Source organism: Chlorocebus sabaeus, chromosome 11 (genome assembly GCF_047675955.1).
Source record: "Chlorocebus sabaeus isolate Y175 chromosome 11, mChlSab1.0.hap1, whole genome shotgun sequence".
In the NCBI taxonomy this organism is placed as follows: domain Eukaryota; kingdom Metazoa; phylum Chordata; class Mammalia; order Primates; family Cercopithecidae; genus Chlorocebus; species Chlorocebus sabaeus.
The window spans coordinates 40,839,762-41,083,554 of NC_132914.1; the positions used below are offsets into that span (position 1 = coordinate 40,839,762).

A 243,793-nucleotide genomic window follows, 5' to 3' on the forward strand; every position below is an offset into this window, starting at 1 on the left:
AGTCTGAAATCCAATGGAGCAATCAGTAAATCTTAAAGCTCCAAAATGACGTCTTTTGATTCCATCTCACATCTAGATCATACTGATGCAAGAGGTGGGTTGCCAAGGCCTTGAGCAGCTCCACCCCCATAGCTTTGCAGGGTACAACCCCCTCCCAGCTGCCTTCATGGGCTGGCATTGAGTGTCTATGGCTTTTCCAGGTACATAGTGCAAGCTGTCAGTGGATTTACCATTCTGGAGTCCGGATGATGGTGGCCCTCTTCTCACAGGTCCACTGGGCAGTGCCTCAGTGGGGACTGTATGTGGGGGTTTCAATCCCACATTTTCTTTCCACACTTCCCTAGCAAATGTTCTCCATGAGGGCTTCACCTCTGCAATAAACTTCTACCTGGACATCCAGGAGTTTCTATACACCCTTTGAAATCTAGGCCGAGGTTCCCAAACCTTAATTCTTGACTTCTGTGTACCCCAGGCTCAACACCACAAGAAAGCTGCCAAGCCTTTGGTCTTGCACCCTTTGAAGACATGGCCTGAGCTATATGTTGGCCCCTCTTAGTTATGGCCAGGATGCAGGGCACCAAGTCCCAAGACTGCACAAAGAAGCAAGGCCCTGTGCCCAGCTAATAAAACCATTTTTTCCTCCTAGGTCTCTGGGTTTGTGATGGGAGGGACTGCCATGAAGACCTCTGACATACCCTGGAGACATTTTCCCCATTGTCTTGGCAATTAACATTTGATTCCTTGTTACTTAGGCAAATTTCTACAGCAGGTTTTAATTTCTCCTTAGAAAATGGGTTTTTCTTTCCTATCACATTTTCAGCCTGCAAATTTTCCAAACTTTTATGCTCTGCTTCCTTTTTAAACTTAAGTTTCAATTCCAAAGCATATCTTTGCAAATACATATAATTGAATTATTTTAACAGCACCCACATCACATCTGAAAAACTTTGCTGCTTAGAAATTACTTCTGACAGATACCCTAAATCATCTCTCCCAAGTTCAAATCTCCACAGATATCTAGGGCAGGGGCAAAATGCCACCAGGCTCTTTGCTAAAACAGCAAGAGTGACCTACATTCCAGTTCCCAACAAGTTCATCATCTCCATCTGAGACCACCTCAGCCTGGACTTCACTGTCCATATAAGTTTCAGCATTTGGTCAAAGCATTCAACAAGATTCTAGGAAGTTCCAAACTTTTCCACTTCTTTCTATCTTCTTCTGAGCCCTCCAAACTGTTCCAATTCCGGCCTGTTACCCTGTGCTAAAGTCACTCCCAAGGGCGGAGCAAGATGGCCGAATAGGAACAGCTCCAGTCTCCAACTCCCAGCGCAAGCGACACAGAAGACCGGTGATTTCTGCATTTTCAACTGAGGTACTGGGTTCATCTCACTGGGGAGTGCCGGACGATCGGTGCTGGTCAGCTGCTGCAGCCTGACCAGCGAGAGCTGAAGCAGGGTGAGGCATTGCCTCACCTGGGAAGCGCAAGGGGGAAGGGAATCCCTTTTCCTAGCCAGGGGAACTGAGACACACAACACCTGGAAAATCGGGTAACTCCCACCCCAATACTGTGCTTTAAGCAAACAGGCACACCAGGAGATCATATCCCACACCTGGCTGGGAGGGTCCCACACCCACAGAGCCTCCCTCATTGCTAGCACAGCAGTCTGTGATCTACCGGCAAGGCAGCAGCGAGGCTAGGGGAGGGGCGCCCGCCATTGCTGAGGCTTAAGTAGGTAAACAAAGCTGCTGGGAAGCTCGAACTGGGTGGAGCTCACAGCAGCTCAAGGAAACCTGCCTGTCTCTGTAGACTCCACCTCTGGGGACAGGGCATAGTAAACAATAACAAACGCAGCAGAAACCTCAGCAGATGCAAACGACTCTGTCTGACAGCTTTGAAGAGAGCAGTGGATCTCCCAACATGGAGGTTGAGATCTGAGAAGGGACAGACTCCCTGCTCAAGTGGGTCCCTGACCCCTGAGTAGCCTAACAGGGAGACATCCCCCACTAGGGGCAGTCTGACATCCTACAACTCACAGGGTGGAGTACACCCCTGAGAGGAAGCTTCCAAAGCAAGAATCAGACAGGTACACTCGCTGTTCAGAAATATTCTATCTTCTGCAGCCTCTGCTGCTGATACCCAGGCAAACAGGGTCTGGAGTGGACCTCAAGCAATCTCCAACAGACCTATAGCTGAGGGTCCTGACTGTTAGAAGGAAAACTATCAAACAGTAAGGACACCTACACCAAAACCCCATCAGTACATCACCATTTTCAAAGACCAGAGGCAGATAAAACCACAAAGATGGGGAAAAAGCAGGGCAGAAAAGCTGGAAATTCAAAAAATAAGAGCGCATCTCCCCCGGCAAAGGAGCGCAGCTCATCGCCAGCAATGGATCAAAGCTGGACGGAGAATGACTTCGACGAGATGAGAGAAGAAGGCTTCAGTCCATCAAATTTCTCAGAGCTAAAGGAGGAATTACGTACCCAGCGCAAAGAAACTAAAAATCTTGAAAAAAAAGTGGAAGAATTGATGGCTAGAGTAATTAATGCAGAGAAGGTCATAAACGAAATGAAAGAGATGAAAACCATGACACGAGAAATACGTGACAAATGCACAAGCTTCAGTAACCGACTCGATCAACTGGAAGAAAGAGTATCAGCGATTGAGGATCAAATGAATGAAATGAAGCGAGAAGAGAAACCAAAAGAAAAAAGAAGAAAAAGAAATGAACAAAGCCTGCAAGAAGTATGGGATTATGTAAAAAGACCAAATCTACGTCTGAGTGGGGTGCCTGAAAGTGAGGGGGAAAATGGAACCAAGTTGGAAAACACTCTTCAGGATATCATCCAGGAGAACTTCCCCAACCTAGTAGGGCAGGCCAACATTCAAATCCAGGAAATACAGAGAACGCCACAAAGATACTCCTCGAGAAGAGCAACTCCAAGACACATAATTGCCAGATTCACCAAAGTTGAAATGAAGGAAAAAATCTTAAGGGCAGCCAGAGAGAAAGGTCGGGTTACCCACAAAGGGAAGCCCATCAGACTAACAGCAGATGTCTCGGCAGAAACTCTACAAGCCAGAAGAGAGTGGGGGCCAATATTCAACATTCTTAAAGAAAAGAATTTTAAACCCAGAATTTCATATCCAGCCAAACTAAGTTTCATAAGTGAAGGAGAAATAAAATCCTTTACAGATAAGCAAATGCTTAGAGATTTTGTCACCACCAGGCCTGCCTTACAAGAGACCCTGAAGGAAGCACTAAACATGGAAAGGAACAACCAGTACCAGCCATTGCAAAAACATGCCAAAATGTAAAGACCATCGAGGCTAGGAAGAAACTGCATCAACTAACGAGCAAAATAACCAGTTAATATCATAATGGCAGGATCAAGTTCACACATAACAATCTTAACCTTAAATGTAAATGGACTAAATGCTCCAATTAAAAGACACAGACTGGCAAACTGGATAAAGAGTCAAGACCCATCAGTCTGCTGTATTCAGGAGACCCATCTCACACGCAGAGACATACACAGGCTCAAAATAAAGGGATGGAGGAAGATTTACCAAGCAAATGGAGAACAAAAAAAAGCGGGGGTTGCAATACTAGTCTCTGATAAAACAGACTTTAAACCATCAAAGATCAAAAGAGACAAAGAAGGCCATTACATAATGGTAAAGGGATCAATTCAACAGGAAGAGCTAACTATCCTAAATATATATGCACCCAATACAGGAGCACCCAGATTCATAAAGCAAGTCCTTAGAGACTTACAAAGAGACTTAGACTCCCATACAATAATACTGGGAGACTTCAACACTCCACTGTCAACATTAGACAGATCAACGAGACAGAAAGTTAACAAGGATATCCAGGAATTGAACTCATCTCTGCAGCAAGCAGACCTAATAGACATCTATAGAACTCTCCACCCCAAATCAACAGAATATACATTCTTCTCAGCACCACATCGTACTTACTCCAAAATTGACCACATAATTGGAAGTAAAGCACTCCTCAGCAAATGTACAAGAACAGAAATTATAACAAACTGTCTCTCAGACCACAGTGCAATCAAACTAGAACTCAGGACTAAGAAACTCAATCAAAACCGCTCAGATACATGGAAACTGAACAACCTGCTCCTGAATGACTACTGGGTACATAACGAAATGAAGGCAGAAATAAAGATGTTCTTTGAAACCAATGAGAACAAAGATACAACATACCAGAATCTCTGGGACACATTTAAAGCAGTGTGTAGAGGGAAATTTATAGCACTAAATGCCCACAAGAGAAAGCAGGAAAGATCTAAAATTGACACTCTAACATCGCAATTAAAAGAATTAGAGAAGCAAGAGCAAACACATTCGAAAGTTAGCAGAAGGCAAGAAATAACTAAGATCAGAGCAGAACTGAAGGAGATAGAAACACAAAAAACCCTCCAAAAAATCAATGAATCCAGGAGTTGGTTTTTTGAAAAGATCAACAAAATTGACAGACCACTAGCAAGACTAATAAAGAAGAAAAGAGAGAAGAATCAAATCGACGCAATTAAAAATGATAAAGGGGATATCACCACCGACCCCACAGAAATACAAACTACCATCAGAGAATACTATAAACACCTCTATGCAAATAAACTGGAAAATCTAGAAGAAATGGATAATTTCCTGGACACTTACACTCTTCCAAGACTAAACCAGGAAGAAGTTGAATCCCTGAATAGACCAAGAGCAGGCTCTGAAATTGAGGCAATAATTAATAGCCTACCAACCAAAAAAAGTCCAGGACCAGATGGATTCACAGCTGAATTCTACCAGAGGTACAAGGAGGAGTTGGTACCATTCCTTCTGAAACTATTCCAATCAATAGAAAAAGAGGGAATCCTCCCTAACTCATTTTATGAGGCCAATATCATCCTGATACCAAAGCCTGGCAGAGACACAACAAAAAAAGAGAATTTTAGACCAATATCCCTGATGAACATTGATGCAAAAATCCTCAATAAAATACTGGCAAACCGGATTCAGCAACGCATCAAAAAGCTTATCCACCATGATCAAGTGGGCTTCATCCCTGGGATGCAAGGCTGGTTCAACATTCGCAAATCAATAAACATAATCCAGCATATAAACAGAACCAAAGACAAGAACCACATGATTATCTCAATAGATGCAGAAAAGGCTTTTGACAAAATTCAATAGCCCTTCATGCTAAAAGCGCTCAATAAATTCGGTATTGATGGAACGTACCTCAAAATAATAAGAGCTATTTATGACAAACCCACAGCCAATATCATACTGAATGGGCAAAAACTGGAAAAATTCCCTTTGAAAACTGGCACAAGACAGGCATGCCCTCTCTCACCACTCCTATTCAACATAGTGTTGGAAGTTCTGGCCAGGGCAATTAGGCAAGAGAAAGAAATCAAGGGGATTCAGTTAGGAAAAGAAGAAGTCAAATTGTCCCTGTTTGCAGATGACATGATTGTATATTTAGAAAACCTCTTTGTCTCAGCCCAAAATCTCCTTAAGCTGATAAGCAACTTCAGCAAAGTCTCAGGACACAAAATTAATGTGCAAAAATCACAAGCATTCTTATACACCAGTAACAGACAAACAGAGAGCCAAATCAGGAATGAACTTCCATTCAAAATTGCTTCAAAGAGAATAAAATACCTAGGAATCCAACTTACAAGGGATGTAAAGGACCTCTTCTAGGAGAACTACACACCACTGCTCAGTGAAATAAATGAGGACACAAACAAATGGAAGAACATACCATGCTCATGGATAGGAAGAATCAATATTGTGAAAATGGCCATACTGCCCAAGGTAATTTATAGATTCAATGCCATCCCCATCAAGCTACCAATGAGCTTCTTCACAGAATTGGAAAAAACTGCTTTAAAGTTCATATGGAACCAAAAAAGAGCCCGTATCTCCAAGACAATCCTAAGTCAAAAGAACAAAGCTGGAGGCATCACGCTACCTGACTTCAAACTATACTACAAGGCTACAGTAACCAAAACAGCATGGTACTGGTACCAAAACAGAGATATAGACCAATGGAACAGAACAGAGTCCTCAGAAATAATACCACACATCTACAGCCATCTGATCTTTGACAAACCTGAGAGAAACAAGAAATGGGGAAAGGATTCCCTATTTAATAAATGGTGCTGGGAAAATTGGCTAGCCATAAGTAGAAAGCTGAAACTGGATCCTTTCCTTACTCCTTATACGAAAATTAATTCAAGATGGATTAGAGACTTAAATGTTAGACCTAATACCATAAAAATCCTAGAGGAAAACCTAGGTAGTACCATTCAGGACATAGGCATGGGCAAAGACTTCATGTCTAAAACACCAAAAGCAACAGCAGCAAAAGCCAAAATTGACAAATGGGATCTCATTAAACTAAAGAGCTTCTGCACAGCAAAAGAAACTACCATCAGAGTGAGCAGGCAACCTACAGAATGGGAGAAAATTTTTGCAATCTACTCATCTGACAAAGGGCTAATATCCAGAACCTACAAAGAACTCAAACAAATTTACAAGAAAAAAACAAACAACCCCATCAAAAAGTGGGCAAAGGATATGAACAGACATTTCTCAAAAGAAGACATTCATACAGCCAACAGACACATGAAAAAATGCTCATCATCACTGGCCATCAGAGAAATGCAAATCAAAACCACAATGAGATACCATCTCACACCAGTTAGAATGGTGATCATTCAAAAGTCAGGAAACAACAGGTGCTGGAGAGGATGTGGAGAAAGAGGAACACTTTTACACTGTTGGTGGGATTGTAAACTAGTTCAACCATTATGGAAAACAGTATGGCGATTCCTCAAGGATCTAGAACTAGATGTACCATATGACCCAGCCATCCCATTACTGGGTATATACCCAAAGGATTATAAATTATGCTGCTATAAAGACATATGCACACGTATGTTTATTGCAGCACTATTCACAATAGCAAAGACTTGGAATCAACCCAAATGTCCATCAGTGACAGATTGGATTAAGAAAAGGTGGCACATATACACCATGGAATACTATGCAGCCATAAAAAAGGATGAGTTTGTGTCCTTTGTAGGGACATGGATGCAGCTGGAAACCATCATTCTTAGCAAACTATCACAAGAACAGAAAACCAAACACCGTATGTTCTCACTCATAGGTGGGAACTGAACAGTGAGATCACTTGGACTCGGGAAGGGGAACATCACACACCGGGGCCTATCATGGGGAGGGGAGAGGGGGGAGGGATTGCATTGGGAGTTATACCTGATGTAAATGACGAGTTGATGGGTGCAGCACACCAACATGGCACAAGTATACATGTGTAACAAACCTGCACGTTATGCACATGTACCCTACAACTTAAAGTATAATAATAATAAATAAATTATAAAAAAATAAAATAAAATAAAGTCACTCCCACATTTTTGGGTATCTATACAGCAGTGTGCCACTCTCAGTACCAATTTACTGTCTTAGTCCATTCTCAACTTGCTATAAAGAACTGCCTGACACTGGGTACTTTATACAGGAAAGAGGTTCAATTGACCACATGGCTGGAGAGGCCTCAAGAAACTTACAATCAAGGGGAAGAAAACACATCCTTCTTCACATGATGGCAAGAAGGAGAAGTGTCAAGCAATGAGGAAAAGGCCCCTTATAAAATCATCAGATTTATGAGGACTCACTCACTATCATGTGAACAGCAGCATGGGTGTAACCTCCCCTTTGATTCAATTACCTCCGAACAGGTTCCTTTCATGACACACAGGGATTATGGGAACTACAACTCAAGATGAGATTTGGGTGGGGACACAGCCAAACCATATCAGTAGTGGTTCAAATATTTCCCGGACTTCCTTACTACGGCGAGTTGTCTAGAATCTCAACTACGTGAGTCATGTAGAATCTCAATAAGCTGGGGCTTTGCCATTAACGAGTACGTCTTTATTTCAGTAAAGTCACTCATAAGCTTCTTTATAATAATAATAACACTGTACCACTTAATGAGGAGCACTTATATTTGAATTTGATGTGCATCCTTAAAGGCATTTGCAGAACAGTTATCCTTGGAACAGAAAAGACTAGAGGTAGGTATGTCTCACCAGAAATGTACGATCAGATACATTTTTTACTTTCAAACAAGACTTTGTATGTTTTTACCTTTGCTAAAACCCATTAGACCTTAAAGAACCAGGGCTTTTATTTTGCATGGTTGTAACACTCATGTCTTGATCTCAAAATTTTATTTACAAACATAGACTCAAAGATTCAAAGAAGCTGTGTGAGCCTAGAAAAGAAAGTTAATAATTCTATGTGGGTTATGATTTGGCTTATGGTTAGAATTAGAAAGTGACCTCTATCTCTACATTTTTGAAAGAACTGCCTCTGGCAGCATTAAACACAGACTGATATTAAGTAGAGATTGCGTAGTGATCTTTTTTTCTTTTCTTCCCTGCTCTTTGCTTCAGAAACTGTCTGGTTAATTCAACACAAAATAAATTATTAAAGCATATCCAGTTGCAGCCAGGAAGAAAGGCCAAAATCACTCCCCTGGTTGGTGCATTGAAGATTTGCTGACATAGCAGCTGTGCATTGAACTTGTCAGCTTGCTCTACTGATGCATGATGCTGCCACAAGAGCTCCTGCTGCTGCCTCTGGCCCCTGGATCTAGCCATCACCAATGTGCCATCTGTCACTGGTGTGTACTGCACTGCTTCTACTTCTCAGAGTCACTAACTTCTGATGAAAATCAGTGATGGTGCATCCGACTCTTGGAACTGAGGTCATATGTCTGGATCTTAGTTGCAAGAGAGTTCAGGAAAGCAAGTGTCTGATATTTTAAGCCTCTACACTAGGAAACGTGATTTGCCTGACAAAGTAGGGCATTCATGAAACATAAGAAAAATGATGTAGATACTGCACACAAAATAAATGATGACTTTTCTCCAGGGAATGTCTCCAGCAAGATTTTAAACTATCTTTGCCCTAGATTCCATGCAACTTTCCTTTTCAGTTACTTTTTCTCACACCTTTCCCTAAATCCCAAGTCTGGGATTTTTTATACCTCAATGACACTATACCTTTTTTTTTTTTCTGGCTAGTCCTAACTAAAAAGAAAACAAAAGCAAAACTCCAACACTTGCTACTTGAGAAAATTCTAAAAACTACATACCAAACTAATTATATATTGTGTGATGACAGGGACTGTGTTGACTTGCTCAATTATTCTTTGTCTAGTGTCTTGGTTAGAGTTGTTTTCAATGAACACATGCGGAATAGCTTTGGGAAATTCATCTCTATCGAATTAGGCCATTAGGCAAGGCTCTAGGAAAGTTGATTCCTCTTGGCTATCCAGACCTTGTTCAGAGAAAGCAGAGAGATATCCCATCACCTGTCAAATTTGATATATTGGTTGTGGTTACTCAGGAAACTATACTAAGAGTTTTGAGGATATATCCAGATTGATTAGCAGTAGGAAATGTCTGGAATGATTAATGCCTACTCTGGGTGCCAAATGGGAGACTATTGGCACATTTCCTGGTATCTACCATCTCTGGTATAGATACAGATACATTATTATTATCTTTTAAAATTTTGGTTTAAAAAAAAGCAAAAGAGTTTTTTTTTTAAATACTTTTATGAAATGATGGAAAGACAGAACCAAAAGTCAGATACTAGCTGATGGAATAGGTAAGTGTTTCCCTGTAAAGAGAGTCTTCGTGCTAATGTAACTGAAGTTGGCTACACTCTGGCTTCGTTGGCACCTACACAGATACCTCATATTGAGATCATCTTTTTCAACCATCTGGGTTGTACATTTGATGAAGCTGCTTAGAAAGCACTCGATGTTACCTTCCAAGATGGTTTTATGATAGGTCATGCCGAGGCATTCCTTATGTGATATGTTGAAACAGAAGAGAAATCGGGCAAAGGAAAAGAGCAGAGAATTAGGAGGAAGATCAGAGAAAAATGGAGTCAGAAGGGGCAGAAATGGCAAGCTCTAAATGAGACCAATGTTGAGAGATCTAATCCACATATTAGGCTGTGGCTAATTTTTTCCAAGGTGAGGGGTGATTGCTAATTCAGAACAGGTCAGAAGCACAGCAGTGGTGTTCAGTAGAGATGGATGGTGAGAGCATCAGATTTAAGTCAGATGGTCCAAGATGATCTATACTGCAAATAATGTATGGAAAAGCAGAAAGTCTCTTCACTTTCCCTGGGACTTGTGTTTCCAAGAGGCAACACTTCCTCTACTCCTCACTACATACACAAAATGTTTGTATGCTTTAGGATTAGTTCACAAAAGTATTGACCCTGCAGGTCATCATGACAATAGTACTGATAGCTAACGTGTATGCAAACTTATTATGTGCCTGACCTAGTGCAATATTTTACATATTAATATCTGCAACAAAATGAGACAGGTACTATTAACATTCCCATGAAACTCAAAGAAATCAAGTGATTTTCCCAAGATCACAGGGCATACATGAGCAGTAGAGCTGGAGTTTTGACCCCAGAACCAGTCTTCTACTAACTATAATGCTTTCAAAACTGCTTTCAATATTAAAAATAAAGGGATTTTGCTAACGGGGTCATTTGTACTCCTCAAAACATTTTTATGAAGAATAGCTCACTTAATTTCACAATTTTTATGCTGGGAAGGTAAGCAAGACATTTTTTCTTCTATTCATTTTGCAACTGAGAATACTCAAGCTCAGATTGTATCAGTGTTTTGTTATGAGACCACACATCCAAAAAGTGGCAGAGCACATCAGAAACTCGGGTTGTCTTAATTATAAAACACTGGGTATAAAACTGTGACAGGAGTATATCTTTGCTTTCATATATGTAAGTTGAACACAAAAGTGAACAGTAGATTGATAAGCTACCCCTGAACAGTTTTTTACTCTTATTAAATACCAAGTAGCTTTACACGTTTAACAAATAGTAACTCCTAACTAGTGCACCAGACACAACTTATACATATAAACTTTCACAGCTGAAAAGTACCTTAGAAGTTATTTGTTTTGAATTTCTCACTTTATAGCTGAGGAAAAAAATACGCAAGTGGTGAACTTATTCAATGTTGCCTTATTCATGACTGCTACACCCTGGTCCAGAAAGCCTCTGTTCACATTCCACATTTCCCCCCTGTATAGAATAAAAATTCCTGAAAAAAAATTATTATATGAAAAGCTTCTTTATTTTCTCCTGGAGGTCAAGGAAGATTTTGTATTGTTAAGAATGTTCTCAAATTGAAGTTGCAAAAAGAACACATGTATGTATGAAGGTAGGATATTAATATAGATGTCAATATCAATGTTAAATTGGATTAAAGACGTCTCAAAGATAGCTTGCCTAATGCGTTGCAATAGGTGTGCCTCAAGATTTCCAGGAAAGTATGGAAGATATTAGGTTGGCAATTTTTATTGATTCTTCTGAGGAATTGTTATGGCCAGCAGATGCCACTGTTGTCAGTGTAACTATTCTTTCAAGTTTCAAATATGGAAAATTACTAGAAAAAGGGGTAAGTGAAATGTAGCAAAAGTAATTACGTTATCTTTTAAAGATTAAGTAGTGCAAGTACTGTATAATTGAATCCTATTATTTACCTTTTAGCAAAATAGTAAACACTTAGCAAATAAAGACATTCTAAAATTATAAGAAAAAAATTAACAGGAAAGAATGAGTTCTCTATGTTTGAAAATAGTACTCTTTTTAAAAAATTAGAAGTTCATGCAATGGCCAATGTTGATTGATAGCTACATTTAGTAGCCAAGATGTATTTTATCCTGATGAGTGACATTGAGGGAGAATAAAATAAATTAATTCTGTTCCTTTTTGTTGTTATAGCATCATAAAACAGCTTTATATTTTCAAATCTGTATAGAGTTGTGAACAACTTGTTTTTGCAAAATTTATTATATTACTATCTTCTATTTCCATCAATGTTTGTACATGATGTTAGGGGTTTTTGTTTGTTTGTTTGTTTGTTTGTTTTAAGAGACGGTCTGGTTCTGTTGCCCAGGCTGCAGTGCAGTGGCACTATCAGAACTGACTGCAACCTTGACCTCCTGGGCTCGAGCAATCCTCCCACCTTAGTTTTCAGAGTAGGTGGAATTACAGATGCACACCACCATGCCGAATTACAGATGCACACCACCATGCCCAGCTAATATATAAAGGATAATTTATAGTATCTTATTTATTTTAAAAGACATGTTTAGAACAAGAATTTATATAAAATTGTATTTGAGGTTTATAATACTGAAGGTAGATTATGATAAGTTAAAGATCTGTATTGGAATTCCTAGAGCAAACACCAAAAATAGAGAGAGAATTACCTGTTTTACAATTTTTAAAATTGCAGTACTGACTTTATTGATTACAATCTCTCAATATCAATACTACAATTAGAAAAATCAATAAATATATAGAAAAGATTTAAACACTATGATAAACTAACTTGACATAATTACTGATTGGACAGGAAAATGAGATATTTTTGTTTTAATATAGAACAGAGGCAAACATGGTTTTTGAATGAAGAAAAGGAACCAGTGGTGAGAGAAAGGAAAGGGAGACAGAATAATCAATGGAAAGAAGTCCTAGAGAATTCAGAGTAGGGGAAATCAAAGGCAGAGGTTGAGTGATTATCCTCACACATGAGCAGGGTAATTGTTTCTCCAACAGGGCATGAAAAAAAAGAGAAAATAGATGCAGGGAGCATGCCATCTTAAATGTTAAACAAGTAAATCGTTATAAGTTGTATATTAATATTTGCAACTAATTTACGGTACAATACAAAAGCATGCTTTTTGGCAAGAGATTCTCAAATGTTTTAAATTATATCCACATAAAGCTGCTTGGCTTTTATTCAGAAATATGACTTTTTTTTTCTTTCTCTTTTTTGGGGCAGAGGAGGTGGAGAGGAGATGTATAAGTGGCAGGAAGTTGAAAGAATTTACTTTCAATGGTTTTCTTTCTTGTAAAATAGAAAGTAATGCTACCTTCTGAGAATTTGGGGTTAGAAAGGAGACAAAGTATTTGAGCAAAACAGCAACACTTTGACATAGACACTGTGAGGACAAAGAAAATGAACTTAAAATAAGTCTAAAACTGTAAACTTATATTTTTCTTGTTCCCACTCTGATGGTAACTTTTAAAAAGCCCTTTAACTTAAAAAAAAAAAATCCTAAACCAAAACTGACAAAGATAATAAACAAGAGATTCTCAGAAAACGAAACCAAATGTAAAAACATATGAGAGATCCCCATCTACTCTGGTATTCAGATAAATATAAATTCAGACAATGAAATACCATGCTATGTCCCATCATATTAGAAAAAAAAAAAAAAAAAACCAGAAATTCAGGTGTCAATGAGAATGTGGATCAACTAAAATTTTTATTGTCTTCCAGTGGTAATTTAATTTACTTAACCACTTTGGAAGTACTTGGGCAAATTCTAGGGAGGTTGAAGATGATGTATCACAAGGACCTGCTTCTTGTCTTGGGAGAGATTGTGAAGTCCCCACCCATTTCCATAGATCTGGCCATCCTGCCCTGCAGGAGCACATTTCTCTGCCCCACTGCGTAGGACTTGGTCCTGTGATTTCGTCTGGTCACTTGAATCAGAGTAGACACCAATAGTCCTTGTATATACAAGCTTTCAGAGGCATTGCAAACTGTTGCCAGCTTTCCTGCCAGGTTTCCTCTGCCATGAGAAGGGCAGAGATAGGAGCTGTGCTTCATCCTAACTGCACAAATTTGATTAAAAATTTCTTAGAATTGGCCGGGCACGGTGGCTAACGCCTGTAATCCCAGCACTTTGGGAAGCTGAGGCAGGTGGACTGCCTGAGATCAGGAGTTCAAAATCAATCTGGCCAACATAGTGAAACCACGTCTCTACTGAAAATACAAACAATTAGCTGGGCATGGTGGCAGGAGCCTGTAATCCCCTCTACTAAGGAGGCTGAGGCAGAAGAATTGCTTGAACTCAGGAGGCAGAGGTTGCAGTGAGCCGAGATTGTGCCATTGTACTCCAGCCTGGGCGACAAGAGCAAAACTCTGTCTCAAAAAAGAAAAAAAAATTAGAATTTCTAAAGTGTTTAGAGTTATAGACATTTGCAGTGAAAGTTCTGTTTTTAACATGTAAAGACAATAAAGACAAGGTGCTAATGAATCATAAAAATATGTTTATTTAAATGTTTATAAATTGTAAGATTCTAAATATGCATGAAAAGATTCCTGAAAAATGTCACACATTCTATATTAATGTTTGTAACTGGCTTAAGGCACATAATACAAAATATTTCTTTTGATACAGACATCTTCAAATGTTTATTTAACCACATTGGAACAAAATTGCATTAGAGCTTTATATGGCACAATACATCTGTAATAAATGTTTGGTTGGGAGAAAAACACTTTGTGGGTAAAACAAGTACACTAGTATTCACTGGCAAAAATCTATTAGTAGATTCCACTGTTTTTTTGTTTTTGTTTTTATTTTTGTTTTTTTTTTTTTTGGTTTTCAGAGTAGGTCTCCATAGAAAAATATTATTTGTCTACATGTCTTTCAAAAGCATATTATTATATAATACATGGTTAAATTATCTGCATGAAAAAAACTCTTAATACCTGAGAATTTGCCATTTAATAGTTAATTTTTATACTCCTTTATGTTCTGACTTTGAGAAACCTCTGATATAAAATAACTTAAACATCTCTAATAAAACTTTTACATATGTAAATATATTTTTATGTTTACCAAAATAAGATCTTCAAAATTAAAAGAATTCTCACATATTTAATTAATAGAATACAGTACATAACTTTGAGAAAATAAATTTTTAAAGAATATATATACACGCACAAGAATTATAAAGGCAAAACAGAATATAAACATTATAAAAACAATGTATTGTTCTTGTAAGTACAATCAAATTTGAGGTAGATCTTAAAAATTAAATTATATCATATCTTTATTATACCCACAAAATTTTTTGTTTACTATTTAACCCAAACATACATTTTTAATACACAATTTGCACCTCATTTTGAGGACTATTTTTTTAATTGAAGCACCGTAATCCACAAGTAAAAATTAAAGGAAAAATAAAACAAGGTATCTAAACTGTATGAGTAGAAAGTATAATGGCTCTGTGCTTTTTTATGTAACTATTGATTTGCTACTTGTCAGAAAGATTAAATAATGTTTATAGTAATTTTGAATGTTTATTATCCTAATATTTACTTGCTTCATTTTAGCTAGTAGAATAAACATTTCATTGTACAGTACAATGCTGAGCAGAGATTTACACATGTGTTTATAGGTATAAGATAAGTGTGATCCAGTCCAAGATGTTAAGAGCAGCACTGTCTTGGTATAATTCATTCGATCCTGGTATTCTCTATTATAAATTATTATGTTCTTTAAAAAAATCCTGATTAATAGAACCTTATTAAGCAGTTATTTGAATCCCTGATGAGCACCCTGAAAAAAACGCAGAGACATATTAGACCTGGAAATCTCGGGAAGGGAGAAATAAAGAAATGAGCACCCGTTATTTGAATGTTCCAGAGAATATCTCCTCTTTAGGGCATACATCCCCCTTCTAAATGTTCATATGACTTGAATTGGGAGACCAGTAGTCATGTGAGGAAGACACTTTCCACAGTACCCTCCACACTTGCCGAAAAATCTGGTTCCATCCTGAAAATTGGAAGAAGAAATATAGAAGAATCTTATACAAGCTGATATCTGCATGCAAATCGCAGAAAAAGCAAATGCTTTGAATCATATGGCTAAAATCATTAGTAGAGGTTTCCTATAAGAATTGCATTTGAGGTCAAAGATCATACCCCTTTGATATTGTTTGAACTGGTGGACATGGGAAAGTTAAAGGATATTAGATAACCTGAGATTCATTTTAGCTAATTGAATATTATATACCATACTATAATTTAGACAATTTAAATCTCAATTAAGATGTAAATCCAGTCCACATATTTCAATCTCAATCCACATATTTTTCATCTAGGTCTCTATTTGCTTCAGTGAGTTTATTAAAACCTCTCCCAATGTGCTATCCAATATTTACATAAATTTACATAATGTTCTCTTAGACCAAATAAAAGAAGGATATTGTATAAACTTGACTTTAAAGGTATATAATTCATATTCTATCCCATTTATTTCAAACATCTCGTGGAGGCATTAGAAACACACTCTGGAGAAAAGTATAGAAGGTGGTAAAATGGAGAAAAAAATTAAAACTGGGCTGAAAGTAGTCATTAGAATTAGAAAAGAACTAAAATGGGAGATTGTTCCATAAGCAGAGCAGTTCACTGAGGAACAGGTGACAGAGGTGGCCTGAAGCGGGTTGGTCTGGACGTGATAGATGCACTCTCGAGATGCCTTACATCTTCAGGTCTAAAAGTGAAGACTGAAGACATTTCTAGAACACGACACAAAAACAGGCTGAACTCCTATCATATCTGGAAAAGGTAATTTTTTAAAATCTAAGGGAGTAAAGATAGAGAAGAAAACTGTAGGTTCTGGGGACATTTTGAGATGGAAGAATGTTTTGAGAATGGAAGCTTTTGAAGTTACCTTTTCTTTCTAAAGCAATTTTAGCTCTGGAGAACCTGAGTACAGAGAAGGGAATGGCAATAAAATCTCAGAGTTGAATAATTCCCTATTCCCTCTGTTGTAGTAAGAACTCAATCTTCATTAGACTTATTGGCACAGGAAAATATGTTTGCATTTCTGTAAGTATATCTGGATTTTACCAATCAGTTTCACACCGGGCATCAGATCTGAAGAAATAGTTATGTGCAACCTTTTTGATTGAGATAGAAGTTCTCAATGAAATAAATAATGAATTAATATTTAGAATAGAAGTTAATAAAAACACAAATCTTTTGTTAAGTAAAGCCCAATTTTATCATCTTCAGAAACAGAATGTTTTAAAGGCTATGACTATCAGAATACTAAGTTTCATTTATGAGAAATATTTATATAAATAGGAGTACAACAAAAATCACTTTTATCATAAGAAATAAAAATCATAACACATTAGAGTATACAGAGGTTGTTGCTGGTGCTAATTTATGTGTAATATAAGTGGGAACACATATAACCTAGATCCAGATTTACTATGGGCAGGGCTATGTTATCTAAGACACAATAACCGTGAGTAATAGAAAGCGTTTCTTGAAGTGTACATGTTGGAACACCATACCTGCAGAAAATTAAGTGGGTTCTATTTGGATAATACGACATGTGCTATAGTTATAATAATTATATAAATAAACTATACAAATAGTTATAACTATATATATATAAATACTACATAACAGTCTATATTTTCACAAATAAAATAACAACGTTATCTAGATAAAGACAGGAAAACATGAGTACAACATAAATACATAATCCTAATTCTTGAAAAAACTGTGAAGAATATTTGTTAAATGACAAGGGTCTCCAACATCACCCCCATCACTAAAACAGTGAGGGAAGAAAACAAAAATTAACACTCATTTTGAAATATTAAAACCTGTAAACCTTCAGTAATTAAAGTATAGTAAAAAACATACCTTTTTTGAAGACCTGTATTTCAAGTCATTAGCTCCAAACTTGAGATAGACAAAACCTATATGTCCTGGCATTTGGCAATTTATGTTCAGACATCTATAGCCCATATATGGATTCATAAGTATACAAAACCTACACATGCACATTAATACAAATGAATCCCGTTTCATTTCATAAATTGACGTTGTGCTCCGTTATATATAATCTACCCATTATATGCAATAACTCTTTAGTCATCAATTTCATACAAGTTTACATTTAAGGTAGAGAGCCTTTAATGCTAGTTCACAGCACAGAAATATTTCAAACAGGCTTTTTGGTCCTGCAGGACTTACCTCTGATCTTCGTATGCTGACAGAGGTATAACTCCCCTGAGCAAGCCACTTTGCTGTGCTGGATATCTTCATCCCAGTTCCTGCTAAATTAATGCTAAACTGTCCCTGGATTGTAAATAAAACAAACAAAAATAGATGGAATTTATAAATACTTAAGAATGCTCTTGGCTAACAACATCTGAATAGGAATCATATAAGGATGGACTCAAAATACTCTTCAAGGGTCTTTTATAAAATGAAGGAATATCGATAGAACCTTACTGTAAAGAAAATGAACCAGTTAAGGACTTTGAAAATTGATTACAAATAAGTCTTCCGAATTGCAAGTGACAACTGAATTAATACTATATAATGCTATTTGTGGAGAAGTAACTCTGCCCAACTCCAGGACTCTATGATTTGACAACTAGAGCTAATGGTCCTGTAGAAATTAGTAAATCCTGACAGAAATAGCGTTCATGGGGACCAATATTTGCTGCACTTTAACATTTCTACACTTTCTATTTTTGACCCTTCATTGCTAACTTCTATGATGTTTCACCTATTTGACGTGTTTTCCAGAATCTCTGTTATTGCCCCATTCCTTTTGTGATAAGAATATTACTTCTTAACTCACCACACAAAACGATCTAACATAATATTATTGTCCTGGCAATTATTTCCATTTTAAACACCAAAAACGGTGTTTAGATGTGTGATGCCACATGGTTTACACACATTATGGTGTGTGGGTCCCCTATGAGCTTTATGATCTAATTCTTTCCAAGTACAGGACCATTTTTATGTCAAAATATTTCAGACTATCTTTGTTAACTATTAAATTGCAATGTTAACTGAGAAAATGTGTGATTAAAATAGGTAACACTTGTGTCATATGTATATAATTTTACAGTACAGATTTAAACATTGAAAAGTAGAACTTATAAATGAGTTCAGTCTACTGACAATGTTCAGTATGCATATAGATTCAGAACAATATTAAGACAGTCTTCAATTACATCACAATATCTCAATGGCTTAAGACTCATGAATCTTTAGCAAGACTGTGACAAAACACTGGATTTTATATTATATGAATGAAAATATTATCTTGTCATAAAAGCAAAGTCTAAATAAACTCTCTATATAATGTGAATTATTAATATTGCTAAAACAATTAGATATCAATTTAGTCATTAACTTGGATTTCTTAGCAATCTTATATTGTATATTTCTCATTTAAAAACAAATAAAGATCAAATATTTGTATAAAACAATGACAATAAATGGAGAATTTTCCATTGCAGAAATAATTAGTTTTAGATAAATTTCAAAGACAATTTATCATATACAACATCACTTGGTTATAAAATTTAGAATATGAACTCTATGTCAGCTTCATTGCTGTATTCCCAGAGCACAGAACAGGGCCTAAGTTCTCAATAAGTGTTTTCAAATGGATGAATTAAGTGCAGCATTAAAAACATTAAATAGTAGTATTATAAAAGTAAATACACAAATACATATATAAAACTCTTCAGACTCTATGATAATGAATGACACTAAAACTAGACAAAGTAGTATTTTATGTTCACAAATATTTGAATAAAAAGAATTGATTCTTAAGATATATTATTCCATTTGATACTTAATCAACCTGATACAGGTTTTGCACTGTATACCTCCAATCTCACATTCCTTCTCAGATAGGCTTTTCACCAAATACAGTTATTAAAAAATGAAAATATATTCTATCATGTAAATTTCTTGTAACCAGATGCTCCTTGAGTGCCTGGATTGGACCATGCAACCTAATACCGTTTTTCCATTCTTCCATTTGTTCTCTACCTCCCTGATCAACATGCCTTAAAAATATTCAAATGTATATACACTGGAAGTAAAAGGAATGAATCTGATGGACTACTAACAGCCTTAGGTGGTCATTAACACAATTAGTTGAATCTAGAACTATTGATTGTTCCATTTCTCTGGACTAATTTTCATGAGCTTCATTTCTATTCTTAGTCCTCACTTAAAAAACTACATAATACGACCTCAAAAAAAAAAAATGGTAAAACAATTATCTGAAATTTGGTATGATGTTGACGGAGCTGAAAATACATCTCACTCATTTGTTCAAAATTAACTGACTGGCAGAGATGGTGTCAAGTACCATGAGAGTTCAGACAGATCTCACTCCAAATCTGTCAAGTTAAAGAGCATATGTACCTAAAAAAAGTAATTCAACGAGAGAACTATAAGTGCCATAAAAAGGTACTTATACATTCCTATAGGATTTTAGAAGTAATAAATAAGTGAATAAATGTGTTAATTAATTCCAATACTTCATTTAAGATTAAAATTTAAACCTCAAACCTAATCTTTAACCTAAAAATTGTTCAACATATGAGGTCTCTCTCTCTCTCTCTCTCTCTCTCTCTCTCACTCTCTCTCGCTCCATACATGCATATGTAGTATGAAATGTCAAGAGAGTAGATACGTAGTATGAAACTTATCTCCTCTTCTACCCTCCTGACATTTTGAAGAAGCAGCCACTACACAAATTAAAATTTCAGCAGCCAAATCACAAATGGAAGGTAATATGATTCAGAAGACCTAGGAATTCAATAAATTGGAATGTTTATTCTTGAGTAACTGGCTGTGTCAAAGAAAAAGGTAGGTATGGGTATAAGATAGAGGAGAAGCATATAGATAAATGCAAGTTTTAACGTTTCACTTCTTGGATTGACTGGTTGGTTCATGTGTGCTCATTAAATAATTATGTTTTACAGTTTTTAAATGTACTGTATACATTTTATTATGTATGTACTCTATAGATCTAATATAATACCATTACAAATTTTCTACCCAGAATCTTTATAGATACAGAGAGTTGATTCTAAAATTTATAAAGAAAGGCTATAGATATAAATAGTTGAGATAAGCTTACGAAAGAAGAATGAAGCTGGAGGACCCATACTACTTTAACACTTACCATAAAGCTATCCTAATCAAGACATATGGTGTTGGTGAAGACAGACACATGTAGATCAAAGGAAAAAAAGACCCACATAAATATGGCCAGTACTTTTGACAAAGGTAGAAAGGCAAATAAGTGAAGAAAACATTGTCTTTTCAACATGTGGTGTTAGAACAATTGGGTATCTATATGTTTTTGACTCAGATGAAAAATTAAGTCTATAAATCCCCCAGACTTAATACAAAATTTAATTCAATATAAATTGTAGGTCTAGGTGTAAAGCATAAAACTATAAAAAGTTTTTGAAGAAAACTTCCAAAAGGAGAAAAATCTTAGTAATTTGAGTTTATTTAATGATTTCTCAGAAACGAGTCTAAATGTACAGTCCATAAAAGAAAAATTTGACTTTATTAAAATTGAAAACTGCTTGGTGAGAGATACTTAAAAGAAAGAAAAGACAAGGTTTGGACTAGAATGCCATATCCAACAACAGACTTGTATCCAGAACATATAAAGAGCTCTCGAAACTCAACAGTAAGGAAACCAACATCTCAGGTTTTAAAATGAGTAAGACTTGAAAATGCATATCACCAGCTGGGTGCGGTGGCTCACACCTGTAATCCCTGCACTTTGGGAGGCCAAGGTGGGTGTATCACCTGAGGTCAGGAGTTCAAGACCAGCCTGGCCAACAGGGTGAAATCCTGTCTCCACTAAAAATACAAAAATTAGCCGGGCGTGGTGGCAGTCGCTTGTAATCCTAGCCACTCAGGAGACTGAGGCAGGAGAATTTCTTGAACCTGGGAGGCAGAGGTTGCAGTGAGCTCAGACTGTGCTGCTGCACACAAGCCTGGGTGACAGAGCATGACTCTGTCTCAAAAAAAATAAAAATAAATACTTAAAAATGAGCATAAAAAGACAAAGGACATAAAAAGAGAGCAGGAGTAGCAATGTTGATAAAAGACAAAGGAGAATTTGAGTCCCCAGTCAAGAAACTATGACAAGGAAGTGCTGAAAGTAATAATCCACAAAGAAGACATAACACATAATAAATATTATGTATCAAATCATACAGCAACAACTTTTATGAAGCAAAATCTATGAGATATGCATGGAGACACAGATAAGGGAGGGGACCACCCCTCATATTGTCTTGTGCCCATTTTCTGCCTCCAAAGAAAGAAGAAGTAAAAACTGAAAGGCAGAAACGAAATCCACAGGCAGACAGCCCGGCGCCACACCCTGGGCCTGGTAGTTAAAGATCGACTCCTGCCCTAATCAGTTATGTTATCTATAGATTACAGACATTGTAGAGAAAAGCACTGTGATAATCCCTATCCTGTCTTGTTCCAATCTAATTACCATTGCATGCAACCCCCTGTCACGTACCCCCTGCTTGCTCAATCAATCACGACCCTCTCACATGGACCCCCTTAGAGTTGCGAGCCCTTAAACCAGACAGCAATGGCTCACTTGGGGAGCTCGGCTCTTGAGACAGGAGTCTTGCCTATGCTCCCGGTCGAATAAACCTCTTCCTTCTTTAATCCGGTGTCTGAGGAGTTTTGTCTGTGGCTTGTCCTGCTACACAGACACACCCTAATAATAGGAAAAATCAATATACCACTTCCAGTAACAAGAGAAATCAAGTGAACAAAAGGACATGATTTAAACAATGTAATAGAAAGGGTAGATCTTATGGATATATATTAAACTCTACACCTTGATAATAATGAATACATATTCCAAATATCTCACAACTGACTTTTAACATTCAAACTGGATGCTGGCCATAACCCACTGACATTAGCCAAATATGATTATTTCTCTTACTTTTATGTAATTACCAACCAGTTAAAGAGATCCACATTACTTTTGTTTTTAAAAGTTTTTGTGGCTTTGCAAAAAGTACAAAACATTTACTTTACTTTTGACATATGCATTCTAAAGTCACACCACACTCCTTAATTTCATCTCATATTGCAATGTGGCAAAGTTTATTTTCCCTAAAAAGTGCCATATGTGCCCATACTCATTTTAGCATTCCTATCCCAGATGATCCTGTCACATGCAAACACAGAGGATGTGGGTTTGATGAATCCCAAACAACAGTATAAGTTCTGTGACATCAAACATCTGGAGAGTATTCATGCAGATGCTGTGTAACATAACACAGAATCTGGTTTATATATTGACAGAACATCTCCAAAAATATTGGGCAGTTTGTATTTTTGGTAACAGTAGCCTCAAGCAGATAAATACAGGCTGAATATAGAAAGGCACAGCTCCTTTTGACAGCATGTGTCTATGCCCAATAACATCTAATTTTGGAAATGGAGCGTTTCTGAAATTTGCGTTTCAGAAATGCCTAGAAAACCATGCAAGGGAGACATCTCGCCCCAGTGGGCAGGAAGAGCATTTTATTGCTGGTTCTGCCTATGACTTTCTTAAGGATCTTGGGCAGACTGTTAACATGGAATGTCTGTTTTTTCAGTTATAAACTGGGTAATCTCAGTTTACAGCTATATAACTTTTTCAAGATCTTATAGGGAAAAAAGGATTACAGAGAAATTGGAGAAACGGAGTTAGAAATAAATGGAAATAGCTATCTTATTATTTAAAAACCTGATTGTGCAAATATCTCATTCAAATTTCATGTACATGAAGAAATATTTTATTTGTAATTATTTGGTTTCTGTTCATATATTTCCTATAAGGAAAGTTCATTAATAAAATAAAAGAAAATTTGATTCCATTTGACAGTTATATGATTTACTTGTATATGCATCTCCTGTGATTTTCTTCATGTCTCATTGACCAGACCTTTCCCAATTCAATGAGTAATGACAAGGACCGGATTTCCAGAACTGGGTGACCTTTCCAAAGTAACAACATTTGTTAGGCCTTGTATTAGCAGACTAGGTTCCATTGTCAATTTACTTATCTCTAATTACATCAAATATATGACCAGAAGGCATAGCTTAAAAGGAGGATGAGCTGTTGGACAAGTTGACCAGTCTTGAGATAGGTTAACCATTGTAGAATGTATAATCGCCATTTAAGAGGGTTGGAATGGATGTGTCACCAACAAAAGACATCTACATATCATGGAAAAAACTGTTTAGAATGTTAAAAGTTTTAGATTACACATCCTTGACTTAAGAACAGCTATAAAAAGAGACAGTGCAGGACTTCAGGAGAGGAGGGGCTCAGCAGGGAAAGGACAGTCCTGGGAAGGGAACTGAATAGAAAGTAGTAGGTCAGAGTCACCATGTTAGAGGTAGGTATTCATCACCAATATGAGTGAAATAGGGAATTGGAAAGAAGAATGGACATAAATAGAGCTAACCAGCCTCAAAGATTGAATGAGAACATAGGATTCCTCTGCAAAGTTGCCTGCCTTTAAAAATACAATCATGTGAGGAAGCACTTCTAGAATGGTGATGTGAGGAGCCCATGGACACTCTCTCCAGTGAAACAAACACGACTGGTGAAAATTATAACTATAACCACCACTTAAAGTCTCTGAAATTTGTTCTATGGTTATATGGGAAAGGAAGAAACATTTATTCAAGAAAATGTATTAAATCTAGGTAAGAACAGTGAGAATCTGTGGCATCTGAAGCATGGCTCACCCTCTTTTCCTCCCACCTCAGCAAGATGATCGTTCTAATCATGGTGAATGCAGTTAAGGATATAGGACTCCATTCCCCCCCCAGCTCCCTGTTAAGGCTATGGTTTCTCTTTGACAGAGGCAGGCCACCAGCATTTCTCATTCCACCCAGCTCTGTACTGCAGAAGTTGAATTATAGGCAAGAGTAGCTGAGAGTCTGAAGCTCCCTTCTTCCACCCGGTCCCTACCTCACAGAGCAGTCAGTCCACCCCAGGCATGGTAGATCAAGCACACTAGGCCTGAAATGTCCCCACAAAAAATCACTGGTAAGGCAGACACGCCATGCTGAAAAGGTCAAAAGTCAAGAAGACCAGGGATTACTGCCATGACTCAGCACTCCATTTATACAGCAGAGGTGTTACTCAGAGGAATGGGCCACTGTCCCTGTACCCAGATCCACAGTATTGCAGAGCTTCTTCCCAGGGAGAGAATCAAGTTGTAAAAATAGGAAATTCACTAGATTTTCCTATTGTGACTGAGCTTATTTGGAATAGAACCTGGAGAAGTTCAAGTCTAGGTACTCTGTGGAAAAGAAGATTTTAGTGGTGTGTTGTTAAGAGGAGGGTAGTAGCTCAATGAAGGCAAATGGTAGATAAGATTGAAGTTTAACAGAGAGAACCAGAGAATGAGGCAACTAACAAAGGCTCTTCTTGGGGACTTTCCTGATCTCAGAGACAGACTAAGACTAATTGAGGCCATAGGGTCTCAATTTAATTGGATCAGATTATGGAGTTATTTGTGTCCCCAAAATATTGTTGAAAGAATAGGGAAATTGTCTAGCAATGAGCAGAGCTCTTGCTAAGCATCCTATCAGTAGAGACAGACCACGGACAAACTCAAAACAGTTTCAGGGAATGAGAACTGAAGAAAGCCCAGCTAAGACCATTGTTATCTCTGAAGGAGAGGAGCATCACGGTCACTGTGCATGCCCAAGACTGTGCCCACTGAGGAGCACCATCAAAGGCTGCACACTACAAGAGAAATAGAATTCACTGAAACAATTCAGTCAGGTAATTAAAAAAGCACACAAACAAAGAAGCAAACAACAACCATAACAAGAAGCCTCAGAAGGGAGAGTGAAATCAGTAATCACTGCTGCTAAAATGTAGTTACCTAAAATGTCCAGTTTTCAACAAAATTTATGAGGCATACAAAGAAACTGGAAAGCATGATGCATACACAAGAAAAAAGTCAAGAAAAACTTCCTTTGAGATGTATCAGATGTCAGACTAAGCAGACAAAGACTTCAAAGCAGCTAATACAAATATGTTCAAAGGACTAAAGAAACCACGTTTAAAAAAGTAAAAGGAGGTATGATAACTGTGTCTCATCAAATAGAGAATATCAATAAAGATGAAGATATCATATTTCACAAAGAGTCAGAGGAAAACTCTGAAGATGAAAAGTACAATAATCAAGATTAGAAAATTCACAAAGGGGGCTGAAATTGTCTACTGGATCTAGTAGAACTGGCAAGCTTAAAGGGATGTTAATGATGCAGTCTGAAGAACAGAGAAGAAAAAAGAAGAAGAAAAATGAACAGGGCCTCAGAGGAATGAAAGGACACCATTAGGTGCACCAACATATGCACAATGGAAGTACCAAAAGGAGAGAAGAATAAAAAAGAGCAGAGAATATATTTGAAGAAATTATGACTGAAAATTTTCCAAAATCAGTGAAACATATTAATTTACCCATCCAAGAAGCTTAGTGAACTCCAAGCCAAGTAGACACAAAGAGAGGCACATCAAATATGACACAGTAAAGATATTGAAAAGCAAATACAAAGAGAAAATCCCCAAAAACACCAAGAGAAAAATGACCACATCTATGGAACCCAATAAGATAAAAGCTGACATTTATTATCTATTTATAAGTCAGAAGGCAGTGTGATGATATATTCAAAGTGCTGAAAATAAAAACTGTGCATCAATAATTTTTCAATAAGCAAATCTATCATTCAAAAAGGAAGGCAAAATAAAGACACTCCTAGATTAAAAAAAAAAAAATGAGAGGACTTCTTGCTAGCAGATCTACTTTACAAGACATACTAAAGGAAGTTCTTCAGGCTGAAATCAAGTAACACCAGACATTAATACAAATCAACACAAAACAATCAAGAGTACTGATAAAGGTAATTACGCAGATAATTATAAAATACGCTATAATTACTTATGTCTTCACTTTTCTTATTTTAACTGATTTAGAAGCAATCGTATAAACCAAGGTATATATAATTATATTATTGACCTGTAATATATAGACATGTAACATATTTGACGATAAGGGGACAAATAAGACAGGTGGAAGCAAAGCTGTTTTAGAGTTAAGAAATGACACAAGATGATAAGTCAAATCCACAGGAAGAAATAAAGAGAACCAGAAATACTAAATGAGAAGGTTTATGTAACCAAGTCTATGAATATATAATTGCTCTATCTTCTCCCATATTATGTAAAAGACATAAAATTATTTAAGTTAATATAATAACAATATGTTGCAAGTTTTGAATAACCACTAAGAAAACAATTCAAAAATAATGAAAAAATTGAGGAAATTAAAATGTTACACTAGAAAACATTCACTGAATAAAAAAGAAAGCAGTAAAAAGGAACAGTTGAACAAAGACAACATGAGACATATAGAAAACAAAAAGTAAAATGGCAGATGTAAATCCAGACATAGCAATAGTAACGTTAAAGAAATCCAATCAAAGGCAGTAATCCAACAAAATACTCTATAAGAGACATTCTTAAGAGCCAAAGATATAAATAAGTTGAAAGTAAATGGGATGAAAATATATATAGCAATTCTAACAGAGCCTAAGTGGCCACACTAATATCAGATAAATTAGACTTTAAAACAAAAACATTACTGTAGATAAAGACAAATATTTTATAATAAAAAGGTCAATATGTTAGGAAGTTAAGACAATTATATATTCATATACAACAAAATCTCAAAATAAATGAAGCAAAACAAAGTACATAAAAGATTGAGAAACAGACAATTTAAAAATAATAGTTGTAGAATTTCAGCAGATAGAACAACTAAGCGGAAGATCAACAAGAAAGAAAGAGTTGAACAACACTATAAACCAATAAGGTCTATAGTCTATAGAACACTTCACCCAACAACAACAGAAAGCACATTCTTCCCAAGAATGTATTGAAGATTTTCCAGGACAGACTATATGCTATCCCATAAAATAAGCCTCAATAAATTTAAGTAAATAAAATAACACAGAGCGTGTTTTCCAGTCACAATAAAGGTTGAAATCCAAAAAAGAAAATTTGGCAAATTTACAAATACGTAGAAATCAAACTCTACACTCTTAAATAACCAATATATCAAAGATATAACTATAGATAATAGAAAATAAAATAAATTAAAGGAAACACACAACATATCAAATATTTTGGGATGCAACAAAAGAATTGATTAAAGGAAAATTTATAACTATAAATGCCTATATTAAAAAGGAAAAATAATCTCAAATCAATAATCTACCTTTTTAACTTAAAACACTGGAAAAAGAAGAGCAGAGGATTATAATGGAATACTATGAACAACGTGTGACAACCAATTAGTTAACTTAGATAAAACAAACAAATTCCTAAAAAGACATAACTACCAAAACAAATTCAAGAACAGCAAAAATTTGAATACATCTATAATAAATAAATAAAGTAAATTGGTAATTAAAACAACTTTCACAAAAAGCCCAGGCTCAGATGGCTTTCCCGGTAAATTCTACCAAACATATAAAGAATACATTTTTCACAAACTCTTTCCAAACAGTACAATAGGAAAAAACATGTCCCGCTACATTCTATAAGGCCACTACTTCTGTGCTACCAAAACGAGACAGATATCACAAGAAAAACAAAGATACAACAATCTCTCCTACAGATAGGAAATATTCTCGAAAAATACTAGCAAACCAAATTTAGCGATATATGAAAATAATTATACACCATGACTAAGTGGGATTTATCACAGGAATGCAAGATTGTGTTTCAACATACAAAAATAAATCAGTGTGGTAACACTCTATCCAGTAATGGACAAAAACCACAGGATCTTCTCCACAGAAAATCCAACATCCTTTTATAATAACACTTAAGCTAGAAACAGAAGGATATGTCCTCAACCTGATCAAGGATATCTAGAAAATACTCCTAGCTGACATACTTAACATACACATGAAACTAACATACTTGCTGCTGAAGGACTGAATGCTTTTTGCCTAATATCAGAACACAAGGATGTTCACTCTTGCCACTTTTATTCAGTATTGTACTAGAAGCTGTAGTCAGGGCAATAAAACAAGATAAAGAAATAAAAGGTATCTAAATTGAAGAAGAAGTAAAATTATCTTTATTTGCAGATGATATCACTGTGTATAAAGAAAATCCTAAGTAATCTACTGTTACAACTAATAAATGAGTTCAGCAAAGTTGCAGAATACAAGATCAATCCATACAAATAAAGGTAAAAATTAACGATTTTTTTGGGCCCCAGATTTGGGTTCTCCTTACCAACAACTCTACCTGTCAAAGCCTTCTTACTGTTGAGCTCGAATCTACTGCCCTATTAATGCCTCCTGGAGGAACACACATGACCTCATTCCTCTTTCATGGTATGGTAGTTCTTTAAATATGTAAAGATCATTACCATTATCTCCCACTCTTTTCCTGGCTACCTTCTCCATTTTCCTTAGTTGACATGATTTAAACCCTTCTTTCTTTCCTATGATCCCCTCCTACTCCTAAGTAGATTGAAAATGATCTTTTACAGATAGAAATTTTAAAATAACTGTAATGTTTCAGTATCAAATAAAAATAAACCCTTCCATCTTGCCATTTTGTTTTGTAACCTTATATTAAGTTGTTTATAAATCACTCCCTGCTCTAAAGGAGTCATACTGAACTCATGCTGGGTGAATAAAACACCTATGTCTTTTCATGTAACATCACCACATTCTGTTTGAGTTTCTGGACTTAAGTTAAGATGTATAGATTTATCCAGGCTTTTATTCATTTCAGCCTGTAGTTCCAGTGTCTCTTGATCTCCTTTAAGCTCTCTAACAGAAAATGTCCTCTCTTCCTAATATAAGCATAACTTCAATGTCATATGATGAAAATTATAAATGGAATAGTCTAAGAAAAAAGGCCTATGACAAACTATTAACTACTTCTCTTCAAAATCATATCAATATAGTAATTACCGCTTGTCTTAGGTAGTAGATTTGATTCATATATTCCATTACCAATGAGTCACCTAAAAGTGCTATATTCATCTAGCTTACAATCTTTCATCTTACCATAAAAATATTGTTTTCATTATCTATGTAAAATCTCTAGTTAAAAATGTGAGAGTAAATTTTCTTCCTAGAAGCATGCTCTATATTGGAAATCATGGAAATAACATAAGAGCATGTGAAGAGAACTCTGGAAATAAAGGATAAAAGCAAGAATGAAAATAGGAAAATGTATTCAATATAAATTTTACCGATAATAGACTGTCATTTGGAGGATGTTACAGACCTAGGAAGCTATTACAACTGAGGTCAGCAGAAGTGTATGAAAGTCACATGCTTGTGATCCGTTCCTTTGCCTTTTGACAAATATCTATTCATTTCCATGGACTAAACGGAAAGATGAAGAAACTGATAACATATTATGGAAGAAGAAATAGAATCTGTTTAAAATTATTATTATACCTTTTAAACAAACCCAAAATTGGCAAAGATGCTTTTCCTCCAAAGCTTATCTATAACCTTTGAAACAAAGTGCATATATGAAGCTTTGCATTTCTATTTACTTATGTTTATTGCAATATTCTGGTCAAAAAAAAATGAAGAGAAGCTATAATTTTTTTCACAATGAAAGAAAATTAATCAAACAAATAGGAAATACCTGTGGGCATCTGACAGCACTGTAGCAATCTCCAGCTGTGGCAAATGGAACTGCATTTCCAAATATTGTTTTGGAAAAATGAAGGTCTGTAGCTAGAAAATAATAAATAGAAAATAGAAAATAATAAATGAAACTCTTTAGCATGGAGACAATAATGCAATCTTTGTCATCAAACACAGAGTTTTCATATTACTTAGTAAACATACATATTTATATATTAATTTTAAAATTTTAAGCATAAATGCCACAATTCTAGTGTATAACATAGACTAGGCTCTCAATGAATAAATTTTGTTTAATACAAAAATGTTCATATCATAAATTTCCCTAACAAATGGCAAGTATGTTAGTAATTAAATAGAAGATTTAAAACTAAATAAATGCATTATTACATTTGAAGTCACAGAATATCTGAAATAGATAAAGTGGGGTCAGAAGCAAAATCACTAGAGAAAAAAAGGTTATGTAAACATAAATGACAAAACAATAAAATTGAATGCTTATAGACAGCATATATAAAAATTCATTTAGGTAATTCATTTAGGTAATTCAAAATCTCTCCACAGAGAAAAATCTCTCCACAGGAAACCAGGAAGCTTTCCATGGTTTACCAGAGCCAGCTTGTAACAAATAGTGAGAGCCAACTGTGCGCATCTCTTCCCAAGCCCAGGTACAATGAGGTCATGTTGGTAGCTTATGATTGGTCATGGCGGGAATATACACACAATGTATATATTTGTGCCTAACACCACAAATCAGACTTTTTCTTCCCTGGATAACTGGTCGTCATTCGTCTGCACACCACTATCTATTTGTGGCATTTGTGGGTTAGGCTGGGAAAGATCAGAGACACAACTTTCAAAGCATCTATTGTTACTATCTCCAAAAGCATGTCAATCAACAGCCAGTTTCATCAGCCAATTACACAATGATGACTCATAAGTATATATGCAGTTCACTTGACTCTGATGAATTACAGAACATATATCAAACTCCTATTGGGCATCATTACTTGGATGACCCACAGATATCTGTCATTTAACATGTTCAAAGCTAAATGAATTACCTTTTTCTCCAAATTTATTTGCCCTGGTCTATTTCCCATTTCACTAAACTGTATTACCATCTGTCTTGTTAGTTTAGAAACCTTTCTAAACATTCCATGTCATTAATTCCCACACCCCTTCTATCAGAAAATCCTGTAGTATCTACCTCTTTAATATTTCTCAGATGGGTATCCTGACCCATGTTTCCAGTACTCATCACTTTTTATCTGAATTGTTACATTAGCTTCCTAATCATTTTTCATGGATACAATTTGTTCTGCCTCCAACCAACTCTATTCCTTCCCCTGCATATGCTTTTACGCTTTTATTCCAATGGCTCCTATAACTTGCAAGATAAAATTCAAATGGATAGTTTAGTATACACTGTTCTTCATGATCTGCTCCCTGCAAACTTCTCTAATAAGCTACCATCCCCCAACCTACATTTGATTTATGTTTAGACAAAACTAGACTGCTTTTTATTCTCTGATACCAGCAAAATGCTTCTCCCTTCCATGCTTTTGTTCATGCTTCTCCCTCCTCCTAAAACTCATTTTTTGCCGCTTTTGTTAACTCAACGTTGTCTTGAGATTGTTCAAACTATCTGTTCCTATAAACCTCTTGAGAAAAGCAAGGACTTTCAATTCAACAGATACTTATTTACAATACATTTTGCATTGGGCAGTATTATAGATATTGTGAACACAGCAGTGGGTGAAACAGAGGCCAGTGAAACCTGAGTCTTACCAGGAAGAGACAAGTTATAAAACAAATATTACAGTGTATTAGGGGTGATACTTGCTATGGAAAGAAAATAAAGCAGAGAACAGAATGGGGAGAAAGAGAATTTAGTGGTGGAGAGTGGTTCTGGATGGCCTTATTTAGAAGATGAATTTCAGCAGAGACCCAAAAGAAATGAAGGGGTAAAACATACAGACAGCTACAGATGAATGTTCCTGGCAGATGCAACAGTAAGTGCAAAGGCCTTAAGATGGGGGCATACCTGGGGTGTTCAAGGAACAGCAAACAGGCCACTGTGTCTATAGTAGGAGTGATGAGGGGGGTCGGGGCAGCAGAAAACTGAGAGGGAATAGAGGTGGGAAGGTCATGTTGACTTTTGTTGACCAGTGAAAGGCACAGTTCTGTCCATAACAGCATGCACATTGAAAATTCACCTGACAGAAGTTGATGCCGAATTACATGTGGGTGTGGAAGAAAGGTAGAAGTTGAAGGTGTTGCTAGGTTTTAGCTAGACTAAGTAGACTATTATTGGTGGCATTTACTGCAGTGGTAAACATTTGGGTTTGAGGAGCAGGTTTGGTAGGAAATATTAGAAGTTCAGTTTTGGATACATTGAGTGTGACATGCCTATTAAACATTCATATGAATATGCTGAGTAGACAGTTGGATTTTGGAGTTTAGGGTAGCAGTCCAGGTTGGAAATGTGCATTTGGGACTGTCATTTAACAGGTGGTACTTGAAATCTATAAATTTAATGAGATTCCCAAATAACAATTGAATCCTACAGCTCCTCAACATTCAGAGTTGTAGAAGATGAAGAATAACTTGCCAAGTCGAGAAACAGTGAGAAAGACAGGAGAAACAGGGGTCAAGAAAGGCGCAAAACCACTAGAGGATGGTGTCCTGGTATACAAATGCTGCTGATGAATCATGTAAGATGAAAAACAAGACTTTATCATTGAATTTAGGGAAACAGGTTATTGACGACTTTGATAAGGACTGTTTTCTGAAGCGATATGAATAAGAGATTGATTAGAGTATAGCATGGGGAAAGAGAAATTGGAGAGTGCAAATTATAACTCATTTCAGAAATTTTACTATAAATGAACGCAGAAACTGGACAGTGGCTGGATGGGTAAAGGTCAAGATTATTTGCTCATGATTATGATGAAAGAAATAACATGTTTCTCTATGAAGAATTTAAATGATTCAACAGCAGAATTGAGGATGTGAGGGAGATCATGAAATATGCTGAAAAAATGTTCTTGAGTAGGTACAAGGCACTGAGTTTAGAGGACAAGGAAGGAGCAGGATTTGCCTTGGATGGGAGCATGAAGAGTTCATCCAGAGTAAACAGGAGAAAGCAAAGGAGATAGGTAAAGATTCAGGTAGGCGGGTAGATATGGCAGTGGGAACTTGAGCAATTCCCTTCTGGTTGTTCTTATTTTCTCAGTGAAATAGCGAGCAAGATCACCAGCAGTGAGTTAGTAGAATGGAGGTATTAAAAATGTTGAAATTTGAAGCTAGAGGAGAAAGTATAAGTTAGAAAAGTAGGAGAGAGAATGGACTAGGGAAATGCAATAGAGTTACTTGGCAGTGCCAAGGATCCCTGTAAGCTTAATACTCATGGGTTTAAAATGGTATCAGTCAGAAGGGCTGGTATTATTTGCCACATTCAGTTTTATGCTACAAGCACAGAACGGGTAGGAGGTTTAATTTAATCAAGGCTGGATTTTTACCATACAAGTTTGAGGAAGAAGAAGAGAGGAGCTGAAACTGTATATATTTGATATTGTATGCTCTGAGCCCAGACTAATGCCTGGCAAAATGGCAGCTTTGTTAAAAAGCAGCCTAGTTAACAGCAAATAAGCTACTGAGTGCCTATTAGAAACTTAGAGTGCTAATAACATGCTTATAACCATACACATTATTAAATGATAACCAATATTTATACAGCATGTACTCTATCAGGCATGTCCAATCTTTTGGCTTCCCCGGGCCACACTGGAAGAATAATTGTCTCGGGCTACACATAAAATACACTAACACTAAGAATAGCTTATGAGCTAAAAAAAAAAAAAAAAAAGAAAAAAGAAAAAAAAATCACAAAAAAAGTCTCAAAATGTTTTAAGAAAGTTTACAAATTTGTGTTGGGCCACATTCAAAGCCGCCCTGGGCCGCATGAGGACTGCAGGCTGTGGGTTTGACAACCTTGTATTATATGTAAAACAATGACTAGATACGTTACAAATATCATCTCTTAATCATCACCAAATAAGAACAAAAAAAAAAAAAAAAAGGAGGAAAGAAAAAGGAAATGAAGAAAAAACCTTAGTGGTAGTTTCTCATTTTACACATGAGGGAACTGAGGCTTAAAGACATATGCCCAACATCACACAGCTGATAAATGAAGATGAAGAATTACACCCAGACAGTCTAGAATGTATTATTGTAACCATAGTAACATAATGCTTCCACACTGTAGTAGATGGCGGATATTCAGTAAATCATAGCCTTTATTATTAATAATAATGATTCATAATTGTATGACTATAATTTATATATTATGTATTCATGCATATGCTGTCTTAAATTTCTTTCATGGCTTCCTATGACTTATGCACCATGCTAGGCACTGACGATTCAATGGCAATTGAGATGGAGCCTCTGCTAGTGAAATGCACTTTTTCGCCTCTTCATGTAGATATGTAACTTTCAGGATGGCAGGCTGCACTTGCCTGGTGTATATTAAGTTCTATAAAGATGTTTTGATTTGATTGTATTATAAATTATTTTCTAGACAACCAATATGATCTATAATCTAAGGTCTGTGAGTAGGACTTTGTTTTCCTTAATGCCAGTTACTAATTGTATGAATGGAACAAGTTGCTTAACTTCCATATTACTTATAACATTGTGATGTAATATCTGCCTTAACTAATATAAGAGTGTTAAAAAGGTCAAATGAGATAATGTATGGGAAAATACCTGATAAATTATCATTTGAAACTAATTTAAATGATTACTTTAAACCCTGCAAAAAGGTTCCACAAGTAGACTGAGGATATCAACTTTCTTATCCTTAATGTACCTGAGGATTTTAAGGTAGAGGATTTTATCTTGGAAGGGCAGTATCTTACTTGTCACTGTCATTACATTTTTATTAAGAGTCCCCAGCTGGGAGCGGTGGCTGACGCCTGTAATCCCAGCACTTTGGGAGGCCAAGGTAGGTGGATCACCTGAGATTAGGAGGTCGAGACCAGCCTGACCAACACAGTGAAACCCCATCTCTATTAAAAATACAAAAAAGTTAGCCGGGCATGGTGGCATGTGCCTGTAATCCCAGCTACTCGGGAGACTGAGGCAGGAGAATTACTTGAACCCAGGAAGCGGAGGTTGCAGTGAGCCAAGATTGCACCATTGCACTCCAGCCTGGGCAGTAAAAGTGAAACTCCGTCTCAAAAAAAAAAAAAAAAAAAAAAAAGTACTCATGGTGCATGTCATTGCAGAGGAAGTATGTAGCTAACTGCTTTTTAAAAAGTAAGCAATTTTTGCACAGTGCCAGGTCCTTCTCTGTACCCTGGCTACCATATATACCAACATATTGTTAGACATTCATAAGCAAAAGGAGGCTTTTTGATTTTAAAATGTAGATTGAGCACTTACTTTTAATTTGCATGGAAGTGAGATCAATTCTTATTTTGCTGAAAACAGTGTATCCAGCAGCTAGATGTCCATTGTCACATTCGCAGTCTTCCCTCCTACTCCCATTAAAAGGACATTGATACGGATTTTTTAGTCTGTAACAACATTGGAATATTTTAGTATTAGATGCGGTTACTAGGCCATAATGTAGATTATCTTTGGGAATAGAAAAATAAAACACACTCCTGCTCTTCGATATTATAATGTCAACAAGTTAAGAAAGAAGTAAAAATCACTTTAGGTGAACCTACAAAATTCTCAATGAAACATCTAAGAAGAGTTTGTAGAAAAATAATTCAACTGCAATTCTTCTAGCTTTTATTACTGGAATTAGTTTGATTTTATGAAAATGCATATAGTTCTTAAATTCTTCCCTTCTCCATGTCTGACTTCTCAGCCACAGTATTCTTAGTCAATCTCTCTGTCAATAGTCAATATTAACAGTACAGGTTAATATTCAAGCCTTTATTTCTGAACAGGCATTAACAACATCTGGTTTAGGTCCTAACATGTCTACCTGCTCCTACATTATTTATCTCACATGTAAGCTATTCAAGTATCACTCTGAAGGCTAGAAGTTCCAATTCTCTTGGAAGATCATGAAAATGCTCAGATAGACCAACACACATCTCATACCTAAAGCCATACACTTCAGAAAAGTTTTCTTCACCTTGGACCAGTGTCAAATATTCCTTAGGGTTCTCCAAGTGCATGTCTGCACAATGAATCTAAAGAAAAAATGTAAACATCTAGAAAAACTTTTTCCAAAGTCAATGATCAACGTTAAAATAAAATAGGAACTGTTTTCATAATACCTTTATTATTCTTCCCTTAATGTTAAGGTAATAGTCACCATCCTTTCTAATGTGGTTTTTCACTTGAATTTCTTTGCAGGTGGTAAATGATTTACCTTCAAAGACAAATTAACACAACTTAACACAGAGCAAATTACAAACACAGCATGAACCTAATCATAGAAATATTGCTACACTCTGAATATCTGACGCTTTGTTTTGTGGAGTGTGCAACTACTACAGATATTTATTTTAACTGGAACTTATTAGAAACCCTTAGGTATTAGGTCGAGTTTTGAAGTCTACTACTTACAGTCATTGGCATAGCATTTCTTTTGAGCACCTGGTTTTAAATGGTTTAAACATAAGTCACTGGATAAACCATGTTTGGTAATGCATTTCACTTGTCTCTTCATTATCCCAATTCCACAAGTCACTGAGCACTGCGAACAGAGTAAAATTTGAAGGTAAACTATATTATGAATCATAAGGCCAGAAAATCCAAGTCTCGTTTTCTTAGACCAGATATTTCTGTAGCACACTGAGGGTCAGTAGTGGCTAGATCCACAGAAGACACAAAACTATGCTGGGGGCTGGAGAGTCCCAGGTGGGAAAAATCCTTAGCCATGAGCCTGAATCTATTATTTCTCAGTTACTGGCTTCTTCTCATTCATTTTGTGCAGTTAGCAACGACACATTGTAAATACTTAATAAACATTAGTCAGTGATGGTAATTAAGGCTATCTCATTAAGTTATGTGCTAAGTTTGCAAAGTGATATTTACTTACTTTCTATCAATTCAATTGGAAACAGAATATGATATAAATAACTTTTATTACTCATATGTTATACTTATTTACTTCTTCACTTAACCAATAAATATTTCTTAAGCACTTACTCAAAGTGCAAGCCACTGTGCTAAGTCCTCTAAGGAACAGAAATAAGTATGAGTTATGGTCTCTGCTTTAAGCAAGTTATAGCAAGCATCGAACAAGAGATTAGATATTTATATAAATAACTGATAAAGTGGTTTTTAGACAATAGTGGTCTGAAGCAACTCTGAGGATCTAATTAGACATACAGATTACCAGATTTCCCACACCTAGAAAGTCTTATTCAGAAGTTTTAAAATTCATAATTATACACCCACCTTGCTCCATTTTCCAACTTTCCAAGTGGCCAAATGCAAACAGCTGTTAATGCATTTGTAAACCTGAGAGGAAGGCACCACAGGGCATTCTTGATAGACTATAGGCTGAAGTCGATGGAGCTTATGTTTCTTAGTAGATGGGATCCCGGTGCAATAAGTAATTCTTTGTCTGTAATTAAATCCACAGTTGTTTGCACACTGAAAAATACATAATTAAAAGAGAAGAAAATGTCATTAACTTTAGCCAGGGCTTAATATTTGTCAGATGCTTAATACACATTATGCTGTGTCATTTCCACAATAATCCTATTTAATTAATTTCATTTACAGATGAGCAAGCATAGGTTCAGACATGAGACAAGTTTCCCAGAGTTCTACCAACAACTGAAAGAAACTCACATTCAGGCTAGATTTTCTGCCTGTAGTGCCCGTGTGTGTGTGTGTGTGTGTGTGTGTGTGTGTGTGTGTGTGTTTTAATTACATTACCATCTTAACTGTATGAAACTATATCTCCCAATAGGCACAACTTTGGAGGAATAAAACATATTGAGGGTCCTTACTGGAAATAAAGGGTATCTATTAGCCTTAGATCACTGGTAACAATGTATAAGTTAGCACACATGTATCTTCATAGATATAATGTAAAGTCTAATAACATTTGACTAAAATAGGTAAGTGATTTATGTGTAAATTAAAGCCCCAATCCAAAAATGGGCAAATAGATTTCTGCTTTTAGCAAAAGTGGAGTAACAAGGAATAGATTTACCTTCTAACTTAAAACAACCAAAACATCTGGACAAAATATATAAAGCAACGGCTTTTAAGACACTCAACCTTAGATAATAAAGAATAGTAATCCATGACAGATGAGAAACAAAGTGACACTATAAAATCATTCCAGCCTACTGCTTTGAAAAACTTTCCAGAGGGGGCGGAGCAAGATGGCCGAATAGGAACAGCTCCAGTCTCCAACTCCCAGCGCAAGCGACACAGAAGACCAGTGATTTCTGCATTTTCAACTGAGGTACTGGGTTCATCTCACTGGGGAGTGCCGGCCAATCCGGGCATCGCCTCACCTGGGAAGCGCAAGGGGGAAGCACCCAGATTCATAAAGCAAGTCCTTAGAGACTTACAAAGAGACTTAGACTCCCATACAATAATTATGGGAGACTTCAACACTCCACTGTCAACATTAGACAAATCAACGAGACAGAAAGTTAACAAGGATATCCAGGAATTGAACTCATCTCTGCAGCAAGCAGACCTAATAGACATCTATAGAACTCTCCACCCCAAATCAACAGAATATACATTCTTCTCAGCACCACATCGCACTTATTCCAAAATTGACCACATAATTGGAAGTAAAGCACTCCTCAGCAAATGTACAAGAACAGAAATTATAACAAACTGTCTCTCAGACCACAGTGCAATCAAACTAGAACTCAAGACTAAGAAACTCAATCAAAACCGCTCAAATATATGGAAACTGAACAACCTGCTCCTGAATGACTACTGGGTACATAACGAAATGAAGGCAGAAATAAAGATGTTCTTTGAAACCAATGAGAACAAAGATACAACATACCAGAATCTCTGGGACACATTTAAAGCAGTGTGTAGAGGGAAATTTATAGCACTAAATGCCCACGAGAGAAAGCAGGAAAGATCTAAAATTGACACGCTAACATCACAATTAAAAGAACTAGAGAAGCAAGAGCAAACACATTCGAAAGCTAGCAGAAGGCAAGAAATAACTAAGATCAGAGCAGAACTGAAGGAGATAGAGACACAAAAAACCCTCCAAAAAATCAATGAATCCAGGAGTTGGTTTTTTGAAAAGATCAACAAAATTGATAGACCGCTAGCAAGACTAATAAAGAAGAAAAGAGAGAAGAATCAAATAGACGCAATAAAAAATGATAAAGGGGATATCACCACCGACCCCACAGAAATACAAACTACCATCAGAGAATACTATAAACACCTCTATGCAAATAAACTAGAAAATCTAGAAGAAATGGATAATTTCCTGGACACTTACACTCTTCCAAGACTAAACCAGGAAGAAGCTGAATCCCTGAATAGACCAATAGCAGGCTCTGAAATTGAGGCAATAATTAATAACCTACAACCAAAAAAGTCCAGGACCAGATGGATTCACAGCTGAATTCTACCAGAGGTACAAGGAGGAGCTGGTACCATTCCTTCTGAAACTATTCCAATCAATAGAAAAAGAGGGAATCCTCCCTAACTCATTTTATGAGGCCAATATCATCCTGATACCAAAGCCTGGCAGAGACACAACAAAAAAAGAGAATTTTAGACCAATATCCCTGATGAACATCGATGCAAAAATCCTCAATAAAATACTGGCAAACCGGATTCAGCAGCACATCAAAAAGCTTACACACCATGATTAAGTGGCCTTCATCCCTGGGATGCAAGGCTGGTTCAACATTCGCAAATCAATAAACATAATCCAGCATATAAACAGAACCAAAGACAAGAACCACATCATTATCTCAATAGATGCAGAAAAGGCTTTTGACAAAATTCAACAGCCCTTCATGCTAAAAACGCTCAATAAATTCGGTATTGATGGAACGTACCTCAAAATCATAAGAGCTATTCATGATAAACCCACAGCCAATATCATACTGAATGGGCAAAAACTGGAAAAATTCCCTTTGAAAACTGGCACAAGACAGGGATGCCCTCTCTCACCACTCCTATTCAACATAGTGTTGGAAGTTCTGGCTAGGGCAATCAGGCAAGAGAAAGAAATCAAGGGGATTCAGTTAGGAAAAGAAGAAGTCAAATTGTCCCTGTTTGCAGATGACATGATTGTATATTTAGAAAACCCCATTGTCTCAGCCCAAAATCTCCTTAAGCTGATAAGAAACTTCAGCAAAGTCTCAGGATAGAAAATTAATGTGCAAAAATCACAAGCATTCTTATACACCAGTAACAGACAAACAGAGAGCCAAATCATGAATGAACTTCCATTCACAATTGCTTCAAAGAGAATAAAATACCTAGGAATCCAACTTACAAGAGATGTAAAGGACCTCTTCAAGGAGAACTACAAACCACTGCTCAGTGAAATAAATGAGGACACAAACAAATGGAAGAACATACCATGCTCATGGATAGGAAGAATCGATATAGTGAAAATGGCCATACTGCCCAAGGTTATTTATAGATTCAATGCCATCCCCATCAAGCTACAAATGAGTTTCTTCACAGAATTGGAAAAAACTGCTTTAAAGATCATATGGAACCAAAAAAGAGCCCGCATTGCCAAGACAATCCTAAGTCAAAAGAACAAAGCTGGTGGTATCACGCTACCTGACTTCAAACTACACTACAAGGCTACAGTAACCAAAACAGCATGGTACTGGTACCAAAACAGAGATATAGACCAATGGAACAGAACAGAGTCCTCAGAAATAATACCACACATCTACAGCTCTCTGATCTTTGACAAACCTGAGAGAAACAAGAAATGGGGAAAGGATTCCCTATTTAATAAATGGTGCTGGGAAAACTGGCTAGCCGTAAGTAGAAAGCTGAAACTGGATCCTTTCCTTACTCCTTATACGAAAATTAATTCAAGATGGATTAGAGACTTAAATGTCAGACCTAATACCATAAAAACCCTAGAGGAAAACCTAAGTAGTACCATTCAGGACATAGGCATGGGCAAAGACTTCATGTCTAAAACACCAAAAGCAATGGCAACAAAAGCCAAAATTGACAAATGGGATCTCATTAAACTAAAGAGCTTCTGCACAGCAAAAGAAACTACCATCAGAGTGAACAGGCAACCTACAGAATGGGAGAAAATTTTTGCAATCTACGCATCTGACAAAGGGCTAATATCCAGAACCCACAAAGAACTCAAACAAATTTACAAGAAAAAAACAAACAACCCCATCAAAAAGTGGGCAAAGGATATGAACAGACATTTCTCAAAAGAAGACATTCATACAGCCAACAGACACATGAAAAAATGCTCATCATAACTGACCATCAGAGAAATGCAAATCAAAACCACAATGAGATACCATCTCACACCAGTTAGAATGGCGATCATTAAAAAGTCAGGAAACAACAGGTGCTGGAGAGGATGTGGAGAAATAGGAACACTTTTACACTGTTGGTGGGATTGTAAACTAGTTCAACCATTATGGAAAACAGTATGGCAATTCCTCAAGGATCTAGAACTAGATGTACCATATGACCCAGCCATCCCATTACTGGGTATATACCCAAAGGATTATAAATCATGTTGCTATAAAGACACATGCACACGTATGTTTATTGCGGCAGTATTCACAATAGCAAAGACTTGGAATCAACCCAAATATCCATCAGTGACAGACTGGATTAAGAAAATGTGGCACATATACACCATGGAATACTATGCAGCCATAAAAAAGGATGAGTTTGTGTCCTTTGTAGGGACATGGATGCAGCTGGAAACCATCATTCTTAGCAAACTATCACAAGAACAGAAAACCAAACACTGCATGTTCTCACTCATAGGTGAGAACTGAACAATGAGATCACCTGGACTCGGGAAGGGGAACATCACACACCGGGGCCTATCATGGGGAGGGGGAAGGGGGGAGGGATTGCAATGGGAGTTATACCTGATGTAAATGACGAGTTGATGGTTGCTGACGAGTTGATGGGTGCAGCACACCAACATGGCACAAGTATACATATGTAACAAACTTGCACGTTATGCACATGCCCCCTAGAACTTAAAGTATAATAATAATAATAATAATAAAAAGAAAAAAAAAGAAAAACTTTCCAGATCTTGGCACAATGAAAGGAAGACAGCAGAGTTCTGACCGGTAGTGTGTACATACCTGTGAGGATACCAACCAAAGTGAGGCAATTAACCAACCAAAAGGCTTAGAAGTTACTTTTTCTAATGAGCACACAGAACCAAATATAGTGCCTATTCCCTCCAGCTAGACTGGAAAACTTAAATACATGAGGAAATAGGTAAAGTACTCAAAAGAGTCTTGCCACAGTAGAGAGGAACAGTTAACCCTAGATTAAACAATATACTGGTCTCCCTAACAAATCTTAAGTGCAAGGCAAGAGAGGGTCAAACTGCTCTCCAACAAAATAAATGCAACCCAGAACAAAACTCAAAATATATGTATAGGAATAAAAAATATCTAGTCACCAAAAAGGTAAAATTCATGCCTGACATGCAACAGAAAATTAATTGGCATGCAAAGAACCTGGAAAATAAGACTCATAATGAAGAAAAAAACCCGTCTATCAAAACATCCCTAGAGGGGTGACATCTGTGAAAATGGAAGAGTAAGGACATCTAAAAATTCTCTCTTCTCTAACGGCAGTGAGAAAATGGGCAAAATTTGCCGGATCAGTTTTATCAGAACTCTGGAAACTGACCAAAGACTTGCAGCAATCCATTTATTCAATAAACATGGCTTACTCTTGGTAAGAAGAGCAAGTTCTGTGATGGTTTAACTTCTTCTATGTCCATCCTCTTCTTTCTAGCTCCATGGAAACCTTTAAAATCAACAGCCCTGTAATTATGGTGAAACCAGAATTCTGGCAGCCACTGGAGGGGAGCAGAACAGGTTTGGGCATCATTCAAAGCCACATTCTTAGAGAATTGTCATGATTTGAACTGTTTAGTGATTTTCTGGAAGACCCCACTTGCAAGAATCTCTTTGTTTGACCTGACTTGCTCAATTCTAAAAATCTAGGGACATTTGTTGCACTCAATGAAAAACCATTGTTTAACTTTGCAGTTTCCAGGATGCCGAAAAACAGTTGGAGCAACAACAGGCTAGCCAAAAAAGCTTAAAAGGAAAAACTAGGGAATAAGATGTTCATCAGAGCTTTGAAAAGCTCCATTGTATTAATGAGATCTAGATGGCTGTGAACATGCATCAGATTGTACACATGTCCAGGTCTGTCTGCAAGCTCAGGAAGCATCTGAGGAGGGCCTGCAGCCTCTCCTCCAGCTGACCTCAAGGCTCTACACAAACAGAAAGTTAGGATTAAGGAACTGTTGTCATCTACCTGATGAGTGTTGAAGGCCACACCCTACTCCCAACCCCCCGAAACACAGAACTTTGGCAAAGTCTGGGAACCAAAATTATTGGTTCCAGAGATTAAGGAAATTACTGTTCAGTCATAGCTGACAACTAAACTAAGTGAGCAGAGACTTCAGTGGCCATGTATGACAAATAATACAGACTTTACAGTTAGCTCAGAAAAGTCACTAAAGAAACAAACAACAACAAACAGCAGCAACAACAAACCCTGGGGAGGAGGGAGACGCTGAATAGATTTATCACAAGTAAAGAGATTAAATGTGTAACCAAAACACTTCACATAAGAAAAGCCCAGGACCAAATGCTTAAAGAATTAGCACCAAGCCTGCCAAAACTCTTCCACAAGATAGAAGAAAAAGGAGTACTGCCTAACTCATCTATGAAGCCAGTATTTCCCAAAACCAGACAGACATCACAAAAAAATAAAACTATAGACCAACATTTCTTAAGAATATAGAGGTAAAGTTCTTCAACAAAACACTAGCAAAACAATTCCAGCAACACATAAAAAGGATTATACACCATGACGAAGTAAGATTTATCCCAGGAATGCAAGGTTATTGTAACATATGAAAGTCAATCTATGTAATACACCATACTAATAGAAGAATGAACAAAAAGTATGATAATTTCAGTAGATGCAGACAAAACATTTGACAAAATCTAACACACTTTCATAATATACACACAAAGCAAACTAGGACTAGAAGGTTACTTCTTCAATCCGATAAAGAGAATCTACAGAAAATCCATAGTTAGCATACTGAATTAGGAAAACTAAAAGTTTTCCTACAAACAGCAGGAACAAGACTGGAATGTCTGTTTTTACCACTTCTATTTAACATTATTCTGGAATTTCTAGACAGGGAAATTAGACAAGGAAAAGGAACAAAAGGCAACCAGCTTTAAAGCAAGAAGTAAAACTATATTTGTAGATAAGATGACATTGTAAGTAGAAAATTCCATTTAATCCACACACTAAATAATTAAACCCCCCTGCCAAAATTTTTAATACACTAAAAACAATTCTATTTCTATACACTAGCAATGAATAATCAGAAAATGAAACTAATAGAACAATTCCATTTACAGAAGAATACAAAATACTCAGGAATAAATTAAACAAAAGAAGTGCAAGATTTGTACACTATATGATATACTTGAAATAAGTCAAAACCTAAATTAATTAATGGAAATTCATCCCACATTCAGAGATAAGAAGACAATATTATTAAGATAATAATATTTACCAAATTAATCAAGAGTCGTTGCAACCTCTAACAAAATCTCAGCTGGCTCTTACATAGAACTTGACAAACTGGTCCTAAAATTCATATGGAAATGTAAGAGACTCAGAATAGCCCAGTAATCTTAAGGAGGAAGGAAAACAGTTGGTTCACTCATACTTCCTGACTTCAAAACTTACTATAAAATTATAGTAATCAAGACTACTTGATTACTATCAATATATTATTGATATTATAATAATATATTGATAGGCATATAGATCAAGAAAATAGAATTGAGAGTTCAGAAATAAACCAATACATTTATGGTCAATTGTCAATTGATTTTTGACAAGGATGTCAAGCTAATTCAATGGGGGAAAGAATAATTTTTTCATGCAGAAGGACGAAGTTAGACCCCTACCTCACATCACATACAAAAATTAACTCAAAATGTATCAAACTCCTAATTGTCTGAGTTGAAATTATAAATGTCTAAGAAGAAAACACAGATATAAATCTTTGTGACCATGAAGTAGGCAAAAGTTTCTTAGATATGATACTTAAAGCACAAAGAACTAAAACAAAAAACAAAATTTCACTTCATCAAAGCATACTATTAAGAAAGAGAAAAGATAACCCACAGAATTGGAGAAAATATTTGCAAATCATCTAACTGATAAAAGTTGGTACCCAGAATATATAAATAATTTACAACTCACCCAGTGAAAAAATGAGCAGCCAGGTATGGTGGCTTATGCTGTAGTCCGAGCACTTTTGTAGGCCCAGGAGAGATAATCCCTTGAGCCCAGGAGTAAGAAACCAGCTTGGGCAACACAGGGAGACCCCATTTCTAAAAAAAAAAAAAATAGCCAGAAATGGTGACACATGGCTGTAGTCCCAGCTACTCAGGAAGTTTAGGTGGGAGGATTGCTTGAGCCCAGGAGGTCAAAACTTCAGTGAGCTGTAATTATACCACTGCACTCCAGCTTGGGCAACAGAACAAGAGAGCATTTCAAAAAAAAAAAAAAAATAGCAGGAGATTTGAATAGACATTTATCTAAAGATACACAAATAACTAACATACACACAAAAAGATACTCAACATCATTAGTCATTAGAGAAATGCAACTTAAACATAAAATAGATACCATTTCATACATACTAGGATGGTTATGTTAAACAAAAAAAGATGGATTATAACAAGTGCCGATGATGACTGATGATGATATGGAGAGAGAAATAGGAACCTTTATACATTGCTGATAGGAAAGAAAAATGGTGTGCCCACTGTGGAAAACAGTTTAGCAGTTCCTCAAAAAACTAAACAGAATTACAATACCCAACTATTCTATTCCTAGGCATATGCCCAAGAAAATTGAAAACATATGTCCACACAAAAACTTGTACGCAAATGTTTCTAACAGCATTATTCAAACGTCAAAATTGGAATCAATCCAAATGTCCATCAACTGACAAATAAATAGACAAAATATAGTATATTCCAACAATTGAATATTATTTATCATAAAAAGGAATGAAGCAATGATGTATGGTAAAATTTGTATAAAGTTTTAAAATATCATGCTAAGTGAAAGAAGCTAGACACAAAAGACCACATATGGTATGATTACATTTATACCAAATGTGCAGAACAGACAAATCCATAGATACGGAAACAGATTAGTGGTTGTCTGAGACTAGGAGAAAATGTGAGAATAAGGAATTACTACTTACGGGTGCAGATATTTTTTGGGGAGTGATAAAAAGGTCTGGGATTAGATGATGGTGATGCTTGCACATACAGGTGATTATACTAAAATTCGCTAAATTATAAACATGCGCATAGATGTTAGGATTAGATGTCCAGAAGAGGATGTTAAAATTATAATTTAAAAAAAACTTCAAGAAAAAAAAATTGGAAAATTTTACCTGCAAAAAAAAAATAGTAACTATGTTTCATATGTTCAAAATGTTAAGTAGAGATATGGAAGATATAAAAAAGTTGAAATTAAACCTCTAAGGATGAAGATGATAATTGCTTAGATAAGAAACAGACTGGTTGGGGATCAGACATCAGAAAGAACAGAAAAGCAAACATAAAGACATCCATATAGTGGAATATTATTCAACAATAAAAGAAAAAACTATTGATACATACTACAACCTGATCAAATCTCAAAATACTTACATCACAGTAGATAAAAAAGTATATAGTATATGATCCACTTATATAAAACTCTATAAAATGAAAACAAGTATAGTGATAAATCACTGCTATAGAAAACACGTGAGGTCACTTATTGGGTGGGGAGGGAAAAAGGAGGTGGGGGAAGAGATCATAAAGCAGCACAAGGAAACTTTTGGGAGTGATGGAGATGCTCTTTATTTTGAAAATGGTACTGGTTTTATGGTTGTGTACATGTGTTCAAACTTATTAAGCTATATATTTTAAACATATGTAGTTTATGGTTCATCAATTACACCTTGATAAAGCCATTTCTCAAAAGTGGACAAGTGTACAGGGCCAGTTTGCCAAACTGTTCCTGGTGGTTGGTTTCACAGTTGGCACCTACTGACACTTGAGACTTGCACAAGAGTTTAACACATGTCACTATTACTCTATTTGCACCATCCAACTATCAGTGGTCTCATTCCTTAGATTGATATGCATACCATTATCTGCCCTCATATTCAAATTTTATACCCAGTTTCAGCTGTATCAAATTGTAGATCCAGCTGCTTTATCAAGGAGCAAAAATTCTCAACTTCCTCTCTTTACCTTACCTGTGATGAGTCTGCTGTTACCACAATGTAATTGCAAGGAGGGTTCCTGCAATTCTTGGATGTAAGAGATATGGTTGAAGAATTATAGACTATTTCATTCACTTGTCCAATTTGGCTATCTGTGCACTCCGTTCGTTGATGTGAATCTTTTCTCTCACATGATGTTGAACACTAGAAATGCAATAACCAAATGAATAACACATTCTTATATGCAGTGTCTTTGAAAATTTACTTGTCGATACTCACATTCAGCCTCTCTCTTTCCATCCCCTTGTGGTGCACACAGTCCCGACTCCAACATCGCCTCTGAGAACAAGGTCGGGTGGACTGATCACACATTTCTTCAACCACCCTACCAACACCTTTCAGTCTGCAGTATATATCCCTCTGCTGAACTCCAGAGCCGCAGGTCACAGAGCACTACAAAGGAGTCCCGTTGATTTGAACAATTAGCTAAGAAATACCAAATTATATAAAAATAGCCAATGAAGCCATCACATATTGTTTATTTTAAATACAGCCTGGTATTATAATGTGAATTAGATAAAAATACATACAATAAGTATTTTTACCATTATCTCTGTAAATGTATGTTTTCTCTGTTTGGCATAAGGTACTTCAGCTTTACAGAAACTCTGACAAGTGAATCAAGTTATAGTAGACAGCATCCCAATCAATGACTCTGTCTTCTGACTTAAATGAGTATAATGTCTATCACAATTCATCATGAATTATTCCACAACATTGCTTTTAAATGTCAGTTAAATTCTTAGATTATACTCATTATCTCTCTCAAAGAGACAATAATTTCTAAGATTGTGATATATTCATCTTTTTATCTACAGTACCTACTATAGTTTTTACCTGTTATGGAATCCAAATACTTGCTAATTTTTTTTATACTTTAAGTTCTGGGATACATGTGCAGAACATGCAGGTTTGTTACATAGGTACACATGTGTGGTGGTGGTTTGCTGCACCCATCAACCCATCATCTTCATTAGGTATTTCTCTTAATGCTATCCCTCCCCTTGCCCCCAAACCCCCTCAACAGGCCGCAGTGTGTGATATTCCCCTCCATGTGTCCATGTGTTCTCATTGTTCAACTCCCACTTATGAGTGAGAACATGCAGTGTTTGGTTTTCTGTTTCTGTGTTAGTTTCCTGAGAATGATGTTTTCAGCTTCATCCATGTCCCTGCAAAGGACATGAACTCATGTTTTTTTATGGCTGCATAATATGCCATGGTATATATGTGCCACATTTTCTTTATCCAGTCTGTCATTGATGGGCATTTGGGTTGGTTTCAAGTCTTTGCTATCATGAATAGTGCTGCAATAAACATACATGTGCATGTGTCTTTATAAAAGAATGATTTATAATCCTTTGGGTATATACCCAGTAATGGGACTGCTGGGTCAAATGGTATTTCTGGTTCTAGATCTTCAAGGAATTGCCACACTGTCTTCCACAATGGTTGAACTAATTTTCACTCCCACCAACAGTGTAAAAGCATTCCTATTTCTCCATATCCTCTCCAGCATCTGTTGTTTCCTGACTTTTTCATGATCACCATTCTAACTGGCATGAGATGGTATTCATTGTGGTTTTGATTTACATTTCTCTAATGACCAGTGATGATAAGCTTTTTTTCATATGTTTGTTAGCCACATAAATGTCTTCTTTTGAAAAGTGTCTATACATATTATTCACCCACTTTTTGATGGGGTAGTTTGTTTTTTTCTTGCAAATTAGTTTCTTTGTAGATTCTGGATATTAGCCCTTTGTCACACAGATTGCAAAAATGTTCACCCATTCTGTAGGTTGTATGTTAATTCTCATGATAGTTTTTTTGCAGAAGCTCTTTAGTTTAATTAGATCCCACTTGTCAGTTTTGGCTTTTGTTTCCATTGCTTTTAGTGTTTTAGTTATAAAGTCTTTGCCCATGCCTGTGTCCTGAATGGTATTGCCTAGGTTTTCTTCTAGGGTTTTTATGGTTTTAGGTCATATGTTTAAGTCTTTAATTCAAATTTTTGTATAAGGTGTAAGGAGGGGGTCCAGTTTCAGTTTTCTGCATATGGCTATCCAGATTTCCCAACACCATTTATTAAGTATGGAATCCTTTCCCCATTGCTTGTTTTTGTCAGGTTGTCAAAGATCACATGGTTGTAGATGTGTGGTGTTATTTCTGAGGCCTCTATTCTGTTCCATTGGTCTATGTATCTGTTTTGGTACAAGTACCATGCTGTTTTGATTACTGTAGCCTTGTGGTATAGTTTAAAGTCAGGTAGTCAGTTTTCAAAGAGAATGCTTCCAGTTTTTGCCCATTCAATATGATATGGGCTGTGGGTTTGTCATAAATATCTCTTATTATTTTGAGATACATTCCATCAGTACCTAGTTTATTGAGAGTTTTTAGCATGAATGGGTGTTGACTTTTTTCAAAGGCATTTTTCTGCATCTATTGAGGTAATCATGTGGTTTTTGTCATTGGTTCTGTTTATGTGATGGATTACATTTATTGATTTGTGTATGTTGAACTAGCCTTGCATCCTAGAGATGAAGCCAACTTGACTGTGGGGCATAAGCTTTTTGATGTGCTGCTGGATTCAGTTGGCCAGTATTTTATTGAGGCTTTCTGCATCCATGTTCATCAGGGATATTGGCCTGAAATTTTCTTTTTTTGTTGTGTTTCTGCCAGGTTTTGGTATCAGGATGATGCTGGCCTCATAAAATGAGTTTGGGAGGAGTCCCTCTTTTTCTATTGTTTGGAATAGTTTCAGAACGAATGGTACCAGCTCCTCTTTGTACCTCTGGTACAATTCATCTGTAAATCCATCTGGTCCTGTGCTTTTGGTCGGTAGGCTATTAATTACTGCCTCAATTTCAGAACCTGTTACTGGTCTATTCAGGGGTTTGATTTCTTCCTGGTTTAGTCTTGGGAGGGTGTATGTGTCCAGGAATGTATGCATTTCTTCTAGATTTTCTAGTTTATTTGTATAGAAGTGTTTATAGTATCCTCTGATGGTAGTTAGTATTTCTGTGGGATCAGTGATGATATCCCTTTTATCATTTTTTATTGTGTCTATTTGATTTTTCTCTCTTTTCTTGTTTATTAGTCTGGCTAGTGGTCTATTTTGTTAATCTTTTCAAAAACCCAGCTCCTAGTTCATTGATTTTTTTTAATTATACTTTATATTTTGGGATACATTTGTAGAACATGCAGGTTTGTTACACAGGTATACACATGCCATGGTGTTTTGCTACACCTATCAAACCATAATCTACATTAGGCATTTCTCCTAATGCTTTCACTCCCCTAGCCCCGTGCACCCCAACAGGCCCTGGTGTTTGATGTTCCCCTTCCCGTGTCCATGTGTTCTCATTGTTCAACTCCCACTTATGAGTGAGAACATGCAGTGTTTGGTTTTCTGTACCTGTGTTAGTTTGCTGAGAATGATAGCTTCCAGCTTCATCCATGTCCCTGCAAAGGACATGAACTCATCCTTTTTTTATAGCTGCATAGTATTCCATGGTATATATGTGCCACATTTTCTTTATCCAGTCTATCCTTGATGGATCCAGGATATCCTTGACTGCATTTGGGTTAGTTCAAATTATTTGCTATTGTGAACAGTGCTGCAATAAACGTATGTGTGCACGTGATTTTTATAGTAGAATGTTTTATAATCCTCTGCATATATACCCAAAATGGGATTGCTGGGTCAAATGGTATTTCTGGTTCTAGATATGAGAAATCACCATACCATCTTCCACAATGGTTGAACTAATTTACTCTCCCACCAACAGTGTAAAAGTATTCCTATTTCTCCACATCCTCTCCAGTATCTATTGTTTCCTGACTTTTTAATGATCACCATTCTAACTGGCGTGAGACGGTATCTCACTGTGGTTTTGATTCGCATTTCTCTAATGACCAGTGGTGATGAGCTTTTTTTCATGTTTGTTGGTCCCATAAATGTCTTCTTTTGAAAAGGGTCTGTTCATTTCCTTCACCCACTTTTTAATGGGGTTGTATTTTTCTTGTAACTTTGTTTAAGTTCTTTGTAGATTCTGGATATTATCTCTTTGTCACATGGATAGATTGCAAATTTTTTCTCCCGTTCTGTAAATTGCCTGTTCACTCTGCTGATAGTTTCTTTTGCTGTCCAGAAGCTCTTTAGTTTAATTGGATCCCATTTGTCAGTTTTGGCTTTTGTTGCCATTGCTTTTGGCGTTTTAATCATGAAGTCTTTGCCCATGCCTATGTCCTGAATGGTATTTCCTAGGTTTTCTTTTAGAGTTGTTATGGCTTTAGGTCTTATGTTTAAGTCTTTAATCCATCTTGAGTTAATTTGTGTATAAGGTGTAAGGAGGGGGTCCAGTTTCAGTTTTCTGCATATGGCTATGCAGTTTTCCCAACGCCATTTATTAAATATGGAATCCTTTCCCCATTGCTTGTTTTTGTCAAAGATTTTGTCAAAGATCAGAGGGTTGTAGTTTTGCGATGTTATTTCTGAGGCCTCTGTTCTGTTTCATTGGCTATTAATTACTGCCTCAATTTCGGAATTTGTTATTGGTCTATTCAGGGATTTGACTTCTTCCTGGTTTAGTCTTGCGAGGGTGTGTGTGTCCAGGAATTTATCCATGTCTTCAAGATTTTCTAATTTATTTGCATAGAGGTGTTTATATTATTCTTTTATGGTAGTTTGTATTTCTGTGGGATCAGTGGTGATATCTTCTTTATCATTTTTATTGTGTTTACTTGATTCTTCTCTCTTTTCTTCTTTATTAGTCTGGCAGTAGTCTATTTTGTTAATCTTTTCAAAAAAATACGTCCTGGATTCATTGATTTTTTGAAGGGTTTTTCATGTCTCTATTTTCTTTGGTTCTGCTCTGATCTTAGTTATTTGTCTTCTGCTAGTTTTCATATATGTTTGCTCTTGCTTCTCTAGTTCTCCTTCGCTTATGAAGCTTAGTTTGGCTGGATATGAAATTCTATTTTGAAAATTATTTTCTTTAAGGATGTTGAATATCGGCCCCCATTCTCTTCTGGCTTGTAGGGTTTCTGCAGAGAGATCTGCTATTAGTCTGATGGGCTTCCCTTTGTGGGTAAACAGACCATTCTCTCTGGATGTCCTTAACATTTTTTTCCTCCATTTCAACCTTGGTGAATCTGTCAATCATGTGTCTTGTGGTTGCTCTTCTCCAGGACTATCTTTGTGGTGTTCTCTATATTTCCTGAATTTGAATGTTGGCCTGTCTTGCTAGGTTGGGGACGTTCTCCTGAGTAATACCCTGAAGAGTGTTTTTCCAGCTTGGTTCCATTCTCCCTGCCACTTTTAGGTACACCAATCAAACGTAGGTTTGGTCTTTTCACATTGTCTCATATTTGTCAGAGGCTTTGTTCACTCATTTTCATTCTTTTATCTCTAATCTTGTCTTCACACTTTATTTCATTAAGTTGATCTTCAATCTTCTTTTGCTTCATCGATTCAGTTATTGATACTTGTGTATGCTTCATGAAGTTCTCATGCTGTATTTTTCAGCTCCATCAGGTCATTTACATTCTTCTCTACACTGGTTATTCTAGTTAGCAATTCCTCTGACCTTTTCTCAAAGTTCTTGGCTTCCTTGCACTGTGTTAGAACATGCTCCTTTAGCTCAAAGGAGTTTGTTATTACCCTCCTTCTGAAGCCTACTTCTGTCAAATCACCAAATTCATTGTCCAGTTTTGCTCCCTTGCTGGTGAGGAGTTGTGATCCTTTGCAGGAGAAAAGGCATTCTGGTTTTTGGAATTTTCAGCCTTTTTGTGCTGGTTTTTCCTCATCTTTGTGGATTTATCTACCTTTGATCTTTGATGTTGGTGACCTTGGATGGGGTTTTGGCATGGACACCCTTTTTGTTGGTGTTCAAGGCATTCCTTTGTTTGTTAATTTTCCTTCCAACAGTCGGGACCCTCTGTTGCAGGTCTGCTGGAATTTTCTGGGGGTCCACGCCAGACCCTGTTTGCCTGGGTATCACCAGCAGAGGCTGCAGAACAGCAAAGATTGCTGCCTTTTCCATCCTCTGGAAGTTTTGTCCCAGAGGGGCACCCATCAGATGCCAGCTGGAGCTCTCCTGTATGAGGAGAGACTCCTCCCAGCAGGAGGAGTCTCCCAGTCAGGAGGCACGAAGGTCAGGGACCCACATGAGGAGGCATTCTGTCCCTTAGCAGAGCTTGAATGCTGTGCTGGGAGATCCACTGCTCTCTTCAGAGCCGGCAGGCAGGAACATTTAAGTCTGCTGAAGCTGCACCCACAGTTGCCCCTTCCCCCAGATGCTCTGTCTCAGGGAGATGGGAGTTTTATCTATAAGCTCCTGAATGGGGCTGCTGCCTTTCTTTCAGAGATACCCTGCCCAGAGAGGAGGAATCTAGAGAGGCAACTTGGCTAGAGTTGTGGAGGGCTCCACCCAATTTGAAAAAATGAGTTGTGGTGGGCTCCATCCAATTTGAACTTCCCTGTGGCTTTGTTTACACTGTGAGGGAAAAACTGCATACTCAAGCCTCAGTAATGGCTGATGCCCTTCCCCCCACCAAGCTCCAGCATCCCAGGTCGACATCAGACTGCTGTGCTGGCAGCAAGAATTTCAAGCCAGTGGATCTCAGCTTGCTGGACTCCGTGGGAGTGTGATCCACTGAGCTAGATGATGTGGCTCTCTGGTTTCAGCCCCCTTTCCGTGGGAGTGAATGATTCTGTCTTGCTGGCATTCCAGGTGCCACATACAAAAAAAAATCTCCTGCAGCTAGCTCGGTGTCTACCCAAACAGCCGCCCAGTTTTATGCCTGAAACCCAGGACCCTGGAGGTATAGGCACCTGAAGGAATCTCCTGCTCTGTGGGTTGCAAAGAGCAGGGGAAAAGCATTGTACCCGGGCCGGACAGCACCGTCCCTCAAGGTACAGTCCCTCATGGCTTCCCTTGGCTAGAGGAGGGAGTTCCCTGACCCCTTGTGCTTCCCAAGTGAGGTGACGCCCCTCCTGCCTGCTTCTGTTCACCCTCCATGGGCTGCACCCACTATCTAACCAGTCCCAGTGAGATGAACTGGGTACCTCAGTTGGAAATGCAGAAATCACCTGCCTTCTGCATTGGTCTCACTGGAAGCTGCAGATAGGAACTGTTCCTATTTGGCCATCTTGGCTAATTTGTTGATTCATGATTATATTTCAATGAATAGGAGTTTTGGAAAGCTGGCTGTGTAAATTGTAAACACAGACAACCTTGTCTTAACCTCTCCAAGTCTTGTTTTTCTTATGTGTACAATTTTGTGTTATTTGTGAAATGTCACAGAACACTTTCCATACATTTATTCCTGTCAACAGCTCTATAAAAGGGGTACTATGGCTGAGGACACTGGGACTCGGAGAAGTTAAAGTCCCTTGCCTGAAGTGCTGCCTATAGTTAGTGATTGTCTTAGTCTGTTCAGGCTGCTATAACAAAATACCATAAACTGAATGTCTCACACACCAGAAATTTCTTTCCCACAGTTTTGGAGGCTGGAATTTCAAGATCAAGGTGCTGGAAGATTTTACATCCAGTGAGAGTCCACTTTCTGGTTCCTACAGGGCACCCTCTCACTGTGTTCTCACATGGAGGAAGGGATGAGCTAGCTTTCTGGGATGTCCTTTAAAAGGGACTAGAAAAGGCCCCACCTCCTAATACCATCACCTTGGGATATAGAACTTCATCATATAAATTTTGAGGAAACACAATCATTCAGATCGTCCCATTCTTTCCCTGCCCCACTCCTCAAATTCATGTCCTTCTCACATGAAAAATATATTCATTCCATCTCAATAACACCAAAGTCTTAGTTCATTCTAGCATCAATTCAAAAGTCTATAAAGTCCAGACTCTCATCTCAGTATCGACTCAATCAGATATGAGTGAGATTCAAGGTATAATTGATTCATCCTGAGGCAAATATCTCTTCAGCTGTGAGCCTGTGAAATCAAGAAAGTTATGTGCTTACACAATACAATGGTGGTAGAGGCAAGTCATAGGATAGACATTCTCATTTCAAAAAAGAAAAATAGAAAAGAAGAAAAGGGTAATAGGACTTGAGTAAGTCAAAAACCTAGCAGAGCCAACAACAGTAAATCTTAAGTCTTGAGAATAATCTTTGATGCAATGTTCCACCTTCTGGACACATGGGGGCAGGGATCGGGTCCTTAGGGCTCTAGGTGGCATTGCTCCATGGCTTTCTTGGATTCAGCCCATGCCACAGTTCTCATGGATTGTAGTTAGGTGCCTATGGCCCTTCCAGACTGAAGTTGCATGCCAGTGGCTCTAGTGGTCCGGGGTCACAGGGGCAGCTCTGACGCCATGGCTCCACTAGGCATCACCTTAGTGGGGACAATTTTTTCTTTTTTGCCACTTTAGAACAAGGATGAAATTTCCTCCATTGTCCAATAATATGATAACATATTACGATTTCCATCTGAGACCTCATGGCCTTTACTATCCATATTTCCATGAACATAGCTCTGCCCTTGCAAAGGCCCTCTTCCTAGCTCATGTGCCCAAGTCTGTAGGCAGCTCTATCCTTTGAAATTTAGATGGAAGTTGTCACACAACCATGACTCATTTATTCTGTTTGTCAGTGGAGAGAGTCCCATTGGACACTGCTAGAGTTTATCACCTGTGCACTCTGGAGGGTTGACCATCACAGCCATTGCTATACTTGGGACCACTGGAGACACACCTGAGGTAGTTGAGATATTTGTTATAGTAACACCTCATTATGAGTACTAATTTTTTTATCTTAGTCTATTAGGGCTGCTATAACAAAATACCATAAACTCATGGCTTATAAACAACAGAAATTTATTTCTCACTGTTCTGTAGGCTGGGAATTTCAAGACCAAGGTGCTGGCGGTGTCAGTGTCTGGTGAGGGCCTACTTTCTGATTTATAAAAGGATGCCTTCTCACTGTGTCCTCACATGCGTGAAGGAACAAGCTAGCTCTCTGGAGTGTCTTTTATAAGAGAACTCATTCCAACAATGAGGGCTCTACCCTCATGATTTAGTCAACTCCCAAAGTCCCTACCTCCTAATACCATCACCTCAAGGGTTAGGATTTCAACACATTCATTTTTTTTCAGGTGTGGGGTTGGCAAATATTCAGATCATAGCAGCAGTGAAAAATAGTTGAAGTTCAGTTCTTTTTTACTCCAGACTGAGTTCTTACTGTGTTGCCTCCTGGGGATGAAGAAGGACTTGGCAATCTTTCAACTCTAGGATGTCAGGTGTTCCAAAATTATATAAATTATATAAATAAAACCATATAATAACAGAGCTTGACTACAAGAGCTGTGATGTCAACATTAATAAAGTGTAGAGTATGTCTAATGATATTTAATTTGTGAGTTTCATTGTTTGTATTCCTTGTCATTCCAGTAGGAATTGCAGGTCATAATGAGTAATATTGTTTGGGGATCCATTAGTATTCCCAACTGTAATATTATAAGGGGGAAAAATCAGGTTATTCACCAAGTTCATTATTTCTGCAGGAGTTCCAGAGTAACTAATTTCCTTTTCACAACAGTAAATATATATCTGCAAAATACAGTTTTATTTTATTTCTGAAAGAAAATTAAAAGCCCACTAAAGCTAAGAATTTAGTTTACCCAGTAGACTAAAATTCCTCTCATAAACTGAGCCAACATTTTCCCTGGAAAACACTTTAAAATGTAGTTTTCTCTCTTGTGAGTATAAGCAGCAACCACTGACTTCAAAGAGAATTTTTGTTGTTTTACTTATGAAGCAAAAGATAAGGCATATCTAAATGTATAAAATCTTATGCATATCTACAAATTTCATCTGCACTTTGTGTATGGCACAATATTAAATAGACCAAAATGTCTGGATATAGTTTAACTCAAATGAATCTCTTCTGAAAATGTCTAGCCTATAAAATAAAGCTCCTGAAAATATTTTTCACAGCTAATTTCAGAAACATAAACTATATTTGGAAAACCTCCTGCCTTTAAGCCTGAAAAAGAATTCCTGGAAAAAAATAGTTTATAAAACACAGTTTAGCAAGAAGTTCTATTAGGCAAATATAATTTCCTACAATTGGATAAACCACACTTGATTATTGGTCCTTTGATCCTAGCATGAGTTTTTAAAAATCCACTAAGAGAACAGCTAGCTACTATATTTTTGATACGAACCTCTTCTCTAAAAAGAAAAAGAAGGGACTACTACTTGGAAGAAAAGAGTAACTTGTTTTTCAGTTTTTAGGAATAAAAGTACAATAGCGTAAATCAGTATGGTTTTAGATTTTAACTTAGAAGAATTCGTTGCTTAAATTGAATATTCTTTAGCCTGCTGTCATCAATAACCCCAATCGCCAAATTCAACAGAAAGTTTTCAAATCTTTTCTTAGTTAATCTCCTGAACTCATTTGGCACCATTGATCACTTTCTGTTGGATCATTCTGGTTCTGTAATTGAAACTCCTTTAGTTCTAGAGGGTCTCCTCTTACCTCTTGAATTGCTCCTTCTCAGGGTCTTTTACTATTTTCTCTGCATATTCTTTAAATGTCAGCATATATCCCAGGGTTCCATTTATAACTGGATTCTCTTAAAAAGCTCTTTCTGAGCAATTTCTTCTATACTTGAGTAATTTCTAAATGTTGTCTCCAGCTTTGATCACAATTCTGAGTTCTGCATTTATATTTTCATGTATTTATAAGAACTGTCTCATGTATTTATAAGATTTTTATATGTTTTCTACTTAGATATGTCAAAGGCACCTAAAATTTAATATTTCCATGGCAAAACTCTTTCCCTTTTCCCAAAGCCATTTCTTTCTATGGTTGCAAATACAGGGAAAACACTATCATCCACTCTTAAGTGGCTTACTAGAATGGCTTCCCAAGGTACAGTATAACTCCTAAATATGTATCCATTATTTAAACTTTTTTTTTTTTTTTTTTTTTTTTTTGAGACAGAGTCTCGCTTTGTTGCCCAGGCTGGAGTGCAGTGGCTCGATCTTGGCTCACTGCAAGCTCCACCTCCTGGGTTCACGCCATTCTCCTGTCTCAGCCTCCCGAGTAGCTGGGACTACAGGTGCCCACCACCACGCTCGGCTAATTTTTTGCATTTTTAGTAGAGACGAGGTTTCACCGTGTTAGCCAGGATGGTCTTGATCTCCTGACCTCGTGATCCGCCTGCCTCAGCCTCCCAAAGTGCTGGGATTACAGGAGTGAGCCACTGCGCCTGGCCTTAACAGTTTTATAGAACTAATATTTATAAGCATGTCAAATTTTGTCTTTTAAAAAAAATCCAGGTAATGAATGTAAAGGCATTGTGAAGCTATAAGTGCAATTATAACACCAACTAACTGATTGGGACGCACTACCTCATCTATGTTATATAACTCAATCCAGACAGTTCATAAATATCTATTTATGAACAAATATAACACTGCATACATTAGTGCTTTAAAGACTTGAGAGTGGAAATGGATTAGGTAAATTTTAGCAAATCCACAGGTACTGTAGCCATTATAGCTATTGTAGAACAGAGATAAGGAAATATTAGATTGTGCATTGCAAAAACGGGTTCAAAGCTGACTCACTCTGCTGTTTAATAAATAATTATTTAAAATGAAAATAGAGAAGTCTTCTCTTTTGATGCTTTGTTTATAATTTTTTTATTATGGATAAGGTTTTGATTTCATTACAGTCATTTATTTGCAACTATGGTTTATTTCAAGGGAATCAATAATATAGTAGTACCATTAGCAATAGTATAGTATTTAAGGTTAAAGAGACTCTAGGAATAAGTAATCCTAATTTCTCTTTCATTATGAAATCCTTCTATAACAATAATGAATTAGTGACCATAAAACCTACTCATACTTAAATAACTTCATTGTGGGTAGGTTCACTGTATTGTGAAAGCAGCCATGGCATTTTTCAATTTCCAATGTTAGCAAATATTCTCTTATATTGAACTAGAATATTTTTTAAACTTTAATGCACTGTCCAGAATCTGTCTGCCTTTTAAATGTAGAACAAATATATACCTACTTTCATGTGAGAAAGTATGAAGACATGAGGACTGGAACTGTAGCAGCCATTTTATGACCATTACAAGTTGAACAACAGAATCACAGAAATGCCAGTCCAGCACTCTAATGTTGTAGAGCTGCTGAATTAAAATTAAAACCAGCAACTCTCTGATTTTGTTATGTAAACAAGAAAAGTCTTTGTAGTTTAAACCACTAATAAAACCAGGACTCTCGCTACTAGTGGCAGAACACTAGACAACCAACATAGTATAGGTGCTACCATTTTATTGTTTTTCTCTGGGGATCTGGAAAATTGTCAAGATTTTTCTTATAATCTATATTCCAGAATAGGCACTACTCCAAATATCTGATCAGGATATATTAGTGCCCAACATTTTGAACATCATCCTTCTGCTAATGTAACCTAATATGTTAGTGATTTAAGCAACTCCATATTTAATATGTGATCAACTATATTCTCAGTTATTTACCCTTTAACCTGTAAAATAAATAAATGTGTATATATATATGCAACAGACATTTTTACATTAAAAACTTGCAATGAATTCAGCACAACTTTGAAATTACATTTCTATTGACTACATTATTATATGTAGTGCAGTGATGGCCTGAAATTGTGAACTTCATGTGTCTTTCTTGGCCAAAGGGGCAATAATTTGCTAAGAAAATATAAGGATGAGCTAATGCATAATGATAATAATGGAATAATGATAACTAGTATAATGGAGAAAGCTCAAATAGACCTGTGTTCAAATCCCTGCCCCCAACATTTCCTGCACTGTGACCTACACAAGCTTCTTTTTTTTTCTTTTTTTTTATTATACTTTAAGTTCTAGGGTACATGTGCACAACGTGCAGGTTTGTTACATATGTATACATGTGCCATGTTGGTGTGCTGCACCCATTTACTCATCAGTTACATTAGGTATATCTCCTAATGCTATCCCTCCCCCCACCCCCTCACCACAATAGGACCTGGTATGTAATGATCCCCTTCCTATGTCCAAGTGATCTCATTTTTCAATTCCCACCTATGAGTGAGAACATGCGGTATTTGGTTTTCTGTTCTTGCGATAGTTTGCTGAGAATGATGGTTTCAGCTGCATCCATGTCCCTACCAAGGACACGAACTCATCCTTTTTTATGGCTGCATAGTATTCCATGGAAGCTTCTTAACCTTTCTATAAGCTGCTGTTTCTTCATCTGCCTAATGCACATATTAATACCTGCATTTGTGGGGAATAAAAACTCTTATATGGTGTCAGGAAGTGTCCCTTGCTGCTCCCTTCTTCTTCTCATTTTTTTACTCATGTTATGGAGATTCAACTATTTATGCCTTGAAAAGTTTGATAAATGCCTTACATTAGAGTGCTCGTCACCTCAGCCTACCCCAAGAAAGGTCACTTTAAATATCAAGAAAGATGATAAAGGAGGAGCATTAACAGACAGCATTGAAATGAAAAACAGAATTTCACTAGCTAGAAAAAATTAGGAAGCAAAGTTTACCCAGTGCTGGAAGCAGGAAAGCATCCTCCCTGTCCCTGAACTCTAGTCTACCTTCACTAGTAGAAATGTCACTGACATTACAAATGAAGGGATCACAGCTTCTTAGGAGCTTTAGGGACTTAAAAAATTAACATTTACTATTTTTCAAATTATAAAACATATACATATATGTCAGAAATTCTGAAAATATAGAAATAAAGATTTATACTTATGTATTTTTGAAATTACACAATATGGAATTACAGAAATACAAAATCTCTTAAACATCTAGCATTTAGCATACAGTTTCTTTTTTTCTTTTTTTTTTTTTTTTTTCTTTTTCCAAATTAGGGGCTTTGGGTGGGGAGCACTGGCAGCAGATTTGTGGGATTTTGGAATTTATATCACCTTGGTCCCGGCTCTGATCTTAAAATGTAAGTAAGCAAATGATGGTTCTCAGCTGCATCCATGTCCCTACAAAGGACACAAACTCATCCTTTTTTATGGCTGCATAGTATTCCATGGTGTATATGTGCCACATTTTCTTAATCCAGTCTGTCACTGATGGACATTTGGGTTGATTCCAAGTCTTTGCTATTGTGAATAGCGCCACAATAAACATACGTGTGCATGTGTCTTTATAGCAGCATGATTTATAATCCTTTGGGTATATACCCAGTAATGGAATGGCTGGGTCGTATGGTACTTCTAGTTCTAGATCCTTCATTATTCTCAGCAAACTATCGCAAGAACAGAAAACCAAACACCGCATGTTCTCACTCATAGGTGGGAACTGAACAATGAGATCACTTGGACTCGAGAAGGGGAACATCACACACCAGGGCCTATTATGGGAAAGGGGAAGTGGGGAGGGATTGCACTGGGAGTTATACCTGATGTAAATGACGAGTTGATGGGTGCTGACGAGTTGATAGATGCAGCACACCAACATGGCACAAGTATACATATGTAACAAACCTGCACATTATGCACATGTACCCTAGAACTTAAAAGTATAATTTAAAAAAAAATTATTTCAAGATAAAAAAAAGAAAAAGAAAATGATGGGTCTCAAAGAAGGTGTAAGCAGCCAAGAGGCTGATTTGACCTGATTCTATATTGAATATTGTTGTGTGAGATTCTTTAGGTATCTAAATGGTCCAGCAGGTTTGCCATGATTAAGGGGAGGTGAGAATTCGGAATATTTTTTTTTCCTAAATAGAGATTGTGCATTTGGATGGCACTTAAGTAAGTAGATGGGATGTGAGACAATTAAGAATCTAGAACCATACTAGCTTTAAAAACTTGAATTTACAAGTGAAGCTGCCATTCCCAAATAGATAAAATTAAATTTAAAAAATCCCACTTGCTTCCAGGAAGTGGGAGTGGGGTGTGTGTGTGTGTTTTAAACGATTCAATTATTTAATTTGCATCTAAGGATGTACATCTGAACATAGAGGACAAATGGTCCTGCATAGCAACGTTTGTTCCTGTTTAGCAACAGTCATTAAAATGCATTACTAAATCCTTTCGCTAAACAAGAAGATACAAATATCAAATGAAGAGTGTTCCTTCAAAACTCATTTGAGCATCTCTGTGATCAAAATTTACCAAATGAGTCTTTCCATTTGAGGCATCATGTAAAATAGTAATAAAATGAAATTATTTTAAGTGTGATTATATTAAAGCAATGTTACAATTCATACAATTGGAATAAAGCAGCAACCAGTGATTATCTTGTAACTACCTCTGAAAGTACACTTCTGTTTAATACATTATTATACGTAGTGCAATGACAGCTTGCAATTGTTAACTTCGTCTGGATGCTTTTTATAGAACAAATCAAAGGGCAATGACTTCACAAGTGGTCATCTGTTTCTGGCAGAGATGTGAGGACTGTGTGGGTGAATGCAACTAATTTCTATGACAAGGAAAACCAATTCAAAGAGAAGAAAGCAAATTATGTTTTTTAAAAAGCATCTATTTTTTATAGTTTGTTAAACATTCATATTTGTATTTTTGAAGCCCCTGAAATACATTCCTTTAGTAGATCTTATGTAATTTCATACTTGGTGGTAAGCCAAGGCCAATTTGTTACCACGGATGATGGATTCACTATTGTGGAGCTGGAGGTTCAGAGACAGAAAGTGTCTCTCATGAATACCAGCCACAGCAGCTACAGCAGCTGCACAGCAGGAACAGAAGCTTTGGGCCAACAGGAATATTGGCGGCCAAGACACAAAAAGTCTCTCCCACTTCCACTCCCATGTCCCTGTGGCTCCTGCCTGATGTAGGAACTGGAAGTTAACTGCTGGACAGATCTCTGGCCGTTCATGTTCAGTGCCTTTAGGATGTTTCACATCCTTGGGGGAAAGCTACTTTGCCATTATCCTGCCACACCTCTATCCAGATCAAGTAAGGCAAACCTCCACTTTAAGTAAAACCATAATATGAGAAACATAATTATTTAAGAGATGGTGAGTATTTTTGCAATTAGATCACAGTATTCAAAGCAAGAAGTATTTAGCTTAGATAGGTGCTTAGGAAACAAAATATCCATTGTCGCCAAGAGAAAAAGAGAAACTGGTCTGAGATAATTCTGAACAAGTGAGCATGGGTTAGGTTTTAGTCTTACTCCCTAAAGATAATGCTTAGTCACAGGTGCTACTAAGCAACACAAGCGTATCTGAGTTCTTCTGAGCTCACACTATATGAATGTAAATAATGGTCAAAATGTATGTAGAGAGGCCATTATAGGCTCGGGAACAGATGATGATGAACTATTAAATTAGACTGGGGTGGGTGCAACGGAAATTCAAGAGCTACTTGAATGAGAAATGAGAGAATCTGTTGAGTGACTAACTATGGAGGCAAGGAAAAAGGATAAGGATGGATCCAGTATTTCTTTCTTGAACAACTTAGTAGGGAGTAGTGACATTTACTAAACAAAACAAGTTAATAGAGAAATCTTTTAAATCATGACATCTGGTAAAGCATGAAAAATAATTGATTGATTTGATGAACATTCAATATAGAAGCAAATGCCCAATAATACATCTTTTTTTATGGGATAAAAAACAGACACATTAGGCTCTAGTTTTCTTGACCATAAGCCCCAGCACATTAACACTTGATAGAGGCTGCCTCTTCTACAAAGACATTTGAGATCTTTACTCAATTTGGGAGGCTTTTATTCAGCATCAGTGAGGCACTGACATAATTCCACTCCAAAGCTGCGTGCCCTGCATTGACATGCTGAGCGTGAAGAGAGAATGATGAGGACTTTGGCCCCCAGGGGAAACTCCATTTCCTTCTAGCTCCCCAATAGACATAACTCAAACATCTGACAGAGATAAGGAAGTTCCATGATGAGAAGATGGCTTTCTTTTTCCTTTTGCAGGACTAGGCCCTTTAAGAAATAGATAAGCTCTCTGAGGTACTGCTGAGAGCAGTCAGATGGCTACGTTGAAAGTCTAGCCCCATTGAAATCAGTCCTCACGAAATTATTCCAGCTATCTTTTCTGACTTCTTTCATGGCTTTTGTCCTCTCAATATTTCCCAAGCTGGTGGTGTTTGCCAGTCATTTTCAAATGCATGCCTACCAGAATTTAAATTTTGATCCCTTCTCTGAGTATGCCAAGTGGTATCAATTACCCTTCTTTTACAGGCTAAATTGTCAGCCTGGGTCTCATTTATTTATCAACTTCATTTTTGGTGAGTCTTTTCATTTTTGTGAGTCTTTTCATTTTTGGGGAGTCTTTTCATTCTAGCACAGCCTAGGCTATCTATCTCTGACAACTCCCTAACTCTCAATCTCTGATTACAATCCCATCTGGAATTTACCAGTCCCTTCTCCAGGATTCAATCTTAGCTAAAATCCAAGAGTCTTAGCTAATCCTCCAAGATGGGAGGATTGCTTGAGTCCAGGAGTTTAACAACAGCCTGGGCAACATAGCAAGACCCTGTATTAATTTTTTTTAATCAAATGACTGATTTATTATTTAACTATAAACTTAGCAAATGTGTTAACACTGTTTAGTATTAATGCTAACAAAGCATAGTGCAAAAAAGTACATAACAATACATTTTAGAGAAGTAAAACATTAAAGGGTATGAAAAATAATGAATTAAGATTTTCTTTTTAAATGCAAAAAATACATATATAATTATAAAATATACATCATATACCTCATTCCAGCTATTGGCTTTCCATGAAGGGCATCTGACAGATCTACAGGCTTTGTGAGTTGGAGGTTTCTGTACTTGACTGCAATTTGTGTCTTCTAATTTCCTTTGGAATTGGTCAATGCAAAACACTTCACGGTACTTTCTACCTTTACCACAAGAGGCTGAGCACTAGAAAAGAAATATGAATGTACTTGATTCATTTTCTTCTTGATTAATTTATCTTAAAGAAGTACAAAATGTAACAATCCACACCTAATTGCTTTGATATTTTTATTAAGTTATACTCTGGTATTTCTAATTAGCAAAAAGTTAAAATTTACTAATCTGCTCTGGACTCTCAATTAATGTGAATATTACAAGGTAATATGATTACATTTTTATAATTTATTCTACAAAAAATGTATTGATTGTCTACAATATGCCAGGTACTCTTCTGACACACCAATGCTTTAAATCTTTTAAGGTTAGACTATCCTTAACTAACTCCTTTTATCATCCAATAAAACTTGCATTCAATTTTGTAGTATCAATACCCATTTTATTTTTATCTCCATATGCTTTTCTATACTGTAAAGTATGTTTTCTATGTTAAAAAATTTTAGTAATCTCTCAGTGCAGGAAACTGTGATTGAGAAAGCAGAAAATTTATTTTTTTTAGCATCATTTCAATTCAGGTTGTTTTTTGCATCAGTCTGGAAGATGTCTTTCTCTACCATCGGCCCTCTGATTTATTTAGTAAACAAAAAATAACTGAAATATTTTTAAAAATATAGGTAAAATAACAGTCAGTTTTCATTTTGTGAGTGAGGACAGTGCAATGTGGTAGAAAGCACTTGGGCTCTGGCATTGAGTACCACTTCTGCCACTTACAGCTGGGGAACTTTAGGCACATTTCATAACCTGTCCAAGCCTTGATTTTTTTTTTTTCATTTATAAAACATGAGTAGTAACATCAACCTTACAAACTTGTTATGAAGATTAACATGAGATAAAGAATATGAAATGTCTAACCCAGACCCTATTACACTTGGTAAATCCTCAGTAAACATTTAGCTTCCTCTTCTACCATTTTCCTTCATATAGTTTCAGAGAAGATATTGACAATTTTAGCATGGTATATGTACCAGGAGAAGTCCAGACAACCTTTCTCATTCCAACAGTTGGCATGTGGTTTCATTTAGAAACTACATTATGCATTTTATGCATATTGTGAATTCCTAGAATATTAGACTATATGGACTATTTGATACTCAAATAGTTTAAACTTTTAAAAAATGAACAGTCTGGAGATAATTTACCTTTTTATATTACCAGCAATATGTTACAATAATGCATTGATTATTAAGAACTATTATGATATCTTAGATGTTCTCTACCTCTCCTCCACCTCATTAATACTCACAGTCATTCCATGCCACTTAGAACACACTTGGTTCTGTGAAAATCTCTAATGGATCTTCATATGTTGTATTAAGATACATTCTTTCCTCCTATTGATCTAGACCTACCTATATGCTTTACCGTTCCTGACCACGTATCTTGGGCACTTTCCTTGCCTCTTTCTTTTCTTCATTGTTTACTTTTCAGAGTATAACCTATTATATACTTTAAAAAATCAAATATTATTGAGTGTCAAATATATACTAGGGAGTGTGCTGACTACTTTGAGTATGTACATGTTCACACAGGGAAGAATAATTTTCCCCAAAATAATACTTTTAAACTGTGACCTTTTGAACAAAGGAAACATTGATTACTCCCTCTGCTAGTCACTTTATTAAAAGGTAATAATTATTGCGAATAGTCACGCAAAGATTCATTAAACAGCATCTCTTGCTTTTGCTCTTGATGTATCCTCAAAGTGCTTATAATCTAAATGATACACATCATCTATGAAGTAAATTATACCAGTGTAGGTCTTAATATTGCACTCAGTGAAGATCGGAAAAACAAAAACACTACATGATACTAAACACCATTAAAAGGATACAATAAAAAATGTGATGGAATTTAAAAATTCATGAAATGTAGCCATTTCTTTCTAGGATATTTGTAAGTGCTCAAAGAGAAGGTACTATTAAAATTCATTCTTGAAGGACAGGTAAGTTTGTTGACAGACAAAGGTGAATGGTCTTATATCTATGTTTGATATGACTTATCTAGACATTGTCCAGGTGTGTCTGTTTTGTAAAATTCCCAGAGTTCTTTTAACAATGCCAAGAATCCAAGAATCAGCCAGTAAATATACAGTAACTTGTTGATATTTCTGATAAGAATTGCCAATTCATTTACAAAGTTATGTAACATAAGAGGGGACAAGTTAAATTCCAAATTCTAATTAAGAATTCAGCCATACATTTCCTCTATAAGCATTATCTATGAGTGGAATGTAAACTCACACATGTAGTACACTGCCAAAGTTAAGAATTATTTTTCAAGAAACTGAATAGTCTTCTACTCTATAACTTTAGGTCATCTTTGCTTCTCTCTCTTCTTTGTTACTTTAATCAACATAAATCTATTTTTATCAACCTTTATATTTTATAACTTATAAGCATATTTTTATGCATTTTTTGCTCAAGAGCGGACAATGACTCTCTTATTGTCTTAATAGCAAGTCACACTTATACTCCTTGCTTTCTTGATCCACCAAATTTTAGTCAACATGCCTTCCCAACTTTATATTTTGCTGCTTTTCGCCATGCGAACCTTTGCTCCCTTTATGCATAATTGCTTTCTCTTTAATGTGACACATTCGCTGAAACATGGAGCCTAACTCATTATTTCCTTTACCTAGACTAATCACTTCCTCTAATAATTATCCTTAAAGCCCTAATTCAATCCCATGTCTAGAGTAAATACACATCAATCTTTCACTTCCCTGAACTGTCCTGAGTCCTACCCTGTTTTTAGCACTTCATCATTTTCTACATTTTCAACTTTAGTCACATGCTTCATCTACGCAGCTTCCTGGAGGTCAAGCCCTTTTAGATCACCCACATCACATACAAAGTGGCACGTGTAATAACTATCAGTTGATGGACGTTGATTAATGGTAAAAGCAATTTTTAATTTGCTTTTATTAAACTCTAAAATAATTTACTTAAAAATTTTAAATTCCATGAAATATACTCATTGGTTAAAAAACCAAAAGTCCTCTAGGAATGATAGAAAAAATACAAAATCAAAGAACTACAAAATAAATTACGCTTTAGATATACTTAAGTAAAGCTCTTTTTCTCCAAGATCTGAAGAGGGTAAGTACAGATTCTATCCTCGAGATTTAAAGAGGAATAAGTCCAGCATTTTATCATATTTGATGAAATTCCATCTGGGGATTTCTCTAAAGTAAAACAGGACATGTTATGCAAACAGTTATGTTTTAGTTGGAATGAGGCATCCATAGAGTAAACAACTAGTGAAATGATACCTTCCTTTCAAACCACAATACATTCTGAGTTGTAAGGATTCCACAAAATAGCCCATTTGGTAGGAATATTCAAACATGCAGTGTTTTCTTCTGGTATCCCAGCAATCTGTTGTTTTTTTCCCTCTGTTTTATAACCCTGACACCATCATAGTCTTCTGAGGTTTTATTTAATGCTGTGTAATTCATTTCTAGCATTCTCATCAAAAGAATTTTTCTTGACAATCAGCTCGAGTTCCCTTAAGTAGTCTTAAACTCTTGCTGAGATTTTTTTTTTTTTTTTTCCAATGACTACTATGGAACAGTAGATACAACACACAACCCATTTCAGAAGTAGTGATACTAAATAAACATACAAGTGCCCCGAACTGACAACTCTTATAAATTAGGTGAAGACAGATGTCTAAGATAAAACAGGGAATCTGAAACAAATGCAAAATTTGCAAGCGCTGAAAATGTAGTCCCCTCTAACATGATAACTTTGGAACAAGTATTTTTTATTTTTAGAGAAAAGCTGCACCTAATTATAGAATAAGTTTACTTCTCATTTTTAGGTGTGGATTTTTTTGTTTATATATAGGATCCTACAGAAGAATGAGTGTATTGACTTAATTTGTGGGAGTCTTGTGGATTAATTCTGGAAACTTAAATTGTAAAACAAAATAAAATAAGGAAATTAAATTCATTTAGCTTCGGTTCTAGGATGGAAGTCTTGTTTCTTTAGGCTTCCCTAAACTATTATATTGATCTGGCACTGTATCCTTTCTGACAGTATGGGGAAACATACAGGTACTGGTTAGAATTAATATGTACCCTAACTAGTAATTATACATCCCTGAAAAGTTACTGTTACAGTAGTCATGCATAAACTGTGCCCTATATAGATTTTACAAGCTGGATAACTATAAGTTATTTAACCTCACTAAACCTTCATTTTTCATATGTAATATTGGTAAAATAATACTTATTTCATATACATCTCTGGGTAAAGGGAAGATGAAAGGCATTTTTTTTAAAGAGAGAAATAGCCAAACTAAGAAAACTCTAAAGACATCTGTAATGCTATAGCAAAATGCAAAATAAAATAAAATAAAATAAATGAAGAACTAAAAGAGTAGTACAGAACATCACATTGATTAGATTCAGGACAAGATTGAAAATGTCTCCCATAAAGCAAATGGAAGAGTGAAGATAAGACAGATAGAGAAGCGATGGAGAGCTGACATATGAATGTTGTTTCCTGGAAAATACGCTGTTCATTCCCAGCTCAAGTCATCATATCGTTGCACAGGCATCATATCATTTCCTCCCACTCCAACACATTCACCCATTTCATCCCTACGTACTTTTCAGTGGTGAGTTTAAATCTCATTTCCTTCTCAAAACTCCCTTCTCTGATGGAGGGGGTCTGATGTCCAATGTAGACGAGATTAGGTAGGGTTCTTACAGACTTTTTTTAAGCACCCTTTCTCCTTTGCTATACTCAGTACACCTGTAATTGTCTGTTCTATGTCTCTTCTCCTTTCCAGACTATAAAATCTGCTGAGAACAGACATGTTGTAGGGACACACACACACGCGCGTGCGCGCGCACACGCACACACAAATAGCACCCAGAATCACTCGTTTTTAATTTAGTGTGTCACGAATCATTCTATCTTTCTTTGACAAGGAGGAAATGATACCAATGCAGCATGAACGATAGGATCTTGCATCAATTTACTGACCAATGTTTGTCTGAAATAGTAGATATTCCTCTGGCACCACATGAACCGATTTAGATGGTACATTTCCAATGTAATAGTTATTTTACATAGTAATGATCATCCTCAATTTTAGCTACAAAAATCCTTAGTTGGCTATTTGAAAAAAAGGCCTGAAGTTTGGTGTATAAAAAATCAAGTGAAATTAAAATTAAGAGTAAGCATTATTTATCCATTGGATCTTTTAATTAAGCTTGGCTAGAAAAGTAGCAAATATCCATTTCATTTGCTACTGCATAGTTTCATCTATGGATGAAGGTATATATATATTTGTTTTTCTGTTAATCATCTAAACTTTGGTTAAACTTCTAAAAGAGTATCAAAACTAATATTTAATATGCTAAAAATTAGTCTTTGAAACACAATATTAGAAAAAGGGTTGACATCAACTGTAAGTTTTATGCTAAATATTTTAGTGAGTATTAAGATAAAGTTGATTACTGAGAGAGACTTCAAAGAAAACCTAGTTTACCTTCATACATGTTTCCTTCATATAAATTATTGTGTTATAATTTAAAAGTTTCTAAATCTGTACATAGCCTAAATTATTGCCAGCTGAACAAACTTTTAATGAGTGAATTTGACAATGACTCTGTTGCTGAAGCAGAGATTGTTTAGTTGTTCCAGGTCAATCAGTAAGAACTAGAAGTATCTTACAACAGCTAAACTACTGCTCCTTAAACATGCCTCCACATTTGCTGATAAGAAAAATATTTTAAATTAAATAGAGGCCAGGTGAGGTGGCTCATGCTTGTAATTCCAGCACTTTCTCATGCTTGTAATCCCAGCACTTTGGGAGGCTGAGGCCAGAGGATTGCTTGAACCCAGGAGTTTGAGACCAGCCTGGTAACAAAATGAGACCTCATCTCTACAAAAAAAAAAATTAGCCATGCATGGTGATGGTGATGCACATCTGTGGTCCCAGCTACTTGGGAGACTGAGGTGTGATGATCCTTGGAGCCCAGGAGACGGAGGTTGCAGTGAGCCAGGATCACCCCACTGCACTGCAGCCTGGGCAATACAGCGAGACCTCTTCTCTAATAAAAATAAAAATAATAATCAATAAATAAATTCAATTAAACATTCCAAAATTTGATAATATAATTGTAAACATTTCATATGCTTTTACAAAAACCATTTTAGGGATGGTTAAAAATTATGGCACTTAATTTTTTAAGCTACCATAAATAACCTAACTAGACGTAAACTTCATAATTATCATTTTTCTCCCTCAACCATTTTATTTTAGTCCTCTATTGTTATTATTAAACAAAAAATGATGATAAGAAAATATAAAACTGAATAAAAATAAATGAGGTGGTATTATTCAATTTCACTTTGGCTTTTGAAATTTTCTGATTTTTTTTAAAAACACAATTCTTAAGAAGTCATCAAATGATCAGATAAAAACAAATTTTTACTTTATTACTAGATATGTCACTTTTCTTTGTCTGTTTTCTGACAGCAAGGTGCGTAAGTCATTGTTGAAAGTGTAAGCGCTTATAACCATATGGCTGGGTATCATGTCTATCCTATTGCTCATTTTATGCCAGGTATTAGCTAATTTCTGCAGACAACCAAATAAAGCATGCTGAGGGTTCATGCAACCTTTTTGTTTAGGTAAAGGTAAACTTAAGGAAACACACATATTATACATTACAAATTCAAATCCACTTTCTCATTACAAACCAGAAATCATTTCCATCAAGATAGGTGCAACTTCATAAGATGTATCATACAATACATAAAATAGAGTGGTTTTTATTTAAACATCCACATATTATAATAGCTAAAGATAATCAGATATTGGAGTGTCTCTCTTGGAACAATTTGAGAGGATTAGTTGTGTTTTCCTTAGTCTTTGGCAATTCCAAATGTATCGATGAACTTTTCAACATTAGAATATGTATTATTTATCCTGTTTTTATCTATTTTCAAAATTAAAATATTTTATGCATCTGCAGCAAAGTTAAAGTATTTTAGTAAAAAACACATTATAGCTATTTTGCTAAAGAATTTTTAAAATGATGTTTGATTATATTAAATGTCTTTAGAACACTATTATGAAATAAAAGATTAGTGTATGAAACAACATATTAAATCAGGAAATGATAGAATTTCAGGTCTAAACAGACCACAAATTAGATATTTTGAGAAATAAAACACTATCATATGTATGCATCCATGTATATGTCTTTCATTTTTTTTAGAAGCCTATAATAACATTCTTTAAATAAAGCAAAGAGGCTGTATCTAAATCCAGAAGCCAATGATACTTGTAGATCCAAGAGAAAAGCCCACTATAGGAAAATCTTAGATAAGAGTTCATACAACTACTTTGTAATTAAGGGAATTCCCTAGAATGAAGAAACCTTTTTTAAATTGAGCATCTCAGTGAGTAGCAAAGTAAAACATTAAAGTAGCTATAATAGAGTAGTAGGATGTATTTCTGCTTAAAACAAAAAAAAAAAAAATTGACAAAATATGCATATTAAGCGTAGAGTGTCAACTCTAAAATAGTACTGCTACTGTTCGTTTAATTCAATGCACATGTGCTCTAGGGAGTAAGACACTAAATCCATCAACAGGGACCCCATTCATAGTGCTTCCTGAAAGATTATACTTATAGTTTTAAAGTTTAATGGAGTTTGAAAATGTCCTTTTTAACTTGTTACAGGCGTTCTTTGACTATTCAGCTCTAATAAGCCAAGACAGCATTTGGTTTTAAAAATATTTATCACTGAAATATTTCACTCCTTTGTATTGCATCTAATCATATTTAAAATTTGTAGCTACAGACTTTTAAAAATTTAAAAATCAGATTAATTTGCAAATATGTTTGACTCTCAAGGGAAAAAACCAAATGATTTACAACAAATATATCCAGCAGACTTTCATTAAATTAATATCATTGTAATAATTATATATAATTTTATATTATTTTGAGCATACATGTATATGTACATACACTCATAATGAATTTACAGTTCTTGGCTAATCCATGCACTATGAGAGAACTTACATGGAATTCATCTAACTCAATTGGAAGTAATAAAGATAATTTTCTATAATTATTAATATTTTCTAAATTATAACTTTGGAAAAGTTTTGTGATTATTTTCACTTTCAAATATAAAACCTGAGGGAAAGCTGCAGTAACTTATTCAAATATCTTGTACAGAAATACTCACTTATTTCATTTTATAATATTATTTTCCACAAATAACTATTGGAAAATCAGAACAAGAAATCATCCTAGTGCGTGGAAATTAAAGGACTCAATTGATTGGATTAATTTTCTTCAATAGTAAGTTTTGATAAAGAATCATTTCAAACCTGCAAACATTAGTTCTTGAACTTGAGTTTATTTTGGTAGAAGCATGAGTAAATGTAAGTCTAACTCAAGATGTGAGCACTATTTGTAGCAAAAATACTCAAGAAAAACTGCCATCATTTAAAGCTTGTAATTTATACTTTTAACTTTCTAATAATATTATTTGTGTGTGCTACAAAGGGGAAATGAACATTTTGGACTCCTCTATAAAATCTGTTTAGCAAGTGGAACTCACCTAAAGAGTTCCTGTTTGGAGTTTTTATTGACTCATCCAGTAACATGAACCTTTACAAGTATGGGGTGACATGGAGAAAAATGGTATGGTTAATATGAGAATAATGCAAGTCTTGTCTATTTTTAACAATTTTGGGGGGGCTATTATTGCGAATTTACTTTTTCTTAATGTTTTTACACAAATCAACTGAAACACTGCTTTTGCAAGAATGTGCACCACATTCCATTATAAAAACTCCACTCCCATCTTACCCCTGGGAGCCTACATCCAGAAGCATGACCGTCTGCTTTCCTGGACTGACAAATGCAGAAAACTATTCAGTGTGAGTAGACCATAAAAAGATAAAGAGATCAGAAAAATATCTAAAGCATACCTTTAAAAAATATATTGTCTTTTAAGGCATTACTTACTATGGTAACATTTACAAATTCTTAAAATCGAGTGCCAACAAAATAGCAGGATTTACCATTTCAAGTTTCCACAAATGTTTTATGCGCTAGCTGTGGGAGTTAACAGCCATAAAGCCAAGAAGTTTGCTTTTAAGTAGGGTTATAAAGGCCTAAAAAGGAATATGCACAGAGTACTCTGAGATGAGAAATAAATGAGTTCTATGGATGCTTTGAAAAGAGAAACGTCAGAGTTGAGATTAAAAGACCACACCCATTGCACATATTAATGTCTGTTTTCCATATGTAAAAAAGTTGAGGGAGAATGTTTTGGAGATTAATTTCATATTTCAATGAATTTAAGTTAATTTCTAAGATTTTGCCTTTAATCACACAAAATTATTTGTATCAATATTTAAGTCAGGGTTTCATCATTTTCACTAGTGGAGAGTAGCAGATGGAATAATAATCTAGTAGTAGATGGGATTTGGTGTCAGAGGCCTACAATTGAATCTCAGCTGTCAGAAGCTATGATAATAATAACACTTACATCTCAAGGTGGTTGTGAGATTAAATTAGATAATGTATGAATAAACCTGAAATAGTTCTTGACACAATAATCTAAAAGCATACTAAACCTCTATTCCTTTTTTTTTTACTTCCTTTCTCAAATCCTGAGTGTGTCTTTATTAAAAGACAATAAACTATCCCTCCCAAAAATTATACTGTAGTTATGACAGAAATGTAAATCCTATATGGACAAAACAAAAATCGAATACTATGACACTAAAACAATAAGAATGCAGACAAACCTTTTGATAATTAAAAAATATAACTAAAATAAAGAATTCAATATAAAGTTTAAATATTGATAAAGTTTCCCATTAAGTAAAATCAAAAGACAGAAGTAGAAATAGGATGATAAAAACAAGAAAATTAGAAGACCAATCCAAGAATCCCAATATTCAACCAGAAAGAGTTAAAAAAAAAAAAAATGGTTGCATAGCAATTATCAAAGTGTAATACAACCAATTTTCCCAATACAGATCTTTTTAATGAAAGAGCTTACAGAAAGAATGTCTAGCAAACTAAATTTTAAGCACATTTGTAAACACTAAGTCACTTCACCAGAAACTGTAAGAATGACAGGGATAAACAGAAAGGAAATACCAAAAGCTTCAGTGGAACAGGCATGGAAACAAGGGCACGTACAATAGCGAAGGAACCAGAATGCCTTCGGATTTCACAATAATAGCTCAGAATGCTAAAGTAAAATAAGCAATGCTTTAAAATTTTTGAGGGAAATTATTTTCAAGCTAGAATTTTATAGGTTGTCAATTATTCCAATATAAGGATTGACTAAAGAGAGTTCCAGGTTTGCACAGAAGGAAAATTGTACCTCTCATTTTTTTCATTTTTAAGGAAGGTACAGGCAGGAAGAAGTGTTTTAGTATGAGAGGGTAAACCAAAAAAAGAGAAATATATGTGATGTAAGAAAAAGTTATCAAAACCAAAGACCAGTGAAAACACTTCACAGGATGAGAGACTGGTAAAGCAGGGTTAAAGTCATCTGTGCCAGATCAGAGGAGGCAGATTGAGGGTGGAGGGGTCTCTGGAAGGAGTCCAAAATACAGGAAATACCTGAGCGTTTAGAAAAACCATTTATAGAGATTTTACATACCTGTTCAAGCCCTTGAGGAAAAAAAACAGTGATTAAAACATAACAAAACTAAGCAAATTTTAAAATAAGGCAATCCACCGCAGGAAAAATTAAGAGTTGTGTAAGAAAGGACAGTACACTACTTGGCTCCACACTGACATAGCAGAACTGCTGACATAATCAAAATTGATTTGGAATTAATTTGGAATTCTCAACCTCTATAAAAGGGAGTCAACAGGTAAATTTGTTTGGATATACCCAGAAACAGCTGAATAAGCCTATTATTTGGCAATATGGAAGGTAAATATCAAAAGACACAGATGAAAGGATTAGAGGTTACTTCTAGGGGAGGAAAGACTTGGATTTCTGGAAAACAGAAGGCAGAGAGAAACAACTGTCTTCAAATATTTGCCCTGTAGGGGAGGAATTTGATTGATTCTTACTTCAGGGTGCAGAATCAGAATTGGAAGCAAATGTTTGTTTAGTTTTCCTAAGAAGAAATGGGCTATATTGTATTATGTATGGCCTCCAACTTTAGGAAGTTTCACTAGGACACAACTGAAGCTTTACGCACTTCAATTGAAAATTGTCTTCAAAGAATTTATGCTTTGTGTAGATAAGAAGGGATAAGAAAGAGAAAACTGGAAGTCTTTCCCAATTTTAAAGATATGATAAAAAGAGAGGGAAAATGATATCTTAAAAATATTTCAAGAATCACAATAATTTAACTCTTTAGATATATGCATTATTTATGGACAAATGAAAACATATTGCATTATTGTTGTTTACTCAAATGAGAAAAATGCAAATTCTACCTGAATTACGGGGCATCCTTTGACAGAAAGGGATTTTGCCATCATTTAGTCTTCAAAATTATCAAATCAGTGTCAAAGTTTTATATTGCCTCTTTTACTATGACATCAGGTGTCTAAATAAAACCTCGTAAGTTTTCCCCAGACTTTTAAATTTTAGCTTCCGATAAAATCGGTTTTCAAAAAGCATCTGTTTTCTTTTCTTTTTTCTTTTTTTTCCAGAAGAAGTCTTGCTCTTGTTGCCCAGGCTGGAGTGCAATGGCACCATCTTGGCTCACTGCAACCTGTGCCTCCCCAATTCAAGCAAGTCTCCTGCCTCAGCCTCCAAAGTAGCTGGGATTACAGGCACCTGCCACCATGCCTGGGTAATTTTTGTATATTTAGTACAGATGGGGTTTCACCGTGTTGACCAGGCTGGTCTTGAAATTCTGACCTCAGGTGATCCACCCACCTCAGCCTCCCAAAGTGCTGGGATTACAGGCATGTGCCACCACGCCCAGCCCAGCATCTGCTTTTTAATACCATAAGCTAAACATCTTTCCAAGTAACGTCTCTTTTAAAAACCTTTATATAATTCTTCTAAGCATGAAAAATAAATAAATATAAAAAACATTTCCCCAATCTGTAAGAATAAACAACTATTCATCACAGTTTTCTCCATATTTTGACTTTAAAAATAACTATGTAAAATTTTCAGAGCTTCAGAGTGACACAGAAAACTTTAGAGAGAGCATTTAATAAAATACAAAGAAATCTCTTAAGGTACCTCCTCAGTGTATACCATAATATTAAATCGCCTACTTTACCATATATGAATACATGGAATACCTTATTAACGCACTAGAAATTTGAATAAAATGATGACATTATAAATGAGAATTCTGAACTCAATAAGGGCAGAAACCAGTTCCATAAATGTTTACTGAATAAGGAAATGAGCCGATGCTATGTAGAAAAAAGCCATAGGAACAAACTTGTATATATAGAGATAATCAGGCTTCCATATGCTTTCTGTATTTCTACTCAAATTATTTTTATACTTTTTTTACATTTACAAAGCTTCAAAGTGTCTAACACTTTTGCTCCAGAAGCGTTAAGATCTGATATACTATTTTACAGTTACTCTTCAGTAGAGAGAAAATTCAGTTGCTTGAGCATTTTTATTTAAAGGGTGCAGTTTTACAAAGTTGAAATGTATACATACAGCAAAGACCTTTTAAATATGCAATCTACTTTATCTGAATGGCGCACAGTTGAATGATCTTTAGTCCCACAAAAATAACCCTGAAAGGAAAGCTGCACGTAATAGATCTCTTTTTCAAGATTTCTGTTGTTTTGTTCTGACTCTAAGGGATACCCTGTGGATCAACAGAGACAAGAAAGTTCTCCTGATTTCAATTGATTGACACCTTGCCAATTTTAGATGAGAAACGCTGACAAGGAGACAGGATCCCATTTGAGCCACTATCCGTGAGCCAGCTCCCTGTCACGGAAGAAACGTCCAAGAGTGAGGGATATGTCATGTCTGATTATCTCCCCTATTTCTAGATGTGAAAACTCTCCTAAGGCCCACGAATAAACAATAAAGAGGTTGCCCTCAGATAGAACAACGAACATTCTCTAGTTGATAGAATAGATAACTTTTTCTTTTTTTCTTTTGAGACGGAGTTTCTGGCTCTGCCACCCAGGCTGGAGTTCAGTGGCACGATCTCGGCTCACTGCAAGCTTCGCCTCCCAGGTTCAAGCCATTCTCATGCCTCAGCCTCCCAAGCAGCTGGGACTACAGGCGTGCGCCACCACCCCCACTAATTTTTTGTATTTTTAGTAGAGACGGGGTTTCACCATGTTGACCAAGATGGTCTTGATCTTCTGACCTCGTGATCTGCCCGCCTCAGCCTCCCAAAGTGCTGGGATTACAGGTATGAGCCACCTTGCCCAGCCAGTAATAATTTTTTTATTAGTGTATCAGTATAAATTTTCTTTTATTCTTACCTTCTCCTAAAGGTAACAGTCACATCGTTTACACATTATCATTTATACATTGTCATTCACACGTTTTAATTATCACACTATATTTAATGACATCACAAACAGAATGATTAATCATCAGTGACACAAAATGTCTTCTGATTTTTTTCTATCAAATATTATAGGGTTTGTGTATGATGGGCAAAATCTACTATAATAAAAGACATGAACTTTCCCAAATCTGTGTTTACACCTTGAAAAAAGTTATAGGAAAGAAATAGAAATGGTTCTACTGTGGGCAAGTCTTTTTCTGACAATTTTAATGATTATAACAAACTAGAAATCTGACTGCCTGCTTTGGTATTTTAGGTATGTTGTTATTCATATTTTAGAGCTATTTTAATTTAGAGTAATTCTTACTATTAATAAATACCACCTTAAAGGAAATATTTGTCTCAAAATAATTTGATAATCATATGTTTAAGTATTTCAATTATCCAAACTTAATGATTAAGCATGTCAAATTGATTTTATAAAACTTTTTCCTGCAAATTTAATTTCATTGCAAGTTTCTACTGATTTTGAATGGGTTCTAACTTCCAGAGATAGAATACTTTATCAAATATCAAACTGATATTCAAAACACCTGAAAAAGCTAACAATAACGAAACTTGACTCAGGGAGAAGAAAATTCATTTCTTCCCTTTTCAGCCCTTGAGGAATCTTTCCCATCCCATATCCCACCACATTCCTAAACACTTTCCTCTGCACTCACATGATTGTGTGTGCAGAACTAACCATACGTATATTCTTTCGTTTTAACATTTTTTAACCTGCTGTAATACAAACTCTCCTATGTCCTGATCTAATTGTATTTTTATCCTCCACATCTATTGGTATCTAACACATAGTAACTGCTAGGTAAATATCTACTGAATAAATAAACTTAATAGAAATTCATAAAGATTAAAAATTAGGGATTTAGCATTTTTTAAAAGGAGAAATAGTGCAGGGAGACTAATTTTTCTTCTCTTAATTAAACTGGCAGAGTAAAGTAGCAAGTTTTCCCTCCTAAAAAGTTTGCCTTTGAGATAATTTTAAAATAAATCTTTGCTATACACACAAGCCATCCATTCTCTAAACAGAACAGTTTGCTGTTCTCTCCATATTTGTTCGCTTTAATCCTCTCAGAATCTCCCGTCTATCTACTTAACGCAAAGAAGTAGAAACTCATTTACTGTTGCTACTTCTCAGTAGCTATTCCTGGGATCGGATGACCATAAAAGACTGAAATGAAGAGGTGATATGTCCTTCAATACATATATTTAACAAGGTACTTATATCCAGAACCAAAAATAACTCCCATATATCAATAAGATAATGCAGAAAATCCAACAGAAGAATGGACAAAAGACTTCCATAGGTGCTTCAGAAGATAGGATATCCCCTGGGAATAAACAATTTAGCCATCAGAGAAATGCCAACTACAACCACAAAGAAATACCACTACATACTCACTAGAATTACTAAAATTTAAAAGTCTGATAATATCAAGTGTTGGCAAGGATTTGGGGCAACCGGAATTCTCATACAGCCACTTTAGAAAACTGCCATATAGTATTTACTAAAACTAAACTAGTTTACACTATATACACTAAGATCCTGCAATTCAACTCCTGGCTACCTAGCCAAAAGATATGGACATACATGTTCACCAAAAGACATGTCTGAGAAATGTTCATCACAGCATTGTTCGTAGGTCCCACACTAAAAACAATCCCAAATATTTGTCAACTGAAGGATAAATATTAATACAAATTGTATTAATTCATCTATTCATAGAAGTCATACAAGTTATATACAAGTCATAGAAGTTATATGCTTATATGACACAGTACTAGATTGCAATGAGAAACTACAATTATATGCAACATAAATGAGTCTCAAGTACTATATCCTAACTCTCACAAATGTTCTAAGTTCCATTCGTATAAAGTTCAAAGGCAGGCAAATGAATCTATTATGTTTGATGTCAGAAAAGGGGTTACCTTTTGGGAAGATAGTAACTGCAAGGGGGGATGTTGGGGAATTTCTGTGGTGCTAATGTTCTCCGTTTGAGCATTGTCTACATAAGTGTGTTCACTTTGGAAAATTCATTGAACTGGACCATTATGATTTGAAGTTTTGCTGGATGTCTTATTTCCATAAAAGTTTACTTTAAAGAATAAAATAACGGTCCAAATTGATTCCTCTCTTATACTAGAGTACAACTTCCTCAAGTAGACTTGTTTCAGATTGTTTTATATATCATTAATTAGCCTTTTCTACCATATTTGGATATTTAACTCCTTGAGAAAAAATAATATATACTTACTGGATAAGTGATAACAATAAGCAAAATATATTGGGCCTTTATGTAACAGGCCCTATTTCAACCACTATTCCTATTCCATTTTATCCTTAAAAAATACCCTCCTTAATTAGCTACTATTTTCATTCTAAGAAAATGAAATGTTAGAAATGCTAAGTAACTTGGCAAAGGTCACTGAGTAAAACAGGAGTCAAACCGAGGCATTCTAATACCACAGCTCTTATTCTTACCTACAAGATCTCGGATAGACTTAATATTTAATATTTCAAGGCTTAGGAATAATATGTCTTCAAACTTTTTTGATAAATGAAAGTTCACATTTCTCTTGGTAAAGTCAAGATTATATTCTCTTACATGAGACTATCTAATACAAAATCTTGTTATGCATCATCACATGGGCCCTTCACACTGCAACGTGTAATCCTAGTGCTCTCAAATTGACTTTTTCACTCATTGTCGAAACTTTTACTCTCCTCAAGTCCAAACTTCCCTGATCTCAAAATTACCCATCTTGGCTTTTATCAAGTTTATTGTGTTCAGATGTTTACTTATACTTCTTTTACTCCCACCTTCAGATGCCACCTCACCCTTGGATCAAAAAGTGTCCCATCAATCACTCCTCCACTGGCTTCTTCTACTCTACCTACAGACACTTGAGTGTGATGGGTGAGTAATCCATAAACACCTGATGACTAGCCACACGAATGGCCCCTAAATCATCCTCAGCTTTTGGAACATTCCCTCCTTGACTTTTCATCTCCAGTCTGTCACTTTTCAGTTTGCTGATATTTTATGATGAGAATTGTCCACTAATCTTCTCAAGATATAGTTCTGACACCCAGTCCAAAAAAAAAAATCAAGTTTTTCTATACCTATAGAATTGTTAAAATTTTTTAGGCATGATCCTCATTGGTCCTCTTTGACATGGCCCTAATTCATATTTCTAATTGTATGCCCACCCCTTGTTCTCACAAACCAGTTTCACAAACTGGCTTATCATCACAAACAAGTCACACTGAACTACTTTTTTTCTGGTCTCTATAGTTTTGCTCTAGGTGGTCTCCTACCTGGTACCTTTTTCTCACTCAAAATCCTATCTACCCATCAATCCTTAGACATATACCTTCTCCCCCATAAATCCTTTCATGTTTCTCCAATCAGACGCATATTTGCTGACTTCCTATGATATCCCTTTCTGGCTTGTTATAGTTATTTGCATGTATATTTCATTTTCCCTAGACTGTGAGTCCTTTGAGGAGAGTATGCCATTCTTATTTATCTTGTTTTCCACAGTTCTTAACCCAGTGCCTGGTAGACAAGGGATCTCAATAATCTTGAGTGGAAAGGTACATGCAATTCTGGCAGTGCAATGGCCATGATTCCCTTCATAATTACTTCTAAGACCTCTGGGTTTCCCTGAGTCACAGCTGCAAAATATCAAAAGCTGTCTAATAGGATCATTTTTCAGCTCAGTTAACCGACACAGAAGGATTTACTATGTGACCTAATAACTGAACTATCCAAAACTTTGCAATATTTCACTTAATTCTTACAAGTATATGTAAAACATATAATAATGTAGAAGAGTTTTAATACATAAACGGTCATATTACAACATAAAGTGATAACAAAGTACCTTCCTAGGTATGTCCTACTAGTAGTTAGGACTTGGGTAAATTAGTGTATGAGGTTAAGTACAATCTAGGGGGTGAGGATTATAACCAGGAAGCAGTCAATAGTGGCTATGAAAACAAATTACATAATTCCAATACTGACTCCAATTTATAAGGTTTGAGATATATTATTAAACATATATTCCTCATAGGCATCTGAGTTTCTAAGTCACAGTCTTTCAAAAGGATATATTGCTCAGAGGCAAGGGTGATTCACTGGAGTGCCCAAAACATTATTTTTTTAAGGACATACACTCATATTTGTTTTATCTAACATTCCAGGAAAATTAGCAAGATTTACTACATGGGGCTATATGTCAGTCTGACAGACAACATTTATAACTCATTAGGTTTCCTGACAGAAGGAGGAGACCATCACTCTGTCATCCACTTTCAGTGTATTCACTGCAGCTCATACATGCCCACTGAGGAAGATACATGAACTCTACGATACGTATAAACTCACAATCCTCTGTAGTGAGATGAGGAGTGCCAGGAGGAACTGCAACTGCTGCTGCTGCTGGTTGGTTTATGTTTTAGTTTTAAGCACACAGACTTTTGCTGGTTACATTCAAATTCATAATGATGAATGGGCTCATAAAGATGGATTACCAATTTTTATATTACCAAAAAGAGGCTTGTTCCAAATTTGCTGAATTTTTTTCTATGAGAAAAATGTGACACCTAATATTTAGTCTTTAAGATGAAGAAAACATTTAGCAGTAGTTGAGAAAGCAACTACTTTTGGAAACGCCTTCTACTCAGGAGATAACATTTTGAAATGTTTGGAAACATTTCTCCTGATAGGCGATTTTGCCAAGGGCATTTTCTTTTCTTTTCTTTTCTTTTCTTTTCTTTTCTTTTCTTTTCTTTTCTTTTCTTTTCTGTTTTAAACGGAGTCTTGTTATGTCGCCAGGCTGGAGTGCAATGGCGCGATCTTGGTTCACTGCAACCTCTGCCTCCCGGGTTCAAGCGATTCTCCTGTCTCAGCCTCCCGAGTAGCTGGGATTACAGGCACACGCCACCATGCCCAGCTAATTTTTGTATTTTTAGTAGAAACAGGGTTTCACCATGTTGGCCCAGATGGTCTCAGTCTACTGACCTCGTGATCCGCCCGCCTAGGCATCCCAAAGTGCTGGGATTACAGGCATGAGCCACTGCGCCCGGCCTCCCCTAGTGCATATTTTTAAAACTTTGAAGCAAAAATTTCAGAAACAATATGCCACTTGTATATTTTTAAAATGTTGAAACAAACATTTCTAATCTGTTTAAATGGCTTCCAAATATTCCAAAGTTTCATTGAGTTTTAAAGCTTCTTGTTAAAATATTAAGCTACAGCTTCTTTTAGTAGTACTTAAAGAACTGAATGACATGGAAAACAGAAATTTGAGAAACAAATTTCAATTTTTTTCCAATAATTTTTTATACTGGATTTGAAGTCAATTACTGGCATATATCAGGAGCATTCAGTGATAAACTTTGTTATTTGGAGGTATTTTGTGAGGTATATTTTTCAGCTAAAGAAGTTATTGAAACCATATATTGAAATAAACCATATTTTAAAACTGCTATAGCACAGTGTTGAACCAACATTTTCAAAATTAACAAAACATTCTACTACTTTTAAAAAAATTAAATGGTTAGAACAGTTGTGAGAGAAAAGTTACCATTCACAAAATAAAAATTATATTTAACATTAATTATTCAACTTACCCTTTTAAATTTACACTTGTATATCTTCTATAAGTCACATAATCATATGTTAGTTTATGTGTGCAATGTATGCCTATATAATACATATATATAAGGGCATATGCTCAAAATGTTCTGAGAATGATAAATATGATCAAAAAATTAAAAATCAAATGACTTAAAAATGTTTATTCCTAATAAGGAATAAACATAAGAAAGTTAATGTCTGAGTGATGTGATAATGTAGAAATTAAAATATGATTTTCTCAAACTATTGGAAGGTAACACACAAAGGTTCTATAACAAAAATTTGGGATATCTAAATGCACTAATATTAAGAATGCTTATATATTTTTTATAAACAGCCTCAATATATAGCACATAGATATTGTAGAACACTAAGAACAATTTCTTGAGATTCTTAAACATTCCTGAAGCATTATGCCTGAAAAATAGGAGAACTGCCATGGAAACATGGACACTTTCACTTTCTTTAACATGGAAACATACAGAAAAAAACATGGCCTCTAATCATTTCATATTGAGAGTTTTTAGGGTTATTTTATACTGTACATTCCAACTTCACTCAACATTATAACACACACACACACACACACACACACACAGTCTCCTCTTTTATGATCTCACCATTAATTAGAGTATCCACTTAAATTTTTCCCAGGCCATACATTTCAAATCTGCAGGGCCCAATTTTGTCTTCAAAATTATTTTCCGAACATCGTATCTAGGACAAACTACACATCCATCTACATCCCCTTCTTTGGTGACAGATGAAATCCACATGTGCAGAAAAGGTAAATGCTGCAATTATGCAAAATATTATTCTTTTATCGTAGGGAATTAGAACACTGCTTCTCTCTTGTCAGGTTATGACAGAATAGCCTACTAGTTTAGGCTTTGTAGAAGGAACAGTTGCCGAATTATTTTATTGTTAAATACAATCTTCATTACTAATTATTGGATTATCTCAAACTAGTAAGCCCCAAATATTATGGGTCTTCAGTATGATAAATCACATGGCTGTTACTGAAATGTGTTAGGAATCTCACCCTGCATTCTGACCATCTGTGTATTAATTACACGCATTACTAAACTGCAAACACCTAGTCCACAGTGCCTGGTTTATTTCTAGTGACCATTACAATGTCTAATATGTAGTAGATACTCATACTTTTGGGGAGAATCAACGAGTGTATTTTAGAAAGATACAGTAGAAAACATAATAAATGGAGAAATACTACATAATATTGTTATGGGAAGTGTATTATAAAATTTATTTTTTAAATAGATTTCTAACCTGTTTACTACACTTATGTATCTTTTTCAAATTTAAGGAAACAATTACTATAAATGTTTTCACTGAACACTTTACAAAGTCAACATAAAGAAGTGGCAGTTTCTTGAAACAATTTGCCTACACATTACCAGGCTCCTGCTGGCCTTAGGAGCAGTAGAGGCAGTTTCTTGCTGAGTGCATCTCTCTTAAATGGGAGCTACAGGGGGAGTCAGAGCCCAACACCCTTTGCTCAGACCCTCAGTGCTCTTTTCAAACAGACAAACGTGAGATTTACTGGTGTTTGCTGCTACTACATGCTCATTTCTTCCCCTTCTTCTTCTTTTTTTTTTTTTTTTTTTTTTTTTTTTGGAGACAGGGTCTCGCTCTGTCACCCAGGCTGGGGTGCAGTGGCACCATCTCGGCTCACTGTAACTTCCACCTCCCAGGTTCAAGTGATTCTTCTGCCTCAGCCTCCAGAGTAACTGGGATTACAGGCGCCCGCCACCATGCCCAGGTAATTTTTATATTTTTAGGAGAGACGGGGGTTTCACCATGTTAGTTGGGCTGGTCTCGAACTCCTGGCCTCAAGTGATCCACCCACCTTGGCCTCCCAAAGTGCTGAGATTACAGGCATGAGCTACCACGCCCAGTTTACACGATCATTTCTGACGGTGCTTCTATTTGTTGCATTCCATTATATCATATAATAGATTTAGTACAGTATATATTTTTTTCTGCACAATGTTTCAGAAGGACTTTTTTAAAGAAGAAACACCAAGTGAATGCACCAGAATTTAGGGTTCAAGTAGCAAGCTTTCATTAAAACAAAACAAAAAAAAAACTTTCTCATGTTTTTATGTGAGGAGAAACAATCTTTAAGGCAAAAAGAAAAAATATATATATTCTCTTCACTACTGTTGGACAGTCATCATTCCCAAAGCACACTGGAATACATTCTATTTGTTTATCAAATATTATTTCATTCTATGTCAGGAATAAAAACATTCCAAGAAAATAAATAACTTCTAAAATGAAACTTAGTGAGAAAATATGTTGATTAATATAAATTTACTTAAAGAGCATTTGCTAGTTGAATTATGTTACACGTAATGTTGCTTACTATATATGAATGAGAAAAGTAAAACTTTTACTCACCCTTTAAAGACTACTTTGGTCATAAGCATATCTATTTTTAACTTATTAAATAAATTTGCTTACATCATTAATTTGTATTCATTGTTTATAATATATGAAAAGAAAATTTATAAAAACTTCACAGTATTTAAAAATTGACAGCTAACAAATAAGTCTTATACTTTTAAATCTCAGTGTTACTTTCTAACAGGAATATTATGTAAAAAATACAGTAGCTTATACATAAACTAAATACAATTATGAAAACATATACTATTCAACAATTAAATGTTTAATAAGAGAAATTAACAGTTTGTTATTTCAGGAAAACACCATCAAAAGAAAGGAGGCATTCCTTATATTAATAATACAAGATGTGTTCAGTGACTTAGAACATTTTAAGTGCAAGGAGTAAAAATACAACATACATATGAATGACATAAAGCACAAAGCCACAATACTCATTAATAAACGGGTTAAAATACAATCATTTCACGCTGACTAATCACCAAAAATATAGCCATTGAATTAACAAAGGTTAAATTTATTTATTCCTTTTTTTATTACAGCACAAGACTTTCTACAACATGAAGAAAATTTAAATGTATCTTTAAACTTTCTAATAATAATTTAAATAATTTAACATTTCACATTTCATTTGCTTTAAAATGAAACATGTTTCTGAGATTTAATGTCACTCACTCATACACACACACATGAGTGCATACACACTCCTAATTTTCTACTTAGTCAATAGGATCTGCTGAAGTTAAAGTTATCCATGAAAGAATATTACTCTGGTATGCTAATAAGGTATTCTGAAGTTTGTCTAATATGCACCAACACTGAAAGAGGTAAAATGTTATATTTGGTATTGACAACAAAACTTCAGACCTCCTAAACCCATTTAATATAAAAGGCTAATTTAACAAATAAATATGCTTCATATAATAAAAGAAATCCAGTCAATCTAATAATATGTAAGTACTTCATACATATAAAAAAGTAAATAACTATGTTTGTAAGAATTCTATACAAACATTTATTGTGATTTTTAAAACTTCAATATATTCAACTTATCAAAAAAATAAAAATATTACATTTCTTCATAGTGCCAAGACTGAATTATTCAATGAACTCCTTTTGGGATATACATGTAAGAAACACTAAAGAATTCTGCACATCTGCCTTACTATTTGGGCAATCTGTGATTATTGTTTTCTTGGTCATTTGTTTTTGTGAGGTTGAAAAGTCATCTATATACAGGACTTTAATGAACATTCATATTTTTCACTTGTGACATAATTTACATACAAAAAATAGCATAAAAAAAATATACTGGAATATGGTATTAGATACATTTACATAAACATTGCATGAATATCACAGTGGATATGTAGAGAAGGTTGATAAACCTTAAAATGTAAAATATCAAAGGATCAAAAATATCTAAAACTGACCTGGAATGAATTATTTGTAATTTTAATATTCTATAAATCTAAGTAGATTTTTATGTTAAACTTAAAAGCATTATAATGTCTATTAAATAGAACAGGGCTCAGCAAACTCTTCCTAGAAAAAGCCAGATAGTAAATATTTCAGGCTTTGTGGGTTACAGAGTTTCCATTGCAACTAATCGATGCTACTGCTATAGTACAAAACCAGCCATAGATAACACATAAACAAATGAGCATGACTGTGTTCCAATAGAATTTATTTACAAAAATAGGCAACAGGCCAGTTTGGTCCATGGACCATAGTTTGTTGACCTCTAAAACAGAGAATCTGACTCAAAAACACTTAATTTTAATTGTTTCAATACCTAGTATAAAGCATGAGACCTGAGTAAATGTTTAATGCTTCGTGAATTAAAAGAATGAATGGGTAGGGAAAATAAAATATCTGTGCTCAGAAACAAATGCCATTACAATTCAGTCTCATTAGTGGTTAGGATTCTGCTTTCCTAATTGGGAAAAAATTCCAAGAAAGTAATCCATAGCCTTCTTAAGAACTAGGCTTGCAAACTATAACCAATAAAATGAAAGAAGATGCAATAGAGACATAGTAAGCAGAAAGTGGATTTCCAATCTAACATAGCTAATAAAAAATATATTTTTATGGTGAGTTCTTACAGTATTTCAAATCTCCCAAAGTAAACTGTAAACTCCATAAGGACAAGAAATATGTTCCAATTATCTCTGGATCACAGTGCCTAGTATATACGAGATGGTCGGTAATGACAGTTATTAAATACATATGTGAGTGCTTTCCATGGCAAAATATGTTTTTCATTAGATCCCACAAGATGAGGGTCCTCTGAGGCAGCAATTTTACTTTAAGATCCTCCTATAAAGTTAAAATGTTCTGTTGTTTAACATCATCAGTCACACTTTGACTATAAAGATGAATTTCAGCCTGAACCAGAGCTTGACCTACTCTTCAAAAAACATGACTTGAAACTTGGGTTTGCATCTTATTATAAAGATGCTTGAGTAGGGCAAAACAAAACAAGTGCAGGCATCAAGTGTTGGTTACAAAACTGGAGTTATAACTAATTTTCAAATAAAGAATCACTTAGCTTTATACATTTAATTACAAATAGATTATAAACTCAAATCAGTTTTTCACTTAACGGAAATGTACTTGGTCATTCACGATTTAAAAGATCAATGGTAATCAAAATGCCTATTTCAATATAGTTATATATTAATTACTCCTCAAAAAAAGATATTTGAAGATCACTAAAGAATCATTCACAAACAAAGCTTATGAGTTTTGTCTATGGCTCCAATAAAAACTCAAAAAATTAAAATATTCCCAAACCACAGTAACTCCACAAAGTGGGAGAAATGCATAATCATATAAATTATTACATAAATTAAACTTTTGCATGACATATGTAAAAAACTGTAAACAAGTTACGTTGTGGAAGTAAATTTCTCTACTTTTTTAAACATAATATTTTCACATTTCCAAACAAAATAGTAAGTCAGATAATGACAAAACACAAGTTTTAAAGAATACTATTTGGCTTTTGGATCAGTTATGGATATCAACAGATGAAAGCCACACATAATTATATGCTTAAACAAGACACAGCCTTAATTTGCCATTTTTACAAGCACAACGTCAACATTATATATAAATGTAAATAATATAATATTCCTGATTAATTGACAGCAAACCAAAGATAAAATGGAGAAAAATATTTCCATTAGAACAGTGGTATGGTCCAAAGTTCACATATTAAAAAATAAATATATAAAATACCATTATATATGTTACACTACTTGAAATTAAATGGATTCCTCTTCCAAATACAAAATTTCAAAACACAGACCAAGAGAGTCAATGATCTACTCTACAAAGAAATCAGAGAAGATAAGGTGTATGCATTCCACAATTTATAAAGAGAATAAATTAAAGCAAAAGAGACAAAATAAAGCAAAACAAAACAAAAAAGATTAAGAATATTATCATACCATACACAGCATGGAATACCATGCAGCCGTAATAAGGAATTATATCATGTCCTTTGCAGGGACATGGATAGAATTAGACGCCATTATCCTCAGCAAACTAATACAGGAACAGAAAGCCAAACACTGCATGTTCTCACTTATAAGTGGGAGCTGAATGATGAGAACACATGGCCACATGATGGGGAACAACACGCTGAGGCCTGTTGGGGAAGGAGTGTGGGGGCCAGGGAGAACATCAGAAAGAATAGCTAATGGATGCTGGGCTTAATACCTAGGTGACAGGATAATCTGTGCAGCAAACCACCATGGCCCACATTTACCTATGTAACAAACTTGCACATCCTACACATGTAGCCCTGAATGTAAAATAAAAGTTGAGGAAAAGAAAAAAAAAATGAACTCTCCCTCACTCAGACTCAAACTTTAAAGTATGACATGTTAACAAGCAAGAATACTATCATACCGATGTCCATGGTTCCTGATGCCATGACACATCAACAGGGCAAGCATGCATATGACACTGTATTACACTAGGTGGCTTGTTTACGATTTCACAGTTGTGATCTTCTAATATTTGGCCATTGGGAAATTGACATATTACAAGTCTTGATTTTATTCCTCCTCCACATGTTTGTGAACACTAAAAACAAGAATAGGAAAATTCAAAACTATGTTGTTTTAAAGAGAATAATGTATTGCTTCATTCAATGTTTAAACATAATCAGTAATTATGTTTACTCTAGTAATGTTACTTTAGTAATGGTAGAGTTTAAGTTTATAATTACTTCATAATTACCAACATTTCTCCCTAGATAAAAAAAAAATCAAAGTTTCAATTCCATGACTTTAAAAGTTGACTAGATTTTGAGGATTAGTATCATAATATATTTCAATAAGATATCCAGGACCTGTAAGATACTGTTGGCAGGTCAAGCCAGAATCAAAATTTATTTATCTAAGTAATGAGCATTAAGTACATAATGTACAATATCCAATCAACAGGTTACTAAGTAACCATGAAAGCTATTAATAATAAGGTATGTCTAATTTTATAAACATGAAATGTTCAGTATATATAATATAAAAACAGCAAGTAATAAAACAGCTGTATAATATGAACCAATTTCTAAAACTCATGTAGAACAAAAGCCTGGCAGGAAATATACCAAATTTTGTTAAAAGTTTGTATTTATATTTGTACATATAATTTGAATTTTCAAAACGAGTGCATGCAAACTCAGAAACAGAGGTTACTTTCGTTTTGGAAAATAGTAAAAGTGTATCTTAAAAATGTGCTTGATATGTATTAGCAGCTGGTATGAGTGTACTTTAAAAACATGGCTTCAAACCCCCAGTGAACAGAAATTATGTGTTAAAAATCATTAAGCAAAAATATTTGATTAATTTAATTAGGTCATTCATTTTAATTTTCCAAAGCTAATAGAAATACTGGCTTCTTATTTGTTCCCATTCCACATTATGAAGGAGGTTAGTATTAAAATTGACTTTAAAAAATTATCTTTTTATTTCCAGTGCCTAGAGAGTGCAAGTGCGTGAAGCAAGTGCTCAATAACTGCCAACTATCTGGCTTAAAGAAAAAGATTTGCCAAATGCATAACTTAGTAATAGGATTAAACATGGTTTATATTTTATTCTAGTTTTCTATTTTTATATCAACCTAATTGTCTAAGAAATTAAGAGAATAAACCAATTTTAGAAAGATACTAGTAGTTCAAAGACATATTGCCTAGCATATTAGATTCTGTTGAATAATCTAGAATATGCATTTTTTAAATCATGAATGAGTGACCTAAACCATGACAGAACATCTATTAAAAGAACATGGCTTAATTACTCAATTAAAAAAAAAATCTAGTCAGCAGAATCACTTGAGGCCAGGAGTTCGAGACCAGCCTGGGCAACATGGTGAAATTCCCATCTCTATTAAAAATAAAAAAAATAGCCAGGCATGGTGGCACACACCTGTAGCCTTAGCTACTTGGGAGGCTGAGGTGGGAAGAGTGCTTGAGCCCAGGAGGTGGAGATTGCAGTGAGTCGAGATCACGACACTGCATTCCAGCCTGGGCAACACAGTGAGACTCTGTCTCAAAAAAAATAAATAAATAAAAATTAAAAAAATCTTTTTCTACATAGTATAGTGAAATAAGATGATCAAACAGTATAGGATGCTTTTTACTTTTGGTCTTCAGAGATGTAATAATCTCACAAGTTTAGAAAATACTATGACTTACTTCTCCCCAATTTCCGTAGTTCCACTGTGGACAAGGCCCTGGACCACAGTGCTGTAACTCTGGAGGCTTGGAGGCTGCATCGCAGTAACTAGCACTTTGTCCATTTTCATCCTGGCAGACCACAGCCCTACGCTGAAGTCCTCCAGAACAACTGCTAGAGCACTGACAAGAATAAAACACAAAATATGCACAAACTGCGGATTCCACATCATTAATTTACATGGTTAAAAAAAAATCAGGATTGACTCAATCAAAATCAAACTCTACATTAGAATCTCCTTCATTGGAATCACAATTTGAATCGAGAAATCTGTCAAAACACTTGAGTTTTACTGGGAGCTTCATTAGAATTTGTGGATGAAAAGGTGGGACTTTCAAGTTTGCATTAGGAAACAATTTTCACTTTTATCATAAGTGTTAAGTAAAAAATTGAAGTTTTGAGGTCTCACTAGGAATGAATAAAAGACAGCATTAAATTACTTAACTTTACACTGGTGTTTTTCTTCATTTTGTATTATTAATTTCATGTACAATATGAACTATAATTATACCATGTGTAGTTTGTCATGATTTTACACCAACTTATTGTATTGCTATCATAATACTTTTGGGGTTTAGGTTTATCCATAAACATTTATAGTCATACCCCTTAAAGGGTATTCTTTTGTTTTTATTATAATGAATTCTAATCAGATTGTTTTACAGTACATTCCTCTGTAATCATAACAACATTTTAGTGCATAATTCAATAAGAACTCTAGCATTTGTAACAAGCATCAAAAACGCTTAATCCTTTTAATATTTAAATTATTGATCTTCAAATAAATTTAGCATTTAAAGTACTGATGGCATCATATACATATCTGTTAAAAGGATGTAATATAACAAAATTATAGAATTAATATAATTCAATAAAAATGGCTTACCGATCCCCACGGTCCGGTTCTCCACTGGTTTCCTCTGACTGATGGATGGACCACCTGATTTTCATTATCTTCAAGTTTGTGAGTTAATGGCAAATTTGTGCTTAGATAATAGCTTGGTTGCACAGCAGAACTAGGAAAGTGGCTGTGTGCAGGCGGACAGGCTGCTAGGCTACATTCCTGTTCCATCAAAGGGCGAACTTCAGGATCACAGTAATTCTCATCAATTGGCTGATGGTAGTTCATGCATAAAACTTGTCGAGTTGTTTTTCCATGGCCACAGGAAGCTGAACACTGATCAAAAATTTAGCCAAGGGTAATATACAACATTAATTTATATTTAGTATCAAATATATTTAAATTTTTCATTTTCTTTTGTGCTCATAAGAATACTTACGGGTGACCAATCCCCTGCTTGCCACTCTCCACAAGGGGTAAAACAGTCCCATATTTCAGCAGGTTGGGGTATGTGGGCACAATATGATTCATCTGCTATTCTATCGAGAGCATCACGACAGCTTACATAGCGGGCTTGAGTACCTCTTCCACAAGATACAGAGCACTTTTTAAGAAATCAAATTGTATCCAGGCATTACACAGTAGTACATCACCCATGTCCCTTATACATAGCTGTTACTCACATTTCTAAAACATCCAGTTTCTTGAGAAAATTTAAATTATTATAGATAGTATCACCTGACATCACTTCTGAGTCAAATAAAGATGGGGTACTGAATATTCCAATCAGTTTAGATCACAAATTTCACAAATAATGTATAATAATTCAATAATACATAAATATAATGATTTAAAATGATGCTTAGTTATTTGCTAAAATTAAGATACTGAAAATATTTTAGGTACTAGAATCTTACAATATCAATAAAAATAATTTTGATATCTAACATCTATTACTAAGTAACAGATAGATATAATTCCATAATTAAAATACTCAGAGAACATGTGAAGCTTAAAAATACACATTCTTTAAGATTTTAGCAATGTATACTCCATATATATGAAAGCTTTCCATGTAGAAAAACAACATGAAAATGTTTGTAGTTTAAATAAACACTGATAAAGCGTAATACTATATCTGCTTCTCATAACAACCTGTGACATAATTATTATTATTATTCCCATTTTGAATATTAGAAAATAGACTCAGATGGGTCCCTGAGCAAGTTGGCCGAATAGGAACAGCTCCAGCCTCCAGCTCCCAGAGCAAGCGACACAGAAGATGGGCAATTTCTGCATTTTCAACTGAGGTATCAAGTTCATCTCACTGGGGAGTGCCGGACAAGTGGTGCTGGTCAGCTGGTGCAGCCTGACCAGCAAGAGCTGAAGCAGGGAGAGGCATCCCCTCACCTGGGAAGCGCAAGGGGGAAGGGAATCCCTTTTCCTAACCAAGGGAAACTGAGACACACAACACGTGGAAAATCGGGTAACTCCCACCCTAATACTGCACTTTACCAAGGGTATTAGCAAACGGCACACTAGGAGATTATATCCCACACCTGGCCCGGAGGGTCCCATGCCCACAGAGCCTCCCTCATTGCTAGCACAGCAGTCTGAGATCTACCTGCAAGGCAGCAGCAAGGCTGGGGGAGGGGCGCCCTCTATTGCTGAGGCTTAAGTAGGTAAACAAAGCCACCAGGAAGCTCGAACTGGGTGGAGCCCACCACAGCTCAAAGAGGCCTGCCTGCCTCTGTAGACTCCACCTCTGGGGACAGGGCATAGATAAACAAAAAGCAGCAGAAACCTCTGCAGATGCAAATGAACCTGTCTGGCAGCTTTGAAGAGAGCAGTGGGTCTCCCAGCATGGAGGTTGAGATCTGAGAACAGACAGACTGCATGCTCAAGTGAGTAACCTAACTTGAGTAACCTAACTGGGAGACATCCCCCACTAGGTGCAGACTGACACTTTACACCTCACATGGCTGGGCACACCTCTGAAACGAAGTTTCCAGAGCAAGAATCAGACAGCAACACTTACTGTTCAGCAATATTCTATCTTTTGCAGCCTCTGCTGCTGATAGCCAGGCAAACAGGGTCTGGAGTGGACCTCAAGCAAACTCCAACAGACCTGCAGCTGAGGGTCCTGACTGTTAGAAGGAAAACTAACAAATAGAAAGGACTTACCCACACCAAAACCCCGTCAGTACATCACCATCATCAAAGACCAAAGGCAGATAAAACCACAAAGATGGGGAAAAAGCAGTGCAGAAAAGCTGGAAATTCAAAAAATCAGAGCACATCTCCCCCTGCAAAGGAACACAGCTCATTGCCAGCAACAGATCAAAGATGGATGGAGAATGACTTTGACGAGTTGAGAGAAGAAGGCTTTGGTTGATCAAACTTCTCAGAGGTAAAGGAGGAACTATGTACCCAGCGTAAAGAAACTAAAAATCTTGAATGAAGAATGGAAGAATGGATAACTAGAATAATCAATGCAGAGAAGGCCATAAACGAACTGATAGAGATAAAAACCATGACACGAGAATTACATGACAAATGCACAAGCTTCAATAACCAACTCGATCAACTGGAAGAAAGAGTATCAATGATTGAAGATCAAATGAATGAAATGAAGCGAGAAGAGAAGTCTAGAGAAAAAAGAGGAAAAATAAATTAACAAACCCTCCAAGAAATAATGGGATTATGTGAAAAGACCAAATCTACGTCTGATTGGTGTGCCTGAAAGTGAGGGGGAAAATGGAACCAAGTTGGAAAACACTCTGCAGGATATCATCCAGGAGAACTTCCCCAACCTAGCAAGGCAGGCCAACATTTAAATTCAGGAAGTACAGAGAACGCCACAAAGATACTCCTTGAGAAGACCAACTCCAAGACACATAATTGCCAGATTCACCAAAGTTGAAATGAAGGAAAAAATCTTAAGGGCAGCCAGAGAGAAAGGTCGGGTTACACACAAAGGGAAGCCCATCAGACTAACAGCAGATCTCTTGGCAGAAACTCTCCAAGCCAGAAGAGAGCGGGGATCAATATTCAACATTCTTAAAGAAGAGAATTTTCAACCCAGAATTTCATATCTAGCCAAACTAAGTTTCATAAGTGAAGGAGAAATAAAATCCTTTACAGACAAGCAAATGCTTAGAGATTTTGTCACGACCAGGCCTGCCCTACAACAGACCCTGAAGGAATCACTAAACATGGAAAGGAACAACCAGTACCAGCCATTGCAAAAACATGGGAAAATGTAAAGACCATCGATGCTAGGAAGAAACTGCATCAACTAAAGTGCAAAATAACCAGCTAATATCACAATGACAGGATCAAGTTCACACATAACAATATTAACCTTAAATGTAAATGGACTAAATGGTCCAATTAAAAGATATAGACTGACAAATTGGATAGAGTCAAGACCCATCAGTTTGCTGTATTCAGGAGACCCATCTCACATGCAGAGACATGCATAGGCTCAAAATAAAGGGATGGAGGAAGATCTACCAAGCAAATGGAAAACAAAATAAAGCAGGGGTTGCAATACTAGTCTCTGATAAAACAGACTTTAAACCATCAAAGATCAAAAGAGACAAAGAAGGCCATTACATAATGGTAAAGGGATCAATTCAACAGGAAGAGCTAACTATCCTAAATATATATGCACCCAATACAGGAGCACCCAGATTCATAAAGCAAGTCCTTAGAGACTTACAAAGAGACTTAGATTCCCATAATATAATAATGGGAGACTTCAACACCCCACTGTCAACATTAGACAGATCAACGAGACAGAAAGTTAACAAGGATATCCAGGAATTGAACTCAACTCTGCACCAAGCGGACCTAATAGACATCTACAGAACTCTCCACCCCAAATCAACAGAATATACATTCTTCTCAGCACCACATCGCACTTACTTCAAAATTGACCACATAGTTGGAAGTAAAGCACTCCTCAGCAAATGTACAAGAACAGAAATTATAACAAACTGTCTCTCAGACCACAGTGCAATCAAACTGGAACTCAGGAATAAGAAACTCAATCAAAACCGCTCAACTACATGGAAACTGAACAACCTGCTCCTGAATGACTACTGGGTACATAATGAAATGAAGGCAGAAATAAAGATGTTCTTTGAAACCAATGAGAACAAAGATACAACATACCAGAATCTCTGGGACACATTTAAAGCAGTGTGTAGAGGGAAATTTATAGCACTAAATGCCCACAAGAGAAAGCAGGAAAGATCTAAAATTGACACTCTAACATCGCAATTAAAAGAACTAGAGAAGCAAGAGCAAACACATTCAAAAGCTAGCAGAAGGCAAGAAATAACTAAGATCAGAGCAGAACTGAAGGAGATAGAGACACAAAAAACTCTCCAAAAAATCAATGAATCCAGGAGTTGGTTTTTTGAAAAGATCAACAAAATTGATAGACCGCTAGCAAGACTAATAAAGAAGAAAAGAGAGAAGAATCAAATAGACACAATAAAAAATGATAAAGGGGATATCACCACCGACCCCACCGAAATACTAACTACCATCAAAGAATACTATAAACACCTCTATGTAAATAAATTAGAAAACCTAGAAGAAATGGATAATTTCCTGGACACTTACACTCTCCCAAGACTAAACCAGGAAGAAACTGAATCCCTGAATAGACCAATAGCAGGCTCTGGAATTGAGGCAATAGTTAATAACCTACTAACCAAAAGAGTCCGGGACCAGACGGATTCAAAGTCGAATTCTACCAGAGGTACAAGGAGGAGCTGGTACCATTCTTTCTGAAACTATTCCAATCAATAGAAAAAGAGAGAATCCTCCCTAACTCATTTTATGAGGCCAACATCATCCTGATACCAAAGCCTGGCAGAGACACAACAAAAAAAGGGAATTTTAGACCAATATCCCTGATGAACATTGATGCAAAAATCCTCAATAAAATACTGGCAAGCCGAATCCAGCAGCACATCAAAAAGCTTATCCACCATGATCAAGTGGGCTTCATCCCTGGGATGCAAGGCTGGCTCAACATATGCAAATCAATAAACGTAATCCAGCATATAAACAGAACCAAAGACAAAAACCACATGATTATCTCAATAGATGCAGAAAAGGTCTTTGACAAAATTCAACAGCCCTTCATGCTAAAAACTCTCAATAAATTTGGTATTGATGGAACGTATCTCAAAATAATAAGAGCTATTTATGACAAACCCACAGCCAATATCATACTGAATGGGCAAAAACTGGAAAAATTCCCTTTGAAAACAGGCACAAGACAGGGATGCCCCCTCTCACCACTCCTATTCAACATAGTGTTGGAAGTTCTGGCTAGGGCAATCAGGCAAGAGAAAGAAATCAAGGGGATTCAGTTAGGAAAAGAAGAAGTCAAATTGTCCCTCTTTGCAGATGACATGACTGTATATTTAGAAAACCCCATTGTCTCAGCCCAAAATCTCCTTAAGCTGATAAGCAACTTCAGCAAAGTCTCAGGATACAAAATCAATGTGCAAAAATCACAAGCATTCTTACACACCAGTAACAGACAAACAGAGAGCCAAATCGGGAATGAACTCCCATTCACAATAGCTTCAAAGAGAATAAACTACCTAGGAATCCAACTTACAAGGGATGTAAAGGACCTCTTCAAGGACAACTACAAACCACTGCTCAGTGAAATAAAAGAGGATACAAACAAATGGAAGAACATACCATGCTCATGGATAGGAAGAATCAATATTGTGAAAATGGCCTTACTGCCCAAGGTAATTTATAGATTCAATGCCATCCCCATCAAGCTACCAATGACTTTTTTCACAGAATTGGAAAAATCTGCTTTGAAGTTCATATGGAACCAAAAAAGAGCCCGCATCTCCAAGACAATCCTAAGTCAAAAGAACAAAGCTGGAGGCAACACGCTACCTGACTTCAAACTATACTACAAGGCTGCAGTAACCAAAACAGCATGGGACTGGTACCAAAACAGAGATATAGACCAATGGAACAGAACAGAGTCCTCAGAAATAATACCACACATCTACAGCCATCTGATCTTTGACAAACCTGAGAGAAACAAGAAATGGGGAAAGGATTCCCTATTTAATAAATGGTGCTGGGAAAATTGGCTAGCCATAAGTAGAAAGCTGAAACTGGATCCTTTCCTTACTTCTTATATGAAAATTAATTCAAGATGGATTAGAGACTTAAATGTTAGACCTAATATCATAAAAATTCTAGAAGAAAAGGTAGGTAATACCATTCAAGACATAGGCATGGGCAAGGACTTCATATCTAAAACACCAAAAGCAACAGCAACAAAAGTCAAAATTGACAAATGGGATCTCATTAAACTAAAGAGCTTCTGCACAGCAAAAGAAACTACCATCAGAGTGAACAGGCAATCTACAGAATGGGAGAACATTTTTGCAATCCACTCATCTGACAAAGGGCTAATATCCAGAACCTACAAAGAACTCAAACAAATTTACAAGAAAAAAAACAAACAAACAACCCCATCAAAAAGTGTGCAAAGAATATGAACAGATATTTCTCAAAAGAAGACATTCACACAGCCAACAGACACAAAAAATGCTCATCATCACTGACCATCAGAGAAACGCAAATCAAAACCACAATGAGATACCATCTCACACCACTTAGAATGGTGATCATTAAAAAGTCAGGAAACAACAGGTGCTGGAGAGGATGTGGAGAAATAGGAAAACTCTTACACTGTTGGTGGGAATGTAAACTAGTTCAACCATTGTGGAAAACAGTATGGCGATTTCTCAAGGATCTAGAACTAGAAATACTGTGTGACCCTGCCATCCCATTACTGGGTATATACCCAAAGAATTATAAGTCATGCTGCTATAAAGATACATGCACACGTATGTTTATTGCGGTGCTATTCACAATAGCAAAGACTTGGAATCAACCCAAATGCCCATCAGTGACAGACTGGATTAAGAAAATGTGGCACATATACACCATGGAATACTATGCAGCCATAAAAAAGGATGAGTTTGTGTCCTTTGTAGGGACATGGGTGCAGCTGGAAACCATCATTCTCAGCAAACTACTGCAAGAACAGAAAACCAAAGATCGCATGTTCTCACTCATAGGTGGGAATTGAACAATGAGATCACTTGGACACAGGAAGGAGAACATCACACACAGGGGCCTATTGTGGGGAGGGAGAAGGAGGGAGGGATTGCATTGGGAGTTATACCTGATGTAAATGACGAGTTGATGGGTGCTGACGAGTTGATGGGTGCAGCACACCAACATGGCACAAGTATACATATGTAACAAACCTGTACGTTGTACACATATACCCTAGAACTTATAGTATGATAATAAAAAAAAAAAAAGAAAATAGACTCAGAAAACTTCAATTTCTTGTCCAGAGACACAGAGTTCTTGAAAGGCAAAGGACTTAGCCATTAATTCCTAATTCTAAACCCTATACTTCTTTGATACCATCAAAATACCTGAGAATAAATGTATACATTAATTTGTGAAATCTCTAGCAACCATTTTGTTGATGTCTAAAAACCTCCATAATAGAAACACTGTATCTATTAAAGAAATTCACTTACTGGGGTCCAAGAACCATGTCGCCATTGTGGCATCTTTTCTATGAGAGCAGTTGGTAATGAAGTGGTCTTAAGTTTAGAAATAAATGGGCAAGGTGTAAGTACACAGTTCTGTTCAGAAGAAAAATGGATATCGTAAAACATTAATTAATGACTGATTTGTATAAAATCTAATACTTCATTTCTTCTGTATGTCTCAAGAACAGCTCTATACTAAATTACAAATTGGTAATATGAATGTTTTCATCTTCAAAAGCACTAACTACAGTACTGTCAAGTATCCGTAGTGGATAATGACTGAATCCTAAAGTTTGGACCATTCTGTCTGATGGCTGAAAAAGAAAAGAGCATCAGTCCTTTAAAAATACTGCTCAGCTGAAACATTTTGAATGGACACAGAACTCTACCTTAAAAAGCACAATATACTTTAGGAGTTCATGATATTTATAATAATAGATATACTCCTTCTTCAGTTCAAAGAACTGAAATTCACAAGTTAAATGAGTGAGCCCTCAGCAGATAAAGAGTAAAAAAAAAATTTCATTAATAAAGCTACAAAGCTGGCAAAACCAAGAACAACAAATTCTATTTTTTTTCTCTCTCTCTCTCACATACACGTTTTTAAGGCATACAAGTTTAAGTGGAAAAAAATAAGTAAAGAAATAATTTTAACACATCAACAATCTTTCTGTCTTGTAAATCTTTTTGTTTGTAAACCATGATTCTTTTTACCTGTCTGTCGCTGGGGCGACTAGCTTCATGGCATTCTGTGTCTTCTAACACTGCACTAACTAGCTCATTGACACATTTAACATCTCGCATCTGATACCCATGTCCACATGTGGTTGTGCACTGAAAGAAGAATATAAATAGATATTTAAAAAACATTGTTTTCCTAAAGTTACATAAACTTCTATTTTCTTAACTAATACCCTGTTAATAATATACTTCCGATAATCTTTTTATCAGTCCTTTATTTCAGATTTAAGACTTAAAAAGAGCAAAGTCAATAAATATGCATATTTATTCAAATTCAGTAAATGCCAATCAAATATTGAAGTTAACCAAACTGTACAACAATTAATGTATCCTAAAATGTTGTCATATAAAAATATAAATAGAGGCCTGATATTTTAGAAACAGTCAATATGATTTAAGGAAACTAAATACTTTTCAAACACCACCTAGGGTATGCATGTCATTTAATATACTAAGTAAATTTTAAAGAGACAAAGAAGGAATAGCATATGATAAAGTTAAAGGTAAAATGAGAGAAGGCTTCCTGTCAATTGTAGTAACCTCTGCAGAATAATAAGCTACTCCATCCTCATCCAGCCTGATCATTGCTCATCCTGCAGACTCCTAGCTGTCTGTTCAGCAAAACATCTAAACAATGCCTATCCTAAAAACAATAAAGATATCAATGCAGACACAGAGATGAAAATATTTATAATCTAAATAAAGCTGATAAAAGCATAAAGTCTGTAGCATTTTGGTTAACAAAAGGGAGTTCAAAAGCAAAGCTGAAATATTTATTACAGCAATATTAGCAGTGCTGTCAACATGTTACACATAAAGGTTCACATTTCAGGGTTGTTGTTTTTTTAATAAATCAAGCCAAATTCCATTGCACCCACTAAGGGAGGAGTAAATATAACACAACTTTTGTGTTATTCTGTAAAGATAGATCAAATTAGAAAAACCCGTATCATATACTCACAGGACCCCATGGTCCTACTTGCCAGGAGGCACATGTATGAAGTTCACACGGACTCAGAGATTCAGGTTTGGTACTTGAGTTACAGAAGCCATCACTCAAGTGATCTTCATTCAGCTGACACCATACGTGCCGCTGCTTTATTCCTTTACCACATGTAACAAGGCACTGTAAGAATACAACTGATCATTATTTATTTGTAGCATTAGTCAACACAAATGCCTTAAAATGATGCAATGATCAATTTGCATAGGAAAATACAGTTGAAAAACCATTCCCAAATGCATTTTCCCTCACTGTTCCAGAAATATTCACTGGGTAAAATCAGCCTGCCCCTAACTTCTGCTGCTAATTCCCACTGAAACATCCATTTATCCTAGAAACAAAGGTGCAAAACTAACCTTAGAATAAGTATTCATCCCAGGCTGCTGTGGACCCTGGCACTTTCTTATGCAAAGGGTTATAGATTAAATATCAGTTAGTGTTATTGCTAGTCAGATATTATAAATAGTATAATGGCAAACTATCTTGTACATTTCTTTTTTTTTTTTTTTTTTTTGAGACAGAGTCTCACGCTATCACCCATGCTGGAGTGCAGTGGCCAATCTCAGCTTACTGCAGTCTCTGCTCACTGATACCTCCACCTCCCAGACTCAAGCAATCCTCCCACCTTAGCCTCCTGAGTAGCTGGGACCACAGGTGTGTGTCACCACACCCAACTAAGTTTCACTATGCTGCTCAGGCTGGTCTCGAACATCTGAGCTCAAGCAATCTTCCCACCTCAGCTTCCCAAAGTGCTGGTATTACAGGCATGAGGCACTGTGTGCCTGGTCTGTCTTGTAAATTTCTGATTGCCTTGATAATAGTTATTTACAAAATGATGAAATAAATTTAAGCACTTTTAAATTTTGTAAAGTCTTAGATTACAAAGCTGTACTAACACCATATTTTAATAGTTCCAAATCTCATGTGTTTAATGTACCTCGCTCCATTCACTAGCAGCCCAACTGGGACAGGAAAATTCATTGCAATTCTCTCTCGTCACTCGGGACAGTTCTTGGCATTCATTGTCAGCAAGACGATGGCCAAAGTTATTCATACAATAAGATTCTCGAGACCTTTCCCCTCCTCCACAACTCCTGGAACACTGATTTAAAAAAAAAAAAAAAAGTGGTAACTAATGGAAAAAAATCAGATTTTCAACAAAACTGTACTTTAGAGTAACATAAATATGTAATTAGAAAAAAAAGGGGCAACATTTTTTAGGCAATCATTTTTATTGTACCTGAGACCATTCTGAAAAATGCCATCTTGTGAAGACACAGTTACCACGGCATAGTTCTCGGGTAGGAGGTTTAAGTTGGTCACCACAGTAGTGGTCATCCACTTGAACAGTCTGTCCTTTATGAATGGAATACTTCATGCAATGGATGTCCAAGGTTCTATATCCTTGACCACATTGGGTTGAACATTCACTTTTGCCAATAATATGCCACCTTGAAAAAAGATGTTATTATACTTAGGAGGTATATTACGTATTTAAAAACAGGTTCAGAGACACTCATGCATTCAGTTCTTAAAATTCCAAGAGTTTATGGACAAATCACCAGGAAGCCAGCATTATACTACTGACCTCATGCCAGCATTTGGTGGCAGCTTTGGAGGTGCATCCAAGGAACCCCAGGCTTCCTCAAAAACCTTTGAAAACAACTGGTTTAGAACATGATTACCCAATTACTTAGCAGCAGATTTAAGACAATAACTGCATATATCTGACTCCCAATCAGGTAGTTTCTCCCTAAGCAATCCCTCTATAAGTATTTTGATTTTATGACCAGGGAATGTCTAGGAATTTGACTACATCAAAAAAAAATAAAGCATTTAAAAAGTTAACTAGTTTTTGTAAAGTACACCACACTTTCTCATTAATTCATGTAATCTATATTTAGACATGTTTCCAGGGAAAACATGTTTTCCACAAGTAAAGATGTTAGTTATAGCCAAATTATCCCAATTGTAGTCTAGCATTCATCAATGTGAGGGCACCCGAATAACAAAGCACAGAATTCATGAAACTCATTTTCATCCCTGATTGCATTTCAAGAATTTCACTGTGCTTCCTTTTACTACTATGTAGTGGATTCACCTTACACAGTCAGTTCTACTACTGTGCTTTTGCTATGTCGTCAAACAACATCATAAATGTATAGAAATTCTCATCAAGTGAAAGAGGTTCTGGCCATACCTGAATGTTAAAAGGTACCTGCTACAATGCTGAAAATAAATGTATAAATATGATAGATGGACTCATTGTATACCATGTCACTCCAATATCAATCACGCACACACACACACGCACACACGCACAAAACCCAAATAACAAGAAATTTAAATTAGAAGTATAAACTTCCTGTCATGATCTAGGATCAATTTCCCTGAAGTTTAATGGACAAAATACTGATAGAATATCAAGGAAATCAATCAATTTGATTTCTCCAATTCCCAAACTTCAGAAGTTTACTGGTTCATTAATTCAGTGGAAAATAACGAATCATGCTACAAAATTTATTGTTTCAGACCTTTAAATCATCCATTTTCAGATTACAATTTACTTGTATTTATTTACAGACAACATTGCAACCTTTTTCTACACAAAATGTTGAGGCCTATATACTGGTATTCAGAAAATACTATGAATGAAAATTCAAATCAATCATGTACTGAGTTTTACTATAAATTAGTGAGCCTGAAATTTTTTCATGGCAGGGCAGATGATGAGTAATAATTATATGTCCACTCTGTGTCAGTCACTGTGTTAGACATTTTAATCTTAGCTCACTTATTAATCTGGTTATATTACATATTATTTCTCTTTTACCTTAGTTCACAGTCTGTATTGCAACTTTGAGTAACAAATGATGGAAGTGGCAATTGGTCACATTTTTGATCAGACACAACACTATGATCACTCTTATGTATGCAAGTTATTTTTCTTCTCTGAAGACCTTGGCCAAAGTCAAATGAAAATAAAAAACGAAAGAAAAATTCACAGTTAGATGTTCCATAATTATGTAATTCTGCTAATAGCTTAAAGGAGCCAGCTAAGCAAGTAAAAATTTCCAATGCAACATACAGGATATACCAGTATATTAATCTAGTGAGGAATGACTTTTTATAATAAGTAAGCTGAATCCTGAATGACTGAGGAGTTTGCTTAATGAAGAGATGTACAGAAGATGGGACAGGCATTGGAATAAAAAGAAATTCAGTACAGTGGGATAGAGTGGTTGTTGGTGAATAATTGAGTAGCTGAGGACAATGCTGTTGCTATACAGTACACTACAGTACTGTCATCCATCACCTACCTCAGCTACTCCCCTTTCCCTGCAAGAGGATTACACATCTCTATTGCTACAATGTTATAGTAGCTTCCTGTAGGGGAAGAACTCTTTCCTGTCCATGGGCATCAGGCTTTTTATCAACTGACTGAAAAGGAATATGACCTATTCCAGTCCCACCCAGCTCTCTTTCCTTTTTCCCTCTGCCTCCAGAACATCATTTCCCAGATAGAACTGATCTTTCTGCCTGGAATCATGAAAGAAAAAGTCATAGACGACAAAAAGATCAGTGTTTGTCACCGGTTGTGGGGGAAGGAAGGAAGAATAAATAGATGAAGCACAAGAGATTTTTAGGGCAGTGAAACTACTATGTATGATATTATATTGGTGAATACATGTCATTATACATTTGTCAAACCCAGAGAATTTTCAACACAAATAGTAAACTCTAATGTAAACTATGGAGTTTAGTTAATAATAATGCATCAAAATTGGCTCATCAATTGCACAAATGTGCCACACTAATGCAAGATGTTAATAATAGAGGAGTGTGGAGGAGAATGGCAGAGGGAAGATGGATAAATATGCAAACTTTCTGTACTTTCTACTCAATTTTTCAGTAAACCTATAACTTCTCTAAAAAAATAAAGTCTATTAAAAAAAAAAAAAAAACATGGACACAGATAACAAGTTGGAGTAGAGCCATAGCAAATTAGCAGCCAAAACATGATATGAGCAATAAATAAACCTTTATTGTTCCAAGCCATTAAGATTTGGTGGTTGTTTGCATGCAGGATAACTACAGCAAAAGCAAACTAAGAGAAGCAGTCATAACTGACCAGACTCATTTGAACTTTATGCTTTCTGCAATGAGGAGACAGTAAAGAGTTTAAGCAGTCAGTGACATGAACAAATTTCTGTTTTATCAAAGTTCAACTTTGTGCTTCCACTTAACTAAACATGATCATATATGTTATCTCTGCTCCTTCCTAAATATCTTTTGAAATAACTATGAGAAATTCTGAAAAGGCACAAACCTAAAAGAACAAAAAAAGAAAAGAAAAAAAAACAGCAAGAAAAGGAAATTTTGAATATGAAAAGTAGATGGAAATAACTATTTAATAGAACCAAGGAAGATGAAACCTAAGCCTGCAAAGTGGGAAAGTAAATAACAAACAAATCATTCATGACACAGAACCCAAGAAAGGCCCAGGAATGGAAAATAGCAGGTTCCTCTGACAGAGTGAATGTGTGAGGGGTAGGCCTGAAATAATAAAGAATTAATTGAAAAGTATTTAAAAAGAACGGTTAGACTACTAGCTTCCTCGTTGAGAGCAGCACTGTTCAATGAAAGCAGAATGTGAATCACATCTGGAACTTTATATTTTCTAGTAGTCACGTTAAAAAAAAAAACAGCCAAATTAATTTTCGTAACCTTCATGTTTGGCCCCAAATATTTAAAATACGATCATTTGAACATATCAATATAAAATTATTAATAATATATTTTACATTCTTTTTTCATTCTAAGACTTCCAGATTTAATATGTATTTAACACTTATAGCACATTTCAATAGATTAGCCACATGTGGCTACTGGCTACCATATTGCACAGCATAGCTCTAGAAAAAGTAAATTTGAGGGCATAAGACATAGCTGAGAAAAGGCGGGAACACATTCTACTGAAACAAGGTGGCTAAGTAAAGTTCCCTACACTTAATGATGTGATCCCAGCCCATTCAGCTCGCAATCTCCTGCTGGCACCATGCCAACTTCTGTTATCCCACAGCACCCTCATGACAATCAGAAGATGAGAGAATTCCTCTCTTGCAGGACTGTTTAACTCAAGAAAAAAGATCAACTGACAATAACATTTGAGACTTCTCTCCAATGACATAAGAGAGGGCTACTTAATGACCAAGTTACTCTATAATGAAACTTCTAGTTAACTTGTGTGACCCACAGAGGACTTTCAATCAGAATTTTAGTACTTTTAAAATATGAACAAACAGCACAAGATCAGTAGACATTTTAGGAAAGCCTCTAACACACACGAAAAAGGTAAAATAAACAAAAACAAAATAGAACTAGGATGAAACACGTGTAAGTGAGGGAGCAGAAGAAAACTTAAGGACAATGATTAATACACTCAGAGATATGATAGAAGGCAGTACATTCATAAAACAAAAGCAAGATGTTATGAGAAGAAACATTAAGAAAACAATGAAATTGAGAGAATAAATTAGAAAATTAATAGCAGTTTAGGAATGTGAACACCCAAATAATACTAGTTTCCCAAAGATAAAAGAGAAAAGTTAGTGTGAGGAAGTAATCTAAGAACATGATAAAATTTATCAAAACAAAGATTTATGTTTCTAAATTGGAATGGCATCTTAATTACCTAGAAAAATAGATGGGAAAAAAAACGTAAATCAATGCACATTGTCCTGAAATTTCATACCACTAGAATTAAAGAGAGGATCCACAAAACTTCCAGTATACAACATGCCATGTACAAGCACAGGAAATTGGAAAACAAGCCAGAAAACAAGGCTTTCAAAATTCTAAAGAAAAACAATCTCTATTTATACCTGTTGAACTACTGATCGAGCATGAGAATACAGTTATGCCATTTTCAGATATGAAAGGTCTCAAAAATCTACTTTTCTTCTGAAGAAAATACTGAGGAATATGTTCCACCGAATGAAAGAAGTAAATCAAAAAGAGGGATTGATAGGATTTAGAAAATAGGGAATCTAACACAGAATACCGAAGAGAATTCCCAGGACAATAACGAAGGGAAATCTCAAGATGACAGTCATTAAACATGAACAAATTAGAGAAAAGAGGGCCACAGTAGCCAGAGGTAAAGAAAAAGTGAAGGAAAAATCAAATTGATAGATTCTATAATATGCTTGAAAATATTAAGACAAAATGTATAGTTCTGACAAAAAGTTTAAGGACCGATAACTTTCAGTACACAGAAACAAACAAAACGGAGGGAATTTAACTTTAACTTTAGAGAAACTAAAAAAATTACACAAAAAAAGGGAACATAATCATAGTTCACTATGTGGTAAAATAAATACGTTGCTTTTCCCCTGCACGTGATTGTTTAAGAGAACTCTCCTGCTTTGGACGCCCAAATCATCTCTCACCACGTTTGTCCAAACTTCCATGCTGAATCTTGTTATTCTTGGTGTGTTCACTGCATTTTAAAATGTTCTTTCATTTCCCTGTTGCTGGAATTTCTCCTTCTAACTCCCTATATCCATGGTCACAGACGAGTTTACCCACTCAAGTTGAAATGCTGATCCCAGCTTCCCAAATTCCAATTCTCTTCTAAAAGCATACGCAGGACCTTTCTGTCGAAATAAATTCTTCCTTCTATGTTAACCAAAGCTCTGTGTTTTCTACTCTAGCATTTATACCAGTCTATCTCGCATCATATCCTTGTATCTCTCCACTGAGACACTGCTAAAACAGGAACAATTGTTCCCATGAAATCATTCTGGGAAGCACTGTCTAGATGCCACAGGACCAAGACTGTGCCTCTTCTTGAATGGGGCACCACAGTTCCTTTGGCACCTCGTCAGGTCAGATGGCAGACTATTCTTTACATTCTCACCATCTTTTGTCATCGGCTCTGGCTGCGTGCTTTCTACGATAAGCTCATCTCCACATGGTTCTGAGCTTCCTTTGCCCTGACCCACTCATGCCCTAATTCCCAAACTGTTTCTCTATTCTTCGTGAAAACTTTTCTTCCATTCTACACAAAATTCTCTCTGATCAGCTTCAATCTCCTCAAAAACTGTTCCCTCCACCTTTTCTGAGGTCCACACTGTGCATATCTATAGTACTGTATTTACCATCTTATTAATAAATTCACATATATATTCAGGCACCTGTTTCAAGCACTAGAATAAAACCTGAATGCAGAATTGGGATAATCTGAATGTATTCCCTCAATAAATACTTACTGCATTGAACATAATATTACACAATAACATATTCATAATTACAGACTGCAGACTCTAGTCTTCCCACTTTTTTCCCCTACTACAAATTGCCCTGCTGTTCCTACTCTGCTCCTTTTCTCACTCTATTTCTTTCCATTTTTCATGCCATCTACACAGTTATACTTTCTAGTGGTCAGGGAAAGAAAATAAAAAGATGAAAGAATGTTTGCTATCTCAAGAATAAAAGAGGAAGCCAGGTTGTTGAGAAAGACTGTGTGGAGATGAGTGGAAGAAAACGCAGCTATTTCACCAGGAAGCAGGATATATATAAGTTAGAGAAACTTTCTGTGGCTGTGAAAAAGAGAACGAGAATGGGAAAGTAAAAGAACAGTAATAGACAGAGAAGGGTGAAAAGAGTAACATTAAATAATGCTGTTAAGTGTAAGAAAAAGAAAGAATTAGTGAAAAAAGTAGAAAGGAAAACAAGATTGAAAACCTTTATATGTCAGTGTGGGATATGTGTATGGACAGTGGGGAGGAGTTCATAGGCAGCAAAGACTCAAAAGTACCCAAAATGATGACAGAATGCAGTCAATCTTTTGTCCCTTATTGAATGCCAGCGTACCTTGACACATTTTGGTACAGCCTTCCCATGGTCCATAGGGGTCCCATGTGAACAGCTCACTCCGCTCTTCCAAAGGGATATTGAAGGAATAACGTACATCAGGGTTGTATAAATTACCCACACATAACACCTCAATAAGAATACAAAATAACGTGCAATTAATTCATAAAAAATATTCTTAAGATATCATTTTATATTTGATAACGTTAAGCACTTAACCAGTAGTTTACTAATATAATTAAATTTAAGTGTTATTATTGATGACTGAGAATTTACCTGCAAAATAAGTTCTTTCTCTTGTCGATTAGTACTATTAATTCTTTCAACTGAGTTGTTTGATCCACTGTATTCAATAACAGTTCTTGTTCCTTGCACATTGACTTCTTTCTTTGATCTACTTAGAACAAAATTTCCATTGAAAAGAAAATTCCCTTCAGCGTCAGATAATGCTGTAAAAGAATAATGAAATAGTAACACCAATCAACAATACAGAAAACACTTGTTTAACTTTTTTTTTTCTTTTTTTTTTTTTCTGAGATGGAGTCTTGCTCTATCTCCCAGGCTGGAGTGCAGTGGCACGATATTGGCTCACTGCAACCTCTACCTCTTGGGTTCAAGCAATTCTCCTGCCTCAGCCTCCTGAGTAGCTGGGATTACAGGCATGCACCACCACGCCCAGCTAATTTTTGTATTTTTAGTAGAGACGGGGTTTCGCCATGTTGGCCAGGTTGGTCTCGAACTCCTGACCTCAAGTGATCCACCCGCCTTGGCCTCTCAAGTGCTAGGATTACAGGCGTGAGCAACCGAGCCTGGACTAGTTTAACTTTTAAAGTTCAAATCTTTTTTTGAAATTAAAGAATGCAAATGTAAATTAATGTTGAGGAAATAAACTTTATTTTACTATAATGTGGGATTTTATCAATAAGTTGGGTAACTTCGGCACATCAGCCAAAGATATTAAAATAAGTTCACTCTATACATTTATATCTCAGATGGTCATCTTCTTTCATGAGGCATGTAGTTTCAGAACAAGAAGTGGGAAAGCAGAAAGAAGTCATGACCCCAGCAGACAGATCAGTTCAATCATCCTGGTCATCAATGGTAGGGAAAGAAGGAGCAGCCAGACTGCTGCATCATTCCATTTATGCCTATCTTAGAAAAAAGGTACAAAGCTTTAAAACTCTAGGGTCAACATTCTAGGAGGCCATGCAATGACTATGCCATTCTCTATACAAACGTCTAGATCTTTCATAGAAAAGCCCTGTATCCCTGTTAATACATACGTGGATATCTGCTTTTCAGAATAATACTCCTATTTCTCTCTCTGTTCATGTCCCCTTCTTGTTCTCTTTTTCCCAGTGACAGACATTAATATATGCCTATAGAATATGTATATGTGTGTATTTATGTATATATTATATATACAAATAGACAATTATATAGTATGTATTAGAAATGCTATTTTTTAAATATAAAATTAAATGTCACCCACAATCATGCAGTAGTAAAAAGAAATGAATGTGGAGTTAAAACAATGGATTTAAGTTTAAGTTGTTGCAATTAATGTCTATGTAATCTTGGATAAACCTCATACTCAGTTTCCTAAACTGCCTAATAGAAATAATAAAAATTTCTATTTCAGTCTTTTAGTCAGGATCAAGTTTGAAAAATGTTTGTAGGCGTGTGAATTGTAAAGTACTGTGCTATTTATTTTTAATTTTCAAGAGGATGTGTAATATCTAAAATTTTACACTGCAAGAACCCCCATATTAATCAAATACTATTTTGCTTGCTTTACTTAAGTTATACTTTTCAGTGGAAGAATAACCTTTTCGGAAAACATTTGTTTGGCATTCCAGGAAACCTCACCGAAAGCACACAATTATCTATGGCTAAATTCCTAATATAAATACAACACCCCTCTGAAAAAGCAATATTTAAGGGATTATTGTAAAATAAATTTGGTATTTCTGTGTATATGTAGACTAGTATAACTGTCTTTATGAATTACAATGAATTCAGTGAGGAACAAACAAAGTTCTATATTTAGTCTGTGACATAGAAATTCCTCTATTTAAGAATCTGTGCTTTATCAGATGTGGCTAGGTCTATTTAAGGGATTATTGGTTCTGTTAAACCTAAGAGAAATAAACAAAACCTTACTGGCTTAGAAAAAAAAAAAAAATCTACACATTTCACTACTTTTAGTTACCGAACTTCATAAATATAAATGTTTTAAAAATTCCTTCTATTGACATCACACGTCTATTTTACTCACTTCGACTTAGACTTTGATATTTCCATTTCTAATTCTCTCAAAAAGTATACTGATACTTTATTGGTGAGCATTTCTTTCTTTCTTTCTTTCTTTCTTTTTTTTTTTTTTTGAGACAGTTTTGCTCTTGTTGCCCAGGCTGGAGTGTAATGGCACAATTTCAGCTCACTGCAACCTCCACCCCCTGGATTCAAGCGATTCTCTTGCCTCAGCCTCCCGAGTAGCTGGGATTACAGGCATCTGCCACCATGACCGGCTAATTTTTGTACTTTTAGTAGAGACGGTGTTTTGCCATGTTGGTCAGGCTGGTCTCGAACTCCTGACCTCAGGTAATCTGCCCGCCTTGACCTCCCAAAGTGCTGGGATTACACCCCAAAGTGCATGAGATTACCATGCACGGCCAACATTTCTAATTTTTAAAGTTGAGAAGAACCTGTGATCCAGTCCCAGATCGATATATTTGTCTACATTTGGAATCTAAGTGATACCTATTAAATTATTTATTTCCAATATGGTAGCATATATCTATGCATAGGTACTGAAGTAATATTTTTAGCATGAGGAAAAGATTCCAACTAAATGTAAAAGGCTAATAATTCTAACTATTTACACTTGATTTTAATAAAATATTTTGCATTTTTTATTGAGGTGAAACTGATACAAAATTAACCATCGTTAAATGAACAATTCAATGGCATTTAGTGTATTCACAATGATGTACAACCATCACCTCTATCTAGTTCCAAAACCTGTTCACCCCAAAAGGAAACCTTGTACCCATTAAGGAGTTATTCCCTTTACATTTGACTTTATAGTTCCAAATGCAATTCCTGAGATAGGCTGTTGTTCATTATAGATTCAGATTGCCAGTTACATAGGTTAATTATTTGAGTCAATAGTCCACATCTTATTAATGTACAGCAGATGCTTTCTCAATATCAGCTCTGCACCATTACCTACCTACTCCAGCTTGGTGAATTATAGATAACTCACTATTAAGATATTTCTAAGGCAGAAGGAAACAGTTTTTAAAGCATCCTTTTCATATTTGTGTCTAAAGTGAAATTCTTTAAGCCTGAAAGCTAATTTAAGCTAATTTCTAAAAAAAAATAACATACATTAAGTTTATACTTTAGAAATAGCTAACACACAATATACTGTGACTATATTCATTAACATATAAAAACGTGAAACCACAGTTCCTTTTCTGACTTTTTTAAATACAAGAGCTTTTAAAAACCTGTATTTAAATACTTTAGCTACATAGTAAAAAATAAATAAATAAATAAATAAAATAAAATTATTTAAAACACTTAACCCCAAAGAATTCTATAACTAATGTTAGACAAAATGATAGAAGAGTATTTTATTCTAAATACACATGCAACTAATTGAATATAACTTCTGGTTATCTAAACTATTCACATGAGAAAAAAACTGAAGACAAATTACTGTTCAGAATTTCATTAAGTTTTTTTTTTAAGTAATACATTTTGGACTGCTAAAGAACATATGTATAGGGAGCCCTAAGCTCAGTATGAAATGAAATTGCATGTTTGCTAAAGGGACTCTTGTTGCCTTCCAAGAATTTACATAAACTACAGACATCCATGAAATTGCAATGAGCCACACACTGGCTGTTGTTTATGAGAAATGTTTACCAAGGTAACTGTCATCTGGTTGTCCAGAATAGCTGTACTGACGAATGTCAATGTTTGTTGCTCCTGCGGGAATCTTTACAACAACATTATAACCTGCAATATAATTTTACATATGTTAAATTTCACAAAAAGCAGACGACCCAGAGGTTATTACTGCTGAATGAATGAAAAATATGAATACCATAGTCAGACCTAATTTTGTTGTGTCTTTACAAAATTACACAGTGGTTATTCCTTTTGAGTCAGTACATTACACAAATTGCTGAAGATTGAGAAAAAGTGGTTGTTGTCTAGAAACAGAGTTTAAGATTCTTAACTTTTCCAAATCTTTTCCTACTTCTAATATTCTTAATATAGAATGGAATAAAGCTAGTATTTTAGCTCCTGAGACACTTAGTTCACATTTTCACTTTTAAGCTTGGTTAATGCTTTTGTATTTTATACTGGGAAAAAAATAGAGGATTTCAAATACAATTCACAAGTACAGGAGATATTAAAATAATTGGTCATTGCTATGATATGTTCACACAGCCTCAGTAAATAGCAAAATAATAAAATTTTTCAGTTTCATTATTGAAAAGTCATAAACAAGAAAAAGTTTAAAGCTCAAGTTTTTCTTGAGCTTTTAGTTTATAGTATAAGCAGGAATCCCTTTATCTATTCCCCAAATTTTACATTATTTTTACAAGAATACTAATAAACTTGTTATGAGAAAAGTAAAAAGTTTACTCAATGAAACGAATGTAGTATTTCCATTTTATGAGGCCAAATTCGGCAACATTGGCACTGCTCAAAAGAGGAAATATTTTATCTAACATATATTAAGAAAAAACGTTTTCATGAAACTAAAAACACATTCCATAGTTGTCCAAATACTCAGGTTTTTAAATATACAGTTAGTTATACTATAAGGATATTATTCTAAGTTTTTCCTTTTCCTTATTTATTAGGATTTCCCCCTATTTAATGAGTAAAAGAAGTAATTTTTCTCATACACTACCTTTGATAAATATGGAATTAACTTAAGAAGACAGTTTAAAAAGAGTTTAAATTTACAACCCTAATGTCAGACTATCTTGCATGTGTTTTAGAGCAGCCTTATTTATATCTAAGGCATCACATTTTTAGTGTAAGATGGTAAATAGTTTCATGATTCGGTATACACTATATGCATACTGGTTGTAGGTTATTGACCTACAGGAATAATTTTAATTAACCACCTTTTCACTGTAAAATATTCTCACCCACCACTTTTCCTATGTATGTCTTTACTATTTATCATATGTTTTTCAAGAAAGCAAGCCAAAGGCATTGCAAAGGTGATAAGATGAAGGCTACCACCAGGGGGCAGAAATGTGACAAATGCTAATCAGACCTTGCAAATACGTTTAACACATTGTTCTATTTGCAAACTGATTAATGCACAGTACAATTTTCACAAGATTACATATTTGATCTTAATTTGGTTCATGTGGCTTTATCCTGGAAAAAAATCTTTCAGTAAATACAGACTGTAATAAGTATGTGCCATGCATTATATAAGGGAATCAAATGTGTGTAGCTCTCAAGAAATAACTAGAAAAATCATATATCAAATCATCTAGTAACCGAGATTCACATATATCAGAGTTTAAAATGTACTGTTTTACACATACATGAAAACATAAATATTAAGTTTTAAATTATACTGTTTTAATGGAAGTAACAATTTGAACACACATGAACACAATTTAAAGCTGAACGGTAAGACTGTAAAAAATAGGCTAGAACTTGAGAATCGTTTTGTCAAGATCTGCACCCATAAAATGGCCACGGCGTGGCCTTTGTTGATAAACTGCTCTCACTTCACTGACAGATATTTTCTGATGTCTTGAATATAGCCACAGTGATCCCAAAGTGACAGCTAACACTGGAAAAATTCTACAATGCAATTTTAACTACAAGATGTAGAAGAAAACACAGAAGACAAAGGTGAATGGAATTGACGGGTCAAAGGGTACAAAGACAAACTCCTTCCAGGAATGTTTGAGAGTGCCTGGTTATGTATATCCTTGCCAATATTAGGTATTATGATACTTCAAAATCTTTGTCAATTGATTTAATTAAAAATAATATCTTGAGACGGGCGGATCACGAGGTCAGGAGATCGAGACCATCCTGGCTACCATGGTGAAACCCCGTCTCTACTAAAAAATACAAAAGATTAGCCGGGCGCACTGGTGGGCGCCTGTAGTCCCAGCTACTCGAGAGGCTGAGGCAGGAGAATGGCGTAAACCCGGGAGGCGGAGCTTGCAGTGAGCTGAGATCCGGCCACTGCACTCCAGCCTGGGCGACAGAGTGAGACAACGTCTCAAAAAAAAAAAAAAAAAAAAAAAATCTTGTTAAAAAAAATAGGCTAGGTGTGGTGGTTCATGCCTGTAATTTCAGGATTTTGGGAGGCCGAGATGGGAGGATCCCTTGAAGCTAGGAGTTTAGACCAACCTAGCAACACACTGAGACCCATCTCTACACACTCACACGAATTAACTAGGCATGGTGGTGAGCACCTGTAGTTCTAGGTACTGGGGATGAGGAGGTGGAAAGACTGCTGGAGCCCAGGAGTTCAGAGTTGCAATGAGCTATGATTGTGCCACTGTACTCCAGCCTGGCCAACAGAGTAACACCCTGTCTCTAAATAAATAAATGAATAAATAAGGTTGTAAGAAATAAATTTAATTTGCAAAAAAGGTTTTAAAGATCTGCTTTTATTATCATAAAAACAAAAAATCTTGCTCAGAAAACATTACAATGGAAAATATCTTACATATTCTCATGATTTTTTGGAGAAAAATTAAATCATGGCCAATATGTGATCGAGATACTGCCTGGAAAATCAAATGTGACAATAATTCTGAAACATTTAATTCAGAAAAATATTTAAGTTAATGGTTTCAACCTTCACCTTCAATCAACATTTTCTATGTACTATTAATAAGAAGTGTAACAGGCCAAGTCATACCAAAAAAAGAAAGTGATTCAAATAATGAAAATATTTGAAAGCAAGTTTCCTGGAAAAAAATCACAAATATATACATTTTAGGTTATAGGGAAAGAAAGCATTTCATTATGTGAGGATTATTCACATATCACACATCAGTCAAACAGCACTGAATTTACTCTAATAAATGTACCTAATACATTTTTAAGAATCAGATTTGCCTGGGGCAGGTGAATTCATTAATCAAGGATACATCTGGTCTAACACAGTATTTAATTTTTTTATATTTAGGAAATTTTTCCTTAACAATCATTTTGGACTAATGGTATAGAGTAGACAAAACAGTAACAAAGGATTACTATTACACATTCTTTACAGACTCCATTATTATAGTAAATAAAAGGGAAAACTAGAAACAAATACACAACTTACCATAATGAGAACTGTTGAAGACACCTGTTATTGTCTTGCATGAAGAGTTGTCCCCACCACACACTCCACATTTGTCTATCTTGGCACTGGAGTTTAACACGTGATCACAACCAGCTGCCTTCAAGACACAATTACAATCAATATTATAAGAATGACTAATTATGAAGAAAAGAGAGAAGATCCAAATACATACAATCAGAAATGACAAAGGGGATTTGCCACTGACCCCAGAGAAATACAAATAACTCTCAGACACTACTATGAACACCTCTATGCGCATGAACTAGAAAACCTAGAAGAAATGGATAAACTCCTGGACACATACACCCTCCCAAGACTGAAGGTGGAAGAAAGAGAATCCCTGGACAGACCAATAATGAACTCTGAAATGGAATCAGTAATAAGTAGCCTACCATCTAAAAAAAGCCCAGGACCACACAATTCCCAGCTGAATTCTACTAGATGTACAAACAAGAGCTGGTACCATTCCTACTGACACTATTTTAAAAATTGAGGAGGAGGGACTCCTCCCTAACTCATTCTATGAGGTCAGCAGCATCCTGATACCAAATCCTGGCAGTCACACGACAAAAAAATAAAACTTTAGGCCAATATCCTTGATGAACACTGATACAAAAATCTTCAACAAAATACTTGCAAACCAAATCCAGCAGCAAATCAAAAGCTTATCCACCACCATCAAGTAGACTTCCTCCCCAGGGTGCAAAGTTGGTTCAACATACACAAATCAACAAATGCAATTCATCACATAAACAGAACAAAATACAAAAATCACATGATTATCTCAACAGATGCAGAAAACGCTTTCAATAAAATTCAACACCCTTCATGTTAAGAGCTCTTCATGAAGTAGGCATTGAAGCAACATACCTCAAAATAATAAGAGTGATCTATGACAAACCCACAAAGGCTATTATACTGAATGGGGAAAAGCAGGAAGAGTTTCCCTTGAAAACTGGCACAAGACAAGGATGACTCTCTCACCACTCCTATTTAACATGTACTGAAAGTCCTGGCCAGTACAATCAGGGAAAAGAAAGAAAGAAAGGGCATCCAAATAGAAAAAGAGGAAATCAAACAATCCCTGCTGGTTGATGACATGATTATATATCTAGAAACTCCACAGTCTCAACCCAAAAGTTCCTTAACCTGACAAACAACTTCAGTAAATTTGCAAGATACAAAATCAATGTACAAAAATTAGTACCATTCCTACACACCAATAATAACCAACTTGAGACCCAAATAAGGAAGACAATTCCTTCACAATGGCCACCAAAAGAATAAAATACCTAGGAATACAGCTAACCAGGGAGGTGAAAGATCTCTACAATGAGAATTATAAAACACTGCTCAAAGAAATAGAGATGACACAAACAAATGAAAATATTCTAAATATTCTATGCTTACATATGTGAAGAATCAATATCATTAAAATGGCCATACTGCCCAAAGCAACGTATACATCCAATGCCATTTCTATAAAACTACCATTGATATTCTTTACAGAACTAGAAAAAACTATTTTAAAATTCATATGGAACCAAAAAAACAGCCTGAATAGCCAAAGCAATCCTAACCAAAAAGAACGAAGCTGAAGGCGTCATGCTGTCCAACTTCAAACTATACTACAGGGCTACAGTAACCAAAACAGCATGGTACTGGTACAAAAACAGACACGCATACCAATGGGGCAGAATAGAGAGACCAGAAGTAAGTCCACACAGTTACAACCATCTGATCTTCAACAAAGCTGATCAAAACAAGCAATGGAAAAAGGACTCCCTATTCAATAAATGGTGCCGAGATAAATCATTAACCACATGCAGAAAAGATTGAAACTGAAAACCTTTCTTACATCGTATTAAAAAAATCAACTCATGATGTATTAAAGACTTCAATGTAAAACCCCAAACTATAAAAACCCTGGAAGACAACCTAGGCCATACCATTCTGGACATAAGAACTGGTAAAGATTTCATGATGAAGACACCAAAAGCAATTGCAACAGCAAAAATTGGAAAATAAGATTTAGTTAAGTTTAAGAGCTTCTGAACAGCAAAAGAAACTATCAACAGAGTAAATAGGCAATCTACAGAATGGTGGGAAATATCTTCAAACTACACATCTGACAAAGGTCTATTATCCAGCATCTATAAGGAACTTAAATAAATTTACAAGAAAAAAAAAACATTAAAAAGTGAGCAAAGAACATGAACAAATATCTTTTAAGAGAAGACATACATGCAGCCAACAAGCATACGGAAAAAGTGCAATATCAATGATCATCAGAGAAATGCAAATCAAAACCAAAATAAGATAGCATCTCACGCCAGTCAGAATGACTATTATAAAAAGTCAAAAAATAACAGATGCTGGAAAGACTGCAGAAAAGAGAACAGTTATACACTGTTGGTGGGAGTGTAAATTGGTTCAACCACTGTGGAAAGCAGTGTGGAGATTCCTTAAAGAGCTAAAAACTGAACTACCATTCAACTCAGCAATCCCATTACTGGATTATACCCAAAGGAATATAATTTGTTCTACCATAAAGACACATGCAGGTGTATGTTCATTGCAGCACTATTTACAATAGCAAAGACATGAAATGAACCTAAGTGTCTACTAATGTTAGACTGGATAAAGAAAATGTGACACATATACACAAAGGAATACTGTGCAGCCATAGAAAAGAATAAAATTATGTCCTTTATAGGAACATGGATGGAGCTGGAGGTCATCCTCCTTAGCAAACCAACACAGGAACAGAAAGCCAAATATCACACGTTCCCACTTACAAGTGGGAGCTAAATGATGAGAACACATGGGCACAAAGAGGGGAACAACACACACTGCAGCCTGTTGAGGGTGGAGGGTGGGAGGAGGGAGAGGATCAGAAAAAGTAACTATTGGATACTAAGCTTAGTATCTAGATGATGAAATAATCTGTACAACAAAACCCTATTACACAAATTTACCTGTATAAAATCTTGCATATAGACCCCTGAACCTAAAATAAAAGTTAAAAAAAAAAAGGAATGACCAATTATAAGAATGGTACTTTAAAGTTTACAAAGTTCTTTTCACAAGTATCCTTTCAATTACCAGGAGATTCAGTACAACAGAATTGTTTTAAAACATGTACTCATCTTGTTGTATGTCAATATTTTCACATATCTATTTACATGGTCTAAAACGTCATGTTTATTAAAGGGTCATCCACAGACCTCCTGCATCAACATCACATGGGGTGGTATTTAAAAAGACAGATTCCCAGATCTTCTGAATTATAATACTTGGAAATAAAACCTAGGAATCTGCATTGTGACACTGACATTGATTCCAATACGCACTGTCATTCGAAAACCGCTCTTAAAAGAAATGTAATTCAAAGAGACTAAAGAATGAGTATGTAAGTAACACATTAGAATACTCCAAAAAGATGTCTTTCATAGTTACTATTTTAACTCATGACCTTAGAACTCTGCAAATAATCTTAGTTTCAAATAAATATTTAAAAGCAACATTTTCTCTAAAACTAATACCCAGCATAACAGTGCTTATTTTAAAAACTGAATGAATATGCAAGTAGACGGCTTGTTCCAGAAATTTCAAAAAAACAAATGCAGCTCCTCTCCATGAAGAAGCTGTCCTCTGCATACGTTGCAATAACTCTTTCCATTGTTTGGAATGGCCCTCTAAATTTAGTGATCAGTAAAGAAAATTTCTTAAGCCTCGTGAATTTTTTTATATACAAGGCAGATGTTTTCAAAATCAAAATTTTAAGTACATATTTTCTGAAAGTAGTATGCCTCTATATGTTCAGATAATCTTCATCATAACTTTTGCATTTTGATATGACTGTAAGCTGCTAATTTAAAGCACAATTTTTTTCAGGCCACTGAATAACCTTTTCAGTATTTAAGCTGTTTCCAACTTAAACTATTTTAACTCTCTTTGAACATCTCATTAGCTCTTTGGGTGAAGGGCCTTTATCACCCAGATAAGGTAATAGAGACTTGTTTACAGGGAGATTAAGTTTGCCCTATAGAGCTCCACTTTAACCAAAGGAATAAGTTCATAAGATTATATTTATATTTTTAATTATTTTTTATTGTTTATTTTTAAATTGACAGATAACATTGTATGTTTTTATCATGTACAACATGATGTTCTGAAGAATATCAGTACATTAAGGAATGGTTAAATCTAGCTAATTAACAAATGCATAACCTCACGTAGTTATCATTTTTGTGGTGACAGCACATATCCACTAAAACTAGAACTACCATATGATCCAGCAATCTCATTACTGGGTACATATCCAAAGGAAATGATATTAGTATATTAAAGAGAGATCTACACTCCCATGTTTATCACAGCTCTATTCACAATAGCCAAAATATGAAATCAACCTAAGTGTCCATCAGTGGATGCATGGATTTAAACGATGTGGTTTATATACAAAATGGTATATTATTCAGCCATAAAGAAGAGGAAACCCTGCCATTTGTGACAACATGGATCAATCTGGAGGACATTATGTTAAATGAAATAAGCCAGGAACCAAAAAACAAATACCATATGATCTCATTTATATGTGGAATCTAAAAAAGTTGATCTCATAGAAGTACACTTACTATATTCTTTAGACCACATTCACTAGCCTAGTTCTCAAACTCGCCATCCATTCTCAAGATTGCCGTTGCAATGTTTGTGCTTTAACTCAGCATCTCATCAGCTCTGACCTAGAACCCTGTTAAATGGACCACCTGTCTCCAATCTTCTAAACCCAATATTTTGAAGATTCCAATATGCAAACTGAATCACATCTCTCCCTTGACTTCAAATGCTTCTATGTGTTTCCAAGGAGTTGAGAAAAAAAAAAGTGCATTTGACAACCATCTGCTGGTCCCTAACTCCAACTCTGCTCCCATAATTCCTCACCTTCCTAAAACCTACTCATTTCGATACTTGGCACAAGTCTCATGCGCTCCATGAAAGGTTCTCTGAATCCTTTACCCACCTCCCCATAAAATAAGACACTCCTTCCTCAATAACTCCATGCTACCTTGCAGATGACCCATAGCACTACATTGTAATTGTTTACATGCCTATTTCCCCCACAAATCTGTGACCATCTTGGAAGTGGGGTTCTCTGCTCCAATCTTTTATCCTGGTGACTTGAACAGTATCTGACATCTAGTAACTACTCAATCAATGCTTGTTGAATGCACATAAAAGTAAGTGATAGAGAGCTGGAAAGAGGAAGGGAGAATATCAATGGCTTTAACGGATAAGGAAAACGTTACTGTAGAAGGTTACATTTAAAGTAGCAAAATCACTTTACAATCCTTGTATCCTATTATTTTCTATCTTTTTAGGAAGCTGATCTCATTTCTATTTTGATTATGAGTACAATAGACCATAGGAAGTCAGAAAATTTAACTTAATGCTTTGTTGAGGCATTTTTGATGACAGAGAATTCCCAGTAACCAGACTAACTATACTTCTATAGACAGCATGATAACAAAGGTTGCTTTGTTGGAATGCATAAGAACATATACTGAGATAGTAAAAGTAACATTTGGTTATATAAACAGAAAAAAAACATTATTCTTAAAGTCACTTTAAATATAACAGAAACTTACAGTTTACTTACCATACACCGGCCTTGAACACAGATGTCATGAGTTTCATTTCCACAAGGAGTACCATCTTCAACCATATACTTCAATAGGTAGAAATCATTGGTTCCAGCAACCTGACAGTAGAGTTTACAACGATCTTTTGTGCCAACTGTAAAAAAGAAAAAGGTCACATTTTTTAATGTATAATAATAAAGCTATGTGTTCTTATGTCTCAGAAAAATTTACATCAAAGAAACAGCATAATTTACTTACTGCCACTGTATCTTGGAAGCCATCTCACATTAGACGGAATGCCATTGATGTCCAAATGTTTGCCATTAAAATCAGAGCATTGCTTCTCTCGAAAGTCTTGTGTGCCTTTTGGACATGAATCAGTATTACATGATCGAAATTTCATCCTGCGGCCCACACAGTAATTTCCTCCGTTTCTTGGCCTAGTCAAATTCATTACATTTTAAAGCATATCAGTACAACATTATTTGTGCCACTTACTTCTAAAAGTTCCAATCTTTTCTAGGATCTAGAAAACCAATGAAATCCCACTAACACTTTTTAACGGAAGTATGTAACATGAGTTTTAAGCAATTCTATGGATAATGAACCACTAAAATATCCACCTTAGCGTGGACAGTGAGCCTAGAGGGCAGAAATGATATCTTATTCTTGACTAGGTTAACCAGCAAGAAACCAGCAATGGAAGTTTGTTCTTAAACTTCCAAAAAAGGGTTGCCCATTTTCTGGAAAGAAAAAAAGACATGTAGTGAGCCAAAGACAGTAACAAAGGCAGAGGCCTTGTTAAATAAAAAGAAAAAAATACATCTTTGTCATGTATATCTTATTTATCACTCAATTTAAGGAGTTTTATGGTATCAATCTACATCCATGTTATTTTGGCTTATGTCAGAAAATAAATTTTTTTGCAGAATTTTTGGAATATAAAGACTTCTAGTATAATTTATCCTAAAATTTAAATGAACCAAGATTTTATTCAGAGTAAGTCACATTTCTGCATTAAAAAAGCTTATTAATAATACTTTAAGTAAAGAGTATCATATTGCTTACCAACTTCTATATCATATATACAACAGAAACATTAATTTAAAATCTTAATGCAATATCTAAGCTCTTTTAAATAGTTTGATGAGGGGGATATATGCTTTAGTACTTATTCAGCTAAAGACAATGATGCATCTATAACACAAGAAGCAGAGAAAAGAAAATATCACATGTCACATTGCACAAAACAGCAAAAAAATCGGTAACCAAACTATATATGCTGTCCAGAAGATCCAAAACATAAATGAAAGGAGCCAGGATGTTTCACTAGGCATACGGTAAATGTGAAAATGCCATTATATAACTGTCATTCATATTTAAAAGTATGTCTCAAAATTTACACTAAATTAAAAAACAAAAAAATGAAGAAAATGGATCTCAGTTCAGTTTATAAAATTTATCTATTTAGGGTTTTTTTTTTTAATGTCTGAATCTACCAAAATATAAATCAATATGACTTAAAGTGTTCCAGAAGTTTTCTGAATCTCAGAAACTTACAGATTGACCTCCAGTTTTAGAAGTGAGTGAAACTGATGTTTACTTTCTGGTGCCTTGAGATAATCTTAATTTATAGTGACATAAAAAAGACATACTCAGGACGATTACAGTGCCTGGTTGAGCTTTCGATTCCACCTCCACATGTTCTTGAACAAGAACTGTAAGGTTCCCATGGTCCCCATTCACCATTTACAGGACGTGTTTCTATTTCTTTATTTACACACAGCCCACGGCGGCAATGCTATAAAAATAATAAGCACAAAAAGAAATGATGTGTGCCTCTAATTAGAACATCACAAAAATTGTAATAGCAGCATAAAGATCAATAGAAGAATAAACTAAACAATTTGAAGCAAGTTTTTATTAATTCAGATTACATTTGAAACCATTTTATGAATATTTCCTACCTACTGAGTAAGATCTGTGGAATACAAAAGGAGTGTAATATTTCTCTTGGCTTTAAGATTTAGTGTCACTGGGGAGGAAGGAAAAATTAAATAGCAAAATGGAATATGGGGGGTATTTTTTGAATAGAAGAACCAAACACTAGGTTAATATGGTATATTTCCATCCTTCCATTTTTTTACTCAAAATATCTATTCACTCTTCCACTCATAAAAAGCTTTCTACTTTATCCTATCCGAAGTCTCAAATGACAACCTTGCTTCTTTACTTTCATCAAGAAAATGGAAATTTACAGAAGAATCTACCCAGTCTCTCACCACCTGTTCTACTCATTCAACAGCATCTGCACTCATACATTCAGACTTGCTACCTGTTAGCACACATGGAAAATTCCCTGTCCCAGACAAAGTCAACCCCTCTGCTTGTGCACTTAATCCCATCCCTTCTCACTACACCAAACATCACTCCAGCAATTCTCTCGTCTCTTCTACATCATCATTTCAGTGACAGCTAATCAAGTATGACCATGCACTCATGCCAGTCTATGAATTAGTTACCAGACTGAGAGAAGATAACACAACTTGAGAGTAAGCATTTCGAAATTTTTGTAAGATTTTTACAGAGAAATTTTATGTCTAAGCAAATAATTTAAAAATTGTCTTACGTTTATTTTTAATTGCGGCAAAACACGCATAACATAAAATTTACCATCTTAGCCATGTTTAAGTATATAGTTCAATAGTGTTGTGTATATTCATTGTCGTGCAACAAATCTCCAGAACTTTTCCATCTTGTAAAACTGAAGCGCTATGCTCATTAAGCGATAACTCCCATTTTGTCCTCCCTGCTACCTCCTGGTAACCACCATTCTACTTTCTGTTTCTATGAATTTGACTACTCCAGATACTTCATATAATTGAAATCCTATAGTACTAGTCTTCATGTGACTGGCTTATTTCACTTAGCATAATATGCCCAAGCTTCATCCATGTGTCAGAACTTCATTTTTAAAAATGAATAATATTCCATTGTATGTTGTCTCAGTCCATTTTGTGATGCTATATAAGAATACCCAAGATTGGATAATTTATAAATAACAGAAATTCATTTCCCACAGGTCTGAGATCTGGGAAATCTAAGGTCAAGGTACAGGCAGGTTTGGCATCTGATGAGGCCATTCTCTTCTTCCAAGATAGTACCTTGCACATTGCATCCTCTGGAAGGAGAGAATGCTGGATCCTCACAGGATACAATGCAGAAGGACCAAGACAGCTCACTCCTGAAGGCTCTTTTATGAGGCACTAAACTCACCCAGGAAGGAAGAGCCATTATGCCCTAGTATTATCAAACAGGCCCCATCTCCCAATACTGTTACATGGGCAATTAAATTTCAACATGAGTTTGGGAGGGGGCAAACATTCAAACCATAGCATGTGCATTTACCACATTTTATTTATCCTTTCATCCACCAATGGGCACTGGGTTGCTGTCATCTTTTTTTTTTTTTTTTTTTTTTTTTTTTTTGGAGATAGAGTCCCTCTCTGTTACCCAGGTTGGAGTGCAGTGACATGATCACAGCTTACTGCAACCTCCACCTCCCACGTTCATGTGATTCTCCTACCTCAGCCTCGCGAGCAGCTGGGACTACAGGTGCACACTACCACACCCAGCTAATTTTTGTACTTTTAGTAGAGACAGGGTTTTGCCATGTTGGCCAGGATGGTCTCAAACCCCTGCTTTCACCTTTAGATATTGTGAATAATGCTGCTATGAGCATGAGTGTAGAAATATTTCTTTGAGATCTTGCTTTCAAATATTTGGGTATATATCCAGAAGCAGAATAGCTAAATCATATGATAATTCAATTACTAATTTTGTGAGGAATGGCTGTTTCCCATAGAAAATTTTGGCTTATATTTTGAATGTTTTTTTCCATTTTATTTTCCTAGTCAATAATTTTTATTACTTTGTACAAAAGTATCAGTTTATAATCAGAAATTTTAGAAAAGAACGAAGACAATCTGTTACTACAGATAATTTGCAAAGTAGTTCCCTAGATTATTCTCATTAACACACAAACGCAGCTCTTATTTCTCTCACTTTCAGAAAACAATAGCAACAACAAAACCTTTCTTATATCTCACTGCCCTTACCAGTTACTGCCCTGCTTCTCCTTGAAAGAGCCGGCCATGTTCATTCTTTAACTCCTTGTTTATTCTCTCATAACCCCGCCCCAGCCAGGTTTTTATATCCTATTCCTCCATGAATCTGCTCAAATTGCTAGAAATGCAAAATGCTTGTTCCCTGGTGCTGCAAAGAAATATCACTCGAACATTAATTTTCTCAGCAAGGCAAATTTTCCTTTCTGCAAAAACGGTGCTCCTCGCAGATGGAACAATGGCAAGAGCACATCTGGACAGGGCAGGGACAGGAGTTCTTACTCCTGACACAGAGAACCCCTACTGCTGTGTCATTCACCTACTGGCTAGGGTTGGACCGCACAGTCTAAGCTAATTTCGACTGGCTATTTTAAAAAGAGCAGGAGTATGAGCCAGAATGGTAGGGTGAGTAGTTTGGCAGGAAGGATGGTTAGGAACAGGTAACTAAAGATGACTTAGGTCAGAACAGGTGACCAAAAGAACAGATGTGAACTACTGTTTAGGAATGGCAGGAAAGTTCTTTACTGAAACTAGAGGCAAGGAGGCAAAGAGAGCCAGAAAGTTAAACTTTAAAATGGAGATTCAAAGAATAAGAGAGCTGAACATACTGACATACTGATTCTTTGAAGAGAAACTTGGGGTTCACTATATTTAACAATGTGTAGGACACCAATGGCCAGTTCTCATTCTCTGTCTTCCTTATCAGCAATATGTGCACAATTAATCACTTTTCTTCTTTGACATACTTTTTTTCTCTTCATTTCCAGGGCTCTTGGTTTTCTTCCTTTCTTCATAATTAATTGTTCTCATTTTCTTCTGTTGTTTCTTCTTTTTTGTGTGACAACTTGGTGTTGGAACGTTTCTCCAGGCTCACATCTCAGTTTTTTTATTCTTTTCTGTTAACAGTTACTTCTAGTCCAGATCTCTCTCCTAAACTCCAGACTCATATATATGCCTACTTACTTATGACTATTTACTGGAATGTCTAACAGACATTTCAAGCACAGCATATCCAAAAGAGAATTCCTGCCCTCCCAACTCAAAACCCACTTTTACTGAGTTGATCTAAGCTGTTCAGCCAAAAGCCTAGTCATCATTTCTCTTCTTCTTCTTCTTTGAACACTCCACATCTGATACATTAGCTAGAATAAATATTCTACTTCCTTTTAAAATGTATCAAAAATTGACCTTTCATTATCTCACTACCATCACTCTGATCTGAGCACTAGCATCCCTTACTTCTATCACTGAAATAGCTAAGTAGATGTCCGTTTCCACTCTTATGCCTGATAGGTTAGCCTTAACTCAGTTGCTAGAATGATCTCTTTTTAAACTAAGTCAAATCAGGTATGAATCCATTCAAATCCTTCATTATTTTACTTTGAGTAAATACGCAGTTCTCACAATGGCCTGTGTGAACACCAAAAGTTTAAGACGGTCTCAGTTAATTTAGAAAGTTTATTTTGCCAAAGTTGAGGACATGCCCATGACATAGCCTCAGGAAGTCCTGACGACATGCACCAAAGGTCGTCAGGGCACAGCTTGTTTTTATACATTTTAGGGAGAGATAGACATCAGTCAACACATAAGAAGTACATTAGTTCTCTCCAAAAGGGCAGAGACAGCTCAAAGCAAGCCCCTCCCCACCCCCACTGGGGACTTCTAGGTCACAGGTAAGTGAGAGACAGATGGTTGCATTCTTTTGGGTTTCTTATAAGTATTTCCAAAGGAGGCAATCAGAATATCCATCTATCTCTGTGAGCAAAGTGATGACTTGAATGGAATAGGAAGCAGGTTTGTCCTGAGACCTTCCCAGCTTGAAGGGTCCTAAGATATTTTTCTTTCACACCTGCAATGCCCTACGAAATCTTCCTTCAGCTTCTCCTTATAAGGCTCTTTCTCTCTTCACTTCACTCCAGCTAAAATGTCCTCCTTGCTCTTCTTTGAACACTCCAGGCACACTCCAGACTTAGGAGCTCAGCTATTCCCTTTCTTGGGAATTCATTTACCCCAGATATCCTCATAGCTAACCCTCTCACCTCCTTTATGACAGCTAATTTGGTAATTTCATACAATGTCTGTCCTAACCATCATATTTTAAATTGCAATCTGCCCTCTACTACCATAAAACTTCTAATCAGCTTTCTGCTCTATTTTTCTGATCCATGGCACCAACCAGTTTGATGGTACTATTATATTAATTATTTATAATATTCTAGTCTCCCTCTAGAACTTAAGCTACGTGAGAGCAGAGATCTTGTTGAGACAGGACTAGCTGGATTTCCTAGGCCGACTAAGAATCCCTAAGCCTAGCTAGGAAGGTGACTGCATCCACCTTTAAACACAGGGCTTGCAACTTAGCTCACACTCAACCAATCAGGTTGTAAAGAGAGCTCACTAAAATGCTAATTAGGCAAACACAGGAGGTAAAGAAATAGCCAATCATCTATCGCCTGAGAGCACAGCAGGAGGGACAATGATCCGGATATAAACCTAGACATTCGAGCCTGCAACGGCTACCCTCTTTGGGTCCCCTCCCTTTGTATGGGAGCTCTGTTTACACTCTATTAAATCTTGCAGCTGCACTCTCTTCTGGTCCATGTTTGTTATGGCTCGAGCTGAGCTTTCACTCACCATCTACCACGGCTGTTTGCTGCCCTCTCAGACCTGCCACTGACTTCTATCCCTCTGGATCCAACACGGTGTCTGCTGTGCTACTGATTCAGCGAGATGCCCATTGCTGCTCCTGATTGGGTTAAAGGCTTGCCATTGTTCCTGCATGGCTAAGTGCCTGGGTTCATCCCAATTGAGCTGAACACCAGTCACTGGGTTCCACGGTTCTTTTCCATGACCCATGGCTTCTAATAGAGCTGTAACACTCACCGCATGGCCCAAGATTCCATTCCTTGGAATCCATGAGGCCAAGAACCCCAGGTCAGAGAAAACGAGGCTTGCCACCATCTTGGAAGCTACCTGCCACCATTTTGGAAGTGGCCCACCACCATCTTGGGGGCTCTGGGAGCAAGGACCCCAGTAACATTGTTTTGTTAACTCATGTATCCTACAGCAACAGAAGAAAATGAGAAATAGTGTACCTAAAATAGTGCCTGACATAGTAGGCCCTTGATAAATCTTTGCTGATTGAATGAATCCTATAGCCAAGCTTATAGTAGTAAAAATGCTTTGTGCTCTCCATTAGAAAAAGTCATTCAATATAAGAAAGCCATATTAGAAGTGGAAAAAAAAATCATAATGTGCTGTGTGCATGTACATTTTGTAAGCATCTTGCATGAACAATTTAAGTAATCCTTACTCTTTTTAAAACATAATTTGAGAGATTAGAGCATGAAAATGTTATAATATTATACTATTCACCATGTAGTAAAATTAACTCATTATCAGAAGGGTTCACCATGGCGTCACACAAATTGATTTACTAGCAAAAGTGTTCAGCACACAGACTCATTAGATAGTCACAAGATAAACAGAATAAAGAAGAATGTTAAGGCAAAATTATAGAATATTTGTTTCAAATGTCCCTTCAATAAAAGGTTTATTTAATACTGAATACAGCTAAATATATAGGGGTTCACTGTGTTTTATTAATTTTAAAAAGAGAATTTATACCTATTATAATCCACATGATGCTACCCCAAATACCACCTTTGCTTTTAATTTGTATTGGCTCTAAAGTAAATCTTAGCATTTCATCACATTTACCTTGAATCTCAATAAATCCATGCCTATCCTACCATCTCAATGGGAAAATATTCAAATGGCTAATAAGCACATGAAAAAATGCACAAGGTTGATAATAATCATGGAAATACAAGTTAAAACCACAATGAGATTCCATTTTATACCTAGTAGAATGGCCAAATATTTTTAAAAGACTAACAGTATCAAAAGTCGGCAAGAAATACAGAGTAATTGGAACTTTCCTCCATTGCTGGGGGGAGTCTAAAATGGTGCACATACTTCAGAAAATTGTTTGGCACTTTCTTATGATGTTAAACATACACTTACCCTATCATCCAGCAATTCGATGCCAAGAGAAGAACAAACATATGTCTACAAGAAGACTTGTACAGGGATGTTCATGGCAGTTTTATTCATAATAATCAAACACCAGAAATGATTCAATATCTATTGACAGGAGAATTGATAAATTACAGTACATCTGTATAGCTGAATTATATTGTGGTATAAAGGAATGAACTGCTAATGCACACGATAATATGGATGAAGTTTAAAAATATGCTGAACAAAAGACGCCTGTTCCATTCCACTCCTTCAAAAAAGAGGACGCTCTTTTTTGACAAGAACAAGAAAAAACGAATCTCTGGAAATAAAAATCAGAAAAGGAGTTTTCTCTGGAAGGAAGGAAAGTTGTCTCGAAAGAGGCACAACTGAATTTTTGTTGTTGTTGGTTTATTTATTTATTTATTTATTTTTTGAGAGGAAGTCTCACTCTTGGTCCCCTAGTAGTGCAATGGCGTGATCTCGGCTCACTGCAACCTCCGCCTCCCAGGTACAAGCGATTCTCCTGAATCAGTCTCCTGAGTAGCTGGGATTACAGGTAGCCGCCTGCCATCATGTCTGGCTAATTTTTGTATTTTTTGTAGAGACAGGGTTTCGCCATGTTGGCCCGGTTGGTCTTGAACTCTTGATCTCAGGTGATCTGCCTGCCTTGGTCTCCCAAAATGCTGGGATTACAGGCCTGAGTCACTGCACCCAGCCACAACTGAACTTTTCAAAGTGATAGAAATTTTTATTGGGATGTTGGCTATATGTGCATCTACATTTGTTAAAATTCATCAAATTGTATACCTAAGATCTATGCATTATACTTATATATACCTTAATTTCAAAAAATCATGTTTATGCCCTAACTGGATTTAGAATATTAATAAATTAGCTATAAATAGTATATCTCTTAATATTTGTAAATATATCAATTACTACTTTTGCCACAGGCAATCAATCCTGAAGGTTCATGGCATACAGTAACTTGAAAAGTTGCTGAGGAACAGAGGAAGGTGCCGGTCCTGGATTTTAATCAGGTGAACATCTTCAAATTTGCCAATATCAGCAGCCCAGCATTCATACTTCGAAAAGATTTTTTTTCCTCTGCTCAGCCTCACGTAGTTACTCTCACAAATGTCACCTTTTACTCAAAAAGCTATCTACTAATACTAGTCACAGGAACTGAGAAAAAAGTAAAGTCCTTTAAATAATTCTTATCTAACAAATAGAAATGTTATATAAAGATCAAATTTTAAAATTCAAAGCCAGCTGAACTGAAAAAGCCTACTAGAACATTCATCCTAAAATTGCAAAAAGGTTATTAGTGTGTTAGACGATTTCAATGAGTACTTCAGCTGCTACAAAACTTGAAGTTCCAAATAAAATATTAGTAACCAATTAATTTGTGATGTGAGCAATATTCATAGGAAACACACACCTTTTGATGTAAGTGACTCAAGAGACAAGCAATAGCTAGTATAAATATTTCAATGAAGCAAGAGGTGGTAAAGGCACAAGTTCAGCTACTGAACTGACCTTATTTTTAAGAAGTTTATCTTTTTTGGCTAATGTGAAGATAACAAAGAGGCAGAATTAGCCAATCCATTGCCAAAGAAGTGTTCCTTTTACACTGAGGGAGCTCAGAGATGCTGACAGACTAAACACTTAATGTAGTCAACACTGGCCACTGAGGTCCTGGAGCACAAAGTACACTCTGACTTCATCCTCTCACAAGACACTTTTCATTATCATGGTAAGCGTTATCATTCAACATCATGTTTACAGTTTTAAATAAGTTCATGACTGTTGGAATAATAAGGACGCAGCACAGTAGGTGGTTGATTTTAGCAGTATAATGTATCTTGATACACTTAGAAACAATAAGGTCTAAAGAAGCCACTTAAAACTTTCAATTGTATTAACTGAGTTTCAAGGGAAAAAACACGAAATGGAAACATCCCTGAATTTGTAGAATTTGCCAAAATATTAGGACTGTTATATCTGTCCTCAATTTTAATAACAATGCTATAATATACACAGATAACTATATATCCATGTAATTATTTATATGCTAACTATATACAACTTTAATATTCACCTGCCATAGCTTAGAAATAGGGTACAATTAAAAATTTAATTCAGTTGACAATGTACTATGTCAAACATGGCAATAATAATTCAACTAGCTGAAGAAAAGTTGACAGCAAATAACAAACAGGGTGCGAAAATGCAGAGCAATCACATCCTTGGATAATATCTTTATACAAGACTCACCCTTCAAGAAAACCTACCATTCCAGGACCACAGTCTGTTCCATCTGCTGGTGGCACATGTTGAGTGAAACAGCCTTTGTGAAGCTTTTCTGCACTTGTGCACCACAGATGCATGCATATATTCTCCTGAGTAACAAAAGGCAGGCAAGCCAGTGTAAGGATAACACGACAACACTGGTTCAATTCAGTACTACATGTTGATTTATAAATTGATCTATTTCCTGGTTCTATGGTAGAAGCTGAAACTAATCAGCAAATTTTTTTACTAAGTTCTAGTCATTAATTTTCTTCTAAATATATAAAATTGTGACATTTTCTTTAAAACATTTTTTTAAAAATTTATTCATACATAGAATAGGAGTTATAAATTGGAGTGGAAATTTTCAAAATTATTTGAGATAGTTTTCTCTCTTTACAAGATATTTTTCTAAAGATATTGTTAAATGTTATTCATAAGAAGTTGCCAGAAGCCGCTTTTGATACAATGGTAAAATGTATGAATAATCTGCATTGAAATAATGTCTAATGTATACTGAAGTTTCCTATTTTGTGAATATAATGCATACTTTCAACATTTGAACAAAGGGCTCTGAAGTTTTCGAAAGAAACAAAAGTCCAGGGAGGGTCATACGAGCTATACTCAATATGATTCATTTCTTTTTTTGAATTTAAATTCAAAATTTATTTAGTGTCTAAATCAGATTGGAAAGAAATGTATCTTTTATAATGATATTTTAAGGTAAATCTTCCCCATGTCACCGTGAATGTTTAAAGTCTTATTGAAATTTAAGGTTTTAGGAAGAATAGTCACTATGTGAAATGAGCTTTGCCTGCCCTGCATTCTCTAATTAATCCATTCATTCAACATTCAATAAGCATTTATTTTGTGGCATGTACTGTGTGACAAATCCTAAACTGGACCCTCGGAATAGACATAGATATTTATTTTAATGACTGAGTAAGTCTACATTCCTGGTCCAATGATCCTCACGACCTAGTAGGGAGGGAAACAATTAGGCAAAAATATATAGGGAATAAGGAAAACTGAATGAGTACTCCACATGGAAAAGTAAAGCATGGATTCACCAAAGCAATGACATTTATTCTAAACTAAATCCTAAATTTACACCCATATAAAAGAAAATCATAATTATAGATCCAATAAAAGTGTTAGGATCAACTATTTCAATGAAAAAAGTATCTCGTCTATGAAAAATCCTCAAAATATTATAAAATAATAGCTCAATGAAAACTAAACAATATGCCCCAAATTTAATTCTTTTGGATTCAAATATATGTAAAGGAAAATGTACTCTATTAGTTAGATTCCTGGTGCCTTTAAAACAATTCAGATTCAAAACACCTATATTTTCTCCTTAAACTCGAAATAATATCATTTGAAAATTAATATTTCAATGCTTTTAATTTTCAAATTATATAACTTCCCTATTTTCAAAATGAGAATACTGCTTAGGGATTTGTGAGAGGTAACAAAGATAATTTTTAAGTACCCCAAACAGTACCTGACATATAATAAGTAGTCAATAAGTTTTAATTTTCCTTTTCTTAACCTCTTTTTGACGAATACTAAATTATCAGACTTAAAAGCTATATTTAGTTCAAGAGAATAAACACATTTTGAAATATATTCTAAGCATAACTTTATGGTAGTTTTCAAACAAAATAAAGGAATTTTCTTTTCTTACTATATGGGGACACATTTGTGACCCAGGACCAAACGCAAGTTCACACTGCTTGTTTCCATCATATCGTGATCCAGGAAGTTCTGAAGGCAGATTATATATTTCTTCATCTGGTTTGTCAAGAAGACATTCCCCGTAGCCAGTACTGTACCAATGACAGAAAATAAAATATTACAAATACAATGCATGCATTCCAGTATGATTCTTTATCACATTTTCTGTAGTTCTTTACTTTCAAAGAGAATATCAATATTTATTCATAACTTAAAAAACCAACTCACATCACTATCAGTATTGCAATGTTCCTACACATAAGGATGACCTCACAGCTTACAAAGGACCTTTAATATGCATGTTTGCACTTGATCCCCACAACCACCTTGAAGGTGGCAATTTTTAAAAATGATAAGCAATAAACAGAAATTCATCAGAACATTATTTATGAAACATACATCCATATCACACTTTTGGTCTACTTTGCTATCCAATAGTAATGCCTCAAGTGTAATGACTAACTGTTAAAATGTTGGAAAAGCAAGTTTTAAAATCACTTGAGAAAGTATATTCCTAGTCCTAAACAACAACAACAAAGAAGCTTCAAAAAGTTGTATGCTGTCTCCACCTCAAGAGGTCTTTCGAGGAGGGAATATAGCAGAATGGATCACTGGTTTTGGGAGCTTATATTTTGGTTCCATCAATTCCCAAAATACATGGCCATGGACAAATTTTTTAATCTCCCTATCTCCCTGAACCACAGTCTCCTCATCTGTAAATTAAGAGTGGTAATATCTTTTAAGCATGCTATCAGAATACATGATAGGTTTGAATGACTTAGGAAAAAGCATGAGAAAAATATATATATTATTCCTAATTTACCGTGCAATGTCTAGTATGCAGAAAACTCTGTGGAAATATACAGCTATTCCAATTGGGCTAAGAGCAACAATTTGTCCCACTGCAATAATTAAAATAAATCTTTTTTTGAAAAATTTTACTGGCTAAAAGGAAAAATATAAATTTTCCAATTAAATGAACACGTGACCTTAAAAATTTCCTGGGGGACCGAGCAAGATGGCCAAATAGGAACAGCTCCAGTCTCCAACTCCCAGCGTGAGCGACACAGAAGACCAGTGATTTCTGCATTTTCAACTGAGGTACTGGGTTCATCTCACTAGGGAGTGCCGGACAATGGGTGCTGGTCAACTGCTGCAGCCCGACCAGCGAGAGCTGAAGCAGGGCGAGGCATGGCCTCACCTGGGAAGCCCAAGGGGGAAGGGAATCCCTTTTCCTAGCCAGGGGAACTGAGACACACAACACCTGGAAAATCGGGTAACTCCCACCCCAATACTGCGCTTTAAGCAAACGGGCACACCAGCAGATTACATCCCAAACCTGGCTGGGAGGGTCCCACGCCCACGGAGTCTCCCTCACTGCTAGCACAGCAGTCTGCGATCTAACCGCAAGGCAGCATCCAGGCTGCGGGAGGGGCGCCCGCCATTGCTGAGGATTAAGTAGGTAAACAAAGCCGCTGGGAAGCTCGAACTGGGTGGAGCTCACAGCAGCTCAAGGAAACCTGCCTGTCTCTGTAGACTCCACCTCTGGGGACAGGGCACAGCTAAACAACAACAACAACAACAAAAAAGCAGCAGAAACCTCTGCAGACGCAAACGACTCTGTCTGACAGCTTTGAAGAGAGCAGTGGATCTCCCAACACGGAGGTTGAGATCTGAGAAGGGACAGACTGCCTGCTCAAGTGGGTGCCTGACCCCTGAGTAGCCTAACTGGGAGACATCCCCCACTAGGGGCAGTCTGACACCCCACACCTCACAGGGTGGAGTACACCCCTGAAAGGAAGCTTCCAAAGTAAGAATCAGACAGGTACACTCGCTGTTCAGCAATATTCTATCTTCTGCAGCCTCTGCTGCTGATACCCAGGCAAACAGGGTCTGGAGTGGACCTCAAGCAATTTCCAACAGACCTACAGCTGAGGGTCCTACACCAAAACCCCATCAGTAGGGGACACCTACACCAAAACCCCATCAGTACGTCACCATCATCAAAGACCAGAGGCAGATAAAACCACAAAGATGGGGAAAAAGCAGGGCAGAAAAGCTGGAAATTCAAAAAATAAGAGCGCATCTCCCCCTTCAAAGGAGCGCAGCTCATCGCCAGCAACAGATCAAAGCTGGATGGAGAATGACTTTGACGAGAGGAGAGAAGAAGGCTTCAGTCCATCAAACTTCTCAGAGCTAAAGGAGGAATTACATACCCAGCGCAAAGAAACTAAAAATCTTGATAAAAGAGTGGAAGAATTGATAGCTAGAGTAATTAATGCAGAGAAGGTCATAAACGAAATGAAAGAGATGAAAACCATGACACGAGAAATACGTGACAAATGCACAAGCTTCAGTAACCGACTCGATCAACTGGAAGAAAGAGTATCAGCGATTGAGGATCAAATGAATGAAATGAAGCGAGAAGAGAAACCAAAAGAAAAAAGAAGAAAAAGAAATGAACAAAGCCTGCAAGAAGTATGGGATTATGTAAAAAGACCAAATCTACGTCTGATTGGGGTGCCTGAAAGTGAGGGGGAAAATGGAACCAAGTTGGAAAACACTCTGCAGGGTATCATCCAGGAGAACTTCCCCAACCTAGTAGGGCAGGCCAACATTCAAATCCAGGAAATACAGAGAATGCCACAAAGAAACTCCTCGAGAAGAGCAACTCCAAGACACATAATTGCCAGATTCACCAAAGTTGAAATGAAGGAAAAAATCTTAAGAGCAGCCAGAGAGAAAGGTCGGCTTACCCACAAAGGGAAGCCCATCAGACTAACAGCAGATCTCTCGGCAGAAACTCTCCAAGCCAGAAGAGAGTGGGGGTCAATATTCAACATTCTTAAAGAAAAGAATTTTCAACCCAGAATTTCATATCCAGCCAAACTAAGTTTCATAAGTGCAGGAGAAATAAAATCCTTTACAGATAAGCAAATTCTTAGAGATTTTGTCACCACTAGGCCTGCCTTACAAGAGACCCTGAAGGAAGCACTAAACATGGAAAGGAACAACTGGTACCAGCCATTGCAAAAACATGCCAAAATGTAAAGACCATCGAGGCTAGGAAGAAACTGCATCAACTAAGGAGCAAAATAACCAGTTAATATCATAATGGCAGGATCAAGTTCACACATAACAATCTTAACCTTAAATGTAAATGGACTAAATGCTCCAATTGAAAGACACAGACTGGCAAACTGGATAAAGAGTCAAGACCCATCAGTCTGCTGTATTCAGGAGACCCATCTCACATGCAGAGACATACATAGGCTCAAAATAAAGGGATGGAGGAAGATCTACCAAGCAAATGGAGAACAAAATAAAGCAGGAGTTGCAATCCTAGTCTCTGATAAAACAGACTTTAAACCATTAAAGATCAAAAGAGACAAAGAAGGCCATTACATAATGGTAAAGGGATCAATTCAACAGGAAGAGCTAACTATCCTAAATATATATGCACCCAATACAGGAGCACCCAGATTCATAAAGCAAGTCCTTAGAGACTTACAAAGAGACTTAGACTCCCATACAATAATTATGGGAGACTTCAACACTCCACTGTCAACATTAGACAGATCAATGAGGCAGAAAGTTAACAAGGATATCCAGGAATTGAACTCATCTCTGCAGCAAACGGACCTAATAGACATCTATAGAACTCTCCACCCCAAATCAACAGAATATACATTCTTCTCAGCACCACATCGCACTTATTCCAAAACTGACCACATAATTGGAGGTAAAGCACTCCATAGCAAATGTACAAGAACAGAAATTTTAACAAACTGTCTCTCAGACCACAGTGCAATCAAACTAGAACTCAGGACTAAGAAACTCAATCAAAACTGCTCAACTACATGGAAACTGAACAACCTGCTCCTGAATGACTACTGGGTACATAACGAAATGAAGGCAGAAATAAAGATGTTCTTTGAAACCAATGAGAACAAAGATACAACATACCAGAATCTTTGGGACACATTTAAAGCAGTGTGTAGAGGGAAATTTATAGCACTAAATGCCCACAAGAGAAAGCTGGAAAGATCTAAAACTGACACTCTAACATCACAATTAAAAGAACTAGAGAAGCAAGAGCAAACACATTCAAAAGCTAGCAGAAGGCAAGAAATAACTAAGATCAGAGCAGAACTGAAGGAGATAGAGACACAAAAAACCCTCCAAAAAATCAATGAATCCAGGAGTTGGTTTTTTGAAAAGATCAACAAAATTGACAGACTGCTAGCAAGACTAATAAAGAAGAAAAGAGAGAAGAATCTAATAGATGCAATAAAAAATGATAAAGGGGATATCACCACCGACCCCACAGAAATACAAACTACCATCAAGAATACTATAAACACCTCTATGCAAATAAACTAGAAAATCTAGAAGAAATGGATAATTTCCTGGACACTTACACTCTTCCAAGACTAAATCATGAAGAAGTTGATTCCCTGAATAGACCAAGAGCAGGCTCTGAAATTGAGGCAATAATTAATAGCCTACCAACCAAAAAAAGTCCAGGACCAGATGGATTCACAGCTGAATTCTACCAGAGGTACAAGGAGGAACTGGTACCATTCCTTCTGAAACTATTCCAATCAATAGAAAAAGAGGGAATCCTCCCTAACTCATTTTATGAGGCCAGCATCATCCTGATACCAAAGCCTGGCAGAGACACAACAAAAAAAGAGAATTTTAGACCAATATCCCTGATGAATATCGATGCAAAAATCCTCAATAAAATACTGGCAAACCGGATTCAGCAGCACATCAAAAAGTTTATCCACCATGATCAAGTGGCCTTCATCCCTGGGATGCAAGGCTGGTTCAACATTCGCAAATCAATAAATGTAATCCAACATATAAACAGAACCAAAGACAAGAACCACATGATTATCTCAATAGATGCAGAAAAGGCTTTTGACAAAATTCAACAGCCCTTCATGCTAAAAACGCTCAATAAATTCGGTATTGATGGAAGGTACCTCAAAATAATAAGAGCTATTTATGACAAACCCACAGCCAATATCATCCTGAATGGGCAAAAACTGGAAAAATTCCCTTTGAAAACTGGCACAAGACAGGGATGCCCCCTCTCACCACTCCTATTCAACATAGTGTTGGAAGTTCTGGCTAGGGCAATCGGGCAAGAGAAAGAAATCAAGGGGATTCAGTTAGGAAAAGAAGAAGTCAAATTTTCCCTGTTTGCAGATGACATGATTGTATATTTAGAAAACCCCATTGTCTCAGCTCAAAATCTCCTTAAGCCAATAAGCAACTTAGCAAAGTCTCAGGATACAAAATTAATGTGCAAAAATCACAAGCATTCTTACACACCAGTAACAGACAAACAGAGAGCCAAATCATGAATGAACTTCCATTCACAATTGCTTCAAAGAGAATGAAATACCTAGGAATCCAACTTACAAGGGATGTAAAGGACCTCTTCAAGGAGAACTACAAACCACTGCTCAGTGAAATAAATGAGGACACAAACAAATGGAAGAACATACCATGCTCATGGACAGGAAGAATCAATATCATGAAAATGGTCATACTGCCCAAGGTTATTTATAGATTCAATGTCATCCCCATCAAGCTACCAATGAGTTTCTTCACAGAATTGGAAAAAACTGCTTTAAAATTCATATGGAACCAAAAAAGAGCCCGCATTGCCAAGACAATCCTAAGTCAAAAGAACAAAGCTGGAGGCATCACACTACCTGACTTCAAACTATACTACAAGGCTACAGTAACCAAAACAGCATGGTACTGGTACCAAAACAGAGATATAGACCAATGGAACAGAACAGAGTCCTCAGAAATAATACCACACATCTACAGCCATCTGATCTTTGACAAATCTGAGAGAAACAAGAAATGGGGAAAGGATTCCCTATTTAATAAATGGTGCTGGGAAAATTGGCTAGCCATAAGTAGAAAGCTGAAACTGAATCCTTTCCTTACTCCTTATATGAAAATTAATTCAAGATGGATTAGAAACTTAAATATTAGACCTAATACCATAAAAACCCTAGAAGAAAACCTCGGTAGTTTTTCTTCTATTCAGGACATGCCTATTCAGGACATAGGCATGGGCAAAGACTTCATGTCTAAAACACCAAAAGCAACGGCAGCAAAAGCCAAAATTGACAAATGGGATCTCATTAAACTAAAGAGCTTCTGCACAGCAAAAGAAACTACCATCAGAGTGAACAGGCAACCTACAGAATGGGAGAAAATTTTTGCAATCTACTCATCTGACAAAGGGCTAATATCCAGAACCTACAAAGAACTCAAACAAATTTAGAAGAAAAAAACAAACAACCTCATCAAAAAGTGGGCAAAGGATATGAACAGACATTTCTCAAAAGAAGACATTCATACAGCCAACAGACACATGAAAAAATGCTCATCATCGCTGGCCATCAGAGAAATGCAAATCAAAACCACAATGAGATACCATCTCATACCAGTTAGAATGGCGATCATTCAAAAGTCAGGAAATAACAGGTGCTGGAGAGGATGTGGAGAAATAGGAACACTTTTACACTGTTGGTGGGATTGTAAACGAGTTCAACCATTATGGAAAACAGTATGGCGATTCCTCAATGATCTAGAACTAGATGTACCATATGACCCAGCCATCCCATTACTGGGTATATACCCAAAGGATTATAAATCATGCTGCTATAAAGACACATGCACACGTATGTTTATTGCGGCACTATTCACAATAGCAAAGACTTGGAATCAACCCAAATGTCCATCAGTGGCAGACTGGATTAAGAAAATGTGGCACATATACACCATGGAATACTATGCAGCCATAAAAAAGGATGAGTTTGTGTCCTTTGTAGGGACATGGATGCAGCTGGAAACCATCATTCTTAGCAAACTATCACAAGAACAGAAAACCAAACACTGCATGTTCTCACTTATAGGTGGGAACTGAACAATGAGATCACTTGGACTTGGGAAGGGGAACATCACACACCGGGGCCTATCATGGGGAGGGGGGAGTGGGGAGGGGTTGCATTGGGAGTTATACCTGATGTAAATGACGAGTTGATGGGTGTTGACGAGTTGATGGGTGCAGCACACCAACATGGCACAAGTATACATATGTAACAAACCTGCACGTTATGCTCATGTACCCTATAACTTAAAGTATAACAATAATAAAAAAAAAATTTCCTGAAGAAAATCAAAATACTACCCTCTTCTAAAAAGAAAAGCACACCATTGGTATTTTTACATGTCACATCAATATTTTTAACCATTGAACAAAGCTATATACAATTCTGTACAGATCAGCAAGTATAAGTTGTGCTTTTAAGTCAAGCTCCCATAGAAGTATGTATTATCACTGTTGGTTATAATTCGAGGATATATTTATAAATATATATTCCAAAGCATGATTTTATTTGTTCCCTTAGGTTTCATACAGAGAGAGGGAATTAGAAAATACTAACACTGTTAAATTGATGGTTAAAATATATCAGTAGAAGAAGTGAAGTAGTGTTATATTTATACAAAAAGATTATTGAGAAGGAGCTCAGGCTTGCCTTTTGGAAAAGTTTCAGTGACTGAGAAAGAAACATCATTTGGATAAAAGAAATTGGGAAGCAGAGAAACCTGAAGGAAGGTGGAGAAATGAGGCAAGAAAAATCTGGATCTACTACCTCTCTTCAGAGCTGCAAAGAGCTCCTGAAAGACTATGTAAAGTTAGAGACTCTACATCTCTGTGTCTTTAGAGAACTATCAGAATAATTCATAGTTTGACTTTAGCTATTCTCTGTCCTTCAGGGGCACCTCAAACTTCAGCCACAAAAATTTCTCTCAAAATATTACCTAGTCACTTTGAAAAAACTCAAAAACACATAGGGAAACTGGAATTCCCATAGGTCTCCCATCAAACATAGTTTTCATCACAAGAAATAATCCAGGATAAAAAAATAATAGCTAGGTCTGAACTACAATAAAAATATTAATTTTAAAGAGTGAAATTATATATATATGTATACACACACACAACTCTTCTTGTTCTTAAACATCCATTTGTACAGTGAAAGTAAACATAAATTTAAACAAGAAAAAGTTAAACAGAAATTGAACTACTTTCAAAAATATCGATTTCAAATCTTATAATCGAATATATGTTCAATTATGTAACATAAATTTACTTACTCTAGGAATTCAGTAATATATTTCCGACTACAGTTTGACCAGCTCCAAGGACTCATGTGAAAACTTAAAACAGGGGCCATTACATGATATTGCATAACATTCATTTCTCTACATCTAGGACTATCATCATGTTCAACACCAAGTCTAAAAATAAAAATAAACACTTAAAAGGAATATCAAAAGATGCATACAATATTAGTAACAGATCCTTTATAGTCACATTATAATACATATATATACACATATATACATATACATATATAATACATATAATACATATATACATACACATATATAATACATATAATACATATAATAAAATATAGATAAATATGCTTATATCATAATTTGAACTCCATCTATCCATAAGGCCTTACAATGTTCATGTTTAGAAGTACCTGATGACTGAGAAATATTATAGGCTGGTGATCTGGCATCTGAATCTACACAATCAAAATATTTGGACTCTGTTGCACCTCATCACAATATGGACCACAGCATCGATTAAAAAAAAGTGCCTGCAGGTTCGACATGGATATCCCATGTTGTGGACAGAGATGTGTGTGGATAGAGATTAGGTAAAGTTAGTACCACACTAAATTCTAGACCATTGACTATGGCTACAATATCACAAGAACTTCGTGAATCCCCAATTCTCATCATTCTACAGTATCCATCTATTTTATCTGAAAGACCCTAAATACTATTTCAGGTCCATACTTCCTAAGTGATGCCCAACAGAACTACAATAATGAAAACATTCCTAAAGGGCAGTCAAATCTTCATGACTTAATTATTAAGTAATTAGCAGGTCGGCAGCAGATCCTATACAATCTGGGGGGGAACTCAAGTATAAGCTCAAGTTTAAAAGGAACACTGAAACCACTTAATTCAGATCCTTGCCTGCTAAAATTTGTATTCAAAACATTTTTTAAATTAAACAACTTACCCATATACTAGAGACACCTAAAGAGTTTCTCAGGAAGAAAACAAATATCTAAGATGGTACTCTCTGCAAAAATAGTCTTCTACTGGTCAGCAGCCTTGAAAACCAGCACATAGTGCTACCCAGATGTTGCTACACTACTTCTACTGTCCTCAGATATTCTGCTCATCCTATCCCCCCACTTCATAAACAACTTACAAAATAAAGTGTGTAGCTTGTTGATGATTATGAGATATAACCATGCAAAAAAGGAACTGAAGAGATGATCGTTTACTAAAAATTATCTCCATTTGAAATTATTATTCCCCTTGAATGTTCTAATGTATCTCAAGGCATGAATAGGAAATTAAATGTGGTCAAACTAACACAGGCAACTCTAGACTCAGGTCCTTATTAGCAGATAACAAAGGAACACCAGGAGTTCTGAGGGGTACATTTAGAATCTTTTTTCAGAGGATACATTTGTAGGGGTTTCTGATTTTCCATGGGAGCTCCAAGGGTATCATGAGAAATCACGGCCTCTATTCTTATAACATAGAACCCCAGCATATTTTTCAGTAATGCAGGAAAAGGTAAGAGAATCCCAAATTTTTATGAGCAACTATGGAAAAAGTGAAAACTTAAAAAAAATCTTTTAGTAACTAAGAAATTCCCATGGGCAATATCCTCTGTTGGGGTACATTACTGAGAGCAAGAAATGAATTGGTATTACAAATATTTGGGGGAGTCCCCCAGAACCAGGAACCCATGCAGGCCCTCCCATAAAATGGTAGAGGACAATACCTGGTCATATATAGGATAACAAGAGACAGAGGCCAGAAGTGCTTGTCATGTATCCAATACAGTAAAGGAAATAAAAGAATTCCCAAGTTCTAGTTCTTTGCTTAGTCTGTTGATCTGTGCAGCCTGTCTGACCTAACATAGATCACAAAAGAGCCAGAGTTAGCATTTCAGGGAAGAAAATTACACTAATAACATTTTATGAAGAAAAAAAGGCGCTAATTACTCAACTGAAGATGGAATTTCAGACATTCTGTGCAAAGATAAATAGAATGCACATTAAGGAGGTGAAAGAAGGTACTTACGTGTGCCCAAGTTCATGGGCTATAGTAAAAGCAGAAATGAGTCCTTTTTCTTCATTAATAAAGCAGCTTTGTAAAGGATCACATATGGTACCTAAGTATGATAAACCTGAAAAATTTCACATTTGTATTTCATCAAAATGGAAAACACTACCAAAATCATAAAGTAAGAACTTAATTTTGAAGCATTTAACCATTGACGTTATTACTTAGAAAAGAATGCAGAATTGGCTGTTAATATTGAATGAATGTTTTAGAAAGTGAAAAAAAGAGAATGGAATGATTTATCTGCAGTTGAAATCATCTTTGCAAATTTTTGGAATCTTTTACTGAAGTAAATAATCCAAAAATGTAGAGTGAGCAAACAACTTTGTAAAATTTTTTTTAAAAGAAAAGAATATTTGCAGGAAGTATGAAGTGCTTTAACACAATAGTGTGGGTAGCAGGAAAGAGATTAAATGTGTTGATTCGTAATAGAAAAGCTAATAAGAGAAGAAAACGGCACGGAACTCTACAAATCAATGGAGTTTCTTTAATTTTTTAAGGTTTAAAGCAGTTTACAAATATTCATTTATCACATGACATGAATGAAAAATATGTTAAGTGGTCAGAATAGTGTCTGGCATTTAATATATGTTAAATACAATAAAATGAATTTATAATATAAGCATTACTGCAGTCACTGAATAATTTTGTAACATTTCCGCAATAGGAAATGTATTGCAAATCAGGATCTGTTTAGTCCTGTATAAAGAATAACATGCAACTCAAATGTGCTGTTGAAAGATGAAGGTATGAACTGGCTGGACTCCAAAGACAGCAATAATTATAGTTTATGCAGTCCTCTAAAAATAATATAGAATAAGAAACTCAAAATAAATATTTATTACAACAATCCATATTTCATCACCAATCATGTTAGTTTTTCATTTACTTATTTTTTTAGATTAACATAATCCCATGATTTTGCTATTACTACCCTACAATTTGGTTGTAAATTTACCTGCTTTCGTAGAACTCTTCCTTTCACACACAAAAAAATAAGATTTTTTCATATGTAAGATCATCAGTTTCTTGCTATAAAGCTTTTGCATTTAGAAATTTCTTAATATAGAATAAACCGACTTCCATTAGCTCCTAGTTTAGCTCTTCCCTGCTATGTCGTTCTTTATCCTTAGGAGTTAAAAACTTGCACATCTTCTTAGCATTTAAGGTAGATGTCCTAACAACTAGAATGTTTTCATTGTGCTTTAAGAGAAATGGAAGTTAAACTGAGGAATCCAAATAAGCTGGGGAAAAGTCAAAAGATGAAGTTCATTAGCCAATAGTTTTTAACAGAAAGGAAAGATTTGCTCTCTTTCTGACCACACCGTCAGAAGGTATTGCTTCGGCAAGGTCCCTCTAGAAAACGAGCCTTTTCCTTACAATGAAGACTAAAATTAAGCAAGGAAAAAAATTTAAAACAAAAAAAAATATTTCTCTGTAGAGAGATTATTTCCTCTGTAGAGTGTGAGGGAATTAGCGGCTTCCTTAAGATCCTACAATTGATGCTTGCATGTTCAGTTTTTTAGTGAATCATCATCTTTTTATATGTTTCTCTTTTGTCAGGATAAGTTTAAGGGAAACACATTTCTTTCATGGACATTCAACAGTAGGATTTATTAGTATTTTCAATTTGCCAAATTGTACAATTCCAATATTTTCATTTTTAGCGCTGTGCAGATATTTGGAACACAGTAATGAGTCCATTACCAACCAAACTTTATGTTTCATGCTTAAAGGTATATACATTTTAAACTGAACATTTTAGTCAAATAAGAGATTTGTAAAAATATGTATCAAATGTGATCAGAGACCAGGCTCAAATATTCCCGTAAGCAGGCAACACCAACAAAACTCAAAGTAAATGGTTAATATTATGGAAACGTGCCGCTGGTTGATGGTTTGTGTCTAGACTCATTCAAGCTAATTCTGGATTCTCTAAAAGTCTAAAGATAGAATAAAGCAGCATGGGCCCAAGCCTGATACAGGTTCCCTGTGTTTGGAAATAAAAGAAGCTACATACAGTCACCCAATCTAGCCATCCTGAAGAATGAAAATCATTCTGCAACATATTTTGCAAAACATGGTCAGGACTGAGGCAACAATAAATGTAAATGGAGATATGACGGGAAATCTAGTAATTATTACCAACATTTTGTGTTTATCATTAAGAACTCTCCTTAGTTTGTTATTTTTACATATTTCAGATGAGAAAATAAAATACTAATACTTGCATTAATATAAGCTGTGTGGTCTTGTGCAAATTATTCATCCTCATGTATAAAATTATAATAACAGTTGTTCTAGTATAGTATCTAACAGGAAGCATTCAAATATCTTAACTATCATTATCATCATTACTCTTGACTTAAGGGATAATAACGCTTTCATCATCATATTATATGTTTCTGAATGTCATTATAATTGATGTACATAGGAGTGGCAGAAAGCTATAAAACCATAATTGGGGACTAGACAACCAACCATTTCTATAGGAGTAGTTCAGAATGTCTAGCATTCAATCACTAAAAAAAGGTAAGAAATGACAGATACTTAGTAAAAGTTTGTACTACTTAAGTATAAAGATGGGACAACAGGATATAGATAATGCAAGAAATATATTCAATAGATTCTTGTTAAGTGATCTCATAAAATACACTTAACAAAGTCAGAATAGTTTGTAGGGAGGAAGAAATTCAGTCTGTTGTAAAAATTAGAGCAACAAGTGTCTATTTCTACAAGTGTGGAAGACTGGCATTTCTAAAGAATCCCTTAACATAAACTAGATATTTAATAAAAACTAAGTTTCGATTTATGCCTAGCTCACATGACTAGTGAGGACTATCAAGTCCAAACCTCAGTGATTTAGCACATATATGTCTGTCTCTCTCTCTTTCTCTCTCTCTCTCTCTCTCTCTCTCTCTCTCTCTCTCTCTCAATATGCAAGCATTCAGGCATATGTACACACATACACACACATTCATACTTTTCAAATTCTAAGTGGTGAGCAATGAATAATAAGGATAGATGCTATTCTGAGGGCAAATACTGATAAAAGTAATATTATCCAAAGAGTAACAGCTTGGTAGAGGAAGTTTCAAGGTGGATGTGGATGTTGAGTTTTCTTCATTAAGCCAGGGACTCCAGTTATGAACACTCTTTGGATTTCAACAAGAAATAAAAATCTCCGGAAGAAAGCACACACTTTTTGAGCTAGCAATTTTTCAATCCCATGGCTTAATATTAAATAAATATAAGCTCAAAATCAAAGGCCATCAAATAAAGAAGAGAGCATATGTAAAAGCAGAAATAAGATGTATGGCTATCAAGTATTTCAGATGTGTGAATTTTCAGATACATAATATAAAAATCATTCCACATAAGATGTTTAGGAAAATGAAATTCAATTAAAAACATGAACAAATATTTTTTAAATGTAAACAAAATGAACAGGTAGATTTTTAATAAGAACTAAGTAGTATCTTTTACATTGAAAAATATATATATTTTAAAATATAAAATGTGAAGTTTGAGTGAAATACCAGATTAGACACAGCAAAAGAGAGAGCCAAATATACTAATTTATATTAGTAAAATTGAAATTAGAGCTGCTTGAATGAGGCAGGAAGAGAAAAAGAAGTGAAAGCATAGAAAACACAATAAGAAGACCTAATACAGATGGAGTAGAATCCTGCGGTGAAAACAGATAAAATAATAGGTTAAAATTTGAAAGAAAAAAATGAAAATTTTCCAGAATTGCTGAAAGATAAACAGTAGATACGGGACTCACAACATAGCCCAAGCAGAATAAATAAAAAGAAACATATCTATATTAGGATGAAGTTTTAATGAAACTGCTTTATATTCAAGACAAAGAGAGGATCTTATAAAAGACAGATCACTAAAAAAATCTACAACTAAACCCACTATAGATTTCTCAATAGCAAAAGGCAAACACAACACAATCATATATTCAAAATATTGAGAGAAAATAACTGTCAACCTAGAATTGGTAACTAGAAAACTGTATTTCAAAAATAAGAGTATTTGCCTGTTAAATCAGGAAACAACTGAAACCTATGAGTTATTTTAGTAAATTATTGAATCAGAAATAGTGGGTTGTGAGAACCCCCAATGTTGCAGCCAACTCAGACAGATGTGTAGGTACCCTGAGCACCTAATACTTGCAACTGGTGCCTGAAATAAAGATAGTTTTATAGGACTGAGTGCTTAAACCTGTGGAGTCTGACACAAACTCAAGGTATTAAATATCAGAAATGAATTGAATTGTAGAGTATTCAGTGTCTGGAGAGTTGAAGAACTGCTTGTTGGTGCAGAAATAACCCATATGTTTATTGTGAGTGACAACAGCTCAGACACACCAACTCTATTTTTTCTTTAGAAAGCACTATCAGAGATAAAGAGTCACTACACAGTTATAGAAGGTTCTATTCACCAAACTATATATCTAATAAGTTAGCCTTCAGCTAGATGAAGTAACTAATTGTAATATTATATGAAGAAAGTGATAGAGATATACTTCATGTTTCAATTAGTAATGTAATTAGTAAATACACAGTTGATCTGAATTACACAATTAGCAAATTTGATTTAACAGACAAATGCAGAACTCAGAGAATATACATTCTTTTTAAGTATACATGGACTATTTTCTTAAACTGGGTACATAATAGATCATTAAGGAAATATCAAGATTCCAAAGAATATCAATAGATCACATTCTCCAGCTACAATAAAATTAAATTGCAAGTCAATAAACAAAAATAACAAGACTCCACACATTCAGAAATGTTTAAATTCATTTTTAAATAATTCATGAAGCAGCAAATAAATCATGATTGAATTTAAATATGTTTTACATACATTTAGAATTTTTAATGACATGGAAAATACTAATAAAAACTTGTGGGACCCAAAAAAGTGATACCCTGAAGTAAGTTGATGGTCTTAAATAGTAAAATTATAAAAGAAGAAATCCTGGACATTAATCAGTTAAGCAATCAACTTACAAATAGAACAGCAAGAGTAAATTGAAAAACAAAACTACAAGAAAAATAACAAAGAGTAGACATTCATGAAATAAAAATAAGACATAAAAAGCAAATAGTTGATTCATTAAAAAGACAAATGAAATAAATACTATTTCAGTGAATTGATCTATTAAAAAGGGGGCACAAACAATATGAGAAATAAATTGAGACACAGCTAGAGGGAGAAAGTTTAAAACAATAAGAAAATGTTATGAAAATAATTTATGCTAATAAATGTTACTAGTAAAAGACATATCTAGAAAGAATAACTTTTCAAATATATTTAAGAAGACATAAATAAAATCTGATTTCCACTGGAGAAACTCCATAAATGGTTAACCTTCCGCAAATAAATATGATGGCAAGTAAGCGCAAATGGTTTTCTACGTGGGGCCTATCAACTGTTCAAATGTTGAAAGGATGTATCATTCCAATAGCACATAAAATCTTCTAAACTTGGGGAAAAAAGTAATACATCCTAACTCATTTTATAAGGTGAATGAAACCTTATAATCAAAATTAGAAAACTACACTAAAATAAAGGAAAATTACAGGTCATTTTCACTCCTGAAAATGTATGCATGAAATTAACAAGTGGAACCTAGCAGTGTGGGGGGCATAGAGAAGGAAAAGTCTTGTTCAAGGTTGGTTTACCATTAGAAAAATCCATGCTGCAATAAACATGGAAATGCAAATGTTTCTTCATCATACTGATTTCAGTTCCTTTCGCTATATACCCAGGAGTGGGATTGCTATATCATATGGTAGTTCTATTTTCAGCTTTTTGAGAAATCTTCATACTCTTTTCCATAATGGCTGTAATAATTTACCAGCAACAGTGTACAACATAAGTATACATCAATGCATAAGTAGATAAAGAAAATGTGGTATATACACATAATGGAACACAATTGAGCCTTTAAAAAAGAACATTCTATCATTTGCAACAGGATGGATGAACCTGTAGGGCATTATGCTCAGTGAATTAAGCCAGGCATAGAAAGACAAATATCATATGATCTCATTTACATGGAATCTAAAAAAGTCGAACTCTGATAAGTAGAGAGAAGAATGGTGGTTTCCGGATGCCGAGGGAGTGTGGGCAGATAATGGAGGTAGGGAATGGAGAAGTTCTTAGTCAAAAGGTACATCGTTTCAGTTAGACAGGAGGACAGTTAGACAGGAGAAATAAGTTTTTGAGATCTATTTCCACAGGAGGGTGACGATAGTTATAATAATGTATTATAATAACTAAGAAAGTACATTTCAGATGTCTCACCAAAAAAAAGAATAATAGGTATGTTAATTAGCTTGATTTAATCATTCCACATTATCTATGTATATCAAAACACCACATTTTACCCCAAAAATGTATATAACTATGATTTGTCAATTAAAAATAGTATTAATTTTAAAAATCTAGGGAATTCACCAGATTAACCCATTTATACAGGAGGTTGCACATTTTTTTGTGTGAAAAATCAGACCCAGTGATGAACTTGAGCAGTAGGATATATATAACTTCCACAAAATTAGCGTTCCAATAATGGAACACTAGACATAAATGGGTTAAGATGAAATAATCATGTGATCATTTCACTATCTGCAGAAAAAACACTTAAGAAAATAAAACATAAATCATTGTTTAAAAGACTCAGAAAACAAGGATAATAAATTTATCTGCTAAGAACCTATAACAAATATTTTTCTTAATGGTGAAACCTTAAAATATTCCTTTTAAAATCCAGAAAGGTCTCTTCATCTTTCTATAAGAGGTTTGTATCTTGCAGTAAGACAAGAAAAGCGTTATAAGGATTAAAAAACAGGCAATATATTGCCATAATTCACAAACATAATTATTCACATAACAATCCAAAAGAATCTACAAGTGAAAATATGAGAATTAATTAAAGTGATGAATCAAGTGGCTGCATTTAAAAATCAACAAGCCAAATAATCTGTTGCATTTCTATGGACCAGCACCATAAAACATTTACTTTAACAACAGAAAATAAGTCTTTTTTTTTTTTTTCCTCCAAGATGGCTAACTGGAGGTATTTTTGGCATGCCTCTCACACCTGGAAAGACAAAATAGTGTGTGGAACTCACACTGTGAACTTTTTTCCAAGGAGCAACCCAGAAACTTCACCGAAAAATGGAAAGAAACCACAGACCCTTTGAAGGAAGCAATGGACAACAGCCTACATCATGACCAGACGGAAAATGGAGCCTCCCAAGTATGAATGGGGGAGAGCCTGCCACCGTGAGACACACTCCCACAGGGGAGCCAGGAAATCCAGGCCATGGGGGGAAGGCGTTAACCCTACCCAGTGCTGCAGCTGATTTAGTGAGCAGTGGGGAATAAACGAGAAGGAGCAGCATCAGTGTGTGTACTCCCAGTCTCCAGCAGGGATGGAAGAAAGCCATTTCTGATCCTTTCTCACAGGGAACCTCACAAAAGTTGGCCAGCTAATTCAGGCAGTGGTAACAGGTTGAGAGAAGCTCCCAAATGAGGTTTGCAATATAATCTCAAGTGGGAACGAACCTCATTGGCCAGACCCGAGGAGTAAGCCTGAAGTGTGTTAACACCACAGGGGCAAGAGCTGGACACCTTTGCTTCATGGGCAGACAGGAAAGGGTGTGGCCTGAAAGCCACTCTGTCTCCATAGGGAAGGCTTATGGTCTGGGGCAGTTTTGAGTTCTGAAACAAGCTGCCTGAACCCCAGTTAGCTGCTGTTAGCAGATCATTGTGGGTGTTAAGACCTGCCTTACAAGAGTGTGGGAGCTGAGTGGGGCTTACTGCCACCTCCCAGTGTAGATTCTTTTGTGTAGCAGAGGCAACAGTGCTCCTCCCTGGAACATTACTCTAGCAGCCAGGAAACTGCCCTCTGCTTCCCACTGGGGCTGCTGCTTGTGCCTACATGTGGGAAGCCAGAGCACAGACTTGCCTGACCCATCCCCAACCTAGCTTTGCCCCTCCACCTGCCCTGGTAGCATAACACAAAAGACAAGGACATTTGCGAGTTCCATGGCTCCATCCATTGCCTGAGATATCAGAGTACCTCCCCTAGGTAACACAAGGTAAGCACAAATTCCACTGCTACCACCATAACTGGTGTACTTTTGAAAGCACCATCTCCTAGATGGTGTGCAACTGAACAGCCAGTTACATCTGTAAGTCCAATTTTCTCCTTCCTGGCTCAGGAAGGTGCCTGCATCACCCTGGCTAACCAGGAGATCTTGAGTCTGTCCATGAGCCAGTACATCACTACTACAGCTGACATTTGAGAAAGCCAACACACTAAGGCTACTTATAATGAAGGAAATCTCAGAGTCTATGTCACTCCCCTCCCACCTCCATCAGAGCTGGTACTGGTACCTGCTACTGGAAAACTAGAGGACAGGCCACATCTCTGGATCCCTTGAAGACATTCTCCAGCACCAACCTGGGGTGTGGCAGGATCACTGGGCAGCTACACCCAAAAGAGCAGCAGGATTCACAGAAGCCTGGCTCTCAGGAACTGCTACTTCTAGGGGGAAGGGGAGTTTACCATATTAAGGAAGCCCTCCGTGGGACAAAAGAAACCAGACTGGAGGCCATGAGTCCCTGAATTTTCCACCTGTGGGGAGTTTCAGCAGAGGCATAGGTACAGTTCTGAGCTCAGTGGGGAAAATCTGTAGCCCAACCCCAAGAGTCAAGCAGCCCTGGGGCTCATGAAGGGTCTTAGAGAAGGGGACTTCTCCCCCTCGCCATCTGTAGACAGCCTTTCTGGAGTGCTTCAGGGTGACAACATCCCCACGGGAGGAGCACCCTCCAGGTCCAGGTTTGCACAAGAGGTAGAGTCACAACCCCTTTCTAAAAGGAATATGAGCATTCCTAAAAATGAAATGAGGTGTTTGTCTGATCTGAATAGCCAGAACATTGGGTCGGGAATGTGACTGGGTGGTGGATCGCTTTCCTGCTGGCTTGGAAGGAGAGTCATGGTGGCTCCTTCTGTTCCCCTTGGAAAGACCTCAGGGCAGCTTCTCCAGCCTGCTCTGTCAAGGCTGAGATGTCTGCCGAACACTGGGGTCTTGCATTTACTCAACTGCTTTAGCCACAGCCAGTTTTTACCCACGGGTACCTCTTATTGGCCTGAAGCATGAACTATTCAATCCAGTAAATAAAATATTGGGATAAAACACTTTTTACAGTGCACACCATGGGGCAACAAAATAAGCATCATAAGACCTCTTCCATTCCAGCCACACAGAAGACAGTGAACCCACAGACCCACCAGATCACTATGACAACCAGCATCTGAGAAACCCATTGCATGGATTTTCTATAACCGAAGAACTCATACTGAGTCCACCACTGAAAGCACCCAAAACCAAAGCTAGGTGATAATAAGCTATGAACATTAAGGGCACATCCTCAATGGGGGAAAAGTAAAATTCTAAAAAAAAAAAAAAAAAAAAAAAAAAAAAAAAAAAAAAAAAACCCAGTTGAATCAAAAATAAATACAAAAATAATTAGAAGAAATAGTCTACCCAAATGAGAAGGAACCAGAAAAATAATTCTGGCAATATCAAAAACAGGGTTGTATAACATCTCCAAAAGATCACACTAACTCTCCAGAAGTGGGTGTAAGCCAAAATGAAATCCTTGAAATACCAGATAAAGAATCCAAAAGGTTGATTATTAAGTAACTCAAGGAGATACAATAGAAAGGTGAAAAACAACATAGGATTTTTCAAAAATTCAGTATATAAATAAAAAATGTTCTAAAGAGATATTTTAAATTAGAAAAATCAACTTCTGGAAATGAAAGGCACATTTGGGAAACTAGAAAATGCAGTGCAAATTTTAACAATAGACTAGAAGGGATAATTTCAGAGCTCAACGACAAGACTTTCAAATTAACGAAATCAGACAAATTTTTTTTAAAAAGAATGAAAATAAATGAACAAAGTCTCCAAGAAATATGAGATTATGTAAAATGGCCAAACCTAGGAATTACAGGTGTTCCTAAGGGAGAAGAAAAATCAAAAAGTTTGTAAAATCTATTTTGGGAATAACTGAGGAAAACTTCCCTGGCCTTGCTAGAGATTTAGACATTCAGACACATTCAGACATTCAGAAACTCAAAGAACTCCTGAGAAAATCATTGCAAAAAGGATATCACCAAGGCTTACCATCATCAGGCTATCTAAAGTCAACATATAGGAAAGAACCCCAAGGCCAGACGGATTAACTACTGAATTCGATCAGACATTCAAATAAGAATTAGTATCAATTCTACTAAAACTATTATAAAAGATGGAGGAGGAAATCCTCCTTAACTTATTTTATAAAGCCAGTATTGCCCAGATACCAGTCAAGAAAGGACATAGCCAAACAACAACAACAACAACAACAAAACCACTACTGAACAATATCCCTGATGAATATAGGTAGAAAAATCCTCAACAAAATACTAGCAAACGGAAGAGTGCATCAAAAAAATAACTCACTATGTTCAAAGAGGTTTAATTCTAAGAATGCAGGGATGATTCAACATACACAAGTCAATAAATTGATTGATTCATCACATAAACAGAATTAAAAACAAGAACCATATGATCATATCAATAGATTCAGAAAAAGAACTTGATAAAATCCAGCATTCCTCTATGATAAAAATTCTCAACAAACTAGGCATATAAAGAACATATCTCAAAATAATAAAAGCCATATATGACAAACCCACAGCCACAATCATATTGAACAGGGAGAAGCTGAAAGCAATCTCCCTGAGAAGTGGAACAAGACAAAGATGCCCACTTTCACCACTTCTATTCAACGTATTACTAGAAGTCTTAGCCAGAGCAGTCAGGCAAGAGAAAGAAATAAAGGGCATCCAAATTGGAAAAGAGGAAGTCAAACGATCTCTGTTCACTGATTACATGATGGTATACCTAGACCATCTTACAGACTCCTTCAAAAGACTCCTAGATCTGATAAATCAGTAAAGTCTTAGGTTTCCAAATCAGCATACACAAATCAGTATCACTGCTATACACCAAAAACAACCAAACAGAGAATCAAATCAAGGACTCAAACCCTTTACAACAGTTGTAAAAAATAAAATAAAATACCTAGGAATACACTTAACCAAGGAGGTGGAAAATCGCAACAAGGAGAACTATAAAACACTGCTAAAAGAAAACATAGATGAATAATAAATGAAACAAACAGTTACATCCCATGCTCATGGACTGGAAAAATGAGTATCATTGAAAATGACCATATTACCAAGAAATCTACAGATTCAATGCATTTCTATCAAAATATCAATATCAGTTTTCAAAGAATTATAAAACAACAATTATAAAATTCATATAGAACCAAACAGGAGCCCAATAGCTAAGGCAATCCTAAGCAAAAAGAATAAACCTGGAAGCAACACATACACAACTTCAAACTATACTACAAGGGTATAGTAACCAAAATGGTGTGGTACTGGTATAAAAGCAGACACATAGACCAATGGAACAGAATAGAAAACCCACATATAAAGCCAAATACTTACAACTAACTGATTTTTGACAAAGCATACAAAAACATAAATTGGAGAAAGAATACCCTATTTAATAAATGATGGTGGGAAAGTTGGATAGCCACATGTAGAAGAATGAAACTGGATCCCTATCTTTCACTTTATACAAAAATCAACTCAAGATGGATTAAATACTTAAATCTAAGATTTGAACCCATAAAAATTCAAGAAGAAAACCAAGGAAAAACTCTTCTGGACATTGGCCTAGGCAAAGATTTATGACTAAGAACCCAAAAGCAAATGCAACAAAAACAAAAATAAATAAGTGGAACCTGATTAAATTTAAAAGCTTCTGCAAAGCAAAAGAAATAATCATCAGAGTGAAAAGACAATGCAGAGTGGGAGAAAATATTTGCAAACAATGCATGTGACAAAGGACTAATATCCAGAATCTACAAGAAACTCAAGCAAATCGGCAAGAAAGCAAACAATTCCATTAAAAAGTGAGCAAAGGACATGAGCAGATATTTCTCAAAGCAGATATACAATTGGCCAACAAACATATGAAAAAATGCTCAACATTACTGATCATCAGGAAAATGCAAATTAAAACTACAATGAGATACGATCTTACCCCAACCAGAAAGGCCATTATTTATAAAGTCAAACAACAACAGATATTGGCATAGATGTGGTAAAAAAGAAATGCTAGTACACTGTGATAAGAATATAAATTAGTATAACCTCTGTGGAAAATAGTATAGAGATTTCTCAAAGAACTAAAAATAGATCTACCATTTGATCCAATAATCCTACTACTGGGCATATACCCAAAGGAACAGAAGTCACTATTTCAAAAAGACACCTGCACACATATGCTATCTCAGCACAATTCAGGACGGCAAAAATACCTAATTATCCATCAACTGATGAGTGGGCAAGAAAATGTGGTATGTGTACACCATGGATTACTACTCAGACACAAACAGAAAGAATGAAATAGTGTCTTTTGTAGCAATTTGTATGGAACTGGAGGCATTATTCTAAGTGAAGTTACTCAAGAATCAAAAACCAAATACTGCATGTTCTCATGTGTAAGTGGAAGCTAAGCTATGGGTATGCAAAGGCATACAGAGTGGTACAATGGACACTGGAAGCTCAGAAGAGGGAAGGGTGTGAGGGTGGGAGGGGGGTGAGGAGTGAAAAACTGAGTGAAAAACTGCCTATTAGGTACAATGTACACTACTCAAGTGATGGGTGCACTAAAATCTTAAGACTTCACCACGATATTATTAATCCATGTAATCAAAAACCACTTGCACCTCTGAAGCTATTGAAATAAAAAAATTAACAAATTAAAAAAAATTAAAGTCTAGCAAAAGTTGTACATGACACATCTACAGAAAATAATTATTGAATGACATTTTAAAAGTCTTACTTAAACAGACAGATAAATGTTTTGAGAACTTAACATGCTGATTCTAAAACTTCCATAGATGAACAAAAGTCCAAAAATAGCCAAAATATTCTTGAAGAAAATAAGCTGGTGGTATATACCCCACTGATTAATATTTATTATAGAACTATAAAAATGAAAATATTATGGAACTGATGCATAGATAAATAGCAACTATGGTCCCATAAAATTGTGGCATGATGTTGCAGACGCAAGTGCATACTGAAATTTTATATATGACATTGCAGATTCTCAGAAAAAGAGAGGAATTATTCAATGTATAGTTTGGGAAATTGGTTATTCAAATAAAAAAAGATTATGAATGTAATTTCACAGTGAACTTCAAAGCAATTGTTTATTTTGAGGGTTAGAAGAAGGGGTTTTTTTGTTTCTGTGTTGTTTTTTGAATCAGGTACAACTGATTTTTAAGAGTGGTGCTCAGTGAAATAAAAGAGGACACAAACAAATGGAAGAACATACCATGCTCATGGATAGGAAGAATCAATATCGTGAAAATGGCCATACTGCCCAAGGTAATTTATAGATTCAATGCCATCCCCATCAAGCTACCAATGAGTTTCTTCACAGAATTGGAAAAAACTGCTTTAAAGTTCATATGGAACCAAAAAAGAGCCCGCATCTCCAAGACAATCCTAAGTCAAAAGGACAAAGCTGGAGGCATCACGCTACCTGACTTCAAACTATACTACAAGGCTACAGTAACCAAAACAGCATGGGACTGGTACCAAAACAGAGATATAGACCAATGGAACAGAACAGAGTCCTCAGAAATAATACCACACATCTACAGCCATCTGATCTTTGACAAATCTGAGAGAAACAAGAAATGGGGAAAGGATTCCCTATTTAATAAATGGTGCTGGGAAAATTGGCTAGCCATAAGTAGAAAGCTGAAACTGGATCCTTTCCTTACTCCTTATACGAAAATTAATTCAAGATGGATTAGAGACTTAAATGTTAGACCTAATACCATAAAAATCCTAGAGGAAAACCTAGGTAGTACCATTCAGGACATAGGCATGGGCAAAGACTTCATGTCTAAAACACCAAAACCAACGGCAGCAAAAGCCAAAATTGACAAATGGGATGTAATTAAACTAAAGAGCTTCTGCACAGCAAAAGAAACTACCATCCGAGTGAACAGGCAACCTACAGAATGGGAGAAAATTTTTGCAATCTACTCATCTGACAAAGGGCTAATAGCCAGAACCTACAAAGAACTCAAACAAATTTACAAGAAAAAAACAAACAACCCCATCAAAAAGTGGGCAAAGGATATGAACAGACATTTCTCAAAAGAAGACATTCATACAGCCAACAGACACATGAAAAAATGCTCATCATCACTGGCCATCAGAGAAATGCAAATCAAAACCACAATAAGATACCATCTCACACCAGTTAGAATGGCGATCATTCAAAAGTCAGGAAACAACAGGTGCTGGAGAGGATGTGGAGAAATAGGAACACTTTTACACTGTTGGTGGGATTGTAAACGAGTTCAACCATTATGGAAAACAGTATGGCGATTCCTCAAGGATCTAGAACTAGATGTACCATATGACCCAGTCATCCCATTACTGGGTATATACCCAAAGGATTATAAATTATGCTGCTATAAAGACACATGCACACGTATGTTTATTGCAGCACTATTCACAATAGCAAAGACTTGGAATCAACCCAAATGTCCATCGGTGACAGATTGGATTAAGAAAATGTGGCACATATACACCATGGAATACTATGCAGCCATAAAAAAGGATGAGTTTGTGCCCTTTGTAGGGACATGGATGCAGCTGGAAACCATCATTCTTAGCAAACTATCACAAGAACAGAAAACCAAACACCGCATGTTCTCACTCATAGGTGGGAACTGAACAATGAGATTACTTGGACTCGGGAAGGGGAACATCACACACCGGGGCCTATCATGGGGAGGGGGGCGGGGAGGGATTGCATTGGGAGTTATACCTGATGTAAATGACGAGTTGATGGGTGCAGCACACCAACATGGCACAAGTATACATATGTAACAAACCTGCACGTTATGCACATGTACCCTACAACTTAAAGTATAATAATAATAAATAAATTAAAAAAAAAAAAAAGAGTGGTTTAATTTGGGGAGTTGAGAGAGGGAAGGAAAGATGTTAAAAAGTAATGTTTAGATGAAAACAAAAGGTATGAATGTGGTTATAGAGTTCAGGTTTAACAAGGAAAATTTTTGGCTTTTTTTTTAACCTATGTGTTATATGGTTAACCATCAAGGGATATAACAAGTTATTCCAGCTTTTCCAAATACTAATTATATTGGTTTTAAGAAGTCTCCATAATCACAGGTGGTATTTTCCCTTTATCTGTCGGAGAAGATGATGCAACCCACACAGTGACTTCGAACTTCTTTGATAGAATTTCCACTGCCTTGTTGAATTTCTCACTGTATTGCATATCTTGCCACGTGTGAAATAATGAGTTTAGGAAAACTTCAAGACTACACATCATTTTGCATGAATAATACCCATTAGAGCCAAGGAGACTGACATGTTTTGTAGCATTTCCAGGTAAATGAAAATTTTACTGGCATTCACCATTTACTAGCTTTGTACAATATTATAAAGGTAGAAGCAAAATAGCAGCACATTGTGCTTGGCTTATAAGGATTGCTTTAACACCATTACGTTAAATAAACAATGTGCATAGTGTATTGGAAGTGCCAACTCTTGCAAATTTACAATACTTAAATATACTTAACATTCTAATGTATTAAAAGTATAAAGAAAAAACTAAACAAGCATTTATAGCGATACTATGAAATCTCCAATAATTGTTTTGACTGTTGCCTTCGGCTTTTTAGTGCAACTTTTCCACGTTGTAATTACTATATTGTATTGCTTTGTGTTTCCTATTTATTATACATAACTTCAGAGCTAAGTACCAGTACACCAAGTACTGCAATCACCTTTCACTTATTGTACATGCAAAGTAACAGCATACAGTTTTGGTGATTAACAATATTCCTTTTTTTCTTTAATAAAGGATATTTATTTGAATTTTTAAAAGGAATAAAACTAAATCCCTACCTAATACGATATCAAAAAAAATTACCCCGATGGATTAGAGATTTAAATGTTAAAGGACAAATTTTAAAATATTTACTAGAAAACAGGAAAATATGTTTAGACCTTGAGTTACACAATGGTTTCTTAAAGAAGAAACAAAAAAGTTAACGCTAAAAGAGTAGGTTTATAAAGCGCGGTGGCTCAAGCCTGTAATCCCAGCACTTTGGGAGGCCGAGACGGGCGAATCACGAGGTCAGGAGATCGAGACCATCCTGGCTAACACGGTGAAACCCCGTCTCTACTAAGAAATACAAAAAACTAGCTGGGCTTGGTGGCGGCGCCTGTAGTCCCACCTACTCGGGAGGCTGAGGCAGGAGAATGGCGTAAACCCGGGAGGCGGAGCTTGCAGTGAGCTGAGATCCGGCCACTGTACTCCAGCCTGGGCGACAGAGCCAGACTCCGTCTCAAAATAAATAAATAAATAAATAAATAAATAAATAAATAAATACATAAATAAATTCAGCTACATTTTATATTTTCACACATAAAAGAATGAAAACAAAGCAACAAACTGCTAAAAGGTATTTGTAATATGTATAAACCAAAAAGGGTTTCGTATCAGGAAGTCATAAAGAATACCTGAAAAGCAGTTAAGAAAGCAACAAATACCACACCACAAATATAGGCAATGTTTCTTTCATTTATTTCATTCCTTACAGAAAAAGAAATACAAATATATGAAAAGATGCTTGAATTCATTAGCAATCAGTGAAATGAAAATTCTAATGGTAATAAAATATATTACATTTAGACTAAAAAAATGAGAAATCTGAAGATACCCAGTATTTACAAAGATATAATCAAAAGGAATGTTTATTGATAAATGTATAAATTGGTATAACCGCTTTAGAAAATAATTTGTTATATCTTATAAATGTGAATATTAGCTCACTTAATGCCACAGGCATCTTAATCCTAGGGATATACCCTAGCTCTTCCAGTGAAGTTCATGACACAAGAAAGTAGAATCAGCCCAAATACACACTAATATAATATAGATATATAAACTGTAGATGAAATATTATATAACAGTGAAAATGCATGAACTTCGACTACAGAATTCAAAAATAAGCAAAGTAATTTTTGTTTAGGAACACATATATATGTAATAAAAGCAAATACTTTTTGTTTAGGAACATATATGTATGTAATAAAACTATTTTTCAAGAGACAGAAGGAATTGGTAAATACAAAATTCATGCTATTGGCTACCTCACGGGGAAAAGCAGAGAGATGGAAAATGACTGAGCAGAGACTATGCAATACTAGTGGCAAAGTTCTAACTTAAATCTAATGGTGAATTCATGGCTATTCATTTTATTATTTCCCTTTAAACTGGCATATAGGTGATTATGTATTATTTCTCATGCACAGCATTTGATATTTAGTAATTTGCAAATAAATGTTAGTTCTTATTATTTTGTAAAATTTACAGCAGCAGAATGAAATAAGTGACAAGTATAATAATTTATCAAGATAATTTTAATCAAAATCACTAAAATGGAAAATGGAAAAAATCCTAAACATTATTTTAAATAATTCAATAAACAATTACATAAGCTAAACTTAATTGACAAAATAACTTACCTAATATGTTACATTTCTCTTTAGATGAACAAATGTCTTCCCTTAAAATAAAAGATTTATTTTGAAGCATTTTTGGAAAATATTTTTACAACAAGCCAAAATAAAAACAAAGAAGCTTTAACTATGATATGACTACTACCACAAGCTAACTTCTAAAATCTAGTTCATATTAACCTCTCAAAAAGTCTAAACCTAGAGTAATACACCATCTGTCCACATCAGTAAGCAATATGTGCTATATAATGAGTGTTGTAAATAGTTGAATCATTAACCAAGTTCAGTGAAAAACTTTCTATTTTTAATATCTCTGCTTTTACTTACACAGTATATGTAATATAATTTACCCTCATGACGATTCAATGTCATCATGAGCTTCAGTTATCATTCTCTCATGCAAAATAATGGTGTTCTCAGATGTTACCAAGTTGCTTAATTTTTTTTTGCTTCTGCGTTACTTAGTCCATGGCCATTCAATTTGACAGTCCTTGTGTCTCCTTTCTAATTACCTCTTTCTCATAGCCCTTTCTTCCTCCCATATTTAATCTGCTATCTCCAATCTCTCCTGCTTGGCTTCTAACTACAATCCAAGAACCATGGACTATATATAATATAATACTATGTATAAAATTAAATCAATTCTGCTTTGGTTTTGAAAAGAGATTAAAGTACAGTCATCCACTGCATAACATGTTTCAGTCAACAATAGACTGCATATATGACATCGGTCCTATAAGATCATAATACCATATTTACACTGTACCTTTTCTATGTTTAGATAGGTTTAGATACACAAATGCTTACCATTGTGTTACAAATTCCTATAGTATTCAGTACAGTAATATGCTGTACAGGTTTGTAGCCTAGGACCACTAGGCTATACCATATTGCCTAGGTGTCTAATAGGCTACACCATCTATGTCTGCATAAGTACACTCTATTATGTTTGCATAAAGACTAAATCACCTAATGATGCATTTCTTGGAATGTGTCCCCATCATTAAGCAACACATAACTGTACATGAACTACATGTTAGCTATTTTACATAGGCTAAAGCTTTTCGTTTTAGAACTCCAGACAGCTGAGATTTCTTTGAGTTTGATGCCTAAATAAAGGATTTCTTTGGTTAGTCAAACAAATATCAAACCTAGGATTTATATATTCTGGTAGTATCACTGTCGCTGAAACAAAGGTGTGAATTAACAATGTGTAGTATTGCTTGTAAAATGAATAATAATTTTATAATAGCAGAAGCTGTTTTTCATATAAATAAGCAGGTTTGAGAACAACCCTAGCAAAGGTAGCCTGGCAATTAAGGCAGGCATTAAGCATCAAAACAAGGAACAGATAAATAGATTTTTAAAAGCAAAGGGAGTCCAAAAAGTGGACAAACGAAAGAAGAAAGTTGTTCTTCTTTCCAAGCAACTGAAATACCAAGAAGGGAATGAACAAAACCTGCTCTCAGTTCTATAACTATGTTAATTTCTTAATTCTCTCATTCTGTCACTAATATCGTTAGGAAATTGTTTTGTTTAGATCAAACCATTACTCAGCAACCTGACATTGCTAATTTCCTAGAGAACTAACTAGTATTCTGGTTTGAAAGAACAAAAGAATGCTTTTATTCGATAGTTTCTTTTGCAGTACAAATTCTCATAGAACACTTCTGTGTATTATTAACAAAGAATTAAGAAGAAGTATCAGTCATGCAGGAGGGAAGAATAAAGGATTGTATGGGAAAGACTATTTCTATAATCATACCTAGTGATAAGAATAGCAGCGTCATGGTGGGAAGGGTGAACATCATCAACGTCATTCTGAGTTTGTTGCCATGAACAAAAGTTATTTAATGTGGTAGCACCATCAAAATTAATGACTGGCCCTTCCTATGCAAAATAAGCAATGCAATACTGTATCAAAATATTAATGTCCTCTTTTCCTTCCAAGTTTATCAGCATCTGCACAATTTATCAAATAGCATTCTCACAGGCAAATGAAGGAGTGACAGCATCTCTTCTTCATATATTAACTACAACATATTTTAGCAATATCTAAAACGTGATCAAAACTGAATCTAAGTAGATCTTCTTAATATAACCATCCAATATTTAGGAAAAACTTTTAAAAACTACTATATTTTAAATCCTCTGACATTAGGATTATAAAAATGAATACTAAGGTTTTTAATCTTTTATTTTTGACTTGTTTATTCATTTTTGTTACTTCCTTTGCTCAGTTAAACACTGTTGTCATTCTATTTTATTTCCATCACAACACATAAGGGTAATCTCATTCATTTTCAAATCAAGTCTTTAAAGCAAACTTTAAAAACATCTCATTTCTAATAAGAGTTCCATAATCTCTATGTATTGTCACTAAAAACTTACTACAACTAAGGTTACTAATTTTAGACCTGTTTCTTACCTCCTCGTGGTGAATCATAACTAATTTTACCACTACTATGTGTATAAAACTTCCAATACTTGGATCTTTGTAGATTGTTGCAACCTGCATGTAAAAAAATGTAGGATTAGTTGTTTAAAATGAATATTTCTTCTCAAAAGTAAGTTGAAATCAGTCACAGAGTCAATTCTCCAATTGCACTGCACGTAGGAATCTTGGGATCTCTTAGAGTGCTTTAACAAATCCTCATGTTCAGACCACGTCCCTTACCAAATAAATCAGAATATGCAGGATTGAGACCCCGGCATCTTAAAGATTCTCAAAATTTGAGTATCTTAAACCTTGCTACTGAGACTGATCCATGGATCAGCAGCATCCACATAACCTAGAGCTGATATGAAACAGAATCTCAGGCCCCACCCTGGATTAATGATTCACAGTCTGCACTTTAACAAGATCTCAAGTGTTCTGAACACATGTTAGATTTTGGAACTGCTGTTATGGATGATTCAGCAAGAAATTCACTTCACTCTGTGTCATAATCCACAATTTACATGACTACAATATTCCATAAAAATACGTAAGTTTTACCTATTCTTTTCTGATAGTTCACCTAATCTTTCAGCCACGGTTGTATATTTCCAACTCCAAATATGATTATTATTTTTAAAGTTTAGCATTACCAGAATCCATAGAGACAGATCCATCTAGAATCATATAAACAGCCCTAGAAGAGGTCACGAGTCGCAACCTGGTCCTCAGTTTTCCAGGACTGGAGAATGTGAGGCACTCTGGATGGGCTCTGCATGGGCTCACTGATGATTCATGATCAAGGTGTCATCCCATTCGCTAATTCATATTCTCTCCTTGTAGCCATTATAGAGGTTGCCACTGCAGTAGGAGCGTCTTTCATGGCCAATGCCTCTGCCTGGTACTTAATTAGAGACATACCCCACTCTGGATCTGGGCTACCTGTGCAATGAAAACTGCTGCTAAACCCTAGATCACCTTCTTGTTGGCCACTGCCTAAGTCAAAGCAGCAATTGCTCCAGGGTGTGCTACTTCCCTCATTTGTTTAATAAATAAACGTTCAGTATCTACTCCTTGCTTTGTTGGCTACAGAAGCAGATATAGGGAAGAGAACAAAGGCCCTGACCTTGTGGAGCTTACAGTTTGTTAGAAGTATCACTACCGGAGCCCTCACTCTGTCAGTCAAAGCTGCTTCACCACAACATATAACATGACTGCTGTCAATGCCTCTTGTGCCAAATGGACTACTACCAGAACTAGAGCCAAAAGCATCTTTAGAGCTGCTGACACTGTAGGGTCAGCATGAGCATAAATACATAGTCCAGCATCTGTACTACTGTTATGGCTGTGCAGTCTCAAATATTTACAGGTTTGTCATCTGAACCTATAGTGATGACTTTGGCTCTGGTAGTAGCATGTTTTGGCAAGAGTGGAGGTAGCCCCAGCGAGGTTGACAGTAAGTTAAGACAGGGATGGTTAGCTGATTGGCAAATTCAAGCACGTCTGTTAGCAATGCAGTATTTCTCACTTTAAAATAGGAGCTGTGAATTTACAGTTGAATTTATAAATATTCATTTTACATGCAATGTTTTAAAATACATCTACCATGGGGGAAAAAAAAGCACACCTGTAATTATGATTTTGGAGTTACGCTTGATCCTGTGAGTTTAAAAATGGATGTTTTTCTAAGCCAAATTACAAGGTAAAAGATACACCTCAAAGGTATTTACAAAAGCTCTTTTTCCCCTATAAATGAAAAACAGCTGTGAAGACTTCTGTGTCTCAGAATAATATGCATATCCAGTAGTCCGAAAAAACAGCATATGCACTATGAGGTGTCTAACATGGCTAACTACTATATCCATTGTCCCAAGTATTTTGACTATGAATGAAAATCTGGATGTTATAGTATCAGCTATAAAATACATAACCACAAAAATACTTCCAGTTTTGGAAGGAAACAGATGCTCCACGTTTATTTAAAAGTGATAAATCCACAAGCTAGAATTTGGAAAAAATGTCCCAATATTCTGACTGTATGATTTAAAATATATTACTACAGCAAAATAACCTTAAATGTAACACTAGGGAAAAGATAATGCAAACTATTGTTATGCAAGGTGGATACTGGCTATAAAATATAGTTATTTAAGGCAAACAGACACAGGTTCCAATTCTAACAGCCATTTGATAAAACCTACTTCTAGGCTACTATAAGGATTAAATGAGATGGTATGCAAATAGTATTTAGATTAGGGCCAGGATCATAGGGATCAATCACAGTGGCTATTACTCTTATTGCTACTTATAAAGCTTTTTCAGAAGAAAAGGCATAATACAGATATAGATGTAGATATTCATAATACTAGTTCTAGTACATGTGTTTCAAGTTAATTATCACAGTACGTCTAAATTGGAAACAAAGTATCCAAAAGCATGATTGTTTTATTATCTCTTTTAGTACTTACTGAACATCTACTGCCCATCAAACCCTGTATTGCTTACTAAATATCAGAGCTAAACAAGGCATAATTTCTGCCCTTAACTCACAGTCCTCTGGGAGTAAAAGATATAAAAACAGACAGTTTGATTTACATAATTTTTACTTCCCGCAAAGAAAGTCCTGGAGATGATATTTTGCTTTTACACTAAAATAGTATATTTCATTAAATAATTAAGAATGTCATCATGCTCATTTTTTCTAATTGTATCTCTTATTATTTTACTGACCTTTATAATTTAAGTGTTCATGTAGAATATATGTATACCTTTAACTATATTTAGATGTTTGAAGGTGCTGTTATTGAATGACTCTATTCAATAAAGCTAAATTGTGATTCAAGCAATGAATAGCCACAAGGCCCATTTGGTACTCAGAGAATTTTTGAAACGGTATGTACAATGCACTTCTCTCATTCTTAAAACCACCACCCCAAATCAGACTGCCTTGATGATAGGATACTATGTTTGCTGTAAATAATAAATGAGTAAATATTAAATGATACATAAAATATTTATTCAATGTTTATTGTGTGCCAGATGTGTTCAAGTTTAAATGTATTAATTCATTTAATTATCACAACAAATCTTATGAGATAGGAGCTACTATAGTGTCCATTTTACAGATAAGAACAGTAAGATACAGAGAAGTTAAGTAAGACACTGAAGATCCGGCAGCTGGTAGCAAACAGAACCCAATTTTCATTCTGTACAGTCTGGCTTTAGAGCACTGACTACTTTATCTGATCTTTATTCAGCATTCTGAACCAATTAGTTCTTGGTAAAAACATTTCAAGACATTTCAAAACCCTGCTGCAACACATCCCCTGGCCACTGGTATTGTCCTGTTATGGTCACTTGCCCGTGGCCTCAGAGAAGCCCTAGGCAGTCAGCAGACTTGGGCTTTAGTTCCAGCTCTATTAGTAGCTACAAGGTAGTTGTTCAACCCTGGAAAATGGGTTTATCTTTTTTTTTTTTTTTTTTTTTTTTTTTTTTTGTCTTAATGTCCGTAATATCCAAGTGGAGGCACTGGGTACCCTTGGGTCACAATGTCCTTGCATATTGGATTAATATTAACCAGGGGCTGCTGGGGAAGAGTTGTGAAAGACATTTGTTTTAAAGAACAAAATCATTCCACAGTTTGAAAAATGAGCTAAAATAATTAGATATCTTCATGGAATCTTGAATAGGCTAACACACACACACACACACACACACACACACACACACACACACAGAGATATATTAAATCTGTGACACAGAGATATTATATACAGCATTTCATGCAACTATATGACCACAGTCCTTAGCTCCCCACTGCCCCCCATGAAGCATATCACAGGACTAATATTCCATTCCATAGAATACACTTTAGGAAACACCAGACCAGATTTCTAATGTATCATCCTATTCTAAAAGCCATTTAATATTTTTAATATATTACCTTAATCACTACATTTTAGAGTGCTATGTATTCGAATTTTTATTGATCTACTTAAAATGTATTTAATCTTTTATTCTTTAAATGTTAGTTTCCTTCACATAAGTAGTTCTTGCTTCTTTATAGGTTTCATAAAATAGTAAATACTATTATTTCATGGATATTTAATGAAAGGTGAAGAAGAAATGGTATGAATTGTATTGTTGAAATCTTTAAGAAAATTCTAGGCAAAATACAGTTCATACAAAGCGTGAAACAAATTGCTATCACCATTAACTTACCAACCATTTTGAAAATAATTTCTAGATAGAGCTTTAGCAAACATTCATATACGGTATGTTCATAGGCCACCTTCATTAAGAAGTACAAAGTCATCTATAAAAAACTGATTTTGACAAATGAATGTTTACAAAGATCATTACTCTTACCTTCATCAGAAAGATCTTTTCATTTTTAAATTGAAAATGATGAAATTCTACATACATACAGAGCAAATATGTGCAAATAATTAAGAATATGCAGAGCAATAAATTGAAGGGAAAAGTAATATAAATGGTTATACCTCAAGTATGAAAGCATATCATTAGTTTTTATTGTAATGTAGTTAAAAATCTTCCCCATCCTAATAACATCAGTAAAAACAACCAACAAAATTGCAAGTAATGGTATACAGTCAATGTAATGCAAATGAGGGTTTTTAGTTGATACATGCCTCTAATATTAGTAACCACATTTTAATGAAAGGGTTAATTCTTGAGGATTACGTGATGCTCCTTAAATTTACATTATTAAATCTGCAAGAGGGTGAATATTATAGAGTCAAACCTTTAGAAACACAATGAAGTGTGGAAGTCTTTTAATACTTAGTAAATATCTAAGGTCTATTAAATAATAAATTGAGTATCAAAATAAATATACTGAAGAAAAAGTTGCTCTAGTTTACATACATTTTAGTAGCTTGATAATGCATATATAAATGCCATTTTAACCTGGTGTTGTCACCCAAATTCCCTAAGGATAAAGGTTTTAGAATGGCAGCTGAGTATCTCTGCTCATTTAACACAAACACTATTTCACTAGATATACTATACATCACAAGTGTGTTCTTCCCCACTAATTTTTTGTTTGTTTGTTTGTTTGTTTTTTGAGACAGAGTTTCCCTCTGTCGCCCAGGCTGGAGTGCAGTGGCACAATCTCAGCTCACTGCAAGCTCTGCCTCCCGGGTTTACGCCATTCTCCTGCCTCAGCCTCCCGAGTAGCTGGGACTACAGGCACCCGCTATCACGCCCAGCTAATTTTTTTGTATTTTTTAGTAGAGACGGGGTTTCACCGTGTTAGTCAGATGATCTCGATCTCCTGACCTTGTGATCTGCCCACTTCGGCCTCCCAAAGTGCTGGGATGACAGGCGTGAGCCACCGCGCCCGGCCTTCCCCACTAATTTTAATGTTAATTCCAGAAATCCTTTGAGTAAGAAGGGTCTCTAGTCTACTCTGACAACGTTAAGTGCAACTAAAAAGTGAATGAAGTCACATTCTTTATTTCAATGTCACTGCACTCAGATATTTCGTTAAATTGTTGAAAGCAAAGAAAAAGTTTAAGAAGACAGCACAGTTGTTTACTTTGCGCAGCATGAGTAAGGGTAGATAATCTAAGTTGTGTATATAACCCATTTGCTCAATCCTGAAAGCATTCCCTTATTTCCCCCATTATATCTGGAGCTCAACAGACAAAAATTCTTTTTCATCACTTTGAACTTGTCTTTATCGTATACCAAGCCTATGTCACATTGTCTTGATCTTTTCCTAAATTACCGTGATCAGAATATCATCAATAATCCACGTGTGTGTTTGAATAAATGCAGTTAGTGCCTTCTAAAAACTGGAAAAAATAGGCAAAACCTGAACAGCTCCTTCCTAAACTGGAAATATCTGTGGACACTTATGTGCAAATAGCATTTCTGTTACCTTTTTAAAGCGGTTTTTGAAATGGACTTAACAAGTAGCAATAAAACAAGTTGGACTAGATTTGATCTCTACATAGTGTGATCAACAGTCCCAGTTTGCTCAGGACTGAAGGGTTTCCAAGGACATGAGACTCAATACCAAAACTGAACAAGTTCCAGGTAAAATGGGAGAGTTTGTCACTCTTTCTCTTAAGTTCCCTTTCACCTTTAATATTTTTGCAACCATAAATATAGTTGTGATCATTGTTTTTTAGCCAATAAAAAAGCAACAATTTATGTACAGAACCATAGGCTCTACTAATTTTCCCACGTCCTCATTTGAACAGTCTTTCAGTGAGAGAGAAGAAAAGCACTAAACCCAGGTAGCTTAGAAGTCATCTAAAATTTGGCTACTTAGGAAGAAAGAAAGCATATACAAAAACTCAAAGTATCTCAAAAGGGAGACTTACCCTCCTTAATTTTTCCTCCTACCCCACTTTATTTGGAATGCACACCTCTTCCTCAATTCTGCTGCATCTATCTCCCTGAGAATAAAAGCTTAACACAAACCAGATGACTGTGTCTATAAAAATTCTGTCTTCAACAGAAACCTGCTCTCCTTCTAGTAGGCCTAAAAATCCAGAAAATGAGAAGTACATGCATTGATCTGTTGTTCGAAGCATTGTTTCAATGCAGATTTGCTTTCCATGAAGTCAAAAGGTCTGTCTGCATTCCCTTCAATTAACTCCGGCTTTAAACTTTCCATGGACAACTTTAGTTATCTCACAGTATGTCACAATATCTTCTAACAGTGATGATACTGTTTTTTGTTTGTTTTTTTTGAGATGGAGTCTTGCTGTGTCGCCAGGCTAGAGTGCAGTGGCACAATCTCAGCTCATTGCAACCTCCGCCTCCCAGGCTCAAGTGATTCTCCTGCCTCAGCCTCCCAAGTAGCTGGAATTATAGGCACACGCCACCACGCCCAGCTAATTTTTGTGTGTTTAGTAGAGATGGCGTTCACCATGTTGACCAGGATGGTCTTGATCTCTTGACCTCGTGATCCACTCGTCTTGGCTTCCCAAAGTGCTGGGATAACAGGCGTGAGCCATGGTGACTGGCCAATACTGATTTTTATGTAAAATGTAGATAACAAAACCTTTCTGAGGGTGGTATGTCACCAAAAATGCATGAAACTATTCCAAAATTAGTCCTGTGTTTATTCCTTTATTCCTTCTAGTCAGTATGCCCAAAGCACTGACAACAGTTATCTGTCATTTACCATGTTTTAAAAATCTATCAAATCTAACATTTTCCTTCAGTATCTCTCCCACCCAACTTTCTTTCCTTATTTATTTATTTATTTATTTATTTATTTATTTATTTATTTTGAGACAGAGTCTCACTCTGTCAGCCAGACTGGAGTGCAGTGGCATGATCTCGGCTCACTGCAACCTCCGTCTCCCGGGCTCAAGTGATTCTCCGGCCTCAGCCTCCCGAGTAGCTGGGCTTACAGGCATGTGCCACCACGCCTGGCTAATTTTTGTATTTTTAGTAGAAACATGGTTTCACCATGTTGGCCAGGCTGGTCTTGAACTCCTGACTTCAGGTAATCTGCCTGCCTCGGCCCCTCAAAGTGGTGGGATTACAGGTGTGAGCCACCAAGCCCAGCCCCAACTTTCTTAATGAATGCCATCTCCTTTAACCATTTTCTATTGCAAAGTATATCCCAGTGTTCCATATAATTGATACAATCTTGTACATAACAATTGACATCCTCCACATCATAGTTTTCATTAGAATCCCTTCATAATTTAGAGTTTGCCATACTAACATTTAGATAATTATACATCTAGGTAATACACATAGGTAATTTTACTTCAAATTCAGAAGTAAAAAAAAAAAGTAATTGGGATAAATTTCTATCTATACTTCTGTTGTCATTTACAAAAATTCAATTGAAGTAAACAAAATAAGGGTCAATTTTACACAATTTCAAAAAATTATTTTATATATCTGTTTTTATTTATCACAATGCACTGAATTCTGAAAAACAATATTACTTTTAGTAATACTTTAACCATGTTTCCATTCATACTTTCAGTAACTATTTATTGAGTACCCACAGTATCAGATACTGTGTTTAGGCAACATAGACAATGGTACAACAATAAGAATTTAAGGTAAAATGTAATATTTTAGGAAAGTTATTGTATCTTATGATCTTCATGTCACAATGAACTGGGAATATCTAGCTAACAGAAATTTACAATGTCCTATAGATATTGGACAGTCTTTTCAACTAAGTGGCTAAGTCTTTTCAACTAAGTGGGCCTGAATTCCCTATATGTGAATAGAAGTACTTCCAGTCATGAGATATGTTCCAAATACCCTGAATCTATAAATAGGTGGCTATGTAATTCTTTTTTTTCTTTTTTTTTCATTGTAGTTTCACTCTTGTTGCCCAGGCTGGAATGCAATGGCATGATCTCAGCTCACTGCAACCTCTGCCTCCCAGGCCACAGCCTCCCGAGTAGCTGGGATTATAGGCACCCACCACCACGCCTGGCTAATTTTTTGTATTTTTAGTAGAGATAAGGTTTCACTATGTTGGCTAGGCTGGTCTCGAACTTCTGACCTCAGGTGATCCTCCCGCCTCAGCCTCCCAAAGTGCTGGGATTACGAGCGTGAGCCACCACGCCTGGCCAATAATTCATCAACTAAACTAGCATGAAAATGGCTACCCTTAGTGATTACTCTAAAATAACAGGTCTAATTCAGGAATGTCCCAGGGTGGTGGAGGGAGATACACACACACACTCAAACACACTCTCTCACACACATACACGTAAGGATGAAGGGCGATGCCACTCACACAGAATTGGCACCCTTCACCAGCTCTAGAATACAGTTCTATGGATACTAACACTACCACTGCTTGACAAAGGTATTAACATCAGATCAAGGACCCTGAGAGTTATTGTGATCTTATATTCCAAATTTGTTAGGACAGTTCTATTAGTAATAGCCTATCCCTTTATCACCATAAATACATGTATAACTTAAGATGTTAGGTGTCCAAATTTCTGATTTGGAGAATATAGTCATAATAAAAAAAGGATCTTCTCCCCTCTGCGCAGAAATAGGGTGAGATTTTAAAATTCAGATTCAAAGAGCAAAAGATCAATGCAACTAGGACAGTTCCTGTCACTAGAGGGCAGAAGCCATTCATGTGATGAAGTAAAGAATAATTCAAGCATTTTCTATAAGTGGTTTTGTGGATTTTTAAACGTTTTAGAAAGGTGTCCAAGTAACAGAATAGGATACTTGCTATATCTCTATCTAAACTAAACTTCAATGAAATCTTATTTTTGGCTTAAACTTAGATACAAAATTACATCTAAAAAGTTTGGGAAAAAAATTTTAATTAGACATTTAAAATTTCATTAAGCTAAACATTTTAGGAAATATAAAAGTCACATTAAGTTTACTTACAATTGACATTAGAGTCAGTATATAGTTTTGCAAATTCGATCCATGAGCAGAAACCACTTTAGCATCAGCTGTAACCATAATTTCAACGTATCTTGGATATGATATAAGACGTTTTTTCCTGGAATGTAATTGACTTCTTTCATCTTTCAATGGTACATTTTTTGATGGGTGTCCTAAAACTCTTTCTTTCATTACATTAAGATCTTCATTCATGTTTCTGTAGGTATGAAAGGGTAAACTGGTTTCCTTTATTTGACTTTCTAGGGAGAAAAAAAGAATATAATATAGAACCATTAAATTGGATGTGACCAAAAATATCGCAAAAAATAGAATAGCCAAAATTATTTAATACTTACATATCTGTTCCCAACATGAAAATAAAAGGACAAAGAGAAATTATTATTTAAAATAGTATTGTACAGCATTGTCATGAAGATTGCTTTCTATAGTAATAAAAAGTTTGCAAAAGTTCACATTTTCTTAGATTTTACCAACAAGAAATTGTATCTAAGTCATATTTGAAAAGGTAAAATTGTATCTAAGTCATATTAGAAAAGGTATGACTATTCAAATGTATTTATTAACTACCAAGTAGAAAATAAAAATATCCAGGACTTCTTATGTTTTTCTCAGTATGTAAATTAGGTTTTCAAGTCAACAATGACATTTAATCTCATTACAGAGTAGTAACATTTTGTAGGGTGAAACTTTATAAAATATAGAACAAAACAAACTTTCTTTACATGTGAAAAGCACCAAGAACAACAGAAAATTAAGCAAATTAACAATATGTGGGTGAATCTATTGAATCCAGAAAGGCAAAAAAAGTTTTTCCTGCCATTTTCTCCTGAAGTGACTTGTCCACTAAAATATCCTTGACCAATTACTGGACCCTAGAGGAGATCCCAGATATACCTGATATATAGAAATCTCAATCAAGGAAAAGATAAATATTTATGCTTTGATTTATTTGTTAATTTAAAGGAAACATTTATTGCATGCCTAATGCATATCAGTAAACATTTAGATACTGAGGAGCAAATAGCACCTCATAAAGCTTATACTCTAATTGAAAGAGGCAAAAAATAAATTAACAACATAGTAAAGATAAAATTTCAGGTATCTTTAGGTGCTTCAATACCAATTCAACTAAGAGACAAAAAAAAATATGATTCTACCTACCAGAATGACTAAAATTACAAAGAGCTATAATACCTAGTGGTACAATCACTTGAAAAACCTATCTGGCAAGTTTTAAATTAGACATGCATCTACCCTATGACCCTGCAGTTCCACTCCTAGGTATTTATCTAAGAGAAGGAAAACATATGTTCACAAGAAAACTGGTATAAGTTCACAGCAAAACAAATATACAGACTGATGAACTACAATAGAAACTCCAGATATAAACCCTTGTGTATATGATCAAATGATTTTTGACAAGAGTGCCAAGACCACTCAATATACAAAGACTAACTCAAAATGAGTTACAAATCTAAAAGACCCAAAATATTAAAACTCCTAGAAGAAACCATATAAAGAAAGTGTTTCATAACATTGGATTTGGCAGTGATTTATTGGATATGACATCAAAAGCACAGGCAACAAAAGCAAAAATAGACAAACGGGACTACATCAAACTTAAAAAATATTATTCAAAGGACACAATCAGTAAAGCAAAAAAGCAGCTTATGGATTAGGAGAAAATATTTACAAACTATGTATCTGATAAGGAATTAATATCTAGAATATTTAAAAAATTCCTACAACTCAACAGGAAAACAAATAATCTGATAAAAAATGAATAAAGACTTGCAAAAACACTTTCCCAAATACATTATACAAATCATCAACACATACATGAAATGATGTTCAGCACAATTAATCATTAAATAAATGCAAATCAAAACCACAATATCACATCACACTCATAACAATGGCTACTATTAAACACACACACAGAAACAGAAAGAAAGAGAGAATAACAAATGTTGGCAAGTATGTGGAGAAATTGGAAACCTTATGCACTGTTGGTAGGGTTGTAAAATGGTATAATCACTATGGAAAACAATATGGACATTCCTTAAGAAATAAAAATAGAACTACCATATGATCCGGCAATCCTACTGGGGTAAATATCCAAAAGCAATGAAAGCAGGGTCTTGAAGAGCTATTTATACACCCATGTTCTTTGCAGTATTATTTACAATAGCTAAGAAGCAGAAACAACCCAAATGTCCATTGACAAAGGAATGAATAAACAAAATGTAGTATACACATACAGTGAAATGTTATTCAGTATAAAAAAGGAAGGAAGGCACGTGTGGTGGCATGCACCTGTTGTTTCAGGCAATCTGGAGGCTGAGGTGGGAGGATCACTTGAGCCTCCAAGTTTGAGGCTACAGTGAGCTATGATATACCACTGCACTCTAGCTTGGGTAAGAATGAGACTCCACCTCTAAAACAAACGAACAAAAACAACAACAACAACAACAAAAAGGAAGGACATGCTGTCGCATATGACAACATGAATGAACCTTGAAGTCATTATGCTAAGTGAAATAAGCCAGTTTTTTAAAAATCCTGTATGATATTACTTAAATGAGATACTTAAAATAGTAAAATTCATTGAAACAAAAAGTATACTGGTGGTTACCAGGGGATAGAGAAAAGGGAAAATGGGGAGTTGTGAATGGATATAGTCTTCAGTTTGCAAGATGAAAAAGTCATGGAGATCTGTTGCATAACAATGTGAATATACTTAACACTACTGAAGTGTACACATACAAAGGATTAAGATGGCAAATCGCATGTTACCTTTTTTTTTTTTTTTTTTTTTGAGGGGGAGTCTCGCTCCATCACCAGGCTGGAGTGCAGTGGTGCAATCTCAGCTCACTGCAACCTCTGCTTCTCGGGTTCAAGCAATTCTCCTGCCTCAACCTCCCAAGTAGTTGGGATTACAGGTGCATGCCACCACGCCCAGCTAATTTTTGTATTTTTAGAGAGACAGAGTTTCACCATGTTGGTCGGGCTGGTCTCGATATTGTGACCTTGTGATCTGCCTGCCTCGGCCTCCCAAAGTGCTGGGATTATAGGCGTGAGCCACCATGCCCGGCCACCTTTTTTTTTTTTTTTTTAACCACAATTAAAAAATGTTTCAAAGAATGTTTATAGCACTTTTATTCATGATAGTCAAACCTAGAAACAACCCAAATGTCTGTCCACAGGAGAAAACTAGAAAGGATAAGAACTAAGCTTCACAAAGGGTAGAACAGTGGTTGTCAGGAGCTAGGGAGTAAAGGAAATGAGGAGATACTGGTCAAACGCACAAACTTTTAGTTATAGGATGAATAACGTCTGGGAATTGAATGTACAGCATAGTGACTATAATTAATAATACTGTCTTATTTAATGGAAATTTGCTAAGAGAATAGCTTTTATGTGTTGTCACCACACACATCACTCTGTGAGGTGATGATGTGTTAATTAATTTAATTGTGGTAATCATTTCACATGTATACATATATCAATCATCATGACGTATACCTTGAATATATACAGTTTTTATCAATTATACATCAATAAAGCTCGGGTGGGGGAAGTGATAATGAGCAAAGCTTCAGCAAGAGATGCTTTCCTTATCCATACGTGGCATCCTATTCTGGGAAAGGCTGACTATGCTAGCTGATGTAGCAGCACTGCATAAGATTTGCAATGTGGGACAACAAGCAGCCCTCACTTCAGAAGAGAAAAACCGTCTCCACACTCCTCAAAAGAAAGCATCCCTCTTGTCAAGTAATTTACCACTTGTCTCTAGCAGAAAAAGAAATCCTGTCTTATCTTCTACTGCCTGTTACTATCTCACTGCCTGAAGAATCTCCAAAAGTCTGTCTAGCCTGAGTGCTAAGAAGTCATATATCTCACTGGCTAACAATAATAAGTAAAAAATAACACAATTCAATTAAGAAAGCACTATGGTTTGAAGAAATAAGGCTGACAGAGACTAAACTAGAATAGATGGTTTCAGTGCAAACTAAAATAATGAAAGATTGCCACATTATTCATAATCCTAAATGCCCATCAATGACAGAATGGATAAAGAAAACGTGATATATATACACCATGGAATTCTATGCAGCCATAAAAAAGAACGAGATATCTTTTGGGGGACATGGATGAAGCTGGAGGCCATTATCCTTAACAATCTAATGCAGAAACAGAAAACCAAATACTGCACGTTCTCACTTACAAGTGGGAGCTAAATGATGAGAACTCAAGTTCACAAAGAATGGAACAACAGACACTAGGGCCTACTTGAGAGTGGAGGGTGGGAGGAGGGAGAGGAGCTGAAAAAAATTAACTATTGGGTACGGGGCTTAGTACCTGGGTGATGAAAAATCTGTTCAACGAACGCCTGTGACACAGATTTACCTATATAACAAACTGGCACATTTACTTTTAAAATAAAAGTTAAAAAATAAAATAAAATAAAATGATGAAAGAAACAGTTTCTATCTGGAATGAGAACACCAAAGGAGATGATAATTAGAACACAGAAAAAAAGTCTGCAATAAAAAAGCATAAATTTTTAAAGACTATTATTATTATCATTGAAACATTTAATAACACCACATAAGATAGGTGTTATTGTTTATCTCATTTTACAGATGAGGAATCTACAACATATAGAGCTTAAGAAACTCACATACACATTTGCTAAGTAATGGAAGTAGAAATAAAAACAAATAAAAGGAACAAAACTAAATAGATCATTTATCATGATAAAACTGAATGGGTTGAATTTGTCCATCAAAACACAAAAACTTTATAGATCTCAGTTAATAAACAAAATCTAGCCATATGTTAACTGATCAGTAGCATGGCTGGGATTCAAATCCTGGGGACCTGGTTCAGAGTGTTTTTTTTTTTTTAGTTAAAAATTTTTTTACTATTAAAAAATATTTTGTGAGTACATAGTAGGTATATACATTTATGAGGTACATGAGATATTTTGATAGAGGCATATATTACATAACAATAACATCAGGGTAAATGGGGTATAAATAATTTCAAGCATTTATCCTTTCCTTGTGTTGCAAACAATCCAATTATACTCTTTTAGTTATTTTGAAATGTACAATAAATTATTGCTGACTGTAGTCACCTTGTTGTACTAGACTTTATTCATTCTATCTAACTAGGCATTAAGACCAGCATACATTAGCTAGTTTTCCTGATGTTCTCCCTCCCCCAACCCTGACAGGCCCCAAAGTGTGTTGTTCCCCTCCCTGTGTCCATATGTTCTCATTGTTTAACTCCCACTTATAAATAGTGAGAACATAAGGTGTTTGGTTTTCTCTTCCTGAGTTAGTTTGCTGAGGATAATGGCTTCCAACTCTACCTATGTTCCTGCAAAGGACATGATCTCGTTCCTTTTTATGGCTGCATAGTAGTCCATGGTGTATATGTACCACATTTTCCCTTTCCAGTCTATCATTGATTGGCACTTGTTGATTCCATGTCTTTGCCATTGGGAATAGTGCTGCAATGAACATATGTGTGCATTTATCCTTGTAACAGAATGACACAAGGACTCTGCTTGACAATGACGTTTAAAGACAAAAGGAAAGAGAATCAAAATTTAACAACAAATACAATGTTATCAATACAGATCTCAGGGGTTTAATTTCATCAGCAATGGAATAAACCATAAAAGAATATTCTACACAACTCTTTGGCAAAGTAATTGAACAATTTAGAAGAAATCTATAATTTCTTACTTGAACACACAACAGTGTTAATAAATCTTGTCACTATAAGTAAGGAAAGTGAGAAAATTAAACCCAACATAGTTTTTAAAATATAGTTAAAAAACTAAAATAAAAATATATGCCATATATGGGTATAATAACATCACATAAGAAGAAAGCAAGGAGATGACAAACATGGAATTAAGAATGCTGGTTGCTTCAGGTAAGGGGGGGCAAGTGAACAAAATGGGTGAGAGGAGTGAAATTATGTGGTTGCATTTGGGTTGTTATCCAGGTCCTATATTTTGTATTGGGTCATATATTCATCAATATGTATTATATTATTAATAAGTTCTTAGTAAATAGTAATATGGCAAACTGACTGCTATTAAAGCAATATGCTGGCTCTCATCACTATCATATAAAATTGTTTTGGTAATACTAGCTAAAGCAATAAGAAAATAAAATGAAATAAATGGTATGAATATTAAGAAGAAAATTTTTTCATTGTTCTGATTTTATTTTGTAGATGAAAGGCTTGCATAACTGAAAAACCCAGGAGACAAAATAAGAAACCAATTAAGACAATAATCCTCAATAGAGGAATAGTTGAATAATGGAATGTTATGCAGTTGTTAAATGAATGAATTAGGTCTATAAGTTTTGATATGGAAGGATGTCCAGAATGCATTTTTAAGTAAAAATATAAATAGCGTGTGTAGTTTAATCCCAGTTTTGTAAAAACAAACTCTCTTCAAAATATGCAAGTACTCATAAAATGTACCTAATGAGCCTAAAAGGTATACACCCCAAACATTTAACAATAAGTGAGACAGAAGAGGGAGACAGTAAAACCATTACATGCTTTCTTTAACATCTCAGTGCCCTTTAAATTATTACGATGAGCTTATTTTATCATTGTAATTTTAAATTTAAATTATTATTTTTAAAAATGCATATGTTACTATTTTCTTGGCTAAATATCTAATCTCATTACTTTTTTGTATTTATACCTAAGTGGTGTTACAAATGTTGATACAATTACCTTTCCAAATACCCTACATAAATGGTCACTATTCAAAGCACATTGGCCAGTTCAATTACATCATTTCTATGTAATGCATCCCTTTCTATTTAGGTCCCATTGAGTCAAATGTTAAAATAACGTGTTGTCTTTTATTAATAACAAGTGTATTATGACCCAAAACTAATTTAAACCAAACCAAAATACAAAATCACGCTATCATGCAACAATGATAATCTGCCCACTAAAGCATAAAACACTTGAAAATTACAATCACTGAATATCTCTTATAACAGCATGGTGCATTCTAGAATGCAAGGAGGATGTTAAAATAATAAGAATATAAACTACTAGAAAATTAGTGTTAAATAATAATATAATTAGAATCCCATAATTCTACTTGGATGTCCTACTGGCACCTCATATTTAAACATACAAAACTGAATTCATCATTTTCTTCTCCCACACACAGTTTCCCTTAATGTGAGAAATAGCCTTAATGTGAGAAATAGCCTCCCAATACATATAACTCATATTCAAAACTGAACATTACCATTGGGCTCCTCCTATCCCTCCTTCACCCTTTGTACCTAGTCACCAAGTTTGGCCATTTCTCCTTCAAAATGCTCCTTGTATTGCTTCTCCTGCAGGGTCCTTGCCTCCAAACTCATTCAGGTCCTTCTCACCTCAGAACATTATTAGAATAATGAATACAAAATTAGACGCAGAGTCTCCCAAACGTTCCTGCCATCTTCAATCTCTTGTCCCTTCCATTCATCCTTCATTTATGTCCAAAAAGATTCATTTTTAGAAACATTCCTTTTATCTCATCCTTATTTAGGAAGAGATATAATGGATCCTCATTGCCCATAAGATGCAGTCTAAGCCTCTCCCTACTAGCCCACCCCTAAATACAGTCACCATCACCAAGCTATAAATTCCCTAAAGACTGAGAACACTGTTAGGCAATATGTTCTGCCTTTTATAAGTGCTCAGTAAATGTTCGTGGAAAGAAAGAAAAAGAATTAGGATAAAGAAAGGAAGGATAATGGGGGAGGAAAATAGAAGAAAGGCAGTGAGAGAGGGAAATGAAGGAAAAGAATATATTGAAGAGCAAGACAAAAGAGTTGATCAGGCCAGATCTTCAGGGTAGGAACAATAATTGTGATGTACAATAGGAACAATTCAAAGACAGATATGTGATCTTTGATTTGCCTAATATTAAGTACAACATTCATTCTGATGTCTGTACACAGGCTAGAATTGATATAATGCTCTATATTTGACCAGATGAGGAAACACATTTTACACTTCTTCACTAGCATGCAACCATCCATTTTTAAAATGAGGACATAAAATCAAATGATGCTTACTCTAGACTTAACATCTCAAACAACTTGCTGAATGTGCAACATATCAAATACCTGGGTGGTCCTTGAGATAAAGTGTGACCATATCAGATGTATTGTGAAATCTCACATTTTCTTATGATTTAAATTGTTTTCTGGATCTATTATATGCCCTGTGTTGCCACACTATCGCGTTTTCTTATTAATACTACTATCAACAACAATAAAGATACAATACTGAGTGCTTATTACATATCAGGTACTAGTACACTTCATATATGTTATCTCACTTAGCATTAACAAAAACCCTATGATGTAAGTACTATTATTATCCTCATTTTATATATGAGGATAATTTTTATATGAGGATAATAATCATAATTTTATATATGATGATAATATTTTTATTATATATGAGGAAAGTGAGGAACAGGAAGGTTAAACTGCTTATTGTAATATAACTAATAAAATAAAATATCCTCATTTTATATATGAGGATAATAATTTTATGTGAGGATAATCATCATAATTTTATATATGAGGTTATTATTATTATATATGAGGAAAATGAGGAACAGAAAGGTTAAACTGCCTGTTGTAATATAACTAATAAAATATAAACCTGAAATATATTTATTTTAAAAATTAGTAGTATTTCATAACACAAAAGTGTATGAAAATCTACAGTCCTCTGTGATTTCTCAATATTATTAGAAATTTCAACCAGTACTTTAGAATTATAGCTTGCAACTTATAAAATATTTCATAGTACTTTTTTCAAAGAGTTTCACGAGTTAATAATTGGAGCCCTAACTACTAATAATAAATTTTCAGAAGATTATGAACTTACCAGTGGCCAGCTGAAACTTGAAACAAACCATTACACCATCAGTCTTCTTCGCATCCCTGAATCACTTACTATTATGGGGCACATTTTAAAACACAGAGACATGTGACACAGATTAGGTGAAATTTCAACAGCCACCAACTGAGTAAGTGGCATAACAAAGACATGAATTCAGATTTCTCAGTATCAATTATTTCAGCTGAACTCCACATCACATGACTCTTCTAAAGGTTGAATGTGGTAATATATGAAGACTGTTGAGAATGTAGTAACCAGGGTCATGTTGGTAAATGTTGATTCCTAAAAGACTAGCTACTCATATTCACAAAAATATGCATTACCGAGGTCCCTCTTGCATTGTAGAAGCATAGAACTGAGCCAAGATTTGGATATAAAGGCTTTTGGCTCTACTTAGAATAAAAACCTGAGACAGATCTGATAATGTCCTTTCATCTAGTGGCCTTAAAGGAAAAAAGAAGGCACTAGAAACCCCCAAATTACCCCCATTAATCCTACAGATACCAAAAAATCCTACCTCCTCCCACTATGTGTGCTAACAGGACAATGGAGCACACTGGTCAAGTGTCACAGAGTAAATATTTTTTATTCTTCCGCATTCTCAAGAAACCAACCCATAAGACTTGTTCTAAAGAAGTATAAGACACACTTCCCTTAAAAGCTGCATCAAAGATTCCTGCATACATCAGGAACTGAAAACAGGCACACGTTAATTCACAGACTCAAAGCCTTTAAGATTTTTTTTTTAATGGAAAGGAACACACACACCTACTGTCTCTTTCTAGCTTTTGGCATCGTAACCTCTACACTTTAAGAGCATTAAAACAAGGGGAACATTTGTGCAGCCCTCTGCTTTTTTTTTTTTTTATTTATTTTACTGCATTGACCAGGCTGGTCTCGAAATCCTAGGCTCAAGCAATCTTCCCACCTCGGCCTCCCAAAGCTCTGGTATTAAAGGCATGAGCCCCCATGCCTAGACTCACCCTTTTCATTTTAAAAAATGCTTTCCTGGCCAGGCATGGTGGCTCACACCTGTAATCCCAGCACTTTGGGAGGCCAAAGCAGGCAGATCACGAGGTCAGAAGATAGAGACCATCCTTGCCAACATGGGAAACTTCATCTCTACTAAAATTACAAAAATTAGCTGGGTGTGGGGGTACATGCCTGTAATCCCAGTTACTCAGGAGGCTGAGGCAGGAGAACAGCTTGAACCAGGGAGGCAGAGGTTGCAATGAGCCAAGATCTTGCTGCTGCACTCCAGCCTGGCGACAGAGTGAGACTCTATCTCAAAGAAAAAAAAAAAAAAGCTTTTCCACATTTCCACATCTTTAAATGCGATTTACCAGAAATTCTAAGTGAAGAAGTCAGACTAAAATAAACCAATGGATCCTAATGTCAGAATTTAGATGGATGATTATACGTATAACAATGCGATATTCCAAACTCTTCCTCTATTATTTCTTGAAAAGATTTGCTTTTGAAAATCTTTTAATCAGTGAATTAAATATATACTCTAGCATGTAAATGAAATGTATCATTTTGTTCTTCAAAGAAAAACCATGTGTTCAGAATTCATGCTGAATATTGATATCTACTAAGTGACTTTTGCAAATGTGTGGGGCTGCTGAAATTAGAATATGGCATAACGCTATTAAAATTGACAGTAACACATGATTCTACTACATTAATCTTATCTTCCTATTTTCAGAGGAGCCTTCATGGCACTCCATTTCCAAGCCATCTCCACTGACTATGATTTAACAGCAGACAACAAATAACTCCCTTTTGTTTTTCAAATTTTTATACGGGTTGTTTCTGAGCTAGATCAACCACAATCTCTAACTATCTGCTCCATGTGTGTAAAATCATTCTAGAAATAATTTGAGATAATTTTAAGTTCTAAGAATTCTAAAATACTTCCCAAAATACAAAGGTAATTCAAAGTAACCATTTATAATTTTTAACTTCTCTATTTACTCCATCAATTCAAGTATTGATATAATACTATTTTCAACACCATTTTCAAATAACTTGATGAAATATTAGTATGAACTTTTCCTTTTATGTTATTAACTCTGTAATTTATGATGGATATTTGTTAAAAAGTCATAATTCAGATATCCAGGACATAAGCTAAGTTTACACTTTAACTCATTCTTTATTCTAATGCTACTCCTGTAAATTTTTTTATTACTCTACATTTACTCCTCCTGGCTCTGTAATTTCTGAAAGAGCTTTTGACTGAAAACAACAGAATTATCATATGAAATGTCCATCTAACCTTTTATATTTTCTTAAAAGATTTTGTTAAAATAAGAAACATTAAAGATATTTTCCAAAGTAAATCTAATGTTGAAAAACTTAAAGATGTAATTAAAAGATGGTCACTAAATGAATACTAAATGTTAGAAACAAAAATTCTATGTGATATACTAATAGTACTTAATATGTTTATTATGGAATCAATTTTATTCACATGGTTTTTATCAGCTGTTACTAACCCGTTCACTATTTTTAGATGTTGACAAAAGTAGGAAAAAATCAAACTTTAAAATTATTTATAGATTGAACACTTATTTTCCAGCAGGTATTTTATTTTATGCTACATCCCAGAATTTAATAATTCACCATTTTTCAAATGAATGTTTTGTCGATCTTATTTAACACCAAGAAAAATCTAGTATCTGGAAACAGCTGAATATGTATAAAAGAAGTTGCAGACAGACAGGTCAGAGTGGGGAGGGAGGTTCTCCCCCGCCTCCCCCACCGCCCCACCGCCCCACCACCCCACCGTCTTCAGTTTTCTGGCTCTCTTTCAAGGGAGAAAACATTAGTCCTGAGGTCCAGTAGTCTGAAATGCTCTCCACACGAAACAGTATATTTGTTTCCTGTCCTGGTGATGGGTCCAACTCACTCCAACATATGATCTTTACAAAGCACTGAACACATGCTAGGGCCAGCCAAAAACATGAACCATCCTCCTTTTGCAGTTTTCCCTTGCATTTATACTCTGTGAATGCAGCCCAGTCAGACGTGTCAATGTCTTTAAAAATAGGGCTGCTTCTGAATAGCACAATTCTGAATCAGATTCTAATTGCAGATAATTAGAATTATTGCTTCCTTTTCATAAGCAAAGCATCATGTGGCTAAGCAGTTCTCTACTAGAACCAAAGATTCAAATTGACTTCAGTAAGCATTTACAATTAAGTGTTTGCTAGACCAAAGGAAAACTATAAAAGGAACTACATGCTGATTAGTGATCTAATATTTTAGATAGAAAAAGTCATATATCTTGCTCTCTATAAATCTATTTTTGCTTATCTTCTTTGCCTGGTGAGCAAATATAAATGAATATCAACTTATAAAATAAAAATGATGTCCTCACAGAGTTTATATCCTATGGTCCATTATTTTAATCATTCTCTTCAATAGGCCTTCATCTTCCTTGATCTTCTTCTATCCAACACAAGAAAATTACAAACTAAATTTACTCTTGAACATAGATGAAAAATTCTAAAGATAACATTATCAAACCAAGACCGGCAAAAATATAAGGTAGACCTGACATTTGAGAATCAATTAACCAAATTCATCACATTAACTTAATAAAAGGAAATATATATATTTATATATCTATATAATCATCTTGGTACATGCAGAGAAAACACTTGATAAAATTCAACATCCATTCATAATAAAAATTCTTAGTAAACTAGAAATTTAGGAGAACTTCCCTAATCAGATAAAGAGTACCTAAGAAAAACCTACAATAAATATCGTATGTATTAGAAAAGGTTGAAAACTTTCATTCTAAAACTTGCAATGAGGCAAGGATTTTCATTACTGCTATTTCTAAGGACAGTTCTAGAAAATCTAGCCAATGTAACAAAACAAGAAAAATAAAATATTGAAAGATTGGAAAGGAAGAAATAAACTGTCTACATGATTATCAAAGTACAGAATCCAAAAGAATCAACAAATAAACCACTAGAGTACATAAATGTAGCAAGGTTGCTGAATATAAGGCCAATATTTTTAAATGGCTGCATTTTTATATAGAATAAACATAGTAATTAGAAAATAAAATTTTTAAAATAATATCATTTACAATACTGTCAAAAAGAATAATCTGACAACTCCCTTACTCTCAGCCCTCACCTACAACTTACCTGTCAGCTTGACCCTTAAAATATATACAATATCTGGACACCTCTCGCTGTCTTCATAGTTACCACCCTAATTCAGCACCTCACCACTTCTCAACACAATTATTGCAGTATACTGCAGTACCTCCTATTGGTTTCCTTGCTTTTGCTTGTTCCCCTAGTTTTTTTTTCCCACATCATCTGAGTGATCTCTTTACAATGTGGACTGATTATATCATTACTATGCTCCATGTCTGACAGTGGCTTCCATTGCTAGTTATAGCCAAATTCAGAACTGTGACTTAAAATGTCCCAACTGTAGAGATGGATTCACCATGAACCTAAAAAGCCTTAAACTTTTCGTCTCTAGGAATTATGTATTCATAATTTTCTATTAAAGAGCACTCCAACTGTCTAATTTTTAGGATCCCACAACCTGGAGCCACCCATAACTACATGATCAGGCCTCCTACTACCATTCTTTCTACTGATTTCCTACAACCCTCTTTCCTCCCTCACTGCACGTGCACAGGATAGTCCTGTAACAGTGAGGAAGGTATTCAGTAAATATTTTATGAATCAATGAACAAATTTTTTTTAAAAACCATGCTAGGGCAAGGGTGACACCTCATCTTGCAGAGTTCTTATGTGGGACAAGAAAAGGAGTCTCCTCTTAGCAATCAACTTTTTTCTTCACTTATTCAATGTCCAGCTCCACTCTCATATTCTAACATGGAGCAGGAAAAACCTGTATGTGTCTTACCACTGCACTCTTCTGGCTTTCCTTCTCATTACTTCTCCTGGCACATCCCTACCCCATGATAAGAAACTTTTTATTTATTCACTCTATGCCATATTTTTTCTTTTCAGCTGAATGTTATGCACTGATTCCTCCAGGGTTAGTAGTCAGTATACAAAAGAGATAGATAACGAATTCAGAAATTTATCTTATTTGCTGTTGTACAATCAGATTTTGAAAGTCATAACCTTAATATCACCTTGGTCTTTCTACTTGCAGCCTTCCCACCTCCCAAATAAAAAATCTGAAGAGTGGTCATCAAATAATCCCAGTTTGATAGAATATACACAAAATTATTAAATGCCATGGCAAAAAAGAAATGATTTAACAAAAAACTGGGCAGTTTTGCACTATTTCTAGTTCTTGTTCTTTTACCACAGCCTGTATTATATTTGCTAATACCTCAGTTAAAATTTTTTTAAATGTAAAAAATAAATTAGGCACCAAAAAAAAAGGCTTCTTTTGGAGGGTGTAGGTGAAGAGAGAGGTGAAAGAGAGAGAATGGTTTCAGCCTTAACTGTGTTGAATCTACACTATCACTGGTACATCTAAGAAAACATGCATGTCAGGCAGTTTATAGACCTGAGTTTTGGTCTAAAAACAAGCACTTAAGTTAAAAGTTTTAACATCATGTATCATTTAAATTCATAGTTAAAATTAAGAAAGCAGAAAAAATACATGATCTATATTAAAACATAGTCTAAAATGGTGGTCCAAGAAGAGCACTTTAAAAAATGCTTAACTTAGAAGATGGGAAACCAATGACAACTAGGAAGGGAAGTGGGAGGAAAGAAAGAAAGAAAAGAAGCAAAGCTGAAAGCAAAGTGTGCCAGTTAAGCCAAAGACGTAAGAAAATGCAGTTAGGATAAGCTGATGGATAGTGTGACAGGTTCCCCAAAACTGTAACAGTAAGACCAAGACACATTATAATGCTTTTGGGAGGTAGAAGGTTATAAGTGATCTTTGAAAGAGTAGTTCCAGTAAAAGGTTAGAAACGAGAATAATATCTCTATAGTTATCTCTACATAGATTTAGAAGCTTAAGCTGACTCTTTAAAACATCATTAACATGTTATAGTACACAATAATGGGCATGGTCATGGCCATATTTAAAATCCTCTGTCCCTACATTAATTAATGGCACCTTCTTCTCTGCTCACAAATTTATAAAATGTTATAAGTAGTAGGGATTTCAGAAATCAAGTAAGATTGCAAAATGATGGCTAATGAAATTCAGCTCTCATGTTTCTTTTTGGTTTTTTCCACTTTAAAAAAAATCTAGATTTTCATCTTCTCTGTAAAGTACAAATGATCTGGTAATACTGGTCTCACATTCCCAAAGTATCTTTTGCAAGAAGCAGGTATATTCCAGTGCCCAATGGACAGTTCAGTTCCTTCATGACACCTCACCTTACTCCTTTCTGGTGTAGGGATCTGCCTGATCCCTTTAGCTGTAAGGTTAAAAAGTTAATAAGGTAAAAACCCGCAAGTTTCCCATTTAGTTGAATAGGAAACCAATTAAATTCATTAACTATTCATTATCTACTTTGAGTAAGACCCAGAGATCTTTAGGTCTCAAAGCCAGTTAGTAGCATAGCCAGAACTCGCTTACTAAGCAAACTCTGGTATCTGCTGAAACTCAAAACATTGGACTTCCTCCAGACCAACGTTGATCAAATTATTATATTTAAAGTAAGGGGAAATAAGCTGTACATAATTTTATTAAAAAGGCAGTTCTCATGCATTCACAAAAATATTTTCCAAATAGCTTACTCACAAAAAAATGTATAAACGTCTCTTCAAAGTTGATAAAAATGTTTTCAGGAAATTATCTTCAATTTACTTCTTGATGTGTGCTTTCCTTGTTTGACACTTAAATCCTTTGTTGATAAAGTGGCTTTTTTCTTTAATTCAGTCTCCCCACCTTCAGTCTCTTATCATTCAAAGCCAAAATTACACATTTTTTAAAAGCTGCCATAGCAACTAATACAACTATTTTTTAAAGCAAATTATATAATATCTGTTTTAAAATATTTTTACAATATCTCTGCTTTAATTTTTTTCTTGTTTCCCTAATGCCTATGGGATAAGAAATAAAATCCTTAAAGTTCTTTCATAACTAGTCTCTGTGCACCTTGCCAGCCTCCCCAGACTACACACACACCTGCACCTTACTCTCCTGATATAGTAAATGGGTTACTCTTTTCTACACACAGCAGGACTTAGAAGATACAAATGCCACATTCCCTCTTGGCTAGAGCCCTGTTCTAACCAATCTTTATAAATTTTGTAACATTAGGTACTCAAAAACTATAAGAATAAATAAATTTAGAAAACTTTCATGAAAAGCACAGAAATTTAAAGCTGACTGACATCATCTTAAAACCCAGCTGTGTTAGTTTGCTCTCACGCTGCTATGAAGAAATACCTGAGGCTGGGTAATTTATAAAAGAAAGAGGTTTAATTGACTCAGTGCATCATGGCTCAGGAAACTTACAATCATGGCAGAAGGTGAAGTGGGGAAGCAAGGCACCTTAATCACGAGGCAGCAGGAAGGAGAAGTGCAAACAGGAAATGCCAGACACTTACAAAACCATCAGTTCTCATGAGACCCACTCATTATCATGAGAATAGCATAAGAGAAACCACTTCCATGATCCAATTACCCCCACCTGGTCCTGCCCTTGATACACAGGTATTATGGGGATTATAGTCCAAGGTGAGCTTTGGGTGGGGACACAGAGCCAAAACATGTCACCATCTAAAGACATTTCGTTTTCACTTCCATCCAGTCGTCTGTTTTATTGCTCCACAAATCCTTTGCATCCTAACCCATGACACTGAGATGAGAGGGACAGAGTGGGTGATAGAGGAAGTGAAGCAAAACTAATGAGGTCTCCTGAGGAACACAGACCGGTTGTGATTTGACCTTGGAAACAATTTAGTTCAAGGCTGAAACCACCATGAATTGTAATATTTTAGGGTCATAATGAATTAAAACTATCTACAGAAATACTGTATCAGAAAACGATATCACTTTTCCTTTTCCATTTAATCACTTTGTCTCATGTGCTAAATCTGTAGGCCCACCTATTTAAAGGATTCTCTGGGGAACCTCCTGAAGGTTCATCCATTAGACTATACAAGACCTTCGGTCCCCAGAGTGTGCGAGGGGAGACTGCCTCCAGGAAATACACCCCCACCAGGAAACCTGGGAATCCAGGTCACAGGGCAAGGCCTTAACCATACCCAGAGCTGGAACTGATTTAAGGAAAGGAATATAAAAGTAGGAGAGGCAGTGGAAAGAGTCTTGCATGCATTCCCAGTCTCCATGCAGAACGGCGGAAGTCATTCCTTATTTTGTCTCCCAAGGGACCTCATGGAAGTCTGCCAATTAACTCGGGCAGTGGTCATAGGTTAAAAAAAGCTCTCAAATGAATTTTGTGATATAACCTCAAGTGGAGAAGAACTCCCTTGGTCAGAACCAGGTGGAGATAGGGGGCAAATGGAAAGAGTGCAGGAGTTGGGTACCCCAGCTGTGCAGGCAACTTGGGAGGGATGTGGCTTGAAAGCTGCTGTTGAGTTCTGAGCTTAGAGGCCCTAGAATTTAGCTTGCTGCTGCTAGCAGAAAAAATGTGGCTTTGAGATCTACTTTGCCATGTGCACAGGAGCTGGGTGGGGCTTACTGCTGCCTGCTACTCCCTACTCCCTGGGTGAACACTTCTGTGCAGCAGAGGCAGCTATGCTCTCCTCTGGAACATGAGACCATCTCCCCAATGACCAGAGACCTACCCCTTGACCCCACACTCAGAGAGTCAGAGCAAGGACTTGCCTGACCCAGCCCCCAGCTGGCTTTGCCCACGCTCCAGCACCCCCTCCCCCCACTACCACCCTGGTAGCTTAACACAAAGGACAGACACTTTGGGGAGCTTTATGGCCCCATACATCACCTGAGAAATCAGAGTACCTCCCCTGGGTAACTTCAGGCAAGCACAAATCCCACCACTGCTACTGTAGCTGGTGCTATCCTGCAAGCGCCACCTCCTGGCTAGACGCCAACTGACACAGTCCATTACAGCATCTCCAAGTACATGTGTCCAGAAAGGAGTTAACTTGCACATGACTGCAGAAATCACCATAGTCTGCAGTACCTTGGCTAATCAGGAGGTCCTGATCCTGTCCAAACAGTCCAGTAATTAATGAGATCAGTTCATTACTACCACAACTGGCTTTTGAGCAAGTCAACACATTAAAGCTATCGACAACCAAAGAATCTCACAGTCTATGTCACTCCCTCGCCATTCCCATCAGAGCTGGCGCTGGTACCCACTGCTGGGAGACTTGAGGACAGGTCACATCATTGGACTTACTGCAGATGTTCCCCAGCACTAGCCTAGAGTGTTGCAGCCCCATTGGCAGCCAGACTCAAAGGTGCAACGGCATTCCCAGTAATCTGGTTCTCAGGGATTCCTACTCCTAGGAGAAGAGGGAATGCACCACATCAAGGGAACAGCCCATGGGACAAAAGAACCCAGAGAGCAGGTCTTGAGTTCCAGACCTTTCTGCTGGTGGCAGGTTTATATCAGCAGAGGCACAGTTGCAGTATTGGGCTCAGCAGGGAAAGTCTGCAGCTCTATCCCAACCCTCAGGTAGCCCTAGTGCTTGTGAAAGGTCTTGAAGACAGAGATTTCTTTTCCCCCTTATCCACCACTGCAGTCACAACTGAGGCTTTTTCCATAGAAGTTTGGCATGAGTACACCTATAACCAGCCTTTCTGGAACTCTTCAGGGTGGCTGCATCCCCAGAGGAAGAATACTCCCCAGGTGCAGGTTTGCAAGGGAGGTAGAGTCCAGATTCCTCTCTACCTGGAACATCAATATCCCTGCAGATTAAAGAGCTGCCTGCCTAATCTGAACAGCTGGAACACTGGGTCAGGATTGTGTCTGGGAAGTGGATGGCTTTCCTGTTGACCTGGCAGGGGTGCTGAAGTGGCTCTGGCCTTTCTGTCTGATAAAACTTCAATGCATTTCACTGAGAGCTTCCCCAGCCACATCTGTCAAGGACGGGTCCTCTGCCCACCATTGGATATTACATTTACTCCCCTACTTTAGCCACAGTTGGTTTTTACCTATGGGCCCTTCCCTTACTGGCCTGAATAGTCAACCTAGTAAATAAAATTCTGGGAAAAAATAAAGTAAACACCATGGTGGAATAAGATAAGCTTCAAGAGACCTCTGCCATTCCAACCCTATAGGACACAGTGAACTTGTTCAAACACTGAGCACACTGCTACAACCAGCATCTGAGAAAGCTATCACTCTCTATAGTCAAAGAATTCATACAGAGGCTTTACCCCTGAAAGCAACAAGAGCCTAATTACACTACAGTAAACTATAAACATTAAAGTCACACCCTTAAGATGGAAAAAAATAAATTTAAAAAAACACAATCAAATCAAAAATAAATTCAAGAATAATTAGAAGAAATATTCTACCCAAATGAGAAGGAACCAGAAAAATAATTCTGGTAATATGACAAAACAAGGCTCTATAAAACACGCAAAAGAACACACTAGCCATCCAGCAATGGATCCGGATCAAAATAAAATCTTTGAAATGCCAGATAAAGAATTCAAAATGTTAACTATTTAGTTACTCAAGAAGACACCAGAGAAAAGTGAAAAAGAACATAAAGAAATTTAAAAAACAATTCAGGATATGAGTGGAAAAAATTCTACAGAGATAGATATCAAAGAAAAACCAACCAAAAGCATCTGGCAACCTATAAAGGAAATCCTATCAGACTTCTAGAAATGCAAGACATGCTTAGGGAATTACAAAATGCAGTGGAAACTTTCAACAACAGACTAGAACAATTGCAAGGAAGTATTTCAGAAATCAAAGACAAGGCTTTCAAATTAATCTAATCTGACAAAAATGAAGCAAAAAATAATTAAAAGAAATGAACAAGGCTTCTAAGATTATGCTAAACAATCCAAGTCTGGGATTATGTAAAACAGCCAAACCTAAGAATAATTGGTGTTTATGAGTGAGAAGAGAAAGCAAAAACTTCTGAAATTTCATTTGAGAAAATAATTGAGGAAAACTTCCCAGGCCTTACCAGAGATTTAGATGTCTAAATACAAGAAACTCAAAGCACTCCTGACTTATTGCAAAAAGATCATCATCAGGGCATATAGTCATCGGGCTATCTAGAGTAAACATGAAAGAAAGAATTCTAAGAGCTATGAGACAAAAGCATCTGGGAACCTATAAAGGAAATCCTATCAGATTAACAGTAGACTTCTCAGCAGAAACCTTGCAAGCAAGAAGGGATTTGAAGTTTTAGCTTTAGCCTCTTCAAACAGGACAATTGTCAGTTAACAATTTTGTATCCAGCAAAATTAAGTTTCATAAATGAAGAGGAAATAAAATCATTTTCAGACAAACAAATGCTGAAGGAATTTGTTACTACCAGACCATCCTTACAATAAATGCTGAAAGGAGTTCTAAATCTTGAAACAAAAGCTTTATATGCACCAAAATAAAATCTCTTGAAAGCATAATACTCACAGGGCCTATGAAACAATTACACAACGAAAAAAGTATCTAGATAACAATTAACATGATGAATGCAACAGTATCTCATATCTCTATAATATGGCTTAACGTAAATGGCCTAAATTCTCCACTTAAAAGAAACAGATGGGCAGAATGGATTTTTACAAATCACAAACCAAACATCTACTGTCTTCAAGACAGTCACCTAACACCTAAAGATTCATATAAACTCAAGGCAAAGAGGTGGAAAAATACATTGAATGCAAATGGAAACCAAAAGTGAGCAGTAGTCTTATATCAGATAAAACAGATTTTAAAGCAGCAACAGTGAAAAGAGAAAAAAAGTCAAAGAAGGTCATTATATAATGATAAAAGGATCAATCTAACAGGAAGAAATTACAATCGTAAATTATATGCACCTAACACTGGAGCTCCCAGACTCATAAAACAATTACTACTAGACCTGAGAAATGAGATAGACAGCAACATAATAATAATGGGGGAATTCAATACTCCACCGACAGCACTAGACAGATCATCAAGACAGTAAGTCAACATAGAAACACTAGGCTTAAAGTATACTCTAGAACAAAGGAATCTAAGAGATATGTACAGAATATTCTGCCCCAAAACTGCAGGATACACATTCTTCTCATCAGCACATGGAACATTTTCTAAGATAGACCATATGGTAGGCCACAAAACAAATCTCAATAAATTTTTAAAAACAGGAATCATATCGGCCAGGCACAGTGGCTCACACCTGTAATCCCAGCACTTTGGGAGGCCGAGGCAGGTGGATCACGAGGTCAGGAGATCGAGACCATCCTGGCTAACACAGTGAAACCCCGTCTCCAGTAAAAATACAAAAAGAAATTAGTCGGGCATGGTGGTGGGTGCCTGTAGTCCCAGCTACTTGGGAGGCTGAGGCCAGAGAATGACATGAACCTGGGAGTCACAGCTTGCAGTGATCCAAGATCGTGCTACTGCACTCCAGCCTGAGTGACAGAGTAAGACTCCGTCTCAAAAAAAAAAAAGGAATCACATCAAATATCATCTCAGACCACAGTGAAGTAAAACAAGAAATCAACTCCAAAAGGAACCCCCAAAACTACACAAATACATGGAAATTAAACAGTCTGTTCCTGAATGATTTTTAGGTTAACAATGAAATCAAGATGGAAATTCATAAACTATTTAAAATGAATGATAATAGTGACATAAGTTATCAAAATTTTTGGGACAGGGCAAAAGTAGTTCTAAGAGGAATGTTTATTGCACTAAATTTGTACATCAAAAAGTCTGAGAGATCACAAGTTAACAATCTAATATACACCTCAAGGAACTAGAGAAATAAGAACAAACTAAATCCAAAGCTAGCAGAAGAAAATAAATAACAAAGATCAGAGCAGAACCGAATGAAATTGAAACCACAAAAACAATACCAAAGAAATCAATGAAACAAAAAGCTGGTTCTTTGAAAAGATAAACAAACTTGATAGACCACTAGTGAGATTATCCAAGAAAAGAAGAGAGAAGATTCAAATAAGCTCAATTAGAAATGAAACTAGGGACATTACAACTGAAGCCACAGAAATACAAATATCATTCAAGATTACTATGAATAACTGTATGCACACAAACTAGAAAGCCCAGAGAAAACAGATAAATTCCTGGAACCATACAACCATCCGAGAGCAAATCAGGAAGAAATAGAAACCCTACACAGACCAATAACATGCAGAAAGACTGAATCAGTAATTTTAAAAATTGCAAACAACAACAACAAGCCCAGGGCCAGATAGATTCACAGTTGAATTCTACCAAATATTCACAGAAGAACTGGTACCAATCCTACTAAAACTATTTCAAAAGACTGAGAAACAGAGAATCCTCCCTAATTATCCTATGAAGTCAGTATCACTCTAATACCAAAACCAGGAAACGACATAGCAAAAAAAGAAGATACAGACCAATATCCCTGATAAAAATGGAAGCAAAACTCCTCAACAAACTCCTAGCTAACCAAATCCAAAAAGATATCAAAAAGATAATACACCATAATCAAGTGGGTTTCATCACAACGATCCAGGGATGGTTTAATGTACACAAGTCAATAAAGGTAATATATCACATAAACAGAATTAGAAACAAAAACCATGTGATCTCAATAGATGTAGAAAAAGGATTTGGAAAAAATCCAGCATCTCTTTATGATAAAATCCCTCAACAAACTAGGCATAGAAGGAACATACCTCAAAATAATTAAAGCCACATTTAACAAACTTACAGCAAACTTAACACTGAATGGGGAAAAGTTGAAAGCATTCCCCCTGAGAACAGGAACAAGGCAAGGATGCCCACTTTTACCACTTCTAATCAACATAATACTAGAAATCCTAGGCAGAACAATCAGGCAAGAGAAAGAAATAAATGCATCCAAATTGGAAAAGAGGAAGTGAAACTATCTCTCTTTACCAATGATATGATCATATATCTAGAAAAGACTAAACAGTACTCCAAAAGACTCCTAGATTTAATAAACAAATTCAAGACTTGGAACCAACCCAAATGTCCATCAATGACAGACTGGATTAAGAAAATGTGGCACATATACACCATGGAATACTATGCAGCCATAAAAAAGGACGAGTTCATGTCCTTTGTAGGGACATGGATGCAGCTGGAAACCATCATTCTCAGCAAACTATCACAAGAACAGAAAAACAAACACACATGCTCTCACTCATAGGTGGGAATTGAACAATGAGAACACTTGGACACAGGAAGGGGAACATCACAAACCGGGGCCTATTTGTGGGGTCGGAGGAGTGGGGAGGGATGGCATTAGGAGATATACCTAATGTAAATGACGAGTTAATGGGTGCAGCACACCAACATGGCACATGTATACATATGTAACAAACTTGTACATTGTGCACGTGTACCCTAGAACACAAAGTATTAAAAAAAAAAAGTGAAAAAAAGAAATCTAAATTTTAAAAAATAATAAATAAAAATAAAAAATAAACAAATTACTGAATTTGAAAGTCTCAGGTTATAAAATCAACATACACAAACCAGTAGTACTGCTATACACCAAAAACAGTCAAGCTGAGAGCCAAATCAAGAACTCAATCTCTTATACAATAGCTGCAAAAAATAAAATAAAATACCTAGAAATACACTTAACCAAGGAGGTGAAAGATCTCAACAGGAACTACAAAACACTGCTGAAAGAAAGCATAGATGAACAAAAAACAAACAGAAATACATCCCATGCTCATTGACTGGAAAATATCCTGAAAATGACCATATTGCCAAAAACAATCTACAGATACAATGCAATTTCTATCAAAATACCAAAATCATTTTTCAAATAATTAGGAAAAAATCCTAAAATTCATATGGAACTAAAAAGGAGTTCAATAGCCAAGTCAATCCTAAGCAAAACAAACAAACAAACAAAAACAAATCTGGAGGCAATATATATCCAACTTCAAATTATACTACAAGGCTATAGTAACCAAAACAGTATGGTACTGGTATAAAAGTAAGCACATAGACCAATGGAACAGAATAGAGAATCTACAAATAAAGCCAAATACTTACAACTAACTGATCTTTGACAAAGCATACTACATAAATTGGAAAACGGGTACCCTGTTTAATGAATGGTGGGAGAGTTGGATAGCCACCTGTAGAAGAATGAAACTGGATCCCTATCTCTCACCTCGTACAAAAATCAACTCAAGTTGGATTAAAGTCTTAAATCTAAGACCTGAAACCATAAAAATCCTAGAAGAAACCATAGGGAAAACTCTTCTGGACATTAGCCTAGGCAAAGAATTTATGACTAAGACCCGAAAAGCAAACACGACAAAAACAAAAATAAATGGAACTTGAATAATTCAAAAGCTTCTGCTCAGCAAAGGAAATAATCATCAGAGTAAACAGACAACCCAGAGAATGGGAGAAAATATTTGCAAACCATGCATCTGACAAAAGACTGGTATCCAAAATTTACAAGAAACTAAAATAAATCAGCAAGAAAAAAAGCAAATAATTCCATTAAAAAGTGGACAAAGGACATGAATAGACAGTTCTCAAAAGAAGATACATAAATGGTCAAACATATGGAAAAGTGCTCAACATCACTAATCATCAGGGAAATGCAAATTAAAACCACAATGGGATACTACCTTGCTCCTGTAAGAATGGCCATTATTAAAAAGTCAAAAAACAATAGATGTTGGCATGGATGTGGTGAAAGGGGAATGCTGATACACTTCCAGTGGGAATATAAATTAGTAAAACCTCTATAGAAACCTGTATGGAGATTCCTTAAAGAACTAAAAGTAGATCCACCAATTGATCCAGCAAATATGACGACTGGACATCTACCCAATGGAAAAGAAATCATTATATGAAAAAGACACATGCACTCATATGTTTATTGCAGTCAAATTCACAGTGGCAAAGATACGAAATCAACCTATGTGCCCGCTAACCAACATGCGGATAAAGAAAATGTGGTATATATACACCATGGAATACCACTCAGCCACAAAAAGGCATGAAATAATGTCCTTTGCGGCAAGTTGGATGGAGCTGGGGGCCATCATTCTAAGTGAAGTAATTCAGGAATGACAAACCAAATACCATATGTTCTCACTTATAAGTGGGAGCTACGCTGTGAGTATGCAAAGGCATACAGATGATATAATGGACTTTGGAGACTCAGAAGTGGGAGGGTAGGAGGTGAGTGTGGAATAAAAATCTACATATCAGGTACAAGGTACACTACTTGGGTGATGACTGCACTAAAATATCAGAATTCACCACTATATAATTCATCCATGTAACCAAAAACCACTAGTACCCCAAAAGCTATTAAAACTTTTAAAAAGAATATATAAAACCTCCAAGTATTTCTAAACAACAATGTGTGAACTGAGGGAGGAAAAAAAATGCTTTAGATAATTTTAATTGCATTTGCAACGCTCCACTTTTACTAAAAAAAAAAAGGAGTATTTATTAGCTAATTTTTAGGTCATTAATAAATTGCCTTTATTAGTGATTAAAAATCTATATGCTAATTGTACCTAAAATTGGAGGTGATTTAAGAATTGAAAAGGATACTACCTTTTACATTTTATTAGATAAATATTGTAGAAAAAAAGTATTTTATGATTAAAAGAAAATGAAATCACATAGCTTTCCATTTGCTTTTTATTTGTAGCTTTCTAATAAGTCTTCAGTATAAAACAGTTTAACAAAAAAAAAGACTAGCTTTCCTTGAATTATATTCTTGTTTGTGAATGCAAAACCTTCCAAATTATGTGAAACATTTATGTATTCAGAATGTTACTTTGTGGTTTTCTTCCTAAGAAGCTAAACAATTCATTAAACAAGCTGCTCTTGAATCGTAGATCAGAACAAGTATAAGCTCCCTCTGCAGAATTCTATTGTGAAGCTGTACCCATTTGTGTTTTCTTTGAAGCCATAAAAATGAAACCCTTGTGCTCATATTAAAAGCATAAGAAAGGCATTATGTCAATAGATTTAAAACACGGCCTTAGACCCAGTGAGAACCACTCTAAAGGTTAAGAAGTGCATTCCCAGGGAAAACCATCAAAGGCCTACATATCATTATATCCCAAAACAGATGGCATCACAGTGTTTGGAACTATAGTTTATGGACACCTATGATCTCAAATAAATCCTTGCCAATCCCACTCTTTTGTCTAAATTTTGTACTTTGATGGTAACTGCAGGTGCCTTTTCTCCATCATATCATTGCATGTCATTCTATGAATAGTGAAGATACGTGAACCTATATGGACACAACTCTTAATAAATACAACTTTTATACAATATGTACGTATTTTACCATCCACAGATATACTCTGTAGAAATCTATGCTTCTTAGATTCTAATCTACTGTAGATCTTCAGTAGTCTAAATTTTACAGAAAAAAAATGATGAAAATATATAGATTGGTGAAACTATAATATTGATTTAAAAATCACTTTGTAAAACAATATGGAATTATCTAGTGTCCACACATATATCCTGGAGAAACTCTCAAAAACAGGAGATGGGGGCAAGTATATTCACAGAAACATTGCTTCTAACACCAAAAAACAGCAAACAGCCCAAAAGCTCAACAGGAAATTGATATATGAACTGTGTTACCCTCAAACAATGGAATGTTGTACAACAATAAAAATAAATGAACTGTTCCTACATGCAACAAAATAGATGAACCCTAGAAACAATACTGAGCAAAAAGGATAAGTCACAGAAAACTATATACAATATGTTTCCATTTCATATAAAGTTTAAACCATGCAAAATTGAGCAAAGTGTTTTTACTGTTACTTAGGTTCAGGAATTATTTTTTCATCTAAAATCCTGCTGAAAAAAAATTAAATAATACTAATGTGACTAACAGATTGAAGCAAAAATTTTTTATATGATTATTTGCTACAAATTTCACATGCTGAAAAACTTTTGGGATTCAAATTTAGTTCACTACAAAAAATGTTATCTACAGACAGAAAAATCTCTAATGCATCTGTACAGGTGAAAATATTGTTTAAAAGATCATGTCCTTCAATATTTAAGAAATATCACATGACCTCATTTATATGTGGAATCTAAAAGAGTTGAACTCATAGATGTAAAGAGTGGAATGCTGGTTACCAGAGCTGCAGTTGCAGGGGGTAAGGAAAGATGTTGGTCAAAGGGCATAAAACGTCAGTTAGATAAGAGGAATAGGCCACTGTATTGTGCATGGTGACTATCGTTAATAATGATGTAGTGTATTGTATTCTTGAAAACTGCTAAGAGTAGGTTTTAAGTGTTCTCACCACAAAAAAAAAGAAAAATAAGGATGTGAGTTAATGCATATGTTAATTAGTTTGATTAAACCATTCCACAATGTATACATACTTCAAACCAACATGCTGTACATGCTAAGCATACACAATTATTATTTCTCAATTTAAAAAATTAATTAAAAATAAATAAAATATTGAAGGGAATATGTAAATTATAACCTATAAAAAGATTTAAATAGTATCACTATTTAGCTGAAAAAAGTTTTATTTCACAGTTTACCTGACACACTGCAATACTTCAGAGTCTGCAGAAAAGAGTTATTTAATTCTTGTCTGTATATAAGATGTGGCTTGTTGCGACCATCTTCATACTCATTCCCATCTGCCTTCATTATAGGTTCTAAGAAATATTCACCGTCATGTCCTTTAAATGTTCCCGTCTGAAAATAAAGGAAACAAAAATGAAATTTTCCTAACAGTCGCCAAGAAGAAAAAACACACAGTACCACAGGTTAAACGAGCAGACAGAAGCAAAACAGCAAGGAGTCTGTTCACTAAGAGCCACCATCTGAGCATAAAAAGTTTCCCTTCCATGGGTCACTTTTCTCTCTCCACTCCTATGTATAAAATCATGAAGACTGGATACTATTCCAACAGGCCAAGCTAAGTGACAGGCATTTTAGGTACAAAGAACAGCATAGACAAAAGCATCAAAATGGAGAAAGTGTTTAGAATAGTCTATAAATAATAAAGCCTGCGCTATTTTGATCTGTGGGAAAGTGGGTACTTTAATACATTAGTGTTGAAAATATAAATCAGTACAATCAGGATGCAGATAATTTGGCAATGTTTAACACATTAACAATGTATTGGCCCTGGAACACAGCAATTCCCCTTCTGAGAATTTATCCTACATATAGTATACATTTGCATGTGTGAAATCATATACTTACAAGGTTATTAACCATAACATTGTTTTTAATAGCCAAATATTGGAACCACTTCAAAAGTCCATTGATAGAGTCTGTTTACATAAACTTTGGCACAACTATGTGATGGCATCCCTTGAGGTTATAAACAAACAAACAAAAAAAAGAATGAACATTCTGTGTAGTGATATAGAAAGAACTCCAATACATATCATTACATCAAAACAAAAACAGAATGTACACTTCACTACTATTGTAAAATAAAGGAAGAAACCCAAAAACTAAATGTTTCTATTTGCCTGGTTACTACTGAAAAAACTCTAGAAGGATTATTAGAAAGAGTGCCGACAGAAGTGGGAGAAACTGGGTGCATGTAGGATGGACTAGGTATGGCATCGTGCTTCCTATATGCTGTTCCCCGTTTCCCTACTTCCCACCCTTCATCTCTACCTCTGCGTCATCACACTCAGTCTGGCTGGCTTCGTCTCATCCTTCAAGTCTCAGATCAAATAAGAATCACCCAGAAAGTTTTTCCTTGACCAGTTTTCTAGGTAACCACATACCCATCCCTACTCCTAAAAACACATTACATCTGCTTGATTTCTTTAGCACATTTATTGTATGTTGCATGTACATGTTTGTTTGCTATTTAAAACTATTCTTCCCCACTAGACAGAAGTCTTTAAATAAGCAGAGACCTATCCCTGAATTTCCACTGCTGAATAGACTATCTGAGATCTAGGCACAAGTGGTAAGCAGTAAATACTTGTTAAACCATGAAAGCTATTATTTCCTACCTTTGCAAGCTCAGTTTATGTTAAGCAAAAGTAGGGCATAAATTTGAAAACTTAGGCTAGACCTAGAATATAAAGACTTTTGCTTGCAGGGATTTTTGTCAGAGGAGTCCACAAACTTCGGTGAGAAAAAAAATTACATCCTTATTGTCATTAACCTAATTACAATTAACGTATAAACTACTTCATGAAAGAAATGCTAAATTTGAATGTAGGCTACAAATTCCAGTAAGGTTGTCAATAGAAAGCACAGACATTTTCATTACATGATGATGTCTGAAATATCTAAAAATATTGTTTATGCTTATCAACACTTCAAAATTAAGGTAGTTATTACTCTGCCAATACATCTTATTATTTAAGGTGCTAATAAAATATACATAACTTTTTTGAATATCTTGACAACTATATTTCAATAGAAATGTTTTATTTTGTATTTTTGTTAATATTTTAGGTGCATTGAGATTCTGAGAAGGGTTCATTTGTGAATCATTGAAGAATTCAAATAAAAGTGGGAGCGGGGAGCAGAGTCAAAGCAATAACTTTGAAAGACTGAACAACTGTACAACTAAGGAAAGACTGGTGAAGGTAAATGTTTAGCTATCATGGTATGAAATAACAAGAACTTGCACTCTGTTGGAAAGAAGCCCTAAAATGGTCAATTTATATAGATAGATCCCTCTCTCGAGTCAGGTGAGGGTAAGTCATCCAAGGGAGGTATTTATAATATTAATAGCTAATTCCAAAATACAGATCAGACATTATTCATTTTATATATTCATCCATATACATATTTTATATAAATATATAATTCATTTCAACCTAATAATAATTATTTAAAGTAAATTATATTATTATCCCCACTTCACAGGTGAGACAAATAAGGAGCAGAGAGGTTAAGTCACTTGTCCAAGGCTCATGCCAAGTAGGTGGCAGGATCAATATGTGAACCCAAATACTCTGGCTTCACAATTCATGCCTTAACTGATTACACTGCACTCATTATCATGTGCCAATTTTGAAAGACTCTATGAACTAGTCAACAAATATTTAATGGGCACCAACTATGTGCCAAGAACCGTTCTAGGGGCTAAAGATACAGAGGTGAATGTGACCAAATCCCTGCCTTCAAAGAATTTATACTCCTATGGAAAAAAGGCAGACAATAAATAAAAATATAATAGAATATGCAATAAGTGCAATAAAAAATAAGATAAGGAGAGAGAGAATAAAAGAGGGTGAGGCTGGGGAGGCACTCTAGAAGGGGACAGCAAGGCTGAGGCCAGAATAATCAGGAGGTAGCCGTGGAAAATTCTGGAAGGACATTCCACATAGACGGGAATATTCCAAACAGTGACTGAAAGGCCTAGAGATGAAAAAGTCTTAGCAGGTAAAGTGACAGAGAGAACAGTGAAGCTGCAGCTGTGCCAGCCAGGAGATACAGAGTAGCAGATGACGAGAGACAGGCAGAAGCCGGTTGCACTAATTATACTTGACAGAAAAAAGCACTCCTCACACCACAGAATCACAAAAATACATTTACCTACATTTAAAACTTTGCACTTTTCCACCTGGAAAGGCATCTTTCTATGAAGACCCAATTCAGAAATGAATTACTGAATTACAGGAAGTATGATAAATGCAGTTTTAGTGAATGAGACTTCATTTCCATTTCTCAATTACAAATATCTTAATATAGGGATACTTTGAAATCATTGTTTTAAATTCCACTGCAAATAAAAAGCATGTTTTATTTTATTTATCATTATTTATTTAGTCATTTATTTTTGTTACCAAGGCTGGAGTGCAGGGGCATGATCTTGGCTCACTGCAACCTCCACCTTCCAGGCTCAAGCAATCCTCCCACCTCAGCCTCCCATAACTGGCGGAATTTTTTTTTTTTTTTTTTTTTGGTAGAGATGGGGTTTCACCATGTTGCCCAGGCAGGTCCCAAACTCCTGAGTTCAAGTGGTCCACCCACTTCAGCCTCCCAAAGTGCTGGGATAACAGGCATGAGCCACCACACCCGGCCCTTACTTTTATTTTTAATTTTTGTGGGTATATAGTAGGTGTATACATTTATGGGGTACATGAGATATGGTGATACAGGCATACAATGTGAAAGAAACACATCATGGGGAATGGGATATCCACCTCTTGAAGCATTTATCTTCTGATAAATGCTTTTCGAGTTACAAAACATCCAATTACATTATTTAAGTTATTTTAAAATATACAATTAAATTATTATTGACTATAGTCTCCTGTTGTACTAGCAAATAGGTCTTACTCATTCTATTTTTTTACACCCATTAACCATCCCCACCTCTCCCCACCCTGCCCACATTCTCACTATCCTTCCCAGCCTCTGAACTATCCCTTCTACTCTCTCTGTCCATGAGTTCAACTGTTTTGGGTTTTAGATCCTACAATAACATGCAGTGTACGTCTTTATGTGCCTGGCTTATTTCATTTAACATAATGATCTCCAATTCCATCCATGTTGTTAGAAATCACTGGATCTCATTCTTTATTATGGCTAAATAGTACTCCATTGAGTATATGTACCACATTTTCTTTATCCATTCGTCTGTTGATGGACACTTAGGCTGCTTCCAAATCTTGGCTATTGTGAACACTGCTGCAACAAACAGTGGGAGTACAGATATCTCTTCAATATGGTGATTTCCTTACATTTGGGTGTATACCCAGCAGTGGGATTGCTGGATCATATGGTAGCTCTACTTTCAGTTTCCTGAGGACCCTCCAAACTGTTCTCCAGAGTGGTTGCACTAATTTACATTTCCACTACAATGTACAAGCATTCCCTTTTCTAAACATTCTGACCAGCATTTGTTATTGCCTGTGTCTTGAATATAAGCCATTTTCACTGGGGTGAGATATCTCATTGTAGTTTTGATTTGCATTTCTCTGACGATCAATGATGTTAAGCATCTTTTCACATGCCTGTTTGCCATTTGTATGTCTTCTTTTAAGAAAGTCTGTTCAAACCTTTTGCCCAGTTTTTCATCAAATTATTCAATTTTTTTCCTATAGAGTTGTTTGAACTCCTTATATATTCTGGTTATTACTTCTTTCTCAAATGGGTAGTTTGCAAATATTTTCTCCCACTCTGCGGATTGTCTCTTCACTTTGTTGACTGTATCCTTTGCTATGCAGAAGCTTTTTAACTTGATGTGATCTCATATGTCCATTTTTGCTTTGGTTGCCTGTGCTTGTGAAGTATTGCTCAAAAAATTTTTGCCCAGCCCAATGTCCTGAACATTTTCCCTAGTGCTTTCTTGTGGTAGTTTAATAGTTTGAAGTAACATATATTTTAAATACTATTTTAACTGAACACTTAAAGTCATTTAAATGATTATGGCAATTATAGTCATAAAGTTCTCTTTCCACTGATATTTATTATTACATTGAAATCTCCTTAGAGGTAAGAACATCTTTACTATTTTCAGAATCCCAACATCTAAAATATTGCCTGAAACACAGCAAGCACTCCATACATAGCTGCAGAAATGAACATTTTTGTAACAAACCTGGTGAAGTACCTGCTTTTTTCTTTTCCTATACCCTTGAGTAAGTAATTCTTTAATTTTTTTAACGACCATTCCTTTTTTTTTTTCCTGAGATGGAGTCTCACTCTGTCGCACAGACTAGAGTGCAGTGGCGTGATCTCGGTTCACTGCAACCTCCACCTCCTGGGTTCAAGCAGTTCTCCTGCCTCAGCCTCCCGAGTAGCTGGGATTACAGGTGCCTGCCACCGCGCTAATTTTTGTATTTTTAGTAGAGACGGGGTTTCACCATCTTGACCTCCTGATCTCGTGATTCACCCGCCTGGGCCTCCCAAAGTGCTGGGATTACAGGCGTGAGCCACCAGGCACGGCCTTTAATGAACATTCTTAAGTTATGGTACTCTTGAGACATGTATGGGATATAGTTGTATGATGGTTTTCTTTAAATGCTGAAAAGTAAAATATTTAGACACCCTTATATGGTCGGCTAATATGTTAGGATTACACATTTTTAAATAGTTCAAAAATTAATGAAATTCCATCAGACATACTGACTACAAAACACTGAAATTATAGTCTATAAAATAAAAGGCAAAGCTATAAATATTAAGAATTCTTATCTATTTCTTGGATACTTTTCTAGAGCCGATACCCTAACATATTTAACTCATTCTACCAGTGTCTATTTTCCAAAGATAACTGCAAATCACTTACTGTCAACAAACACCAATACTCTAGCATTCTCTGCCTTCCTAGAAAACTAATTTTACCCATACTTATGAGAAGTAACAAAGACACTGTTTTTGAAACCTGAGTACATGGATCCATGGAAAATCCCTTTCTGCCTTTTTTAAAAAGCATGCTGAAGAGGAGAAATGTGATACTATCTTGACAAAAGATACTAATAGACATGAGGCAGCTTGTTTACTCAACTAAATGTACCTACAAAGCCACTTTAAATACATCACACTATCTTCAAGCAATATGGAAAATACTTCTATTAACCATAGAATTTTTTTTTCTTTCTTTCTTTCCTTTTTGAGACCGAATCTTGCTCTGTTGCCAGGCTGGAGTGCAGTGGCACGATCTCAGCTCACTGCAACCTCCACCTCCCGGTTTCAAGTGATTCTCTTGCCTCAGCCTCCCAAGTAGCTGGGACTACAGGTAAGCACCACCATGCCTGGCTGATTTTTGTATTTTTAGTAGAGACGGGGTTTCACCATGTTGGCCAGGCTGGTCTCGATCTCCTGACCACGTGATCTGCCCGCCTCGGCCTCCCAAAGTGCTGGAATTACAGGTGTGAGCCACGCGCCTAGCCTACCACAGAATTTTTTTAACCTCCTTTTGGCTCAAACTCTGGGAGGCAGGTACTATTATAATGTGCCAATAAAACTGCACATGGGTCCAGTCTGTGTTCCCATGTAAGAAGAAAATATAGTTCTATCCAGAAGCCATTGGCACCTCCTTTTAAGTTGTGCTAGAACACTCTAGGTTTTAAAAAATACTGCCTTTAAAACTTAAATGAAAGCTTGTATGTTTGAAAACAGTAAGTTAAAAAACATTGGCAAATATTTGTCCTCAAACTGAGGATAAATACTTATCCTTTTTACTTATTAATGAAAGACTTAGAAGCATTTTGCTCCCATCGACTTTTCTATAACTTACCCCATTTCAGTGGACCTTTTGTTCAAATAATTAAAATATTAGAGTTTTCCCTAAAGGCTCCTAAGGAAGCACTTTAATTTTTTTTTTTTTAACTTGGAAAGAACCCAGCAAAGAATTAGCGGACTAAAAAAAACAGGTGGTTCATAGAACTGTATTTAGATCATGCCATATTTTTAGCAACATGCCTATCTGCAGATGGGCCCTGCAATTTGATTCATGATAAATGCCAATCAAATTCCCAACACTTTCTTTCAATGACTATTAAAAGCAGCAAAACTAGTTTTCACTTGGGTAGGAGTTTCTTGATTACTTAGAGTAATGATCTTCTATTTGCCAAGCTGTTTTGAAAGGCAATTAAGTGACTATACAACTGGCTCCAATTTATTCCCATAGGCCAAAACTATTTATGTTTAGAAGATTTTATATAATTTTTCCCAAAATGTTCTTATTTCAGTATCATGGCATTCATCCATATATTTTTTTCAAAATACATAGCAAATACATGTACTTTTGCTACAACCAACAAGGTACTCTCAGATTTCATTAAAGGGTAATAACAAGTACAAAATACAAATCCTTTGAATTCCTTTCCCAAATCAATTATAGTTATCACATTAAACACTGTCAACTGGAGAACATTTGGAAATAAGGTACTGCTGAAGTGTTGACTAAAATACTTAGTTTTTCCATCTTCAATCATAAATCATATCATGAGAATCAGTACGATGATATATAAGAAGAAAGCCTAGGTATGAGTTCTGGGTTTGTGCTCATAGAATCTTAGGTAAGTTACTTTATATCTTTGACCTTCAGTTCCATTGTCTGTAAAACAAAATTGGAATAATTGTATGTATCCAATTTCCTAGGAAAGTTAATGTGTGTTTAAGTGATACTAATAATAGGAGCTCAATAATTGTTTTGAAATTAAATGCATTTTGTAGCAAGATGAAAAATTCTCCACTAAAAACACAAATGTTACAGCCACTCTTTTTACCACTGGCAGAGTATAAATGTTACATAATAAAAGACCACAAACATGAACTCTGAGATTAATTTTTATCTGGTGATAAGTAAAAATGTAAAAAGCTTTCTCTCTCTGACAGTTTCTCCTTATAACACCATTAATCATGCCTAGGAAATAGTGTATTATATACAAACACACAATGAATAAATGAATGAATCAATGATATGAAGAAAACATAAGAATTACCTCCAGATGCATAAAACAGAAAATTCATAGTAAGGGTTTTTTTTTAAAAAAAAAAAAAAAAAAAAAAAAAAAAAAAAAAAAGATTAGTTGTTCTTCTCTTCTCTAGAAGCATTATTTGCCTTCCCCATTCTGAGACAATTCCAGATCTCTAATATAAAAGTGAAACAATAAAAGGGAAATAAATACGTTGCTGGTACCTTACCTTTGTAAAACGGACTGGTTAGTCTCTTGCCAAGTCCTGGCCTATTCAAATCAAGAATATAAAACAAAGACTCTGGACTCATCTATGCAAGATTTATGTAGCCAAAAGACACAAGTTCAAGGAGTGTGTCCCAGCAGCCTTGATAACATGGAGTAAATTCTGTAATGTTTCTCATTCTTGTGGGCACTGAGGTGTTATGAAGTCATATGAACTAATTAAAAAGAGGAGAGAATTGTCAAAGAAATGGCCTTGTTCTTGTCTGCGTAGTGGCCCTCAGATGGCTTCTCCCAAACTGTCTCCAAAATATCCGTGAAAATATAAAATCAAAAATCATAACAATGAGAAATTTAAAATAAGAAATCATTAAAAACTATTTTGTAGGTCTATAATGGAAACATACTCATGATATATTGTCAAAATATTCTAAAGCAATATTACTTTAAAACAAACACAAAAATACATATAATATCTAGAGGGACATATGCCATACATGTGCCAGACCACCTGTAATATTTGTGGCATATATTTTCCTAGTTTATTTTTAAATTTTTTTACAATTATTTAGACATGGTACTCTTCAATTATTATTTGGGCAAATCTATTGATTTTTTTTCATTTGTTATATCTGGTATTTTTCCCTACCTAAAAATTACAATATACTGTCATTTTCTTTTACTTTAGTAGAGTTGAAATTTTATTTGGTTTACCAATAAAGTGAGAATTCAAAATTTAGTTTTTCCCTATAGTAAGTTCTTGATGTTAAAAGATTTAAAATAAATGCCTTTTAGGTTTTGGCAACTGTCACAGAAAACTAACTTGAAGCAATTATCAAAACTTGATCTGCTGTCAGATGCCAACTAAGTTTTAAAGGGGTTATACTGTCAAAGAAAACACTAGCCTGGACTGAAAAAGCTTTTGATGGAGTTCATTGTAAAATAACCTATAAATTTTCAGAATTACCCCAGCATTCTTGAAGCTCCCCCAAGACAACATCCCCCTGAGACCCCATTTTAGATGAGGCCATGGAGGAAGATGGACAAGACCGTTCCAGAAGGCAGAACCAAGGACCTGGATAATTGAGGTCCAAGAATCCCAGCCAAAAACCAAGGGCTGGGCACTGTAGCTCATGCCTGTAATTCCAACACTTTGGGAGGCTGAGGCAGGAATGCTGCTTGAGGCCAGGAGTTCAAGACCAGTCTGGTCAACATAAGGAAACACCATCTCTACTAAAAATTAAAAACAAAACAAACAAACAAACAAACAAAAACTGGTCAGGTGTGGGGGCTTGTGCCTGTAGTTCCCAGCCACTTGGGAGGCTGAATCAGGAGTATTTGAACCCAAGAGTTCAAGGCTGCAGTAAATTATTATCAGGCCAATGCACTCCATCCTGGGCAACAGAGCAAGGTCTTGTCTCAAAGGAAAAAAGAAAGAAATGTAATCAAGGAGCTTCTCTCCTTCCAGAGTAGTGAGTCTCCACAACTCCTCTTCAGGAGTCAAAAACTGCTAAATACCAGTGATTATTAGGTGTCTCCTATTCTTCTTTCTGTAGTAAGTTGAGGTTGGGGTTGCAGTCATGCTGGTCATGCTGTATACTTGGCTGGTAGCTGAAGATAATTTATCTTTTTAATTCATATTTTTCCAAGCTACGGAGAGCCACACTTGACTTTATGGAGAAGACTGCATTATCCAGAGATCCTGGACATTTAGCCAGAGTCAGTGCCCCTGTGGGAACTTTGAGTTTTCTCCTTATAGACAAGAAAAGTATGTTTGATGTGTGATCTGTTTGGCAAACAGAAGGGCAGCCTGTAGTAAAGACTACTGGTGATCACCAATATGGGTGTTCCTTTCTTTCTCCTAGGAAAAATCAATGCCCCTCATTTTCCAGTCTTTTTACTTCTAGGTAGAACCGGGCAACTAGTTCTCCTCAATAGAATATACATAACTTTGGTTTGTGCCACCTTTGGGCTGAGAAAGTCAAGATCCAGTATACTTTCTCCACACTCTTACTATAGTTATAAATTATATAGCTCATAAACATATTTGTAATTAATAAACACAGTATTTTTCCAATAGAAAACACATAACTGTACCACCAAAACCTAATAGTGCCTGTTAGATAATAAATGACTGATAAGTATTTGTTGACAAATTAACAATGTGTTTCTTTCTCTGCATATTAGTATGAGTTGGACAGCTTAAATATATTTCATACTAAACAGTAATTACAATAATTGCAACAGAAATAAAGCCACAAAAAACAAGGATGTGATGTGAGCTTAAATGAATGAACTAATAAATGGAACATGATTAACTTACATATCATCTGAAAAGATTTAGTCAATACAAAATTTCTCAAATATGCCCAAGTACTTTAACTAAAACTGGTAAAATAATTTTCCTGAATCAAATGACTGATGTAAAGATGAGCTAGCTAAATATTTGGCATATATCAATAAAAGTTAGCTGCTTATCTTACTCATAATATATGTATTGAGCAATTCCATATGTTATATTAGGTGCTAAAAGAAATATGACTATCATTTTCTACCTGTTAATTCTATAAATGAAATAAAAATGCAGAAAAATAACTAATTTAATATGCAATGAGAGTACATGTGCATAAAACGTCAACTGGTACAACAAGGAAGTCTGGGTCAATTTTGCCAAAAGAAGATCAGGGATAAAGGAAGGCAGCTCAAAATGGATCAGGAAGGATCAGTAGGAGGTTGAGGGAAAGGACATTCTATACAGAAAGAAGAGCAAATACAAATTCAAGCAATTATGAAGATTAGAGTAAATCTGTGACAGAATCAAGCAAGTGTCTCCAGAATAATTACCTTTCTCGCCACTTCTGTCATTGCCTTTTTTGGTTAACAGCCACAAGATTATTCAGTCATTTAAGCCAGAGTCATTTAAACCTTTCTGGTCTCCTGCACCAATGCTCCAAAATTCTAAGGGGTCTCCTGCAAGGCTGCTCCACTTCAGCACTACGGACAGCTTGACAATTCTTTGTTGTAGGAGGCTGTGCTGTGCATTGTGGGATGTTGCTGGCCTCTACCCACACTCTGCCAGTAACATGCTCACCTCAATGGACCCACAGTTGCAACAACTAAAATTGTCTCCAGACAATGACAAATATCTTCTGGAGGACAAAACTGCTCCCAGTAAGGAAACACTGGTCTGCAGTAGCATACCTTCCATAGGTACCCACTCTTCTCCTTCCCCACTGCAACATTACTTTAAATAGCATCTTTTCCTTACCCACTGTAGGGTAGTAGACTACAACACTGGTCTTCCCAGTGACTCACTGCCTCCCCTGTACCCTGCACAATGTTGCATAAGAGGAGATGTGCCTCCTTACACATTGAACAAACCTACCACATACTGTTCAAATCCTCATTCCTTCACAATGCATTTCAGGACCTTAATAATCCCATTCCAACCTTGGCCTTAAACCCTCACTACCCAAACTACCCTGTTTTTCAGATGCACAGATCCACAGGAAGCCCTTGAATTTTCATATCCACATTTATTCATTCCTCAAAGTCCAGTTGAGAAGTCTTGTTCAGCACAAGTCTCACAACTCTCTTAATCACTCCTTCCTTGATTATTCCATTCCTCAAGGTTTACACAGCACTTTTTATGCTGTCCACTTTAGCAAGGGCACTTTGAAATCCATCATAGTGTTTGCACCCTGGCCATAGCTCCCAAGGGCTTCTCCCTGTCAGTAACTGAGTATTGTAGGGATACCATGGCAGACCTGTTCTTGAGAGCCATGGACTCTTATTCTGGCCAAGTCTGGCTCAAGGATGGCTTTGCTCAACTTTACTTGGACTGCCCAGCAGCCTAGAATGCTACTATCCAATATTCTCATCCCTTTTTTCCCTATGTAAGTCTCTCTCCAGCTTTCTCCTTAGTTTCTCTAACACAGACACTTCCCCTAAATAAACACTTATCTTTGCATCTGCCTCTTGAAAGACCTGGACTAACACACACTAGAATGTTAAAAGAACAGCATAGGAAATTTTCTATACTGCTGTTTGACTAGTATTGCAGTCAATACCAAAAGAGGTTCTTATTAGTTTTCCCAATAAGAAAAAATATGAATACAGAATGGCATGTGTAATAATCCATGGCTATATTAGTTCTGGGAAAATAGAAAGTTTGGAAATAAAAAAACTAAAAATTTGCCAGAATACACAAAAAAACAGTAAAAACACTATCGATGGTTTCTATATTTTAACTTCCTGTCTGAACAAGAAGTTACTCAATAATCAGTCATCAGGGAGGTAGTGCTTGACATGTTGCAGAATGGTTCATGTAAGAAACTTCAAAAGTACACACGGCCATGACAAGCTACTCCATGAGAATACTGTATAAGTCAGATGCAATGTCTGGTGTTATGACATCTGGAAACTGTTTCCTTCAACCAGAAAGACAGCATTGCCTCAAATCCCACCAAGAAATAGTGAAGTTAACTGTCTAGGCAGTTGAGTTAATTCCTGGGGACCTTGGGAAGACGTGAACACCCTAGGTAATATGAGAAAAGGGCTACCAGAAGCACGAGGGATTCTCAGAAACAACCTGTGTAAAGTTTGTCCATTCTACCCTGAGAAGTATATGCCAGCTTATTCAATACTGATCTCTAAATACTTTGGCAAGATGATTTGTCAACATTATGAGATGATAAATAACATGACCATAAAAAAGAAGTTTAGAGTTGAATATAGGGGTATTAAGTCCTGGTAACTATACAAGCTATGGTAGCCTATCAATGGATTAAAAACAGAGAGTTTGATTAGCCGTTACATTACTTATAGATAATTTTGTGATTCTATTCCATTTTTATACCTTTTATAGATCTTGGAAATGTATAAATAAATCTCTATTCAGAAATGTTTGAATCATGGGATGAAAAAATACTTATGCTTATGGGAAATAAAAATTATAGCGAAGAAAAGATGAGAAAAGCAAGAATTATATACATGTTAAACAAAGAAAATTTCTGCCAGACTCTTAGACTCTTCTGGTTCTTGGGCTCAAAACACTTAGGAAAAAAATTAAACAATACTGGTTATGGTTCAGAGAAAAACATAAATACCAAAACTTCTAAAAGTGGGTGAAATTTAACCATATAGAAATTAGAAGAAAGTATTAATTCACATGTTTGGGGTTAATTCAACAGTAGAAACTAAACCAAATCAATAAATACGTTGGGGTGTCAACTTCACAAATGGTTGTACAGAGATAGTTTGAAAATATTAATTTGATTTGTTTTTCATTCTTTTTCTCTAAAAGCCACATTCTCCAGCCGCCACCAGAGAAAGGAAGGAGAGACTCTACCTCAGTTGGGAAGATGGAAGGCAATAGGTCAATTAAATGAGATGTGAAAAAGAAACTCAGTAGATACTGGGGGGAAAAAAGGGCAATGGAGGCAAAGAAAACAGATGGTAAGATGTAGGCACATTAACTTCTCCACTGGGGGTTTAAAATACCACAAACAGAAGGCATATTGCATTGTTTAAAGGGACTGCCCAAAGAGGTGTTCCAGGGTGCTGACTATGTGGGACTCAAGGAAGGAACCCTCTGAAAGGGTTCCCTATGCACATCAAATTTAGAGGTGTAGAAGAGTTTGACAAAGAGAGGAACTGGATCCCTCTTGACTCTCAAATGCCATAGAGGACTCGAGGCCTTTAGAGGAGTCTGCAAGAACAGCAATAGCATCACCAAACCAGTTTACCTAGAGAAGGTGATGCAGCAAGACTTTGTATTTGAAGGCTGCACAATGAATTACTGAGGCAAGAAATCAAATGGATATTACAGCCAGAATTCAGAGGGATATACAGCACTAGTGAGAGCCCAGAGGAGGATGAGTCAAGACCAGTGAGCTCCCACTGAGCAAGGAGAAAAAAGGCCATAAGTTCTCAGGCCCAGAAATCAGCTGCTGTTAATAGAAAAGTACAATGAAACTATAGCACAAAGAACATCACCAGTCACTTGAGGAACTGAAGGACGGTACAATTTCCTCACCCCTCTCCCAAACAATACGAAGACCTCATAACACGTTATGAACCTGTATATAGTCAGTTTCCATCAATGTTCAATGAACTCTTGAATCCACCAATATAGAAAACAATATCCATTAGCAGGAAAAAAAAAAATGAGATTGAATGCTCATTTCAATATATTCAGGAAAAGCATTTAATAAAATACAACATCCATTCATGATTAAAAGCAAAACTAAAGTAAAGCAAAAAGCAACTAGAAAAAGAATAGAACATCTCTAAATTAATAAGACTGGCTCTGAGAATCCTTCAGCAAACTTCAACCTTAATGTTTCATGGACTGAGAGACCAAAGCCAGATTATCAAGTACACAAGGTGACAAAGATAAATTAGGAAGCAAGTAGGAGCAGAGCCATCAGGTTAGCATTATTGAATTCCCAAGTTTTGTATCAACATTGATCTGCAAACAACTCAGCTGGTCCAGGCTTCAGATACTACAGTTTACCTAGATACAAAGACTAAAGGCTGATCTGAGACTAAAAAGAGGAATCTGGTATAATTACAAATGGATTCTAAAATCTACCAGGTTCTACTGTTTGATGAAACTATTAATCCAAAGAAATTTAATCATAGAGTCAGGGTAGAAATAAATATATATAATCATAAATACTTAGCTAATATCCATTTTTGTGCTAATATTAAAAAATGCAAAATTTTTAAAAAGTCACTAATCTCATCATTAATTTAGACTTACAATCGGTTATGATCACACTACTGAAAAAAATGGAGATATTGGTACCTCTAGTTATTTCCAATGTTACTGGAAAATTTCTTTCTCTATAATGATTAAAGTATGCAACTAAGCCTTATACAATACAGAGAAATTATGTAAAATAAAGCTGAGTTATGGAGATATGAAAAAGAAATGTTTAAATGTTTAATCAACAACTTCTGATAATATCAATAAATTAATCAAAAGCAGAGTACATATATGGGATTATTGACTTGCCATCAAAAGTATGACTCCTATAGATGATTTTTCCTCTTCAAAAATTTAGTAAAATGACATTCAGAACAAATCATTTTATTTGTTTGTAATTTCTAGTAATCCCTCAACTAAATTAAATAATTTTGTTCTGAATGTTTTATTATAAAATTAATATAACACAAATGATTGATTTCATTTTTGATTAATGAGTACATTGCTAAAGAAGATAAACATTGCTGATTAACTTTCACATAATATATTGTAAAATACATTAAATTATCCACATAAATGAGGAAATAAAAATCTTCACATTTAACATTATAAAAATATTAATATTAATTTTTAGATATGTTAATAAAATGAACTAGGTAATAAAACAAAAAAAGTATGATGATGACTTGGGCAACTGTATCCAAACTGACACAGTGACTAGAAAGTTATGACTCAAAAATCTTTAACTGCTTTCGGAATTCAAAAAGAGGATATTGAACATAGATATATGTACCTACTATGTACCCACAAAAATTAAAAATGTTTTACAAAGGACACTGAATAACCATTTAACTACATCAACATTATGAATCAAAATGAGCAGGAACAGCATTCCCAATAATGCCTTCCCAATTTGGAATGCTTTTCCATGAGAAAACAGATTGACCATGACAAATTTGTGGTAGCAAGTCTAGGATTTTCCGGACAAACTAAACATTAGTTTAGAAAGGTTTTAGAGAGGAGAAATTTTTTGTCCTTTGAAGTTTAGGTGGCTATGTGAGGTTTTAAAAAGGAGATTTGTTTTTGTCCCTTGAAGTATAGGTGGCTATGTAAATATTAGAGTGTGATTCTGTCATTGTGATGTTGCAAGTATTTTACATGGAAGAAAAAAGGAAATGGTTCTAGCCATTTCATGTAAAAAACAACTCAAGATAAACACTTGAAAAAGAGCTCACATCCAGGAAGGCATCTTAAATCAATTAAGCCAAAGGAGTATTACATTTGAACTGCAGAGAAATGTTATCAGATTTTTATTTAATCAAAGAATAAACATATTCTAAAAATATCTTTGAAAACCTTTCCATAAGTATCTTTTGTAAAAGTGTGTATCTGCTAAACAAAAACTATATACTTAGGAACTGTAGAATCCTGTAACCAAATTCCTAATTCTTGTTTTTTCTTGAATATGTATTTGTCAGAGGAGTTACTGATGAAGTGAGCCTATATATGTTTTAAAACAACTGTCCCTACCCTGGGGTTCCATGAACTTGGATGGAAAAAAGTTACATCTTTATTATCACTAACCTCTGATACTGCAGCATTTCCTTCAAATATGATTGAAGGTGAAACCACAGACATTGTGGCTTTGTTACCAATAAAATGATACTTTTATATCACATTATGGTTGGTGTAGCTATGTGTCAACTGATTACCACCACAAAAATATAATTGACATAACAGATCTTTGTAGATAGACTGTTTTCAAGTATGATGCATTTTGAACAGATTCAACCTCTTCCCTACTCTACTTCACAAGCCATCCCTATACCATCAGCAAAACAAACTTTTCCTATTCAGGCCTTGCCAGTGAGAGCCATTTCATTTTATGATATTCATTCTCCTTTCCTTCTATCAAATTCCAGAAACAAACTTATTTAAGTAAATCCTGGGGATTCTGCCTCAATAGGACCACGAAAGGGTACATCTGAGTCAAACAGCCTGCCCTCCAGTTGAAAACCACACTCCACTTGTAACAGCGGTCCCACAGGCCACTCCCTGAGCACCACTCCAGCGTCTGACACTTTCAGGAAAGATGCTTGAAAGAGCATCTTTCATCAGCGTTGCACAGAGGGTCGGTTTTGCCCAGCAGGCAGAGACCTGCTCATCCTGCCACGAGAGCCTTCCGAAGGAGTTGCCTCTGGCTTGGTGTTAATCCTTCTAGTAGCTCAACCTGAACTCTAGGGTCATCAGCCACCAACTGGAAAACCCGAGGCCCCGTTCCCTGAATGTAGCCCTTGCCTGGATCCCAAGAAAATGCCAAGGGACCCGAGGATGCTTACCAGGCCTCCACATAAGCTTACGACAGCCTTGTAATCCTCCTGCGAGTTAACCTGGCCGCGGTAGAAGCAGTGGCGCAGGTCTGAGGGCCCTGCGTCGCTCTCCCAGGTCCCGCGTCCCGGGGCTCCCAAGTGCACTTCGGTGTAGCCGGCGGCCAGAAAGGATGCATCGGCGGTCAGGTTCAGCTGGAAGAGCTGTCCGTAGGCAGTGACGCGATAGTGGGTTCTGAACGGCATGGGTTCCAGCGCCTCGGAGCTGCGTTTCTGCCGGCTGAAGTGGTGGCTCTGAGGGAACACTTCTCCAAACTCATTGACCCGCTCGGGGATCACTACTTCGTAGGTGGTCAGGGTCCTCACCAGGGCTTCTGCAACCACAGCGACAGGACCAGTGAGCTCCCACGCGTTCCTCTTTGTCCAACTCTAAACCTCTTCCACCAAACGTCCCCGCTAAAGGTCTCAGGTCCCAGTACAGCCAGGGGCATGACAAATGCACACATGCTGATGCGCACGCACACACACACACACGTGCACTGGGGCTGTTAGTGCTCTGCTTTCCCACACCCCCGACTTGCCCTACCCTCCCCAAGCAAAGACCCTACCACTAATGGCCCTAAGCAACCCAATTCCTTCCCCAGTACCTCCTAACCTCCCCGCAGCCGCCAACTCCTTCCCTCCGGGTGCACGCGCCCCCCTGCCCCTTGCGCCCCCGCCGCGTGGTCCCAGGAGTGCGATGCGTCTCCCGCGCGCGCAATTCCTCGAAACCCGGCACAGTCGCGACCTCTCGGGTGGACTGGTCCGGGAGTCTCGGGAGCCCCAGCAGGGCCAGCGTTCCCCAACGGGCTGAGCCGCTCGTCCCCTCGACCCGCATGTCCCACTCGGGCCCCGCGCCCCCACTTCGCCGCTGAAGGCGTCTTGCGGTGACTTTACCTTGCCTGGGGTGGAAGTGAACTTCCCAAGACCTGGTGATGAGCGAGAGATGGCAGAGCAGCCCAGTCAGCCACTTGGCCACCCACATGGTTCCACCCAGGGGACCCCGATCGGGGAGGCCCACCAGAGCCGCCCGCCGCCGAGCGGGCTTCCCTCGCGCTCAGGTCCCTCTCCTCCTTCTCGCCCGCCGCTCTCCGCGCCGGCCGCCAATCTCCGCGCTTCAGCAGCTTAGGGAACAGCAGCGCGGGTCCTGGGCCGGCTCGTCTAGCCACACCGCCTGTCTCACTCGCTGAGCCGCTGTTTCATAGCACTGCAGCCTCACACCCCTTCCTGCCCCCACACAGCCCTCAGAAACTCTCTGCTCAGGTTCAGCTCGGGGCGGGGAAGCAACTCGACCTAGCAGGAATGGTGCCAATATAGCCACCCCGGACCGGCAAGCGCCGGGGAGAGCCCGCCCCTATGGGCTGTTCCCGGCCAATCAACTGGAGGCGCGGCCCCGACTCGCCCTCCCCCGCGCAGCCCCCTCCCTTCTCCACCCAGCCGCAGGGGAGTGCGGTCCCCTCCTGCTGCCCCAGCGGGCGCTCAACTTACTGAGTAGCCCCAAGGCCCGACTGGGCACCAACTCGGGACCTATGAAACCCAGCGAGATGCGAGCACCGGCATACGTGAAAGTTGCCTAGGGTTTTGAGCTCTTAGATGAAATGACAAGCATCAGATAGAAAGTTTCTGTTTTTTTATGTTTCACGGTACTTTTAGGCTTCTCAAACAAAATAAAATAAGCTACAGCGGAAGTTCTTGTAGGCAGAGGATGCTACCAGTGAAGCTCAGTGACCGGTCCTCACTTGCATGGGCCCCTGTGTGTGCTGGGAGTTGCAGGGAGTCGATGAGTGCCATAGGTGCGGCGAGGAAGCCGAGTTTGCACACAAGCATTTCTGGTAATTGCCGAAATAAATTCAAGAAAAGGATCTGAGTCTCCAAAGTTTTAGTAACTTACTGTGGTTTTTTTTTTCTTCTTCTTCTTTCTAATATTTGTATTTATACTTAATTTTGTATCAAGAGCCCTCCAAAATTATATAAACGTCAAGACCCACAAAACTTGGATCTGCCCTGCCTGTGAGAGTTTTTGCTGTTAGTTCCACAGTATTCATATACCCTTTGTTTATAACGTACAAATAACCCCATGTATTCACAACTATCCTTCTCAACAATTACTGTGGCTCTGAATCCAGTTGTCCCCAGGTGTCTGTTAAATTGAATACACCTCAGTGGTAGCCGAAATCAATTATTTTAGTACGATTTCTCATTTCTCAAATCCACCTGTTTGATTTGCTGGTTACATAATTACTTTTCTCTATACCCAGTATGAAAGCAAAGCGGGAGGGAGTAGTCAGATTGTCTTGAAATCCAACCAGGGGAGAGAAAGAATATGAGAAAAAAAGTAAAAGAGTATGTGAGTAAATCTTCACACATACAATGGAAAACACTTTTAATTTAGTACCTCCTCTGAGCTCTCAACAATGAAAATGCTGCACTCTTTGAATTGACCTCTGATGGCATGCCTCTGCACTTTTATATCATACACTTGGTCATCTGTTGTTCACCACAAATGTGGAACAATCTTGTTCAATGAAAGAGGGTTTAATCTTACATCTCCCAAGGAAATCACCCAGCTTGGTGATAGTAATTCTTTCATAATCATTCCCCTTCTTTTGTACTCTTTTCTCACAAAGTGACATTTCATTCACCAAAGAATTACAGACTTCTAGTGGGATATTTTTCCTAAGCTAAACATACTATTATTCTCAACAAAACAAAAATGGACTTTATTCACACCTGTCTATTTAGTGGTTACCTTCAGTACATTATAATTGAGTCATTTTAATTACATGGCAGCTCTGAATGTGTCTTCACATTAGGAGCCATACCTTCTCTCCTACAAATACCAGAAAATAGAACTGCACCTGTTTAATTGGCGATCTCATTGCTGACTACAGGGAAAATTTGATATTTCATTTCCATCACTGAATGTTTGTAACTCAGGGCAGTATTTACAATCAAGCATTTGATTTTCAGCTTGCTCTAAGAATGGGGCGAGGGAATTTTTTTTTTTTTTTTTTTTTTTTTTTTTTTTGAGACAGAGTCTTACTCTGTCGCCCAGGCTAGAGGGCAGTGGCATGATTTCAGCTCACTGCAACTTCCACCACCTCCTGGGTTTAAGCAATTCTCCTGTCTCAGCCTCCCGAGTAGCTAGGACTACAGGCACTTACCACCACGCCTGGCTAATTTTTGAATCTTTAATAGAGACAAGGTTTCACCATATTGGTCAGGCTGGTCTCGAACCCTCCTCAACCACCCAAAGTGCTGGGATTACAGACGAGAGCCATCGTGCCCGGCACCATTTTTTAAATAAATGAAAAGGTATGTGGGATGTGTATTCTATATCATTATCATCTTTGCAATGTTCAGTAAAAAGTATTGTTTTCCTCATTTCACAGAAGATAGACGCTACACTGTCATACAGTATCTAAGCTGGATTTCTACTAATCCTTTCTGACTGCAAATGCTTTTTTGTTATACTGAGCTATAAATGTTATGATGTTCACATTATCTCTGTTTTTTCTTCCTACTCTGCTAATGAAAATGTCATGAATAAGCTAATCTATGCCATTTAATTCAACCTATTTCCTCACATTGATAATTAGAACTATCACTTATGGAATTCTTTGAAATGTATGAAATTTGAAACCAGAGATTTGGGTCTAACTTGATGCTAATCCAGAGTGAATTATGTAATCTCTCTGAGCTTCATGGAGGTAATAGGTAAGTTAAATGGTATGTCAGAGGAATTCCATAAGTGGTACCTTATCCCAGTGCTTTGAGAGGCAGAGGTAGGAAAATCATGTAGACCAGGAGGTTGAGACCAGCTTGGGCAACACAGTGAGACCTCTGTTTCTAAAAAAAAAAAAAATTAATCAGGCATAGGGCACTTGCTTGTTGAACTAGCTACTGGGGAGACTGAGAGACTGAGGCAGAAGGATCATTCCTGAGCCCAGGAGCTCAAGGTTACAGTGAGCTATCATCACACTACCACGCCAGTCTGGTCAACAGAGTGAGATCCCGTCTCTAAAAATAATAATATAATATAATAATTAATAAAATGTAGTTTGATTTATAATTGAGGCATTAATCATTATAAACAGAAGCCATGCAACCAGTTTTTGGCACAATGTGGAGAAAATATATTCTCACTGTATTTAGGGATTAATAGACCTTGTTTTATAATCCTAATTCTACTGTAAGCAGCTGTATAATGTTGAACAATTTACCTAATGTAAGCCTACTTTTTCTACTTTTTCTCAGTTCTAAAATAAAGTTAATAATAATAATCTCATGCAATTGTTAAGATGATTAAAAGGGACAATACGGGTAACATTCTTGACATAATACTGAACAAACTATGTTCTCAATGCATATTCATGCTGATTATGGAATATTGAATGTTCATACTAAAAGGAACAACTCTTTGAATATATACTGCTTTTCTAATATTAATAGGTAGGAATTAGGGTGGTCAACTTCATGATTTACCTGAGACTGGGAAATTTCCTAAGATACAAGATTTTCAGTGCTGAAACCTGAGAAGTCTTTTGAAAACTAGGATTAGTTGGCCACTGAAATCCAGGGTTTCTCAAGCAAGGCCCTATTGACTTTTGGGGTTGGATAATTCTTTGTTATTGGAGGCTATGCTGTGCTTTGTAGTATGTTTAGCAGTATCCCTGGCCTCCACCCACTAGATGCCAGTAGTACCCCACCCCTGTTGTACGACCAAAAATATTTCCAGATATTGCCAAATCTCCCTCGAGGGCAAAATTGGCCCCAGTTGAAAACCTCTGCTCTAGTACAGGAAGAAAACAGAGAAATAGTAAATGCAAAGTGGGTTTTGTAGAAGACTCCACAGACAATGCTTCATTTGTAATTATAAATAGCCAATTGCTTAGTAGAAATTCTTCATATATTCTAATGGGTATGAAAACTATCCAGCAGTGTAATTAAAGCAGTGCAAGCTGTGGTCATTTTGTTAATAATTTTAAAACACTGTCATTGTTTCCAGGAATGCAGAGAAAAATCAAACTCTTCTACCTAGCCACTTATTACACTCTGTATTAATTGCATATTTACTTACCTGTATTTAATACTAAATTATATGTCATATGTCATATGTATCATCAGCACCAAGTTCTGTTCCCCCTATGAAATAGAAATAAATTAAATATTCATTAAATGAATAAATACAAATAATAAAATGTATATAACCTAGGGACAGTTGGGCATACTATCAGCCAATCTTATCATCTCTGTCTTTTAACTGAAATATTTATACCATTTACATTTAATGTAATAATTTATATAGTTACATTCAAGTCTATCATCTTGTTATTTGTTTTCTATCTGTACTATCATTATTCATTCCTTTTTTCTTCATCATCTGTCTCCTTTTGGGTTAAATTAATATGTTTTTTATTCTATTTAATCTCCTTTACTACTCCTTGTTTTGTTATATAAGTGATTACTTCAGGATTTATAGTATATATATTTAGCTTATCTCTATCTTCAAGTAATAGTATGCCAATTCAACTTCTTTCTTTCAATCTTTTTAATTTTTACTTTTTCATGTATTATAAATCCCATATTGCATTGTTGCAATTTTTATTTAAACAGTTGCTTTCATCTAACATCAATTTTCTTTTCCCTGAAAAGCTTCCTTTAGCATTTCTTATAGTGTAAGGATGCTGATAATGAATTCTCTCATCTTTTGTATGTCTTAAAAAGTATTGATTTCATCTTTATTTTTTAAGCCTATTTTTTTCTGGGTATGGAATTCTATGCTGAAAGCTGTGGGTTTCCTTTTAGTAGTTTGAAGACATTGATTAATTGTCTTCTTGCTTCTTTCTAGATTTTTTCTGACAAAAAAAAATGTCATGAATGAAAAGTCTGTTATATTCATCTTCTGCAATAAGGTATCTTTTCGTTGTGAACCCTTTTAAGATTTTTCTGTCACTAGTTTTGTGCAAATTGATTACAATAAGACTTGATGTGATTTTCTTCACGCTTCCTGTGCTTGGAGTTCATTAAGTTTTTTGGGAACTGTGGGTTCCCATATTTATTTTCATCAAATTTGCATAATTTGAAGTTTTTTTTCAAAACTTCTTCTTTTTTAAAGAGAATTTCTGCATACCTTTAATCCTGTGTTCTGTAATGTCCACATATAACATATATAACTATAGTACAACTATTATTATTTAGGTTTTTTTTATTTCCATAGTTCATTGTGGAACAGGTGGTGTTTTGTTACATGAATAAGTTCTTTAGTGGTGATTTGTGAGACTTTGGTGCACCCATCACCCAAGCAGTATGCACTGCACCCTATTGTAGTATTTTATCCCTCAACAATTTCCCCCCTTTCCCCCTGAGTCCCCAACGTCCATTTTCTCATTCTAATACCTTTGCATCCTTATAGCTTAGTTCCCACTTATGAGTGAGAACATATGATGTTTGGTTTTCCATTCCTGAGTTACTTCACTTAGGATAATAGTCTCCAAATTCATCCAGGTCGCTGTAAATGTCATTAATTCATTTTTTATAGCTGAGTAGTATTCATCATATGTGTATACCACAGTTTCTTTATCAACTCATTGATTGATGGGCATTTGGATTGGTTTCATGTTTTTGCAATTATGAATTATGCTGCTATAAACATACACGTGCAAGTATCTTTTTCATATAATGAGTTCTTTTCCTCTGGGTAGATACACAGTAGTGGAATTGCTGGATCAAATGGCAGTTCTACTTTTAGATCTTTAAGGAATCTCCACACTGTTTTCCATAGTGGTTGTACTAGTTTACATTCCCACCAGCACTGTAGAAGTGTTCTCTGTTTACCACATCCATATCAACATCTATTATTTTTTAATTTTTTGATTATGGCCATTCTTGCAGGAATAAGGTGGTATCACATTGTGGTTTTCATTTACATTTCCCTGATTATTAGTGATATCGAGCATTTTTTATATGTTTATTGGCCATTTGTATATCTTCTTTTGAGAATTGTCTACTCATGTCCTTTGCCCACTTTTCGGTAGGATTGTTTGGCTTTTTATTGCTGATTTGTTCTAGTTCATTGTAGATCCTGGATATTAGTCCTTTGTCAGATGTATAGATTGTGAAGATTTTCTCCCACTCTGTGGGTTGTCTGTTTACTCTGCTGACTGTTCCTTTTGCCATGCAAAAGCTCTTTAGTTTAATTAAGTCCCAGCTATTTATTTTTGTTTTTATTGCATTTGCTTTGGGGTTCTTGGTCATGAAATCCTTGCCTAAGCCAATGTCTAGAAGGGCTTTTCTAATGTTGTTTTCTAGAATTTTTATAGTTTCAGGTTTTAGATTTAAGTCCTTAATCCATCTTGAGTTGATTTTTGTATAAGGTGAGCGATGAAGATCCAGTTTCATTCTCTTACGTGTGGCTAGCCAATTATCCCACCACCATTTGTTGAAAAGGGTGTCCTTTCCCCCACTTTATTTTTGTTTACTTTGTTGAATATCAGTTGACTGTAAGTATTTGTGTTTATTTCTGAATTCTCTATCCTGTTCCATTGGTCTATGTGCCAATTTTTATGCCAGTACCATGCTGTTTTGGTGACTATGGCCTTATAGTATAGTTTGAAATCAGGTAATGTGATGCCTCCATATTTGTTCTTTTTGCTTAGTCTTGCTTTGGCTATGCTGGCTCTTTTTTGGTTCCGTATGAATTTCAGAATGGTTTTTTCTAATTCTGTGAAGAATGATGGTGGTATTTTGATGGGAATTGCATTGAATTTGTAGATCACTTTTGGCAGTGTGATCATTTTTACAATATTGATTCGACCCATCCATGAGTATGGGATGTGTTTCTATTTGTTTGTGTCATCTATGATTTCTTCCAGCAATGTTTTGTAGTTTTGTATTTAAGTTTTATTTCTCCAGCTATTGTAAATGGGGTTGAGTTCTTGCTTTGATTCTCAGCTTGATCACTTTTGGCATATAGAAGAGGTACTGATTCATGTACATTAATTTTGTATCTGGAAACTTTGCTTAATTCTATTATCAGTTCTAGGAGCTTTCTGGAAGAATCTTTAGGGTCAAAACTTTTTCTGTTTCCTCTCTCTCTTTTCTTTCAAGGACTCCAGTTAAACATATATCAGCTTGCATGAAGTCCCACAACTCTCTGAAGCTCTGTTTACTTTTTTAAATTATCTTTCTTTTTGTATTTCATTTTTGATAATTTTATTTCCATATCTTCAAGTTTACTAATCTTTTCTTCTGCCTTCTCTATTCTGCCATTAATCCTATTCAATGTACCTTTCATTTCACATACTGTCATTTATATCTCTAGAACTTTAACTTGAATCTTATTTTGTATCTTACATACCTCTACTTAACTTTTTGAACATATGAAATGCAGTTATAATTCATTTGATGTCCATTCTAACATAAGGGTCAGTGCTCAGTGAATTTAGGTGAACTGATTTTTCCCTTATTATTGGTCATATTTTCCTACTTCCTGGATGCCTGATGATTGTTTTATTGGATGTCATACACAGTTAATTTTGCATTTTGGGGTACTGGATATTTTTGAATTACTATAATTATTCTTGAACTTTCCTCTGGATGCAGTTAAGTTGCTTGGAAACAAGTCGTCTCTGGTCTTACTTTTAACATTTGTTAAGCAAGAGCAAAGCAGAGCTCAGTCTAGGGCTAATTATCTTCTACTACTAAGGCAAGACCCTCTCTGTACTCTATCCAATGCCCATGAATCAAAAGGCTTCCCACTGTAGTTAGCAAAAACAGACTGTTCCTGGCTTTGTAAGAGCCAGAGGCACTGTTACCTCTAATTCTTCTGGGTGATTCTTTCCCTGTTCTTCCACAGTTGCTTCACGTGCATGTGCACTATTTTTTAAGATGCTAATAGTTCATATAGATGAAATATAAAGAAATTAATTTAAAAGATGAATATTATTATATATACCAGAATAGTTCACTTTCACCTCCTGGAACTGTTTTTTTTGTTTTGTTTTTGTTTTTGTTTTTGTTTTTTTAAGAAGAGGGATAACTCCCAGATCACATAACAGTTACCATAAACAAATGAGGTAGAAGTCATATGGAGAAGTAAACTATCCAGAGAGGAGCAAGGAGACTTAGCAGAGGCAGATGTCAAGTTACGCCAGGAAAAAAAAAAAAAAAAAGTGTTTGCTGAAGGTGAGTGTTAACCTTGTTTTGTGAAAGCTATATTCCATCTGTGGAATATCAGAGATTGAGCACACGAGCACGCTGCCAGCAGAAGTCCTCTTGGACCAAATTTTGTCCAGAAAAGCAGAGGAAGTGAGCTATGCAGATAATAACAAAGAGGAGCCAGAGCTGGAAGAAACAATCTGTCTCTGTAACAGCAGAGAACTACAGAGGCTAGAAGGCTAGTCCAAGAAAATCCAGTTAATTCAAGGATGTTTTATTTTATTTTATAAATTATTTTATTTGTTCCATGATGATTTAGAGGGACTATCTTCAAACCAGTATAAATGTTTCATAAATAGTATCTGACTGTTTTCTAACCAATTGAGTAATTTGTTGCACAATAAGCCACCTCACATCTTTCAGCAAGAAATACATTAAATTTGAATAGTAAAGACATTACACAATGAATTAAGACACAATTAAAATTTGCTTTAAATTTTAACATTTAATTTTAAATGTTTTTTCAGGGAAGGAGGACACCACACTTTTACTCAATGAAGAGAAACATTTTTACAGTCCGGAGGTATTTTTGTACCACCTATTATGCCATAAATTCATAGGGAATATGAATAATTCATAGGGAACCATTAATCAAGGGAATGGGTTCCAGCAGCTCAGGCTCCTTTCCATTGGTTCCCACAAAGCGTGCTTCTCTGAATGGAGCAGGCTGGCGCTTCAGTTGAACCCAGGTACCTTTCTCCTTGGCTTCCTCCTTTTTCTGATCATTTTCCTTCACGCATTTTGGAAAGCTATCTCAGCTCTTAGAGTGCTTAATGTATTCAATACGCACATTCATTCTCTTGGCACGAATCTTGCCCTTGACTTGTTTGTTCACAACAATGCCAACAGCATGCTGCCTGACATTGTAGACTCTTCCAGTTTTGCCATGGTAACCCTTGTGGGGCATTCCTTTTTGAACAGTATCCATTCCGTTGATGTCGACAATATCACCTTTCTTATAGATTCGCATATATGTGGCCAAAGGAACAACTCCATGTTTTCTAAAAGGCCTAGAGAATGTGTATCAGATGCCTCTCCTCTTTTCCTTTGTGTTCGTCATTTTGGTGAATTACTGGAAGATGGCGGTTCTGGCTGAAGGAAGGATGCTTTATTTTTTAAGGATTGCATTTAATAAATAAAAACGTATTATAAGAAACAAACATGGGAAAGAGCATCAAAACTTACCTACAGATGAAAGAACACTGCAAACATGTTGCCATGGAGCAAATAAAAGTCGTCACCAAACATTTTGTCACAGATTTTTAAAAAATTAATGAAGAGACTACTTTTGAAGTAAAGACCTCGAAGTAGAAACATAGGAACCCTGGGAAGATATAGAGAGACAACAGAAAGAAATAAAATATGATCTGGAACAACTCAGAAAAGAAGTAGAGAGGGGAAAGTATCCTAACAAAACAAATTGAAACTTGCACGAGGGAAAATAGGCAATATGATAAACACAATAAGAAATATGGACAAAATGGGAAATTGACCACATTGAAATGAAAATAAACAGAGGAGGGAACAAGGAAATGGAAAGGAAGGGGAGGGGAGGGGAGCGGTAAGGGAGAGAAGAAGGGAGGGAGAGAGAGGGACTGACTAGGGAGATAGGGAGATAAATATAAATAAAAGATGTACGTTGGAGATTCACATATACATGTTGGGAGAAGTCGCTGAAGAAAAAAAAATTAACAGAACAAATTGAAGGTATAATTCAAGAGTGCTTTTGTTAAAATGAAAGACTTAAATTTTCATATTTGACAAACACACTGGGTAGAAAGAAATTGACTAAGAATGGTTAACATAAAGACATTTCCTAGTAAAACTAAGGCGTTTCCTAGTAAAGCTACTGGGCTTTAAAATAAAGATTAATTTTTTTCCTAGCCAGGAAAGATAAATGTTATTTATGAGGAAAAAGCCATAGGTCATATTCATATTTCTTCACAGCAACATTCAGCAGCAGAAGACATCAGAAGGCATTCAGCATCCAAACAGATTCTTACTGTGTATTAAGGATACAACCTTTAATGTATATCAAGGAAAGAAATATGAGTTGAGGATTCTATCCAGCAAAACTGTCTTTCAAAATACAGACTATAGACCAACAGTTTTGAATCTGCAAGACTTCAGAGAATATTTTCCTGAAGGCCAAAAGGCAACCAACCAAAGAATGGGTAAATGAGGGCAAAAGGAATGATAAACAGTTTTGAAACATTTTAACTTAGAGCTAAGACTGAAATCAATGTTGGGTACTGAACCAATCCAAATGTTACAGAGCGAAATGAAATATTCATAACTATATGGCAGTTATGAGTATGTATATAAGTGCATAGCATAGTAACCACCTCCATGTAGCAAAAATTGCAAGCATTATAAGGAAATATAGGAAAGAATAGACTAGTAGTAGGAGTTTTTAATTCATACCTACCATTTCATGACAGGGTAAAAGGGCAAGAATATGAATGAGAATGTAAATAACCTTTATGGTATAACTAATAAAATAGTTGTGTCTAGACTTTTTGCTTAACATTCATAAACTCCAAAAAGTAGAACTAGTTTAGCTAACATTCTCTGATTACAGTGTAATAAACTAAAAAAACAAAGCAGGAAAACTAAAGGTTTTCTTCAGAGGGAGTTTTTTGTTGTTGTTTGTTTGTTTTTTGAGACAAAGTCTCACTCTGTCGCCCAGGCTAGAGTGCAGTGGCCCGATCTAGACTCACTGCAACCTCTGCTTCCCGGGTCCAAGTGATTCTCCTGCCTCAGCCTCCTGAGTAGCTGGGATTACAGGTGTGTACCACCGCCCCCAACTAATTTTTGTGTTTTTAGTAGAGACAGGGTTTCACCATGTTGGTCAGGCTGGTCTCAAACTCCTGACCTCATGATCCGCCCACCTCCGCCTCCCAAAGTTCTGGGATTACAGGCATAAGCTATGACGCCCAGCCTCAGAGGGAGTTTTAAAACAAATTGAGTCAAGCAGAAAATGCAAGCATTTGTATTTGCATTGTATCTATGTGCATGTTTAGATGCATCTTTTGAACATTGTTTTAGAAAATCATCAATAGGCCAGCCACGGTGGCTCACGCCTGTAATTCCAGCACTTTAGGAGGCCAAGGCACATGGATTGCTTGAGGTTAGGAGTTCGAGACCACCCTGGCCAACGTGGTGAAACCCCGTCTCTACTAAAAATACAAAAATTAGCTGGGCATGGTGGTACGCACCTGTAATCTCAGCTACTCAGGAGGCTGAGGCAGGAGAATCACTTGAACCTGGGAAGTGGAGGTTGCAGTGAGCCGAGATCAGGCTACTGCACTCTAGCCTGGGCGACAAGAGCGAAACTCCATCACCAAAAAAAAATAAAATAAGAAAAGAAAAAAAAAAAAATCAGCAATAATGAAAAGCTACACATCAGAACAAATGGGATAGAGATACAACTGGACTCAAAAGAAAATTTATCACCTTAAATTTTTAGATCAATTTTTGAAAGGAATGAAAAATTAATTCAGCCAGCAACCAAAATGTTGGTTAAAAAATCATGTAAAACAGAATGCAGGAATTAATAAAGATACAAGCAAAAAATGAAAGAGTTAGAAAATAAACTGCAGACCCTCATGATTCTAAAGATAATGTGTTTAACTGATTTTGATGGGAAAGTTTGCCATAGGAGAAGGAAAACTCAAAAGTCTGCTTGAGAAGTTAGCCTGTAATATGTGAAACAGGCAAGGTGCAGTGGCTCATACCTGTAATCCCAGCACTTTGGGAGGCCAAGGCAGGTGGATTACCTGAATTCAGGAGTTCGAGACCAGCCTAGCCAACATGGCAAAACCCCATCTCTAGTAAAAATACAAAAATTAGCTGATCATGGTGGCGGGTGCCTGTAATCCCAGCTACTCGGGGAGGCTAAGGCAGGAGAATCGTTTGAACCTGGGAGGTGGAGATTGCAGTGAGCCAAGATTGCACCAATATACTCCAGCCTGGGCAACAGAGTGACACTCTGTCTTAAACAAACAAACAAACAAAAAATGTGAAATATAAATAAGAAGGCATTCACATTAACTTAGAGACATTTTGTTTCTTTTCATTTTGTTTTTTATCATGGACCATGAGGGTAGCTTTTTAAGAAAAAGAACTAGGCTTCTCAGTCTTAGTTTGTATATCTGAGAGAGAAAAAAAGAATATCTTTTACATCGATATCATTATGTAACGAAACTAAAAAGTAATAACAATAGCAATGTGTAGAAATATACAAATCACAGTGTCAGAGTGATAGTCTTGGGTGGTAGAACATAAGTAATCTCTATTTTCTGCTTTCTCTACAATGAATATGTATTATTTATGTAATAAAAATTAAGATATGATTCCCTACTTCACAGCATACCCAGAAATCGATTCCAGATGGATTGCAGATTTATATGTGAAAGAAAAAGCAATAGAGCTTTTAAGGAAATGTAAGATAACATATGGGCCTTGGGAATAGGTAAAAATTTATTTAGAAATTTTCAAAACTGTCAACCAAAAATGATAAACTGGATTACAGCAAAATTAAGAACCTCTGTGCATCCAAAAGATATCATTTGGAGAGAGAGAAGTATGTTGGAGAAATTATTTTAATTATATAAAATGACAAAGAACTTGTTTCTAAACAGAGAAACAAAGGAAAAAATAAGACATGGGATTTCTAAAGCAAAAAATAATACATGGGATTATAAGAAAATTAAGAACTATTTAAGTCACTGTCAGGAGAGTGAAAAGTGTGGGAGACACATTTATCTAACAAAGATTTGTATCCAGAACATATTAGTAAAGGCTACTCTACATTAAATAAAAGACAACCAAACAATAAATATAGTCAAAAGACTAAAAGACATTTCACAAACAGTATATAAAAATGCAAACAAACACTGGAAATTTTACTCAAAATCATTAATCAAGATAATGCAAATAAAAAAGCACATACAGGCTGAATAAGTTTAAAAGATGGATAACATCAAAAAGATGGACATGGTGCAACTGGAGCTCTCAGACACTGCTGAGTGGGGATGCAAATCGCTACAACCACAGTTTTTAGGTTTAGCTCAAATCTAAAAACTACCCAAAAGCCAATCATCAGTCAAAAAGATCAACAAATTATGGTATATGTGCACAATGGAATACTAGACAGAATGAAAATGTAAAATCTGCAGTTACATGCAACAATATAAATAAATTCACAAAGAAACTGTTTAGAGAGAGACCCAGACCCCAAAAAAGGGACATATATTGCATGATTCCATATCTATACAATATGCAAGAACAGAAAAAAATACTCTATGTCATTAGAAGTCCAGGTACTGGCTAACCCTTGGGATGCAAAGAACAGAGATTAGAGTGAAGTTGAGAGATTTACTAAGATGGTAGAAGCATTCTGTTTCTTGATCTGGATTTTAGTTGTACAGGTGGGTTGTTTTGTGAAAGTTTATACATCTACACTCCTACGTTCATTTTTCTTTGTGTGGGTATGTAATACTGTATTTTTATTTAATATGTCAATATTGAAAACACTTTTTTTTTACTATATGGGAAAAGCTTAAAAGAACCTCAGGTAATTGAACATTAAAATAATCTTTGAGGGTAAATATTTATTTCCAGACACAATTTAAAACAAATTTGGAGCCTATAACTAGACTCTCACAAGCCAAGAATATCAGGAAAATTCTGACAAAAATATTATCTGTTGCTATTTATGAGTCACTTAATAATGTATTCAATTTTTATTTATATTTCCTCCAAAGAACATATTTGCATTTAATTAAAATACATTGTCAACTACATGGCACTTAACTCATGAGTTAAAAAATAAAGAAAAATAAAGAAAAAATGGAAATTAATAACTTTCCCTTGATTTTGAGGGATTGATTCATTAGTTTTCTTTTGAAATATGCAGTGCTGCTAAGTTTACTCAAGAGAATGTAGACTCCTGATGAGTCTAATCATCATTTTCTATTTTATTTGAAACTTCTTGACCTTTTATACCATTTTGCATATTAAGGTCTATATCCTGTTGTACAGTATTATAGGATTATTTAGTAGAAGTATTTTTTCTGACACAATGGATTCACACAAAATACATCAATTGACTTCTATATAGAGTAATGTTTCTAGTCCAGGAAAAATGAAATATAAGTGGAACAGTCAACTGCTTTAAAGGAAATATGTTTTTCTAAACAATTATACCATTGCTTCTGCTTAAATGGTCATTATATTGGAATTGTACAAAGCATAATGAACTGATGTGTCTTGCTCCTGAAAATTGGTCTTTCCAGAAAAAGTTCTGGAAAATAAGTTCTTGACATCTATGGTTTAAGGGTCATATAAGTAAAGTGCTTCCTTCTATACAAAGTATTCAAGTAGTATATTCTGCATTTCAATTTGCTAATGAGACAAAATTTTAGCAGTCTGTTAGTGGTAGAAAAGGTTAAAAGAATTATTACCACTAAGATTTTTTTTAATTCTACACTAAGGCAAAGATGTATTGAGGAAAAGTAAAAATAATTGTATTTTAAGGAAGTGTTAAACAAAAAATCGACATTATGTGGCACTTAACCAGTAGAGGTTTTTGCCAGGAAAGAAAAAAAAAATGGCAGAAGATTAGAGAGAACACAGGAGCCAGTCTTGGAGTTTGCCCCACTGACCTGACTGAATGACAAATAAGGTGGAACACCACCAGCACAGGGAGAAAAAAAGGCAACGAGACTTTAGCAAGCCGATGAAGGAAGGGAAGGCATTGTTCCAAGGATAGAAGAAGAAAGGAGCTGCTCTCTCCCTATCCAGTTTAAATTACAAAACTCTGGAAGCAATGGGAGGAGCTAAAACTACAACTCTGTTCTAGTTGGGGAGGTGCCTGGAAATCCATCAGGCTAATATGATAATGATTAAATGGTTTCAATATAAGACTCTCTAATAAGTTTGCAAACAGCAAAGTAAATGCCTGCACTAAGGAGCAGGGATTTGCTGACTCTGAGCAAAAATTCATACAGGCTTTTTCATTCCAGTATACTTCACCATATTTTTTCCAAAATAATAACTATTTATAACCAATATGGCCTAGTAAGAGTGATGCTCAAGACATTGTCACACCAAAGAACAAACCTCTTCTCCTTTTAAGGTCTCTGTTCTCTTACCTGTAAAATGAGAAGATTGAACTGGGTAATTTTTGTGACCATTTACACACCCAACATTTTATTTTTCTATAATTTTATGATTTAGAATAAAGTATAAAATATACAAGACCACCTGGGAAGGGAAGAGGTTGCAGGCTAAAGAAGGACAATATGAATATTGAATCTTCATTATGAAGGGAGGGTAGCAAAAATTAGATGTTGCCCTTTGGGATATAGCAGCTTCAAGAAATACCTTGTTCCTTGATGAGACAAAGTAAGGTGGAAATAAAATGCTGAAATCAATATTTTGGTATCCAAAAGAGGCCTACTAAGCTCAAATGAATTACATGTAGTCAATAAAGTTTTACAAACAGCTTAGAGAGAAAAGGGTGCATTACATGGTTTCTTTTGAGAAATTTTGTAGATTATGCACACTGACTTCTTTTGTTTCAACATTTTACACTGCACACATATATAGAGACTTAAGTATTAAGGTCATTTAAAAAACGGAAATGAACTTATCAAAGTGCAGGGTTTCTATTACTGAATATTCTCACCCACACAAATTGAGACCAAAATTGTATTTTATGTCAAGGAATGTACTTTTTACAGAAAATTAAAATAAGATAAATTCCAATAAATAAATTGAGATAAATAAATTCAAATTCACAGGAATTAGTTTGAAAATACAATACATCAGCCAAAGGGATGCCTTACATAGTATTTCTTTACTTTCATGGTTTTTGTTTGTTTTTAAACAAAAGTCACATTTTATTTAGATTGAAATAAACTATACAAAATAGATTTTCTTCACCAAAAATAACAGCAATATTTTCCATATTTTTCTAGATAAACCTCAACACTTATTTTTGTAGGTTTTCCAGGTTTTGATTATAAATCAAGATGAGGCAGTAGATAAGAGTCATGGAAAAAGACAGAAAAAAAAAAAAAAACAGACAAATCAGTTGTCAGTATCCATGGCCTCCGATTCTGTCTTCAGCATGAAACACAAGTGTTCAACATATACCTGCTAAAAAGCTTAGGAATATGTAGGCTCCACAAAGGAATGTAAACAGCAACAATGAGATGTGGAAAAACAACAGGCTCTTCCGTTCAAACTTTAACTTTTGTTTGTTCCTTTAAGCTCATTTGAGAAAGACAAAATCTACACTGAAGTCCTTGTTTGATGAGCTCACAAGCTTTTCTCTGGTAATTTGTTGTAACTGTGCAGTATAGATTTTTAACATACTTAAAACTCCTATTAGTCAAAGGTCAATTGTGGGCTTCACTATAACATTTTATAAAATGTATTCCTTCCTCCCATACCTCTTCAAAATATATTTCTTCAAAGAATTCATAAGACCCAACAAGTAGAGATTCACAGTGATAATAAATGCTATGTCTAAAATGACTTAACTAAACCAATTCCAGAGTGCCACCAGCAAAGATGACGCAGAAGGAAACATGGGACTTTCAATGTTCTCTTCTGGAAGAACAGATAGGTCCTCAAAGCATGAGAGTTCAAACAGGGGCCATTTAACAGGTAGATTATCCAGAGGCCACCGCGTCCGGCCAAGAAAACCTATTTTTAAAAGTCTCTCAGGTATTTTCCAAGGTTTCTGAATTATCTGTGGGAAGCTCTGACTTACTTGTATAGAGTTTAACATATGTGTCCACCATTAAATCCAGGTCGTGTTTTATATCAAAATTTATGTTAAGCAAAGCCAAGTTACTTGATCTTTAGTCTGTCAAAGTGTTCCCCAAATAGGCTTTAAGACGCTTTCATTCATTTTCATACCTATTTTTCCTCCTGTGTTTCCATTTGATTCTCCAGCAACGAAGCTCCGCTGAGAACGTGTCAGGATTGGGTAAGTCACTACTATACAGGTCAGCATGGTGTTCCTCCAACGTATTGAATTTGAGTTGTCACATGACTGAGGGTACCAGAAATAAGCATTTAAGAGCTTTAAGGTGCTGTTCTGAGAATATATCTTTAAGTTCCTGAATAATGTGCTCCACTGTTGGGACACTTAGGGTTTCTTTATAGTAACTCTCAGAGGTTAGCTGAGATTCCAAGTACCCTGGTGAGCTCTGCGGAATTTCCCAGGGAGTTTCATTTGAATATCAAGTTTGGTTGCCAAATTTGTGGCTTCCTCAAACCAAAATTCATGATAAACTTCAATATTTTCCATCACTTGTTGAGTGAATGCAATACTGCAGTCAAGCCACCAGCTGCAAAGAAGACATCAGAAGTTTGCCCCTGGAGGTTTTTCCCAAAGACTCTTGTAAAAAATAGGACATTTTTAGGAACAACAATAGTAACAATGAAATCAAAATCTGTTACTGCACTACAGAGTACAAATGGTCGGCCAGCTATACAGTTATTCCATCTAATATTTGTGTCACTATTTATATCATCTAAACCTAAAACAAGTGCTTGCAGGAGTTCCACTAAAATTTCAAAAGCATCATGCCTGCCTGTCCACTGATAATGGCAGATTTCCTTCAGTTCTTTACCCCTTTCTTTACTGTTCTGGAAAAAAAGAAAAAAAGAAAAAAAAAAAACAGAAATTACACTGTCAAGTACTAAAAGTAATTGTGGTGATCGATGAAAAAAACACACTTCCTCAATTGTTCCTAATGCAACAGATACTCCCATAACAGGTACTGATTTTGCCAACCACATATTTGGCACAGGAAGCGCAGATTGTGTAGATAGCTTGGGGATATTTCTCTAATAGTCTGGAAGCAACAATTTTCATTTTGGAAGAAAATCCACTAGACACAATGTAAGCCTGGTTATGACAATACTTCGTATTTAATCCCCACTTCTCAGTTATCATAGTGTGAAATTTCACAGCCAAAATTTCTGCTTCAGCTTCATAAGGCAGGAAGCCTACAAATTCCTCTCTTAGGTTATGAGATTCATCAACAAATCTCACCAACACAGGTAGGTGCTCTTCCTCTGCCATGTCCACTACGTCGTCAACAATCATGGAAAAGAAGTGTGAGTCTCTCACTTATCTGAGAGTTTCTTCTCGAATACAGCTCTCACAGATCTCTGGAACTGCCTCTGCTGTGTTTTGGAACAAAAGAACGTTTTAACTGCTGTTGTCTCAAACTGCTTTCTCAGAACCTCTTCACCAGAATTTATCCGGCACTCCAGCAGCGCTTGAAAGTTATCTGGAGTAAAGAGACCTTCTGGGATTTCATCAACCTCATGTCCATCCAGAAGTATGTTTTGCTTTCCCATCAGAATCAACATTTCAAATAGAGATTTTAGGTATTCTTTGTTTTCCTTCTCTTCAAGGGTTAGAGGTAAAATGTCCTCATCTTGCCCTTCACCCCCTTCTTCACTGGGGTTCTGAGCATTGCTATTGTTGGTTTCTTTATGTTTTTGTTCCTGCTCAGAAGTTTCATTTTTTTCTGTTTCAGTGTCCTGATTTCGTCTACACTCAGTTCTTTTATTTGTTTTCTGTGTCTACTATGTGGGTTGTTCAAATGACTGGTAAGATCGAATATTGTTGGTATTGCATTATCTCAAAGAACTGTCCTATAAGGACTCGTTCTACAGATCATAGAGGTCGCAAAATGTTTGGCACACCATCGGTAATGTTTATTTAGCTGATCAGGTGTTTTATCTTCTAAGTCTGCACTCCTACAATTCTCCACCACTTCCGGCATCTGGCTGGGTCCCGCCGGAACCTGAAGAAGACCCGGTCGGACTGTGTGCTCCTCCGCAGTTGAGGGCAGCGCCCAAGTTCGGCATCTTAGCCCGCCGGTGGGTCGGCCCAGCCCTCCCATCCCCGCCTCCTCAGGGCACTCTGCCCGCCCTTCGGTGCCGGGGAGGGGAGTCAGGCGGGTCGGCTTGTCTGGGCCCACGCGCGGGGGAGGGGCGGGCAGGAGAGAAGCCTACTTTCATGGTTTTTTACGAATAAGTGCTGTTGTAACTTTCCCTGTCCTTTGAGATGATGCTACGAATAATACACAAAGATTGTTTGTATGCAAAATAGAAATGTTGCTTCCGCGCAGACCAGATATTATCATCTCTCAAATCATCTTTTCTTGATTCTTCCAGAAGAAAACAGAAGTTTTCACAGACACACTGAGCCTGGGCCGTATAAACTTGTAAACATTGAAAATACCTAGATTCCCATTTCCTTGAATAAATACAAGATAAGGAGCGGCAGGCTCAGTCATCTATTTTAGAGTGGCTCACCATGATTCTGGATCAGACCTCACTGCATCAAAATATTTATTGATTATTCTTATTTGTGCTTTTTCTCATCTAATGTAAGCTATAGTGAAGGTAGGAGGAGTAGAGAGCCCAAACCACATCTGTCAGTAAGAACTAGCAGCCATGATTCTGCAATTTTTGTTACAAAATCCCACATGTGAATTTACTTAAATCCTCTCTCTCTCTTCCTGTGTCTCTGTTTTGATTTCATACGGTAGTCAGGGTTTTGTTTTTTCCAGAGCACCTCCTAAATGAAGCATATTGAGGATATCTATTTGTGATCCCCCCTTCCGCTCTTTCTCCCTGTTTCTCTCTCTCTCTTTGTTTTAAATATAAGAACACATATGAGGATATACCCACCTCTGTGGGATTGGTTTATCACACTGGAATATGGAAAAAAAATTCTTCCAGCCTGTTGTTTCATTAAAGCTGCTAGGATGGTTCATTTTAAGATGCTATCTTTAAAAACTTGGGGAAAAGGTTAAAATAGGAGTTAAAATCGGATTACTTAAGAGCCAGAGTATTTCTGAAAGGACAACATTAGTCAACTAACAATGGGGAAGAGGTAAAATAAAATGAAGAGTGATAATATCTACTGGATTTCACAAAAAGAGAGTCATCCATGACGTTAGTGGACCCTTTAGTGCGAAATGAGTAGATTATGCACCGGGAAGCGACGCAGGTTGATACAATGAGCACAGACAGGTATTTCAGTAACTGAGTTATGGTGAGAGCATGAGCTCTGGGAGACATATGGTTGAAGAACTTTTTAAAGATAAAAGTGTCTTGAGAATATTTAAAAGCCAATGGAATAGAACCAGTAGAGAGGGAGCAGTTGAAGTTTCAGGAACGAAACAGGAGTAAGGATGGTAACCTGTGAAGTGGTAGATGGACTGGTCTTGGGCAAAAAGAAAGACATCCAGTCAGTAAAAGGATGGTTTATTTCATGTAACATAATGACCTTCAGTTCTGTCCATGTCGTTGCAAATGACTGAATCTCATTCCTTTTTATGGATGAATAGTACTCCATTGTGTATAGGTGCAACATTTTATTTAACCATTCATCTATGGATGGACACAGGTTGCTTCCAAATCTTGGCCATTGTGAATAGCAATGCAATATACATGAGAGTGCAGATATCACTTAGGTAGAGGATATATTTTTAACTCAGATATTTGGGAGAAATTATTAATTCTTAATACTCTTCATTATTCCCCAATATTATAATATGAAAAGAATAAGGAGCAAACACCACCACACACGAAGAACTTCAAAGAATACTAAACACAGAAAAAGTAATGGTTGCTAAATATTACTACGTGACAAGCAATCACCTAAGATTCTTTGGAGAGAAGTTCCTTCTAAGGGAATTTGCAGGATGCATCTCCAGTGAGAGAGAGCAAAGGGGAATCTTTGGATAGATCGGTTGGAAAATTCAGATGGCATCTCATTCTCTAACTGGATTCTTTCTAAGCTTCATAAACTATTTGGATCATCCAAGGCTATTTCAAGAATGAAGCGTGATGGTCTTTGAGAGAACCTAATAAATCCATGGAGTTTGGAGAGCAGACGGTCTAGGTATGTGGCTCTCACGTGGAACAATCTGAATGGGGGGGCCAAGAGAGAAAGGTTTTGTAGGGTCTACCTCCAAGACAGAGGCCTGAAAAATTGAAGGTTGCCCTGCAAAGTAAAGTAGAGAGACTATCACCTATGACAGAGAATGGTAATGTAGAAGTCCCCATAGCCTTTGGATGTGTATCTCAGAGATAATCCAAAAAGAGCCTGCATCAAAGAAAGAGCAGCATTTGGGCATCTGCCCTACAGAAGGCCCCAGCAGCCAGATAACAACAGCAGCTTCCATCAAACAGCAGTTCATTTTCCTCCCACTGACCTCCAAAATTATTTTCTGATCAGTTCTCTTTGAATTCAGCCTGTTTAACCAACTGCTTTCTTCTTAATTTGCAGTAGT

The 243,793-nt window shown here is 35.9% G+C and overlaps 1 protein-coding gene and 1 pseudogene across 1 annotated transcript; both read right to left on the reverse strand.

Moving 5' to 3' along the window:
- Positions 1 to 15,672: 15,672 nt before the first annotated feature.
- Positions 15,673 to 222,276, reverse strand: ADAMTS20 (ADAM metallopeptidase with thrombospondin type 1 motif 20). The gene is made up of 39 exons (XM_008002931.3): positions 222,129 to 222,276; positions 221,205 to 221,566; positions 204,111 to 204,270; positions 176,495 to 176,754; positions 167,111 to 167,194; positions 166,448 to 166,572; positions 164,689 to 164,729; positions 146,892 to 146,997; positions 144,861 to 145,004; positions 136,615 to 136,756; positions 134,927 to 135,031; positions 126,141 to 126,286; positions 124,744 to 124,925; positions 124,503 to 124,639; positions 118,820 to 118,937; positions 115,411 to 115,503; positions 111,751 to 111,923; positions 111,475 to 111,604; positions 106,430 to 106,556; positions 104,837 to 105,047; positions 104,534 to 104,698; positions 103,555 to 103,719; positions 102,567 to 102,686; positions 101,838 to 101,945; positions 94,655 to 94,819; positions 94,261 to 94,551; positions 93,335 to 93,496; positions 91,546 to 91,722; positions 65,850 to 66,017; positions 48,343 to 48,516; positions 48,097 to 48,267; positions 37,968 to 38,165; positions 37,131 to 37,260; positions 36,839 to 36,933; positions 36,660 to 36,751; positions 35,985 to 36,118; positions 30,532 to 30,623; positions 17,985 to 18,089; positions 15,673 to 15,762 (listed from the first exon to the last, which is right to left on the reverse strand). Exons 1-39 carry the CDS (start codon positions 222,214 to 222,216, stop codon positions 15,673 to 15,675), a joined length of 5,736 nt encoding a protein of 1,911 aa, XP_008001122.3. The 5' UTR covers positions 222,217 to 222,276.
- A 16,515-nt stretch (positions 222,277 to 238,791) lies between these two features.
- On the reverse strand, positions 238,792 to 241,355 carry LOC103238177 (52 kDa repressor of the inhibitor of the protein kinase pseudogene; annotated as a pseudogene).
- Positions 241,356 to 243,793: the final 2,438 nt, after the last annotated feature.

Coding starts and splice junctions, on each gene's coding strand:
- ADAMTS20 (XM_008002931.3), bottom strand. CDS start 222,216: ATGTGGGTGGCCAAGTGGCTGACTGGGCTGCTCTGCCATCTCTCGCTC. Junction 167,195..176,494: donor TACTGACTCTAATGTCAATT/GTAAGTAAACTT, acceptor TTTTACATGCAG/GTTGCAACAATCTACAAAGA. Junction 145,005..146,891: donor GCCCATGAACTTGGGCACAC/GTAAGTACCTTC, acceptor TTTTATTTTTAG/ACTTGGTGTTGAACATGATG.